The 275,920-nt window shown below is 23.8% G+C and overlaps 2 protein-coding genes across 3 annotated transcripts; one reads left to right on the top strand and one right to left on the bottom strand.

Annotated features, from left to right (window-relative positions):
* The first annotated feature begins 97,505 nt into the window (after nucleotides 1–97,505).
* Nucleotides 97,506–255,376, top strand: LOC129614153 (GATA zinc finger domain-containing protein 8-like). Of its 2 annotated transcripts, none has more exons than XM_055528570.1 (3): nucleotides 97,506–97,619; nucleotides 193,985–197,193; nucleotides 255,236–255,376. In XM_055528570.1, exons 2-3 carry the CDS (start codon nucleotides 195,447–195,449, stop codon nucleotides 255,241–255,243), a joined length of 1,755 nt encoding a protein of 584 aa, XP_055384545.1. In that variant the 5' UTR covers nucleotides 97,506–97,619; nucleotides 193,985–195,446; the 3' UTR covers nucleotides 255,244–255,376. The 2 variants fall into 2 exon arrangements, with proteins under 2 accessions (XP_055384545.1, XP_055384546.1); XM_055528571.1 differs by lacking the exon at nucleotides 97,506–97,619 and adding an exon at nucleotides 133,176–133,211.
* LOC129614142 (uncharacterized) lies at nucleotides 109,320–162,718 on the bottom strand. The gene is made up of 10 exons (XM_055528558.1): nucleotides 162,688–162,718; nucleotides 161,826–161,981; nucleotides 161,693–161,758; nucleotides 111,336–111,425; nucleotides 111,162–111,267; nucleotides 110,736–110,888; nucleotides 110,534–110,670; nucleotides 109,793–109,904; nucleotides 109,555–109,707; nucleotides 109,320–109,479 (listed from the first exon to the last, which is right to left on the bottom strand). Exons 1-10 carry the CDS (start codon nucleotides 162,716–162,718, stop codon nucleotides 109,320–109,322), a joined length of 1,164 nt encoding a protein of 387 aa, XP_055384533.1.
* Nucleotides 255,377–275,920: the final 20,544 nt, after the last annotated feature.

The following is a 275,920-nucleotide window of genomic DNA, read 5'->3' as shown; positions in this document are numbered from 1 at the left end:
AAATGGAAGGGCGGATCTAAGAAAGGGTGGATGGAAGGAAGGACAGAAAGAGATGGTTAATTCGACTCAAAATTCGACACCAATCAAAAATATATACTTGTGTCTTTATTACTCAGATGCCTATTTCCTAATTGCATAAAAATTGTTAAAAATGAAGTAGTAAATTAATAATGTCCTTTAAACATTTGTTAGTTCGGGCATAATAATTATAAAACGTATAATATAAATTATACTTATATAATTAAATACCTACACTATAAATATTATTTTCTATTTTAATTGCTATTGGACACCTGTACATAATTATTTAAAATTAAATAATAATTAACTAATTATCATTACTGTATATATACACACACGTATATATATAAGAGAAAATTATAATAATTAATTAAAATGGTTGGAAAATTTTTAATAGTTCTATAAAAATTTATTCAAGTATGTATACGTGAAAATAATATAAAGAAAATATAAAATTATTTTATTTACTAAAAATTAACCTAATTTTCATTATTAAGTGCACATTTACACATAATTTATTTACAAGTTATTACGAGTACATATATACACATATATATTTAAGTCTCATACACAACGTATTATTATGTAATTCTCCTAGCACCTAAGTTGCGTTCATTTTTCTTTTTCGTTTTTTGGCTGTAAGAAATTAAATATTTGTAGAACCAAAATAACCTTTGACAAATATTTTACCAGTTAGTTAACTATTTTATTTTTTCTTTTTCTCTATATATAATATGTACATATATATATCTGTTATTCATTTACTTCTATATATTGACTAACATTATCTTAAATATTTCAATGTGGCTTTTACGTACATGTTATATACATATACGTAAATGCGCATGAAATAAATAACATAAATCATTATACATATATAGCAGGTGTATGTACGCAAAGACGACGTTGTGACACAAACGGATCAGTGCACATATATGTACATACATATGTATGTATTTATGTTCTTACATACCCAAAATGTATTATTGTATATTTCTAAATGAAGCCCACATACTTGTACGTATGTACAGTAAATTACAACAAAAACATCCGGTTGCCTTTTTTTGTACGCTTTTTTTTTAAAAACTTCTTACATTTTTTAGACGGTTCTGTTTATAAATTGTTCTTCAAAATGGTTTTTTTAAGCAAAATTCTGTAAGATACGAAAATAATTTGGAATCATAAAGGTTAATTGGAATCATAAAGTAGTTTTATGTTTTCCTGTACACTCTTTATATGGAAATTTGTGTTGAATTAGAGTATTTCTTATTAGTGCCGAAATGTTGTAGCATTTCTCTCTTTATGGTACAGAGTTCAGATTATTTAATTACTCATTTTCTCCTTAAATTTTGTTGAAAGTGTTAAATTTAAATTAATATGTATGAGAGAAAACGTGAAAATTAATTCTCACAAGAAAATCATATTCATTACATACATTTTTTTGATTTTCCAAACAGATTATGATTTTTTGCACGGTTTTCAGAAAACAAATAACAGATTAATTATTTTACTATGCGAACCGCGGTTTTTTGAAGAAGCATTCTACTGTGTTACAGAACGAGTTGACTGGTATTTATTGGTATTCATATGCGACCCAAACTCAACAAAAAGAAAAATATAGAAAAAATTTTATTAAAAAAGAGAAAATGTGAATCTAGCAGGAAATATTTTCAAAAAAAAAAAGAAAACTAACGGTAAAAGAATAAGTTAAATCGATTTACAAACACATAACCTACATATATTTTATAGATTAAAAAAACGGAAGGATGGCAAAATCACAAAATATTGGAAGAAAACGCAAAACAAAAAAAAAGAACGTAAAACTATGTATGTCTGTCATGAGGACTCTAGTCAAATAATAATATAGCGGAAAGAGACAAAAATATATTATTGTATGAATGTATGTGTGATTGTTATATGTATAATACGTAGCATGTTTATGAATTGAGCGTATAGCGTAATGGAATACTCTACAATTTTGTATTTTGCATAAAAAATGTATTCTCTCTTTTGCCTTCTCTCCGAACAATATTATTGAGTGGTTTGTTAAATGAATTGCAAAAAGTACTATGTGCATATTGTGAATCTCAGAAAGAAAAATAGAAAATAATAAAATAATACTATATACACATGCCAATATTATTCGAATACTATGTTATACATGAATTTTAAATTTAAAATTACGAAGAATATTGGAGTTTTTTAATTTCCTATATTTTATCGTTATAAGGTTCCCTTAAAATATTCTAATTGAAGCAAATTAATTTAATTCTAGAAATTTAGTTAACTCTATAACCGATTTGTAAATTACGAACTGAATAAAAATTTAACAGAAAGAAACGGAAATAAAATAAAATAAAATTTTTCCTTTCGAACTAGTCATAAGTTTGAACATTTAAATAAATTTCATAAGTTCCATTCTAACACATTTGGTAACCCCTAAAAAATTTTTTTGCTTTATTATAATAAATATCAATAAAAAATGTTATGGAATGTGCGTATATGCAAACATTATTAAAGCCTAACGAAAAAGGTGAAAAATACCATAAATATATTGATAAAATATTGAACGACAACAATTTTAACATAACAGAGAAAATAAAAGGAGCAAAAAAACTAAAGTAAAAAATAAATTAAATCTACTAAAAAAAGAAACAAAATAGAAAATAAAAATTGATAGAAAACAAGGACACATAAACCAAAACCAAAAAAGGACATGTTCATTTTGATAGTTAAACTTTAAAACTCCCAAGGGTAGAATATGGTGCCAATAATCGCAGAGAAATAGTGAAAGATCTAAAAATAAAAACGATAAACAACAAAATAAAAAAAAAATAAATAAATCTCTTTTAAGGATATACGTACTTATTAAAGTCTTTATTTATGAAAATATAAAGGACCCCATAAGTATATTTATAAGGAGGACAATATATGGCCAACACATTTACTCCATACTTAGTCATAAATGACAACGAAATAAGGAAAAACTAAAAGAAAAAATGAAAATATTTAACATGATTTTTTTTTTTCTGTTCATTTTTTTATTGACCACATACCGTTAATGTTAAATGAATTTAATACGAAAGGAAATATTAGGAAGTAGGCTTAGGCTTATAGCAGTGGAATATAAAAAATAAAAATGTATGTAATATGAGAATATGTACATACACATAAGGCTACATGGCTGTGTTTGAATAGTAATCACTAGAATTTTTTTTATTATTTTTCACTGTTATTTTTCATCAATATTAACTGCTGTTATAATATGTGTTATTGGTTAACTGTTGCGATGATAATATTTTGATCTTTCAGGAAGTACGTGTTCAAAAACATTTGGGAATTTTAACATTAATTTTATGATCTTGTTAAAAGAATATTTTATGTTTCGATAGTAAAAATTGTGAAAAATTTAATAGCTAGTGTGTGGATTTGATTAAAAAGAAAATGAAAAATTTTATTTTATAATATAATTGTAGAGGTTAAAGTTTAGATTTTTTTTTGGTGTATTTTATATTTATATATATTTTTAGTATAAGGAATATTAAAATTGTACTAAAAAATATTATTGTCTGTTAGCCATTATTATCGCTTAAAATTTTTATAAAAATTATGTTTTATCATAAAATGTTGCTGTGATTCTTCAAATCAAATTGATATTGAAACTTGTGTCAGAATCAGGCAGTTAATCAATATCAATAAATTGCATACTTTTAGGGGACCTGGGTGTTGTACACTTTTCCACGAATTTCTAAAGAGATAACCATAATTACCACTATAAATGTATTATTTTTGATATTATAATAATTTTAAAAATTTATAAATTATATATTTGTGGGAACAAATTGGTATTGTCATTTAGGAACATTGGCGCAAGATATTAAAATTTAATATTCACAATATAGAATTTATGTACTTTTCAATAATAATTATAATTCTCTTAATATATATTTGTTAGTAATATTATAATTGGTGTGTGAATAGTAAATTTTAAAATACATTTAAAATTTTAAATTACATGTAGCCTTATAGCCATGTAGTGTTACATAACATTGCGTTTACAATTTAATGCAATTTAAAATTTTCATCTTGATCTGACGCCCTTTTATATGAAGACCAAAAACAAGTTAAACTTTTTTTCTAAATAGGAATGTGTTATAAGATTAATTACTATTAGTAATAATTTAAAAAATATTTTTAATTAAAAGACAATAAATTAATAACTTGATTGAATTTTTGTTAAGTAGCTTCAAATTTAAACAAAATCTAAAATAATTGAAATTCTCCAAAGTATTATTCTCCCTATATGAACATGCAAACTATTTGTTAAAATAAGTAACTATATAATAGAATTTTGTTGCCTGTATAGAAAGAACTTTCTATGAATAATATCTTGAGTAGGACTGTAAATATTTTGATTAATAATTATTATATTTGCTTTTAACATATTAAATACTCGTAATTTTAATAGAATAATAAATAAAATAATCTTATTGATTTTTCATATATAAAATTTTATAATCAAGCATTGCAAAAGCAAAAATACACAAAGATTTTTAAAATAAATTATCAAATTTATTTTCCATTTTATAAAATAAGTAAAATTTTTGTTTTTCTTTGAAGAATTCAATTGAAGTAATTTTCTCTTTTTATTAAAAATTCATTTTGTTCATTCTTTTTTAAAAGATTATTATGCCACATAATTTCATTATTTTCCATTTTATTTTCAATTTTTTGTTTTGTTATTTTATTTGATTTTAGTCCTGTAAATATGCAAATATTTCATCAAATAAATTCATCTATGTGTTTTTGTATTTCAATTATTTTTTTTTTTTTGTTTTCTCCAAAATAGCTATTTAATAAAAATTTTAAGAAAATCAAAAAACAAATTTTTTGTTTTTTAAAAGCATCAAGAAAATAAATTTTTTAAAATTTAATAATGTAAAAAACACACAAAATTAAGGCATAAAAACATTATCACAATTTCAGCTTAAAATATAAATTTTCCTTTGAGTTTTTCATCTTATTCGCCCTTCTAAATTTTTGTCGTCATTACCATCATATTATTATGTGTATATATGCAATTATACCACATCCTATATATGTGCACATAAATATTATTGGTTGTTTTTTTTTTTTAAAAAACCATTAAAAATGTTTATTTTCCTGCAAATTTTATTTTCATCTTATGGAAATTATTAGCAAAAAAATTATAAGTACAAAAAAAAAATCATAATTCATATATCCTTTTCAGTATATATATGCATACATACTTATATATAATACATTTTTTTTTCAATATAATATTTATGTTTTCACTTATAAACGTACATACATATACATTTTACACATTTTACACAATATTATAATAATATATTTATACGCTAAATTTTATTCAAAGTAGTTAATCCATGAAAGAGCAAAAAAAAAAAAACAAGAAAACAAAATTAAAGAAAAAAAAAATATTCTTGATCTTTGCGTCGTGTTAAAATTATTTCTGACAGAATAAACGCCGTCGCCGCCACCGTTATTCTCGTTACAACCATTTATAAACACATAACGAACAATACGACAATATAATAACGCTAGGGTAACGACGATATTAATAAATACATATACATATAAATAACATAATATATTATGTGTGTATATGTAGTTTATTTAAAAACAAAGAAAATAATAATAAGAAAAAAATTGAGGTAGAAATGGCAAGATTAGGAGGGTCGGCCCTGGCCGGGCCTACCGGTTCTGTATGATAAGATGAAGATTTTATTTTTCATAATATTATGAATTTTATATATGGTAGGCAATATAATATGAAAAAGCAAGCATTTATAATATGATTCAGATTGTGAATGTATATGTATGTATGTAAACTTATATGAATTGCTGTAAAAACAATCTTGAAGTTTATGAACGTTGTAAATATTTTGATGTACCATACCTATTTACCTGTTAGGATATATTTTTATTTTAAATTTTTAATTTTTATTTTTTATTTTTTTTTATTTTTTGTTTAGGTGATGAACGAAAATTCCTAAAGTCATTTAAATGAGATTACGTGAGCAATATCATATATATACATATTGTATAACAAACACACATGCACACATTGAGTAAATTTTGTATTTTAATATTCTGTTACAATTTTAAAAAGTGTTGCTCTCTTCTTTTAATATAATGTAAATTGTGTAGAGATGCACAAAAAAATTGTTATATAAAATAAATTCATAAAAAAAATAAATTATATAAGGAAACAAAGTTTCATTTTATTTAAATTTATTATTATTATTTTATTTTATATAATTTTTTGTTGAAAAAGATTCAAGCATTTTTAATGTTTTTTTTATTTTATTTGAAAGAAGATGAAAGTTACTTTGAAAATTTGATAAAATTTTGTAAGTATAGTTGTAAAATAAAGTTTAAAATAATAAAAATGCAAAAAGAGAGAAAAAAACTAAATAAACTAAATTTTAGGCTAAAAATAGAATTAGATCAGTTATGTTACTTCAGTTCACACGGAATAAAGAGTTTAGAATGTGTAAAATTTTTTATTTAAACTCTTTTAAAAAAATTTAACTTTACGAGCTGTAAACATATATTATATTGCAATTATACATGCAAGTATGACATAATGTAATACTAAATGTATGTTCTGTGCCTTAAGTCACTCAGTTCTTTGAGAAAATATGGGAAAAAGCAAGAAAATCTCTTATCATAATGTTACTTAAGTCTCATTTATTTCTTTGTAACTACCATGTGGAAGTAAGTTATCATAAAACAGAAATAGTTTTGTTTTAGTAATGTTTCTACATATAAATATCTCAAGGGTACGTTAATGTGTGAGTGATATGTGTATGAATAGTGGAGTGTATAAGAAGCGAGAAAATTTGTTACTTTGAAGAACTCTCTTCTTTTGTAATAAAATCAAGTTATTTTTTGTGTAAACCGAATAAATATTATTTAACAGTTTACGATATGTATAAGTAAAGGAAAATGTATAAGAGCTGATTTAAGAAAGAAATTAGTTTTTAGGTTTAAATCTTCGTTTAAGTGTTAAACATAACTTTTTTATTTTTGAATATAACAAATAATCAGAATTTCAATTTAGAAAGATTGAAGAAATAAACACGAAATTCAAGAAACTATATTTTAAAATAATAAAACGACTTATTATAGCCGCGAATGGCTATGGTGTTCCGGGGGAAAGCTCCTGTGTTACTCGGTTTCCTTAAAAATCTCCAATCTACAATATTCTAAAACAAATGATGTCAGAAAATGTAAAACTCAAATACTAAATAAAGTTTTTTAGAAATTTTTGTGAAGTTTTGAGAAAAAAAAAAAAATACTGTAATTAAAAGAACCGCAAGCTAAATGTAGTTTTTTATTTTAAAATAATTTATATAAAACGAATAGATCCTATCCGATGGAATTTATGGAGTTGTTTAAAATTGCATCGCCAATAATAAGACTAAGAAAAAATTAAAGACAATTAAAATTTTGAGTACACTTTATGAATTTCAAAGTTTTCTATAGGTTTGAATCAATGAATCCATTTCACATCTTCAATTCACATACATATAATACTATCAAAACTTCGATATACAAGAAAAAGGTAAGTGGACAAAGGGGTTAACTAACATTTTGACGAAAATCTAGATGCTCGAATAGAACATCATTAAATTTCATATATTTTCAACTGTTATTACTCTTATAGCTAGAAACTTAATACAAGACGAGATTGATATAGTACATATAGAAATTAAATAACAAAAAAATTAAAATTTTTACAATTTTTTAATGAAAAAAAGTGTTAAGATGTAAATGTAAGTTAACCCCTTTGTCCAATTACCGCTCCGATTCAAAAGCGAAATGAAAAACAGCTCGTAAATCTGTAATGTCTAATCAGTTAGTGAATACTTCATTTGATATTATATTAATTTGGTATTCATTAAGGTTGTTTTTGTTATAACTCTAAAATAACGTAAGTATTTGAAAAAATCTAATATTAATTATTTCTAAGAATATTTTCTATTTTCAAAAAAAAATTCTATTATTATAAAACTTTGAAATTTTTTTAATTGACAAATAAAAGTTTCCATATTATTTTAAGAGCATTAAATTTTTAATTGTCTTTAGTGAAATTGATATGGAAATATTTTTATCTACATAATATAGAATACTATAGAGAATTTAACTGTTTACTACATTGCACTTACTTAATAATTATAATGAATTAAATTCGAAATGTTAAACTTTTCATAATATGAAGTTCAATAAACTTAAATTTTTCTGTACATAATCTACGTGTGACTTTAATATTTAAAAAATTCAAAAAAAATTTTAATTCCTATTTGGATTAAATTTATTATTTTGCAGCTGAGCATATATATTGCTAGCTGATTTAAAATGAGAATATAAATATTATATTTTTTGCGATATTTTCTATAAATTTCATATTAATATTTTTCAATATACATAATGGAGCATTGGGAATTTAAGTGTGTGTGTGTAGAAAATTTTCATTTTTCTTTCTGCTTTAAAATATAATAAAAATAATTTTTCTGTTTATATTAAAGCTTTTCCTTCATCAAATTATTATATGGTGATGTCGTGTTTATCACTTATGTTCATATTTTCTCTTTTTTGTTTCTTGTAATTTTATTATTTTTTGTGTTTTTTTTTAGTCCCTTGTTGCCCTCAAGGATTATTTCGTACGTCACATAATGTTATAACTTTCCTTTACGTCGTGTATACTATTTGTTTTGTTTGTTTTTTCCATAAACATCTTTTCATTCATTTTGTTATAATAAGTGAGCATAATTTCTTCATACACATTATACTTATATAATAATTTAGTACATATGTTCATATCAACATTCCTAACCATGCATAAGTGTTTCTTATATATACATACATGTATGTATATGTGTATTATGAGCATATTAATAATAATTTAAATATTAAAAGAGTGGGCTATTAATGTTTTCCTTATTTTTGATTACAAAAACAAAAAACAAACAAGAGAGAGAGAAAAGTTTATATACACTTAATATATGCATAATATTATAATGATAATTTATAAACTAATAATTATTTTTTAAAAAAGAGTAAGGAAAAACAAGAAAATATGGTTATGTATAAGGAAAGAGATGTGACAACATGTTATGAGTTTTAAAGTTCCTCTCCTTTATGGTAATTCATACAGACAAAAAAAAACAGCAACAATATTTTTAACTTTATCAATAAAATATTTAAAGGTGATGAAAGATTATGGGTTTAAAGAGGAATTTAATTGGTTATTTTAAACTTTTGCGTTTACTTTCATCTGTTTAATATGACATGATGAATGTAGTATAGGAACAGTATTAGATTAGTAGGAAGAGAAGAGAACAGTATTAAGGTTTCAAGATTTTTTCGAATTTTTGCATGATTTTCTAAAATTTTCTCTTTATTTGCTATTTTGTTTTTTTATTAAATTATTTGACTATGCTAATCATTCTGTTTACACCCGTTTACCCGAGTATGTTTTTCAATTGTAGCCTTTTATTTTAATGTCTTCTAGAGTTTCAAACAATAATATACCCAGGTAAGCAGTAGGCATTTCATACATTTTATATGAAATTCGGCAAGAAATGCGATTGAAAGCAGATGTTCAAAAAAAATTAAACTGTAATGAAAAATAAAAATTTAAATAAAACGAGAAAAAATAGAGTTGATCCAGTCAACTCTGTGATATTCGTACGAATTTGTTATCCTATTTGCGAGTAAATATGCCATAGCTGTGACTATAGGACAGACTATATAAGTTGCCGTATTACCATTTTAATTTATGCAAACTTTCAGTGCTGAGTTTTCAATATTTGGTAAGATATGCACAAACTACTATTGAAGTTGTACCGCATCTACTATACAATTATATCAAGAAATTGTATTTTAATTATTGAAGTTGTATTGCAGCAGTCAGGAATTTTCAACGATTTTTATCACATATTATTGTAGCAGTATATAATTATAATAGTTATTGTAGTAGAATATAATTGTAGCAGGTGGTTTCATGAAATGCTCCTAAAATAAGTTATGTCTACAATATTTGCTTTTAATAAAGATGTTACAAATTGCTCGAATGTTCCGAAAAGATATAAAAATGTAATTATATCAGCTGCTGTTCATTATAATATAAACATTGTAATGTTTATTGGATTTGGAATACAGCGGTATAGTACACGATGTTGATAACTTGTACACAATACTGTACATACTTATCGCTATAATGAAAAATCTTATACAGTCCCAGATCTGACATTTTCGGTGTCCTTACCGGTTGACAACCATGCAATAAACAATATTCAATGCAATATTAGTCATAGAATTAGAGCCTTGCTTTAAACTTTCAGCTTATTGCACTGTAATGTTTGTATATAGGTAAATGTTATGAAGTAAATTTTGCTATAAATAAAAATTTTTTTGAAAACACATAATGAAAAAAGTTAAAATAATTTTTAATTTCTAAAAATTTAGTTTTTTCTTTTAAATATTTTATCTTACTATCCATATATGGTAATCCGGCGTTGCGATTGTATGATATTCTTGGCAAACGACAATTTTAATTCCTTTTTGTATATTCAAAATATAAGATGACAATAACCTTAAATATATACAGATTATCAATTAATTTTCATTTCTTTATAATTTTCAATTTAATTTCATTAGCAGATCAACACGATAAATTCTTGTAACCTACAATTTATTCCAATTAAAAAATAAAAATATCTTATTGTTTTTCTTTTTGTTATTTAATTATTATTATATAATATAATTGATCCAATTACCGCAATGTAATTAAAATTTACATTAAATTTAATAAATCAACAATTCCTACATTAAAAATTTATTATAATTTTTTTTTAAACAATTTAATGTAAAATTTCATCAAACCAAATCGAAAGACTATATGCACACAAATACACACATTATATTATAAAATTTACTCTTCTGCATTTTTTGCATATGTTTCGTGCGTATATCCTTTATCCCTTTTGTATATACTAATAATGTATATAATTTAATATTCCTATATATGGATATAATGATTACTTTTCCAGTACTTTTGAAAATTAGGTCAAATGTTGATATCAATACTTCTCTGTCGGTTAAATAATAAACGAAATGGGATTTATATACAAAATATTTTTATTATAAAGTACATATGTACACGCACTCATTTATTTAACTTTTATTTTATAAATGTATACATAATATATATATATGATAGATGTATATTTATATTTATCCTTAAATAAGTGAAAACAATGAAAAAGTTTAACCACAGGAGCAAGTTATATTGTTTTTCTTTTATTATTTTTAATTTTCATTTTTTAAACTTATTTCCCACATGATTTATATAAAGTTCCCATATGATATAGAGAAAAAAAAAATTTGTGTATGGATACGTGTATATAGTATAAAATTCAATATAAAATATTTTATTGTTAATATTAAATGAAGAATGAAATTAAAGTTCGAGGTACGGAGGATTAAAATGAAACAAATTGACTTGGCTATTATTGTATTCTGCACCAAATTTCAATTTTCTTGAAAAGTTGATTGATGTTGGAAGGTTTAATTTTCATATTAATAAATTATGGTTGAATTTATTATGTGTTTGTGAGAAATATTGAACAAATAACAATTTGTTAAAGAACATTGGACTCGCGAAAAAAGAAGTAAAAATTAATTTTTATTAATGGTAATTGCCCTCTACTTCATCAACTTAGAAGACTATACTTATTAACACTTTTTCATCATTTACAATAATGCTGCGTTCAACTCAGTTTCCTGACAACTAATGCCACTAATTTACAAAAATGTTGACTAAAATTCCAAAGCTCCGATTCAATTTTCTCAATATGTAATCGGAAATATTATATAATTTTTTAATTTATGATTCTCCTTGATTTCAATTTCTTATTGGAATCGTGGTACACAATTACGCACATCGATAAATTTAAACCTACGATGAATTGTTTTTTTTTTTTTTTCTTTAATTTTAATAATTTGATTTGAGTATAAAAAAAGAGAAGGAAAACAAAAAATAAAGAATTTCTCCTCTTTGTGTAGTAATTTTTCATTAAAATATTCTCGTGTCGCCTTGAAGTATGCACGCATACTTTATCATTGTTTTTTTTTTTTTTGTACGCTTTGATGCGATTCAATATGCTTGAAATCTGTCATTGCCAATTTTATTACGATATTGAATGAGACGCAATGTGTCTTTTATGTTTTTCGTTCAGATTCTCATGTTCACTTACATTACGTTACGTAATTGTTTAAGTTTATATTTATCTTGGGTAAATGTAAAATCTTAAAAAATTTTGTAATCATTAAAATAATTTTATTTACCTTTTCAAATAAAATATTTTTTGAATTTTTGAATTTAGAACAATAAATGCAGAGATATTAAAATAAGTTAAGGAATTTTAGTGTGACAATTTCAATGTGGCAAAGAGTTTAACAAAATTGTTTTAACAAGCTTTCTTAATGATGAATTTGTTAAAAATTACTCGTAAATCAGATTATTTCCTGGAAAATTCACGATTTTCGTATAAAATCATAAAAAATATTTTTCCAATATTAAATGAAGTTAAAATTTTAACAGACCAAGTTGTGAGCAACATTGACAAATTTTGTACAATTACAAAATAATAATGGTAACGAAGACCGATGAAATTTTCTGAATTTGTTTTTCATTTTCATTATAATAATGATATTAATATCCGTCTTGCTATAATCAAAATTCTTTAATTTCAATTTCGAATTTTCTCGCATTGATTTTAACTTTTCCCGTTTTAATTCCATTCCGATCTTAAATGACAATTTCTTTTTTTCTTTCCTTTCATTTATTTTGTGTTTCAATATTGAATTTTGTATTTTATTATTGATATTTGTTTTTCATTTTTCAACACACATGAATGAATTAAATATAAAAATGAGAAAAAAAAATGTTAAAAGAAAAATGACAAAGAACAACAAATGTAATTAAATCAAAAGAGAATTAAATTATAAATGTCAATATCATTCAAAATTTTACTCAAATGACTTGCGGAATGAGAAATGGTTAAGGTGCGGAAAAATTAAGAAGAAAATTTTATAATATTAATAAATCAATTTTAAGGGGCAACTAATAATAATTTGTTTTGTGAAGCTTTAAATTTAAATAAATATAAAATTTTTGCTCTAATACTCTACACCCACGTGAAGTTTATATTAACTCTGGTATGGAGTTTGTAATTATTTGATTCTGCATTCATTCCTCACCTGTGACCACCGCAACCAACCATGCTTGGTATAGTCCTACTATTCCCCACTTATATTACCCTGGTCCCGAGTAAATACCTGGAGATGTTTCTCAGGGAGTTGGGCCTGATCTTTCCAACAGGTAGAAAGCCTAGTATAAATCACCTGCGCATTGTGAAAGCCATAGTAGCACTGTGACACAGAATATGTATGGCTGTCTCCTCATCGTCCATGAAGCAGTGAATAATAATACAAATCCACTCCTTCTGAACCAGCAGCTCTGAAGTGAACTTCTTTGGGCACGATGAAATGAAAAGCTCCGTGAAGACGTAATAGAGGCTTTCTTCTGCTTACGAGCATATTAAATATAATTTTTGAAATATAAAATTAATATTCAATAGAATTTTTTCTTTTAATTTTTTCTTTTACTCTTAGACACTGAAATATATAAACATTTATGGATTACCTTGACAAAATGATGTCTGCGAGTATTCTGCAATTATTTACCAGACAAAAAGGATTTTTCTTTCATGTAGGCTGTGTAAAATGAATGTAGATAAATGTAGATTATTTTTAAGGTATGGAAGTAGGTATGTTCATTTGTATTGTGTAAACCAAATGAAAAAATACAAAATCAATAATTTGAAATCAAAGTTAATTTTTTTTTTAAATGAATAAAATAAATTGGAATTGTTTTAGTTCATTAAATCAATTGGTTTTTGTCTAAATATTTGTAGTAATAAGGTATTCTTTCTAAAACAATATTACGTTTTAAAAGTTTTTGCATTGAATAACTATTAGGGATTTTTTAAACTTTTAAAACTTTTAATTACAAAATTGTTGTTTTTAAGTTTAACAAAGTGTTTTCTAAACTAGACTACCTGATATAAGCGATTTGAAAATTTGTTAAATAAAGATTTTGCAAAGTAGATTAAGTGCTTAATAACAAGTGTTTAGGAAATTGAGTGCCTATATAAAGTGAATGAATATTTTAATGAATTTAAGTTTTGATATCAAGTTATTTACAGTAATAATTTAATGAAGAAACCGGATAAGTAGTATGGGTATTGAATTGTAAAGAAAACTAAACAACGATACTTATAGTTACAAGAAAATATGTACAAGGGAACATGGCGTTTACAAACAGACCAGTGAAGTTTAAATGAGTGCATATTATACCATCAGATTTTAGCCTTGATTTAATTAGGTTTCATGGAAATGTACATCTCACATTTCATATCACAAATATACATATATACGTCAAATGGAAAGTTCAAGCTTTAGAAAAAATTCGGCGAGTCCAAAATATTATTGATTAAATTTCTGCTTCTTATTGTAAGTATACATTGTTTCTTAAGAATAAGTACAAGTTTATGGTAGAAAAAATTCTTGAATCTAAAATTGAGCAACTATAAATATTTTGTTAAAATCAAGTTGTTTTTTGTTTCCTTCAGTAGAATAATACTCAAATATACGGTGGATTTAATAAAATACAGAAAAATTCAATATTTTAAAATTATATTTTTTTCCCTTTAAATGCTTATCTAATGAACTAAGAGAATCTGAAGAATAAAAAACTTAAATAACATCGTACATTTAAACCAAAACACAAAAACAACAACAAAATTTTGCTCCACAATTTCTTTTTCTATTTTTTTTTTTTGTTCGAATTCCAACACACCTTGTGATTTTTTTTTTGTAACAAAAAAAAAAATCCAATAATAAAAATGAAAAAATTCTTTAGTGAAGCTTCAAATTAATATTTTGGTTGAAATAATTTAACCACCTGTGTGTTGAAAACGAAAAAAAAAAAATATTTAATACCTGTTAGATAATGGTATTAACCGTAAAATAAAACAACTATATACAACTTGATAATAATGGTGATGATGATGGCGTTGATGATGATTAAGACGACAATATGATGATGACGACTAAAGCGATCATAATCTCCGGTTTGTGTTTTATAGCTTATTGTTTTAGTTTTTTTTCCTCTCCTCATTTTTATTGTTTAAAGTCACCTACCTGGTTGTAAATCCTATGTAGATAAACAAAACAACATGTAAAAAATCTGATGTGGTCAGCACATAACCGACCGCATTGTGTATTGTCTAGTTAAATGAAAGTGTTACAGAATATTATAAAAATGTCTGCTAAATACTTCTTTCCAATTTTTAGGACATTAGTAAGCTTATAGTTAACATACTTAGAAAAATGTAAATTGGGGTCTTAGTAGAGTTTCGCTTTGTGCTACCCGAATTCCCTGAAATGCTCGCCAGTTAGTTTCGGTAACAACCAGAACTCAAATATCAAATTTCAAGAAATTCCATCAATTTATTCTGTGGATATGGTGAAAAATGTAAAATCGGCCCGCAAATCAGTTCTCGAGTCCTGATCTTTCCAAAAAAGTTATATGTTCATTGCTTTAATATGAGGAATTCATATATTAAATTTCAATGAAATCGGTTGATTATTTCTCTTTATATACACAAAAGTGTATGTTTGGCCCGTAGTAAACGTCTAGTTGCCGATGCCTGATCTTTCCAAAAAATTTACATGTTCATTATTTTAATACGGGGAATTCATATATTAAATTTCAATGAAATCGGTTGATTATTTCTCTTTATATACACAAAAATGTATATTTGGCCCGTAGTAAACGCCCAGTTGCTGATGTCTGATTTCTTCGAAAAGTTAGGAATTTTTGCGTATGATCGAGCAAAGCTTATATATGAAATTTCAAGTAAATCGGTTGAATACTTTCTTCAAAATGGTGAAAAATGTAAAATCGGCCCGCAAATCCGTTTTCGAGCCCTGATCTTTCCAAAAAATTTATATGTTCATTGTTTTAATACGAGGAGTTCATATATTAAATTTCAATGAAATCGGTTGATTATTTCTCTTTATATACACAAAAATGTATATTTGGCCCGTAGTAAACGTCTAGTTGCCGATGCCTGATTTCTTCCAAAACATACGAATTTTTGCGGACGGTCGAGCTGAGCTTATATATAAAATTTCAAGTAAATCGGTTGAATACTTTCTTCAAAATGTTCAAAAATGTAAAACAGGCCCGCTAAAAAGTGCAGTTCCCGAGGCCTGATATATACCAAAAGTTGATCGATCCGTGCCATGGTGGAAACAAACTTACATATAAAATTTCATCAAAATCGGTTCAGCCGAACTTGAGATACACGCGTGCACACACAGACCGACAGACGGACAGACCGACAGACCGACAGACCGACAGACCGACAGACCGACAGACCGACAGACCGACAGACCGACAGACCGACAGGTTGCTAAAAATAGTTTATTTACACTTCCCCACTATGGAGAAGTACGTTCCCACCGAAAACTCGATATGCAAAATTTGTTGCCATCACATAACCTACCTATTGTTTACACAATACGGTCGGTAAAAAGAAAAACAGGAAAAAAATTTAGAAAAAAACAAAAATGAAAAAAATAAGGCGGGAATTTGTGGAGACCATTTTCTTTTTATTTTCCTCTACATTCTTTATATTTATAATATAGTATTAAACTTTAGGTCGTTTACTTTTTTATATTAAATGGCAACAAAAGTTGGGTGTGTTAAATGGGTTGTAGGTTACACACAAAAACAAGAATGAAAAACAATAATAATAATAAAAAAAACGGAAATAACAGATTTTTTTTTGTTTTTGTTTTTATCAAAGTAAATTTTTGTTTTGATTTCTTTTTTTAAAAAAATTTTGATTTTTCATTTTCGCTTTTTCACTTATTCAAATCAAGTACTTTTTGACATGTTTTAGATCGTTTAACTTTGAAATGACTTTATAATTTCCCGTTTTCTGTTTCTCATCCCCTCCTCGTTCTATATTATTCATAATTTAGACCTACAGGTGAAAATCATCATATTATTGCTGTCACATTTTATGTATACACGTTATGTACAATCAAATCAATAGCAAGAAATTATTCTATGACATTTATTTTATATTTTACTTTTTGTTTCATATTCTTACATACATACACAATGCATACATACATACAAAATTTTGATTTTGGCTACACTTGAAAAATAAAACATGAATTTCTCTTCTTCATTTTTTTTTCCTTTTGGGGTAAAAATTGATTTTTTCTCTTGTATAACAGAGTAAAAAATTTTTTTGAGGTGCAAAATTGGATTGAGGAGAAAATTTTTATTAACTCAACATTTTGTTCATACCACAAATTCAGTATATTACAAAAATTTGCTTTTCATTGTACCGTACATGAAGTTTTAATGTGCTTCATTTATAGAAACATGTATAGATGTAAGATTTCGTGATACATATACATATATGTATACAGTTTTATCAAAAAAAAAGTTAGGTTAGGTTATTTTAGTGTATGAAGAATTTTTGTTGTTAGATTGTTTATTTTCGTTGATACCAAAAAAATTATAATTTAATTAAAAAAAACTTTGCTTTCACATAATTAGTTTTCACGAGTTTTAAAAGATGAAGTAATTTCCCACATTTACTTTATATAATATATGTACATATACTTTAATAATAATGAAATAACCTGCAAGAGTGATCGTTTTTAAGTAAAGTATAAAATTTTGCTGATGTAGTAGATTTTACTTTTAGATCAACCTATACCTTTAAACCATGTTCGGAATTAATTACCAGTAAAATATGATTATATATGTAGCTTATTTGGAGTAGAGCTTTTACAATGCAAGGATAACGATCAATTTTGCAGAATTTAATGTACAAACGCTTCTTATAAAAATTCATTTCCCGAGTGAATAGCAATTTTTTTTTTAATTTCTGGAATTTTAAATAATTCTTCTGACTATTTGAATAGATTTGAATAATTATTTTTTATATTGGACCCAATAATTGTTACTAACTAACCTTGTAACAATTAAAATAATATCGAAAAATAATTTTTTTTTTATTTATTTTCTATACAATATTCTTCTTTATTCTATGAAAATAAAAATGTTGAAATTGCGAATTTTTTTTTATAATTATTTTTCTTTTCCAATTTGTTTAGAAATGTATTATTTTTTATGTTGAAGGTGACATCAATGTTAACGTAGTTATCGCGGAAATGACAACGTCAACACGATTAGTCAGAGGTAAATAACATGTTGGAAAAAGAAGAATAAAGAAAAAAACATTAGAAATTTCGACTTTTTCTTTTTTGTTTTTTACTTACTGGGTATTGAACTAATTTTTTGTTTTCTGTTATTTTATTCAATGTTAAACGAACAGTGTAACGTGCTGTAGTATAGATAATCATTTTACATGCGTTATTAATGTGTTAGTGCTATTGTCGTGACAAAAACACAATTAAAGGACAAAATACGTTTTATGTTTAGTAAAAACAGTTAGTAAACTTTTTTTTAGATTTTCTGTTTTTGTTTTTTTTTTTATATATAATTTTTGCCTTTCTTGGTTTTGCAAGCTCTAATTTTCTAATTTTTTGAATTACGTTTCATATTTTAATTTTATTGTTGTATACCTACAGTATTTTTTTTTTGAATTCAAACATAATTATAAGTTTTCATTTAAATTTAAATCTGTCTGTCTAATCTTTTTGATTTGGGTAATTTTTTATTCAAAAAAGTGTAGGCAGGTTTAGGGTAATCAAATGTTTGGGTAGAGTGATTCAGAATAGACTGATTGCATAATTAATTAATTCAGAAAAAAATGAAATTTTAAAATCGAATAGAATTAAATTATGATAAAGAAATGTTAGAAAAAAGGAGAGATAAAATATCAGAATTATTTTGAGTTCAGTTATTGTTAAGAATAGATCACACTCTAATTCCAACCAAAACTTGGATATTTCAAGAAGTAATTTATTTATTTAGCATTATTTTTATATTTTCTACAAATTCCCATTATATTAAATTTCAATCACATATCCTTTATTTACAAATATATGTGCATAAAATCTTTTATAACATTTTTAAAAATCCTTAATTTCACATTTGACTTATTTTTGTATAATTTTTATTTGTGTTTCTAGTTTTTCTAATAATTATATTTTTAATTTGTTAAATAATAATTATGCTGTAGGTGTTTTATCCTTTTAAAAAAATTTTTTTAATGTAGTTATTATGTTCACCTTTAATTAATGATTAAAGTTTCAAAGTACACACAATAAGGACTTTTTTTTAAATTAAATAACTATATCCTGAAAAATGTTTTGCAAACGTTTCCAGTTAGTATTTTAGTAACATTAGAAATTATATAACCTGTAGGGAAATGAAACAATTGAAAAATTTCCTAAGTAAATATTAAGGAAATTAACCAAAATATTGCAAGGGATATAATTACATTTAACATTGAAAATCCTTTTTTGGTTAAAATAATTTTTTTTTGTATAAAAATAGAAAGGGCCTTCAAAAATAGTGAATTAAAGTTTTTACTTGAAATTTTTAGTAGTAACGATTGCTCATAAATATTCTCCTAAAATAAAGTGAAAAAGAGAAAAAATTTATTATTTTCCAATCGAAAAATTAAATAAGTTTTAAGTAGTTTTCAATACTTATTTCTGTAGAGATTCTCAACAAAAATAATTTACTAGTAAAAATATATTAGAATATCTTGGTATATACGAGTATGTATATATGTCTATATGCAGGACACAATATCCTGATTTATTGTGCTATTTTCCCTCTTTTTTTTTTGTTCTTGAAATTGTTACAGTTTTTCTTTATTAGTTCCCCTGCTTTTGTATTATTGTCTAGCTTTAGTTCATGATAAATGGGTGTGAAAATTTATTAAATAAAGTTTGTTCATGCTTTCTCTATTTTTTTTTGTTTTTTGTGAGAATGCGGCAGGCAATAATTCTTTTATTTCAAAGCGGCTTAATAAAATATTTTGAAGGGAAAAAACAATTTCTTTATAATATGTGTGTATATAGAAAAACTGTTGGAAATCTAATTTGAAAATGTTGATATTATTACTAGTATGTATACATACATTAGACTATTAGAGTATTTCAGTATATATTTATGAAAGAAATACAGAAGTGTAAATAGCCATAAGGCTTGCATTACATCAATAAATTATGGAAAATAAATAAATTTGAAACTAAAATTGAAATTGAATTTTTATTTATTAACCTAAATTTGGTATGTGCTTTATCTTTTTCTTATCTTTATCTTTTATGTAAATGTATAAGTGTTTTGAAACTTTGTTCAGGTTGAAAATGTTTGTTACTCCAGATGTAAAAATATAATGGAAATTTAGTTAGTTTTGGAATGTTTCATGAAGCAAGACTATTAGGTTCATATTTAATTTGATTTTTTAAAATGATTTTTGATCTGAAAATGCTCTAATTTGCTTATTTCAACTGAAAAAGGTTTGCTAATTAAAAAAAAATTATACCAGGATTTAAATGGAATTAAATTGTTCATTAACTAAATAAATATAAGCACTAAGATAATTTTCGGGACTAAAATTTACAAATTTGTAATTTTTGATGGAGAATAACTTTGGAGAAGTTTCAAAAAATTTTATTCTGTTGTAAAACCTATATTTCAATACTCTTTAAGCAAGACTCAGTTGAGTTGCCGTGTAGGAGAAGAAAACGCTTTAAAAATGAGCGCACAATTCGTAAGAAAGATAAAAGTGTTACTTTAACTATCAATTTTAGAATATAACGTACAATAGAAGAAATAGGTTCTCACATTTTTACGCTTACAGAAATTACAAACGGTCTTTATTTTTGATAAAGAAAAGTTTGCAAATAATTTTGAGGAGCTATTAATTTGGAGGACTGAAAAATACGGAAAAATGGTTCTCAACTATAGAGAAATGAAAATTCTCTGTAGAAGTCTTGACGGGCAGAAAAAGTGAAACTATAGAGTTATAATTTTTATATATTTTAATTTTTATATATTAGAGTTATAATTTTAATTAATAGCTCGGGGCTTATATTTTATTATGTATATTATGATTGTATGTGGTTTTCAATTTTTATTACTACAAAATGTGAATTACATAAACTTTTCCAAATACAAAAATAACGTAAATGTCGTACCAATATCCGTATTCAGTCTGGTTATGTATTAGTAAATTAAATATTAAGATACCACATATTGCTTAAATTGTAATTATTGAATTTTGTTTTTTCAATATTAATTTATTGTTTGACAACATTTTGATATTTTCATTTATAATAATTGATTTTTGTTTGATTGAGGTAAAATAATTTGTCCAGCTGATTATTTAAATTAAAATGGTATGTGATTTGTTATTTAATCGTGTCTGTGTCATAAACAAATAACTGAAATAAATATAATAAACAAATAATTTTGACATTTTATTATATAAAAAATGTAAATGACAATAATAAAAGAGTGGAAATAAAATCGATTGTTTAACATTGTTTTTTGAATACCACCATTATTACGATCTTTTTCATTATTATAGGATTTGTCATTTTGGCTGTTTTTTTTTATTGTTTATAAATAAAAATATTATTATAATTATAGATTTTCAGGAATGTAAATAATATTAATGAAATTATTACAATATATGGAGATTTTTTGTAATAGCATAACAATTACTTTAATGTAATAATTAATATTTGGGGAAAATAGTAAAATAATATAAATAATATTGTTAAGCAAAGTATATTATTATATAAGTATTTTTCGATTTTATCGTATATTAAACATTTTAAATCAATATATTGTAAACATTTACTAAAGTAGTAAGCTGTAATTTCAATGAGAATTAATAAAAACAAATTTTAGCTACACAAATACGTAATAAGTAGTAGATTCTTTTGTAGTGAATAGAAGACTTTGAAAATTCAACATTTAAGACAAGTATTTTAAATTAACTTTGATGATGGTAGGAACATTATCATTATAGTGTTGTAGAGAGTACAATTACAAATTAAATGAAGTTTAATAAACTGAAATTTAATTAACTCAAGTAAATTTCTACATATTAATGATGCCATGTGTAATAATATAAAAAGATGTTGAAAAATTTGTGCTTAAACAATATAGTATTACTCTATATTAAGAATTTATTATAGTATTATAGTATTGCTCTATATTAAGATACTTCGTTTATAGTATTGAGTAATAATTAGTTCCCTGAGAATGACATAAAAGTCGAAACGAGTCGAAACTAGATTAATTTCTTGTGAAATTTTAAGTAAATCAATGATTACAATTAAACATAATAAAAAATTGTATAATAATAAATTATGTCAGGGATATGTCAAGCTTCTGGAACTAGAATTTTTTGTATAGGGCCGATTTTGCATTTTTACATTTTTCCTCATACATATGAGGAGAAATAATAAACGAATTTCTTTGAAATTTCATATTAAAATTTGGGACAATGAACCTATACATTTTTTAGAAAGCTCGGAGCTCGGAAGAAGAGCTATCTACGACGCTAATTGATTAAATTTCTTGAAATTTAATTTTTAAGTTTTGGTTGTTACCGAAATTAACTGCCGAACTCTATTAAAACTCTACTAAAAGCCAAATTTACATTTTCTAGATATGTTAATTAAACCTTCCTTATAGTTTTGAAAAGGAGTCCAAAAAAAGCATTTTCATAATCTTCTGAACATTTTCGCTAAACTAAACAAGGCACATTGCGATCCGTTATGTGCTGACCATATCAGATTTTTTTTAAATATAGAATTTGAGAGTTTTAGTTAAAATAAGAGATCTCGATACAATTGAAATCCAGTTTCTTTTAAACTAATTTAAATTTATTCAATTTATATAAAATAATTAATCAAATAATTAAGTAATCAAGAAAAAATTTTCATATTTCTTTAAAATTCATGTTATGCATAAAATTCCAATAATGAAACAAAAATTGTAAAATTTAAATTCTAAATTAAATAAAAATCGGGAATGTTGTACCAATAATGTTTGAATTTAATTGCGTATTCTATAAAATTTCAATTTAAATTAAATTAATATGCTTCTTCTCCTTCATACATATAAATATGCGTGTCTGTATTTCCCGTATACATAGCATTATTCGCTTCTATTTAAGTTCGTAAAATAAATAGAAAAATTTTTCTTTTTTTTAACGGTATAACATTTTTTTTTTCTATAATATACAAAAAATTCATACACATGTGATTATTAAATTGTTATTAATAATGCATAAAAAAGAAAAATAGGATGACAACATTTTATATTTTATCCTTGAAAAAAAAAAAACAAATACCCACAATTATATGAATGATTGCTACACACATAATTTATATATGTATGTATGTATGTAGATACAAGAAGACAAGAAAGAAAAATAGGCAAAATAACAAAATTTTAATATTATTTTGATTTACCTACTTTTAAGCTTTGAATTTTTGTGTACGAAAATTGTAAGGTTCATACAAAAGTTTGTTATGAGTATACAAACTTAAAAAGTAAAACAAAATATGTACATATACATACATATACATAATATTCAAAAAATAGAATTGACTTCTTTGAATAAAATTTTTTGTATTCCTTCCTTTGTATATACGGAATGTGAGGATTGACTTTATTTCTATTTGTGTATGTCATACGAAAATATTTAAATTAAGAATCGGAAAGAGAAATTAATATAGTAGAATGAATTATGAACAATAATAATATATTTAATCCTCAACAAAACTTAATATCAAATAAAATTTATATATAGAAGATACAAAAGATATAAAAAATGTGACTTTTGAAATTGTTATGTCAGCTTAAATTACTACTTAAAAAATGATATATTTTTAATAATGTGTGTGTGTGTGTATAGTAAACAAAGAAACAAAAAAAAAAAAGTAATGTAATTTTTTGGAAAATTATAGTTTTGCTCTAATAAAGTTCATCATATTATTACAATTTTTGATATCTTTGTCACATTTTCAAAAATTGTATGACAAGGTATGTATAGATGTACATTATACCTTTAGAATGAATACATATGAAAAATTTTTTTTTGTAACGATAAAATGAGGCTAGCCAGCCAGTTCTATAAGAAAAACGATATTAATAATAATTTGAGTAAATTTGAATAGGATATTGTTGAATTATAACTTTTTAGCAATTATATGTATGAATTCTCATTATTTTTAATTAAATTTTGGATTATTAAACTAGTTTTTGAGAATGTTATAGCTTAATATAAAGCCACAACATTTTAAATTGCATTTGAAACAAAATTGTTTAAAATTATTTTTCCTAATGATGCAAGTTTGTTGCAAATTTTGTTTTTGATTTGTCTAATAATTTCAATAAAAATATTAAGCTATTCATTAATGAAATTTTTTACAATTTAGAGTGCGGCTCAGAGTCGAAAATTTACTATTTTCTAAAATTCACTATTTGCAATTAATATTAAAATTTAAATAATTATATTATCCTTATTCACATTCTTATAATCATAAAAAAAAATTAACCAGATGGCAACCTTTACGAGTATTTACATAAATGTATGACTATATACTTTTATATAATTTTATCTACATATTATGCCTAAATAAAATTCCACTTTTTGAGAACGAACTTATGATTGTTTTCATGTCATTTCTAAATAGCAGCAGATGAGAATTTGGTTTGTTTTTATAAGTTTTTATTGATATTTTGTTAAGGTGACTTTAATGATTTATATTGAGAAATCGATTATTATTAGTTCACTTTGGGGGGGGGGCAACTATACAAAAATAAAAGAAACAAAAAAAAACATTCAAAATGTCTAAATAAGTGCTTTTTTGTATATTTTATGTCTATATTAATGGAGTGTAATCCATTTTCTTTAAATATAGTATAAAAGATATAAAAATTTTGGAAAAACAAAAATGAAAAATTATTTTCATCTAAATATTATATATATGTATATAAACAACATATTAATAAATACATATAATTAGTTATATTTAGTTATTATAATTTTACGATTTCATTTAAATAAAAGTGTTAAGACATTAATATTGAGTTATTTATGAGCTTTGAAACTAAATATATAATAACTTACTTAAATATTATTAAGATTGAATGAAAATTATTATAATATATTATTTTAATATAGAATTTTAGATTAATTGTTTTATACTGTAAGTATATTATTATTATAATATTTCTATTTATAAATAATATAACAGTTATAGTATGATTTAAATTATAATTATATATAAATTTTATGAAAACGATAAATATTAATATCGTTTTGTATGTCAAAAGAAGGGTTATAAGATTTCATGTTTTATTAATAAATATTAAATTTATCGTAATATTCCAGAAATTTCTGTTAAATTTCAAAAATTTTATGAAATAATCAATTGGCTTTCATTGAGAGCTTTATATTTCAGGAATGCGGTATTGGAAATTCGCACTTTCATTACTATAGTTATATTATGCCATTTGACTTATTGAATAAATTTTAACAGGACCTGTATTTCAATTGTTTTACTTTGATACCGATAATTAAAAATAATGTTTTATATATCTGAAAAATACGCACAAAATAACAATTAAGAAATTTGAGCTCTTTAATTGCTAAATCAGCTTGAAAAATTAAATTGACATAACACTGTACTTTCAAAAGTATTAATTATTACAACAATTTATTACATGTTTGAATAATAATGCCGAATACAATTTAATGAAATTTTTGTTACAAAATTATATTGACCTATTAAGAAATGTTTGTTACCATCTAATTTTTTCGAAATGGGTTTTTAATTAAAAATAAAATATAAGGTATATACATAAATTTTCGGATTAAAAAGTAAAATTTCAGATTATATAAAACCACAGTAAATTGATTTTACCCAAAAATCTACCAAAAACTCTGCCAAAATAATAATTATAATTATCAGTTGAATTATCCTTAAAAGTATTATTTTAAAATATGTATGACTGCATATTGTTCTTTAGAACATTCATAATTAAACTGTTTTCAAATACACAATCTAAAAGCATTTCAAAAATTATAAAATTATAATAAAAATATGCATTTCCACTAAGCAATACTCAATACATAGATCATAGTTTAAAAACCAAAAGAAATAATATTTAATGCATATCTAGATTTGCAAACCTATTTATTTTTATGTATGTAATGTATTGTATTCGAATAAAGGTTCTCTTTCATTTATTTTAATATTGGATTTTCTGCTGGATATAAAATCAATTGAATGTGGTGTTTTTATTTTAATAATAAAATAATAGTATATTCATTTTATATACATATTATTATATATATAATAGAATTAAAGTCAAAAGAATATTATCCAAATGAAATAACTGGAAAAAAAAAATTTAGAAAACCTAGGATATTTTTATTATTAACAATGTATATTTGCTGTATATTGCTGATTATACAATTTAGATAATAATATTATTAAAATTAATATTTTGGTTCAATAATATATTTATATTTTCAATATAATTCATATTATATAGATAATACTCTTAATATAAATTCAGAAATTTTGAATTAATTAGGAAATTTATTTTAAATTTTGTGGTTTTTAATATTGTTATTTAGAATAGAAATATTCTGTGTAAAGGAAAATCTAAAATTTTCATAAACTTATAAATAATTATTAAAATATTTGTATAAATCTTGAGGGTTTTTATATAATAAATATATTTAGAATATTGAAATTGATATTTGCTATTTGAAAATTTTTCAATATTTCTTATATCAGGAATTTTATTTCAGAGTTAATATTAATTAAAAAAACTCCTCATATGATGGTAAAAACTAAATTCATGTAGTGCATAGGGGCTGTAGAATTAATGTGCATATCTATGTTACTGTATATATAGCTATAATATGTCTATAAGAATCTATATAGCAAATTACAATTCATAAAATGCGATGAGATCAAATTTTTGTTTTATAAAAATAATGTGCAAAATTGTAATCAAAATCTTGTAGTAGAGTGTAAATTTACTTATAGAAAATTATTGTTGATTAAATAATATTGTTGTCATTTTTCAATGTGATAATTTTTAATTAGATTTAATAATTTTATATGATTTTGAAGCATCTTGAATTGAATATTGAAATTTCCATTGACTAATTGGGTTAGTTCTCTTTGAATATGATTTTAATAAATTATACAATTATTGAAATTTCTTAAGAAATTGTACAATTTTTGAAAATGAAAAAAATATTTAAAAGAGGGTGTATTTACTTATATTAAGTGTTTATACTCGTATAAGTGTATTAAGTTATACGATTTTCGAGATATTTAATAAAAAAAATTAATTTATATTTAAATAGATATAAGGTTATGTGACGCCATGGAATTTCACATGTGGAGTTTTCGGTGGAAATGCACTTCTCCATAGTAAGGAAGCATACATAATCTGGCGCTGGAAAAGCTATGAGAAATAGAACACAATGTTATGTGGGGGTTAATTTTTAAAGAAGTGAGCACTCTTCTTTTTAGTTCAAATTTCCAAAAAATTTCGAGTTTTTTAAAAAAATAAAAAAAAAAATTTTGATTTTGTTGAGCTTTACTTTACGCATGATTCTGAAGTGATAAGATTTTATTTATATGCAGAAAAAATCTGGTATCTTCTTTTCTCAACAGACTGTAGCTCGAAAAAGAGTATACTAGAAAACATTAGTGGCATTCAATTAATTTATTACTCAATTTCCGACAAGTTTTCTTAATTTTTAAAAATTGTAGAGGATTGCGTACTAAATATATAAATTTGCATTTCAAAAATATATTATTGCCCGATAGGACACTAGATACATAATATTTACAGTAAAAATATATTTCGTTATTTTTATACCCGTATAACGTATGTTCGAAGGGTATACTAAATTTTCCTTACCGTTTGTAACGCTAAGAAATAACGGTCTTAAATATAGACTCAAGTGTATGTTTTTGACCAGCGTCGAATTCTGAGTTGATTTAGGTTTGCCTGCGCGTCTATCCGTCCGTCCGTCCGTCCCAGTTCACCAAATTTTCACAAATAATTTATTGTAGTAAGTGCCAGAACCTTATTTAAATTGGACATGATCGGGGTACTGGTTCGGGTAGCTGCCATACAACTTCAAAATTTATTTAGCTATATTTCAGAAACTATAAAGCTGTGATATTGAAATTTCACACAAACGAATATATTAGTAGGGCCAATGTGCTCAATGAAAGTCGTTGAAATTACTTGGCTCCTTCTGGTACCTGCCATACAACTTCAAAAGTTTTTTGGCTATATCTCAGAAACTATAAAAGCTAGGGTATTGAAATTTCACACAAATAAATAAATTGGTAGGGCCAATGTGTTTGATAAAAGTCGTTGATATTACTTGGCTGCTTCTGGTACCTGCCATACAACTTAAAAAGTTTTTTGGCACACACAGTATTTTGAAAAACACAGTCCTGAAATTTTGCATAAATTAATATGGTAATGCGGCCGCTTAGAGTCATTGTCTGTCCCATAGTTAGTTATGGCATCTTTATTCGCACATAGGAACAAATTCGTACGGGTATCACAGAGTTGACATAGTCAACTCTATTTTTTCTCGTTTTTTCTTCAAAACTTAAATAACACTCAAAATTGTACTTTATTATAAAGATTTTTTTAATTAATAATTTTTTTAACAGATCATTTTTTCTTATTTCATTTCAGGTGAGTTTCCAATCATCGATGAACGTAAAAAATTGCTTATCCAGTGGAATTTCAAATTATTAATTAAAAGTGGAAAAACAAATTATTATAAATTCAGAAATTTCAAATTAAAAGCATTAGCGAAAATAATTTATTAACATGTGAATCACATAAAATGTAGATATTAAATCTTTTAGTAGAAATAATGCCCTTTACCCATACTTTCAATTCTTTACTCTTAATAAAAAAACTGTCTAAGCAAACTTTTTTCTAACACTATTCCCCAAAAAAGTGAGATCCCTACATTCTGTTCGGAAAGTTTTTTTTTTAGAATTTTAATTTGAACAAATTCTACTAACTGTACTTTAAAAAAGTTTATTGAATTTCAAAAAAAAAAAAAAATTCTTTCATTTTTTTAATTATTTTAAATTGATTTTTTTTTCGAGGATTCTAAAAAATCAAAAAGAAAATTGAAAAAAAAAAAAAAACTTTCGCTTTATTAAAACCAATTTTTGTACCCTTTTTTTTTTATTTTACTGTTTTTTGTGGTTATTCTATGAACAAAACACAATTGTGCACTTCCATTTCGAGAATTGCGGATAACTTGGTGTCTTATTGTTGTACATGTATGTGTGTTTTAGTTGTTATTGAACACTGATGATTGAGCAAACGAAATTCATTGACCAACAAAAAAGGAAAAAAAAAACTTTTTTTTTTCATTTTATAATTGAGATGAAAAGTTGTGAGAATTGCAGTGTTTGAATTAACGCTAAAAGTTAATAAAAAAGAAGTAGTATATAAGAAAAGTTATGGTTATAAAAGTTTACGGAAGAAAAAATAATTTGGTATTTTGAAAATTTTTCGAAGGACTTCTTGTTAGGATATTTTAGTGGCAAGAAATTTTGAGTTGTTTTATAAGAGTAAAATTTAAGAAAAATTTATTGGTACAAGGAGCTGAATTTTGGGTTTGGATTATATCTCTTGCATATGACCATATTTTTAAGAATTTAGAAAAATAAATTTTTATAATTTTTACTACTATAAATATATGGAAAATTATTACAAATTCTCAATTGCATGAATTTCGTTTTCATTAATATTTTTAAACAATTTTCAATTTTTGTGTCCATTCCAAATGAATTAACAATTGTTAAGTTTTCGGTGGAAATTTCGTGTATAGCAAACATGAAAAACAAAATTTTTAATGAAAATTAATAAGAAGAGTGTTAAAATTAAAGAAGTTTATAATTTCTTTAAAATTTTCTTATTAGAATACCATTCCTAAGTTGTCTTGCTTCAAATACCTTGTATATTTTATAAATCTCCTTTAACTTCAATCAACAATTTTTTTTTAAAATAATATCAAACTTTTCCTACAAAATTTAATTTTTAAAACCGCAAAACATCAAAAGTTAATTTTAACACTTTTTATTTTTTTTTTAATGGTGTGCATAATGTGAAATTTTTTGGTGCAAAACTCTTAAAAAAATAAAAATGAAATTTGTTCAAGAACACTTAATAATTTCGATTCTTAATGAAATTTTGCAAAAAAAAAGAAAAAAGTCAACTGGAAGGGAAAGTTTTTCTGCTTGCTATTTGTTATAACAATTGTTTTAATTTTAATTGACTGAAAGTTTCAATATGTTTTAATAAAATTATTGTTACCAGTTCGGTGTGTTCTTGTTTTTCTTTTTGCATTATTTAATTTTAAAGGGCATTCACACTGCGCAATTTGTGAACCATAGAATAAATTGAACAAAAATCAATCTTCATTTCAATTCACAACTTTTTTTTTTTATTTTCTTTTTAGTGTTGCTTGTTTTATTGCTTTGACTCATTCTATGTCCTTTATATTTTATTTGTTTGTTTTTTTTTGTTGTACTTTTTATTGTTTTGTTACCACCTTCGTTATTGTCCACTATTCTCTTTTTTTGTTTATTGTTTTCTTTTGTTTTTATAACGATTCCAATTTGTATTCAAAAGTTTTACTTTTTGTTTAATTTTTTTTCTAATTTTACCTTTAATATCGAAATTTTTTATATATCCTTTTTTTGCTTTTCTTTTTGTTTTATAAAAATCATTGCAAACAGGAAAAAGAAAATTGTTTTTTTAAATTCACTTACAGAATAGCAGTGTTCATATTATTTTTATTATAAATTTTTGATATTATTGAATATTTAATTCTTAGCTGCGTTATTCAATTTTGTAAAGTTTGACGAAACTGAGTTAAAATTTTAATTTGTAAAATTATTGAATACAAAATTTTAATCATTGATTCATTGGCTGCAAAATCTGCCTGTTTAGATAGCAAATACAATTCATTTTTAAAACAAATAGTGTAAAATCGAAAAATTTTGTAATTACATTTTATATAAAAAATGTTGATATATATTAACTAAATTTATTGTTGTTAAAAAAGCTACAGGCTTTGTACATTTAGTCTATTCCGCATATCTGCCTATTATCCTTATTAATTATACAAAGTAGCAACAGAAATTTTGGGAATAGTAAATTTTAGGTAATGATTTCAAAATTTTCAATTAATTTTTCATTTAAAACTATTGGGAAGAATATTTTCCAATACATTATTTGAGAAATAAAAATTCTAAATATTTTATAGTTATTTTAGGATATTGATAGAGGCAGCCATTTATTTAGGGATTGATAAAGGCAGCCATTTGTGATTCTGGAGCTTTAAAGTAATACAAATTTTAAAATACAATATTCTTAAATTATTTTCTCTAATATTTAATAACAATTTCTACTCTTCAATTAAATTAAATGGCGTCTATGAATAATTTTATTATGTAAACCTTATAAAATATAATCAAAAGAAATGCATAAATTTTTATTTTATATTTTATTTACTTATTTGAAACTTGTATTATCATTACTTTTTATATTGAAATGTAAATTATTGCATAAATTAAAGGCACGACAGACAGTTAAATGGCCGAAATAATTCTTCAAAATTTTTATTGTTATATGAATTCATGTCATCTAAACTAACAATTTTGTTATTTTTATTTTTTTCCCATTGATTTTAAGGTATTGAATTTTAGTTTCGTGTACATATCATGTGTACATATTGTATAGGAAAACAATAAAAATCGAACATAAAAACGAAAAAAAAAAACAAACATGAGAGAGAAAAAAAAAATCTATTTTACTAACAGCGAATAATAAAAATAAAACACTAAATCTAACACTATATGTACATCCTTGTTATCTGTGTAGAAAAAAAAAAGAAAAAAAAAAGTTGAACAAAAAAAAAAGGGAAAACATCAGGATAAAAAAAATCATGTATTTTTATTGAAAACCTTCACCTCTACTATAGGGTTATTGTAGTTCACAGTTTTACTGTTGCCGATATCCTTTTTTTTCTCCTCTATATTATGTTTATTCTATTATCTTTTTTATTTCTTTATATTGTAATGGTTTTATTTTTTTCCTATTATATTGTTCTATATCTATCTCATTCTTTCTCTAATTTTTTTTTTAACTTATTTTAGTACGTATCGTATTGTTCTCTTTTTTTTATATTATTATCAATGTATTTTTTATATTATTTTTTTTTTAAGTGATATTTTAGTGATACATTATTGAAATTTATATAAAAAACATAAGCGGGTAGAAAAGAGACGGAAATATAATTGACGGGGTTATGGTGATTGATGATAATTTTATATTGTATAAAGAAAATATATGAATGCACATTCATATAACGGTACATATATCATGCATACTTTGTGGTAGAAATTTTAAGCTTATATCATAAAAATAATAAAAAATAAAATAGTATAGTAAATAAAAAGAGGAGTTAATGTGATTAATAAAAAGCATTGTTGAAAAAAAAATAGAAAAAAAAATAAACATTGTAAGTACGATGTGTTTAGTATTGTACTTTTGAATAATTGGAGTGAGAAAGATAGCAAATATAAAATATTATAATAGATAGGTTCAATGGTTTTAATTTTTTGTTTAATTTTATAATTATAATTGTTAGATTATAATTATTAATTCATTTAATGTTTATTCACTAAGGGAAAGTGAAAAATTAATAAAGAGTATTTTTATAATTTTATTGTTATAAATAAATAGAGATGGTAAGAGAATTAAAAGTTTTTTTTTAGCCCCATATAATTTTTCAAAACTTTATGATGTAATTTTATAAAAATATAGGTAGTACACAATTTCAACTTCTACAATTTGAATTCTGTAATATTTTGTATAACTATAATTTTCTTGAATTAATATTAGTTTATATTTTTGGTCATATTTCACTTTTTTATGAATATTTGTCATATTTGTCGTACTTGTATATAATTAAATTTATATTTGGCTACTTCAATTATCACAGGTCATAAATTTTTAGAATATTAACTAATGTTTTATTAGTCCCAAAGAAATTTATATAATTTATAATTTAATACATAAATAACTACATACATAGTGAAAGTGTTGTCATTAATGTATAAATAAATTCATAAATTCTTTTCCGGCTCAAATTTAACTCGAATGTATAAATAAATATGGAAATTAACAAGAAAATAATTTAAATTTCCTAAACTTTATGAATTTGTACAGTAAATATTCAAATATTTGAAAGCAATTTTTAAAAAATCTACTAAGTTAAGTAGAATTCATCATTCAAAACATATAATGTATCGAATTTTTTAAAAAACAGCGCTCAAACTCAAATTAAATGAATTTTAGATTAGATAAATTAGATCATTAGATGAAATTTAAAAATATTTCAATTAAAATTTTTTATTGCATTTATCAGGATTATTTATTTAAATATTATTAAAAATATAAGAAAAAAAATTGTTGCCCCTATATTTATGCAATATTTTCATTTTTTTTATATTTCTTTTGATTAATTAAATTTGTTACCAAAATGCATATTTATAGCATATTTTTGTAAAATTTTAGTAAAAATATGAAAAATACAAAACTTTTTTCTAAATTACAATTAAAATAAATGTTGAAGAGCAGATTGCATTATAATAATTAACGATACTTTCAATTTATAAGCTTCTTTATTGTATCATAAAAATTAAACAAAAAAAAAATATTTGAGTTCTATATTTTGTTTCCAATTTATAACAATTTTTTCTTTTCGTTATTTTTAATTACACTATTCATGATTTAAATCTGTTTAAATAAACATTTTTTTCTAATAAACTAAATTCATACAATTATACGTTTATATATATTATATTTTTTTATATGAGAAAAACAGTTTAATTAAATCGGATCCAATAATATTAATTATAATATTGGAAAAAAAGAAACTATAATTTAATTATTAATTTTAATATAAAATACAAAATTATGAAAACAAGTTTTGTTTGCTTTTTTTTTTTCTTATTCTGATATTCTTCTAATTTATATTCAATTCCGCATGTTATACTAAATAAAAAAGGTCAATAAAATGGAACGAGTCTAGAAATATAATAACAAAGGAAAAAAAAAAAAATTTTCAAATATTTTCCCACAAAATATTTATTAAATCGTAAAAATCTATAATTTAACTGATATTTGTTACATTATTATATTAATATATCCTTTTTTATCTCTTCCCTTCTCATTTTTTCTTCTCATTTTCTTTTTTGTATCATTGCTGTCTATAAAAGTTGACCAATATAGAACGTATCCTAATGCATTGTTATATAGAATTATATTTACATTATTATATTACTATATATATATATGAGTGTTCTTAAAGAGCAGTGTTATACTACATGCCCATTGGTATAGAAGTACATGCATAAATTCTATAAAATTTCATATGAAAAGACTTTCAAAGAAGATTCATATCTAAAAATAAATATTAAATGTATGGATATATAGTTTATATAGGTGAGTAGAATGAAATTTTAGGAGATACCTCCATATTTATAATATACTATATATGTCTACATAAGAAAGAGACAATATAATGAAAAAGAAAGAGCTTATTATGGAAAAACAGAAAAAACATATAAAGAAAAAAAGGAACCTTTTCATATATAAAAATAAAATTATTATTTTTTTTTTACATAATGTCATGCATTAATATATTCTTATGTATATACAGATGTGTAGGTGTATGTTAATAATGCCCTTGATTTACTCAATTTATTTCAAAGATTTGCTCTTTTTCTCCAGGATTGGTTTTTATTTTTCTCTCTCTCTGTTGTTCAACTCATTTATATCTATTTGGTTTATCTATAATTTGCTTCTATGAGTAAAAGAGTCAATCTTTTCTTATTTTTTTTTTGTTTTTTTTGTTGTGAAAAGTATACTCTTTTGAAGAACTCTTAACATCATAATATTATTATAATGAAATATATGTAAGTATAATAACTTACTAGATGACACACTGAACTGTATATTGTTATACTTAAATATAACAATTTGATATACCTAGAATCGAATAAGGAGTAGAAAAAAAAAATATGAAGCAATAATGAATATAAAATATCAATATGAATAGAAATATTTATGTGTCCCTATATAATTCTTTTAGTTTGTATATGTATGTGTATTTGTTTTGTATATAAGTATTAACGTCTAATATAAAATAAAATATCCCTTTTGATTATAATAAAACTGTCATCATATCAATATCAATATAAACTGATCATATCGAAAAAGTATATTAAATTGGTGTCTTAGATAAAAGACCTATTCCCCCCCAAAAAAAAGAAGAAGAAATAAAAATTTTAGGTTTAAAAACCTTTTCTTCTAGCCGAGTATATTGCAATAAATTGGCATTTGCTAAATAATTTTGAAAAAATAGAGGAACAATTTAAAAAAACCTGCAAATGGAATGATTTAGAAATTCATTTTATGGTTATATTACGACTGCATTACAATTCCGAAATGATACCAATCAAAATAATACTTGATTAGGAAGTTTATACAGGAATGTTATATAAACTCTTATATCGATGTTATTTGCTCCATCGATTTACACATAATACTTTCATATCAATTTCTTGTAATAATTTCAACATTTAATTATTTGCCACACAATTTTAACACGATCATTAATCATTTTACGACTGATCGTAAATAATTTTGGTTTTAAAGTTTTCTAATTTCAAGGCGAATTTAATGTAAATTTAATCAAAAATTAAATTAGAAATTCTTAAAGTACCATACAACGCACACTACAATGCGAAAATTCAATAAAATTTTATTACTTTATACTTGCACCACATTATACAATCATAAAAATTTAAACGAATAAAAATGCACTCCATTAAATTTCCAATTGGTCTATATTAAAGTATACGTACCATCAACTTAATCTCTGATATTGAGCTATTGAGCAATTGAGATTTTTAACATAAAATCTCTTAATTAGTTATATTTCAATTCACTCGAAAAAAAATATTGTGTAAAATAAAAACGAATACAAAATACATTCTAGTTATGTGCTAGTTTTTATTATACTCGTATATAATTGCACTTGTTTGATTTTAAATGAAACTAAAATTTTATATAGTTTCAGTATAATTCGAGTAATAAAAATAGTAACGAATCAAAAATTGAATTGATTCACTATTCATCTTTAACTGTCAAGTTAAGTTGATGTCGATGAATATTTTTTTTCCTCATATAAGTGGGTAACTTTTATTTTTTTTGTACATTATGAAAGGGCTCAATTTTTTCTTCCATCATTTTATTCATAAATATTATACAAATAATAAAAATATACACAAACATTATATAGTTATTTGATTTTTTATTTGATTGAAAATATAAATATTATAGAATATTATATACATATAATTATATATGTACATATATAAGTACGCAATATAATATGTTATAAAAGAGTAGCTATACCCTCAATAGGGTCTTTAATCTCCCGCAGGGATATTCAACTATATGTTCATTTATACAATATAAAAGGATGCCATTCTAATGAAAGAATATAAAGAAATAATAAAGAAAAAATAAAAAATAAAAAATATACCTACATGAAAAGAAATCTGAAAAAAAATATTCAAAATATTTTTTTTTTAACAGGGTAGATTATAAAAATTGGTAGAATGTAACAGATTCAAATATTAACCGTTTTATATAGTCTACAAAATACAACAAGCAAGCACTATAAAAGAACAAATGAAATAAATGAAATGTAAGAGAAGGAGTAAAAAAAAAAAGAGAAAAAAAAAGAGCATAAAAGTGGTAATCGAAAAATGAATATATGAGAGCAAATATATATATATTTTTTTATACCAGTTTTTAAGAGAATAAAGTGGATCGGCTTAACTTTGAACTACTTGTGAATGAAATTGTTTTTGTAATAAATTCTTGGAATTTTTTGCTCACGCATTTCTTATAAAAATAACGTGTACTAAAATAATTGAATTTAATTTTTTATAACTTATTGAACATTTTGTCTATAATAGGGAGGGTGACTGTATTTTATGTACTCGTACATCACGCACATAATTAATTTTTTTTTAATCCTTTACGTATAAGTAATTGGAATTGAAAAGTTGAGTACTTTAGGAATTTGTTTTAGGTTGCTGACTTTTACTCATACTAGAATCGCGGTCTCAGATATGCTGACCTATATCTGTCAATGTATCTCAATCTTGTTATCTTGGTCTAAATTTTGTAAATTGAGTTTACAACATAATTATATGAATTATTACTGAATCCTTGTTACACTCTTTGATATGGAATATATAATTCTTGTCATACAAACAAATCTAATTTTAATTAACATTAATTAAGTAATAACATTAACAGAGACTGAAAGAGCAAAAGGGTTAAGTAATGTATGATAGCAATATAGAAGAGAGGAAATTTATGAGAAAAAATATCATAGATTTATGAAACTTCCGTTGGCTTTTATAGTTTCATGTATATTATGTAAAAATTTGATGGACAATGTTAATTAATTTTTAAAATCTCACAAATTTCTTTACATGTACTGATAATTTCAACATTTTAAAATATTTTGATTCAGTTATCGTTTAAAATATTCCCACTCAACTGGACCGACAACAAGCACCTAAAAAATAATAAAAGAAAAAACAATTTTTCATTTTCTTTACATTTTTTATTCCCATAACATTTATTTTCCACCTTTTCTTCCATCATAAGTATACCATCATACCAATGACACAAAAAAAATATATATTTTTTAATACAATATATAAACTTTTAAAGGAAAATTATCGATAATAAAATCTATTATCCTTTCATATGGCATCAGCATATCTTCATCTGCATATAATATGTTTTAGGCTTTCGATTTCATATCGCAAAGAAAAAAAAAATGAAGAAAATTTCAAATAAAAAGAAAATGAACAACAAAAATAATAAAAAATAAAAAAGAACAGAAAAGAAAAGTATTGTATAGCTAACGAGAAGAGAGACATAAATATGTTTATAACGGAAAGAAATGAAAAAAGTGCCACTTTTTCACATATACATACATATGTGTATGAAAGCAATTTTACATTTAGAAAAAAAACCTCATATATTATTAAACTGAAAAAGGATATCTTAACCCAAGGGTAAATATAACAAAAAAAAAAGCACCAGTTAAAAAAAAAACCAATTTTTTCTTGGCTTGCTTTATAGTAGAACTTCTTCAGAAATAAGATGGTAATAAGATGGTAAAGAGTGTATGCGGTAAAAAAAGTAAAAGCATGTAAATGGTAGTTGTGGAATGAGAATTTTTTCAAACAAGAAACATTTTATATATATATTTATAAAAATTATTATTACTTAACAGGATAAAAAGGCAACATAGAAATAAACCTATCTGCTAATACATACATACATACATAAAACTCCCAAAAAAAAAAACGGAAGTGAACATTCATGTATACATAACCTCACATACATATATAATTTTTTCGTTTTAAAAATAAATTTAGGTTTATATGTGTGCGGCCGTGTGTACACAAATATACAAATAATCAAATAACCAAACATTGTCCTTTTTAACGTCAAAATAACTCTGCATGAATGAATGTGTACACTGTTTTGACAACAAAAAAAAAACGAAAAACAAAAAGAATACCCAAAAAACTAAAATGAAGAAAATGAAAACTCTTATATTAATTTCAGAGACTTCAGTTTGAACAATAAGGAAAGAATATTGGGTCCCTCATAATTTTCTTCATTTTTGAGTTAAATCTGACAACAACAAAAAAAAACAGGAGAGCCGCAAAAAAAAAGCAGAACATTATTTGAGAAAAAATGAAAATATCCTTAGGTTAGAGAAAATGATAGGAGGATAAAAAATATGAGCTATAAACGGGGGCAAAATTAAGGTTCAGAAAGGAGAGCGTATTGAGCTTGCTTTTGTTGTTAAATTTTTTCTCATATCCAATGCAATTTTCTACTCGTATACCATAACAGATAATAAAATAATATCGATTAAAGTTGCCATAGGGTATATCTTCAAAAAAAAAAAAACAAAACCGAAAAAAGTGAAAAAGTGTATAATAACAAAAAAACTACTTGTTTATAAGGATTGGGAGGAAGTTATACATGTTTCTTTTAAAAAGTTCGAAATTTGAATCTCCGGTGATTTTTTAATATTATTTGTTCAATATTCAAAATAAATTTATATTAAATTAATCATTTTCTTAGGTACACAAACGTGAGAATATTATTCAACCCGTGCATACACAAATTTATTGGTAAATAAGTACGACACATCAAACATATATACATTGGTAGGATTAATAGCCGCGAGCGGCTGTTAGGGCATTTTCAGAATTAAGTTTAAAGTTTTGCAATTTACAATTTAGATTATATTTTTTTAAGTCAAAAAAATTGCTGTGTACGTATAACAGTTTGCATTTGGCAAAGAGTTTTAAAGAAACAACTGCAAAATGTCTTTTAACTCTTCCGTTTTTACTCATGTACCTGGGTATACAATTTGTACTATAACTTATTGTAGTTCCATTAAGTTTTTGAGTTGAGGTGGATTTGTAACTAACTGTTAAAGAAAAAGAAAACTTCAAAAAAAAGCATTTATTTAAATTTTCCTTAAAAACGAAAGCAACATTTTTATAGCAACATGCTCAAAAGTCGCTCAACAAAGATGCTGGTTAGAACATATTGGTTAAGAACGTACTGGTTATTGGCAGAACATTTGGTTATAGGTGAAAGGATTAAGTATTAAAGATCCAGAATTAGATAAAGGTTAAGAAATCTATTGTCTTAATTGACTCTAGTATTTTTTTCAAATAAAATTAAATAAACTCACCTTTTTAATAATGACAATATTGTTAATTAAATTCAATTGTTAGAAAGTAGAAATTCGTATAGAGTATCACGTCTCTAGCTCACTCAAATGTAGCATTCTATGATAGTCATTGCTTTAGGTAACCCTAACTATATGTACAATGAAATTTATTAAATTTTTTTTTTGTGTAATTGAAAAATGTAGAATAAAGGAAAATATGTTCTCGTTTTCTTAAAAATTTTAGAAAAATGTCTGATGGACAGATTTTCCGTTTACAAAAATTTACTCTAACCAACACACTGACATATAAAATTTAAGAAATACACGCTGTAAATTTTTTTTTTTTTCAGAATAATTTTTGGCTTACATTCGAATTTTATTAAATGCAAGTCGTATAATGTTTAATTTTTTTTCCTCGTATATTTTTCGGACGTCACGATAAATTCACGATTCTTTATCTTTAATATGTATGTGTATAATATGTATATAATATATTTTTTTAATAATAAATTTAATAAGTTAAATTCCAATTTGGATTTCATTATTATTTTCTATACATTCATTTTGTTTTTTTTTTTTTAATATTTTTTGTTATATTGCATATCGTAAATGGATTCGTTGCCCTCTTTGTTATATATATATACAATATAAGGCTTTTTCCTTAAGAAAAAATCAATATCTTTATATTATTATTAAGAACCTTGATTTATGATCATTATTAATATGATTTTGTATTGAAAAATTACGAGAAATATAAAATGGTTTTTCTTTTGATGGTTATTCTTTTTAATACTTTTATTAGATATGCGATTTTATTAGGAGTTTTAGAATAGAAATATTATTAAGGATCATCCTATTATAAGTGAAGGGTTTAATGTTAAAATTGGATATTAGTTATTAAAAAATTTATTGAAATTTTATATATATAATTATTATGTATGTATGTGAAAATAGACTAGCAGACATAAATGCCATATTCAAAGCTAAATTTACATATCAAGATTTGTGTTTACATAAATAGAGTTACCCATGATTTTAAGTGGAAAATTTCTTTAAAATATTTCTGAATTAATTTGGTACTGTACACATAAACCAAAACCGAAGTCGTCAGTAACAAAACAAGTTATAAGGGAGATTGTTAGCTAGTTATAAATATTTATCAATCCAGACACAGGAATATTTTATTTAAAAAATAATTTTTAAGTATAACAGTAATGGTATTTGATCAGTATAACAGTAATGGTATTTGATCATTAACAGACTAAAATATGTACAGAATTACAAATTTTCAATAAAATTTTTGAAGATGCATGACATCTATTTAGTATTTATAATATAATACATATGTAGAGATTAGTAGTGTGCTATAGAATTAAGAAAACAAAACAGATTATAATAAATTTGTCGCATTCAATTCAACTCTGAAGTATATTTCTAAATATTTTAACACTTTTCATCATTTTAGGAGAATTGCCATGCTCAAAAATTGCAATTTGGAGCATTCTGGATTTCGATAAATTTTTACAGATTTACAATTTTAAATTAGCGTATGTTATGTAATGGCATTTTACATATTACGCTATCTACATTAGTTTTCAAAGCAAAATCAAGTCATTATTATATTTTCTTAATTCTTCGATATTCCTCTTGAAAATTACCATAATTTATTCTTTAAAGTCTATACCAAGTAAATTTCACAAAATATTGTAGTTTTCTCAATAAAATTCTTTAAATCGTATTCTTTTAAATTTCGATATACTTTCCAAAAAAAAAGTAAAAGAAAGGAAAAATTTTGAAATTTAGTAAAAAAGCAATAACGAAAAAATTACTTTTTTCTTTATTTTACTTTAATTATTTGGAAGATTATGTTATCAAATCAGAAGATAATATCATTTTCATATAATAAGAGTATTAAAGTATGTACGTATGTATATACTCTATACATCTTTATGCATAAACAATAAATATTTATAGATGTATGTATGTATGTATATTTGTAGCCAAAATAAAGCTGGATTTATATTTTCATTCTTTATTTTCTTGTTAGATTCTTTTTTTAATATTTTTTTGAATTTTTGAAGACTAAGCGTATTTTTTCCAAGGTTATTCGATTTAAATTTAATATGTTTTGTCACAAAAAAAAAAAAAAAAAAGAGAAAGGAAAAATATAATATTAAAAAAATGAAATAAAAATTTAATAATAGGTATAAAATGTCAAGGATAAATCATATTGAATATTATGAAATTTATATCCTTAACTTATAATGTAAAACGAGGATAATATGAAAGAGGACATGTGAGGAAACCATTATTTAAATGACTTTGATCGTTTTTATTAAACAAATTTTGATTGTTCAAATTATTATTATTTTATTTTTTAATAAATTTTTATTTGAATTTTTATTTATAATGAAAATATTTATAATTTTATTTTTTTATAATGATGTTATACAGAATGAAATCCAATAATACATATCTGTCGCCTTAAGGAGAGAAATTGATATGCATGTAAAGTAAAGGTGATAAAAAACAATTTATTTAATTTAAATCTTGAATCGTATTCGATGATGAATTTCAAGATCAAGGTTAATTTGTTTGAAAATTATCCTGTTTAAGGATTGCAAATTTTATAATATAAAAAATTACATTTTCCTATGAATTAAATTTATAAATACCTTAAAAAAGACTATAGTAGCCTATAGGAACACCTTGTCTGAGATAACATTTTATATTGTATATATAGGTTTAGGTTCAGCTTTTGTGCGAGTAGACAAACATATTTATGCAGCCATCTTAAATAAGTGTATTTTAATATTTCTAGCATTTATCATGTTTACCACGTTCCAGGCAGACCTATTTCAGAATTTAAGCTTATTTTCAAATATAATGCGTTCCAGAAGGAAAATTTCCACATTTTTCATATTTTAATTTTCTAATTAAGTTGAATACAACTTTACTATCTACCTTTAATAATTCAATTAAATTTTCCGGTTTAGTGGGATATTAAATATAAATTATCAATTTAATTTTAATCAGTTTAATTTCAAATATTTTTAAATCTTTAAATTTTTTCATTTAATTTTAAAAAAAACATTTTTAATTTATTCTCTATATTTTTGTTTTGTGAATTAGATAAATCTATATAAAAAATAATTATGAATAAATTAAAAGATTTTCATAAATTTATTTAATTAGAGCTAAATATAATATTACACATTTTCAAAAAAAAATATATTTAATTTACAAAAACATGGAATTTATCTTATGCAAAAAATTAAATAGAAACAATTAATTAAAATGGATTAAAAAAGAAGTTAATCATTGCAAAAATTTCACAAAATATTGACCAACGAAAATATCGATATTTGTACAACAGATAGACTCTGTAGGAAATGTCCAGAACATAATCATAATTTGTGTTATTTGTTTTTAGTTGGCCAATTATGTTCTTATCTTCATTATGTAGTTATTTTTTGTTAATATCAACAAGTTGAAATTTTCTTGGAGAATTTAATTATCTCTGCCTACTAGTTGAAATAACGCTTTCAAGATTTGGCTATTAATTTCTAAAAATCATATAAAGCTCGTATAAATGTTGAATTTACTTTTTGTTGAATATATAAATACCGACATAATAATTTACATGCAATATAATATATTTCATACTTCTTCGTAAATAAGATCATCATCCAATAAGCCGTCACTTATTTCTTATTACTATTAATCAATTATTACATTGTAAAGGGCACTTATAAGAGGTTGAGAGAATTGCATAACAGGAAAATTTTTTTACATTATTTACCGTTTCTCTTATATATACAGAACTTAACAGATTGTACAATAAAATTTTAGTTAAAAATTAGAAAGTTCGTTCTATAAAATTTGAATTTATTATTAAATTACCAATTGAGGTTTTTGAATTTATTAAATAATACAAAATTTATGAGAATAAAATATATATGCCCCTAAAAGTATGCAATATATATTATCTACCAAAAATGGTGGAAAAAGAACTTTGTTTAAATACTAATAAAATTTTTTTTTCAATAATTGCTAATCAATATAAATTATTCTAATTTCCAATAATCATACAACTTATGCGTGTTGAGTAGAACTGGCTTTTATAGTAGTTTTCCAAAAAATACAGCAGAAGAACCTTATATTATTTCTCTGCTCCAGCTTAAATATCCTATATATACAGTTTAAATATCTCTGCTCCAGCAACAATATTTTATTTTTCCTAATTTTATTTAAAATTTAATTAAAAAATTTTATACAATTTTTTTTTAATACATTTTTAATTATTACGTATACATAAGCACAATATCTATATAACATATATATAAAAGCTATTGTATGCGTGTGTATACGAATAAAAAATAAATTGAAAAATAATTTTTTTTGTTTGTTGAAGGCAAACGATAAATTGATTTGATACTTTTCTAATTAAGTCAATCATCAAAGTAATTATCGCGATTAAAATGTAATTTCAACTTTTTCATAACATAACGCATAACAATTTCAGATAATAAAAGCATATACATTGTTACATCTATTAAAGCTATGGTATTTTATTTAAACAATAATAATTCTGTATAATTTATTGTACAATAACAACAAATTACATGTATTCATGTATAGTGTGAATATTTCACTTATTAAAATAACCTAATTGTTCTACATTATTACAACAACAATAATAATTTTTATTTTACTCAACAATATTACTCATAGTTATTTTCATTGCTCTTTTATAATAATAACAATAATAATAAATTTATGAATGCTATTATATAATACATGTGTGTATGTACATATATTTAATTGGTTTTATTATTTATACATAGTTTGTCATAATGATATTATAATCTAGAACTTTTTTTCTTTTTTTGTGATTTTACAATGACACTTTAAAATAAAAATTGTCAAAATGATAAAATGAGTTTTTTTTTTTCATTTTGTTTGTGTAGTTTAATTTTGAATTTTTGTAATTTTTCTCTCACAAAATATTTTTTCTTTTTTTTTGCATTTTAATCATTTTATTTTTGTGACAAAATGTTATATGACAAATTTTACACACAATAAAAAAGTATTTTGTTTTACCATTCTAGTTTTATATGTTAAAGTATTATTTTACAATTGGCGCATATTTTGTAGAATTAGACTAAAATTTTTGAATTATTCTGTTCAATTAATAAAGGTATATAAGGTTCAATTATAGCTCATAAGGATTAATTTTATTAAACTAATTTAATTAGAGAATTAATTCTATTAAAATAATGTATAAGAAAATTTAAAATTCCTCTTGAAATATTATAACAGTTTACTGCACTAAGAAAGGGTTAATTATTTTAACAGTTTTAAATGTGATTAGTTCTGATCACAAAAACTATTATACTTATAATTTGAATATTTGTTGCACTACTCGCAGATCCTTGAAAACTCTTGTTCATTTAAATTTTCCTTTTTATTCTAAATTTAATATCACAAAATTTTTGCAAGAATTAATAATTTTGTTTACAATTCGAATCATATTTCGTTTTTTATGTTGGCCGTGTAACATACTTTACCGAAAAATATTAATTTTATCATTTCTATTTTATATTACATAAAATCCTGTCTATTTCTACCGAATATACCAACATTACATTATCTTTAAGTAATCAAATTAAATTAACCGTATTACTGAAATTTTGTATTATAAAAAATTCTATTTCACTCAAACTATAATGTTAGTGTTATAATTTGCATTTTAAAATTATGTTAATATACAAAATTTTAAAATGTGGGATGTTGTCATATAAGTGGGTAGTTGGCAATATTTTTTTCCTCTTAATTCTATTTAAAAACAGTATTAGTGTTTGCAACCATCATTTTAAGCATTTCATTATTCTCATCAAATAAAATTGTTCTATTTTTTTATTTCTGTAATATTATTATCTATATCTATTATGCATATGAATTTTAAAATGAAAATTAAGTACCAATCTATATACATAATATCGTAATTGACACATTAGAAAAAATTGAAATGTTACGTTTTAAATGTACGCTTAATATTATGTCAATAAAATTCTAAATAAATAGTTGGGGAAAAAAAAAACCTTTTCTACTTAGTATACGTGTGCGTATATCTTATTCGGTGCAATTAATATTTGTTTTAATATATGGCCTTGCCTGTATACTGTACAATATACTAAAAATTTTCAAATATTTTTTAAAATGCGTACATACGTTATATTATGGAAAATACGCAAATTATATTTTATATTTTATTATAAGTGTATTCTTTATAATGATGGTATTTCAATAAACAATGCTTTTTATGTTAAAAATGTGGTATACAAACATAAAATTTTAATTATAAAATGATTTAATTAAATTACATTATTGAAAAGTGTCAATAGAATAAATTATAATATAAAATTTTTGAATATTCTAATTTTATTTGATTATAATATTTTCTCTCTCTATATATCCACTAATAACCATATACCTATTATGTATGTTTCAGAATAAAAAAGAAAAAACACACTTTTGATTTGACAATTATGATTATAGTTTTAATTAGTCAAAACCTAATAGCTATCGTATTATGGTATTTTGCATAAAATCAAAAGAATATTTTATATGCAATTCAATTCAATGTATTTATAGTTATGTACAAAGTGTACACGTAAAAATATTGAGTAATTTTCAAAAAGTTTTCGTTAAATATCTGGAAATTGTTATATGAGTTCAAACGGAAAATTCGATGAAGACATTAAAAATATTCGCCGCCTAAATTTATTAAATAAGTTTAAAAATATTTGAAATTTGTTGATTTAATAACTAAAATAAAAAAAATGCAAACAAATTATTAAAATTGATTATAATATAGAAGGAAAGGCAGTTTAAATAATGTCAAGGAATGATTGATCTACCACTGGGATTTTTCGAAAATAAATTTTTGATCTTCCGTCTGTGAAGGTACACCTTGCGTTTTTAAGTCTGATTTAACGTCTTTAAGCCTAGCTGAATTAGATCTGATTTTCAATTTCATTTGATACCCATACGCAATGCGTATACATTCGAGCCACTGAGTAAATGTACAAGCAATATAAACGTATACGAGTAATAAATGCTTGTACATAACACATATTTTGCACTTATAAATGTACTATATACACAAATATTATAATTATAAAGCTATATTTAAAATATATGATAAAAACTATCTTTTTGTCAAAAACTCTGTGGGTATATTTTTTTAATGTTTCCAATAATCTAATTTATATATTACTCGAACACTCTCATTATAATGATAATAATAATAATTAGAGTCAATTATCATATTTAAGAATAATTAGGTTGAATTTTCCAATAAATTAAATATTAGCTCAAACTAAGTGTTATACCCATACATACATACGAGTTTAATATAGATTTATATGAAAGCATGAATATTTAAAAATTTAATAACATGGAAAATCATAAAATCAATTTAAAAATAAAACTATAAAATATGTAGAATATTTTATAAATATTAATTATATAACAAAATATAACACATTAATATATTTATTAAAATAATTTACCTTTTAAAATTAAGAAAATTTGTAAATCATAAGTATCCATTAATTATAATAGAAATATCCTTTTTATATAAAACAATTTATTGGATTTAAATTAATAGTACATAAAAATAAAAAAAGTGTATAATGCTTGCAGCGTTATTCTTTAAGGGTTAATTAAAACAATTATTATTGCTATTATTATTCATTTATTTTGAATATTAAGGATCTAATTTTCATTATTTTTTTTTAAAATAATTTTTTTTTTTTATTTTTTAATGAATATTAAGGATCATTTTCCATATAAAATACATATTGTATTTAAATAATATGCTTTAAAGTACTCTTTTATTTTTTGAAGTATAATTTTTGAGAAATTGAGGAAAATTTTTCAAATTATTTTTATTTTTTTTTGTTTTTTGTAAAAAGGAATTAAATTATGACATGATACATAAATTTCACAATTATTTACAATTATATTGTATAGAATATTATTATTACAATGCTATATAACATTAACATACAAGTACAATCATGGAGAGAAAAAATAAAAATGAAAAGGAAATTTTCTTTTTTTTCAAATTCTACTAATTTAAAAACTCTGTACGGCTGTTGATCGAAAAATTTGAAGAGATTGTTACACAAATTAAAATAAGGACGAATATTAGACTTGAAATTGAATTTATAATTCTTTGTACCCAATTTTAAGGATTTGTGTAGGAGTATTATAAGAAATTGTATAAGCTTTCATATTTCAGCTTTAAAATAATTAGAATTCGGTCAATTTAATTGGAATTTGAAAATTTTTGTTACATGTATAAGTATGTATAATAGTAACTGTAAAACCTCACGTGGCTAATATTTATACCTGATGTGCATGGAATTATTTACCATTTTAAGCAGATCTAGCTATGTTAATCTGATTAATAATTTATAGTCCAGCACAAGCACTTGTTATTTATTATGGAAATGATTTTAGAATTAGTATCGCCTGAAAAACTTGTTTTGTTATTAAAAATCTGCATAGTATTACAAAAATTTATACTACAATTGAATTGATGAACTATAACCAAAGGAGTTGGGTGAAACAAAATACAAAGACTACAAATACAATAATTTCAAATAGAGTATTTTCTGGTGGTGTCAATCCAGTTAGTTTAGTCTGTATATTTTTGTATTAACAATTAAAATATGTGTAAAAGATATTTACTGTTTGTTTAATTAAATTTTTGTATTACAATAATTACAATATTAGCATAACTGTTGCATCAAATTTATAAATCCAATTGTATTTCCAATTAAAATTGTAAGAAATGAAAATTTTCTAAATTCTTTTCTAAATTCCTATTTTAAATTACTTCCTTGTTTTTTTTATAAATTTTTTTTTCTCACGTTCAAGAATATTCCTTTCCTTTAATTTATTCTAAATTATTATGAAAATAAAAAATAAAAAACAACAATAAAATATAAAAATAAGAAAAAAAAACCAGAAGAAGGTCTTCATACATTATTCATCAAAAACCATTATTCTTTATATAGACAATTATTATTTAACGGAGATTAATAATTTCCTTCATAATAATGTTATATTCATTTTCATATTATTCTATATTATATATAAGCATATATATACATATTTCATCCGCCTACATACATTCATATATGCATACATATTTGTATTTTAAGCGTAAATATTAAAATTCATTTTGTAACAATTATTCTTCTTCCTCAGACTCTTTGTTTTTCATTTTCTATTTTTTTGTTTTTTTGCTTTTTTTTAAGGCTTCAATTTCATATTTTATAGTATTAATACGCATAAATTTTATAAGTACATATTGTAATTGTATAGCGAAAAAAAAGGAATTTTTTTATTTTCGTATATTTTTCTTTTTTTTTTTTTCAGAAAAACACAAGAATACATCATTAGAATATCCTGTTACAGGATTGCGTTTCTACATTTTTCTTTTTGTTTATTTTTTATAATATGGTTATTGTGTTTAGCTAGAAAAATGAGAAAAAATTCTTTGTCTAATTTACTTTTTAAAATTAATGTTCCAGGGTATGCCTAAATATAATAAGAAAAAATTATTTTTTCCTTCAAAGCTGAGAATCGTATTCCATACAAATTTGTTTTTTTTTTTTTTTGGGAATAAGAGACAATCAAAATAATGTGTATATAGAATAAGAAAATGATATAGAATGAGAGAATGAAATAGATTCAAGGATTTTTAAAGAAAAAATAAAAAAAATAAAAATTTGGAAACACATACAAACATACTTATACACGATGACGTATTTATCTGGTTATTCCTCTCTCCTTTTAAAATTTTTTATTTTCTCATATCTTTTTTTCTCTATTTTTCCTTCATTTTGTTAAATTTAAATGTTTTCGTCAATTACAAGTGAAATGTGAATCCAAAAATTCTTCAAAGTTAAAAAGAAAATGACAGTATCTTATACATATATATACATGTACACAAGGATGTATAAGAATGTTAAAATACCAATCTGTTAGAGAAGAACATGTAAAAGAAAAAATAAAAAAGGATATGGTTCAAGGATTTAATTTTTTTTTTTTTAAGATCATTTTTTATTTTCATATTTTCTTGGTGCATATGGGAATTTTTTTTTCATTTTGGTTAAGAGGAGGAAATTTCCATTTCATCTTTACATTCTTACCTTATATTTTCCTTAAGTTATATCAATATACTCACTGTGCAATATCTTTTTATTTACTCTTTTATTCCATATTATTTTTTTCAGGATCCATTCTTTTGTTCATCTAGCTATTTGCCTAAAATTTCAAAAATATGTGAAAATTCTTAATTCATATAATGTCGTTTCTTATTTTTTGTTTGATATTGGTTTTACTTCTGTTCATTTTTTACTTTTAGCTTGATCTTATGCGCTTTGTTTTAGGAAAATCTTTTGGGAATTTTTCAAACAATTTACATAACTACGTGGGCATATAAACATTATAAAATTGTTAAAAAAAGAAAGTAATATTTTTATATCAGTATTAAATACATATACAATTTTATTTACAAGTAATATTTATATTATAAAAATACTTGTTAATGTGTGTGTTTACGTGTTTGTAGTATACGCGTGTTTAAATGTAATTTTAATATAAATAGGTATCATAAGGGCTCATTTACTCACGTATGCATTTATGAAATCTATGGTACTTTTTTTTCTGGCTGTACTTATTTTTTTTTTGATGATTCTATAATAATGTCTTGTCTTTATAATATATGAATTTAGTATATACAGGGTATGCGAGACTCGTTGGTATTCCCGAAGAAAGTTGATCATTTACTATGGTGTAATTGAAAAGAAAAATTTTATTTTCTTTTTAAAGGAAAATTAATTGGTTTTAACAATGACAGATGGAGAATTCATGAACTTTAAGATGAGTACAATTATTTGCCTTTCTCTGTCGTATCGCCCGAATTATAAGTATGAAAACGTAAAAAATGCACGATTATCAAATAAACCAATTCTGATTTTTTGCAACTTAAGTGCAACAGCCGAAATATGAAATATATTGGTTAAAGTTTTTGTTCATCCTTTATTCTTAGGAAGTACAAGTAAGTCTCAAACACCCTGTATAGATATATATATAATAATATATTAGATAAAATATTGAAAGGCCTCTTCCGACCAAAAATTCGTATATTAAATTGTAAATGTGTGTGTTGATTCTTTTACCACTTTTCATTTGGGAAAATTCATTTTTGTTTTTGTGACTTTTTTTTGCTTATATAAAATAAAATTTATTTTTGAAATAATAATTAGAGTTACCAGTCGATATATATTTTCATTGTCCTGACTATATCATACACTTTATAGACTAAAACTTATAGAATCAAAAATTTTTATTGTTTTAATAATTTGAAATGATTATGCAACTATTTCGCGTAATGCAACAAGCTGTTAGTTTTCGGTAAAATGAATTTTTCAGTTAATTCTCAAATAATGTATGAGTCAAAATATTTAAGTATTAAAATTGATACTTTCAAACAATATTTCGAAATCATAAAGAAATTAAATACCGAATCAAAATCATTTATTTAATTTGCTGAACTCATTAAACGAGGTGAAACCAATTGAAAAGCAAACTAAAATTAAAAAAAGAAACATTTTCCTGAATATTTGAAATCTGCTAAGAAAATTTATGCAAAATACCCATTAAAATGGGAACTGTGACAACCTTTGTGGGATTGTGGTAATATTTTAATAATTGTAGGCAAATCTTTTGTGACTGTTTAGAAAAAAATAGTTATAGATAAATCAATTTTTTTTTGATTTATTTAAAAATTTTAATTTAAAAAAATTTTATCATCTGCAAACCCTTGAACCCACAATATATTATAGAAAAAAAGAAAGAAATAAAAACAACTAAGAGAATTAAAAGACAAAAATTTATTATGAATTTAAAACGTCAAATATTATGACACCATATTTAACACACGTTCACATTCACTTAAAATGTGTTACACGTTACCTTCATCTTGTGTACACAGATATTTTCCTTTTTCCTGTTTTTGATCTTTTTTCTTATTTTTCTTATTATTATTGTTATTGCTATTTTTTTTTGCATTTCTACTCTTTTCACTTCCAGTCTGAGTCTATATATACATATGTACTGTTTCTATGTCATTCACTGTTTAATTTAAACCATCTCATATAATATAAGAATAGGGAAATTGTGTATCCTATATAGCTAGGAAATAAATCCCATGCGAGCTGAACTTTCCCTGTATATACAATTTCTTTCTTTTTCTTGTTTTTCATTTTGTTTGTCATTTTCAGTTTTATTATTGTTACATATTTTTTTTTTTTTTACTTTTTTACCTCTCGAACATACCATAAACTGTTTAAAGATCTCTTTGGTCTTAAAGTATATTTCGTGATTTTTTTCTTCGTTTTGGTTTTTTCTCATCAAATAACAAATTTCAAAATAATAAAACAAGAAAAAAGGAATTTTTTTTTTATAAGTTTCTCCTAAATGTGTTCCTTGTTAGTTTAATATTATGTTTTGTCGCTTAAAATACTTGTTACAGTATCATTTTTACAAGTGATACCTAAATATGCTTGTATAAAGTGTAATATTTTGTAGTAGGGAAGTGAATCGTGTAATAATATGAACATTTCAGAAAATGTTGAGTGCCGCCCCTGAAGATGTTTTTGTTTTTTTAAGAATAATTTTTATGCCATCTCGGTTGTTTTCCTTTTCTAGAGTAAAAAACTTGAAAAATAGAAAGAAAAATCTTGTATGCCTATTAAAATATTCTATAGCATTTTATTCGTCTATTTCTTGTATTTTATATTGTATGTTGTATAATGTATATATAGGTGAGGTATGCAATAATTCTTTCCAAATTATAACAATAAAAAATACTAAAAAAACTTATATCCTTTAAAACATTTTTATCATCTTCATCTTCATTTTACGAATTTTATATTCTGCAATTCTTAATGTTGTTGTTCGCTTACATGAAAATCATTATATTGTATATACGTTTACGTTTTCCCGTTTTATATATATAAAAATGTACAATAAATGGATAAATTTACATATGAGTGCTTTTTGGTGGAATAAATTTCATTAAGAGGGTACATTACTCGTACATTGTATTATGTGCAAATATTCGTAATATTACATACATATTTTTTTTTTTTTTGGTATATAAAATGTGTGAGAGAATGTAAAATATTTTTAAAACAATCAGTAAAATTTTAAATATCATAACATATTTTTATATACTTATATTCATAAAAAATGTACGAATTCATATATGGATATTATATTGAATTGAACACGAGAAGATGGAACCATTTGAGAATTGCTTCCTTGTTTCGGTTGTGATTTGTTTTTTTTTTTTACATTTATCCTTTAATAATTTACACTGATACATCGTAATTTTAATATGAAATCAAGCTTCAGGGATATTATTAATTTATCGCTTCGTTAAAAAGAAATTGAAATAAGCGATTCTGCAGAAGATGAAACGCATATTGCAAAATTGTTCCTTGTAATAAGAATTATTTTTCCGGTGATTATGTGTAAAGGTAAAAACACTTACATTGATTTAAAATCTATTAAGTTATGTTTTTTAATATTAAGCACGTTTATTCGAATGTAAATTATAAAGAGAAGTTCATTTTTGACACCTTGAAATAAGAAATTCAACTATATATTTGGTAAAGATTGTGAAAAGCAAAATGTGAGCAGATATGAGCGATGAGCGCAGATATGAGAGCAGATGTGAAAGTCAATATTCGAAGAATATTTTAAAATTTTGCCATTTTTTTGGAAAAAAAGCATTGAGCAAAAATGAATATTATTGAATTTTGTTTAATTTTTTTTTTATTTGGCTTAATTGAGCTATTGATCGTGATCAACAAAAATTTTTTTTAATTCACTATTGATTCAAAGTTTTTTTGACCTTAATTTTTTTAATTTTTTAGTTCTGAAATATTTTTATATTATCATTCACAATTTTAATCATCTTTTCATTAATCAAACTTTAAAAATTTTCAAAAAATCGAAAAGTTCAAATTAAAATAAACAAAAATTCGTGCCAGTAGAAATTATACACTTTGAAATCAAGCCCTTGTATATCTAGAAAAATAAATAAAAATGAATTCAAATTAAATCAATGGTTTCGTAAAATAGCAATTTTTCCTTGCAAAATCTTAAAACGAAAAGAGTTTTTATATAAATGGTTTTCCCTAATATAGGAAAATATTTAAAATAATTGCATATATTCAGGATGAAGAAAAAATAAAAATCAAGAAAAGGTTAATATAAAGGTTAAATTCGATTTTATGTAAGTTTAGACGGGCTTCATTTTAAAACAACAAAAAATTTAGTATTATAGCATCTCGCTTTCAAAGAAATTTAGGTTAGGAACTTTACTAAATTTAGAGAAGCGATAGTTTGAACAACTCCTTTTTACATAGCAATGTTTGATTTCGTTGTTTTGCGGGGGAACCTGTTATTTAATACGTTTTAAAAAATTTGTGCAATTTATAAATCTAAATAATGTTTGCAGTTTCGTTACATAGTCAATCAATGGTATTTTTACGAGTTTTAGAGCCTATTAATTTTAAAAAAAAATTTGAGAAATAATTTTCTAGAAAAGATTAATTCGAATACAATTTGAGCTTTCAATTTTGAAAAGTGAATCGTATGAACGGACGGATAGAATGAAAATAATAGCCATATTTTTCTTCTTATTTTGTTGAAACCAAAAAATTTTTTTTATTTATGTATAGAAAAAACAAATATTGAGTATCCTTTTATGAATACTGAAATCCCTTAAAATATCGGCTGGATTTGATTTTTTTCAATAAAATTTATTCATTCAAAAAAAAAGAATAATAATGTCTAGATCATTGTTCAAATGATGAATAGTTATTTGATTATATTTTGTATTAAAAAAAAGAAAACTCAATTACTGATTGTATATTTTACTATTTTTTAATAAAATCAATAGGATTTAAAATTGAATCGACTTTATTCTTTCGAATTATTATTATTAAAATATTCTTTTCAGTGTACATACATTATTATTTAATAAGAATTATGCAAGTTTATTTTAAATCCTAGTTGATATTATATTTTATTTACAAATTTGGATTATCAATGTATTTAATTGTATTCGGGATAAGATTTTTGAATTGAAATTATTGTATTTATGTATTGATTTATCGGATTAAATACTATACATAGTGTACCGAAAAGTAAATTTGTTTTAAAATCAAAATTCAAGTGTTAATTGAAATAAGTAAATTATGGTATATACTGAAATATTTCATTTCAACCTACTAACATAGCTTGTATTCAATTTAAATTTTCTTAAATTTTTTGACTTACCTGTAGTTCTATATGAAACTTCTAAATTTAATAATACCCACCAGAATCAGTGAACAACTCAGATTAAAATCAAAATTTAATAATCTAGTTGCAAACTGCTCGCATTAAAATTCAAAATTTTAAATTCGCCGTAAAGTATGCAAATAATAAAAAATTAATTCTGTTTTTTTCCATTGTTTTTTTTTTTATTCTTTTATTGTAACTTATATGTATAATATTTGTCTAAATTAATAGCGCATAACTTTAAGTGTATTAAATTTTACAAATTTTTTTTTGGAAATATGCCAAAATACGCGAACATATGGGTGTAAGTAATTTAAAAAAAAAAAATTTTTTGATTTTCTGTTTTTCGGTTTTTTCTTTGTTTTTCCTTCTTTAAAAGCAAATAATGAACTTATTTATACAAATATGCTTGCAATAAAAGATTAAAATCAAAAAAGGACGAGAAGGAAAAAATAATTTTCATCTCTATTTTGTTGGAAAAAAAACAGCGCAAATAAACATTTTATGAGCACATATTCTTGCACTTATTATACAAACACAAAATGTATAGTTAGCATTTAAAGAATTATTTATTAAACTTGTGGACTATACACACACATACTCTGCTGTAAGTAACTATACAAAAGGGATTATTTTGTTAGTCAATTATATCAAATTATAGATTAAAATTAACACATTGAAAGTTTTTAAATAACGTATAGGTATGAATATATTTGCATAATATAAATATATATGTATGTGAATAAATATTTTGATTAAATATAAAAAAAAAACGAGGAATTAAAAACGGAATTAATTTTTAATTAAAATGTTCAATGGCTTATGGCTATATACTCGGATATTTTAATCTTAATATATGAATTTACACAAAAAAATTTTTCAATTTAAATTCATAGTTCCAAAAAATAGTTTTTGTTTTGTGGTTTTTATATAATGTGCATTATGATGCCTTTAATATTTTGGGCGTAATATTTTCCATATAATTCCTAAAATGATGAAATAAAATTAAAGCATAATATGCGGGGAAAAACAAAAATAGAGCAGGCTATATCGACGTTTTAACATTAAAAAAATTAGATTTAGTTTGGCTAGAAAATTTATTTGAAATTATTCAAAGACCTCTAAACCTAAATTTTAGACAAAAAAAAAATAATATTATTTATAAAACATTGGGATGTTAGAATATTTTCCTTTTCATTTTGGTTTTTTTTTTCAATAAAAATGTAAAATTTTTGATTAAAATTGTGAGTAGAAAATTGAGTGTTATATTAAACTAAAAAGTAAAATAAAAGTCTTTAGTTCTGAATTTTTTTAATTGTTTGAGAACTTCAGCTTGAATTTAATTGAAAATTATTTACAGAACATGATTTTAAATTGAATAAAACTGATAATTTTTTTTAGGATCTTAATTGTGTGCTGTTTAGGAGCTTTGATATGAAAAAAAAAAATTGTAATCTGGGACATCAGTACACCTTCTGAGTAGAATATTTTCTTGCTCGCAGGAGAAATGAAGTACGGGGGGGGGACTTTGCTCAAAATTAGTTCTAGTATATTATGGTGGTAAAGTTCGGGTTCTGTAGGACTACACTTAAGGAGGAGGGGGCACAATAGATCCTTATTCGCGGTAGCGGTGCACTGCTACAAAATTCGAGGTTTTACAAAAAAAAAGAAAAATAAAAATCAAGTAAATGGAGGACTCAAATTAAAACAAAGTGTTTAGTTTTAAAAATTAAAAGAAAAAAGGCATTAAACTTTTTTCAAATTTATTTTCATTACAAAACCAGTTATCAATTACAAAACAATGGTGATACAATCGCAAGGGAGCTTTATAGGCATAAACCATAACCTACAACATCTTCTTAAATCAAAATGCAAGATTTTGCCAAAAATGTCACTTAACATTTTGGATAAATGATAAAATCTCGATTATGGTTTACTCAAGTAGACTTAACTTAATATTTGAATGATTTTATAATTTACTTAAATATTGTCCAAAAAATTTTAAAATTCTCAAAAATGATTTTTTAAAAATTCCACAAATATTTTAAATATAAGAAAAGCACTTTGTTTTTATACACGCAATTCAACTCTACTGGCATTTATCTAAAAAGCATAATCCTGAACGATTTGTTCACACCAAAATATAAGCAAAAAAAAAACCAAAAACAAAAAATGAATTTCATGACTTTTATGAATATCCTTTTTGTTTTACTTCTTCCTAGCTTTTGGCTTTTTTAAAACAAAAACAATTCATTTCATTTTTTTTACGTTGTGCATTAAAATAAAATTTAAACCATATGAAATAAAGTTGAATCCAAATCTGGAAAAATGAAAAACCAAAAAAAAAAAAAAAATTTTTTTTTATATAACAATTCCATTTAATTTTATGTATGTCTTCTTCATATATGTTGCAATAATTCAGGATATTCAACATTTTTCATCGGAAATGTTACGTTCTTAACGCTATTAAAAAAATATTTTTTTTTTGTTCTTTATTTTGTTCTATTTTGACATTGAGCAAAAAGTTAATATCCTTACCGGATATACTTACCTCGTCTATTATCCTTGAAACATTTCTTACTATGTATATAGTTTTAACCGTAATGGACAGATATGAAAATCTAAAAAAAGCAAAAAAAATACATAAATCTAAGTAGATTTACGAAAAAGAAAAAAAAAACAACGGACTAAAAGTTAAAATTCTTGAACATAGGTTTCTCTTTTTACCAAAAAAAAAAAAAGAATTTTAACACTGTCATAATGTGTAAGTATGTCAAAAAGTTCTACACATAAATATAAAAAAATTTCATATTGGTGCCAAAAATTTACGATAACTGTAACGTTGGAAAACTTAATATGTAGGGAAAATTTAGTTATTTTCAGTTTTTCCGAGTATCAAAAATTCCGTAAAATTAAAATTGTGTCATACACATATTCCCTGCTTTTTTTTTTTTTAGAATTTGTTCCAGATAGAAATGAATATTGAAAATATGGAAAAGAGTGGTTGATTTTTTTTTTACTTTACTCTTTCGAGAACGTAAAGTTTTTGAAAATATTACCATATATAGATTGGGTCTTGAAAATTTGTTAGCTATCGTTTTAGAAATTTAAAAAATTCCATTAGAAAATTAATAATTTATAGAATTAAATAAAGTTAAGATGTTAAAAATGCGGATTCATCTGAAAATGTGTTGAGATGAAATTTCAATTATTAAGAAATTTGTTAAGAATTAAAATTGTTTGGTATTAACTTTGAAATCATTTTTGGTTTCGTTTTTCCTATTTTGTACATGGAGATTGAGTTCATTTAGAAAAAATCATTATAGGATTGTTAGCAAAATATTTGCGAAATTTAAAAAAAAATTATTAAATGAAAATTATTCTGGAATGTTGAAGTAGAAGAAATTTGTATTAATTATGGTTTAAGATCAGCAGATTGATTTTATATTATTTTCAAAAAAATGTGAAAATACAGGACAATTAATTGTAAGGGGCATATTTATCCCATCCCTCATGAGTCCCAAATGTCCCATACCCTATCACGGGTCGCAAACTTTCAAAATAAATTTATTTATTTATATGTTTTGTACTTTAACAGAACTATGTTAGGAACAAAGCCAAAATATTTTTATTAAAACTTGTTTTATTATAAATAAAAGAAAAGCTTAATTCAGTTTTGTGTAATTATGACAAAAATCGTGTAGTTTTAAAATTTTTTAAATTTATTGTGAATTGAAAGTTAAACTACAAATTTCATATTTCAAAATCACAGATCGCATTACTAAATCGTAATAATAGACTAATTATTCTCAGTTAATGCTGTAATAAAAATAATTATTCACTTAAGTATTTCAAGGATTATCAAAACCTTTTATAGTTAGATTATTTTTTATCAAAAGACTCATAGTTAACACAGATTCTATTGTTCATTGTACACAAAAGTAATTCAGTAGCGAAATGAAACATTTGAAATATTATTTTTTAGATCCCTTTGAATACCATTTACGTTTGTGAAGCTTTGAATTATTGCAGTATGTAGTACGTAGTAGTAGTTGTGGCACACAACAAAAGAAACATTTTTTTTTGACTTAAAGTACATCATTTTGAAGGCCTTTTCTAATTTTAAAAAAGTATTTTCCTTTTATAATAAATCACGTAATCAAAGTTGTCTTATGAATGATTTTATACATGGGATTCAGAGTACAATAATATATATATTCATACATATATATATACATATATATATACATGGGATTAAGAGTACAATATTATATATCATTATTGGTAAAATTTTTATTTGGAAGTCGAAACGGTTTCCGAGACACAGGAATTTTACCGAAATTTCACAAAATTTCTACTTAGCCAAGCTTTGTTGCTTATAACTTCTTTCCGAAAAAGATACAAGCCCTTTCAATAAAATTGAAAGGGCTGGTAAATGGGCTTGAAAGTAAGATATAACTTCATTTCGTATTCTATGTTCTTTCGGAATACCAAGAATTCGAACTTTAGAAAAAGTCAAATTTTTTATTTCTTTTTATTTTTTTAGTTTTCTTTTTAAACTCACCCTATTTTATATATACAAACTACTTTATAAAGGAAGTTTTTTTAAATTATTTACTTTTGATGCAAATTTAAATGCATAAAATGCGCGTCTAATATAAAAAAATATTTAAATAAATAAGTGAAAATAATTAAAGCAATATAAAAGCTAGATGTGTAGATTTAGCTAAATCATACCCATGTACATAAGGCTAGACCCTTTTATAACCACATTTTTCATTGCCTATGTATAATCTATCCTTTTGTAACAGAGCACTTGCATATATCCAGTAAACTTGAGTGAGGTATGTTTATTTAACGGAGTATTATTTATATTAATGTTGTTCGGCTGTGAATCCGATTACTTATGGAAAATTCCAGACAACTTATTTGTAATACTCGTATTACACTTGCAAAATTATTCAAAATTTAAAGTTATAATTGTTATGACACATATTGTCAAAATACATAATATCGCGAGCACATACACATCGCTATAATTTTTAATATTGTGGAGATCTATTGTAAAATAACTTTCTTGACTGTTAGCAATGTCTTTCAATAGAATTTTTGTCTTTTAATATTATTTTTATATTATGAAAGATTATAATAAATTTTGAATATTAAATAGTTAAGAAATCCTGCTACTCACCAATATTTAAACAAAAAAAAAAAAAGTGAAGTTTCCACAGGATTTGTTCAAAATCACAGCATGCACTTATATATGTGTATGAACTTTCTATTATGGCATCAAAAAGAAATTCAAAAGAAATAAAAATCTTCATTGAATATACAGAAGGAAAAATTTTTTTTTAATTACACTAAAATTGTTAGATGTTAATTCAAATTTAAAACAATAAAAAATAACATGAAATGTTATTGATATTAACATGTGATAGAGAGACTTAATTAAATTTTCAAAATATTTTACATATTTCTTTACTTGTATGTACTCGTATAAGTATATCTGAACATTTTTAAGTACATTCAGTGGTGTAAAGTTTTTCCTTATAAAAGTTTGCTTTTAATATTCTTCATCTAAGCATATATACATAAGTAAACAAGTATAGGGGAATGTACTGAAACAATTATTCTAAAAATTTAACAAAAATAGGATTTTTTTTTTCTTACATTTTTCTTGTTTTCATCAACATTTTGTCGAATTTTCTGATAATCATAATTTACATATACATTCATACATGCACGCTTATATACATAAACTTGAAATGTTGGAAAATTGCATTAAACAGAGACATGTATGAATCGAAAAACGATAAATGGTAAGAAAAAGTTTCTAATGTAATTTTGGTGTAATTAAATTTTAAGAACTTTTAAAATTTTTGAGATTTTTCTTATTTTTTTTTTTTGTGTTTTACTTAAAAAAGTTTCATGTAATTTACACAGAAATTTTATTTTTGAAAAATCTTTTAACATTTTAAAAAGCATATGTTAAAGTTTTTTTTCATTTTTGGTAAAACTTTTTCAAATTTTTTTATTTGTAATTTTGGAAAGTTTTTTGTTTTCATTTTTTTTTTTGTAAGTAACAGGTTAAAAACTTTTAACATAATTCTTTAATTATTAAATTTTATTGTCTGTCTTTTGGGATGATTTATGATGTTATTATTATAAAAATTTATATAAGTTTAACTAGTTATTGCGGAAGAGATCAATGTAAAACACAAAAGTAGTATTAGTTTCTGTAATAAAATTGTGAAGAATTAAGATTTCTTGAAGATAACATTTTAAGTTTTGTAAAAATAAAGTGTAGGAATTATATTGAATTACAATTTTTCTTAACATGTACAAATGTATAGTGAATTATAATATAACAATTATTACTGAAGCAAATAGGAAATAATAATATTGAAAATATTTGAAATCCAAGATCTATTAAGAATTGAGCTGGTTTGTTCGAAATTTTATTAATTCATATTTCAGACATGTTAAGCTACTTATATTTTATTCAAAGGCACACAAATTTTTCGGTTTGTGACTCAAATTCCAACGTAATTAGGTATTAATAATGAAACATACAAATAATGAGTTCTATTTTTCCAAATATTTATCTACTTTCCTCCCTTTCAAAAATTATCATTTCACAAAAACCTCAAAATAATAATTTTTGACAATATTTTGAAACCACAAATATTTTTTCAATTTCTCAAAGCCTAAAAATAGCATTCATTTTTTCTATGATAAAAAAACATGACGAAAAATTACATTTGACATAGCTGTGGGAATCAACTTTTATGAAAAATGTTATGTTGTCTGTTTATACTTTTTAACATAATTAACAAGCTGTAGAACTCTATAAGATGTTGAGACAGAAATTCAAAATTCAGCTATTCATTTTTTAAACTTAGCAAAACTCCAAATTTTTCGAAATTTTTATTTTATTGTTTGTTAATATATTCAAGAAATATAATATTGTTAATCTTAGTCACCTAATTAAGCGTTGAATTCGACCATTATTATTAGCTTTTATTTTAGTTATTAAACTATTTTTGATGTATTGATCCGCTTTATACTTCATATGATAGGGTTAACCGTGCGGCAGCACTCTGGCTGTGAATCACAGAATTAAAAGATTTTTGTTTTTTTTTTTTTAAAGTATTTCAATTTGTTCAAACGGAAAATGTGCTCCGCTTTACAAATCAGTATTTTGCTATAAATTATTTTACAACTAATAAACACTCTTTAATAAAATAATAAAAAACTAAATTAATATACCCTTATATACTTACTCTATATCCTTAATGATAAGTTAACAGTCACGTTTTAATTCATAAGATTATTCATTTAATATTAATATTATAGAATTGAAAAGATTATTAAAATTATATAATAATTTGATATTCCTTTAACCAAAAATCCTGATTTTCATTGGAATAAATTCATAACTAAATACAAAAGTGTCAAAATGGAAAAGTCCTTTTGAAATTCAAATTAAGTGAATTAAATTGTATATATTAAATAAAATAAAATGAAATTATGTATATTGCTTTGTTGAATTCAGAATAATTTTTTTTTTATTATTATTAAAAAGAACTAGCCATTTATCATAGTGATTTGAATAATTTAAGAAATTAAAATTATAGGTTTTATATTGAGAAATTTGGCCAAGTGTTTGGCAAGTCTTAATAATTATTTTTTGATGTTCTGTCCACCCTTTAAAATTGTTTTTTGTTCTTATTGTAAATATATAACCTAGTAATTTTTATGTGCCAATATCGTGATTTTCGGAAACACGAATATGAATTCTTCGTGTTTCCAAAAAATCAAAGAGTATAAAATTAAAATATTATCAAGATTTTCAATGAACTCCGTTCACTTCAAACTTTTTAATTTTTATGGGAGTAAAAATATCGAATATTCATCTTTGCGTTGCCATATTTAATTTTTGTATAACTGAAGGATTATTAAGCACATTGAAATCTATAATTTTCGATTTCCCTTTTTAGTATATAACTTAACAGTTGTAATTGTTGAATTCAAATAACTAAATTTAATTATTGCCTTTAGTGCGCGTACGCTTTATATCAGAAATAAGTAGACGTATTTTTGACACAGATATTTAGAGACACGTCATATTACAAATTTTCTTTGTCATATCAAAAGGAAAATGCTATACAAAATATCTATGTATAAATAAAAATTTCTTATTATGAATATTTTCTTTTTTATTGATCATAAATTATGGCAATATATTTATTATTATTTATTATGTTAACACCCTATATTTTGAATGTCATTAAATATTCGTTTAATAAAATATATATATACAAGATTGTGTTAAATATAAAATAATATATTCATTTATATTGTATTGATTGATTAAGTATCATAATGGTTCACGTATATATTTGAATGTCACACTTGAAATGTTAAAGAAAATTCGCAAGTACATCATCAATTTTACACCATTCAATTTTTTTCATTTGAGAAATTTTTATTTGTTTGATTTCATTTCAAAATTGTACTTACCAGTCTCCCGATAGTTACGAGAATTTATTGCACAATTAGATTGTAGATTGGACATCGCTGGAGCGAGATATAAGCAAAGGAACTCCCCCTTTCGATCCACTTCGCAGCCAACCATGGCTTATTGGAACCTTCGCATATCCTACTTAAATCTTTCTGGTTCCAAGTAAATAAGAAGCACAATTAAAATGAGATTAAAAAAAATTCGTAGTTCTGAAATTTCATGCATATATTATTCCCGTTGCTGAAAATTTTCTGTTATTTGTAATTATTACAGTCCTATACAAACATTGTTAAAAAGAATTCAATAGAAGAAAAAAATCATTGTCAAAAAAAATCCTAAAATTTAGTCAAAAATGTAAAACTTAATGTACTTACTCTAAACTGAATATTTACTGAACTAAAAAACTTTACGTTCAGTAAATATTCGAGCAACTGAGAATAAAAGCTCTTAAATTTTGAATTTTTGGAGTTCTTAATTCCCGAATAAACTTCTCTTATTAATTAAGTTGGTAATGAATTTAAGAAAAAGCCCACATTCCAAAGGTATTCTAACGCAGTTGGTCGTTAGTTGTTATATTGCTTGTTGAAAATTAATTAGTTTCATGTTAACGTTCGGGAAAATTACGCAATCTATTGCAGTAGTCAAAAAAATTTATTTTTGCCTGTATTCCGCGATATTCTTTCGCATTTCCAGTAATTTTTACAATCATTTTTATTACAAGTAAAATACAGAATTCACTGTAATTTCGACAAGTAAAAGAAAAAAAATAAGAAAATCTGTACAAAGAAAATTTTATTTTTAGGCTTATTTTCTTCCAAAAGGTGTGGCAAAAAAAAAAGCAAAGTAAAGGAAAGAAAAATTATATTAAGTCGTTAACAGGACGTTTGATTTTTATTATGCATTCAAATAACTGGATCATAAATATATATGATAACAGCAGTTACAAGGTATTCATTTACACCATTATTAGATAAGAGGCACTTTGAAACAAAATTTTGTTTTTTTTTCTGTTTTGCATGTGTAAGAACTTGTGATTTTCTTTATTTTTTTGTATTGATATTCAAATAACGAAAATTATTACTTAAACGCATGTTACATTTAAATAAATAAAAAAAAAAACAAGAACGGAAACCAACTTGGAATAAATACAAAATGTAATGTATGGGATGGAATTAAGGATGTTCTTAGAAATTTTGAAGAAAAAAAATGAAATTGTGGATTATGTGTATTGAAGTTTTTCCTTTGAAATGAAATTATGTAAAACGAAAAATTTAAAGGATTTTTTTTTTTGTGGTAAAGTACCAAGTAGAATTGGCCATGAATAAATACAATAATGAAATATAAGATTTACTTGTATTAGAGTAATTTGCAATGAGCATAAGTAAATGAATTTAGGCACGTAAAATTTCACTTTTAATATTGATGGTCTCTGGAAAATTTTATAGTATTAAATTTTAATATTACGGGTGAATATTTTAATGAATTCATGAATTTTTCTTTGAAACCACATTTTATAGTTGTTTGATTTCGTTTTTGCATTTTTTGTAGTTGAATAATTAAAATTTCTTTAAATACATTATTATTTTCAATGCGAAAATTAAATAGTAACTTTAAAAATATTGAAAATATTTAAAATTTTTAAATTGAAATTTTCAATTGGAAACGGTTAGAGAACAATTATTATTGTGTTATGAATCAACAACTTCTGTTTTATTACACATTTAAAGCTACAGCCTGAAGCAAACATTCTTAACAGAATCTGTTTTTTCGCTTTTCTATAATGATATCACAAACTAAATGTTCATATTTTACATTAGTACTTTATGTTATTCTAGGACATTTTCAAGTAATCTTGCTATAAAATGCTGTTGCACAAACTGTTTAAATAAAATAATTTAATTTTCAAATATTCACTCTTAAAAATTGTTATTCATTGAAAATTTAAAGTAAATTTTTATCAGAAGAATATTTACTTTTAGCTTTTTTTTCCCAAATAGTATTATAAATCCTTTATAAAATATACACATAAAGCTTTTCATTTATAAAACACTGAAAAATCAAGAATTTCTAATTTTTAAATTTAACATTTTTCTTAGAGAGGAAACGGAACAAAATACTCATATATAAAGTACTTACTCAAAGAAACTTAAAATTTTCAATCTTATAGCAAATAAGGAATTTTTAATTTTCATGCAACATAAGACAATCTATGAATGTATGTACGCATCTATACATAATATGTAACAAATGGAAATAAAAAACAAAAAAAAAAGAAATCAAAATATTTTCATTTAACATGAAAATTTTGCTAAATTTTTTTAATAAGAACATAAAATATGTGTAAATGCTTAATTTTCCTTCTTGTTAACAAGAATTCCGTAACACATGTCTACATATAGCTCTCATGAACCTTTTAATTCCTAAAAAATTATAATTTTTTTTTGCCTTGACAAAAGGAAAACTATACATACGCAGTTTGCCAAAATACAAAACAAAAAAGAAAAAAAACTACTTTATCTTTAAGACAAATGAATTCTTATCACCATTTATTTTCATTTTTTGTTTTGACAAATTATATAAATATTATTTGTAAGTATTTGTATGTATATGTGTAAATAACAAGGAAATATTTGTATATAAACCTTCTTCCTTAACAAATGTCTTATTAATTGTCGCCAAGATTTTTCTTTAAATTTATTTCTACTTTCTATTGTTTTGTCCTTATTTGTTCTTACTACTTATATATGTATACATAGTGAGTAAAATTAAAATGAATTTTCCATTTAAGTAACTTACAAATAAAATATGTTCATTTTGTTTTTTTTATTTTTTGTTTGGTTTGCTCTTTCTTGTATGAAAGCAAAGTACAATAATATTTACTTACTAAAAGCATATAGCAAACTTACTAAAAGCAAAAGGACATATAGGATAATAAAAAAGAATGAGTGAAATAGTTATAACTCATTTTTTTTTTATAATTTCAAAATATTTCTAAATATTAGATGTATATATATACAATGTATGTATCATAATACATTTATCAGAAACTTATCACTCCTTTTTATAAAATTTAATATTGTATTCCGAGTGAGTCCTGTTATTTTTGTTTAAGTTTTAATATAAAACAAATATATATGTATATATATATATATATTTATATCACAAATTATTGTTAAATGTTACAAGCATGCAAATATTTTAAGAAAAAGAATGTACGTTTGTTAACTTATACACCATATGACTTAAGTAATGAATTATGGAAAATAATATAACTCGAAGGCTTTACCTTAAGAATTTACCTTTAACCTCATCAGAATCACAATATTTTTTCAAGTATTACACACATGGTTTTGAGTGACTCGAAACGAAAGAATATATAGGGAAAACGGAAAGGAAATGAAATAAAAACTAATATAAGGTACTCAAAACATTGTACGTACATATTGAACACAATATACGTGACTTGTTTTTTCTTGCTTTTTTTTTTTCTTCACCGTATAAAGGATGAGGTAAAAATCCTTTTTTTTTTGTTTTTTTACATAAACTTATTTTTAAGTACAATATTTCGCATATATATATACATATACCATAATATAAATGAATAAAATCCTAACCTAGAATGTGTAAAACAATAAAAAAGGTTTTATTTTTGTTTTGTTGTTTTTTTTTTCTCTTGTTATTTAGTTTTTCTTTGCAATATGGTTCAAGTAAAACAACATAAATTTTTTGAATAAAATAAATTTTATACCTAGCTATGTATATACAAACATGAATACAAATAAACAAATTTTCACAATTATACTTTTCTTTACATTTTGTATATTTATATGAGAATATATATGTATATGATGTATAAAATATACAAAATCTTAAAAGAACTGCTGCTGAACGCCTAAATGAACTGTATAAATTCCATAAAAATTGCTAAATACCAAATAAGTGCGTGACTTTCATTCGTTTAACTTGTGAAAATGTTAACTACCTAACATTACCCAATTATTTACATTAAAAATGTATACCTACAATCTATTTATTTACATCATACCTTTTATACTTTATATATGACTACTAATGTATACCAACCTATGTATGTATATAATGTTAGCAAAATTTCACCTTTATACATCTGTTATAAATATATACATATATACAGGGAGATGGGGACACCGTTTTATTGTTATATAAGTAATTTAAGAAAATACTTTCATCGTAAATAGAATTGCATATACGTAGTCATTATGAATATGAATGTATTTTAAATTCTTAAGTATAACGTTAGCATATTATAAAATTAACAATTAGTAATATAATTAATTTTATTGCAGCAAAATGATCAATTAAGAGCTTATTCATTAAACGATATTATGACAATACCATTTAATTTATAAATTTCTAATTTACTGCAAGTCCTCAAATTAAATGTGAAAATTTGGTTTAATATCAATCCTTAAGTACATGTGTACGACGCACACTACTTCTGCGATTAATACTAGTTCGATTAATATAGGAGACAAGTATACGTTAATGTTTGACCGCTAAATTTGAAAATCGAGGTTTAGCTCAACAGCTCAATAAAATGGAGGTTTAGCTCAATTTTATGATTGAGTTAAATTAAGAAATCCTATAAGTATGCAATTTTCGAAAATTTCATTTGTGAAGATTTTTAAATGTGTACTTATCGAAATTTTTCATCTCGTAATTCCCACAAAATAAACGGTCTAACTATAAAAAATTTTTTTTTTTCGATTTTCGTTGTAAAATTTAAGGTTATTATCAAAAAAGATCTAACGTACTATAGAAATATAAAATAGCGGCAACAAATAAAATATATAGACCATTTACATAAATACATATTTTGTTTTATTGTAAAAGAAAAATTTTTCTTTTCTTGTTAATTCTTTACAGTCGTCATATATTATTGTAAAAATTTATCGCATTCTCTATTTTGTAAAATTCATACCCACCCACCAGTTAAAATCTATATAACATTATGAACAACCTTTATACTATCATATACCATTTTCATGTTCAATTTCTTTGTTAAGGCATTATATGTGTATATATATATATAAATATATATATATATACGTTACAAACAAAAATGTATAATATCAACCACCATATCATTTTTTTATGGCATGTCACCTTCGTGATAACGTTAAAATAATATCAGTTTGGGCACATAGTATGGTGTGTTCAAAAAGACTTCATCACTTTGTAGTTTATTAAGTTAACCTACATTATTATATACTCGTATATATATATATATAATACATAATACGAGGTATATTATGTAGATGGTTTGTACGTGTGTACTTATATATAAAATATTTATAAATATTGTTATATCCGCAACTTTATTATTTTTAATCTTGAATATATGGGTGCGTATAGGGTATAAGCAATAAATAATATTGAATAAAATATTTTTTTATTATTTAACTGTACGCAAGTACATTATTACTAGTAAATTTAGAAATATGTGATCTTTTATACATATGATAAATTTTATTTATATTTAAAAATATTATGAAAAAATTGAATTAATAAAAAATTTATGTACGATTATTGAAAACCAAAAAAAAAATTATATAATATTATATATGTATAAGTAAATACCTGCATACTAGTATTTTATATCGCGAATATTTTGTAATTAATTTGAAGAATTACTGGCATATTAATTTGAGGAAGATTCTGAAGTAAGAAGCATGCATAAAATTTTGAAAATGAAAAATTTTTCTTTGTTTAATGTGAACTTTGATATGTATACATTATTATACAGGAACAAATTAGGAATGTATGCAATATTACACTTGTTTAGAGAATCGAAAATGGATAAGACTTTGCGAGATGTAGAGATTTTAAGAATTATTATTCAAATTTTTATTTGCACACGTCCTTTAGTTTATATGTTCTGTTGTAAAGCAGACGGGAACTTAAAATAAAAGGACTTGCAATTCACACATTACATAAATTATTACTTAACCGTTTGAGTGCCAAAAATTTGCACAAATATCTTTACCTCAAAATGCCGTGTAAAAAATTACATTTAAAAAAAAAAAATCATTTTTAAAAACTTCTAAATTTTCATCGATAATTAACCGATTTTCTTGATTTTTTCTGTGTTTTTTTGAAGAATTATAGTAGTTATTGAAATAAAGTAAACAATATAATGAACACAATATTTTATTTAGAAAAAAAAGAAAAAAAAAACTAAAATAAAAAAAATTAACAATTGTGTTTTCCTGAACATTCGGTGTGCACCCCTTTCTTACACCGAATGCAGATCCGTGTTGATTAACGTAGTCCCGCACCATTCTTGTGACTACAGACCACACAGCCACACGTTGAATATCAATAAAATAAAATATTATTTGCAAAAAGATATCTACTTCAAAGAATAACACGAGTTAGGTTTACAGTGTGAAGAAAAAACACAGCCGGTAAATGCGCACTGTACGCGGGAGCGTGTGTGGGAAGTGACGCCTGCGCAATCGACGATTATCGACGATCGGCACTTTTCGGGAACAAGCGATTCAACGAAAATCGATGATCGGCACTCTAACGGTTATATTCATGTATAACGGTTAATTTTTTGTATATTCTGTTCTTTTAAGTTTTCTTTATCCCGAAAATTTTCCATGAATTTTTTTGAACTTTTAAAAATATTTTTTTTTTCTGAATATACTCCTATTTCTTTAAGTGCCGATTAATTTAAGTTATTAAGTGTTAAAAAATCTGTTATTGCCGGAAAAATATAGCAAAAAAACGATTATTTTGAAATTCAAGATTTTTTATAAGCAGTCTAAGATTTTTATAACAAGTCATACAAAATGTCGCTAATAAGAACATTAAAATTATGTTTGAGTTGAAAAAATGCATGTGTGTAACTAACAAAAAATTACTTATAATACTTTTAATTCAGAAATAAATGATTATTTATCTATAATATTAATAAAAAAAAAGATTTATTGAGCAAATAATTTCCTTAACTATCCTAAAGGTATGCAAAATTTTTCATTTTAAAATTTATGATATTATATGTGTTATTAATACATTCAATAGCCGAACTATGTTAGTGGAGCCTCAACAACGCATGAAGTACTTCAATATTAGGGTAGCTCAAGATAGGTTAGAGCAAAAAAAGTTTTAAAGTTGATATATAAGGTTTATTAAATAAATAAGTAAGGAATTTATTTGATTTTTTTCAATATTTTTTCCCAAGACAATAATATAATATTTTTTAAATTAATAAATAACGTAAGCACATATACTTAAAGAGAGATATTTTGAAATTAATGAAACAAAAATAAGAGCTTTTATAGGCTTAGTTTATTTGTCAAACAGAACAAATTCGGTTTTTTTGTACATTTTGTAGAATAAAATTAGGAATGAATAAATAAATAAATGTGATATTAATCTTATATAGATATAAATATTTTAATTATAATTAATTATAACCATTAGAAATGATATGTTTTATAAAAAAAATATTAAAAAACATAATATTTAAAAAAACATTCAAAAATATATTGAAAAATATCGCTAATCAAATTTATTAAAATTCCTAATTGTGTGTTGAAATTAAATTAATTTTAATAAATGTGTTTATATAGAAATATTTATTAAATTTGCAAAATGGAATTTGCAAAATCTAAAATAACAAATTAAATTTACAAAAAAAAAAAATGCAGCATTCCATTTAAATATTAAATTGGAAAATACAATTGGTATCATTTATTTTTTCTTGCTATTTTTCATAATACAATTATTATTTTAATTTTACCAATCCATATAGAAAGGAACCAAAAGAACAAGAAAATAATACAAAAAACTTTTAATTTTAGCAAATTAATATCATCAACAATTTCTTAATTAAATATTATAAGAACTAAAAAAGCGTATAATAATTGTTCATATGCATATATATATATATATATATATATATATCCGGGTATACACGTGTTCCACAACATTTATATAAGTTTATCTTTCTAAAATAGAAACTAAATATTGTAACAGAAAAAAGAAAGAAAAAAAAACAACAACAAAAACTAAATAATAAAAGCGTCGAAACAATGAGAACAAAAAAAAGTTAGAAAATTGTGAAAAGATTCTTAATTATTATTGTTAAAGAAGAAAAAGGAGGAATTTCCTTTTCTTTTCTTAATTTTTCTTTTTGTTTTATTTTGTTGCTTTTTTATTGTTTTTCTTCTTTGCAGCAAAAAAAAATGAGATGATAAAGAAGGTATCGGATTGAATAAACAAAAGAGTATTGTACAATATACAAAAAGGCTCAGGATATTAGCAACAGTCGCCAAAATACACTCAAATATACACTCATATATATAGATAATTGTGTGCGAATTTGTAGACTTGTACTTCTTAAGAAGTACGTACGAGATTAAATACTATATAAAAAGAAAAAGAGAAGAAAACTTAACGGAAGTATACGTAAGAGAATAAAAGAATTTACAATGATTCTCTTTATATTTTTTACTCTCAAGGAAATTAACAAAAACAATTTCTTTAATGAATAAAATTTAAAATTAAATGGTGCATTTAATTTATAAGGATTACGAGTATTATTTTTAAATGAATTTATGCTTTTATTTGAATTAGAAATTGTGAAAAATTTCATTTTAGAAATTTATAATTTAGAAAATGCAGACTCTTTAAATAGAGTAGTTTTTAGCATACATAGAATTAAATAGTGTAATTTTTTGAATACTACCGAGTTTTCATATCAAATACTATATTAAATAATTGACATACTTTCACATTTCGAACGCCAAATTATTTGAAATTTAAACATAATTTTTTCATATCTATTTAATCATAATTTGATAATAAAATTCTTAAAATATAATCATGAAATCAATCAGTGATTTCTTGTAATATTAAAAATATTATTTGAACAATTAAACGGAAAAACCCATGTGAAATTGATTCTAGTACTTTTAAGTCGAATATTTTTCAATATTTTTCTCAATATTTTTATTTATCTTAAAGTATTTTGTAAAGGACAAGAATTTTGAAAATTAATAATTTCTTCAAAGTATAATTATTATCAATTTGTTTTCAGCTTTCAGGATCAACTGAATAATTAATTTGTTAGAAAACTTTTTTTTTGTTTATCTTATAAAACCTACACTAGATTACACAAAAAATATAAATATTATAGATTTTTATTTTTAGAATTTCGTGCTTAGTTACCAAAAAAAATTCTCGTTTCTATACTTTAAAAAATAAAAATAAAATGAAAACAAGAAATATTTTTGTATCTTTCTTTATTCAAAAATTAAGTTTTTATTATCTTTTAATAACAATTTGGAGTCCTTTTTTTTCATAAAATTCTTCTCATTTTTCTTTGCATTGTTATTATTTTTGTTCTTTTAAAATGGATTTTGCTATAAAATAGGGAAAGTATTGCTTTCATATCGGATTAGACTTATTGAAATTGTTGCAAATAATTTTAGTAATTTTAAAATGAAAGCAGAAAAAGGATAATTACTTTGCTTTAATTGTTTTGTGTGAATCAATTTCTGCCATTCATGAGTCTGGATATTCAACTTAGTTCTGGATAGATTCCTGGAATTATTTTTACACATACGTACAAATTATTTTAATTCAATGTACGTTAAGTTATCGAGATACGACCTTTTTACTTCCAGAAATTTAGGTTGTAACTCGAATTGGCGCTTGAGGACGAAACAAAATTAATGGAAATAAAAAGTTAATTAGACAAACTATTTTTTTTTTACATTTCACATTTACTTCTGACTAGCGTCTCAAGAATAATGTCGCAAGTTTAATATCGTGTTGTAACTGGAAATGGCGTATTAGAAGATGTCATGTCTCGAGTACTTAGTGCAATTGAGTTATTAAGGCTGAATTTGGTTTGTTAGTGAGCATGATTTTTTTTGGATTGCGGTTAGTGATAAGAACTTTTTTGGATTTGATGATTCCATACATCTTTGGTTCCATATTCTTCGATACATTTTTAAGTATCGTAGGCTGTCGCGTCTGTGTTGCTCACACAGTTTATTCAATTTTATGTTTTGTTTTTGAAGTTGCTTTTGTAATTTATTTTCTTATATAATATTTAAATTTTTTTTTTTTAATGCTAAATATTACTATTAAGGATAATACCCAAAATTTTTATCCCTATCTTATTTTAAAAATCAAATGGGTGAAAAATCTTTCAAAAAAAAAAAATAAAAAGCGAAAAAAGTTTTTTTCCTCTATTTTTTTTTTTTTTTTCTAAGAAAATTCAAAATGAATCCAGAAAAATAAAATACTTTTACTTCCTTAACTGAAATTATTTATTTTTGGAAATTTTTTTTTTTTTTTTGAAGAATGGATAATGAATATGATTACCAAATTTGATAATAAAAATGTTGATTACATGGCAAGAAAAGGAAGTTAATAATTTATTATTGTTGTTGTTTTTTTTTTGTTTTACTTTCTTTTGTTTTATATGGGGCCATTTAAAGGTCTGATCTCTTTACATATAATTTATAATAAATATATTTAAACAGTACATAAAAAAATTTAATAGAGTTTTATTTAAATTTTTATCACAAAAATGTTATATACTACAGCTAAAATATCATTAATTTAAATAGAGGCTTCTTAAGAATTAGAAAACAATAAATTTTTTTCAAATATTTAATAAGTTGATAAGTTATCGTATAACTGATAAAAATAAGGTACCTATTGTTAAAAGTTATTGAAAAAAATACATAAAAGAAAAGGTACATAAAGGATAATTGTTATTTAACTTGGATTATATTGGATGTTTAACTTCTAATAGTAATTGAATTTTGAAGGTGCGATAATTTTGCTTTATTATATGAAATATAAGTGTGTATATAGGTAAAATTTGTAGAAAATTAAAAGTTTTAATCAGAGAGCAGCGCTAAGGATTAATTGTACAATTAACAATTAATATTCGTCTATGAGTTCATTAATTTTTTGTCGCTGTGCAAATTGTATTTATAAAATTGAATATAGAAATACTGTTATAATACTGTTAATAACCATAATCTTTAAATTGCTAATCAAATTGAATTGTTGTCAAGTTTTATAATTTTTAAATAGATTTTGATAATACTAAAATTTCAGTTTTGATAATTTAGAAAATTCCTTGTACTTATATAATTTTGGTTCTTGAATAAATTCATTTGTATCTTAAGTGGAAAAAGATGACTTATAAATAAAGAAAAAAACTGCGGCATTCTAGTCACCTATCTTGTCAAAATCCCATGACGCAACGAAACTGGGGCATGACTATCTATGATATCTAGCCCTATGCTCCTCTTTGGGGTGGAGAAGGAAAATACATACATTTGATAAAAAAGACATTTCTTCAGATTTGATCAGCTTCTTTATCTACTGTATTCCTGTAATTACGGATTAAAATATATAGTAAATATAAATATTATTATGTATACCTACTTAATGCAGCGCCGAATCTGCCATATATGCGAAACGAGAATTAACAATGAGCACCAAAAAATGCGGACGCTATTGAAAACAACTTTTTTTTTTTAATTACTTGTTTTTCAAAAAACGGTTTTCTTCCTATTTACAGCTAATTAACTTGGTAACATGTACATGCTTCAATTCTATAATTAATTTACGATTTTGTTTCATATTGTTCACTGTTTTGAAAGCAGCCGGGAGAAGGGACGCACATTTGCACACCGCGAAGTGCGCCCAACAAGTTAGAGTCAGGCCAGCCTTGATGTAAATTTTGTTATAAATATTTGATTGTATTATTATAACATTTTTAAAATTTTATGCCAAAGAAAATTGGAGAAATAACAATATTATTTATTGTACATAATGTATTTAATTTTAATGAAATGAATGCTTTAATCATGTTAATGATTCAATTGGTTCCTTCAATTAATAAGATGAATTAATAATTACAGAAAATTACCTTATCTATATTACACAAATATCTCTACATATTATTATAATAATTTCAAAAAAATTTATTTTGGGAATGATTTTTACATTGTTCCTTTTTAATGTTTAATATTTTTAATGTTTAATTTCGACCTATATTTTTTGTTTTTTTATAAAAAAACCCTTCAAATAATTTACGATGATTTTGAATAAATTTTTATATTTTTTTGCAATATAACAACGAAAAAAATAATTTTTATTCGATTTTTATTACAATATTTTTTATGAAAAATGCATACCCATTCAGGAACAATTTAAACATTAATATCATTTTTATACATATATGAATTTCCCTCTAGAATTAATAGCTATAAAATTGATATGGTTTGAATATCGGATTAATGATGTACCATTATTTTTAATGTTATCAAAATATGCAAGTTGAAAAAAAAAAATGGAGAATCCGGAAAACTACAAACTTTACCGACATATTTTATTTTATTATTATTATTATTTTTTTGTGTATATATTATAAATTTTTTTATTAAAGTTTTAAAGCCATAGGTGAATTCACAAAATTATTAAATAGAAGGTGCTTCAGTTCGGATATTTCTAATTTAAATTTCCTAGAAGATTTATAAATTTGTTCAATTAAAAAATCAAAAAATTCAATGACTTCTTCAAATTCAAAGTGCCAACACTTCCTACGCCAGTTTTGCACCCAAGAATTTTCTTTCTAAACCCTCATTTTTCCCATATACGTTAATTTCCTTTTAATTGCCAAGAATTTGGTATATGAAGTTTAACTATTGAATTGTCTCGCCTATTCTAGAACAGATTTTGAAGCATTCTTCAAATTTATTTTAAACTAAGTTTTAAACGAAAAATTTTAATATGTTTTTTCCATTTTGTGTCTTTTTTTTAAATTCATGACCTATTTATTTTATTTTCAAAAAAAAAAACATTTCATTTATAATTTTACGTCTCCCGAAGTTTTTAACAATTCATTATTTTTATTGTTTAATATTTATACTTAATTTAAATAGGCAACAAAAATTACATAAAAATATTACAAGGACAATCCAATTTGATCAGCAGAGGAATCATGAGAAGAAATTCATTAGAGAATCATAATGAAAAGAAAAAAAAGGCAAATAATTGTTGTTTTGGTATGACAGGATTTTATTTTTAGTGCTTTTTCAAAAACTTTTCATTTTTGCAACTTTTTTCAAGAATATTAACAATAGAGAGTTGTTTTAAAAGTTTACAATATTATTCAAGATCGTTGCGTCTGTATACAAATTCAAGAACTATATATATGTTATATGCATAATGTGCATGTATAAATGTTAAAATTAAAACTATAAAATAAAACCGCACTATTAAAAATATCATATACGGTAAATTAAGTTGGCATTTATTTCGAATAATATGGATTACGAGTATATTATTGATATTTTAATTTGAGGTCAAAAACAATTTATATGTTAAAAAATTCAATTTAATTTTGTTATGAATTATATGTATGTAGATTTCAATGTTGATTATATAAAATAAGCCTTAGATAACATGATATCAAGACAATTAATTAATTATTAATTGGTTAAGATTAATTATGATTCACTAAATATTAATAACAAAAGAATTATATGAATGTTAAACCAAGTCGAATTGAGAGGAAAACTAAGAAAAATGTTATTGATATCCTTAGGTTTAAAGTTATTAACATTATTTGGGATTTCCTAACCAGGTCTATAACTGAATTGAAGAAATAACTAAATTGAAGAAACGTTAAGCAGAATGCATACTATGCCTTAAAAATTTTCGAAAATCTGACAAATACTTAAAAAATGAATTGGAATTTATTTAAAGCGGACGATTTTCTTAATCGCTTAATTTTAACAGTTGCACTTTTAAAAGTTTAAGTGAAAGAGGACATGGGCAGAAAAGAAAAATAAATTATGAACTTTCCCTTTATTTAAGACACTTTTTTGGTCAGGATTTTTGCACAAGCCACAACTCCTCAGAACAAAAAAATAAATACATTATTAAAGATCAAATTGACGAATAAATGAGCAGCAAAATTAATAATATCGAGTTTCCTTCTTAAATTTGACTGAAAGCACTCAAAATACACAATATTCACTATATATCTATTTAAAATTCGCTATAGTTAACACACTATAGTATGTTTTATATCAACAAAAATATTTTCTTAATTTCTATAGAACAAAGTCACTGTTCATTTCACAAGTCATAATATGGTGTTAGAAAAAAAAATATTTAAACATGCATAATATATTTTAATATCTTGAAATGGTGTTTCTTTTTTTTTTTTTGTTAAATATTTGTTTAAGAGCAAATTTATCTTCATCTGTATACTTAAAAAATAATATGTTTACTCATATTATTTATAATGTGCAGTGTACATATAAAATGCACATACATTTATTTATTTTATATAAATTTATAGGATAACAGACTGCATGAGTGAATGAATGCATGAAGAGGATATACATATATTATGTTCTTGATATATATATTTATAGTCCTGCATTTGGAGTATCAAATGAAAATATTCTTGAAAATTGTTATTCTCTTTTCATCTTATTATGCATTCTGTTTGAATCACTTATAATTTTCAAGTATTTTTATATTTTAAATATAATGTATTCGGTTATTTTCCGCTTCTGGTTTTTCTTTCTTTTTCTTATTTTATTTTAATCTCTTAGCAGCTCAAATATTAATTTTTTTTTTCTATATTTTTGAAATACGAGTAGCAGACATTTCGAATTTCGTATTACATAAAATATTACAATATCTTATATAACTGTATAGTATATAATGTATCGTACATATTATATTTATGTAGAAAAATGTGATTTAAATCGATGAAGAGCTTAACGTTTTCACTAGGATTTCCAGGAAATAATGGTGATATTTTTCATTTTAATGTAAAACAATATGCGTAATATTTTATTTGAAAAATGTATAAAATTATTATACAAGTTTTAGTTTTAATATTGTTTGCTTCCTAAATTTCATATATAATACTAAAAATTTAGTTTAAATTTTAAGAAGGTCTAATAATTCAATTCAAAATTTTTCAATATATTTCGCTAATGTGTGAAAATATAGCTTAAATTCAGTGCAGATTCTTGCATATGGCAACTGGTTTTATATTTAACGAGCAGAATTATAAACAGAAATTTTAATTGCAAATGTAAACCATGAATTCACCTCATTAATCTCGATTTTATTTTATTTTTTTTTTATTATTATTATTACCATATTTAATGGAACCGAAATATACTATTTTTACATATTTAATAAATGACGTACACAAAAAAAAATTTAAAAAAAATTTCATATTTGAAATGTAGTATGAAAGTTGGCTTGGCTGTCTCCCTTTTCTTCAGATTTTTTTTTATTTTACTTAATTTCAGCTGTTCACTACGTACAGAATTTATTTTCCTCTACCATATATCGTAACAAATTGAATTCGTATTAATTTATTCTCGCGTTTCCATGAAATTAAATTAAATTTAAAATAATAATTTGCAATGTTGATTTAACAATAATAAAATATTTTTATAAAGGATGATTATTTAAAATAAAAATACAGAAAAAAAAAATTAAAAAAATAAATAACAATTTTTTTTTGTATTGAATTTTTTTCTTTTTAATTATTGATAACCCAGATTTATAATAATAATATTGATTTTTTCCTGTTCCGCATTTCCAAACAATTTCATATTGATTACCCAATTTTTTGCAATTCATCTTTATTAATATGAAATTCATGGCAAATATTTGTGATCCAAAAGGGAAAGAAAATTTCAATAATATTGTAAAATTTTAAGAATATGATGCGTGCTAAATTAATGTAAGTATGTATTCCGATAAATGTGAAGCTGCTTCTATTCAAATTTAAAATGTAAAACAAAATCTTTTAATACTCGATCTGCTATAGTAGCAATTCGGCCTATTTACAAAATCAATATCAATAATTTTGTTTTAAGAATAATATCGTTTGCATTTGGAAGTTTTATTCTTAATGTATTTTAAAATAATTAATTAAGAGAAATTACAAACAAATTCTGTATTTTTTCTTTTTATTTTTATTATTCATTTAATTTTTAAAATCACTGAGATTGGCCATAATATTTTTATAATTTTTTATTAAAAATTTAATATTTTGATAATATTTAAATCAATTGAAAATTTACAGGATGCGATTAATGCAATTAATTATAATTAAACTTTATAATATTACCAATAGCATTTGCAAATTTTATGAAAATCCTATGTACATATAAATATGAAATGGAAATTTGACTACAAAACAAAGAATGCGATTGTGAATTTTGTTTTTTGTACAAGGTAAAATAATATTATTAAAAAAAATATTAATTTACTTGTTATGTAATTATTATGTGTTTATTTTAAATCAAAAAGCATTTTAATAACTTTGCCAATATCAAGCGTATTAAATCTCATAGATTACTTGAACATATAATTAAAGTTTAATTTAATTATGTATACATTTACTATGTAAATATTATTTTCATTACAATACAAAGAAGTGTGAAGAAAAATTTGCTATTAATTTCTTTATACCTCTGTAACTCACTTGGTAGACCGTAGAAAGCGGTATGTTATTGGTTCGAGTCCAATTCGAGGAAGAATATGTTTTTTAATGAATTTTTTTGCTTTGACTGATCCCTTTAGTTACGTCATCCCTGTGTTATGTAGTTGTATAAAGAAATTTCAATTAATTATTCTTATAAGCATTAATAATAAAGATAAAAAACTAATCGTTGTATGGAAGATTAGTAATATTATTTCATAGCTCACGCAATGCATATATAAATAAACTCTATTTTTTTCTGAATACTTAAGTGAGAAAACATAAAACTTAATAGTGAATAGCTTGTAACTTCATTGTATAGTTTGCAACTACTTAAACTTAAAATTTCTGTAATATTTCGAATAACAATCAATTTTTTTGAATATTTAATTCCCAAATTTTGATTCAAAATCATATTTAATCTCTAATGTCTCATAATTTCTCTATTCTCCATGCAAAATTCACTACATAAATTACCAAGTTCAAATTTATAACATTTAAGCAACTTTTTTCCAAATTTCATAAAACAATTTTAAATTTTTATATTAATTTACAATTTTTCTAATTAAGTAATTATTTCGAAACTAAAACATTAATTAAAAAATTTTTTTTAATGTTTGCATACATACATACAAAGCTACATATATGTAAATTTTCTTAAAAATTTTAATTAAAAAAAAATCACTTTAAACGTTTGATAAAAATTCCCATTCTCACATTCGATTTTTTTCACTTCCTTTAAAACGTACATTAATTGAAAATAAGAGACAATTTCTTCAAATATTTCAATATTTGATGTTTTACAGTGAATAAACATGAAAAAGGGAAAAAAATACAAATAATAAAATAATAATGAAGAAAATTGAAAAATCGAAATTAAAACAGGCAGATATTATTTTCATTAAAGATTTTTTTTTGTATATTTTAAGGACATTTTCAGTATAAAACAAATGATGGCAAGATGGGAAAATCAATAGCTTGATTTCATTTAAGAAAATTTTCAAATTTAAGAAAAGATTCACATATTTTCCTTTATATATTAACTTTTTCATTACATTGTGTTGTAGAACGACGAAAGATAGTAATTTTAAAAAATTTTAAGTTGATTTTGATTTGGATAATTTAGATTAAGTTTAATCTAAATAAAAACCCTAATAATACACTCGTTTTCATGAAATTTTTATATGTAATTTAATTTGAGTAATTTCTGAGATAATGCTCATGAGAACTCATGAGATCTCATGATTATCCTATTTCTCGATTTATTCAATTTCTCGACTCCGAAAGGAGTGCTAATAAAGAAGTGCGTCGAGGTCTTCGGCCTCATATTTGGTGTTTTGTTTCTAGTCTGCAAAAACAGGCGTTTGTTTTTGGAAACCCAAAGAGAATCATCTCAAATAGAGTAGCCGTTACTTCTAAAGTTTTAAAACAATACTGCGATTCCTAGATTTTCAACTTAAGGAACGGACAAATTGTGCAAAATAATAGTGACTATGGTATCATAACTGTGCTCTAAGAGACATTTATTTTTGTTTTTTTTTAAGGTGAAACGTAGGCTTACCACGTCTAGCACCATTTCCAAAAGTATTTTGTGATTCCCGAGTCCATTTACATGAGCACCATTGCTAAGCTTCTGAGCTCATGAAGGGGTCATTAAGGCGAGCCCAAAGCGCATCAGCCTTACCCAAATCACAGCCTCACGTTCGCATAGCAGATGCTCTACCATCTTGTCTTGCTCCAAGCAAAGATAACGCAGCTCAATCTCTTTCTTGCCATCCTTTTCCAGAGGAACCAGGGTGAGAGACTGTTCAGGGAAGACCCCAACAAACAGTTGCAAGTCTGGACGATTCAACGAGATCAACTCTCTCTACCGCTCCCTGCAACACCACAAGTCATTTAGCCTTGGCAATCCGCCCACAACCGCGGTAACGGTTTTACCTAGCCAGATATTCTAAATTTCAAAATTAACAACCCATATTTATGCGGAGATGTGCTGAAAATTATAAATGTATTATTGTGTTAAAATGTGGTACACTAAAATAAGCTTTGAAGTTTCTGGAAATTTGAAACCAGTACTTATATTATTAAATTATAATTTAAATTTTACGAATAAAAGCAAAATTTTTTAATTAAATAATACTTTTAGGGAATATCCTTTTTTTCTTTATATAATACCTTTCTAGATTCGCATAATACAACTCTGTGCAAATTAAACATGTTCTTTTATAAATAAACTAACCGCCTGGAATTTCATTGCACAATTGAATATTATTCAAAAATTAATTAAAATTCGTAGAAATTAAATAAATCTAAAAGTACAAAAAAAAAAAAAACATTTATTTAATTAAATAAATTTTATTTTTTTATAGAACGCCTCCGCCTTCATTAAAATTTATATTCAAGTTGAAAATTTACACTATTTATTAAAGAGTCCATCCTTAACAATTTTAAAGAATAAAAAAAACCAATGTTGAAAGAATTTATTTTTTCTCTAATTTAAATTCTTTAATATAATTCTTTACTATAATATAATGTATTGTATTCCTAAATTTAATGAGTATAAAAAGAATAGGGCTGCACACAGTTATATAAAATTCTAAAAGTAAAATTGTAAGATATTCGCTCATCCTTTTATCGTCCTTGAATTTTCGTATATTTGCCTAATTTATATATTTCTTATTAGCTTTTTGTTATTTTTGTTTTTTATTTGTTAAACATTGTTGCCATTTGGCAAATTTGGAAAAATTTTATTGAATATTTTGAAAAACAAATTTCTTTTGGAATTTTTTTTGATTATTTTTTTTTTTAAGTAGTTTCTAAATTTTTTAAATATGCATAGAACATCACAATATTTGCAAAAAGTTAGTTACAGGGGAGTTTCCGTTCTACAATTTATATCATTTCAAATTTACGAGTAAACTTATGTTTCGACCATCTTCTTCTGAAATTAAAGGCCATATACTTTACTTGAAAAATGGTCGCGGCGGTTTAAGATCTATGTGTTTTGGAAGAACTTTTTATATTTTAATTGTTTCCAATGATCTTTTTTCCTGTCTTTTTAGATTTATTCGTATTAAATTATACAAAACGAATATCTTAAACTTGACACTTATCTATATTTGAATTAATTTTTAACACTCTTAAAAGTTTCTTTTTACCCAAATTCACTCAAATATTGGTTTTGCTAGTTTCTTTATAATTAAAATACACAGATTTAAGTTTGAAATCTGTGTATTTTATTCCAAATTTAATAACAAATTCAGAAAGATTTGTAGGTTTTCTGAGCAATTTCTGAAAACAAAAAGGAACGTCTTGTATATAACGCATTGATTTGGCTATTACTGGTTTTATATTTAACATGTTTTAATTTTCATTATTTTTGTTTAAATTCAAAAATAATTCTTTGTATTTTATTTTTCATTACACAAAAAATTGGAATTTCTGCTGATAAATTTTCATTTGAAATTTCAGAATAAATCGATTCTACATTCTTCCGATAATAAGAAATTTTGTTGGAGGGGAAAAAAAATTAAACCATCACAATATTGTTGAAGTACGAAATTTATACTCCATTTATAATATTTTGAGTTATTTTAGATGTTTTGCATTGAATTGGTTTCTGGTTTTTAGAAGAAGGTAATCAAGATTTCATTTTATAAACACAATCTATCACAAAAGACATTAATGTCAACGTCAAAAATCAAAATATGTAAACTGTGAATGTCGTTTTTATCATCTAATTTGTTTCTGAACAAGCATGGATTTTTAGAAAATAAGGTGAAGTTTGTTCTTACTAGTAATTATTAGCTAGTTATTTTAATTAAATTTTTTTATACTTTAAAACAACGAGCTTTTCTGTTCCATATATCAAAAGATGTTAAAATTATCAATATTTTCAACCGGCAGAATATAGAATTTCGTAGCTCTAAAATTGTGAGTATTACGATTTATTATTGTTCTATCTCTTGCGATTGATGTTATTGTGTTGAATCTGTTATTAATGTTTACTGGTTTGGTGGGTTATTTTCCTTTGATAAAATATAAATGAAAGTAAAGTTTTTCATCATTTTTCTCTTCTCTTCATTCTTATAATGTATGTTTCCATTTTCTTGTTGTCAGTTCTAATTTTAAATTGTTGCTTTTGTTGTTTATATTGCCTGTTTATACAATGTTATTTATTTTATTTTGTTTTCTTTTTTTTAACTTTTTAATTGCTGTGTCACCAATCCAATAACCTACTTGATGTGTACTTGAAGCTATTTCAGCATAAATACAGGGTATTATTTTACTGTTTATTTTATATTTCCTTTATTTTTATTTCATATATTATATAGTATATAATATTATGTATAGTTGTAATTATAGATATTTGTATATAATTCATATGGATGTATATTAAATAAAGTCTGTCATTGTATTATTTATACAGTATAACTATAGCTTTAATAAACATATGTATGCGTGTGTGTATAATATATAGATATATAGTTTCACAGATATTTATTTACAGTATTTTTTTTTGTTTAAGTTTTGTGTAGCGAAATAAGACTAGAAGCAGAAGAATAAAAGTAAAATAAAGAAGAAAAGTATTATGCTTAACCAGGAAAGGGAAATAACAAAATTGAAACCAAAAACCCGTTGATACTTGAACTTTTCTGATGAAAAGGAAGTCTCAAACTCAAGGAAATTATATACTTTAAGTCAATATACAAGTCGATATACTTTAGTTATTGTTATTTTAGTCGATATACTGCTCCAATTTTGCTCTTGTTTTATATATTTTTATTTTTTTCTTTCGTTATTTTCAAGAAAAGTATAATACGTATATAAATGTGTAGGTATTTCAATACAAGAATAAGGAAAATTAAATTAAATTTAACCAACCAAAATAATAAAATTACACTCTTAATAATGTTGTATTTGATAGCAAATAGGATATAGGGGACAAAAAAGAGATTCTCAATAAAATCTTGAAATTTTAATATTAGGACAATTAATTTAAATATATCATATTTGTTTTATAAGATTTAAATATTTTGTATAATTTTGTTATAATCACCCTGTCTCAAAATTACCCGTTTTTTTCAAAATACAACATAATATTATAATTTAATTTAGTTTGCATAGACGACTTTTAAGTTATTGATTAAATTTTCGGAAATTTTTTTATTTTGATTATATTTTCGGAAATTCATTTTTGCCAAAATCCAAAGGAATTTTACAACAAGTAAACGTTAAAACTGAACTAACTATTTAAAACTAATCGAAAGCTACAAACGAAAAACATAATACAACATTTTTGAAATACTGAACCAGTAATCAGTACAATCAAATTATTTTTGAAATTTCGGAAAAAATTTTCTATAGAATAGTCGGAGTAGTGAAAACAAAACAAAAATTTAAAGAAAGGGAAAAATCTGAGTTTTTCTAAAATTAGAATGCTAAGTATTTCAAAACTACATGAAAAACAAAATGAGATTTTATGTTAATTTTAGCAATTTATTAATTCTCTCAAAAATCTTTTATTTGAAAGCCCTAGCAGCTATACAATACAAAATTATAATCAAAAACACACAAGAAAGTGAAAATTTGATCAAATATTCTTAAATTACTTGTATTTCGAAAACCATTGAGCTTTCACACTCAATTCTTTTTAAATTTATAATTCTCTACTAAACGATAGTATACAAGTACAATATTGAACTTATTACTTAATCACCCTGTGTATTATATTTTCAACGTTATACAAGAGACAATATTGTAGCAATATACTCGTATAGATCTGACAGGCATATTCCTAACCAAATTTTTGTTCAAACAAAATATTCTGCGTTTTATGAGGAAAATAAAATAATCCGGTAAATTGTTTAATTTAAATTAGTAATGATTCTTTTTTCTATTTCGCCAAAGAGGTTTAAACGATCAGTGGACTTGTTTACTTAATTTTCAAAATATGTATTATGAATTTACAATATTTTTTCGTTCCATTACTCGAGTTTCCTCGACGTGAATCTTTAGTTTTCTTTTTAATATTTTCTTTAAGTAAATCAAAACATTTCTTATTTGCTAGGAAGAAAGTATAACTAACTTTAAGCTTTTCTATTTTTACTATGGGTATATTTTACTTCGTTTTATGTTTTCTTTTTGTTTTTGTGTCCTTTTATTAATAAGTTTCCTTTTAATTCGTTATTTATCATCATCATTCGCGTTATTATCATTAAATCCGTCATCGTTTTCATTAAAATAATAATAAACAATCAAAATCATTTGTTTTTTTTTTGTTATAAAAATTATGATGATGAAGCTGATAGTGATGATCAAATTGATAGTGATGATGATGATAATAGGTATCATCATCATCACTTTTATTATAATCATTCTGTAGTAAAGTAGTAAATGGATTAACCCTTAATAATTTTCAAGTATATTTACTTTTTTATCCTATATTATACTTGTATATTGTCATATTATTTCATTGGAGTCCTATATACTCAGTAATACATGTAGTATATAGTAGTTATTGTATAAATTTCATTCATGTCCCAATTGAAAATATCTTGTGTATTTGATATTTTTTCTATTTCATCTTTATCTTCATTTTATGAGCTGTTCTTTTTCTTGTTGTGCGCGTATATCTAGATTATGTATATGTGTGCTTCATCTTTTCTTATTATTGTTTATACGAAATTTAAGAAGTTTAAGAGTAAATACAACAAATTAAAGTAGGAACAAAAGAGGATTCTTTAAAAAATATAAAAAAAAAATTGTAAATATTAAAGGACTTCTAAATTTTTTGTTTTTTATTTTTCTTATTTTTTCTGTTTAAATTTTTGAGAAAATAAACAAAACAAATATTGAAAGAGAAAAGAGAAAATGTTAGTAAACAAAGTTAAAAGGAGAGTGGCGTCTTCTTTCCTCTTACTTTTGTTGTCAAAATCAGGCTCAAAAAAGAAATTCGTTTTTATTTATTTCCATTATATTTTTTTTTTGAAGGATGCCTTTACAAAATTTTCAAAAATCAAAAAAAAAAACAAATATTAAATAAAATAATTTTTTTTTTTTTTTTTGAATTAAAAACGGAAGGGTTAAGATTTTTTTTTCTTTTCTGTATATTTTTTTTTGTTCTCCATTGTTTCGGATTTATTTAAACGGTATAAAGCGATAAAAGCCGATAAGACAAGATAAAGAATTGCACAAAGAATAAAAATAATAACGAAATCGAAAGAAAAAAAAATTATTTATTTATATTTTTTTTTTTAATTTTCACGTTTTGGTAATTTCGATTTCATTTCTTGTTTTCGCTTTCGTTTTACGAAGGTTGTTTTTTTTTTTATTTTCTGGTTACTTTTCAGCTAATGTGGATTTTTCCTTCATCAATTTTGGTTCAGCATAATCGCAAAATTTTAATTTTATTAAAAAGGTTTGTTTTTTTTTTTGTTTTGTTCTTGGTATTTTATTGTATCTTGTGTTTCTTGTTTCGAATAATAAATACTTCAAAAAAAATTACAGTAATAAAAGGGAAAAAAAGGATGAGCGACTTTTTTAATTTTTTATGTTACTCAATTGTAAATTGTGGGTACCACAAAAAAAGAGAAAAAAAATTGTAAAGGAAAATATTGATTTCAGGAAATTTTAATAACGAAATGGATTTATTTAGAATTCAGATATAAAAAATCAACAAAAGAAAAATTTCCATTTCTGCATAATTTTGAGGTTAAATGTATCATAAAGTTTAATAAAAATAAAACGGGTCTTCGGGTTCTTTTTAAAGAATTTCCTATTTATTGTTTTTCGATAAAATTTCAAAAAAAAATAATAATTTTCTTTTATGATGGTGGCCAAAAGAATTTTTATAACTACTCGTACAGTTGCGTTTGTAACTTGAAAGTTTAATAAAAGAATGAATATAAAAATTTAAAATCAATTGAAAATATTAAAATAAAAGAAAATATAATTTTCTTAATTTTTAAAAAAAATGAAATTATTACATAATTTTTGGTGCTTATATAACTATATTCAGCTATACTTTAGGAAAATTTCATTGAAACACAACGAGAGGAGCTTATCATTCTACTTTATTTTTCGCCTTTTAAACTGTTTTTTATACAAAATTATAAAATATCACTTATATTCTAAAAAATATTCTTCGATATTATGAAATTTTTCGTAGAAGCAAGAATTTTCTCAGACGTACATACACACATACGACTCGATGACATAATATGAAAAATCAAAGTATGGTAAAATCAAATCTTAAGTATTGCGATCATGTTGCAGTATAAACGGTGCGCAATGTTTTGCAATAATTAAAACTAAAAACTACATATTGAAGGAAAACTCGGAGACGTGCAATTTTTTAGTTATATTGCTGCTTGATTAAGGAATCGTTGCACGCACATTTAACCAACTTAATTATTGCGTCAATTCAAATCGAATGCGTTAAATAAAAATTGGAATTTTGTTGTTGCAAAATCAAACAGTTTGTTGATTTTGTAAAAATCACAAACTTTGTTTGATTGCTAAATTGCATACGACCACACAAATACATGTGTGCGCGCTTGAATATAAACCTATACGGAATACAAATTAGCAATAGAACAATTGCAAAACTAAAAGCTGCATGTCTGTTTGAATCCTTAAAAATCATACTTTATAAAGCCTAGTTCTTTAAGCCATACTCGTACCTATTCTGAAAGTTTATAATTATCAAGGTTTTAAATTTAAATATAAAAAATTTAACCACTTTATTATTCAAAATTAATTTTAAGAAAATTCAATTTAAATTAATAGCACTATACAAGAACAGCAAAAAGAAAACAAATCATCTGAATAAAATAAATTATTTTTTAATAAAAAATTTTATAGAGTAAAGAAACTTGAATGTTCCCTTAAAACGAAAACATAATTGAAATTTTCTTACATAATTTTAATTACGTAATTTAAAATTCGTGAGTATTATTATACAATTCATGTACACATTTTCAAATTATATACTTGTTAATTTAGTTAACAGGAAATTAATTTTAAAAGTGCCTAAAAATAAATATTTTGGCCATAACAATAATTATTAAGTTGTTCATCTGTCTAAACATTTCTATATCTAGCTAAAAAAGATATCTTTAGTCATAATATTATATTCGAAAATTAATTATAATGTGTAACAATATATTATTGATATTACCCTGAGGAAAATTAATTTTTGTATTTTGCTTGTTCTATACGTGTTAAATGCTGATGATTAGTACTTTTTGATCAAAAATTCCTTTTATACATTATATGTATATTAAAATAACATTAACAGGAATATCTTTAAGGATATAATATTGAATTTAATGTTATCTTATTTATATAATATGCTATATATATGGAGAGAGTTTTGAGATGAAATAGTATATATACTAACATAATATAATTTTACATTATGTTTTAATAAATTTATTGTCTATTGATTTTTCTAGCTTGCAGATATTTTGTATACAACAAAGATTATGCAAATATTTGCAATTAAATAATATAAAATTAATTTTTAATTCCTCTAACTACAATTCTTCTGAAATTCAAGAAATTTATTAGAAAATTTTTCAAGGAGTTTAAGAAACTATGGAGTTAAATAAAATAAAATGGAAAACTATATGAAATGCTGCATTTAAAGCGTGGAGTTTTAAAGAACAAAACTAAGAAAGTTGATATGATTTGGTCATGGCACAATACACGACATTTTGTATAAGTTTAGCAAAAAAAAAAAAAAACAAAATTGTGATTTTTGCACTAAATAAAAATCCACTCAGTTATATCTGTGCCTATTATACTAACCAATTTTTTATTTACTTTAAGCAATTAATCAAAAAATTTGAAGAGTTTTGTTGCACTAAGATTCAAAATACAAACTAACTGCTTTTCTTAAGAATATTATTTTTAAAATGTTGAAGAGTATAGAATAAAATTTCCAGTTAGAGCTTACTGGTTCGTTATATTGGCCTTGTACTACTCGGATGCAATAGAATAGTGGCATGTTGAAATAATTGAAGAAAAATAAGATGCTAATTGCTGAGAGTTCGTGGTCGTCTTAAAAATATATTTATCGAACTATACGAGTATCTTGCTAAGAAATAAATTTACAACATTTACTTATTCAAAAGCATTCAATTTTCTCAATCCGTATAAAAACCATTTACGTATATAGTTCCCTATTTTTCTATTTTGAAAATTTTTCCATTATACCACAATAAACATTTGAAAATACTTCTATTTCCGGCAAGACAAAACTTTAAATTAAAACAAATTTTTCGAAATAAATTATTAGAACAATTTTGAACATTCATAAATGTCTACATGCATATTATAATTGTAAATAATAACCACACAATAGTTTGAATGTAATACTGTTATATAATGCCTTATATAGTATATGTATATCATTATTTGGCATTGCAAAATTATGCAAAAAAAAAAAATATTCATAACTTTTTCATATCATTTCTACATACACATCGGCACTGATTATAACATATGTACGCATGCAGATGAGAAAATATTTTAAATATTTTTTAACAATTTAAAACGTTTCTCAAAATAATGAGAACAAAATTTTTCTAGACTGAATATTTTTCTATATATACTCGTAGAATATAGAAAATATTATTTTCAATTCAAAAATTAGAACATATCTAAACTGTATCTAAAAAGTCTTATTATTATTAAATAAAAATTATTTGGTTTTTATGACATTTTTAGAAAAATATAAATTAAAAATTCATATATGTATACGTATATGTACATATAAATGTAGTAAATATTATCCAATTTAACCCAATTTTTACATTATAATGGGATGTAACGTACATTATATTGTTTACAAGTAGCATAATATGTACTCATAAAATATTTAAAGTGTATTTCGGTAATTTTATGGAGATTGTATATACGTAAATAAAATGGGGATATAAAATAAATTTTTTTTTTGTTGTATTATTAAGGATGCAGAGAATATTTTTGGAATTTTTTAGTAATTTATCATTATTTTCTATTTTATAAAGGATTCTTTTATATTTTCTAATTTTAAATGATATTTGTATATGAAAGAGAAAATTCTTGCTAAATTTCAATTTTTATTATCAGATTTTAATCTCATGGTGGTTTTATACAGTTTTTCAAAATTTAAATTATCAAATATTAAAGCGTGTTCTAGCAATAATATACAGTAACTATTCTAAATTTAAAATTATTCGTTTATGTTATTGTATATGCATTTATATAACATCTTAACTGATCAAATTATTTATATCCTAATCCTGTTTGTAATTATTTAAATTTTGTGTTAATTTCAATTTTCTATTTCTATAAGGAAATCCAATTAGCAAACGAAGAATAATAAAATACTTCAATATGAATTTATTTTAAAAATATTGCCTAATTTTAGGATCAATAAATTATTTATTTTTGGTAATCAAGTACGTATATTTAACTTTGGAAATTTTAATTATTAAACCATTTCATTTTATACAGGCTTAAAACCAATTTGTTCATTTACGGAAAATATTTCCCGTCTTTAAAAATTGTATGAGAAATTCTTTATAATTTTTACTTTTACGTACAGTGAACTAAATTTAAAAAATCGAAATAGTTAAACATGTTTAATTTCACTTAACCTGTATGATAGTAAATAAAAATATGTCCCAGTATACAGTCCCAGTACACAGTTCATATACACATATACAGAAGTAAAATTACCATTAAAATTACAAAGAGGCATTTTTTCTCTTAACTTTATAATTGCGGTTTCCTTTTTTTTTTAATAAACTTTTATGAATTTTCAATTTTCTCTTACTATACAAAAAAATAATTCAAATATTTTTCAATGAGTTTTCCTTTTAATAGCAAATTAAGCTTTCAAAAATGTCTGTGAGAGAAAACTTCCTGTAAAAATTTTTCCATATTCTTATTAATTTCCTACTCATAACTTCCTATTTTTTTCTAAAGGTAAAAAATTAAATTTTCCCTATATTTATAATTTTTTATTTTTTGCTTTTCTTTTCAAATAAAAAATAAAAATTATTATAATAAATAATTTTTTTTTTTCATATTTGGTTTTATTATATTATGCTTAGATCTCACGTATTATGATTAACAACCTTATATTACTCTTTGTATATTATACTATATATTTTATACACCCTCAAACAATTTTTGTGTTAGATTTACTGAAAAAATGAAAAAGTGAAAATTTTTGTACATGCATGTAGGCAAATGAAAATTTCAATTTACTGTGATAAATTTTCCACCAATACGTTTAAAAAATTGAATGTTTAAATTGTGTGCTCGAATATTTCAATATCTGGAGTGACATGAATGATAAGAGATAAACAAAGCGAAAAAGAAAAAGAAAATCTAAAAATTTAAAATATGAAAAAGAAAACACGTTTTTTTTCTCATACCTTTTTTTTTCTTTATTTTCAACCTCATGACACCTGCTTTCCTTTATACCTACCTAGGTATGTTGTGTATATTTTGAAATATTTGAATTTTGTTTTGGTTTTGCTTTTTGTCATCTTTCTATTTCTCTATATAATTTTATAAATAACGCCTACGATGATCATCAGTTGTATAAGTAAAAAATGAAATATATAAGTTTAGGAAAATTTATACATAAACATGTCATTCATATAAATGTAGGTACCAACATGCTACTGCAATAATGGTTAAAAATATGTATTATCTCAAAGCATATATGTATGTGGTAAATAGAAATACTGAATTAAGTTTAGGAATTTCGATTCTCAAAAATTGTTATTATCAATGAATAAAATTGGTATTTGCATGTATTTGTTATACTGTAATTTTTATTCTCTATAGATTAGATGGTTGACGATCTAACATTTGTGTAAATAATTATGGGACAAAATATAAATTTTGGGTTTTCTTGACGATTATACAAAATGACGTAAAGAACTTTTAAATTATATTGTTAAACTCAAAAATATTAAGTCTATTGAATGAATTTTGCCGAAATACGTACATTTGCCCATAATTGTCTATAATGGTTAAAGTTATTATATGGAGACAATTATTTATTTAATCTAGCATTAAGGTAAAAAACAACATAGAGAAATTGAGAATTTATCCAGTTATAAAATAAATGTTTAATAACTTAATTCAATCTTAATTCGACTTAACTGTTTATCGCTTTTGGTACCAGATACGCATATAACGTGATTAAGTTTAAGAATATTTACATTTCAACATACAAATTTTTTGCATATTATATACATACATGTATGTAAATGTAAATATATGGAAAATGCGTGTTTGATGTTTTTTCCAATAAATAAATGTAGTAAAGAATTATTTTATCAAAAAATGTATACTCGTACGCAAAATAACAGAAAGTAATAATAATAACAATAATAATAATAAAAGGATATAAGAAAAATAATAATAAATACATCTGACATAACATAAATGATTCAAAAAAAAAAAACCAAAACAAAATTGAAAAAACAAGTGAAAAAAAAACGAAAAAAACATGCGAGTAAAAATTTGTCCTAAGGAAAAATTCATGTTAAAAATATAATAATAAAAATAAACAAAACGAAAAAGAAAAAATAGGGAAAAAGGAAAGGGGAAGAAAAAAAAAATAAAAGAATTTTCCCCTACAAAATACATTCCTGTGTAGGTTACATACATATTTGGTTCCCTTTTAGACCTTATTGAGGTTATAAACAAATGAAAATAAAATAATGAATGTTTGTATGCATGTTTGGTTTGTGAAAAATGTTGGAAAATTCAAATTTTTTTTTTCAATAAACAAGGAACTGGTATTATATTTTACGATTTCACCGTTTTTAATGCCTTAACTTAACTAGTACTTATGAGAAGAACCTATTTTGGAGTAGTATCAGCTTTTGATAATTTTAGGTTTATAAGCATCGGAGCCCGAAAATTTTTTATGCAATTCGACTAATTTTTGTGATTTTTTTTGTTTTTGGTTATGGTACAATTGGATCAATTCAAAATTTAAATTTAAAAAAAAAAAAATCCTAAAAGTATGCAATTTTAAATTTAATTAAGATTTTTGTGTACATTGAGCAGAAATTGTCTCAAATATATTATGTAAATTAAAAAACCTATACATATTTCATAATATTAAAATCAGCATTTCATGTTATTAAAATTACCTTATTGTACTACGGAACAGTTAATTTTAACATTTTGACTTTGACTATATTATAAGGATACTTGTGAATATCATGTTTTCACATGAGGGCTAATAATTTTTTTTTTGTTTTTTTTTCTACTTTAATTTTCCTTTTTCTTTCCTTTTCAGCTTACTTTTTTTTTTTTTTTTTTTGGTAACAACATGCAGGATATTATGTATAAAAAAACTCTCCCTTTTTGTCCTTTTGACTATAAGGAAAACGTAAACATAACGAAAAAAAAAAAAACAAAAAATTCAATTTTTTATCACTCTCTTCTTTTTTTTTTATCTTCTTTTTTTTTACTACATAAAAAAGTGAAGCAAGTAAAATGTTACAATGCTTAAAAAATTTTATTATATAAATGAAAATTTTTATAAAAAGAAGAATAAAAATGTAAAATTTGCATATAACATGTATAAAAACGGAATACTTTTTTTGTCTTTTGAAATAAATAAAGGCAATAGCCCACATTGTTATTGGATGTCCGTTTTTATTATACATATAATACTTATAGGTCAATATTTTTATTCAGTAGATCAGTAGAATATATAGAGTATTATAGGGTAACAGGAATGGGAATGAAAATTTTATTTTCGCTATCAGCTTTTGTTTTTATGTGTTTCACACAATTTTATTAATTTGTGCTCTTAATTTTTGACTTAAAATTTTAAAGAATGTAAAATTTAATTATGTTTTTTACATAAGTGTATTTGTATGACAATTTCTCTTGCAAGTCAGAATAAATATACATTTTTGTTTCTTTGTTTTGAATACTAAATATCACAAGGGTGCCATTTTTCTTAAGTTTTGGTTAATTAATTAATTTTTTAAATAAATTTTGCTTGTATACTGAACATAAGCATATCATGTAGGTTACGATTAAGTCTTTAGCAACTTTACATTCTAAGAACTTACAATATCATTCACCAACAATTTTTGTGTGAAAACTTTTCAAAATAAATACGCAAGAGCAATCAGACAGTCCTTTATATTGTATAGAACCATTAAAACTATAAATTTATTTTGGTTTCCACTTAATTTTAATCTTTAATATCGCATTCCAAAAATTTTATTCAAAATTAAATTTATTTGTTTGATTTTTTTCTTGTTTTACTTATTACGATATTATTAATTTTTTATTCTTATATTTCGATGTTTTTCTTTTGTATATTCTTTAATTTTCCATATTAATTTTTTACATAAATATTAATACAGAATTGAAATTGAAATAAATATTTTCATAATTTTATATTTTTATTTATATACATATGTATAATGTTGATATGGCATTAATTAGCATAATTATTTTATTATCATAACAATAATATTTTACATACATAATAATAATTATTATTATTTTAATTTGGTAGGGATTTGTTGATTCAGATTTCCTTAAATAAATATGAGAAAATTTTGCATATTTATTTTTTTTTTTGTTCTTTAAAAAAAAAGGGGTTGGAGATCATTATGTAAAAAAAAATATTATGTAAATATTAATTATTACTCGATTTTAATATTAATTATTATAATGTTAATTTTTATTTTTATTTATATATGCGCACATTAAGAAAGAAAATTATTTATATGGGTATGAGGATTCAACAAATAACAATAATAACTTTAATTTTTTTTTACATAAAATGAATTTTCATAACGTAATTACTTTCGACGAGATCATTATTCACCTTCACTTAATATAAATATGTATACGAGTATAATTTTTAAAAAATCTCAAGATTTACATATTTTTTGTATTCAGAAATTAATAATAATGAGAGCAAGGATTAAAAATATGGAGTATTTATTATTTAATATTCCCATTAATTGGTCTAACAGCAGAAATGCAAATATTCATCATTTAATGTATTCATGTTAAAAAGTTTTATTGAGTAAATTGTAATGTTAAATTTTTATGTAGTATATTCAAAAAAAAAAAAATATTACTACATCTGCCTAACTTCTGTAGGATCCTAGCAATGAAAACTAATAGAAATCCGGATAGTGCGAAAAAATAAGATTTTCTGTCATATGGTTTATGGCACTTCATTCTTTCATTACTAAAGTCGTTATCAAATATAAAATCGTTTTCTTCACTCAGAGCCATATATTATTTTTGAAGCAGCATAAAGTTTAATTGTTTTCTCAATTATTTATTTCAGTCAAGACCATGCAACTTGGCTTGAACATTCTCTTTTCAATGGATAGCTATGTATATAAATTGATCAAATGGTCATCATATATTTCAGCTATTACGGCAATGCTTTATTATTGCAAAAACAATAAAACATTACGGTGAGAGTTGTAAGCGAATTATGTTCTGCTGCAGAAGCAGTTATAGTATTTAACTAAATTTTCAATACTATGAAGTAATTTTAGAAATGTTTTGTTTGTCATGTAGACATGAAGAATCGCACAAGGTTAATTGATAATATAGTCATAAAATCTAGCTTCATTTTATATGTCGCAAATTAGCTATGTACATCTCTAAAAAATAAATTCAATATGGAGGCAGAAGCAGAAATTTTCCTAATTTTGTAATTTTTTTTTAGCAACGCTATATATAAAGTTGTATTTTTATTTTTGTTAGAATTAATACTCGTACTTACCATTAAATAAAATTTTTCAAATTTGTTATAATTGTATACTAATATAGATCATTTAATTTTGTATCTTTACAGGTATAACAATTCTAATATGTATAATGTATGTAATGAGCATAATCGTTATTACTCATTGAAAGAGGAATTCTACTAGTTTATTTTAAACTATTTTAAACCACAAGTTTATTTAAGGTAAAATTGAATTTTAGTGATATTATAGAAAAAAGTTATATTACTCGAAAACAACATTATTATCTTGAGTCACATTTATAGAAAAAAGTTATTCAATATTAATATTAACAGGGTTTATCTACACAATGTTAATGTACAAATTTCAAACTGATCAATTTCTAACAGATCCAAAAATAAATCGGTAATATTATATAAATAATTCAATTTCATTCTTATAACTTTCTTTAATTAAAGTTTTTAAAATTTCCCACCACCATAATTCAAATTTAATTTATAAATGAAAAGACTATCATGTTAAAAATTTTGATTGACATTATGCTTTATAATACTTTCTATTTATTTAGTATAAATAAATAAAAGGGTTTGAAATATTATAATTTTCTTAATTAGCAAGCACTTAATATTATTTATTTCGTATTTGAGTTTATAATAAGTTTTTAGACATGTTGATGAACCAAACGTAATACTCATGCATATAAAAATCAATTCACTGAACTAGGTATATCTGTTCTTCTTCCAGGATAAATCAAATGAAAGGACTTAATAACGTTTATATGCATACTAAATAATATGATTGACACTTTAATATTTTCTACTCTATTTTATTAGAAAATCTAATTAAAATTAAAATTATAATTAGTATGAGTTTGTAATTTCTAACAGTTTGAAAATAAATAATTTCTTTTGAGCTCATTAAGGATTTTGATTATAAAAAGAGAAAGCAAAATGAAAAATTCACAAATGTATTAAAGAATTTAAAAAAAATTATTGTTTCATTAAAATTTTATTTAATTTAAAAATTTCTTTTTCAATTTATACAAAACACATCTTTAAAATTCAACTCATAAATCTATAAAAGAGCTATATACCTGCGTGCAAGAAGTTTTTGGACACATTTTAATGTCAATAATCTTATATAAGATGCTTCTTTTTTCTATCATAGGGCAATGAACTGAATTGCAATTTTCCATTTTTCTACAATATTTATTATACATAGAATAAAATATATAATATTATCGAGCTATAAATAAATTTTCCGATTCATTAATTTTTACAATGAAATTTATAACTTCTTAAAATAGAACACTTTATAAATAAAGTATACTTATATATTGACTTCAAATATTTGGATATACTTGTATATGTAATAATAAAATAAATTGCAAAAATTTATTTAAGATTCAATTTCAATATTAAAAGTTATAAGTGAATATTTTAACTATATTTAAAGTGAATTGTTTTTTTTTTTTTTTTTGAATTAAATATTCATTAATCAATATAAATAAATAGATTTGATTGTAGTACAGTAAAAATTTAATAATGATGAAATTTAAATCCATTAAATGTAAAAAACTAGTTTATATATGCTTCCCTACTATTAAGCAATGCGTTTCTACCGAAAACTCTGTATGCAAAATTTGTTACCATCACAAAAATTCACTTATTGTATGCAATGCGGTCAGTAAAAATTCTCAGTGATGTAAAGCTGTTATATTACCCATATAGGTTTGCAAACAGACAATTAAATACACGCTAAATAGAAGGGCTTAGCCACTGCTTTCTGCAACACAATTAAATCATGACTCATTGCGTTATTTCATTAAAATAAGTAGCAGTAAAAATGGGTATTGGTTATTTTGAGAATTCAAGAATTTTGAAAGAACAAGAAATTTTAATTTAATTTTAAATATTACTTTAATTACATTTGAATTATTAATGCCGTAGCATTGTTTATTCGGTCTGGAATGCAATTTATGGAATATAAAATAACAATCATTCTGGAACTGAATTTAATGGAAAATTTTAACGCAACGAGCAAATCCCTTGATGGAATAAGATTTAGAATTTAAGACTACTTAAAATTTAACAAGGATATTGATTATTCTATAATCCAAGTGAATTTTCATGGTGCATCCACAATTTTTTAAATTTTTAAATTGATTCAAAAATTCAATGCTTAATTTTACAAAAATCTCGTGTGATCTCACAAATCCTTAAATAAACAATTTACTCAATTCACAATATTTTTAAATGAAGAAAAATAAATAAAATCAATTTAAAGTATTTTTAAAAGATTTTTCGAACATTTCGTTAAAAAGTCTTGTGTAAATTAAGAAAAATTTAAATTTTATTGTCGTCAATCTTTTTTGAGAAATAAAATTAAACGAAATTTTCCATTATAATTTTTATTTTTACTTGCACAAATATTTTTTTAAAAGTACGTTTTCCTTCAGTTTTTTTTTTTTTTAATTTTCTTTGCGATAGGTTAGAGAACTCTTCCACAAGGATTATAATAATAAGAACCGAAATAATAATAATAAAATCAGAAAATTTTGTATGAATATGTTACAGTTACATTATGTTAATGTGCATTAACATTATAGGTAACTGATATATAAGTATATAGGTATTTTAGGTCTTTTTAGAATTTTAAGAAAATACTAGTTCATCTTTTGAAAATTATTGCTAATTTTACTACATCACCTTTTAAAGGAATCTAAAAATTTTTTTAATTAACTTTTTAGTAGAGTTTTTTATTTGTGGTATACAGGCTTTTTGTAGAAGAATCATTAGAGATTCTTTATAAAAATATAAAAGAAAGCTCTCAATAAATTGTTACATAATATTGAAATGTTTTAAATATTTTCAAAAAAAGAAAAAGTTTTTGAATGGAGTAGCGCAAGATTTTGTTGATATATAACAGAGGCAATATGATAACGGAAAGAAATCTTATATGATATAAGAAAGAATATTTTTAATAACACTGGTAAGAATGTATGCATTTTTTATAAAACAGAAAATTTTCGTGAAAAAATTAATACAACCAATTTAATATTACAATTTAATTGAGCTCATTTGTTGATATCAAAAATTCTCTATTGTAGTCATCATTGATCGAAATATGCCGCGTTAATGAAAAAAATTACACTGAAAACAGTAAACAGTTAACACTATTAAAATTTTGGTATGATACAGATGATTTTGTTTTTGAAATTTCTAATAAATAAACTAAATATTGAATTCGAGTTTAAGCAAGAAGCTCTCTTGTTTATAATCTTTAAGAATATTTTCCAAGATAAGTTTATATTCTCGTGTTAAATGTTTTCCTTCCATGTAATTAAATTTTTGAAGGCAAAATATTTTCAGACTCAGCTGGTAGTTTCTATCTGAAATAATTTCACATATATCATCGCTTTTATTTTTCTTTGTAATTTATTTTCAATTGAAATGTGGTTAGAACTTTAAATTTCTATAAAATTAAATGGTATAGTGTATAATATGTATAAAATATACACAATATATTTTATTAAACTTATACATACATGTATATATATGTATGAATATGTAAAGAATCATACGTAAATTCTAAATTTATAGTCTGAATTTTTTAAGCATTTCTTGTACAGCAAAACCAATGAAAGACGAATCATTTTGTAAGAAGCTAAAAAATCTATCATTACAATAAAAAGCACTAAGTGTATAGCACTGAATTTAGTGCTAAAGTAACTGAAGTATTTTGAATCTGGAAATGCCGGATTTAATTTTAGTTTGCCAGATTTGATTTAAATATTTTTAAAATTCAAAATTCTTTTGGTGTTTTAACTCACGACGAAAAATATAAATACCGTGAAAGTTAGAAAATTGAAAAAATTTTTAGTTTTAGTTTAACAAAACCGCTCTATTCCGTTAAATATGATTAAAATTACCTTGTGATTTCATCAGGGGACGGGTTTAACTGTATATACTCTTATCATTTATAAATAAATTCTTATGTATATATACATTACATATACAAAAATGAATGTAAACTTATAATAAACTTTCTTTCTATTATACTAGTGTTTACGATAAAACGATATTGTTGACGATAAAATTTCAAATTTCAACCAAATTATCAAGTCTAGTCCCCATCTATTATTATTATTGCAATATTCTTTATTATATTATAACATCTGAATTAAACAAATAGTGTTGTAAGAATATTATTTACACACACTCACACACGTTTCATATAATATGTTATGTTAAATATGGTTAACCCGAATAATAAATGTAAATTTTCATGTAAATTTGGTTTCTTTTGGTATAGGTGGGTATGTTAACATGATTTTTTTCCCACATACATTATATATAAATATAAGCATATTTATAGGAGTGAAATTTTCTTATTAAATAATATTGTGATGTAATAGAATATATTATAAAAAAATTTTACATTGATATGCAAATATGTGTGTGTTTGTCTGTGTTGTATTGATGTTATTCAATGTATTATAACAATATTTTCTATATAAGTATATATATGAATGAATAGTTATTCCGATTATAAAAAAATTTAACTAAATTACGAAAAGAACGGGAACAAAAATAATATGCCGTACAGAAAATATAAGGAAAAAATATTTGCATTGGATTACACTTTAGCACTTCAAAAAGTGTAAACATAAAGGCAGGTGATTAATTTGATATATTGCAAAAATATTATCATCTTAATCAATATCGCCATCATAATCATCATCATTATTGTTATCCATTATTATTATTATTATTATGGTTAATATTATTATCATCGCCAACAATGTGTTGTGCTCATGATAAACTTAAAATACAATTCTATATATTATATGTATATGAATATATAAAAAGTTAGTGAAGAAAATAATAATAATGAGAAAGTGAGAAAGAACAAAAGAGAAAGAAAGATGGATGATATTTAAAACTTCGTTTTATTTATTTATTCGTTTTTGTTTTTTTTTTTTTTTAATGCGATATTCCAAAAAAACATTATTATAATCCCTTTAGATTAAGGTATTTAAATGCACATAGAAAACTTGCAAATTATTCGTTCTATATAGCTGCATAAGAGGGATGAGAAAATATAAAAGAAATGGTAATATACGAGTATGTGTGTATATTTAGTGTGATAAGAGTAATGGGAAATAAGCTGCTGTATTTGTGGTTTCATTATTTTAAAATTAATGATGCTCGATTCCTGTTTTTTTTTCTACTTAAATTTAATTTTATTTCCAGTTCATTAGATATTATTTTCTTTTTATAAGAATGTAGGTGTTTACTAACAAAAATAAGCTGTAACGTAAATACTTAAAGTGAATAGTAAAATATGGTTAAGTACATTTACGGAAAGGTTTATAAAACGGCATAATGATATTATGTTGAAAAATTTTATGCACTCTCACTTTGCATTACAAACCAAAATGAATTTATTACAATATACGAATATAAGAGGGGTAGGTATGTCATTATGTATGTATATTGGAAAATGTGGATACATATACATATGTATGTATGTAATTATGAAAATAATAGCCAAATTGACATTACTGTAATTAATCTGTAATGTCTTTATAAAATTATGCATGGTGTAGATTTTGCCTTATCTATATATGTAATTATTTACAAAGTTCAACTTTTTAAATTTTTTCGGAATGCTGCGAAACTTAAATATATTTATTAATTAGAAAACTCTTAACTAATATAACGCAGTTTAAACTCGATACTTTTTCGGGTATATCTCCCAATTAGTTTATATCAAATCAGAATTATTCATCCATAAGGATTAGACAGTGTAGAATAATTTATAAACAGTTTTATGGAGTCAAGTAGCTATATGTAATACAAACTCTCATAAAACGAAATTTTCTCTCTAATACAAATTGTTCCGTTGCATTTCGCTTTATAAATTATTTTTTCTTATTCATTAAACGAAATTTACTAAATGGCGATTTGTGTTACGGAGGTAACACTGTATAATGAATACACTGAATATCTGAAAACAAACTCCATATTTTCCGTGAATTTTACAGCAGCTTTAATATTTTTTAAAATTTTATTTAAAAAATTATTTTGTAAAAATTTTTTCTCTTTTTTTTTTTAATGAAAAAACTAATTCTATCAAAATTTTATAGCTATTTAATATATGTACATACATATTTCAAAATTTATTAAATTTAAAAATTCTTTTCTTTTATAATACTTTAAATACAATAACAATAATAATAAAACATATTATATCATATATTTATTTATAAATATATTGTTAATAAGATTACAATTTATAAAAACTCATTTTGAAAATGAAAGTTTCAATGAACTCAAAATTTCATGTTACAAAGCAATTATTCAAATTTGACTAAAATTCATTCAACTCATATTAACGTATTTGATATCCTTTTTATATTAAATATCAAAAAATAGATTAAATGTGGTAATAATTACGGGCATAGTTATATACTATTATTATATACTATTGTTCAAATATACTTTTAAGAAATTCATAATTTGCGATTGTATATTCTCCATTGAGTTTTAGATTATTGGATATAACTGAAATAAAGTTTTCTGTTAATTTCAATGGGTTTGCACATGAAATTTAATAATTTTCTAATATAATTATCATAAGTAAATAAAATAATTTACTTTGTTGAATAAATTTTTCTAAAATTTTTAAAGTCTCTTTTACACCAGCTTTAATTTATTCCTGAAAAATTTCTTTGCGATCTATAAAATAATTATAAATTTATAAAATCTCGTTTCTAGCATTTAAAAATTCATGCACACTTGCTTTCAATTTTTCAAAAGAATATTCATTTTTAAAAAAATTCTTACTTTAATTTCGGTATTTAAAATGACATTATGATTTGGAACTTCAATTGTATCATTATAACTGAAAATTTATTAACATAGTCAAATTTCAGCGATATATGAATACCATATAATCTGAATTCAGTATGGTCAGAATCTAGTAGTCCATATTTAATTTTCGATCTTTCAGTATGTTAAAATGAAAAACACTGAATTTAAACCACACAAGGGTAAATGCGTTGAGTTAATAAAAAAAAACTATTTATGGAGAAGATTATTTTTCATTTCAATCTACCCACTCTACGGGTACTTTAAATTAAAATGATTATGCCAAATTTTAATTTATTAGCTTAAAATTTCAAAACCTTGCATATTTACAATACTTAAACTTTATATCATAATTAATTATCAATAAAAGTCTATAAATCATTACTGGATTTAGTCATAATTATTTTGGTATTTTTTTCCTTTCAAAACTATTATAATTTTTATAACCCATATGATTAATTTTCAATTAAATTTTCTTTTTTTTCCTTCCTCATCCTCTCCTACCATCCGAATAACAAAAATTTTTGCTGTCTTCTCATTTTCAAAGTATCACAGGAAATTGAATATTATGTGGTAACTAATTGATATTATAAAGAAAATGATATTAATAATAATGTATGTAGCCATTGCTATAATTATATATACATATATATATATGAAAAATTAAAGTGGTGGTTGTGGAATAATAAAATAATTGATTTCCATTACAATTATTTTATTCTTCCCAAGAGATTATAGGTCTAACCATTTAATTAAATTATATCACTTATCTATATTTTCATATTTCTTCTATACATACCATTTTCTTCTCAAAGGTGAATAAATTTAATTGAATTTTTAGAGAAAAAAAAAATAATAATTAACATTCTGATTGGTACCATAAATTATCCATGCAGAAAACTAAGTAGCAAACTACTTTTTAAAATTTATATTTACATATACATCTACATATAATTACTTCCATTTAAACTTTTTGTTGTAAATCTATATTTTATATTTTGTATTTAACGAAATTTTACACCTGAGGAATACACATATCTATACATAAATTCATATATAGATACACGTACAATATATGTATGTATTTGTATAATGTAATCTAATTGAAATATTTTTATTTAGAGAATATATTATAAAGTCACGCAAAATTTATTTTTAATTAAATTAGCGATTTTATTGTTTTTTGTCTGATATTTATTTTAAAGGTTATAATTTTAAAAAAGACTCCCAAAACGAAATCGTAAATCATTTTGGTGTATACCCAATACTATTATATTAAGTAAATTATTAATTTGAATAATATTGTTAACTTTGTATTATTTTACAATAAATCGAGTTTAATGTAATTCGCTTTAAATTAGTCATTTTTATTCAAAATCTTATTCATAACTAGAATATATTAGAAACTATATGTTTAGCAATTCAAAATTTCAATAGTTTTCATTCTTTTGCAAGTATAGTATAAAGTACTCCAAATTACTTTGGACTAATTGAGGGCAATTTATAAATAAATGCCTTCTGTTTTTAAAAATGCGATCGTATATGAGAACAGAAATTATAATTAATAAATAATAAGATTAAGAGTATAAAATACTCCTCACAATCACACAACTTTATAATATAAACGTGTGCAATTGGGAGTTAGATTATAATACTTAGATTATAATTTTTTCTGTAAGAGAGAGAAAAAATTTATGGTAAAAATGTTTAATATTAAATTTGATGACCTTTTTTATGCACATAAGATTTAACAGAATTTCATAAAAAAATTTACAATCATAGAATTATTACAACAATTTTTTTTTCATATAGCCTAGCTAAAACAGAAAGAAAAGTTAAAATATAGCTAGAACTTCTATTCTAGGAAATTCTAAAATAATAAAAATATTTATAATTTTAAAAAATGATCCTAAAAGTAGGCAATAATTTTTACTATTTTTTATATTTTATCAAAAAAAAATTGTTTACGTTTTGCAAGTAAATTCACAGAGATTACAACAACAATAAATATAATTAAAATATAGTAGATTTGTTGTTTGTACGCATCTATATTCTAATGTTTGAATGTGCTTGCAGTTAGAGTAACGATACACGCAATAAATTTTAATTAAATTTTTTTTCGTAGCCTCTTTTACTATTTTTATTAATTTATATCTTTATCCTTCCATTTTCTTTAACTTAAACTCGATGTCCTGCCTAGTTAATTTATGACTCACTTTTCTGTTATTTAGTCTTACATTATATAATATATACAATTCTTTTTTCATATAGTACATAGAAGTTCATATATTTTTCTTTGGAACGTTTAATGTAATATTAAACTTTAATGTTACTTAATATTATATGTGTATGCCTAAATGTATATTTTTCTTATATACTGGCATATAAACCATTTAGTTAAGTGCAATAACTTTCAAGTTTTTCATATAATATTTATTACAGTCAATTGCATAAGATTTTCTGATGTAGATATACTGAGAGTATAATTATAATTAAACGTTGTTTGTATTTATTTGCAAGAAACCCTGCTGCTTTTATTAATTTTATTGACTCAATAATAATTACTAATAAAATTTTAATTGAAAATTTGCGATTAATTTGTTATACCGCTATGAAATCGTTCGAAATTATTAAAATATCGGTTTTGAATTCGAATAACTTGTGACGCATAATTTGTTTTTATAGTTTTATAGATAATAGAAGTAAAATAATAGAAAAGAGTTGAACAAAAATAATTCGAAATTCATTCCAAATTTCGGTCGATAGCTGAACTATTTTGAGAAATAACGAATCCTTCTTTCGTAAATTCTGAGAATATCTTCCAAAACTTTATTTATCAATCATAAAAATGTTATTTATAATTTGTTAATTTATTAACAATTAAATTGAAAAATTTAATTTATATTTTCATAAAATTTATGATTAGTTATTCTCTTAAATTATTTTTGAAATTATATTATGAAAAATTAATTTTTGGAACCGTATTCATGGCATTATTTTCTAAAAACAAAATTATTCATTTTACTTTCCAGCCTTTTTCATATAAATATTATCATGGTGTGTAATATTAAACTTATACTTTATATATAATACTATACATATATAAAGTATAAGGTTTCTTTGCATTTACATGAAGTTAACCGCTTATATAACTTTTAAATATTCGTGCAGTGAACAAGATAATCAATTAGTAAATTAATCATGCAAGCGGTTTAAAAAAAAAATTGTGTAGCAAAATAATAAAATTTTTTTTATACAAATTTTGCATTTTGCTATTTACATAAAAATAAAACTTTTATTTTCGAATATCAATCAATACCATAAAAGCTATGCTTTAATAAGAAATAAAACACGAAATTGTACGCTATCATATTATTTTCCTTATACAGGGTGCATCGTATCTAAGTTCAATACAATGTACCATTGTTTAGACCCTTACGAGTAGGTAAAATTTTTGCATGGACTTAATGTTCATAGCTCACTGTTACAAACTCATACTTGAACTTGTCACAAATATTCAGGTATAAGTTTGTTCAAAGATTAAATATTTGTATTGATTCTGTTTTTCTCATTAAATGCTAGGTATACCATAACGTTTTTTAAAAATTTAAAAGTTGAAAAATTTAAATGTTTCAATCTTTAAACTCACATGATTTCTTAAATACTATAATACAGATACCCATGAGAAAGCGGTTGTTTTGTGCTATTAAAATGTTTGATAATCTGACACAGGAACGGATTCACACTTAAAATTTCAAAAATTGCAAAAAAATCAGAAGCAGAAATTAATTTTAAGTCGCGCTGTCCTGTGACTGATAACATCAGCCGAGAACCTGTTGAGCTATTGACATGGTTTTCGTTCAAAAGTTTTGCATAGCATTGGTATAAAGGGTATATAGCAATGCATGTAAATACCAGACACCCTGTATATACAAAGCAATATATAATATATACTTTTGCAAATTATAAGTAGGCATGTTTGCCATTTTGAACATGAAACGTTGGTAAAATAATATCATCACTTTAACAACTTTAAACATACCTAATAATTATTTTTTTTTTTCGTATTATAGGCCTTAAGCCTTTTGTATCATTTTACATGTCTCAATACAAAACCAATTTTATAAGTGGTATCATGGGTAAAAATTTATTAACTTTAATCAAAAACGAAAAAAAAAGAAAATATCAAAAAGGAAAAATGAAAAAGAATATTGGATTGGAAGTAGAAAAAAAAAGTAGACAGAAAACAGACAAAATATAATAAAGAGAAAAATATGATAAAGAAAGCGAAAAATGGGAAATTCAAACTAAATTAAGGAAACAAAAGAGAAAATAAAATATTAATTCATCAATTCTCACACAAAGTGTTCCCACGAAACCGATTAATTTGTAATAAAAATGATATAAGACAGAAGGAGAAAAAAGAAAAAAATAATAAGGATAACAAAATGTAAATAAAAGGTTTTGCATGTAAGTGTGGTTGTATAGTCTGCATCCTTGACATATTTTTTATATTCTGTGTAGATTTTAGTCAAAGATTAAAATATTTTGTGTATTTCACAGTAACAGAAATGTTTTTGAGGAATTAACAGAAAAGAAAGAATATTTAATTTATAATTGTATAAAAATAACTTGATAAATACTTTTCCTGTGGCTATTGATTTAGCTCCCGGCGGCGTATTTTATTTTATTATAATAATACTGTGATTACAAGTATTATTGTTGACCGATAATATATAACGATTGAATATAATTAAATTGTTATTTTGTTATGCGTTATTTCCTATTAACTATAAGTAAAGTATATTATTTTTCTTCAATTAAATTACAGGATCCAGTTTAAATGTATTTTCCTTTAGAACACACAAATACAAAAGCTGTCATATCTGCATTTCTACAATAAAGGTTCTATTGCATCATTCTTTTTGTAAAAGTTCTGCTTTTGCTATACACATGTATTATGGGAAATTTTGCAAAATAAAATTTAAATTTATTTGTACTTTTATTTTTATTGTCTGTTAAGCTATAAATAAAGCTATAAAAAAAATCTTAAAAGAAACTAAATGAAGAACAATTTTCGGATTCATCCGATGTTGAGTTATTTAAATTAGGGAAAACTTTCAATTTGTAAAATGGTAAATCAAACCATTGAAAAATTTTTGATTTACTTTTGTCATAAATGTATTCGATGCATCTTTCACTTGTTAAACTGGAAAAAACAGAATAATATACAAAAAAATCTTAAGGTTCCATGCACTTATCATTCCACTAAAAATTAACTTACATATTAACACTTTCTTTACATTTTATTATTGGATAATCTTTACGATAACATTGTTTTGTTATTGTAAAATAAATTTTACCAATTAAATTCGATGTTAAAGAATCAACCTTATGTAAGCATTCAAAAAATTCTTTATCACATTCACAATGCAATCTACATGAGTATATATATAAATTAAAAAATTTTATTAATTTAAATATAAAATTTCTGATACATTTATTCAATTATCCATATTTACCTTGTATATAAACCCTTATTTTGTAGGCCACATTTACTTTTTCCAGCAAGTATGTGATCACAATGATCGTGTGCACGACAACAAGCATCAGTATCGTCAAAAAAACATTTAAATTATTAAATTCTTTCTATATATTTTTAAAATAACAAAGTATTAAGATGAGCACAACCTAAGTAATTAAAACTTTCTGCTTTATTGCCAGAACCACACCATTTCGTTCCAGGAAATATTATCTTTAACGCATAAGAATGGAAATTAAACAGTAATTTGATAATTATTCCGTGAAATAGAAAATTTTTAAAAATCATGTTTTAGTTTAAAAACTTTATCAGTAAATTCATTTAATAAATAGATTTTAAATAAACCTATTAAAATTTATTTTCAAGTAAATTAATCACGATATAAAAATAAATTGAGCATTAATATAGTTTTTATTATGTAAACTTATTTATCGTAACTTACATATCGTAAATTTTATTGCAAACATGACAAATTAATTTTATTAATTGCGATAAACATTGTTTCAAAAATTGTTACAACAAAATTGTTATTAATTTTAAACCGTAATAATTTTTCCAAAATAAATTTTAGAATGCAATTTAAATCTTAAACATTGTAAAAACTAACTTAAAACAACTAAAACGATCATAGTTTAATACTGTAAATAAATAAATAGTTCCTATACATTAACATTCGCACAATTTGACAACTATCTGAATTTTTATAATATAGCTTATGTACAATCAGTAACATTTCCATTCTCTGAACCATTTAAATCAGGAAATTTTTTCGAAAAATAATATGGTAAATCAAACCATTGATAAAATTGTGGCTCATTTTCATTATAGCTATATTTGACACAACGTTTATCAGGAAATCTACAAAAGAAAATATTTTATTAGAGACAGAAAATTTAATTATTCATATAAAATATTAAACTTACACAGATTCATATTCTATACAATCTTTTATTGGATAATCTTTTCGAAAGCATTGTCCTGATACTCCAAAATATGCTTGTCCAACAAAATATGCTGCAATATCGGTGGATTTATGTAAGCATTCAAAGAAATTTTTATCACATTTACAATGTAACCTATAGGTCAAAAAAAAATAAATTTAAATATTTTAATAAACAGAATAACAAAATACCGAACTTTTCTGATAAAAGTTCAGAAATTTGATAAATTAAATTATTCTACAATTGCTAAAATTGAAAAATATTTTTTGTATAATAAAGTTCGTTACATATTGAGAAGAATTAAAAGATTATTAGATTTTATTGTTTGTTTTAGAAATAAATCTAACATTTTTTACTTTCAGGACCTGAATTGAATAATATTCACAATTATTTTCTTATATTAAATACCTTGTGTAGTAGTACTTATTTTCTATGCCACATTTTTCTTCACCAGCGGGTATGTGATCGCAATGATCATGATCTCTGCAACACATATCTGTTTCCTTGAATATACCTAAGAGTTTATAACATAATTTGGAATTTAAAATAATATTATGTAAATTTTAAATAATAATCATTTACCTAAATCATCATAACCTTCTGCAATATCACCTGGACCACACCATTTTGTTCCCGGAAATATTATCGAGTTAACAATATTATTCAATTCTTCTGATGTTTTAAAATCAATATAATTCGGATTTGTAATAATTTCACTATCAATAAATTTAAAATTGCAAAGTATTGCAAATATTAAAATAAAATTTATTAAATTATTTCTTGTAGGCATTCTTGTTGCTGAATTCTTTTTGGACTTGAAATACAATAATGACCTTAATAATTTATAATACCTTCATTTATAAATGAATTTTTTTGATGAATTAATTGATAAGGAAATGTGAATGAAAATTCTATTATATTACATAATTTGATTATAATTTTAATGTTATGTACTAGATAAGCACTTTAGACTAAAGATTAAAGTTTTATCAAATCGTATTATTATCGTAATAATGTTATATCGGAAGATATTAAATACGTTTAATGTTAGCAAACTTAAATTCAATATTTACTTAAATTTATATTTTTGGATTATATGCTATATAATTTACATAACATGATTTCAGCAATAAAAAGGGATTTAACTTTATAGTTAATAATGAGAATTTAAGTTTGCTTTCCAAATAAGTCTTTAAGGAAGAAGTTTTATGTTAAAGGTGCAATAAAATGAATTGCAAATTTTTAGTCAAATTTTTATTTTAAACAATATTATTATTACAACTTTTATTAGAAGTCGAGAATTAAACCAGCATTAGAAGTTATATGCCTGAATAGAAGGGGAATAGATATTTCAAAGAGCTTTTGGTTTTAACTATACTTTGATTATTTGCCAGAGAAATCTGTATTTAAAGGGTCTTTGTTGACAAATTTTTAAAACTTTGTCATTAAGAATCAAAAATATTTTAATATGAAAATTAATTAATATAATAGAATAATATTCATATCTTATATATAAATTAAAAAAAAAATCGGCATGAACCGCATATAACCGAAAAAAGTGTTGCATGAGATTAGGAAATTTCCCTTGAACATTTATTTTAAATTCTATAAAGGAAAAGGTAAAAATTGGTTCTCATTTATCGAGATTAATTTTCCGTGGTCCGATTTCCTTGAAAAGTTTCCTTATTAATTTCGTTTGGAAACTTTTAAAGTTCTTGAAATTCCATAAATTAGTTCCTAACATGTGTAACATTAGAAAATCGCCTCTTAGTGAAAGCTTAGTGAATTTCGGAACCCTGTTATCTCAGCAAAATTTTCTATTTCATTTTAATGTTTTCAAATTTAAAATATATTTTAAGGAAATCGGTCTGAATTTTTCTCTGTATATGAGAAAAAATCTATATGACATTTGTTTTATTTTCAACTGGATTTTATATATAAAATTTCAGAAAAATGTAATAAAGAATAGTTACATCCAGAAATCTAGTATATTCCACAAAAAGATCAAATCCTTTCCCGAAATCAATTCAGTCGAACTTACGACACGTGTGGACACACAAACTGATAGACAAGCAGACCTATGTTTCGCTAAAAATAGTATATTTATGCTTTCTTATCATGGTGCAACGCATTTCCGTCATAAAATAGACTTGCGGAATATGGTACCATCACACAAAATCGTATGCAATTCGATTAGCAAAAAAATTAATGATTTATTCATGAAATTGAATCTAAATTTCAAATCTATTTATTTATTTATTTATTTATTTATTAGGTCATAATATAATATTATAAAATAGTTAGTTCTAAAGAATTCCTCATATTTCTTTCAATTACAATTCGTAATTGACTGATAAGGTGTAAATAATCAATCGAAATCGAAAACATATAAAGAAAAGTTCAAGTTTATTGCATTCTTATCGTTCTTAGAATATTATTTAATTTTATTATGCAAAAATCTAATACGATATTGTTTACATTCACTACAATTTGCTTAGTGTTATACTGGTATATAATATATTTTCGATCTTCTCTACTTAAAATGAACTTTTACGAGTATGGTTTTTATTTAGAATTTTATGATCTTTTCATGAGAGCCTAATACCATGTAGTAATGGAAAATTCTTTAAATTATACTGATAAGAATAGTATTGCATAGCGATTTTGCAATAAAAACAGGAATGTTTCAAGTAAAAATTGATTTAAACAAAATATATAAATGTACGTATACACATACACACACATTAGAATTAGTTTCAATTCATGTTTATTTTGGTGAATTGAGTTTTACTGACGCTGAGCCGCATACTTTTGGTTTCACATTAAGTATGGTATTTATTATGAGATTTTAGAAAATTTTTAATTTGTTTTTGTGCTATGAAATTAATTTTAAATCGTAGTTTTTAATAAAAGAAAATTATAAATTATATTTTTTAGAACTAGAATTTTGTTGGCATGTTTGCTAAATGAGAATAAATAAAAGGCTTTCGATACATAAGTGATTTATTTTCTGATTGAGAACGACGAGTGTACAAAAATGATGTTATTTAATGGCAATTTTTTAAACACTTACATAGTAGGAATACATCTTTAAATTAATAATAAAATTTATTATAAGTCAAGCGTCATTCATGGGACATATAAGTCTGTCTTATATGGACACAATTTAAATAAAATATTGATATAAAATATAACTCATGACATTCATACAAACAAAAAAATCTGATGTGGTCAGCACATAACCGACCGCATTGTGTATTGTCTAGTTAAATGAAAGTGTTACAGAATATTATAAAAATGTCTGTTAAATACTCCTTTCCAATTTTTAGGACATTAGTAAGCTTATAGTTAACATGCTTAGAAAAATGTAAATTTGGCTCTTAGTAGAGTTTCGCTTTGTGCTACCCGAATTCCCTGAAATGCTCGCCAGCTAGTTTCGGTTACAACCAGAACTCAAATACCAAATTCCAAGAAATTCCATCAATTTGTTCTGTGGATATGGTGAAAAATGTAAAATCGGCCCGCAAATCAGTTCTCGAGCCCTGATCTTTCCAAAAAAGTTATATGTTCATTGCTTTAATATGAGGAATTCATATATTAAATTTCAATGAAATCGGTTGATTATTTCTCTTTATATACAGAAAAATCTATATCTGGCCGATGCCTGATTTCTTCCAAAATATACGAGTTTTTGCGGACGGTCGAGCTGAGCTTATATATAAAATTTCAAGTAAATCGGTTGAATATTTTCTTCAAAATGTTCAAAAATGTAAAACAGGCCCGCTAAAAAGTGCAGTTCCCAAGGCCTGATATATACCAAAAGTTGATCGATCCGTGCCATGGTGGAAACAAACTTACATATAAAATTTCATCAAAATCGGTTCAGCCGAACTTGAGATACACGCGTGCACACACAGACCGACAGACCGACAGACCGACAGACCGACAGACCGACAGACCGACAGACCGACAGGTTGCTAAAAATAGTTTATTTACACTTCCCTACTATGGAGAAGTACGTTCCCACCGAAAACTCGATATGCAAAATTTGTTGCCATCACATAACCTACCTATTGTTTACACAATACGGTCGGTAAAAATGTAAAATATATACGGTCACAGGAAAATTTTTAATATGTATTTTGTGTAGATGGATTACAACTTTAATGTTTTTGTATATTCTTCGCAATATCGGTCTACGTTATCTATCAAAAGTGTCATAAATAATACACAATGCGTATGTCCAATGTTCATAAAATATCAAAAAATTTTTTGATTTATAGTTTGAATAAAGAATTTACTCTAAATTTACTTTCATTTTTCCCAAAGAATTTTAATGATGATGCAATCCTTCTCTCGCTCTCATATTTTACAGCACATATTGTAAAACATTAATTTTAGAAATCGAGTTTTTGAGTTATGGTTGTTATAGGGAAGAAAATTTCGCTTCAACAGCAAAATTATTTATTCAATTCAACCGAATTGAATAGTTTTCAAAATGAATTTCGAGACCACGAAATCGCTATCAAAATTATTAGAACAGGAAATGAATTTTAAATCTATATCAAAATTCATATTTATAGTTATAATGTTATAGTCCATATTATTGATAGCGGTTAATATTGTGTTCTCGTTGTGAAGTTGTAAGTTTCAATATAAAGATTGTTAGTGAATTTCAATATATTGGAAAGTTAAAATGAACGGTACAGAATAAATTGCCAATTTTAGTCTGCCTAGAAAGACTAATTAAGACAAGACCTAGCGGTTTGAAATTTCTACTGTCGAAATTCAGTTACATGTAATATGTAACAAAATTTTTTTTCAATATTGAAACAACAAACTTTCAAAATTTAATCTTAAACAAACCATTCAATTTTATAAAAAATAAACTGAAATAACCGTTGAATATTAAAAATCCGTCCTTGAACAAATGATTCAAAAGAAACAAACGATTCACTTTCTAAATTACGTGTGTTTAGATAATCCTAGAAATTTATTACTCTATATAGCTAAAGTAGTTTATCATTAAATTTGTTAAAATTAATTCTAGAAAATCAAGAAAAGAAATATAAAATTTGCCTCAGAATCTGATATAGAACAAAATAATTCATTTTAAATCGAAAAATCAAAATATTTTATACAAGTTTATACACATAATATGTATGTATGTGTGCGTATGTGCACGTCTACACCACATCATAAATTAAAAAGTTTAATACTTTATGGATATGTGTAACATTTTCTTTCCATTAAAAAAAAGCAAAAAAAAAATTATCTTTTAATGGTATGTTATTAGTGTTATCCTTCAGTCTCTTGTATAAATTGAGTTGAACAAAGAAGAGCAATATTCACATAAATATGAATAATAAATGTTTTATTTTTATTTATAAGTTTGCGTGTGTATTCTATTGTATTCTTTCATTTTTATACCCGTACGAACGTATGTTCGAAGGGTATACTAAATTTGCCTTACCGTTTGTAACGCTAAGAAATAACGGTGTTAGATATAGACTCAAGTGTATGTTTTTGATCAGCGTCAAATTCTGAGTTGATTTAGCTTTGTCTGTCCGTCCGTCCGTCCGTCCGTCCGTCCGTCCGTCCGTCCGAACGATAACTCAAAAACTAATTTAGCTAAGTTCACCAAATTTTCACAAATGATTTATTGTAGTAAGTGCCAGAACCCTATTTAAATTGGACATGATCGGGGTACCGGTTCGGGTAGCTGCCATACAACTTCAAAATTTATTTGGCTATATCTCAGAAACTATAAAAGTTATGGTATTGAAATTTCACACAAACGAATATATTAGTAGGGCCAATATGCCCCATAAAAGTCGTTGAAATTACTTGGCTCCTTCTGGTACCTGCCATACAACTTCAAAAGTTATTTGGCTATATCTCAGAAACTATAAAAGCTGTGATATTGAGATTTCACACAAGTGGATATATTAGTAGGGCCGATGTTTCTGGTAAAAGTCGTTGAAATTACTTGGCTCCTTCTGGTACCTGCCATACAACTTCAAAAGTTATTTGACTATATTTCAGAAACTATTAAAGCTATGGTATTGAAATTTCACACAAACGAATATATTAGTAGGGCCAATGTGTCTCATAAAAGTCGTTGAAATTTTTTGGCTCCTTCTGGTACCTGCCATACAACTTCAAAAGTTATTTGACTATATCTCAGAAACTATAAAAGCTGTGATATTGAGATTTCACACAAGTGAGTATATTAGTAGGGCCGATGTGCTTGGTAAAATTCGCTAAAATTTCTTGGCTCTTTCTGGGAGCTGCCATACAACATCAATAGTAGTTTGGCACAACCAGTATTTTGAATAACACATAGTATTGAAATTTTGCATAAATTAATATGGTAATACGGCAACTTAAAGTCATAGTCTGCCCCATAGTTAGTTATGGCACATTAGTTATTCGCACATAGGATAACAAATTCGTACGGGTATCACAGAGTTGACAAGGTCAACTCTATTTTTTTTCTCGTTTTTTTTAATATTATTTACTCCTATTTACTCCTATTTTAAAATTTTAATGTGAAAACCAGAAAAGCCATAATTTTGTGGTAAATAAAAACCAAAAAAAAATTTACAAATATGTTTACATACATACACCAGCAAACATCAATTTTAATATTTGATATTTTTAGAATTTTATTACTTTTATTGTTATATTTTCTTACTTCTCTCTATATTAGATCACGTTATTTAAAAATAATTCTTAAAAATTTTTAAAATGAATGAGTTTTTTATTTTCCGAATTTTCTTTTTTAAATTTTATTTAAAAAGACGATAATCGTAATTTTTAATTTATGATTGAAATAAGTTTGGTAATAACAAGTGAATGATGCTTTCTTTTTATATGTACTTTTATTGTGAGATTATATTGGAAATTAAATATTTCTTTAATATTGTATATGCTTTAAAAATATTTTATTGTACTTTAATTTAATTGTTATTTTAATTCGAAATCACAATCAAAAATTAGACTGAATCTTGTTAAAATCAAAAATTTTAACTATTTTTCTATATGCTATTCTATTTTTCTATTGATAGATTATTGTTAGATTGATGTCTTAATTGTTATAAAATCTACATGACTTCGTTGAATTGATAGCCCTTGGAAATAAAAACTTATTATAAATAAATAAATTCTAATGCAATTTTAAATAATCCTCAAAATATGCAAAGTTTTTTTGAACTACATGTGCAAGAATTTTTTAGTACAACTACAGTTAAATACGCTTTAAACTAACTCTGTTCAAAATAATACAAAATTTTAGACAAGAAAAATTTCCGTATACTTTCAAATTAGGAAAGCCCTCTTAAGATCACATAATTTTCGACATCAAAATGTCTAATTTTATTAAATTTCGTTTGCTCAAAATCTCAAAATTAAAGTTTGAAAAAATTAAAAAAAAATCTAGAGGAGCAGTTCTTACTTTTTTAAACAAGAAGCAAGAATCATTTTTTTCGACCTCCGATGGTAATTTTCTTTTTTACCAGTGCTGTCAATTACGATTTATAATTGTCATTGTTTTTAGTTTCTATCTGTTTAAATATTTTTGTCATTTAAAAATGTTCTTATCTATTTTCAAATTGAGTACTTAAAAATATTTTATAAGCTTGCTTAATTTCACAAAATATGAATTTATCCGGGCATCGCTTAATTTTTAAACTCGTATATAATCACAAATTCTTAGAGATTTTTCTATGTGATCTTAAGCCTAATCGACTGTACTTATTAGAGATAATAATATCTGAAAAGAATAGAATTTTTATTGCAAAACCGGTTGAAATCGTCCGGATATTTTTCAACAATCAATTAAAGTAAAATAGAAAATTTTAGTTCGTAATAATATTAATGTTTATATAAGGCATTTTTTAAGCATCCTACTCCAATACATTGCATTTAATTTTTTATCATAATTTTTTAAGTAATTTTATGATTGATATAGCGTTAAATTATTTTGAAATTAATTCATATACCTACCATCTACCCATATGTAAATTTAATTCTCATATTATCGAAAATTTTTTTTTTTATAATTTTCTTTTTTCATATAACAACTAAAATAACCTTAGTTTTTTTTTAATCAAACGACATTTTTTAATTAATTTATAAAATAAAATTATTCATGATCATGATTTCATACATATATGAGTTTATGTAAACTATATAGCTATACCATAAAGCCAAAGCAAAAAGTTTGAACAGGGCAAATTAAAACTTTATTTTGTACACAGAGAAAAAAAAATTTAATATATTCCAATAAACATTTAAGCACACCCACATATCTAATATTAAAATGAAATTAATTGTGGTTTTATACCGAAAACACAAGCAAAAAAAAAACAAAAAATAATTTTTTTTTAATTCACGAAATTGAATATAAGGTCCTTAATTTTTTACAAGTACATCTAACCGAAAGGAAAAAAAAACAAAAACCTTTTTGTATCATTGATTTTATAACTTTTTAATTTATTGTGCCCTTAATTACATTTCTGTTAATAAAGAAATTTTATACTCTTTACTCTCATTCCTTACCTTATCCAATCTTTTATAGTCATATACAATTAAATACTTTTATTACATTATATAACGTGTACATATTATGGTATGTATTATATGTATATGTATGTACAATTAATAATATTCACTTTTTAAAAGAACATGCTTTTTAAATAAAGATAGCAACGTAAATATTTATGCGGTATGTTTACATAAAAGTCATGATAAACAACTTTTTAAAAGCAATTTTAACATTAAAATTTTCCAATGTCAAGGATAAATTTTACATTTTTAATGCTACATCATAAAAAAACACAACGGCAAAACAAAAAAACAACAATGAAACCCAAAAGAAAAAAAAAAATTATTTTCAAGAAGAATAATTAATGTTTTTATATGTATAGTATGTATGTGTATATGTGTGTAGGCATATTTTGGTATCCTCTTAATGGAATGGTAAAATTTCATTAAAATAAAAAAGGAATAAAGAAAAAAACAAATAAATATTGGAAATAATTTTTTTTTTTAGTATTTTCATTAAAATCGCGTCTGAAAACGAATGTTCAGTGAAATATTAAAAATTTCTCTGTACACACATACATACACACAGATTTTGAATACGGACGATGTTATCTAACTCTAAAATTCTATTAAAGTTTTGCAAATGCTCAAAACTATTAAAAGTGTGAAATTTTTCAGCTCAATTCAAATCAATTTTTATAATTCGAGTTTTCTAGAATTTTTATTATCAGAGACTCTAAATCTCTATAACATAACAATATCTCTCTAAGAGGACTTATTCAACTGTAATAAAATGCCTTTCAATAATAGAAGAAATATTTGAAATTACAGGACAAAATATAAAGTTTTCATGACGTTATAGGTAATAAAAAACAAAATTACCAGAGTTCACTGCACTACTTGAAGTTTTCAACCAAAAAACGAATTAATTAAGTGGAACAATAGTGTTATTTTTATAAAAATCTTAATAAATATATATTCAACAAACCATGTTGTAGCCAACAAATACAACATACATATATCTCAATTTAAAACCAAAAATTCAACTAAAATTATAACTGGACTACAAATATGCAACAATTGACATGACCAAACATTAAAATTCTCTCCTTCAATATTGGTTTCCTAAAATATTACCATAATGATGGTGTGGCTTCAAACATACATTAAAATTTCCTCATATTATAAATATAGCCTTGAAGAAAAAGTTTTCGAATTGGAACCCATTGCGTTTTTAATAAAAAAAAAAAAAACATTTAAAAAAAAAAGTTTATTTTGTTTTCTAAATGAAAGTTGAGGAAAAAAAAAATATTTTCATTTCTTTTACTTTTATTTTTTAATTTTTTTTTTGTTTTGGTATTCTCGTCATACAGCTAAAGGCATGATTTGCTTTTTTAATATTTATAGGAATGTTAAAAATTGAAAATTGTTCACAATTTCTGATACACATTATACCTACAAACATTCATATATAAACAACTATATTTTCATTTGAAATATACGGGGCGTTGTGCATATTTGAGAAATTTGAAACCATTTTATAAAATAAAAATTACAAGGTTTCTATGGTTGAATCATAATGTACATATATATACAGAGTTATGCATCTATATACGTAAAAGCTTGAAGTGCATTTCTGTCTACTGGAAAATACATATTAATAAATCATATTTTTGTATTTCGAATGTATAGTTGTAAATTTATTTGCACAAAATTTTCGTTTTCATAAATTTATTTTTGTATATATAGAAGTGACAATTTTAATTGCTTAATTAATTTCATTTTATAGTCGAATATTTTGTCACTTAATTTGTTATTTAGTTTATATTATGGTTATTATTTTAATAAATGAGGTGTTTAAATAGAAAATATTTTTATGGAAATTTAAGGAAATTTTTATAAGTATTGAGAATTTTTCATATTGATGCTTCTATTCTTATTGATCAAAAACAGAGGCAATTTTGTGAACTTACACATTTTATTAAGGCAGTTAGAATATTGAACTATACAAGGTTTTTTTCTTCTATCTCTTGTACACTAGTGTCCTGTACTGTGGTTTTTAACATTTAGTACCTTAATTTAAAACTAAAGAAAGAAGCCAAAATTCTGTAAAAAAAAAATCCAGGTTTCAAGAAATTTTTTAGGAAATTACCGGGTTGGAGAGAATTTATATTTTTTCCAAAGTTCCAATGCTTGGTATTCCGAAAGTACACAAAATACAAAATGAAGTACTGATTGCTTTCAAGGCCTGTACTAGACCTCACAAAAATTTTTCATTTGAAGCTTTTATCATTTTCAGGGCGGAAGTTATAAGCAAAACAACTTGGGCAAGTAGAAATTTCATGAAAATTCATCAAACTCTCTGCACCTCGGAAATCAACTAACTGATATTTGACTCCTTTACACTGACTACTGAATCACCTTGTATAATGCTGTAGATAAAGACAATATACGTACGTTTTGCATAATAAATTTTTAGGTATTAAGAGAAGGCAAAGAAAAAATAGTTGGTTTGTTTAAAGAAAATAATTTAAGAGACAAATTATTTTAAATTGTAATCAGTAAAAAATATTATTATTTTTCATACCTTTTTAAGATTTTAATCCAGAAATAACTTTTTCATTATTTTAACAAATTTGGAAACAACAATCTAGTCTTCAAACTTCATAATTTTTACTAATTGAAAATAAAAATGAATTATATGAGTTTTGTGCACTAGTTCAGAAAATAAAATGGGAAAAAATATAATTATTTTGAATATCAAGCAAGTAGGAATAATTTTTAATTATTAAATTTTGAATTTGAAAAGGATTTTTCCTCAAATTTTTAACATAATCATATATTGAGTGTCTACTTGCTGGTCTAAATATGATCTTAAAAATGAATTTCAAGGACTCAAAAATAGAATCACATGCAATTTTAAAATATTTTCAATATAACTTCAAAATTTATTTAATTTCCAAAAGAGTGACAATATTAAAAAATTTCCACTGATCACAAAAATAAGAAAACAATTTAAAGAAAATGTCTGCTTGAATTACATTTGCTCTTTAAATATAGTCTCAGAAATTCAACAAATTTAATCAAATACACATTTTCATAATTTGAAATTAAAATTTTCAAAAAATTTCATTTTAATTACTTTAATACCAAATTTTTTATAGGTGTTCAAAAAAATTTTAACTAATAAATTTTCTTTTTTGTTTTTTTTTTATTCAGCCGTGATTTTTAGTTTTCTTATCCTTCAGTGGTGACGTTATTAAAAGGTTATCCTTGATTTATATACGAAAATCCTTAAAAAAAAATCCTCTTATGTCATTTTTACGTTGTTGCATTTTAAAGTTTTTTTAAATCCCACAATTCATTTAATATTATTTCTTTCCGTGATAATATCAATTATATAGAAAGTAATATACATATATATATATATATATATATATATATATATTAAAAAAATTGTAATGTGAAAAAAAGAAAATGGTTCTCAACACATTTCACATTTTGTATATCCTTTCCATATATTGGAATTTTTATTTTTCGTCCTTCGTTGACACCATGCATGATATAAAAAAAAAAAAAATAAAATTTATATCTTTTTTTTTTATACAAAATAAAGCAAAAACATATTATACATAAAATATGTAACTTGTATGCACTTGTATGATGAAACGTAAATTACATATATCCTTTTCTTAGTCTTCTTTTTAAACTTATTATCCTCTAAGAATATGCAAGTTCAAGCGTTCATATCATAGGTACATTTACATAGGTACACACTTATACCTCTTATATACCTGTTAAGGTTTTTCTATTTGATTTTTTTTTTCTTTGAGAATATGAAAAAAAAATACACTCACCTTGATGGTTTTAAACGAATATTTTATGAGCTTTGAATTACATATCATTGTACACTTATAGATATTATGTAAATACAATAGGGTGTTTTAGTTATAAGTTGGTCGACTGGTGACAAAAAATTAAATTAATTGCAATTATAAAAAATAAATAGTTTAGAATGGAGTAAAGTTCAAAATGCTTATTATTGTAGATGAATTGCCAGTTATACTTTAGATTTTCTTAAATCAATAACTAATTCCAGACTGACAAAGTTTTAATTAGAATCGGGTTCTTAAATAATGCATTTGTTCATTATTAAAACAGAAAGGGCTACAAATCTTAAACTTGGCGCAGACATTTATTTTAGTGCATATGTGAATTGGTAACGCAAAGAAAGCAGATAAAATCTCTAAAATGAATATCAAATTATCGATAGTCACCATCACAAGTTTTCGACAGATTTAAAATTTTTTTTACATCAATCGAACTTTTGGGAATATGAACGTCAATCAAACTTTTGGGTTCAAATTTTTGAATTGTTGTAAAGTCAATTTTATTAGTACTAGATTTATAAATGCTTTGTTTACTGTTTCAGTCCATCACTGAACTGTTAACAGATCCTTGAATATTTAACGAAAAGAATTTTATTTAAAATTACACACCCTTGCTTTATATAAAAATTTTATATTGACAACCACGTTTATTCTATGTAAGGTCATAAAATATGAACATAAATTTACCCAGAATACAATTTTAAGCATACAAAAACTTAGTTTTTTACTTGGAAATGTTACCATTTTATTCATGAATTACCACACAGTTTTACAATATCTATCTGCACAAATACTTTTCTTTCATATTTATATATTATAGTTACTTTTGTGATATATCTACCTTCATAGTTGTATTTTGTGTGCACACATACGGAATATAAAATTTTATAATCTCCCATGTTACTTTCTTTTTTTTTAATACATTAAAATTGTAGCTTTATATAATTTCAACAATTTACGTAACGTTTTGAATAATATTTGAATATTGTATGATGGCCTTCAAGATTTTATTAAAATTTTTAAGTAAAATTTGGCTTTTAAAGGTAAATAGTATGATAGGGTTTTAGTATTTAAATATGACATAATTATACCCAAAAAATGAGGAAATGGAACATTCTCTGAGTGACCAATTTTAATTTACTAGATTTATGATTCGGGTCATAATTGCCTGATATCAGAAAATGAGAGAAAAAGAAATTTATTATGGTAACCTAATGCTTGCCAATTCAATATTGTTAACAAATTTTATTATGTCTGATTAATATACCGTAAAACCTCCATTCAACGAACCATCAATAAAACGAACTTTTATATTAAATGAAACAATCATTATGACGTTAGTAAAATTTATTATTTAGTGATTCTCAGTAATTCGTTATATGCAGGTTTTACTGTGTTATGAATGATGATCAATTTAGAAAATTATATTGAAAAATCGACTTAAACCATCTTTGAAAAATCTTAAATATATTCAGACATTATAATCGTAAAATTTATTTATAAATTTCCTGCCTTTAATGAAAAAATAATAAAAAATATTCAAAAAAAAAAAAAATTGCATTTTTGTCCTAATTATGCAACCAATGAGATTTATTTTGAAAGTAAAAGAGAAGAATATTTAGACTCTTATCTATAGGGATTTTTCAAGTGTAAAATAAATTAGAAGAAATGTGGATAGTTATAAGTTAATGAGTATAATTCTTGAAAAATGTTATAATCATGTTTATTTTATGGAGTTTCCACTAAAAATTTTTAAATGAAGAAAATTGCATTATTTTCAGTTTTAGAAAGAGTTTTGTACTTTATTACTTGTGATTATTTTAAATTATATCTTTATAATTTTCAATCAAAGGAGGAAAATATCTTGATATAAAGAAAATATTATCAATAAAGGAGCTTAAGTAGCAATTAAATTGCTCGATTTCATGAATTTTGCATGAATTTAGAATGGTTTTACTGTTTGAAATATCGAAAATTCGTCATCTAAAGAATTATCGCCAAATACCGTATAAATTATTTGATAAATTAAAATGTTTGCCTCGTGGCCCTTACGATTGTTCACATCTAAAACATGTTGTGTTTATCATAGATTTCTAAAATTAGAACAGAATTTAATGTACCTATATGTAAATCATAAATATTTTACTTAATATTACGTTAAGAACATAAAAAAACAAATTTTTTTAAACCTCAAGGATTCATTATACCTAAACTGAATTCAAAATTTCAATTATTCAATAATGATCTACAATAAATGTAAAAAAGTTTATCTATTGCAAAAATAAACATGTGCATTAAATTTTCAAATTTATTCCGATAAAATATTCGAATTTGTTTTCTATTGATCAGTAATAAAAGATTAAATGTATATTAATGTCCTAGAAAACATAAAATCGATGAAATGATTAAGAATTACTTGTATATAAAATTCAAACGCATTTTGTAATTACTATAGAACAATGAAAATTTGTTTCCATTAAAATTCACTAAAAATTTTTTCCTTTATTGTACAGAACATTCTATTCATTTGAGTTTCAAAAGAGCTTTTCATTAAGACTATTGAAATGAAATCAAAATATGAAAAGGATGTACTGGGGGTTTTTTTTTTTGTAGAAAACACTTCCTTAAAATTCTAAACAATTTGCATTTCAGTATTTCAATTTTAATTCAACACCAAATTTGTATTGCCTCAATAGATAAAGTGGTAATCTTTTTAATTTTTTAAGAATATCTTACAAGTAAATTCATTCAAAGAGCAAATGAATTAATTTTTTATGAAATTTGTAATTTTCGAAATAAAAAAATTTTTTTCTTGTTTTTATGACGAATTTTTTTTTTGGGTTAATGTTTTACTTAGGAATTTGTACTTTTAATTAATATTATAATTATTCAATCATAAGACTTAAACGTAACTAAACTATTATACATTTGGAAGCGAGTCATTTTATTGTGGAACTTCCATTCTTGTGAAATCTGGAAAACTACAAAAGATTGTCGTTTATAATAACCGTTTAATTTCATACGGTTAATAAACTTTTATTCATTTCATTAGTCTCAATATCTAAATATATAAAAAAATCGCATTACAATTTTACGAAATCGAAAAAAATAAAGAATGTGAAGCGTATGATTTGAAGCCATTATTATTGGTGGTGGTTTTATATTTCTACTTTAATATTCAAAAATGCTCTTGTCCTCAATTCGAATTTATGACATTTTACCACTATGTTATTCTCTAATTTAGAAATGCTCAAAATAAGAAGTAACACACCAGAATAGCAACCCTTTCTTTACAATTTTTCTACAATGTAGTGCGCAACATTTAATAAAAATTTTCGATATATTCGCTAATGCTATGTACATATATACACAGTATTACTTAAAATATTATTTTAGGATTTATATATATCACAGACCACAGTATTACTTTAGGATTTCTAGATTGCTATATTGTATACTTTAGAAAAAATACTTGACTTTATTGGCGAAATAATAGAGCAACACGGTCGGAAAATTAGCTTTACCAATCATGTGAGGAATGCTTTTGCCATACCCCGTCGTAATCCTTCTTCAGATGAAGAGTGCTAAGTATAGCAAAGAAATTTAACTCGAAGCAAGTTGTAAACAACATTGCCTTAAATATATAAAGCAAATGTTGTTTTATAATTTTATTTTAATATGTTAATTAAATAAGAGTTGCTTCATTTAACAAATTAAGATAATAATATTTTATAAACAAATAAATGAGAAGAGTTTGAAGTTTTTTTCCGATTTCCAGAATAAATCAATATAGAAATGTATGCCCTTAAGATCTCTTATAATAAAAATACTCTTTCTTCGATTAGTAATCTTTTACAGTCTTTAAGATTTCAAGTAAATTTCTGGACATTCAAGAAAACCAACGTTTCAAATATAGAATTACGTGTTTCTTATACAGTTAACTATCCAAAAATTTATTAAACGCACTGTATATAGCATTAACATAATAATATAATTTTAAAATTGAAAATCTTCAAAGGAATGAAAACGGCAAATAGAAAATTTCTTAATATAAATTTCTCAATAAATTTCATTTAAAAACATCTTCTCTATAAACAGGAAGCACTTATATTTTAGTTGTCTGCATATTTTATAACATGAAGTGAAAAATCCGTAAAATAAAATTTATTCAAAATATATTTAAAGATAAAGATAACAATATGAAAAAAAAAACAGGAGCCCCTCAATAGGGAGGCGAGGAGGAGCATATTTAAGGGAATAAAAGAAAAATTCAAAATGAATTGAAAACAAAGAAAACACTCTTCATTTTTTTTTTGTGATTTTTTTTTTTTGATTTCCTTTATATATAACATCTTCATATACGTACTACAAGGAAAACGAAAAACGGATTTCTAAAGAAATTTTTCCTTTCAAGAGAATTTTTTTTTCCTTGTATTTTTAAAAATGTTAAACATATTTCATATGACTTGGACTTAGTATAAAGAGGTGTCAGACTTCTAACTAATATATAATATTGTTTTGTATTTATTTGAAATATACAATATATATTTATATTATATGTACTTAAATCATATTTTAGTATACATATATATATAAAAATTGTGTACAAACATAAATGTTTGTGTGCGTTACATTTGAAGTGTATCCTTTAAAATCCTTCAAGTGATTTATAAGCTTAATGAACCCATTTCATTTTGGGTAACTTTCGTCAGTGTTGTATATCAAAAAAATAAAACAAAAAGAAAAGAGAAAAATAATAAAACATAATGAAAACAAGAAAGGCAAGTATAAAAACAAAACCAAATAAACACAAAAAAAAAAAAAATAATAGTATAAAACAAAAGACGAAAATGTGAATTTTGAAGAGAGAAATTTTCATTGGAAAATTATTTTAAAGGCCTACAAATACAAAAAGGAAAATAAAACAAAAGAAAAATTGGAATTAAAGGCAAGGAAAATGAAATTAAAATAAAACAAATCTAAACGTATACAAAAAAAATGTTCGTACAAATACATTTTAAGGGCTTGTACTCTATAATCTAAGAGGATATGTACGATTGTATAGAAGGCAACAAAAAAAAAAAAGGTTCAAAACTTTATAACATGGAAAAGAAAACTAAAAAATCAAAACAAAAAATCTGATAATTTCCTAAAAAAAAGTTTTCATTCAAAATTTTTACTTTTTTTACTCTCACCCTACCACATCCTACTTAACTAACCCAAGCACACAATACATATCTAACGCATTGTTTTTATATCCCTTAACTTCTAAATATCCTTAACATTTACTTTTCACATTGAATCTCTCAGTATAACATACTTTATATACATACATAATATATATATACATATTATGTGAGTGAATGTGCTAGTATGTGCGAATAGTGAGTAAATTTTCCTCAAATAAACCACAAATTCTTAGAAATAAAGGAAAAAAAAAAAACAATAAGATATTTTTTTTGTTTTTTGCACAAAATAAACACAGTTAGCTGCCGCTCTATTAGAGCGTATCGTGTTCTTAACATATGTAAGTATCCTTGAAGTATATTTGAAAAAGGATTTATTAGGTTCGGTACTTTATGATAAATTCTTACAACATTATACATTCCAACATACACATATATTATAAGAATATTGTTATACAAATATATGTGGAGGGATGTGTAATTTGTACATATCGTGAATAATGTGCTAAAATAAAAACAATGAAAAAATAAAAAAAAAAAAAAAAACAAAAATATTCTTGAATTAAAAGCCTTATTAGAAAAGGCGATTTTTTTTCGCCTTCTCTTTGGAAAAACAAAAAGATATGAAAATAAAAATGTAAAAACGCATTTCTCTACATTTATTTAGCTGTCTATATTTTAATTCTGAATTTGTTAACAGTAGTATATTTTGATAATAATCTAATAAACTTAATTTGGTATCTAACACATAGATTCAAATAAGTTCAACAAAAGGCAAATACTCTACAAAAAATACATTATGGGGAGTTCTGTTTTTTCTGTCACTACAAATTTTACTAGTTTAAATTGTAACTCGTTGTAAAAATAGTGAATAATTTTTGTTTCTTACAGGCATATTGATCTACTTTTAACTCGTTTAAAAATTACTCTGAACCGAAAATGAGTCATCAAGTAGTATTCGAAAACAATATTTAAAATTGTTGTCCATGTAACCCATAGCTTTTAAAATTACGAATTTCGCATTCATAATTTAAATCTAGATTTATATTGAGTAAGGTTATTAAAAATATATTTTTTTAAAATTATTCTCTTATTATATAATTTTGCATATATTTAGGGGAAATATTAATGTAATAAGATTTTTAGAAAAATTTATACAAACTTCAAGAGTATATCTGTCTAATTAATTGATTTGAGGCGAAAGAGTATATAATATTGATACTTTTTGGTATATATGTATATAAAAAAGTTCAATCGACCTTATGAATAGTGGAAAAGAAAAAACAGACCCGAAAATCAAAAGATTCGAATACTTGAGGAATAATAAGGATTAAGGAATTACAATTCGGGATGGAAGGAATTACAAAAATATGTTTTCTCTAAAGAACAAATATTTTAATATTGCAAAATAAAGTATAAACATGTAGAAAAACAAGTGGTGCTCTAAAAATAAGCCAGAAACTGGTTTGACATTATGATAAATTTTATAAATCAATCCAACACCTTTAATTATAAAAGTTAAATCTTATAATTATTTTACTTGCCGAATCGTTGTACATCAAATTCTAAAACAAAAAATATCATAATATTTCAAAATTAACTGCCCAAACCATAAAATTTGTATAATACACCCTGTATAACATTTAGTTATCATACATTCTAATTGGTATAAAAATAATAAGAATTTAACAAACAAGATTTTTTATATAATATATACGTTTAACTATTACGACTATAAACAACAAAATATATTATTCAAGTACAACATAACATATACATTTACATATGTAATGTACACATACATATAGAATTTACATGATACTCATGAAGGCATTCATCTATTATAACAATTAAGCATATATAATATGTATTTACATAATGCATATAGAGATAAAACTTATTTGCACAAGAATTAGAGGAAAAACTTTAAAATATATTATGTACAAGTGAATACGTAACGGGAATGTATTATACTCGTATTAGGGTTCAAAAATTATTTCATGTTTTTCTTTCTTTATTTTATTTACAGACGGAATACATACCAAAAAAAAAAAATTCTTAGAATTATAATAGTTAAATTTTCAAGATGTTTTACCATATAATAAAGAACAAGAAAAAAAAAATTCTTAAAGTTAAATACAAGTTAAATAAGATATAAAAAGAAAATAAGAAAAAAAAAAATTAGAGAAAATAAGTTTTCTTCTCTGTTTTCTTCTTTTTTTTTTGTCTTTATTTATATTTATTTGTTATTTCAAGACTCTTCAAGGAGTAATTAATTAAAAAATTTATTTAGTTTAATCATGAAATTTAATGTTATTTTAGATATATGAAGGCACTTTATCCTATACATTAACATATATACATATATATGTATTCATGTATTCCTGTTATATAAGGATAGTATGCAATATATCATGTATTTTACTATATATATATTACTATAATATGTTAACGTAAATTTATATCCTTTAAAATTTATAACTCTAATTATTATTGTTGTAAATAGTTAAATTCCAAAAACAGCAACAAAAAAAAATTGTATACTTATAGGGGAAATTATAAAAAACTAGAATATAAAATTATTTTCGAATCGAGGAGTTTAGATGTGAAATAAAATTGTCTAGAAGAAAAATGATTAAAATCTTTTTTGCTTGCATATACACCTATATATATATATATATATATACAATATATAATATGAAAACATAATTTTAAATTTAAAGAAGATTATATTATTACATAAAAAGGATCTTGACAAAATAAATAAATAAATTAAAGTAATAATTTCATTTGTATTTAAAAGTTTTTCTTATTTAATTAGGATATTCATTTTATATTTCATTTTCAATTTTATGTTATAACACAATATATGTATACATAATACATTTATATTCCTATATTTTATAATAAATATTATTTTATTTTAAATAATTTAATAAATATATAACAGGCATTTAAAGTTTTTTATTTTCATGATTTAAAATAATTTATTCTTAAGTGTTATAATATAATAACAAATTATATATATACATATATATATGTATATATATATATGTATATATTGAATTTTATAGTATTTGTTAAAAGAAAGAAATTAAAATTGTTTTATATATAAAAAGAGAAATTAGAAATTAAATTATCTAGTATTAAAATTATTTTAAATGACCTAGGTCTATATACAAATAAAATTATTTCTATTTTTTTTTATATAAATAATTAATTAAGTTTTCAATATTAAATATAGTTTTTTTTTTAACATTATATAAGAATAAATTTTGAATTAATTTTTGAAACATAATTTATTTGGGTTAAAATTATAGTATGATAATTTTAGATTAATAATTTAATATTGTTATTATTGGATTATATTAATTAAAATTATGTTTTTTTGTTAATTAATTCAAATTGTATTAGTATTATATAAATAAATTATTAATAGCCATGATATAATTATGTTTTGGCGTATAATTAGACAAATTTATTTGATTTAAGAATTTGAAATGAGAAATTTATTAATGTTTTTTTTTTTTTGAAAAAATCTTAATATCTTTTTTCAATACTGCAATATTGTAAGTTTCAAAATTGCAAATCATTCGTAAATATTACGATTTAATTGCTTTGCAAAAGAAATAAATTCATTAATTAATAAAGTTGAATGAAACCAAAAGTTGGTAAAGTAGTATTTTTTCTTCGAACAAGGGAAAAGACTGCGTTTAAACAGTCTATTTACATACCACATTATTTTAATTTCACACTTTTATTCATATTCCAAAATATAACAAATTATTGCATACCTTTAGGGAGAACGAAAAAAAAATTGTGAGGGTGTCGTTATCACTGTGGTTACTGTCGGCTTTTAAGCAATTGAGTTAAGATAATTAGATTATTTTTTTATGGCATGTCTTTTGTTTTTATTGAAATTTGAAAAAGATTTCTGTTTCAGAAAAATATAAAAGGTCCGAAAATTTAAATTTTGCAAACCTAACTTGGGAGGGGTAGCGCAAGTAAAAAATTTTTCTTCTAACGAAACAAACTACTTCCTTGTGTACAAAAGCTGCGGATTTACCGATAAATTTTAATCGCTATTTTGTTCCAACATTGTTCAACTATGCTGACTTTGCTGATTATTGTACTTTTTTGCGTTTGTCGAATTTCAGAAATAGTTTGGATACAATGAATAATTTTTTTTTCACTGATTTTTCTGTCGATTTGCGCACTTCTGTATCTTCAATTTTAACAAAAATTTATGCTTCCTTTTTTTTTGTTTCGGAATTGTTAAACTTTTCCGGTATGACTTTTTATAGGAACAGATCCATTAATCCATTTCTACATTTTAGCTTTACTTTAAGAAAAACACTAGAAATTTTTTGAATTTTTTTTTGAACAGTCTGTCATATTGGTTTTTATATTAACTAGCTTTAGGGACCACTTTTGGTATTATCTAATATAATGCTAAACTTTCTATTCAATTGTCTACAATTTCTAATAAAAGCAGTAGAGAAACCGTTCAGGAACCTCTATTAAGACTCAAATTTACCTTGCCATACTAACATGAATTATAATGAAGGCTACTAGGTTTTCTTTTATATTCGACTGCCTTCATTATAATTTGAATTCTCTCTTGTTTATTACACAAAAATTCTCTCTTACGGTCTTCTTTAAGTATATGCAAAATATAAAAGATCATTTATTGAACAAGAATAATATTTATACGAGTATTGAAAATAAGCAAATTTTTATCAATAAATTTCATGTTTTCCAAACAAATAAAAAATTTTTTCTTCTTTTATTTTTTACAGGTGAGCGTTATTACTACTATTCAAAAATTGAAATTGGTAAGCTACTGAACTTTATATAAAAAAACAACAAAATAATTGAAAACACAAAATAAAACAGTTATTATTGAGAATTTGCTCCACTTTCCAACTTATTTTATCTATAACTTTTCTTTAAAATGTACGAAAATATAATTTGAATAAAACCACAAAGTCCGTGTTCTTGAAAAAGTGTGCGTTTAGAATTCAAATAAATGCATATAATAATGATAAAAAATTTAGTTTAGTTAGGATGAGCGAGAATAAAACATAAAAGTAGATTTTTTATTTCAAGCCTGATTTGAGAAGAGCTAAAGGCAGACCACAGTTAAGGATGCAAGATAACATTGATAATGATAATCGCGTCCTTCAAATAAGAAACTGGAAGCCGTTGTAGGATATCGAGATACGTGGGCGAACGTTGTATAGAAGGCCAAAGCTTACACCGAGCTGTAGCTCCAAAAGAAGAAGAATGCTTTCATTTAAATATAAATTAAAAATTTGAATAAAAAAAAAATTTCTAGATAATACTCTTCATGGTTGAGTATATTTTTAACTCATAGTAAGAATAGTGTTATATTCATATTATAGGTGTTCCTTTGAGTGATATTACAGAAACTATTCTATATAAAATGTATGAATAAAATGTTAAAATGTACACATACTATCTAAGGATTAAAAAATACAGCTGTAAACAAAATCTCCATTATATAAATCCAACATTTTTTTCCTACAGGTATAAAAATAATTTTATTCATATTTTAAAATCCTTAAAACTATTACAGTTTTTTTTTTATTTACAACCAAATATCTTATAGAATTGTTAAATACATTTCAATTTAATTATTTAATTTTTTCCTTAAATACCAACTAACTACAATGCTCTAAATAAAAAAAAAGGATACTAATTTTACTAAATTAAATTTTCATAAAGTACTCAAATTAATTATATAATTGCATATTTAAGGGATTAAAATGACTTTACAAGGACATTTTCCGCTTTAATTTTGTTAATGATAAGAGAATATTTGTAGGTTTTCTTCTTCTCTTCGTCTTTTTTTTTTTTTGAATTTTTGTTTTTTCATAATTTTTAAATTATGTTATAAAATTTAATTATGATCATCTCCACCAATATACTAAAAGCTTTTCGCTTTTTTTTTTACTTTTTTAATTTTCATCCTTTAAACCTTGAAAAATTCTTAACTAGAAAATTATGGTATGTCGTAAAAAATAAAAGAGGACAAGAAGAAAACAAAAAATTATATATTTATACATATATATTTTTAATTCCATTTAAGGATATTTTATACGAGTTAGAAACAATCCTAGAATATAGTCAACGATCTCAAGAACTGAATAGTTTGCTCTTATTTTTGTTTTTTCTTTGCTTTTGTGGTTTTTACTTTTCTCTTTTTCTTTTGTTTGTATTTTGCAAAATCATGTGTCCATATTCCGATGTGTTGTAGTTCCTATATAACAGTGTAAATAATTTCATACACAAAAATAAATAGAACAAGTGAAAAACCTCATAATTTGTTAGTTTTATTAACCTTAATCTTATCATATTAATGCCAAGTCCTGTTTTATTTATAACTCAAAATTTTCATCTAATTTTCATCTCCTGAAAATAATATATTCTTAGTTCATTCATAGCATAAAGGAAATTATACTGATGAGCCAAAAAAAAAAATTTCAACGTATTTTCAAATTCGGTATTTGTGGTTCACAACTTTTTCTCTCTTTCTTCTTTGTTCTTTTATATATTCGTTTAAAGATCGGACCATCTGACCATGATCCTATAGTGTATATAAGAGGTAAATAGTTCACTGCTTTAGGGTATAATATGTACACATGTATGTAATAGCGTGAATGTTTTCACTCCTTTTGTTTTGTTCATATTCGTTGATTTGAACATATAGTAAAGTATAGTAAACAGACAAAAATGAAAACAAACAGAAAAAAAAACATTGAAAATTACAACGTATATAGAATTATCCTTTTTATTATCCCTTCTATACAATTTCTTTTACATATTTTTGTTATATTTTAATTTTGTAATACATATACATTCTGTTTTATATTATCGTATAGGTAGACATACGAATTTTAAGAGGGGCAAAAAATGTTTTAGGATTTTAAGCAGAGCAGAAAAAAATTATTACTGAAGGAAGAAATGGTAGAAATTTATTACATTATCTACTCCGGAACCAGAAATAAAAGCACCAGAATAACAGCAAAAAAAAAATTAGTAGAAAAACAAAAGAACCAAATATAAAAAAAAAACAGAGAATATGAACTCGTGTAGATTTTCTAAGCGGGAAAAGTACATTATAATCAAAAAAGGAACACAAAGAAAAAAAAAATAGGGAAAAACAAGCATGGGATTTATTGTAGGGGATTTCTCGTACTCGGCTGGATATTGAGACATAACTTAGGTTCTTAAGATTTAATATTATATTATCTGTATACACATAAATTTCTTGTTCTATGCGTATGTGTTTGTATCCATTTGTAATACACAAAAGGCTTTTATTTTTGATTATAATATTATTATTATATCAAAGTGTTGTCCAGTATTGTATTGGGTTACAATTTCGCCGCCTAAAATATGTAAATTTTTAAATGAAGATTTGTAAAAGTTAAATCAATTCTTCGCCATTTCCATTCGTTTCCTCTTCAAAATGGGAGGATTTTGCTAGGTAATCTAATAGCCGAGTTTTGTGCAAATAAATTGCAAATGTTTTAAGTCTTTCGTGGTAATATTGTTGTTTGCATGATAACATTATTGATGCTTGACTTAACCTTTAACAGAATTAGTATTCTGAAAAACTTTTATAATATTATAAATGTTTCATACAACTCCCCTATCATTTATTAAGATAAAAATGTTAAATGTTGAAAGTTTTCAAAAATATTAATATTTCCCAAAACTAAACACGATCTAAAATATTATTAAATGATTTGTAAGTCAATTCCGCATAATTTTAGCTTCGTTTCTAAGCCACAATGATAGCTACTATATCCAACATTGCCCATATTATCGTGTTTTATTTTGAGCTATGTAAAACTCTACATAATTGAATGTGAAGCAGAATTTAAAAATTTTAAATTTTTAGATCCAGATTTTTCATTATAATTATAATTTCCTTTAATAAACTCTTATATTAACCTTAATTTTAATTTCTAATTTCTAAAACTTATTAAATTATTTTGAAAATTTAAAATAAATGTAACTTGAGATGTGAAACATGAAAAATAAGTTTTACTCAAGTGTTACTAATTTATCTCGACTCATATTACCAATATAACAAATCACACCATTCTGAAAAATCGAGTGAAAACCTATTAAGTTAACTTATACATGGGTCTAACGACATACATTGGCAAACCATATAAAAATTAATATCAACATAAAAATAAATTACAAATTGATTTTAAAATGTTTTGCAAATTAGCATCCATTGGATGTCATGAAATTTCGCTAATTTCATACAATTTAAATAATCTTTAAAAAAAAACATCATTTTTAGGTATAGTACCCATTTTCAAAGGAATGTCCTTTTTTTGTCTCCAATAAACGATCATCATATACATAATACGAAAATTATAACGATAAAAATGATTTTTATGGGCCCGCATTTTTTTTTGCTCAATTCGATTTTAAAATTTAATTTTTTTTTTGTGTTATATTTTTTATTTTTATTTATTTAATACATCCCTGTTGCACGTTTAAATAAATATCCTGTAAAAAAGGATTTACTCAATAATTCACTGAATGATATGGTAATAAAAAAAAGGACATAAAGAGTTTTTCATGTGTACCTAAATATGAGTTAAAAAATAATAAAAAAAAAAAACAAAAAAGAACAGAAAGACAAATAAAATAACAACAAAATATGGACAAGGCAGCTAATCGAGATCCTTTACTTTTAGTATCCTTCATCCCTATTTTTACATTAATAAAGTTGGAATTTAGCCATACATTTTTATTTTTCTTGTGTTTCGCATTATAAGAATTTTCATTTTTTCCACTCTTTCACATAAAGTAAGAATTCTGTCCAGAAGAGGAAGATTTACAGTTATTTTTAATATAAAGATTTAATGGTTTTGGTTGTATAAAAATAAAAACAGGAACAAAGGAATAAAGTAGAAAAAAAATAAATACAAAATAATGGTAATATAAAATGATAATGTTGAGAAACGAAATGATTATTAAAGGAAATTTCAGAAAATTAAAGGGAGAGAACAAATCAAAAGAAACCGGAAGTTGAAATTTTTTGTTTAGTAAATAATATATAAAGCGAGAAATTATTTTATCGTTGCATAAATGTGTGTGTCCTATAAAGGCATACTATATACTGTTATTTTCTTAAACAATTTCCATTTTAAAATTTGATTCTTGAAAATTGGGTTCTTGTTTTTCTGAATAGTATACAAGAAAAAGCATAAAGGAGTGCTCATTACATTGTTTTTTTATTTAAAATTTTTAATAGTTTTGATAAAAAGAAACTGCTTTCTCATTAGAATTTGAAAAAGAAAAAATTGTAACTATTTTCTCAGAATTAAATAAGGATTTATCGCCCAAACTGAAATTGAAAATTTTATTTGCAAACAATATTTTTAGTTTTCTTAATTTAATCTTGTTAATCGGCTGGTAACCCTTTTACGTGCTTTTTACGAAAAGTAAAAATAGAACTATAGAATATTAAATTTAAATGTATATAAAAATTTTATATAATTTGTATATGCTCACTAGATATATATACAAGATTTTGTTGAAAAATATTGACCCTTGATCTTAATGGTTATAAATAAAATGAAATAAGAGTTATAAGAATTCAGCATTAGCTCCATATTATATATAGAACGTGTTTGTTTCATTAATAATGAAATTATAGGATTTTTTAAATAAATTTTATATGAAAATTGCTGCTGGTGGCATCTAATGTTATGCCTTTAAAAACCTTCAACATACCTATTATTGTAATAGTAATGATTTTTTATTGATTATTTTTTTTTTTGTTATAAAAAAATTATGTTTAATCATCGATTTTGGCAGTATTAGAATTTAAATTTGTGGTCCATTTTCTTAAGTCTTAAAAAATTATTAAAATTTATTTCAAAAAATTAAATATGCGAGGTAGCATTGAGCAAAAATTTTAAATTAGGTCAATCTAATATGAGAAATATTTTAAAGAAATTCAAATATTGAACAATGTAGTTGAACTAAATTATTGTTGTTGTTGTTGTATAAGATGTATGAATTTTTAAGACAAATTGAGGATATTCTATTTCAAAGTTATGGTGTTATGGATTGAGTTTCAGATTTTAATCTACTGATTCACTTTAAACATGCACATCAGTTTTAACTTGTGAGAAATGTAAGTACAGGTATCAAGTATTAAAACTCAAATATTTGCCCAGCTCTCTTTAATTCTAATTTAATAAGATTACAATCAATATTTATTGATTTAATAATCTCATTGAAGTTTGGTATTGAAAATTGTGAAAAAAAAATCAATAAATTTATTCAAGCTATAAAAATCTCGTGTAATCAAACGCCATTTGAAAACAAATTACTATCATTTTATCTAATTATAAAATTAACAATTGAAAAATTTATTATTGAATTGAAAAATAATTTTCAGTTTTTCTTTCTCAATAATATCCTTGAAGATATTTAAGCACTTCAACAATGAAAAAATTAGAAAAAATCGTCTTCTTGGGCGTCTGTTTAAAAATTTCTATCTACACTTTTGATATAGAAAGCGGAAATTTAGTCCCCCTTCACCCAGTCCCTCGAAAAAGTTATAGTTCCAGAGTTTCTGAAAATGTCATTTTTGACTACTTATTATATCGAAACCGTACACGTTTTTAGAATTCCGCTTATTACGTGATAGAGACATGTTTCTTCTATCGCTGTCATTTAAACCCCGTTTTTGTTGTTTAATTTTTGATATCGTTTTTTTTTGTTTAGGAGGGTAAGTTGCAGAAACCTGAAATTGCAGCCACTAAAATATAATCAATTTTATTAGAAAGCAATTTTTTTCTTCTTCAATTCCCTTCAAAGTTATTGCTTGCCAAAACTTTAAAAATTTCCGGCTCCTTTTATTTTGGAAACTGCAAGGTTTACCGAATTTCTGCAAAAGCATAATGATAACGGTAAATGTCTTGTAATAATATTATACAACTATTTATCTTAACTCACTTACCGCCGTTGTTTTTAGTCATCCTAATTTTATGCAACAATTTGAAATATTTTGGTATTTGCAAAAACTTTTATTCAACTTGTTCAAGGGAAAAGTGCTAATGTACAAACCACTTGTCTCATCCGAATTAATTTTTTTTTCATTCTCTCTCGCTTTCTCTCTATGAATTACATTTTAATATTTACAATTAAAATTATAGATAATTTTAAAATCGGAAAAGATCAGCTCAACTTCATAAAGTAATTAAAGATTTACAGTTATATAATAATATTATCGTTATTTAAAAATTATACATATATACATAATATATTTATAATATCTTCAATTAAAAAAGGAGAGAATTTTTCAAGTGAAATTATAATAATTGTCCTTTGAAGTATTATCGGTTTTTGTTTTTTTTTTCTTTATTTTTATTAAAAAATCTATATTTATAAATTAAATCTATATTACATAAGAATGAGAATATTAGGATAGTGATAAAGGATAATGATATTGATGAGATTTATTTAAATAAGATTATATAATTGCAATGATATTAATAGCAATAATGATAATATTGATGATAATCATTTTAATTGTAATGTGATGACGGACATTTTATTTGTTTTAATTTTTTTTTAAATATTTTTTTTTTTTCTTAATAATTTTTCTTTTATTAATTTTTCCCAATCTGACGTATAATTTCTCCTTGTTTCAAACTTCATTCTTGTAAATATACATTACAAGATATATATATATATATATATGTATAATGTTATAGTGTATAGATGTGTAAATTGTTGCGTATAAATTTTCATTTCTTTAAGCAGACATTTTGATTTGAATCAATGAATAATGGAATAATTCCAATAATAAGAAAAAATATATTTGAAATTTTTATTTTTTTGTTCCTCTTACTTTGTACTTTAGTTTCCTTTTTTGCTTTTTTTATATTATAGAATGAAAAAAAAAGGAAATAATTTTTTTCTTTTGATGTTGAAATTTATTATCTTTTACACTTCAGTTAATTTTAAAAAAGATGAAGGAGTCTAGTTATTCAAATTTAGTTTTTGTTTTATCTTATATTTTTTTAACCGACGGCATTACTTATAATAAGGAAGGTATTGCGATGGTACCAAATTTCAAGATTTCATATATGTATGTGAAATTTTATGTACTAGATTTCCATGATTTTTTTTATTTCAATTCTAGTAGATAAACAAAGTAACTAGCAAAGCAGGAAAGAATTTTTAAATTTTCGATGACTTTTTGTTGAAATTCATATTAAAGTTTTCAAAGCATTCCAATTCAGGAACTTGTTCTTGATGAATTATATTTACATTTTTGGAACAATTGTTTACAAGTCACATTTTCATGAACTTGTAATCTTCTCGACTCTCTAATTATTGAAAGAAAACTTAGTGGAATTTCTAGATATCGAAAAATAAATTTTTGTTAATAAAAATAATTTGTCGGATATGTGCTGATCGCATCAGATTTTCTATCATATTGTTATAATCGCAAAAACAAATGAATAAAAAATATTAAACAATAGTTTTTTTGTTATATAGAAAAATTTTCGCTTAAAGAAAAAAAAAATATTTTTCATTTTGAATAAAAATATTTAAATTATTTGAAATTGATTTTTTGTTTTTTATAGAATTATTTTGAAAATTTATTTTTAGAGAATTAGAACCTTTTCAGGAAATATTTTGATTAGATAAGTTTCTAAGGGATATACACATTTGTTTTTCGGTTTCTAAGAAAAAAAGTTGGAATTGAATAAGAAACGGGTAACTTGTTTCCAATATTTTTCAATTTTGTATTTGTTTCTATATCACACAGTTTGTATAATATCTTAAAAATAATATAAAATTATTTTTTTAAATTTTCATTGAAATTATTGATTGGAATTACCTTTTCAACTCTTTCATTTTGTAGTCAATACTTTGGTTTTAAATACTTTTCGAACAAAATCGGAACAAAAAAGTGAATACTGGATTCACTTTATCTTTCCGATTGTTTGTTCGTCTGTTTATAAAACTAAGATAATTTTGTAGACTGAAAGCTTAAACTTATTTCTGTAGAAAAAAATGGTTAGTTACCACCGCCTCTTTAAAAGTTATAACCCTTTAAAGTCCTAAAAATACTATTTTTTTCAGAACTTATTGAATTAAAACTAGCAAAATAGCGACGTGTTTTTTTATCACGAAATAATATAGTTAAAACATTTCAATTACAATAAATTTCCGCTGAAAGAAACCATTTGATTTAAACCTGTTTTTTAAATTTTAATATTTTTTACTTTCTTTTAATTTCGAAACTGTAAGCTCTTCGAAATTTCAATAAAAGCAAAACATAATATTATTATCAAAAAAGTTGAATATTAGTACTAACACACGTTTTTTATCTCCATTTTTGTTATTTCCCCTAAAAGTATGCAATATTTTTTTAATATAATTTTAGTATAAGCTAGCTATTTACGAAAAAATAAATATATTAAATATAATAAAAGGTCTATAATATAAAAAAGGTCTACTTAACAAACGTCGGTTTAATTCAATTGTATTCTCTTTGATTCGATTGCTTCTTTCCTTTAAGTAAAGTTTTTTAAATGATGTTTTTCAATCAATGGTCAATAAGTATAACACATTGCCAGTTCAAATTCTGAAACTGAATTTTCATTTAAAATGATATACTGTAGTTATTGTTTTGTTTCGTCTGCGAAGAAATCATTAATCTTGCTTTCTACAATAATATCGATTTGAGAATTTTATTTCATTAACAAGAAAAAAATTCCAATTTTAATTTACAACTTTTTGTTCCTTGCTTTTCTTTAAAAAAAATTATATAAAATTTATTATGTAATTTAATTTCATTTTCCGTTCTCAAAATAAAATTCTAATGAATCCTCATAAATACCGTTAAAATTTTAATAAACGAAAACGGTATTTTATATTGGCCATTAAAACAATTTCCACCATTTTTTTTGTTTATTGAAAGGAATGCTTGTATAATTGAAATCCTTAATATTCTAAAACAATTTTTCTTTTAATCTTTTCCACTAATTTTATTATTGTTGTTTTAGGTTTTTTCTATTTTGTGTTTTTATATTACCAACCATTGTCGTATATCCTTTCCTTTATTCCTTCTCTGATTTTTTTCGAACATTTAGATTTTAATATAAAAATCACCTTTACTGATAAACAATTCATCATCATTTAATACTCCATTTTATATGTTTAATGTTTAATCGTTTTAAAATAAAACGTTGATATTAAAATTTTCTTATTTTGTTTTTTTAAATAAAAAAATTCTATACCTTTTTTCTTATATTTTACAATTTACTATTGCTCCCATTAGTCTTTTTCTTTCACTTTTATTTAATTCCAGAGCTTATATTGATTGAGATGAATCAATTTCCTTATTATATTACTACATATACATACATACATTACAAATACACAGATATCTAATTAAATTAATTTTAATATCCCCTTCGAGCACGAAATCTGAATTTATATCACTAAATATTGTGGATACGAGTGTACAAGATTTGATGTGATGGACATACAAAATTTAGAGCACTGATGTTTTTTAATAAAATGAAATAAGGATAACCAAAAAACAAAAAAAAAACACAAAAAAGAAAAAATAAAAAACACGATCTCTCTTATCGTTATTTGTTTTCGGTTAACTTTTTATCCTTATATATTCTTTTTCGAAATTGATTTTATAAAATTGTGAAATATAATCTAAAAAGATATTGAAAAAAAAATAAAGGATACAAAGCGAAATTGTACAAACTTTGAATACTAATAAGAAATCCAGTTTTTTCATTTCTTACTGCGAACAACCAAAATGGAATGAAAGAGAAAAAAATTAAATAAATTTTGATATAGTGACGTATTAAGGATTTTAGATTTTCTTTTCCACCCTCTGGATTTTTTTTATATTAAAATTAAAAAAATTGGTTTCTTCTTCATGATTTTTTGATTTTATAAGTCCTGTGTAATCACAAAAGCAACTAATATTTTTTTAACTGACCTATTTTTTTTTTGTGTTGTAGAACGGACCATGGTCTCGTTTAAATTATAGTAAACTTTATTAGAGAAAAAATTAATGTTTTTTTTTAATATTGCAATTTCATTTTACTTATAAATAAATGTTTTAATGAGCGTTTGAGATACGAAACAATATTAGTGATTATTGTGTGCATTGCAACACGATTTGTGTCTAATAGCAATAAACTAAGTTTTAAAATTAATTATGTAATTTATTGAAAAAATACAAAATTGAAAAAAACGCAAAAAAAAAGCAATTATTCAGAACTTTGTGTGAAAAATGGTTTGCGTAAGAAATATTTAATTGAAAAAGTATTGAAAGTTTTGAATTTTAAGTGACAATACTTTTAATTTAAAAAAAAAAAGCTTCGGCCTTACTATGTAATTCGAATTTCGTGAAACGATTACCGTATTTGCAGAAATGAAAAGGTAATACCAGGCAAATGGATTGGTGCTACTTCACGATTTTTCCAAATACTAAAATTGTTTTACAAAATTAGAATTACATAGTAAGACCCCTAGAATTTTTACTTTTATGTAGAGATTCGAATGTTTTTTACGTTTTATATAACGATTAGACAGTTTTTCTTGCATTTTCAGTACCAAATTGAATAATTAATTTATATTAAATGTAAAAAATTCGAGCTATCGCATTAACGGGGGAAATTTTGAGTATTTTACATTTTATGTACAACACCTTGAGCTTTTTTAATCTGATAAATAAAGACTCCACTTTAAATTGTAAAAATAATATTAGAGCAATTACCAAATTTAAAGACATTTACTATCGCTATAGTTTCCTCTAAATTTTCAATTCTAACTTCACTAGTTAAAATAATACTAGGGAAAAAATTAACTAAAATAAATTATTAATTTTCAATCATATTGAACATAGACTCAAGAATTTTTCATTTAGTTTTAACAATTTTAGTAAATTTCATTTTAGTAAATGGGATCACAGCTATACCCTTTATATCGGTTTCATCTTACCCAAATATTCGCCAATAATTTTATTTTACTCAAAATTTTCTAAAATTACAAAGATATTATTCAACAAGATATAACAATAAAGGTTGAAATGTGTATATACGAGTACATTAATATAAAAATTTATTTACAAAAGTAAATAAATCGAAAAATATTTCTTATTTAATTTTATGCCCATAAATATTTAATTTTTGTATATCTTCCATAATATACATACACAAACTAAAGTATATTTTTAATAAATTCCTTGTTTATAGTCCTGAAAATACAAACAATTTTAAAATGAAAGAATTTTTTACGAGCACTGAGAAATAAAACCAACTCAATAATATATAAAATAATTAATAATTATTCTTCGACCGACTTGAACCAATATTTTTGATTAAATTTTTGTGCTTTATCCATTCATCCATATCCTATAATCCTTTTCCTTTACTTGTTTATTTATTTTATGTTTTTTTTTTTAATATTTTATTGTAACCATAATTTAAATATCGAAAGATCAAAGGAGTATAATTTACATCAATTATTTCACAAAAAACAAAAAGGGAAAGAAAGAAACCATTCCTTTTTTCATACCCTTTATGAAAATTTTTCCAAAATTTTTAAGTTAAGCAAATAATTATTCTTCTCAAATTTTATTTTTACATCCAGACATCCTTTATAATTTTTTGTTATATAGATGTTGTTTTGTTTTTTATATGTAGTTGTATTTTATTTTAATATTATTTATTATAGATCATTTCAACAATAATTTATTTAAATGAAAATATTTATAATAATTTGTATCATATAAAGAAGTATGTATGAATTTACGTGTCGGCTCAGTTTTTTATTTCAAAAGGAGAAATAATATTCTTTTCGGGGAGGATTAGTTTTCAAGGAAATTATTGTCTATCCATATAATATTACAATGAATTATGGGAGTTAAGGTTGCCAAATTTTCAGTTTTTTTCCTGAAAATATCGTTGCCACAATTGTTTTTACTAGTATTAAATTTTACTAGTAAAATAATTAATAAATCGAATTCTGTTAATTAGTTTCTGAAATATGGTAAAAAAAGTAAAATAGGCTTTTAGTGAAAGTTCAGTTTCTGAACCCTTATAATATAATATTCTCAAAAAATTTATAAGTTCACTGCTTCAGGATGTAAACCTGAATCAAACTATTAAATTAAGGAAATTGGACGATTATTTACTCTTGGTTGGAATTTCTTTATATGTGCAAGAATGTAAATTTGGCCAGTTTCTGACATCTGATTAGTTACAAAAGTTGTATAAAAATTGTTAAATTTGCTTATATATAAAATTTGTTAAATACTTTCTTAATAATAATAATGAAAATCGTAAAATAGGCACGTAATAAAGATTTGACTTATGTCAAATTTTAAGTCAACTGTTCAAAGTAAATTCATGTATAAAATTTCATCTAAATCAATTCAACCGAACCTGAGACACTGACAGACAGACAGACATGTAGAACATATAGAACGTATTCTTAGCATAACAACATAAAATATTAAAAATTTAAATAGAATTCTACGAAATTGAAAATATAAAATGAATAGTTTTTGCATTTTTCTAAGTAAGAATATTTGCAACTTTAATTTTCTTATAAAATTAAATAAGTAAGGAACTTTTTCTAATTAATAAACTTAAGGTAATCAAGAGAAAAGAAACAAATTTGAAGTGAAAGAGGAAGGCGGAATTGATTATGACACCACTTAAAAAATCTCAATGAATAATTTATTGTATATACATTCATAAAATATATACATAGATATATACTTATGTAAAATAATAATTAAACATTTAAAATATTGTCCTTCATAACTATGTATATGTATATAGTAAAGTATATATACAAAAATATTTTATGTTATATAAGAACATACAAATAAACTTTGATTTAAGAAATATTTCTTTATTATTAAATTTTTATGCTTAGACAGTTTTTGTATTTAGTTCTGAATAATTTTGAATTTAATTTTTTTTATTCTCATATTTCTAGGACTATATGATGGCTGGATAGAAAGTTTTCAAAAATTTTCATTATAAGAAATAAATAAGACAAATTTTTATTATAGGAAGTTTCAATAAAATTATTAATTTAATGCAAAATTAATTATATTTGGTATCGCAAGGTGTTCAGAAAATTTAAATTTAAATTTATAGGCTATTAGAAAATACAATAGTAGTCTAAACAATTCTAATTTTAATGATGAACTCCAGTCTTCTAATTTAAGTTTTTTTGTATTAAAATTAGTCGGAATTTTTTTATTAGAGTGTACAGGATTGGAAGACAAAGCTATAATCTTTCTTAGATATCATTGATAATTTTTCAAATGCACTTAGTAAATCAAAAATGTTATTTCAATTTTTTTTACATTTGGCTTCATTCCAAAGTTTTGAAACACTTTTTCTATGACAACTCATTAAAAAAGATTAAATTATAGGCAAGTATACAAAGATATTTTTAAAATTCATAAAATGAAATTTTTTAATTTTTGTTGGTAATCTCTTTAATATTTTGGTGTTGTATAAGTGTGAGAACTTGTTTGTTTGTTTTCTTTTTTATTTTATTTTTTTTGCTCAAGAAATAAAAAAGGATAATTACTGTCTTTTCAAACATTCTTATGTATAACCTTATAGATCATATTACAAAAATAAAATTATTCATATATAATTTTATGTACATATTATTATACACACGTATATAAGTTTAAGCCTATGTGTACTATTCATATTGCATTTATTATTTTAAGGGCCATAATATTATTACTTATAGCATTTAATATTAAAAAAAATCTGATGTGGTCAGCACATAACCGACCGCATTCTGTATTGTCTAGTTAAATGAAAGTGTTACAGAATATTATAAAAATGTCTGTTAAATACTTCTTTCCAATTTTTAGGACATTAGTAAGCTTATAGTTAACATACTTAGAAAAATGTAAATTTGGCTCTTAGTAGAGTTTCGCTTTGTGTTACCCGAATTCCCTGAAATGCTCGCCAGTTAGTTTCGGTAACAACCAGAACTCAAATATCAAATTTCAAGAATTTTCATCAATTTGTTCTGTGGATATGGTGAAAAATGTAAAATCGGCCCGCAAATCAGTTCTCGAGCCCTGATCTTTCCAAAAAAGTTATATGTTCATTGCTTTAATATGAGCAATTTATATATTAAATTTCAATGAAATCGGTTGATTATTTCTCTTTATATACACAAAAATGTATATTTGGCCCGTAGTAAACGCCCAGTTGCTGATGCCTGATTTCTTCCAAAAGTTAGGAATTTTTGCGTATGATCGAGCAAAGCTTATATATGAAATTTCAAGTAAATCGGTTGAACACTTTCTTCAAAATGGTGAAAAATGTAAAATCGGCCCGCAAATCCGTTTTCGAGCCCTGATCTTTCCAAAAAATTTACATGTTCATTGTTTTAATACGAGGAGTTCATATATTAAATTTCAATGAAATCGGCTGATTATTTCTCTTTATATACACAAAAACGTATATTTGGCCCGTAGTAAACGTCTAGTTGCCGATGCCTGATTTCTTCCAAAACATACGAATTTTTGCGGACGGTCGAGCTGAGCTTATATATAAAATTTCAAGTAAATCGGTTGAATACTTTCTTCAAAATGTTCAAAAATGTAAAACAGGCCCGCTAAAAAGTGCAGTTCCCGAGGCCTGATATATACCAAAAGTTGATCGATCCGTGCCATGGTGGAAACAAACTTACATATAAAATTTCATCAAAATCGGTTCAGCCGAACTTGAGATACACGCGTGCACACACAGACCGACAGACGGACAGACCGACAGACCGACAGACCGACAGACCGACAGACCGACAGACCGACAGACCGACAGGTTGCTAAAAATAGTTTATTTACACTTCCCTGCTATGGAGAAGTACGTTCCCACCGAAAACTCGATATGCAAAATTTGTTGCCATCACATAACCTACCTATTGTTTACACAATACGGTCGGTAAAAAGAAAAATAAACTTTACCCTAACAAAGTTTGCCTTGGCAATTATGGTTTTTATTATTTTATGGTAGGAATTGTATAACAGTTTGTACAATTATTATACACATTCTGTTCTATACATAAGTAGTCTATTTTTCGTTTTTATTTTATTGGAATGAGAATGATCATAAATCTATACCATATTGTATAAGTTATGATGAAGAAATATCAATATTTGTTTGTAGGTACAGCTATCATAAAAATTCCGACGGATCAGGTCAATATCGTATATATTTTAAATCCTTTACTTTAAAAATTTATTATTTTTTTTTTTTTGTATTTTGTTTTTCTGTTTTTAAATTCAGAAAAGACCAAACAACAATGAAAATTGAGACCAAAAAGGTTACGAAAATATACTTATATATTTTTTTTTCTATAATATTGTTTAGAGAGTAATTTATAATATATTCGACCCCACAATACCATATACTATAAACCAAATTATATATGTATGTTTGAATATATACGAAAATCTTAAAATATTTTAATGAAAGCAATGTTATTTGTGTATGATGTAAAGACTTAACTTATATAACACTTTTATGTTAAAGTTTTTACTATTATTTCTATGTATATGTGTAGTTGTATTTAAAACAATAACATATTGTAGGAATAAAAAAATTTCATACTTTTATAGAATTTATTTTGCTTAAGCTTAAAATATTAGACCCAAGAGTTAAATTAATACTTATAAGGAAATTTATTGTCATATAGCAAAATTTAATGGGATTGTTAGTTTTAAACTTTAAACTTTTTTTTCTCTTATTCTTTTTCCATAAGTTCAGTTATCCGGCCATTATTATTATATATATATTGCTAATATACTAGTTTATATACACAATTAAAATATTTATTACACTAAATGGCAGAGCTTAAGTATTTGGCCAATTGCAATTGAGAAGTTCTGGGGAATTTTTATTTAATAATAATATATGTATAAAAGAAGAAAATCTTAATTTTTAGTTGGGATTTTTAATTTTACTATATATACTCGTATAGTAATAAAATATATTAGAATTTATTTCAAGAATCGTAGACATATTTCGTCGATTCAAATATTTCTTCTTTTAAATCTATTTATTCCCAAATAGTTGATAAGAAAATCGCATTCAATAAAGTAAATTTTTCTCTAAAATCGTGAGAGAGCAAATTGTAACTAATTTTGCTCAAAGTATTATTAAGTTACCTCAAAATATTTTTATCTCCATAACATATTCATTATCTTCATCTACTCTCCTTGGGAGCATAGGATTTTACCAAAACTTTTCCAACGAATTCTATTAAAGACCATTTGGCCGTAGCGATTTCTTTCTTTATTGCTCTTTGCCATGTATTCTTGGGTTGTCACTTCTTCTCCCTTGCGGGTTCTACTCGAATACCTGGCTCATAATAGTCGCAGTGTGTGAGCTATCCATCCCCATTTTTTCTTTGTAATTACTTTTGAAATAGACTCTTGGTGTGATAAGGTCGAGAAGTCTGTATGAGAAATTCGTGTAGGCCAGAATAATCGCCAGATGTTTTTTAGGCTCCTCTTTATGAACACCTGTATTCTGTTTTTTTCCTAGAGGAGCGATGTCATCTGCCTATTCCGAAATCCGAGCAAGTTTGTTAGGGTTCATTGTATGCCACTTGGAGTGGTTGTTCATTGGTTCCGTATTATTTCATCTAGAACTATGTTGAACAGCAGCGGTAAGAGGGGTAACCCGTGCGGTCCACCAGTCTCGATGCGTTGTTTCTCCCTAGCTTCAGCATATTTGTATAATACTTGTTTGAGATTTCGTTTGTTTTCGTGGTATTCTTTTATTATTCACTACTTTCCATTTTGCTTCGCGTTTTACTGTGCCGAACGCTCTTTTAATATGCACGTAAATTTTCGAACTTCTGCTTCTGTATTAACTATTTTGATAGTTATTGAATTTGGCAATGTTTCATCAAATTTCATTTATTTGTTTTTGATTGTGATTTTTGCATTTGTTTCTTAAGAACAGAAAAAAAAATTCTACTTTTCTGGCTAACATTTCAATCCGATAAACCTGGCATTCCAGTCTTAAATTTAAAAAAAAAATATTTAAATTGAAATTTAATTATAATTTTTTATAATTTAATTTTATATATGCTTGCATTCTAGCCAGTACTTGAATATTTTACTAAAACAATATTTTTGTCTCAAATCATATGATCAAATTTACTTTTTCCAAATGAACCAGAAATTTTTATTTAAAAAAAAACAAACAACCAGAGAATTAAATTTTTAATATTTTAAAAATTAAAGAAAAAAAATTTTAAATGCATTAATCAACTTAAAAAATTTAAAACTTTTTCTGTTATTGTTATTATCAGATAATATGAAATTTTTTAGCAACACAAAATAAATCGAAACACAAAAACAAAATCGAAGAGAAAAGTTAAATGGGACCCCCATAAGTATCATTAGAACTTTTCAAATATTAGAAAAGTTTCTTCCTAAGCATAATTTCTACTTTATATTTTATCGTTTACTTGTTTTGTTTTTTATATTTTTACTTTCAGATTATTATTCTTGTATTAAATCTTTCTTGATTGAGTTTCGAAATTCATTCAAAAATATAAAATGAAGAAGTTTTGTTATTTTTTTTTTTCTGAAAAAGTTTGTTTATATGTTTACGATAAAAATTTAAGTTGCTAACTGCAAAAAGTTTAAAATGAATAAAATTTAAGTAAATTAAAATTTTAAAATATTAAATTTATAAAATGGCTAGCTAGCTATCTAATTATAAAAGAGTAATACGTGAAAGAAATGTAAAAATTGCATAATTATAGGCGAAATTACTTTAATCGAATTTTGATAATGAATAATAATTTTTGTACTTTTGTGCTGAATTTATTAGATTAATAAAATTTACAGATATTTTAATTTAAAATATAAAATTAATAAAATGTGTGTCATCTAGTGTTATTTTGTTCTCAATACGTTTACTGAAGTAATCGCAATAATAAATAATTTATTCAAAGTGTTTGCTTCTATTTGATTACAATAATCATTGAATATTGTAATATAACAGGTTATTGTCAGCTTTATTACAAAATACATCTGTTACAATAAAATTATTGGTTAAAATTTTTATTAAAACTTGTATTGCATTTTGCATAAATGTATGCTTTCTATTCGTATTTCAAATTTGAACTGGAAATTATAAAAATTTTTATATTATAAGTAAATGTAATTTTTCTAATTACAGCATTAAAACATTTGAAACTATTTTAAAAAATCCAATAATTTTATTTTAATTTGGTCTTAGTCCTAAAATTTTTAATTAAATGTTAGTCTAACGTGAACTCTATCTACTTAGGGGAAAAAATTTATTTCTGAATAAGGTTTTGTATATTGCAAACTAGTCTGTGTTTATGTAAATGATCTTAGTTCTGTTAACGCTTTGAAAATTCTGACCGTTTCTAATTAATTCTAATTTTACTTATCATATATACGGTATGTTATTTTTATTTTCAGTTTTTTCTTTAAAAAAAAAAACAATTATAAATTATTGTAATCCTATTTAAGATCAAATAGCCTTTTATAAGAATTTTTGGATATTTTTTTTTTATTACTACAAAAATTTATTAGTATCAAAATAATTAAATTAAAATATTTATGGTTTTATATGTTACAAATTTTCACATTTTATCGGAAATTACAATATACCAGATTTAGGAAAATTTTTTCCATGTGCAATAATATTTTATGCTACTCCTACAAGTAGTTTAAGTGCAGATTGAATTTTTTTTTTCTCTATGCATTTTATCCTCTTTATCTCTTGTAATTTTTCTATAGGGAATTTTTTATTTGCCTTCGGGTTATGTAAATTTTCACATGTCCATTCTAGAAATATTTAAAGTTTTTTTTTTTATTCAAACATTTTTTTTTGTTTTGTAAAACAAAAAAGGACAAAAACAACTAAAAAGGAAAACTTCTTAATTAAAATTCAAAATATATAGAAAATTTAAATTTTGTTGTTATATAGAAAATTTAAGGATGCATAAGGATAGCAAGTATGTATGAATCCATTTTAAAAAAGTTTGGTATGATTGAAACAAGAAATATGGGTTTAGAATGCTTAAATGAGATTTAAAAGAGCTTAAAAAAAGTTTTTTTCTTTTTTTTAATTTTTTAAATTTTTATTTAAAAAAAAAAATTATTAATTTAAGATTATCAGGATATAGAGATGAAAAAAACAAACTTTACACTATAGAAGAGTAAAGTTTATAGTTTCAAGATAATTAAAAATAAATTTTCATCAACTTTTCATTTTTTTTTTACTTTCTCTCTTTTTGCTTCTTTTTATTATTTATAATTTAAAGTTTAAAAAGTTTTTCATTATTTTGGAGCAAAAAAAAAAAAAATACTCTTGCTTACAAAATATAAGTAGATTTTTTTTAAAGGAATTCTTCAAGGATACTTTTTATGTGTATAAATATATATATACATAAAAAAATATTAAAAATAATAGTTGTGTCTTGTATAAACTTAATCATATTAAATATTTAAATATTTTTTATTATACATAATTATGAATGTATACATAAGTCGCATGTACCCATCTATGAAAACTTGTAAGTGTGAATTCTAAAATTTTATAGGTGATATTGTTGTTTTTTAATATTATTTTGTTTATTTTTTCTTTTCATTTGTCTGTGCTTGATGCAATTAAAAAGTTTTCATACAAAACTTTGACAAACATCATTTTTTTATTTTTTATTTTTTGTGCATTCAAGGATTATATTGAATTGATTAGAACTTTATGAAAACATGTACATAGTTTTAATAAGTTTGCGTTTTAAAATATTAAAAAAAAATAGTGTTTTAAGATTATTATAAGATTGAAAAAAAATTTTTAATAGATATTCGGATTTTCACACAGAAGTACATAAATATTTGAGGGTTAAATGTGATAAAAGTAGTCAAGTAAAAGTAGTTGAGTCTGATTAATGTTGAATCTGAACAAATTGAATATATGCACAATATATTACAAAAACATATTTTAAAAAATACTTACTTTACATACAAGGAACCGAGATCCATAGCTATGTAACAAAAAATCGCTACAAATTACAAAAGAAACAAAGACGGATCAAGAAAGTTATTTAGTTCTGCTGTATCAGAATACAATAAAATTGAATGAAAAGGATAAAAAATAAATTATTTATATTTCATCTATAAAATCGTATAACAAATGACCCATTGTTATCAATAATGCACCTATTAACTGAAATAACATTATTAAATGCTTTCAAATATATTAAATAAGTAAAAATCCAAAATTTGTGCTCAGTCATAAAATTTTTCAATCTGCTAAATTTCTAATCATTGGAATATTTTGTTTTTCTTATTACTTGATAATTATTGTTTATACTTTTTATAAATTTTTTTTTTGGTAACAATTTTTAACATATTGCAATTTTTTTTTCGGGTTTTGCGCTTCAGAAAAATTAATTAGTAAATAAATAGTTAAAAAATAAAATTAATTAAAAAAAGGTGAGATAAGATACTTTGTTATTTTAAAAAATTCGTAATTTTCCAAACCACTCTTTACCAAAATATCCTTTAAGGACGACAAGGACTTTCAAAGATAAAAATTTTAAAAGATTTTAAAAGCTTATATCTCTTAAACCAATGAAGCTATCAAAGTAAAAGAGTTTTGCAAAAGAACCGTTAATAAATAAATTCGATGAAACATTTACTTCCATACATATTTACCTTTCATTGTTACACATATGGCACTATTCATAAAACCTAATAATTAATAATATTTCACTCTGTATTTTATTGTCACATCGTATTTTCTTTATCAAATAAAAAATTTTTTTAAAATTTGTAAAAGAATAAGTTTATAAATTTCAAAATTTATAAACAAAAACGCCATATAACTTACACATACATACATATTACAATATAATATGTAAATTGAATTCATTTCTAAAAAAAATAATTTTTTACATCCATTATGTGAAATTGCTAATATCATAAAAGTAATAATTGCTTGCTATTTTTTATTATTTTAAAATAAAAATTTACCTGGCACGTTATTCATATTATTTTATTTTATTCTTTTATATATACAAAATTATTTCTATTGTTCTATTATAAAGAAATACAATTGGATTTGCTGTTACTGCTATTCTACTATTATACCAGCATAATTATCATTATTTTATACAAATTTTTCACTCTTTTATAACATAAAAGTAATGACATTTTTTTTTATGAATATTCATATATTGTTAATGTGGGTATAGGTACAAAATATAATCATATGCTGTCTTTATGGTGTACATACATACATTTATTATTATGTTCTATACAGAGATGGCAAACCTTTATCGGACTGCGTGCCAAAACATAATTATTTTAGAAAAATGAAAATACTCGCGTGCCTTAAAATAAATAAAGTATATTTGTCATTTACACAAATATGTTGATTTATTTATAACTGACATAACCTTATTTATACATACATTATAAATATAGAATTAATCAGATTTTTGTTGTTGAATTGCTGCCGCTAAGTTGATTCACTTAAAAAATTTTTGGAAACAATTTTTAGCAAATATAATATCGGAAATATAAAAAATTTTGCACTGAGATATTTATTAGCGCGTGCCAGGGAAAGTAGTGCCACCTTTGGTTCGCTATCCCTGTTCTATATAATATGTATAACAAGGCTATGTTTATAAAAGTTTAACTTTAAATTGCGATTATTTAAATAAAATATTGGAAAAATTATTATAAAAGAGAAAAATATAAAAGAAAATTTTAGTTTTTGTTTAAATTCTGTTTTAAATTTGAAAAGAATGCTCACATATCTCTATTTCAAATAACTCAATTAAAATAATGTATATATACTTAATTTATATACGGATTTGCGAATGGAAATGACTGAAAAAGCTTCTTATATTGAAAGAAGAATTTGAGAGCAATATTAAAATAATATAAAAAATTTCGAAATTACACTGACTTGTGCGATTTTAGTGTATATGCGCTGATTCATATTACAATGTGTATCTGTAACATGATATAAACTCTTAGTACAGAAAGGTGGGACAATATTGTTTATATAATAGCTTTCCATTGCATATTAATTTTTTTAAATCGGTTAAGAATTATTATGGAATTATTATACCTTTTTGTCCAAATCAAAAATTTTCAATTGGGATTTTGGTGGTTATGTATTCATTTGGTACTGACCCCCTCCCAAGAACATTTTTTTTCATGAAATTATCCCACTTTTCTGCCACCGAGGGACTTTACCACGTTACAGGGTCATCCTGTATATAACGCCAATATCTGAGGAAGGCTTGTAGTCGTAGGTATAATAAAAACTTTCAAATTTGTATCTTTTACGGTCTTTGTATTATGCATAATACTATCAATTATAAACTTGTATAATTATAAAAAATTTTTGAGATAAGTGTTTTACACCCAATTTTATTCAGATAGATCAGCTTTATTGTTTTATTTTAAATTTGAAAATAAATGTGAAATGTCCAATATTTAAATTAAAAATTAAGTTTTTACTCCTAAAAGAAACATCGTTTTATGCACAAAATAAATTTCGAAGAGAAAATATTAAAATATTTTAAAAACATCCAATTGAACGAGATCAAGTAATAATTGTCTGAATAATCTGGCTATTAAATACAGGAATTATACATTATTTTAAATTTGTAGTCCTTATTACAAATTATTGTTATATCTGATCATTTTAAATTTTTACCTTGAAAATATTATGTGAAATATTTTCATCTCGAGATTGTACACGATATACCAGAATATTAATTAAAATTTTCTTTTAATTAACAGTTATATTATATAACAGTTTTATAGTCTGTTGTTGTCTATATTACTGTACAATACACTTCATCATAATTCAATTACATGTAATATTCTTAAATTTATTATTGTATAACTTGCTTTTAAGTTCTTTTTCAAAATATTTCTTCTGTATGACTATATAGTATGGTGTCCTTCCATTTTACATAAATTAACAATGAATCTGTTAATATAATATTATAAATATTATGCATTTTGTATATTACATGCATGTTTTATAATATTGTATTTCTTTTATTATACTTTAGACTTGTATAATATTATTTATATTTCATATAAATTACAAAATATTATAATGGTAAATACGAAAAAACCACACAACAAGAACATTACGAAATTTTTAAACTTATACATATAGCTTCTTAAGTACCTCTTAATATATTAAGTATATAAATATTTATACATATTTATAACAAGTATTTATACATAGAAGGCTGCAGAAACTGCATGAGGTGAAACTAATGATGACGACAATAATGTTGATGATGGTTCTTATTACGATGAAACACAACGAAAACAAGAAAAAAAAAAGAAATTAAACTTAAAAAATGAAAATAAAACTAAAATTTTCCATGCAATTATTATTGTTTTCGTTTTCAAATCCTTTTTGTTTTTCTTATTCCTGCACTTTTTTGTTACGACAACAATAAAAATCCCATAAGAAAATACTATAGGTATATGTATAAATATATTTAGTGTTATTCTTTTGCAACTGTTTTTTTTTGTTATTATTATTAAAGTTTAAATATATGTTTGCAGGTTGTCATGATATTTTTATATCTGTACACCCAGGTGTATTGGTATTGTTATATGCACAGCTCATTAAGATATGAAAATAAATTATTTGTATTAACTGTACTGGGTGTCCGAGATGCGACGGTACTCCCGAAATAATATGACACAATGAATCCAAACGAACAAAAACACCAAGTTCAATTTTCCAAGAAATTAAAACTCAAAATTAATCTTTCTTAAAATCACCCAATTTTAACTTATAACTCGGTCAATATGGCAAACAAAACCAACATAATGTACTTACTCATTTTAAAGCTATCGTTGTTGTTTTTTGCACCAAATTTCTATGATTGTTGGAATTATTTGGTAATAAAATCAAAGTAAATTGCTTTTCATATTGGAAAAGAGTACAAAAAATTCAAAAAATTTTAAAAAATTTTGATTTTTCACTTAAAGATCTCTGAAACTAAAAACACAACGACTCAAATTTCATAGGTATTGATTGAGGATTTGACCGGTTTCCAATCCCAACTTTTTTCAACCTCATATTTTGATCAATTTTCTGACCAAAAAGAAACATTTCAATTGGTAGTTCTTGTTCGTCTGAACTGAATCAAATCTGTTACCCTGCTATACGGGCGTATCTTCAAGTACCGTACACCGTGTTTAATGTAATATTATGTTAAGTAATAAAAAAAAGCACTGAAAAAATGGCGTCAAGCAGAGAAAAGTAACCTTCTTTTTATACCGTTATTATTTCAAATAACAAAACAGTAAGCACATACTATAGTGTAATGAACGTAGTAGACTCTTTCAAATTTACTGATAAATTTTTACTGCAATCTACCTACCTAATTTTTTCTCCATATTACTTCTTTGAAGTTAGGTAGAACAAACATACATAATAGCAACTTGTGTTCAAGTATTTTAACTTCTAGTAACAATTATAACAATTGTTTTGGAGAATTTATTAAAGAAATACCAACAAAAATTATTTTTTTTTTTGGTAGAAAAGCAAATTAAATATATGGAAGAAAGGGATATCATTATTATATAAGGATTATGTTATGTTATAAGAGTAATAATAACAAAATTTATGGTGTTGCTGGCTTTAATTAATGTTTCCCATAGCATGACTATCATTTTCAAGTTAACTAAATCGTAAGAGCGCTTATGAACTCATCAAAAGAGTTAAAAATAATGGAAGAGTTTTTAAATATTTAAAATAAATTTGTTTATAGAAGTGCCCGATGATTTTAAAGTTTAATACTTTTTGAAAAGAATTAAGCGTTAGGTTATGAGATTGTAGCCGTAATAATAGACTTAATAAAGCTTGTTAGAAGAGAATCTTGTAGAAATATACAAAAAATACTCGTTATAACTATTATCATGCTGTCTAAATGATTTGATGGTAAAATTTAAAAAATTCTTATGTAATTACAAGAAAGTTGAACATTTAAGAGTCTTTTAGTCGAATATTTTGGAGCGGCAACTTAAAATTTAATGCGCTTTTAAGACTACCTGTTAAAAAATTTTTTTAATGAGAAATTTTTTAATATTTCCGCACCTACGGTTTATTTATTATTTTCATGTTTTCGCTGCCACCATTACATCCCAACTATCTCCTATATTTTTTACTTATATTTTAAATAATATTTCTTGAATATTTTTATAAATAATGTATTAAAACAGGAATTCTATTGTGAAAGCTTAACAACATTCATTTTACATTTTTCTTTTTAACATTTTTTTTTGTGTTTTTTCTTATTTTTTTTTTTTTTTTGCTTTTCCATTCTTCTCTTGCTTGTATAATAATATATGTAAACAAAATTTGTATTTATGTATACATATATAAAATATGAGTTGCTCTTCGCAAGCTTTGTATTATACTTTTTATGTTTCATTGTTATCACCAACCACATTGTGTATATTATTATCATAACACGGCGCTGTTTTAACAGTTATTTACATTATTATTATTATTATTTTTATTATTATTATTACAGTCATTTCTTTTTTGTTCATTATTAGTAGTACTCTTTTCTAAATTCTAAGCACTTCTAGACATACAATACCTAAGGGTATATATTGTATATAATTTTATATACATATGAATGTATGAGTATGTACATATGAATGCTAAAAAAATACTTTTTTATCATATTATATAGAAACATATAGATATCATAAATGCACTAGGTAATTGCACCCATCAAATTATTTTACATGTATGCATAATATTCTAAGAATAAATAAATGATATACATAAATACCGCAATGACTACATAATAACGACACTTGTAAAAATCTTAACGGAACCATATACATATATTTATATTATAATATATGTAATATAAATATGTGTTAAGTCGGGAACACAAGCATTTCAACAAGCGCATATTCCTTTATATAGCATACCATAAAATTTAATACAATAACAAACAATGTTTTTAAAAGATTTTTCATTATAGTATTCATATATATATATATGTATATGTATAGATAGGAAAGGAATGTATGAAGAATACTGTGAGGTTGAGAGGAGTGTTAAACAAAAGAAAAACAATTTTTATAAGAATAGAGAAATAAAACATTAATGCATATTATATATGGGAACACTTGAAGAATAATATAATAGAACTTATGCCAACTATAAGACAAACAAACAAACGAATAAAATGCATGAAACGTAAAAATATATTAATTGGAAACAATGGCGAACATTATAGAATGCAAACATATTAAGAACAATAAGTGAACAAAATAAAATGATAAAAATTAATATGATAGTACCTACAGACAAAAAAAAAAAAACCAAAAATGCATAATAATTGGGTGATTAGTTTTAATGCAACAAAACATAAATAAAACTTTAAGAGAAATAAAAATGAAAGAGTTTTTAATGCATGCATTTTTATTGTATAAAAATAAGAGATGAAAAACAAAATATTCTCAAATAAATTTAAGAGAAATTGAGATAAAAAATATTGATAAAAATGTAGGTAAATTATAAAATGTAAAAATTTTAATTAAGAGAACTTGCTAATTTAAAATTTAAGGGGATGTTAATAGGAAAAATTTTTGGATTTTCAGCATTTTCGAAAATATAGATTTAATAGCTTTAATGGCTCATCAGTTGTTAGTTTCTTTGAAACTCGTTCTTACCGATGAAAGTGATAAAACAATAAATTTCTAGAACCGATCAAAAGCAACAAAATCAAAAAGCGTGAATTATTGTTGGCCTACCAATACCTTTCCTATATATAAAGCCGTGACATTTTACCAATTAATATTTTGTTCAATCACTTAAGCTTAAGGTTAGTTATAAAATTGTTTGTCATATTTGCTCTCAAATCTGTTATTACTTGCGTAACTATCTAAAATCTTTGGACTTTATATAATTATAGATCAGCAATAGCAACATGACAATATTGTTTTACTAAAACTGTTAAAGCTGTGGGGAGCAAAAGAAAGAGCTAAAAGGAAGATTGTCAAAGAGAGTCTACGGTGGTGTATGGAAATTCAAGCATAAATATAAGAATATCTCATAAATTTGATTTTTTTATTCCATTTGCATTATTTAAAATAAATTTAAGAAAAGACTAAAATTGTGATATAAAACAAACTATTTTGTTTGCAATAGAAATGTTTCTCGAAGAATCAATTAAAAATCTTAAAAGTCGGAGCATGTCTATTGCCACATATTTTAAAACTAAAATTGAAAACACAAAATATCATCAATAACAAACCAGGGTCCTTCTATTTTATAATAACTTCACAATATCTTTAAAAATATTTTGATTTTATTAAAATACACAAATATATGCAAAATTTATTCAGACAAAATGAAAATTTATTTTCACAAAAAATAATTTTAGAATCACAAACACATTTTATTTTTTTTTTCCAATATCATTTCAATTTCACATTTTTTTTTCAAACCTCCGATGAACTCAAATGACTATTGAATAAACGGTAAAATTCATCAAAATTTGAAGTTATAACATTTGGAATACTATCTGAATTATAATATGGTAAATCAAACCATTGATAAATTTTTGTTTTACTTGTATCAAATGAATACTTTATGCAACGATGCTCAAAAATTCTGTGAAAAAAATAAAAATAGTTTTAATACACAACTTCATTTACCATGACCTGCAATTTAAAATAATTATTATGAATTTTTTAAATATACACTTTACAATGATTTATTTTCTAAACAATCAACAATTGGATAATCTTCTTGAAAACAACTTTCTATAAATAAAAAATATTCATTTCCGACTGCATTTGATACACTGTCATTGATTTTGTGCAAACAATTAAAGAAATTTCTATCACATCTGCAATTTGACCTATATTTTCCATAAAGAAAAACATGTTAAAAAAAGAAAAACATTAATAGTGTGACACAGATATTTATAATAATAATATGTTTGTTCATTTAAACAACACTATACATATATATAAAATATCCTTGAATTGAAAATCATAACAATAATAGAAATAATGAATGATTTCCGGATGAACAAGAAAAATCATATTGTAAAATATTGTTGTTTTTTTGGTTCTTTTTATATATTCACCTTGTTGAATTATATTTATTTATGATTTCATATTTTTTGCCTCCAGATGGTATATTATCACAATGATAATGATCACGACAACATTTATCCGTTTCACGATGTTCTCCTTTTGTTATTATTATTTTTAATATCAAATTTACAACAAAAAAAGAGCGAACATTATAACAATTTACCTAAATCATTATAATCTCTGGATGTACCCTTACGACCACACCAATTCGTACCCGGATGACTTTTCATACCATCATCTTGAATTTTTTTATCTAGTCCATAAATATCATTCGTATCGGATGATGTTTGAAAATTATCATCGTTAAAAATTGGATGACCTTTAATTAAAATCAATTTGTCATCCCCATATTTTTTACAATTTCCAGGAAAAATTAAAATTATTATAATATAAATATTATGTAGAAATGAAAAGTCTTTTATTTTCAATGTTCTTCTATTCATGGCATTGAATTTTATAATACTAAGAATTTATTTCAATTTTATACCCTTTTTATATTATTATGTACTCGTATTTAATGTAATGTGTTCAGTGTTTTGTCTGCAATCTATGAATTGTAAATATTATAAAAATATATGATATAAAATTTTAATATATAAATGATAGGAGAAAAACAATCAAAGCAAAAAAAAATGTTTTAGAATAATTTCCTGATTTTGATAAGAATTTAAAAATTAAAATGAAAAAATAAAGTCTAGTTTGCACAAAATTAATGCAAATTGTACATAAATCAACGGCACCTTGGTCTATGCGACATGATAATATTTTAGTACCTATTGATATCTTGTTGCATTTCATTGAGACTTGATAATACGCCACTCTGTATTTCATACACGTAAATTAAAAATTTATTTTTACATCAAAAATATTTAGATTTGTTATAATTTAGCTACCTTAAGTGAATTTGAACTAGTTATGCTAGTTATTTCAATCAAATTTTGAATATTTGAAATTTTAATTACTGTGTAAGATGACTGTATGCAATTTACAGTTTTACGTAGAATAAATTCGAAATGATTTCAAACGTGTATGCATAGAGTTTATCCGAGCTGCCATTTTGTCAAAATTTAAAAGTATTACGAATTTAAATTTAAATCCAATTACAAAATTATTCTCAAATAAGCTTTTTCCCAATATACTAGACTTATTTTTTTAAATTACTCCAATTTTTATTATGCCACCTCTTTTAGCTTACCCCCAATTTTTTCACCTTTAAAAAAAAATTAACAATAACCTACATTTTAAAAGTGTAGTTATTTAATTTGTAATTTTTTTTTTTTCATTTTCGTTTTCGCCTAAAAAATTCAAGGAGGAAAAAGAATGTAAAACCACCTTTAAGCTATTTAAATTTAATTATCGCTAAAAAGTAAATCAAGAACTAACAATAAAAATTTTTTGGTTACCACATGCTGATCTTATTGTTATCCTAATATCCTGCTGTGAAAATTTAATTTACAATACCTATTGGTCTTTATTACTTTCATAAAATGCTAATTATTTTATCATTACACAAAAAAAAAATTAATGAAAAAATAAACGGGCAAACAAATTTTGGGTAGAAAACCAAAAAACAAAAAACGAAAAAAAAACAAAAACAGAAAAAGAACTGAAAATTAAAAAAAAAAAATTCCATTTTATTTTTGTTGCATAGTAATTATTTCTTCTTTGAAGGTACAAAAAAACATCAAACTATTTTTATTTTTTTCTCTGTATAGACTTTATTTTTTAGAATAGGGAAATAAGTGTAACAAAAACGAGTAATGTAATGAATAATGTAAATTTAAAGGTATATGTTTTCCCCATAATATATTCAGACTACAGCTTTTAACCACAGAATTTTGTATTTTAATTTTCCTGATTCATTTTCGTATTATTCGCTGCTCATTTACAAATTTACAACTATGGAAATTATGAGACTCTATAATTACTTTAAATTTTTTCCAATTTCTACTCGGAAAATTCATTAAAAATTTAATTTGTATGATCAAAAAATTAATATTTATTAATAATCGAAAAAAAAACAAAGCAATTAGTAAACAGAATGACTTCTAATTAAGAGCAATGATTTAGATATAAGCACTTTTTGGAATTCGGAATGATAGAACGTATTATGCGTTTTAATAATCATGTATTGACTTTTGCCGTTTACAGAGATTAACCTCAAAATCTACTTTATTAATATAGAATTTTTTCGATCACAAAATTTAGCCTGGTAACCTTGATACCCGAATTTCTTCAAACAAGACATTGACACAAAATTTCAAACAAAGAACAACATAAAATGTTAAGGAATCTTTCTTTATTTAATACTTTTATTATAGATTTTTTCATTATCCTTAACAATCTCTTTAACAATATGTATGTTGTTCTCATCCTTTGAAAGAGTCCTCATCAAGGATTCTTATTTTAATTTATTTAATTTTTGTATAATATTCTTGTACATTATTAAGTGGAATAACAGTATAAAATTTGTTTATACATCTCTCAAATATTAATATAGGTCAAAAAACCTTCAAATATACTTAAACACAACCGATAAAAATACGTATATACATAATATGTGACCGTATACACGTATGATACCGTAAAATGAAAATAATAATTTAGTTCAAAAGAATTTAAAATTTTTTTTGGTATTTTGGCATCGACTAATATTATAAAGTTTTCAACAAAGAGATATAATTTGCAACAATTTTGTGATATCTAAGAATTTAACATATACATTATAATACAGGGTGTCTATTACTCGACGATAATTACGAATCAGGATGGTAGATTGAAGCAAGAGTTCAAAGTTGACGTTAATATTCTTAAAATGCATGGTATTTTTGCAAGTTAATGAATGCTCTTAAGACAGATCATATTCTTCAAAATTTTTGTTTCCATTATACCAAATCCATATATACAGATTTCCTTCTGTTCGTGTTATAGGTTTCCTACAGTGAAATCTATAACACGAAATTCCGTAAGACGATAATCTTAATACGAATTATCTAAATTTGTTGCAAGATGGTGATTCGTGTTATGGATCTCTAACTGCATATACTATACATGAATATTACATTTTAGTATCTATATTTTACATATTATGTAGACATAAGCACATATTTGATTTTTATATTGAGTTTACTATTACAAACTGTAATACAAAAGTTCACAAAGTATAAATTTGTAATAAGAATTTAACAGTCGCAGAGCATATAAAGGCTGTAAAATAATAGTGTCGTTGAAGAAAATTTTGCACTTGTACAAATTGAATTTATTTATACGAGTATTAGTTTTTTAATAGAGAGAACAAGCATTTAAGACCAAATAAAATTAAAAGAATTATTAAAAGAATTAAAAAAAGTTTTAATTTTTTTTTATTTTTTTTGAGTAAACTCCATATTCTTTTCCTTTATATGTAAAAATTAGAAAAGTTCAAAAATTCCATTTATACAACACTATTGTCATTAACAGTTCAAAAAATAAAAATAAAATTTTTCTACATAACTTTTTACATACAACTTAAATATTACATACAAAAATGTCTTAATAAAAATTTCCTTTTGTCTTATAATATGTAATTTTTCTTCAACTATATTAATATACTTACACAATTTCAAATCCTTATCAAAAAAGGATAAAAGACTATATACCATATAATGCGAATATCACATATACATACATATTATATTTAGTCAAATGAATATTAACTTAAAATACAAACAAACAAACAAAGAATGTTAAAGAACAACCAAAATGGAAAAAATAAAGAGCAGAAAAAAAAAAACAGAGGAGAGAAAATAATTTGACAGGATGTGAAATTAAATGAGACGACAAAATGGATAATGTACACTCGAGTGCTTAAACAAAAGAAATTAATCCCCGTAAGCCTCATTAGCAATGATTTTCTTGTGTTTTTTTTTATTTTTGTTCTTTTCTTGATTCTTTTTCATTTTCTTCTTAAATTATTCCTCTTTTGCTTTTTCCTATTTAACTCTATATTATAATATTTACTAACACTTCATCACAATTTCAATCATCATTTATGTATACATAAAATGATGAAATTTTTTCCCTTTAATAAAGGATCATAATGTTATAATGTCATTTTTGTTTAAATAATTACTCGAAATTTAATAAAAGTCCTAGAGTAATATTGTACTTTACATAATATAATATAATCTAGGTAGGTACTCGTATATAATAAAGTTCTTTCAATTGAAATTGAATGTACTCTAATATAACTTTATGTTTTAGGACATCCCAAATATATTCAGTACAGTAAATGTTATGAAATTTAAAAAAAAAGGAAAAAAAAATATTAATTTTTAGGAGCACTTTGTTCTCTTGCATTTAAGCATTTAATTTTGAAAGCAATTTTTGAATATTTTAAGGGCTAAACCAGAATGGGGTTAACTAAGCTATTAATTAAATTAAGTTTGTACTAATTTTTTTTTATTGAAAAATGAAAACTAGAAATTGATTTTTATTGCCCCATCTTACATTTGACTTAAATTTGACAAATAATTACAAAAAATATCAAAAACTAAACAATAAAAATTTCCAAAAATTGGTTATTTGAAATATTTAAATTAAAAAAATTTCGGTTCAATATTGACTTGGTCCTCACGCTATTGTTTAATTTCATACACGCGCTGGTCAATCATGTAAACGACAAAATATTAATGAGATATTGGACATTTGGACAGTATGTCATTAGAATAAAATTCATTATACTATTTTCTTTTAAATAAATGACTAAACTAAAATATTATATAGGGATATCGTAATAAAATTTTCTTTTAAATAAAATTTCTAAAATTTCCTTTTATATATTATTGGTAGAATAATGTTGATGATGATAATGATGATGATGATCATAATTTTATATTATCAATGACGGTATAAAATAATATTTCGGAAGGAACATAATACTCTGTTGAAATAACTATTAGAATATCCTTTTTTTCCTTTTCTCTAAACTATATAAAGTCCTTAATAATAATGAAAATTATAATAATAACAATAATCACACAAACAGGATCAAGGAAAATATATCATTAAGAAGCATCACTTATGCATGATTTTACTATAGGCATAATATATATATCTTAATAATCAGAAATATATATGTACATACATATATATACTATATACATATATAAATGAATTTTAAATGTGAAAATATCAATAGATGATATTCATATGAGGTGTAAGCTAAATATTTATTCTCATATTAAAATTTGAAAAAGAAAAAAAAATATAAGAATTAAATTTCTTCGGATGTTATTTATTTTAATAAAATGGCATTGGTTTTGGATCAAAGTTACGATTTTGTATAGATTTACTTTCCGTTCTAATTGAAACTGATATAATATTATATTCGTATGTCAAATAAATACACATATAATATCCGTTCATGCATACAGTAGAAATAGGCCCGTAAGGATATTACGATATATATACATATATAAAATATGTTATTAATAATAACTTTTGGGATTTTGTTTCATCTGTGAATAACCCCTTAAATAAAGTATATTTAATAATAATTTGACCGCTTTATTATTGGTATTTTAACCTAGTAATTCTAAGAAATATTTAATATGATTTAAATGAAAATATTGATTAAAATGTATATGGGTTTCTCGGTGCAGGTCTTATATTATTATCTTATATAACACATAATATAGTTAGAACAAAAAATAAGGACTTTTATAAAAGAATATTTAGAGAAATATTTTTATCAAAAAATCAATATCAATTTCATGTAGTCTAAAGATTAATTGATTAAAAAATAACGAAATGATTTTAAAATTTTTAATGAAATTTTTAAAATTTAAATAATTTTATATTTTGTTTAAGTACAAAGTTTAACTAGAAATGGATTCCAAAATGTGAAACTACCTTTATTTTGGTTAACTTTATGGATAACTATTATTTTTACATAAACCGAATGATTATTCGTATTGTATTTACTAAAAAAAATAATAAAAAATTAATTCATAATGAATTTGCAAATTATAAAATCCCATCAATAACCATATTGATTTGAAAAGAAATTCTTACGAGTAAATCCTAATAAAGTTACATATAAATAAAATCTTGCAACTACATAACTATCTTTTATCATCAACTATCTTAAAAACCAATCTAAAATTAATTGTCTTGCTACGAATTTTTCAAAAAATTGTTTCTTCAAAATTCCTCCCAAATGTATGTACATAAGTTCCAAATATTTTGTAAATTACGGAGAATTCTGATTATTATTTGAGTCATTAAAAGTGCCTCCTATACTTGAATCTTAAAATACCAATATTTTGATAAGAAATTTAGCTACTATTTAGCTACTGTAAATTGACCAGTTTGATTAACTGTTTCGCATCTGTTTTGATCAAAAATTATAAATTTATTTAAGTATAATAGCTATTCCATTCAAATTAATTTAATATTCATATTTCGAAAAATTTCTACCACTCTAAGGAAAAACAAATTACCATATTTACAACAGAATTATAATTTACCAATGATAAATTTTCTTAAAATATGTGTATCTCAAAAATATAACTTAGGATGTAATTAGCGGAAGTTTTAATAATTATTTTAATTTCGATGTTAATATACAATTAAATATTTGGTCATAGATGAGGTGTTTCTAATAATATTTTTATGCTTTAACAAACGAACAAGAACTAGTATTATTATATAATATGTATTAAGTTTTACATTGAAATTCTATTATACGAACGGAATTATTATAATATTGTAACAATAATAATAATAATAATATCATAATACCAAAATGTTATTACATACTTAAAATATCTTATCTGTATATATATTTACATATTATTATTATACTAATATATTTATGTATGTTTAAATGTATGTCGATAAAATGCATAATTTCAATGATATCTTTTAATTCAAAAGTTAGATATTATTATGAAAAGGATTTTGATTCCTAAAAAAAAATTTTTTTTTTATGGTAGAATAAATTTTCGGGTTGAAATCAAATTTTGTTCATCTTAAGGACTCAAGTTATATATACAATATACGCAGTTATATATATAACTATATACAATAAGGACAATACAATAAGGACGCAGTTATATATACAATTAAATATTATAGTATTAGTTCATCTTATAGGTTATAATATGAAAATAATATAGAAATATGTATGTATATATATATACATATATATGCATATAAAATAATAGTATATGTATTAAGGAAGTGATTAATTATACAATAATTATTTCATCTTCAAAACTGATTATATAATAATGAATGAATAATATTTAATTCAAACTTTTGTATCATATTATTATCCTTACATTATATTCATTCTGTATATGCATATAATAATAATTTATATACATATATATATATATACAAATATATTAATATATACGATGCATGAATATTATATAGAAAATAAAATAATTCAGGAAAAAGATAATATTTTTGAGATTATTGGATGATCATAATAAATCCTATAATGCGGGATTTGAATTGATTTCAGTATAATCTAAATGAAATCAAAATTAAAATAACAATAGAAGTTTTTAGAAGTTAAATTTTCAAATTTATATTTTAATCTTACTCTAAAATCATTATTAGTACGCAGACAAATTTTTTTTATTTTCGAATTAGTAGCCGATTTTTCTACTTTTCAACAATGTTTGTAGGAAAATTCATAAAAATATTGAAAAATCAACATTTTTTAAAATTCAAATAACATAATGGATTTTGTATTGTGGTTTTAATAGTTCTAGAAATATTTTTTGTATTAATTTCAAATTTATTTTTATAGCGTGAAAAATTACTGAAATTTTAATCTAATTATGACCCAAGAGGGTTGAGTCTATTAATAACATAGACATAGATATAGGAGTAGTGTAATTTAATTTCTATAAATATATTTATAAGAGATATATAATAGATCCTATTATGATGGGCCGAAGTTAATTATCACCTCAAATAAAATCTGAAGTTTTAAGCGATTCTGCTTTTAATTATGCAATTTTTAAGCACAATCACACTGAATTACTAGTGAACGATCAGTGCCAGTGCTTTTGTTTCATTTCATTCCTATTTCAATTTCGTCTAAAATCATTTTATTAAAAACTTGAAGAATACCAAAGAGGATACTTATTTGGACAAAATAACGAAATCAAAAACACTAAAATTTTGTACGAGCAAGTTTTAAATTTCCTAAACAAACCTGATTTTATTTAAATTTACTAATTGAAATGAGTCTGAACTATTAATTTTTAATTTATGTAGCATCTTCTATATTATTTTAAATTATCTGAAAATTCATAATGCTGTCGATGAAGTACTCATTCACATTATAGATATTTTTAATTCTATTCAAATGAATACTAAGAAATTTTTCTCTTGGTATATTACTTAATACTTGATCAAGGGCAAAATATTGATCAAGGACTATCATTATAATTAATAAAACATTATAATATAATATTATTGAAATAATTGGATTAATAATTGCATTCAATTCTAAATTTGTAAGATAATGTAAAATGAAAATTTTTCATATAATGTTTTTTTTTTTTTATTAACTCTTAAAATTTAATTTTCATTGAGATCAAGGTTACAATAATTATCATTCATTGGAATTTTATAATTGTAAAAGTTTTTGCCCATAAATGTAGGTATATCGTAATTTATTTCTGTAAAGTTAACTTTAGTTTTAGTTTTAGTTTCAATAAGCTTGTATGAGCAAATAAAATTCTTCTACATATGTAGATGTAGAAGAATTTTACACATTACATATCTACATATGTACAACTTATATATAAAAAGGAAAACAAGAACAAAACGCGTAGGAAAATTGAAAATTAAATAAATAGTTTGCAAAGCTCACTTTTTCAAAAGAAAAACTTTTTTTTTTGTGTTTTTTTTTGTTTTTCAAATTATTTTTAAAGATTTATGAAATTAAAGCATCATAATAATCTAAAAATAATGTAGGTTATAAAAAAGTTTATATTTTTTTTTTCCTTCTTTCTAATAAAATTAAATTTTTTATAAAAACTATTCACTTTCCAGTTATGAAACTATCCAACAATAAATAAAATTAGAGAGAGAAAAAAAAGTAAAATATACGAGAATTAGGAAGAGTAGCGTAAAGGATGGAAAATTTTTTTTTAAACTAGGAAAAAACAAAAAACGAACAATAACAAAAGGAAATAAAAAATCGAATCCTTTTTATGATCCTTTCATTCATTGTCAGTATAACTTTCTATATACTGGATAGTGTTGTGCTGTAGCATAATATCATAGTGATTTTTTTCATCTCGAGGCGATTTTGTTTTTTTTTTTTTTGCCTTTGCCTGTTTCCTTTCGGTATATTGATCATATAAACTTTAAAATTTAACGACCTTAAAGTTTGCATTATAATAAACTCATTTTAGAAAAGTTTTTTTCTTTTTTTTTCCGCTTGTTTTTCATTTTGCATAAGTTCAGAAAATTTCCTCCATAACTTTTTATTATAGTCATATGCATTTATAAAAAAAATTCAATAAATTGCTGAGTTCATTTAATGAAATTATCACAGAAAAATAATAATTTACATAGTGCCTCTTTCATTGAGTTCAATAAGTTTTTTTTTTTCTAAAACAAGTACCTTTTAGAACTTTCCCAAAAGTATTTTGAAATAAAGTGCTTATTAGTTTCAATCTGTTTGTCAATGAACATGTTTACTAAACTTATATGATATTGAAGATAGCTGAAAGCTTAAATCTTAAACAACTAGGTCATTTCATTAGAAGAAAATTTTTTTACACCTCCAACCCCTCTCAAGTTGTCGTCTCTTAAAATTTGTAAAATTTCAATTTTTGATACCTTATATATCCGAAACTACAAGCTTTCCTAATTTCTATAAATGCAGAAATCTAATGGCAAATTCCATATCATTAAAAAATATAATTATTTTTCTTAACTCACGCAGTTAATTTCTAAATTCGAACTTCTTAAAAATTTTTTTTTTGTTTAATTTCAAAGAATGTGTAGATTTCTCATCCTAAAGGTATGCAATTTTTGAAGTATATTCGTATACAAATGGAGGTAATTTTAATACTGTATTACACAGATTGTTTTAAAAGTAAATTCTTTGCTTGCTGAAGTGAAAAGTGCTACATTACAAAGCATTGGTTTGACCCAACTTTATTAATTTAAGGGTTTATTAAAATTGTTAATATTTATTTTATTGAAACACAATCTTTTAAATTTCAAAAATTTCATAAATGAAAATAAAATATTTGCGTTAGTATTAAATTTTTTTGTAATCACAATTGAAATTTATTTCAATTGCAAAATATTTGACGAGAAATATCTAATATGAAGCAAGGAGTTGTACAACATTTTCATTAAATTCAAGATTAACGCCTAGAATAAAGAATTCTTTATTATATACTTTTTACTTTTTATATAACATAATGAAAACTCAATATGTGTTTATAATAAAATCATTCCTATTTTATTGCTGAAAGTAGAGCACAGAAATTATTAAAAAAATTATTAAGGAAAAATTTATTTAAAATATTGTTCTTTTCATTAATACATTGAAGGTCGAATAATTACTTATTCAATGTCATTTATTATTATATTTGCAATATTTTAGTGTATTAATTAATTTTTTTCTTCGAAGTTATACAAAAAACCTTATAAGCTTCATAATAATGAAATACACTTTTAAAATCGAATATAGGCTATGTGCAGAAATTTATACGTGAATATATAAGCACATACTTACACAAAAATCTTAAAAATGTTTCAAGAGTATCATTAATAATTTTGTTTTCCTGAACTTATTTACATTTTATATACGGTAATTCCAATTACCCACTTCATGTGGATAACCCTATAAAAAACAAATTGTATGCCGTCAGTATTTATTTTGTCTTTCTTGTCTTTTTCACTCATTGATGTCATCAAAATAATTTGTTTCTAATGGGCTCTTCGCAATATTAGGATCTTGACCTGACATATATTGTATAATTTTCCTTTTTCTTCATTTCTATATTATACTTTCATATTTCTTTTTTAATTTTCTTTATTTTCGTTGCAAGGACATTATTGACATTATAAAAAGATACAAAAAAAAAAATATGAAAATTCCCTACTTTTATTTTCTTTCTCTCCCTCTTATCTATATATATATATAATAAAGAGCGAATATATCTACATGCATACTTACATAAAATATAAAAAGTTCTGAATTTTATTGGACTTGCCATGCCATTTCTTCTATACGGTCGAAATAGATGAAAGAAAATCACAATTTCATCTCTCATTTTTAATAAAAGTCAGAAAATACAAAGAAAAATTATTAAGAAAGAGAAAAAAAATTTTTTTTTTTTTGCTGGTTTACTGCTATGGAAAGGAAAAACTAAAAGTATATCTAATATAGTTTTCAGCTTCGGAAAAAAAATAATGGAAAAAAAAAATTCACTTAGCACCGGACAAATTTGACGTCATGCACGATTAAAGCTTAAGAATTTATGGATAAAAGCTAAAAGAAAGAAATATTTCTTGTATATTTTAGCACGGCAACCTTTTATAATGAGTAAGGATCTTATCTATATTATTTGGTGTCGTTATAAAAACAGTGTGAGTTCATGTTAAACGAATTTTTAAAGTTAATAAATTTATAATATGGATTAAAGAACTTTTAAGCTTTAAAGCTTTAAGATTTATGAGAATTTTTAATTTATTATCAGTTTAGAAAATTTTCTGCTCCTTTTATTTTTCATGATAATTTTTATAAGAAAAATTTGTTTAAGAGATGATAGAGCACGGAAAATTTGTACTTCAATAATTCTTTAAAAGAACCCCTTATATAATACACAATATATATAAAATGTAAATCATAATAATATTAGTATATACAAAGCTTAAGGATTAAATTCCTAACTAGCTATTATTAATACCATGCTAAAGATGAAAATAAATTGAATGTTATTCATTTTGTTAAAGTAAATATTATGAGATTATCGTTGATAAAATATGAAAATTAAAAATTATTTCTTAATCTCATATAATTGAATAGTTTCTAAATTAAAATATAAAACTTTGAGAGCTATTATTGTGAACATTAAATTAATATGTGATGTGCCAATGCACCCAAATGACAACACTAGTTTGTACTCATAAAAATATGATGTAAATTGTCGTATCTAATATTAAAAATAATTTTTGAGTAGTTATTAGAAATAAAACTATTATCTTTCACATTTGAATCAAAAAATACTCATATAAAAAAGGAGTGAGTTTTAAAAATCAAGAACAAATTTGAAAATTAGATCAATTGCATTCAATGTTACTCACCAAATATTGCAGTTATGGTTATTAATATTGAATTGCGACAAATTACCATAATAAGTAAGATAATGAATTTTTTATTGCATATTTTTCAACTTAAAAATTTGTTGCAAATCGTAAAATTCCTTGTTAATCTATTGTCATTCCAAAAGAATAGAAATATAATATCGTATAGGCATATATGAACCATATACTCGTAATCTTATACGAAATTTAAAGGACTTGTGCCGTGAAATTTTGTTTATTATTCCGCTAATATACTATTAATGGCTGCAGATATATTGCATAATTAGTTAATTAATTGAAATTGTTAACTTGATTATTATGGAGTTCAGTGAAAATAGGAAAACATATCAAAAATTTAAGACCATCCACGCCATTCTTTTAGTTTTAACATAAAGTTTTCTTTTATGCAAAATAACAAACACAAATTTTTGTTATAAAATTATAAAATTTATAAGTATCTATGTACTACTATTCCTTATTTTGCAATGCTCTGTAGATTATAAAGGAAGAAAAATTATTCTCAAAACTTATTTTCATTGAAACTGCATGAAAAAAAATCGAATATTTTACATCTTTTTTATATCAATTATGGCAGCATATAATGCAGAAAAAAGAAAAAATAGAGAAGATTTTCTTTTGGAAACTTTGATATCTTTGATTTGAGAAAATTGAATTAAAATGTAATCAAATTTTTTTCGTTCATTTTACTTTTCTTTTTCTTTTTTTTATTTTTTAACGTAGTGAAATTTTTCTTATAAAATATAAATCAGTCTTTGAAAATTTTTTTTTTCCCTTTACCATAATTTTTTCGTTTTTTCCTTATTTTATACTATTTAGGTGCCCTTTTAAATTCTTTCGGATACTTATCATAAAAAAAAAAAAAATAAAAAGAGAAAAACAAAAAATTATTGTTATACTCTTGATATTTTTCTGTTAACCTCTATAAAATAAAAGTTAAGAGCTTTACACTTGAAAGTAAGTTTATGCAAAGATATAAATTCTATTTATTTCTCTTTTCAATGGGATCTCGTACATGTTATGTACATAAATAGCAATTGTGTACACAGTTATTATACTTGTACTTATAGCTGATCGTTGCCACCATAATATTAATAGTATGAAAATTGTTCTGATATTGTATGAGTATATAGAAGAGAAGAATATAAAATTTCTCGAACATAACGTTGGAGAAAAAAAAAACCAAACAAAGTATTAACAAAAAGAATACAAACAAACAAAAAAAAACAAAAAGAGAATGAAAACTTATTTCCCTATCGGGTCATTTATCTTATTTTTTCATCTTTTCCTCGCTCTTTTCTCGCTCTCTTCTCTTCTTTTTTTTTTTATTTATAAATAAAAATAGACCTTTTTCTAGCTTCTAAATTTTTTCCTTTTTTTTTTATTTTTTCTCTTTTTGTTTATTATTTTTTTTCTTCTCACTATTATACATCCTTCTAATATATTGTGTTTTCCTTTATATTATAATTTCTTGGGAAATTTATAAAAGCCAAAATAACAACACCAAAATAAAGAAAAACAAAAAAATGGAAGAAAAAATGAAAGACCAAGAAAAAAAAAATCGCTAAGAAAATGTTTTATAAAGCAACAAGAACAACGATGTCACCACCATTAAATTTGAAAGGATTCCCTTTGCAAATAATTTGGTTTAAACCAAAAAAATAGAAAATAAAAAAAACAAAAATTCAAACCAGAAATTCAATATGAATTAAGAGCTAAGAATGGAAGAAGTTAAATGGCAAAGAAAAAATATTTTCCTCTTTTTTATTTTTCTTTTTCTAATTTTTTTTATCGTTGATGGAATTATCTTAAATTATAAAAAAATTGATAATCCTTAAAGGGTATGTTTTAAGTGTTTTCTGAATTTTTAATATCCTAAATCGAATATTGAGAAGTGTTTATGGTTGCAAACTTCTATATTAGCTATACTAACGCAAATTAAAACTTCTGATTAGAAAATATAGAGCGTTAAAACTTCAAAATTATCAGAAAATATAAAGCGTGATTAGTTACTATTTTCGAAACGCTCAGCTTATGAAAAATATCAGAATTTCTATAATAACTCTTTTAAATATTAAGCCTTCTATATATACTATAGACCTGTTTTACTCTTACTATTGCATAAGCCAAATAAATAATTAAAATGAATTCAAACTCATAAGTTCAAACATTCTTTTCGTATATCATACAAATTTTTAAGTCATACCCGAACAAATGAAATTGGATGAGAACAAAAGATAATGGGACGATGAATTCCACGCAGTTATATGAGGGATCAAAATCTTGTATACGTTGTAGAATTCAAAAATTTTTCATTTAATTGTACTGTACTGAATAAAATTTACATTTAGTTTACTTGTACTTATTTTTTGTCGACCTATGATGCATTTGCAAATCTCTACATGGCTACTCTGAATAAACACTTAACTAGTTTAATAACCGTTAATACTCTCACTTGCATAATATGAAAATAATATGAATTTTATTGTTCAAAATATTATTAAAATGAAAATAGTTATAAATTTTATTTTAAAGTCAACAATATAATCTCTTGGTTAAAATTAAATTATGACAGAAAAATATAAAAAAGTGTTCATCATTCATTGCTTTGCACTTAGTACTTAAAAAGACCAACCATTTTTGAAATAAAATTATGAAAATCTACCTAAACGTTATTTTCTGTGGTTTACCGTTTTAACATTTTCATATTTATATAGATCTAAGATTCTCAGCTCTAAAGTACTTTTAAGGGAATTTATAAAAAAAAAATTTCTCTATGGGAAAAATATCAGTATAAAGTTAAAAAAATAAAATGAATAGAAAGAAAAATTTAAAAATGAAAGAAGAAAAACAAAAAATAAAAGAAAAAATGAAAAGTTTAAATCGTTTTTCCAGGCCATTTAAAAAAAGGGTGAAGAATTTTTCAAAGAAAAAATAAAAAAAAGACAAAAATTATTCGGTGTTGATAGGTTGGGAATTTTTTGGAAAATTTTCTCTTTTCTCTTCTTTTGTTCTGTTTCTTTTTTTTTTCGTTTTCTTAATTTTCTTTTCTTAGTCACTTGTTTATTTTTTTTTTGCCTGGTTCATTTTTGTGCTATAAATTTAAAATTTATTATGTGTGTAAATTTCTTTGGTTCTGATTTTTACAGTCTTTCATTTTTCTTGCCGGTTTTTGCTTTTTTTTTTTGGTTATTTTTGTTTTTCGTTTATGATATTGCGGATATACTTAAGTGTTTGTGTTTGAATGAGAAGTAAACTTCTTAAGAAATAAGGAACCTCTTTAAATATTATATGTAAATATATACATATATGTATGTGTGTATATATATATATATAATATAGATTAACATTTTAGCGCAATTTATCCTTTGGTATTTCTGTTTCCCTTTGCTTTTTTTTTTATATTTTTTTAAAGAATTTTAGAAGATTTCTTAGATAAGAGATAAATAGTCAAAACACAAATAATAAGGTGTATGAAAAAAAAATTAGGAACTGCTAAAATGTATATAAACACACATAATATAAAAAAAAATATGAATTTATTATAATATTAAGGGATTTTCATTAGATAATAATTCTTTTTTTTTTTTATTTTATTTTCTTCTTTTGTGAAAAAATCTCACCTTTTTTATGAAAATTACAAATAATAGCACCTGTACATTGATTGACATCAAGAATTTTGTAACAAAAAATGATTAGATTTTTGTATATATATAAGAGTGTAATGAAAAATTATATTAATAAAAATAGGAATGTATGGATATCGGAATTAGGCCATAATGCATCATTAGTTTACCATAATTATTATTAGCTTATCATTATAAGGACAATAGGGAAATGAAAAACAAAATGAATTATCACAATTGGATTTTACCATTCTATAAAATTTAAAAAAAAATATTGACATTAAAATGATTAAAATTTAGTTAAATTTTTTATTATGTAGAAAATATAAGAAAATTATTATTAGTAAATTCTTATTGTTATTAAATTTTTATCAAAATAACCCCAGAATTTTCCATAAGTATCGGATAATATTGTAATAAACACTTAAAAATTGAATATTTTTAATACAAAAACATTATGTTGTTATTCATTGTACATACTAAATTCTAAAAACTAAAATCTAAATTATAATTGAAATAAGGGCACATATTCACACACACACACATACTATATATGATAAAAGAAGATAATTTTTGTTTTGTTTTTTTCAATTATTTTCAAATTATTTTTAAATTTCCTAAATACGCTCATATTAATTTTTAAATATCCGTATATATTAAAGAATGTAAAAAACTAAACATAATAATTTTTAATTGAAATTCTATCTAAATATTTCGTACCTATTTATTATTATTTATACATGTACATATGTATACGTATATGTCTACAAACCTACATTATGGATTCGGATACATTATGGAACATTTTTAAAAATACTTTGTCAATTTTATGAAATTTTAAATTTATCAGAATTTTAAATGAATATACAAGCAGCATATATTATGGATAATGCATATAAATTCAATTAAAAATGACTTCACATTATTATGAAAAAAAAAAATAAAAATAAAAGTATCAAAATTCGAAAATGTTACAAACTTTATAAAATATTCAAATTATAGTTGAATTCAGTTGATTTCTAACTTTTTTCCCGTCTATATATTATACAATGTATGAGTAGATATTACGAGTATATTGTTATTATCATTATTATAGCAGCTTTACAAAATATTATAGAAAACGAATATTATTCTAAACAATCATACAATTCTGTTGAATAATTAAGATTCAAAATATAGTTGACATTTTGAGTATTTTCATTCAACTTAATCTACTATATAATATTACTTTGTCTACTAACTTTAGATTTAAAAGTAAAAAATATTGTGGTATTTATCTATGTATTGTAAAACGCTTAATACGTACATAAAATATAAAAATCTATATTATGAAAATATTTGAGGGAATTATTGCATAGGAATTTTAAATGTATGTAAATTGGTACTCTTTCGATGTATATGTATATTATTTTACTCTGGTATACAATGTATATAGTGTATACAAAGAAAAGTCTGAAAAAGTTTTCTTTTGAAATGTTTAACATTTGAATTTGACATCAAAAACTCTTTTAGAATGGAAATTTTAATTTTTGTAATATAGAGCAATCTGTTGAGATGAGGCAAGGGTGGAATTTTATATTGTCTATATTATGATAAACATAATAAAGTTAATAGACTTTTTGTATGTATATATTTAGTTATTTATATATGAAACAATTAAATTGAGCTGAAAGTTTAATTTTTTTTTAGTTAAAAAAATTTTTAATTGAAAATACAAATAGCTATAATATTCAACCGCATAATAATTTAAAGCAAATCAAAAATTTAAAATTATTATAATGTCATGTTTAAGATCTGACTTGTGATTCGATGGACTATTTGACATTTTCTGATTTTTCAGTTTACGAATTAATATATAAAATATTTCTGCATTGTGTCCAGAGTGATCATTTAGTTCTAATTAATTTTAAATTTATAATAGTGTTTAGGGTAATGTGGCGTTTTTCAAATGGGAAAATGTGGCACTTTGAAATTTTCTTAATTTTTTTTTTTTGAGATTTTTAAAGTAGCGCTATAATTTTAGTATCATATAAGGAACAATGATATAATATGTATGTATAGTGACATAATAAATGTTTAGATTCCAACGTGATTTTTGCCTAAGAAATTGACGATAAAAAACAAATCAACGTCAAGGCCCGGCTCTGATTTGAGGGCACTCTACGCGGTTTCCTAAAAATTCACCACGTCCCCTTCCTCATTAAGTCTCTTTCAAATAAATTTATCATGCTGAATGGTAGGTTAGTCATATAATTAAAATCCTGGAATTACACTCTCAGCTTTTTGTTGTTGAAATCTGAAAAAAATTATATTTTCCAAAATAAATTTATTTTTCTAAGATTTCAATGATGCTTCTGTTTTCTGGCGTGTCCTCTTACAAATGTTTATTTCTCACATCTGACAGATCCGGTGCTGTGTACATGAATATACTTAAGTATGTACGTATGTGTATTTGAGGAAAAATTTGTTTTAAAAATCGATTCAAAATTTCAATAATATTTTTTAATAAATTACAATTAGTGTAGTTAAGTTAAATCATATTCTGTATTGACAATTTATGAGCTAATCTAATTTGTTCTAGATCCTTCACAGTTTCTATGAGATAAAAAAAAATGTAAAATTTAAAATACAATTGAAATTTTTAATAATTACAAAAATTTTCTATTTTTATTCCATAATCACTCACATAATTTAAAAATTTTTATTTAGATTGTAATATTTTACTATTTTGACATCTGACGCGTAAAATATTTTAATATAGCCTATTTGGATTAAAAAATATTTTAATCACCTTTCTATATTCTGTTGTCAACTTCAACAATATGGAAAATGAACCTAATATTTTATAAACAGGATTTTGAGCATAATAGCATTTTATGAAGCAGAAGCAGTTTGAAATAAAAAATTTAAAAATATTTCGTAAAAAATATCAAGCTAAGCAATACTTTACAATTTAAGTATAATAGCAACAAATGAAAATTTTATTCAGATTTTAAGTTTCCTCTTAATAAGCAAGGATGCATGTAGAAACTGGGTATATAAACACAATATCTACATTATTATGAATACTTTTGAAATCTAGAGTTATATTGCACATAGATCAACAAGGAAAAATATCTTTTTAAGAGAAAATTTATAAAAAAATATTAGAAAAATGTTGTTCCAAATGCCGCGCAACACTTTGTAGTGGTATAATTGGTATACCATTAAGAATATTGAAAAAGTTTTAATATTATGTATAAGTGTTAGAGAGTATGTACCTATATATATATTAGTAATAATATGCAGAAATGTATTATGTTTTAATATGCACATAATAAATTAGTCTTTATAAAATATTATACACAAGTAGGTACTTATTATTAATAAAAAGAAATTCGAAGGTTGTCGTTCTCATAATATAGAAACTTCATAAATAAAAGTAATTATTATTAAATTGCATAACACTCTTAAAATATTTTAATGAAATCAGAGATTTTAGGTTTTAGGAAAGCATTCATGCTTTGTACTCGTATGTTGTTTTAGATAAAAGACTATGTTATGATTTTAATTTAATTTTAAAACTTTGATAATAATAAACAGAAATTTTTGAATAAAAATAAGTGTATATAATATATACATACGTCTAACGTCATATATATTATTATATTTCGTCATTATCTTGGAAATTCAACGAATTTTGAATTATAGCCTTGCGTATTTTATTCCTATCTGCGTATTATGAAAAGAAAATTCAATTATGCTTTCCAATTTGCGATTGCATAATTATAATACATGTAAATATATTATTTATTTATATTGTATGTGTGAAATTGATTAAAAGATTATATTACAAAAAGATTCAGAATTTGTACATAAAGAGAGAAAATAACAAAATTTTCGCCTTAAAGGTATACATAGGTTTATTTTATTCTCTTTAAATTAAATTCACACTTTAAATAGCTCATATTAATTATTACGTAATGTACAAATAAAAAACAAAGTATGTATGTTAAAAATGTTATTTTAGTTTAGCTACATTTTCTTTTTTGCATCTCTAGACATTACGATAGTGTAATTCAACGATGTTATGATAGCATTATTAGAGAAATTTTTTTGAACCTTTCTTGAAGTTTCATTTGCTCATCCGTAATTTTCACCCTTATTCCACGTTTTTGTTTTGTTCTATTTTTTGACAAATGAGCGCAAATAAATAAGATTTAATCTCAAAAAAAAAAAGTAATTGAATTATAAAACAGCTACGCAAGGAAAAGGTGAATTCAAAAAGTGTTCAAAGTCTATTGAAATTTCGTTCACAAGAATTAAGGTGTTTACGTGCTCCGTCACAAACTATAAAGAACGGTAATCAAAACGTTGCGTTTTATGTCATTAAAACTATACGCAATTTTCCCAAAAATAAGTTGTAATTTTTTTTTAAGGATTCGCCTTTGAAAATTTTATGGATACTAAAACTTCCGATCGGAAGTTTTGGATTGGATTGATTATGGATTGGATTTAATTTTGTTATTCAATTTTGTGTTCGATAAATAAAATTTAGTTTGAGCATAAGTTCATAATTCGACACTCTTTCAAAAATTCTAAGATTTTCAAAAATTAAAGATTAACATCCGGAAGTCCATTTAAAACTAGATAGTTTACTTAATAAATTCAAACCTTTAATTTGTCTGCAAATCATTAACGTAAATATTAATTACAATCTGAAGTAGAAACTGTTATATATTTTGGCATAACTAAGTTCTAAATCAGTTGAACTTTATTTTTTAAATTGGTACACTTTTTGAACACTACTCGTATTGTATGGTAAATCTAAACTCACGTTTGAATTTTCTTCCGTTTATTGGTAGCAACATAATTTCGCGTTTTAATAATTTTACTTTGTTAAAATGATGTTGGTTGCCATCTTTTTTGGTAAATAAGTTTGTAATACAAAAATTCTTGCACAACACACCACAATCTAATTTCATGTGTACTGTCGTTACATGCAGTTGTTTGTTATAGATTTGCCCTTCCTTAAAAATAATGAACGAAAGAGATAGACAGAACCTATTTACATAACTATTATATTTTGTTATATTTTTTTTCTCTTTTTCTTTAGCACTATTTAAACTGCTTTTTTAACCTCGTATAATTCTTTCCTTCTATATTCGTCTAGAATAAACTATATAGTGTAGACATATAGAGAAAAATATTCTTTACTTTCTAAATTTTTAAAGTTGAATAGTGAAATTTACTTTCACAACATTTTTGAGCTAAAAATAAAAACACTAAAAAAATTAACAAATTTATTAAGACTCAAATTATGGGAAGATTACTACCTAAAAGATGGAATATAAAAATACGTCTTTTGCATTTATTAAAATTAATGGACATGTGTTTGCCTGTGTGTCTCTTATATATATGCTTGTGTGATGTATGCCTGTGTGATTGCTACAATATTATTCCGATCACCATGAAATTTTGGTAAAATGAAAGTAATTTGGAAAAGTCCCACGATGGGTCTGAAATTATGGCTAAAGGTCGATTCTTGATTCTTTAGAATGTATTGTACAAAAATTTAAAGTTGAAAATAAATATTCACTTATTGTAAGAAAATTTTCGACAGCATTTACAACTTGTTTTCTGAAAAATTTTTGGAAATCAGCTTTGTAAAGTCGCAGGTTCCGAAAAAAAGATTCAGAACTGTTTAATTTAACACTCGATTTTCGCTTTAACTTCTTAGAAACGATATTACGACAAATGTCTACTTACGAATCAAATTCTTGCTACTGCAAGTATTTTTTACATTGATTGCTTAAATCTTCTGTGAATAGCATCTTTTGATAGAAATTCTTAATTAATAAATAATTTAAATTGTAAAAACCGAGATTTTTCCGTCATTAAAATTATCCTCAATGACAATTGTACTAAAAAATTTCTTTTTAACTTTTGAAGTATTCTTTAATTCTCTGTAAAAATTCTTTGAGATTAATCTTCAAGTAGATACATAAAATTAAACTCAAAATTTAAAAGAATTTTAACAATTCTTTAAATTTTTGTTGATAACCACAAATTTGAGAATTTTTATGCTGAAAAAATTTCTTTTAAAAATGCATACATACTAAGTTTAACAATAAAATTTTATTTTAAAATTTTTTTTTTAATTATGCATCTGTGTGATGGTTTCTACACTCTACTTGGATTTTAAATTCTGACTTAATATTGCATAAAATTCATTTTTCAGTAAACAAGAATTTTAAAATGCTACCTACAATGTGAAAATAGATTATTACATTTTTTTTATAATTGTTTAAGAAAAACTAGCAGAAGTCAACAAAATGATAGACAAAAGTATGACATGAAAAAAATTCAAAATATATAGGCAATTTTACACAATCCAGAGGTATCACACCAAGAGATACAAAGAGGTAAACAAGATCTTTGCCATATATGATTTTTCTTTCGATTTCAATTTAAATTTATCTATCCAGTGTCAAATTACCCTTAAGTCCGTAAAGAGTATAAGTACAAAAATTCGCATAATATTAACAGTCAAATATCAATACGAACATTTTATCATTGTAATACTGTATAATTATTACAATGTTATAGGAATAGTTATAATAATAATAAAGTTTACTAACAATTTTGTACAATAAAGTACTTTGACAAATGTCACAATTTCTAGGAAAAATTCTTATATTTTAGTTGAATAGTATGTGTTAGATTATTAGATATTTTGTATATACTAAATAGTATACTATGTTCAACTTATTAAATCTAACATTAGATAATGTTATGCTGATGTTGCTAGCCGTTCTTTTGAACTGTGAGTTCACCGAACAATTGAACGGAGTATTAATGTTGGTATTCGTGTTTTTAGTTATTATTTGGTGCAAGTCCATATAGCTGGCTTACTTTCAATAAACAATTTGATTATCAATATTTGATACGAAAGGTGAAATTTCTAATTTACAAACACAAATTTAATTTGATTTAATGATCAATTTGCAAGATTTGCAAGATTTTTTGTATTGTTCTCACAATTAATTTTTTAGTTTACTTCGATTTCAGAATTATCCGCTTTATTTTGTTGGTTTTAAAATATTAATATAACATTTTGATTTTATGAAAATGTTTTTATTACTAATATTTTGTTCACATTTAATTTAGATGTTGAACGATTTTTGCATTGCAAATACAATAGGTTTTCTTTTTAATCACGAAATTATCTCTTTCCTTTTTCAAAATTCTATTTTCCTTTCAAATAACTATGTATGTTAGTACATCTAATTATTCATAAATTGAAAATATTTTGTACATGTAACCAAGCGTAATATGCTGCTTAAGTCTAAAATGAACTTTTTTCCAAAAATATTTTCACGTGTTTAACAACTTATTATTTAGTTTTCTATTTTAAAATTTATTCTGAACTTAAATATCTTAATAAAAAGTTCTTAGTTTTTTTTTTTTCATGTACAAATGTATGTAAGTAAATATTAGCGAGCGAACCATATTCGAGTGGTTTCCATAAATAACGACATACCTAATTTCTTACTTAAGTACTTATTTAGGCTACACGCAATCATAAATGAAAGTAACAAAACATAATTTTTTCGTCTCATCTCCCTCACCACGCCGTAATAAGTAAAAAAATATTTATTTAAAAATTAAACTTTTCATTAAATTTTTCTTTACTTTTGAATTTTACTTTTCTAAGGAAATTAATAATAAAACTGTTGTTTAATAAATATTAATTATACAAAAATTTTAAGAAATAATTTTGTATTTTAAAGTAAACAAAAAATTTTTAAATTGTTCTTGTTGTTTTGTTTTTTCATTCAAGTAGAGAAATTTTGTAAATTGAGAATAAATATTTGTTTTCAAAGTTTTTTTTCTTTTCTCTTTCTTTTTTTCGGGAAAACTTTAATTTTTCTCTTTTATTAGTTCTCAATTAGAAAAAGTTATTTTACAAGTAAATTAAATTTTAATAGAACAGGAATGACAAATATGTCGACCCCGTGACAGTTACAAGAAATGATTCACAATACGAATAAGAATTTGTACACACCAATAAAATAAGAGTTTATAAAAAAATGGGTGACTTCACAATTGCGGCAGAAGAATATAAATACATAATTCAGCAATTTATAAGCTGAATTTTGTATAAATAGCTACTTTATTACAGCATTTTTGAAGTTGGGGATCATTTTACTAAGAATTAAAATGGAATAAAATAAGAGACAGTAAATTGGTTGCACTCCTTTAATTTTTTGTAACTATTCTAAATTAATATTGAATAAAATTAATTTAAAAGTTGTGTATCGCTTTCAGAATGTTAAATTTTTTGGAGAGATCTTTCAAGTTTTGCCTTCCCCTTATTTTGTTTACATAATTTCTACAGAAATACAATTCGGTTAAAAAAATTTTTTAATTTTCGATTTTGTAATTTTTCCTGTTGTATCGCATTATGAAAGTATTTAATAGAGCACATAATAATATGATTGTAACGGGCCTATAATGGAAATGCTCTCAATATGAAGTAATAAGTTAGTCAAATATTTTAACACTGTTTTTCAGATATAATTTTCAAGTTTTAATGAAAATCGTTAGGCGTGTGGAATTACTTTCGTGAAGGAAATTAACTAATATTTTTATCTGTGCTGATCCTGCATCTAAATATTATTCATTTTTTATTAGAAAAAATAAGAAACAAATTAAAATATTTCTAGATGGCTTTTGAAAAAATACTACACTACAATAGATAAAATAAGAAAATTCAAAAATTACACAAAAATATTTCAATGCGGATACTGCGGAATTTAAAACATTAAGTATTGTTTTTGTAATTTCTGTTACTTCGAAATATTTCGGAAAATAATTTGACTTTAATACCTTATCAAATTATATCATAATATGCATCACTGAAATTAATTTATAAAGTCATATTTTATCAATCACACTAAATTAATGTTTAAAAACATCCAATTACAATACATAACAGATATATGTATATGTATACAGTGACTAATTTAGTACCTTAATTTGCTAACGTAAAATAATATAATGAAGTGTTTGATAAATTAAACACGAAAGCCTTTTAATTCAAACACTTAAATTGCAGCAGTTTAAGTGGAAATATTATTTGAGAATTTTCTAATTAATTGAAAATTCAATTCATCGTCATATTCCATTTCAAATACCCACTCGTATATTGTATATTATTAGCAACATTTTTTATTTTTGTACAATAAATAATTTTTCTGATAAACCTTTTTATTTTTGTATTAAATTTCAATTATTTTAGTAATTTTTATTTTAAGGATTCAATTAAAACTTAATTAATTTTTAAAAGATTACCACAAAATCACTCATTTTCTTATTCAAAATGTCATTTAAAAGCACTTAATTTCAAACCAAAGAAAAAAAAATATCCTAATTTACTTAATTAAATTCAAGTCCTGATCGTTAACAATTATTTTTAAATTTCAACTATAATAAAAATATAAACAACACGAGTGTATCATTAATCTTTTAAGAGAAAATTTTTATTTTAATATTTTAACTATCTATAGAAGAACTTTTGATTTTATTGAAAGTACCATCAAAAATCAATACACTTTACTTTGAGAGCCAAAACGAAAAATCTATTAACAAGTTTGTCCATATTGTGTTTTATTAATTTATCTTGTTTTGTTGAGTTTTTCCAAAGAATTTTATTAAGTCTCTATAATAATAGGCGGGAAATATCAACTAATTATTATGCAGACAAAAAAGTTATTATAATTTTTTATTTGTTTGTTTTTTTTTGTTTCTATATTAATTATTGCGTTTTTTATTGCTATTATCTGAATGATTCAATTAATATTGAAAAATTTATCAGACTGATTCTTTACTTTTATAATTTGTTAAGTATATTTCAATTAATTTATTAAAATATTGTTGTTCAATAAGAGCTAATTGAATTATTTTTAAGAAAATCAATCTAATACAATAAAATGGAATGATTGTACAATTATAATAATAATATTGTTGTCTAAAGATAAAGTTAGAACAGAATGTATTGTTAAAAATAATTTGCTTAAAAGAATATAGAAAATTTATTATTAATATCATTTGAAATAAAATATTGGAAAGCTTTTTTGTTTTATTGAACTTTAATTTACTTTTTAAACTAGCGTTAAAGAATGATTGTTTAAGTAAAAACATTTAAGAAAGACTTTAAATTATCGCTTGTTACCAATACAACGTATGGTTGTTTATAGTCTTTTTTTTTTATTAATTCTTATATAAGAACAAACTAAAGGAAACTTCTTCATACAATTGCAAATTCTGTAATTGAATTGATAGAGCGTCCGCCTAAAAAGCTGTAGGTCATTGGTTCGAGTCCAGTTTGAGATTTTTCCTTTGATTACGTTAGTGTTATTAATATATTTTAATTTCTGTATTGAAATAGTTGGAGCATCTTGAATTTTTAAATAAAAAATTTAAATTTTAGTTATGAGATTCCATTATTAAAAGTTTTTGTATTAATATTGCATATAAAAAGGCGAAATAGCATAATATTGTAAAAAAGTGCAATTTACAAAGAGGTTCCATTTTTATACAAATGTTTTGGCAACTGAAAATTTTATTGGAATTTTAATATTATTATTGAAAATTTTATTTTTAATAAATAAAATACGGAATGTAAAAATTGTATAAATGTTGTCTAGAATATTGTAAAGGATTAGTGTTAGTTTTCTAAAAGCAAGTAATTTCTTGTATAGTGATCAGGTACAAATCATTTTATAACATTTTTTTTTCAAAATCTAAAATAAATAAAATATAACTAAGTAACAAACCTACAATAGAAACAGGTTGTGTCTGTAAATTTCCAGTATCGTTAATTTTGATTTTCCAACAAGGGTTAATACCTGTAATAATGTAGATCTCTCTGAATTAAACATTGAATTTTTAAAAATATGTATACTTTTCTACACAATATTACAAAAAAAAAATCCGTGCGAGACATATCATAAACGTAAAGTAGTTCCAAGCAAAATTATGAAGTTCATCTTCAAAAATTATTAAGAAGTAAAAATTTTGCTAAACTAACACTATATAAATGCCTTTATCTCCTTTCTGGGTTAAAAATACATCTAATTCGCTAATTTAATATTAAATTTTAAAGCCTTACAACCCCGTATTAAAATCTTTCTAATTAAATTTCTCGCCATTGAAAACTATTTTCCAAATAGCTTTAAGAAAATAACAAACTTGAAAATTTTTCTTAAAAAAAAATTATCTTTAAAAAAAATTGAAAAGCTGAAGGACATTTAATTTTCTGTTTATTTTTATATCCAAAAAAAAATATTTAAAAATTCAAGTGGTTTTTATTTTTTTTTTCCTTAATTCTAAAGTACATAATATTTAAGAGCACACTTTTGAAAGAAATCTCTCTTTTGAAATAAAATCCAATCCTAAAACCAAAAAAAAAGAAAAAGTAAAAAATTAAAAATTTCAATTTAAATTTATTCTTAGTTTACCCTTGGTTTGCTTACCTTAAAATTTTCTTTTGTTTTATAATGAAATTGGTTAATTATCTCTAATTAGTCTGCATAATATTCTCTCCACCTTTTTCCTTATTTCACTTTGCGACAAATTAAATATTTTCTTAAAAATTGAAAATTCCTCATTAAAAAAGTTAACAATAAGTAAATAATACCAATTTAAGAATAGATTTACCTATATTATACCTATATTATAGCACATAAATTGCAATAATAGGAAAAAATATACAAGGATATTCAATGAAAAATTACTTTTGTCATTTACAACTCCTCTGCAATGTCATCATTTCATTATTATATCGCATCACTTCAGATCAATTCAATTCAAAAATGCATTCATTATCAACAGTATACATCGAATAAAGAAAACTGTCAATGAGAAAATAATACTAATCTATTCTTTTTTCATTAACCGGACAAAAAAATCTGATACTGGAGGAATAGTAGTAAGAATAATGAAATGAGATTATAATAAAAACAACCGATCTTTTGATTGGTCATAAGTTTAGAGTTCAAAAGTCAATAAAGGACGACAATCTTTTTATTTACTTACGAACTAAATTAAATGTTAATCAGCGCACAATAGTTGGTAATATGTGGTTACAATGCACTGTTATCCCGGTTGTATAAATCTACGGAATAAGAGTATATATGTACATAGAAGTTTAGAAACATTATTATGAGTAATATTATTGATGCGTCAGTTATATTCCAAAATGATGTCTTTTCTACTACAAGTTATTTTTAAAGAAAAAAGTAAAAAAAAAATTGAACGCAAAATTCGAACGAAATCCTCAATTGCAAGCTTTAATAGAAATTTCATGTTAGATACAAATATAATTATGATTTGAAATCATTGAATGAAAAGATGTTTCAGAAGTACTAGTTATAAAAGGACACTGTTCAGTTGGCAAAAATTCTGTAAAAATCTGAAATCTTCCTAAATCTTCTTAATATCCATATACAGAGCTTGTTTTAACGAAAGTTAAGAATTAACACATATCCTTTGCTTGTGTTCGGTTCTGGCGCAATAAATACGCAGTTTCTTTTGGTCACAATTCTTATTGCAACCTATACTGAATATTTCTGCTACAAATTATAAACAATATCGCTCTGTATATTGTAACAAATATCTGACAGAAATTCAAGTGTTCAATAAATTTTTTTTATATAATGCATTCAAGAACCTTGTAATTCGTTCTCATTAGTACTATAATAATAATACCGCTACTTCAGCATTAGAATAATAAAAGAGATCCGTAGTAAGACGAAAATGAGAAAAACTTTATTGTACAAATAATATTTTTGTTTTTATCCTTTTTCAATATCGTTTTGTTTTTCTTTTTCCATATTCTTCTTTCACCCTTCAAATCATTTTTCTTGCAATGCATTGTATTCTTCATTTAATTCATGATGTATATTTTTCTATTCTATACACCAGTAGTTAGATATTTATATTCTTCTATGCACGTATTGTCACCTAAATATATAAGATATTATATAAGATGAAAATCGGATAACGTAATACATCCATAGTACTTATGGTTGTAGTATTTTTGTGCAGTGAAATTACTTTCAAAGTAAAATGAAGAAAAAAACGTAGTTTATTTCCATTTTTGTTTACTGTAAAATGTCGTAAATTTCTGTATGTAATACTGAAAAAGGGAAGAATTAAAAAAAAGAAACCTGATTATAAGGTGTCCTAAATGAAAAATACTAATTGCTGATGCAAGTGAATTTTTATTGGATTAGTATGAAAGTGTTGGCATCCTTGTAATTATCAATTTTACCTTCACTCAGTCAAAATATTAAAATTTTATTGTTCCTTTATAAAATGTTGTTCAGTTTCCGGAATAAAATTCATTTTGTTTTGAATAACACTTTTTATTTTTTCGGTTTAAATTTTGTCATACTACACCTGAGTTAAGGATTAAAATTTATTTTATGATGACAAAGTATATAAGGATAAAAAAAAATAGATACATATGTATGTAATTGTTTTCAAAAGGAATTGTAAAAAACATTTTAGTATTTACAATAGACACTATTTTTATTTGAGATGGCAAAGTGAGAATTCTCTCTTTTCACAATATTGTTCGCTAATCACTTGGATTTAAGAGTACTGAAGAGTGGTTTTAGTAACACAATGCATATGAACTTTAAAATTTTTTTATTCGTGCAGAATTTGCTCAAAAATAAATATTTTATAATGCAGTTTATTGCAATTATTCGAAGATATATTTTTAATTTACCAACAATTATTTTTTAAATAGTTTCCAATTTTAATTCATTTTTGACTGATACTTGGAGGGGTAGATCTTCGATAACAAATGGATGTACAGAAATATCATTTTTATAACTTTTTTGTCTGATCCATTAATAATTTTATAGATTTTCAGACGTCATAATGAGTTTTCCAAATATTTTATGATTGAGTCCATAAAATTTTTTATCTTAAAATTTTCATTATGATATTAAAATATCATTTACGTATAAATAAAAGCTTTCACCTAGCCCTGAGGTCATAACGAAGATTTTAATAGCCTTTTAAAACTATAAGAATCTAAGGGATACAAATTACCCTCGATTATTATGGTAAAATAGAATTCTATTTTCGATTTAATATCATTAAAAGTATGTCTTTGCTGACTAAAAGCTATTAATATTTTGATATTTTTTTCAATTCTCTGAATTTGTATACCTAACAGCAGTTTAATTCCGACTCTCTCCTAATAAAAATTCTTTCAAATTTGATGTTTAATTCTCTATAACAATTTCGTCTATTCATTGACTATTAAATTTCTTAATTTGAAATTTTAAAATTTCTATTTTTGAAATTCTGAACATTTTTTACTTTAACTTCAATTCATAAACAATTTCATTAGTTTTAGATTGAAATTAATTTTTCTTTTTTTTCATTTCTCTTCCTCCTCCTCCTCCTCCTCCAGAACTATTTTCATTTCCATTTTCCACGTATTTTTTAAAGCTTTTTATTTTAAATTTTATGTTTTTTCTTCGCTGATAATATTATTAAAAATTCATGTTTTCATTTCTTTTAGGTATATGAATAGCCCAGCTACACATTGCATTATAAATAAATTATTTTCATGTTTCTAAAATATTATATTTAAGTGCATAGAAAATTAATTTTCAAATAAAATTAAAATGTTAAACACAAAAAAAAAAAAACAAATCTGAACTACAAATTAAAATGAAAATGATGTTTTTTACCGTTAAAATCTTAGTTTTTATTTCATATAAAAAAGTAATGATAAAAACGTTGCTTTTAAATATAAAATATTTTTATATGAAAGAGATAAAAAAAATGTTGAGGGCAATCTATAAAATATTGAGTCATTCCAAGTCTAAGAATGCAACTAAAATTTTGGTATTCAATATTAATCAAGACTAATGTAAATGTCAACTTCCTATAATCCATGTCCATTGAACTTCAACTACCATTGAAATTATTGGACTAGAAATGGGAGCCAACGTTTCGTTTTACTGAATTCCTATATACAATAATCTAATTAAAGGAAAACAAATAAATTTTATTGATAAAGTCAAAATGCTGAAATCAACAAACATCAAAGAGTTTAGTAATTTTTCAAACTTTGTAGGCTGTGTCGTCACTCGGTTACATTTGATAAATTAAATTTTTTGTACAGATTAAGCGAAAATTTTGTTATTTTATTGTAAAATGATATTTCGAGTGTTTCTATGAGAATACATGCGATATATTGTAAGTTTTTTACTGCGAAATTCTAAAAACAATGAGTTTTTCAAAAATATTTTATTTAACTCGTGTTGCATTTCGGTCGAATTGTGATTCGGGGTTATAAAGTTGAATAACTACGAAATCTACACTTTTTGTAAGTTTTTAATAAAATTTTTTTAGTTTGGTTCGAAAAACTAATTTTCAATACCATTCCTTACTTCTAGATTTACCATAGCATGAGAAATTTTTTTTTCACATTTTTGTTATATTGCTTTTGGTTTACAAAATATTCTAGAAATGATATGAACTTATATGTGTTTTTTTCATTTTCACCCCAAATATTTTAATGATGGTATAAGAATAATAAAATATTTTTTTTTAAAGTGTATTAAAAATTTAATGTTTCTTTAATAGTTCAGCTACATTTTTAGCGGTCAATTTACAATTATATTCTGAAATTATGGTAATTATTGACTATACTTTAGCTGTTGGAATTTCAGCTCAAGACTCAAAGTGGTTCAATTTTTGAGTATTTTATACAAGATCTGCAACTGTATGAACTTTTTTTATTTATGCAGTTACAGAATTCAAAATTTCTCACTGAACAAAAATTTTTGTTGGCAATTAAAATTAAATAACATATTTTATATAAATATTAGGTGTAGATTACTATTGAACACACGCGAGTACATTTTTGAAAGCGACCGGTTGTTTTCAATAGTATTTTGCAAATTCAATGTAAAATTTAATTATAATAGGTAAGGTAGTTGTCCAAAGAACAACTGCTGGTAAAATATTTAATATACTTACATTATAGATGACTGGAACAAATAAATAATACATTATGCTCTATAATATTGTTTTCTGTTTTCAAAATTTGCAGTCGAGAAATAATATGGAATTTTATATTTCCAAATTAAGAGGAAGGACATTAAAATAATAATGAAGAAGTAAAAAATCCTTCTCATATTTTGTTGTTTTTTTAAAATGATTTTGCCTTTTTTTCTTTTTTTGTAATTTACTCCTAAAATTCCAGTACAAAAATCATTACTAATGGTTTATTTTTTTTTTTTTTTGATTTTTTTCTCCACAGATATCAGAACTTCATTTTTAATGCGATTTTTTTTTATCAAATATTCAAATAAAAAAAAAGAAGAACGAAAACATATACGAACTTTTATTGTACCAGATTTTTTTCTGCTGTGGGAGAGATTCAACATTATTACAACCATAGATATTATTATTTTGGGGGAATATAAATTGCGCTCAGACATAACACCTTCCTTCATAGAAGAAGAAGAATCTTTAAAATTATGGAAAAAATAGAAAATTTCATGTTATGATGGCTTTTATCAAGAATAAATTTTTGAAGAATATTAAATTAATTTTTTTTACAAAATAATATAAAAACATTTTTAGTGAGACAAAGAAAAAATAAAATAAATAAAAATTTTAACAAGTGATTTTTTAATAGAAAGAAGAGTAAGAAAAACAAAAAAAATAAAAACTATTTTTCAAAATAAAGTTGAAAAATTAAGGAAGTTTTTTCTATTTTTTTATAAATTTTTAATCGAATATAAAAGAAAATTTTTTGAAGAGTATTAAAATAATAAAAATGTTGTTGATTTAAGTGAAAAGTTTTCAAATGAACGAAAAATTATAAAAATAATAAAAAAAAAAAGTGAAAATGAAAAAATCGCTAACACAAAAAGGATTCGAACATTTTAACAAAAAGAGAAAAAATGAATGAATAAAATTTTTGTGGTTATTAAAAAAACAAAACAAATTGAAAATTCAAAGAATAAATAAATTAGCCGCAAAACGTTTATCCTTTTTATAAAAAAAGAAAAGAATTTACAAGTGCTTATTCAGAAAAAAAATAAAAAAACCAAAATTACAAACGAAATAAAAAAAGGCTTTGTTCTAACACACAAATCTTTTCATTTTCCTTTATTTTTTCACGTTTTAATCAAAAAGAAATTATTTTCATTTCTTTCAACAAGGATTTTATTCCTTTTTCTATATTTAGAAATTATTTTCCTCATTTTTGCTTAACAATTATTGCATTAAATGCACAGACTTTTTATTTCTATACTTGAATTCGGACTATTAAATTGAAATGCAATTGCTGCCTGAAAATTATTTGAAAATTTTAAATATTTTCTAAAGGAACTTTAGTATAAAAAATATGAAATTTGACTAAATCATTTACTAATATTTTCAAAATAAAATAAAAATATTGTAATCATTGAAGATAATTTTGATAATTTAAAAATTTTAAATGTTTATAAATAAAACAAAAAGCAAGTGAACTCAGAATTTAAAGCTTTAACTTTGTGTAAAATTTATTAAATAAAAAAAACAGGACAAATTAAATTAATGTTCCATATTTTTATAAAAAAAAAATACCTTGCAAAACATTTACTAACAAAAAATTAAATTAAATTACCAACTAATTTGAAGGACACACAAATAGAACAACAAACATTTCAAAGGAAACAAAATAATTAAATATTTTTTCTTGAAAACAAAAATTTTTGAAGAAATTAGGAATAATGATTGAAATAGAAACAAATATTCCAAGTTCAAAACTGAAAGCAAAACCTGATACTAATACAGGAATCAATAAAGATCAACATCGTATAAGAAATTATAAAAATTTAAAATCTAAAAATATTTTAAAATTATCATCACTACCATCATCAACATCACCATTGAAAACGTTAACATCATTAAAGAATTTGACAACATCAACGTTACCATTATCAACAGAATCTAAAAAACGTACAGAAATAATATCTTCAACATCGTCGTTCTTAACGTCTCCGTCGTCTTCATTATTATTATCAAAATCAAATAGAAATTTTTATAAAAATTCTACAACCAAAAATTCTTGCTGTCTAACTAAAGAATCAATAAAATCAACAGATTCAATAATAGTAACATCATCACAAAAAGGATTTTCTTATTCTAGTAATAAAAATTGTGTCAATAATCGACAAAAATTAAGAAAAAAATATAAAAAAAATTCAACAACAACATCAACAATGACAAATATATTGTCAACTTCATCATTTAATTCAATTGAATCATCACAATTACAATCAAAATCAATAATATTGGATCCATTGATAACGATGCCGTCATCATCAGAAATTCTATTATCATCATCTACTACTACAGTATCATCTTCACCAATATTACCATTATTATCTATTACAAAATTACAATCAACATATAATAATAATAATAATTGTGATGAAGACGATGATGGTAATAGCAAAATAACGCCTTTAATAGAAAATTTTTCTGCTACAACTTCTATAACAAAACCAATAACAATACCATCAATAAATGATGAAAATTTCATTTCAAATAATAAATTTTCTTTAGTAAGTGAAGCAGAAAAAGCAGAAAATATAATTTTTTCACCAATGTCCTTAGAAATACATGAATCTATAAAAAATTCTGATTTAATAAATAAGAATTCTAAACAGCTATCAATGTACCAATACCATAAAAATTATTATAATAATAATAATTCTTTAAAATATAATGGTAACCTAGATAATAATAATATTGTAAAAACTAGTTATATAAAAAATGATAAAGAAAATATTTTAGTTCAAAATTCTTCTTCATCTTCTTCTACAGTAATAGCTAATAATAATAATAATAAAAATATCGATAGGAATTCAAATTTTATAAATACCACCAATGATTTAAAATATAATAATAATGAAAATATAAGTAATGTAGAAAATAAAAATATAAAAAATGTAAACAGTATGTTACCAATGGTAACAACAACAACAACAACAACCATTAAAGAACCAAATAATATTTTACCTGTACTGACGGAAACATTACCGCATTTTAGAATTTTATCAAATAATAATAATAATAATAATTATATTGAAAATGAAAATTCAAGTATGGCAGCCAATAATAATAATAAGAATAAGAATAATTCACGTAATATTAAAGAAAATTCAAAAAATTTCAAATTAAAAGAATCTTTAAATAAATATTCAATATTAAAAAATTTAACATCATTAGGATTTTTATCATCATTTTTATCATCAATATCTTTAATATTACCTTCAGCAGCAGTAACATTACAAACAACATCACCAATATCAAAATCAATAGGATCATTACCAACAAAATTACATCAAAAAACCTCAATAAAACGTCAACAACAAAAATCTTCAACAAAAAGTTACTTTTCATTTGAATTCTTAGTTGCTGCATATATTGTCGCCATAGTTCTTATATTGACAATTGGAAGCCAAAGAGTTGGTAAGTTAAAATTTGTACTATCACTCATTTATGTAGACATATATACATATATTATGGAATGCATATGAACTTAAAATATGTAGACTTATAACGCATACAACTGGACAGTTTTTAATGTCATTTCAATGTTATTTGAAGAATTTTTTTAATTAAAAGGACAGCTGGAGATTTTATTTTTAGGAAACTTTGAATAAAAAAAAATTTCGAAATTTTTTTTCTTGTACTTTTATTCAAGAAAATTTTTTTTAACAATTTCAACATTATACACATAAGAATTTGTTGCAAAACTTTGATATTAACCACAAAAAGTCCAAAATTGGATGAGCATTGCGATTATCCCTAACTTTTTAAATCTGATTGCGTTTTTCTTTTTATTTTTCAAAATGAATTTTTTTCTATTAAGCTTTCTATTTAACGTAGGTAAAAAAATTCATTACGTTTATAGATTTTTTTTGTGTAGAACGAAGTTGTTTTTTTTTTTTTTTGGGGTAAGGTAAATTAGAAGATGTCAATTAAAATTTAATTAAGTTTATTAAGAAAAAATGGTGAATTTCTTTTTTATTTTGCTTAATGGATTTTCTATTATGAAGCTTTAAAGTGTTTTCTGTAATGTGTAAAAAAAAATTTCTTAAATCTGAAAAATTTAATATACAGATCAGATTTTTTGGTTAATATTTTCTAGTCGAAATTAATCCTAACATCGCTTCCACTGAAAACTCAACTTCAAGCTTTTAGTAATGGTGATGTTCCGAACTTTGAAAGGAAGTTTTTTGAAAAGAGAAAATTAATTGCGGCAAAAACTTTTACGCGATAATTTGAACTCAAATAATTGCCCTGTTTAGTGTCTGTTCGAATGAAATATGAATTAAGGATCGAAGATTAAGAATGACAATATTGATATAAATTAAATTAATGACTCATGTGCTGGAAAAGTATAAATATTTTCTATTCAGTTTCGTTTTAAAATTATTTCTTTTTTTCAAGTCATCATTCATTATTTTTTATGTTGCATACCTACCTCAAGACTCTTTAAAGCATTTGGAATAATAAACAATAAACAATTATCACTCAACTTAACCTTATATTGTTCTCAGAATGGAATTAAAATGAAAGGATTTTTTTTCTATTCATTTTATATTTTTTATAAACACTAGAACGCTAAAGTTTTGACATGTTTTTTGAAAAGCACAGTAAATAAAACAATTACAATGTTTTTTTTTTAACAATTTTGTATACATACGTGCATATTTTATTTATTTATCTTTATTTTCACATTTTTTATTGTCTAATAGCTTAAAGAACTATTGGTTTATCGTAGGGATAATCCTACAACATTTTCTTAAAAAATCGAGTTCAAAAAAACTGAATCGCAGGAAATTTTGTGATTTTGCAAAATTTAAAAAATTTATGTAATGAGAGGTACTCTACTTAAAAAAAGAACTGACGAGACTCTGTTAAGATTTAAGATTTTATGATTAATCTGAGAATAGCAATTTGTACTCAATTATAATCTACTGAAATATTAAACGAATCAAACTCAATAATTTCTTACCGAAAGAAATAAGTGATGCAAAGCAAATTGAATATAAAAATACGATCAAAAGGTTTGGTGATGATAGCGAATCCTTGTTACCCAAATAGCAATTGATTATTTGATGGTAAAAAAAGAGCAAATGATTGATTCTCATGGTAAACTTTATGTAAAATAACAAATTCATTATTCACTTAAATTTGTGTGATCGTATTAACAAATTACCACATTCTATCGTAAGGTGTCACTAAGAAATTCGTATATTATGCGATAAGAACCTATTCATATCCCTAGAGTAAGAGTCTTGTTATTTACGTACTACATACTTTTATAGCATCGTGAAATAATTTATAACGTTTGTTTAGCATCAATAAACAGCACTGAAATTAGTCATATTAAACTCCAAAAATTATGCAACCTGATTTACGGTATTTCAAATTATGGAGTTTTTTGTTTGTATGATTGTTGATAGATTATTCAATTTGCAAACCATATAATTTTGGGTAAATATGAGTAATTGTTATTCTACTCTAATCTTTGTTCCATCTGTCATCTTTAAACAGGAATTCAAAAAAAACTGAACTGTATGAAAATTTCAAAAACTAATATTCTCAATAAAAATAATAAATTATAAAAAACTTAAATTTAATTAGATGAAATTCTCTTATGTTGAGGTTTCGTCAATAACAAGTGAATCAAAAATTATTAAAATTTTGTAATATCCAGTGAAACCAGGAAACTATGAATGTACTTACTATTGAACTTTAGGTCTTTTTACTCATTCTTCCTAATTAAATTAAAATAGCTGCAGTTTAATATTAAATATAAAAATATGTAGATAATACAAAAATACAAAATGAAGAATTATAAAGTAAGCAAAAGTTAAATGTAGTATAACAATTTAAAATGTCGCATACAAAAAGAAACCATCTTGAAATAACCTAGATATTTTCGTTTATTTTGTAACTAAAATATAAAATAAAACAAAAAGAAAATTTACAACAACAAAAGTAAACAAAATTTTATTTTTTTTTTTATTTAAAATTCTACAAAATCTACTAATTGGTACTCCTAGTACTTGAGTGAATTCAGAATATCTTTGAATAAAACAAAACATTTTTAAAATTAAGAAAAGAAAAAATCAAGAAAATATTTTAAATTGCATTCTTACATCTTATTATTTCATCCGTACATCTCATTCTTTCATCATTAAATGTTCATTAAAATTCAGTGAAACTAAAATGTTATATAATATTATTTATAATACTTAATTCAATTTTCTGTTATATAAGAGCATTGTGGTAAAGTGCAATTTTATATAAAATTTTATATACTTTGAGAAGAGTAATATTGTTGGGTTCATGGATAAGAATTCCATTTGAATGAATACTAATATACTAATGTAAGAATAATTATGTCATGAAAACCGAATTGAAGTGATTTGAACTGGAAAAGAATTATTAAGAAATTTAGAGATATTGTGGTCATTCAAAATTGATTATACATTAAATTTGAAATTATGATTTAATTGAATAATTTCAAATACAAATATTTCAATATTTTCTTTGGTTTCTTAAGTACCTACACACTTTCAATATTTAAATACATATAAAATAGATATGTGTACGCTGAATTAGAAATATTTCAATTATATATTAAAAAATTTCAATTTATGTGAGTAAATTCCTAATCATTCAATTAAGTGAGTGAATTCCTAATTTGTGGAGAAATTCATAAAGGTTGATTGAAATTTTTATAAGCAATTATTATTATTGCTCAAATTTATTATTACTTTCGAATGGAAATATCTTAAAAAGAATATGAACAGGGTGTACTACAGGATGAATATATTCACCTATCAATTGAAAATGTAAAGTTTTTCACGATGTAAGTGTTATCTTTTTTTTTAATAAGGCAATGAGTTAGATTCTGTATTTCTTGAAAACTTTCCCGGTTTTTACATGATTCTTTCATTTATTTAAAACTTTTCACGGCGAAAATTTCTAAACGAAAGGTAGTCAGGTGCAATCAGTTCCACTGTATTTTATTTTATATGCATAATATAAAAATTCTTGACTTCATTTTTAATTTTTTCAATTTCTCGCATGAATTTTTACAAAGAATATTAAAAAAAAAACAAACTAACAAATAAAGAAAAAAAGTCAGTACATAAAAATAGAAAATACACGAATATTTTAATTTTTAAATAAATATAAAAAAGAAAACAACTTTAATTGAATTTTAATATTTACAACTTAAGAATGAAAAATAAGAAAAATAGAAAATTCACTTTTATTCCCTTTCAAAGGAATAAAAAAAAACCAGAAATTTCTTATTCTTTTCTATTTTTTTTTGTTATTCTTTCCTCCAATTTACATTTTGTGTTATGAATAAATCTGAGAAATGTTAATTAAAAAATCAAACATATTAAATAAAAATAAAGTTTACATTCTATTTACGCCTATAAGTATGTAGAAATAAATGAAAAATGTAAATTTAAAGAATTATTCAACATAAAAATGTGTAGGCATAAATTGTATAAATGAATATATAAAAATTAATAAATAAAGAATGAGGACACTGTATATTAACCCTTGCATTTCATAAAATAATTTTAAAAGCAAATAAAATATTGCATTTAATTAAATATTAATTCCTGAACATTAATTTTATGCAAAAAAAAGAAAATAAAACAAGTTTTTTTTTAATTTCGAAATATTAAAAGAAATAAGAAGGGTAAGAATAATTTATTTTTGTTTTAGATTTATTCTAAGTTTTAAGGTTACACGAATGGATATTTTCGCATTGCTGCAATTACATTTACGCACTACTACTAAACTTAAATTTCACAAACTTAATTAAAGTTTTACTGGTTCAATAATATTTTGCAAATTATTGTATTATGTCTTCTATGATTTGAAGTTGGTTAACATATACATTTGTCAATAGAGAATTAAATTAAATCTTACAAGCGAATTCTAAATTGGATTACAAGAAATTTTGAAGGAAATATTATACTTATGACTCTAAACCTTTCATTTCAATTAGTTTTGCAAATTTTACTTGATAAAATTTAAAATGCATTGGGAATTTTTTATTAAAATTTTAAATAGTGAAAAACCGAAATGTATAGGTTATCATAACCCCAATAAAATAAATGCTTTTAATTCCAGCAGGACTTTTATAACTCATATGTTCATGTAATTTATGAAACACCATTATCGCTCATTCATTTACTACATTAAATATTATGAACGAATAATATAAGGAACTAAATGTTAACTATAGGGTTTATGGAATATGTTTTTGTAGAATTGCTCAAAAATATTCAAAAGAAAATTAATTTTAATTTTTAGTATACAAAGTGACCACCAAAATTATATCCCAATATTACACCAAAAATTATATCCTTCTATTCTTACAGTATTCTTAGACTAAAAATACTTAACTTTATTTTAAGTTAACTTTATTTTGATTTAAAAAGCTAAGAACCGCGTTAAGATCTGGAACATTTAAGGGACGATGTTCAGAAAAATTACAAAACAGAAGTTTTAAAGATTTCGGAGACCTTTAAAACTATATGACACACAACTATATTTGGTGAATTATTCTAAGGCACCCACGTGGAGGTAGTACAGAAGGCACTACCTTCAAGGGTGGTTTTCCTGAATTTAAACCGATCTGTGTGTAGCTAAAAGTAGCTAGATACGTTTCCAAATGGCGAACGAAATACGGACGAACACATTTAGACTTAGAATTTGAGTCTCTCTTGGCATTGTATGTATTGTGACAAATTGAAAATAGCCCCAATACAATATATAGGCCCCTATAAAAATGAAAAAATAGGCGCTTTTATATGTATAACGAAATAAATTATTATAATGAGAAAATATAACAGTATTTTGATTATTATATTCCACAGATTTACGCGCTCAATTTCGCAATTCTCATTCTGCTTTAGCTGATTATTAGTTGAATTGAAAGCAAAAAAAATAAATAAAACAGAAATAAAATTTTATTCAGTGCTTATTCAGACAAAAAAAAACACAACAAAAACATAAAAATCAAAACGAAGAATAAAACTAAGTCCTTTTTTATATGTAATAAAATTGTTACGTCTCGTGTTATACGGCAATATTACAGTACTGAAAAGAATTTTTAGTTCAGGGCTAATGACTCCTTAAAAAAAAATCATAATATGAATAATATAAAGGAAAAATGAAAGAAAAATAAAAACAGGAAACAAATGAAAACACATCATTGAATTACTCATTTAGTAATATACTAAACTAACGTTTTTTTTTTCATATATAACAAAATTTTTATTACCGAATATAACATAGCATAATATTATAAACACCTACACATGTATGTGCATAGTTTTCAATGAAAAAAATAATAGTATATTATAACGTATGTAAGAGAATGCCACATGAATATGAAATGAAATACAAAACGAAAACAAAAAACAGCTATGTAAAATGAAAATGGGTGTATATAAATTATGGAAAAAAAAAAAGTGATAAACTATTGATATTATAACAGGTTATTTTAATAAAAATGGCAAACTTTATAAGGTTGCCAGTAGTGTATGGGTTTTTTGGGAATAGCAGTCCGTTTTGTATTTTGAAAATGCATCAAAATATTTCTTCGCTAGAAGATCACAAATTAAAAAATATCAGTTTTGTGATGATTACCTTTTTACACAGAATTTGAATGAAACCGCAGTCATTTATCGTATTATTCTATCTTATATAATCTTGCCCAGCATAAAATACTGTGTTAGACGTTCTGATTTAGACATGCCCGTCCGTTCGATTGTAAGATATTCGAAAACATTTTTTTTTTCTATCAAGAACGGTTGCCTAAAAATTGGACTAATTCGTACAAAGCGTTTCGGTAGCTGCAACTTAAATGGATTATTTTCAATATTTTAAATCAAATATTAATATGAAATTTTGTATTAAATTGATTTCAATTGCATCTGATGTATTTTTCCAAAAATTTAATGGACTATTATTTTATGGACTATTATAGAATATTGTGATGGCTACCATACATCACAACCAAAGGCTAGTTTTATTTCGAATATTTGAAAATGTTAATGAAGCGACTTAGATACTAACAGTTTCTTATAAGTTGAACTTGTGTAAAAATTTTATTTAAAGTAAAAAATTCAAAATTGACTCGAGAAAATTACAACAAATGTGTTTCTTATTTTTCCCAAAATGTCATGTTACGAACGAAAAAATTTTATATTTCATGAATATGGTCACCCTATTTATATTCTTGTTATAGTTCATTAAAATAATACTCAAAAGCTGTAACTAACGACAGAAAAATGAAAGTAAAATGAAGGTAATTTTCTTTACTCGTTTTTAATATTTTTATATTTTTCTTTTCTTTTTTTTCCTATTATATGAAAAATTTATATAATCACTTGCACAAACTTTTAAACACACATGATTTAAATGGGTTTAACTAAGGTGTTTTCATTATTACTTTTTTCATAAAGGAGCAAAAAGAAAAACTGAAAATAAAACAAAATCTTTGAAGTTCGTGATAACAGTTTATTTCTATTATATATGAAAAACCTACCTGATATACACCTCTATTATGTACATATATTCATATATAAAAATGTAATTATAATAATTTCAGAATTACAACATTATGTATATTACGTGTATGTATTTTGATATTCATACAAACTTATATAATATATTTGTTATAATTGGAAAATTCATACATGCTATAATATGGTCGTTTAATGAACTAATAATAAACCTTAAATATTTAGTATAAGAGTGAGAAAATACAAAACTTACTACATAAAGAAAGAATATTAAAAGTGTATACGTTAAAAGTAAAACAAAGAAATTGTAGATGCCTTAATAGACATTCATGTAAATCAAGAATTATATAAGGAAAAATCATAGAAAAATTGAAGGTTTGAAGTAAAATCAAGGTTTGATGTGAAGGCCAATTCCAAGTTATATCTATAAAAGGAAAGATTTTAAGGTTGCGAAGCCCATTATAAAATTAAATGTTTATATAAAAGCATTAAATCTGCAATTTTAATTTTAGTTTTAGAATAATGAAGGAAGTCTCAATAGAAATTTCTTAAAATGAATGCATAATTAATAGTAACTTAATAAGATTTTAGTAGTTTTGCCGATTAAGTTAAAAATTTTCATTCAGGTTTGCCTTGTTAAATTGATAGCTTTGGAATAGATTTGATCTGTTAGAATATTCGTTATATGAAATTTATTTTGGCTCGAATGACATGAAGTCGTTAATTTTAACTTCCTATCATAAACTTGAACTGAACAAATAGCCCGATTTTTACAAATTTAAGTAGATTTTCTTATTTTTTCGCTTAAATATTCCAAAAAAAAATCAAAAATTATAATAAATAGTTAATACTAAAAGGATAATATAGCGGTTTTAATGAAGACGCTTGCAGGTGATTATTAAATTAATTCTATATGTATATATTATATAATATGAGAATGGAAAATGATAGTGTTAGTATAATTTGTGTTTTACACATACAATTAGATTTTATATATTTTTATTTTTTGTTTTGCTCACTTTAATGTGATTTTTATTAAAAGGATTAAGTGTCAAATAAGAAGATATGTGATAAAAAAACAAAAATCAAGGATAAAAATATTATTAATAAGTATTAAATTTTATAAATAAATAAGTTGTGTTTTAATATGTGAGCATATAACAATAATAATGATAATAATATTAATAATAATATAAATAAGATAATAATAAGTAATGTTTGATTAAGTTATAAAAAATATGTAGTTATAAAAATTAATTTCAAAGTGTAATATAATGATGTTCTATCGCTATATAACATTATTGGGCATTAGTGTTTTAACGATGTTATTAAGGATATTGTAAGAGTTTATAAAGTAAGATGTTATATTAGTTATTAAGAAATATGAATAGTTCAACAATTAAAATGAACGAATATATTCTTCTTTCGAAGAAATAGCGAACAGATCTTTCTGTTCTATTATACTATGGGCAGTTTTCATTTGTGTTTTCATAGTCTGAAAAATCTTTGGTGGAACAATAAACTTAATTTTGTTTCAGTAGAAATATGAATTGTTTATTGACAACTATTGTCTCCGGGACTAAATCTGCCATAAGGAAAAAAGCTATTGGACATAAATTTATTCTCTAGTGTTTTAATATAAGCAACCGCAAATTTAAACAAAGCTTATGTTTTATAAAACTGTTTGAGATTTGGTTCCACATTTTCAAGAACCAATAATAATATTTTTACATTTCCCAAAATATAATCAGAATACAAAATACTTATTAAATTATACAGTATTTTGGTGCAGATATACATACATACCCATACTTCAAATTATATATATTTTTATATGAATAATTATACGTATACATAAAAGTATTTTCTAAAGGCCCAGTTGACCGAATAGCAGTCAATGATTTCTTTTGAGGTTTTTTTTTTGTTCGGGTTGAAAGAACCTTATGTATTTCAAATTTAATGCTGTATAAAGAAACATTACAAATATTATTGGTTTACTAACAATATTCTCATCCCTTTAATTATACACAGTTACACGAACCAAAAAAAAAACAAAAAGAAAATTTGAAAAGTCTTTTGTATTGATTTAATTTTAAAAGTTATAGAAAGGAAAATAACAAAAAAAAAATTAAAAAGTAAACAATAATGAAGAAAATATCCTTATATTCTCAGACGAATAAACACAAAAAAAAAAAAACAGAAATTTTAAAAGAAAATATTTTCGAAAATACCCTTAGGCGGTTTGCTGTCAACAGAAAACACACAGAAAAAAAAAATCCTTAATATATTTTCGGCATTAAAATTGAGACTTAAAGCTGATGAAAAGGTCGACTTCTTAAAAAAAAGTTTTATTTTTTATACCCTACACTTCGTGAAGGGTATATTAACTTTGGTATGGAGTTTGTAACTACTTGAAGGAGTCATCTGCGGTATGGACATATATATATATTCTTGCTTGACATGTCCGTCCGTCCGTCCGTCCGTCCGATCGCACGATAACTCAAAAACGAATAATGCTATCGACACCAAACTTTCACAAGTTTTTTCTTTTGTGCCAAGGACGAACCCTATTGTTATTGGACTAATTCGGACAACGGGCTCGGGTAGCTGCCATACAACTCAAAGAGTTTATTTTAAATATTTCGAAAACTAATAAAGCTATAAATATAAAATTTTGTATACATGTGTCCAATTATATTCTACACATGCTCTAAAAATTATAATGGGATAGCTGCACCGGTTCGGGTGGCTGCCATACAACTCCAACAGCAAATTTTTTATATTCGGCAAAATAATAAAGTCAGATTAATGAAACTTGGCAGTCATGTGTCCAATTATAGGTCAAATATATTTCTGAAGTTTTAGAGGAATTGCTTGACAGGTTCGGGTACTTGCCATACAACTCCAGAAGCTAATTTTAAATATTTGGAAAAATAATAAAGTCAGATTCATGAAACTTGGCAGTTGCGTGTCCGATTGTAGATCAGATATATTTGTGAAGTTTTAGTGGAATTGCTTGACAGGTTCGGGTACTTGCCATACAGCTCCAAAAGCTTATTTTAAATATTTGCAAAAATAATAAAGTCAGATTCATGAGACTTGGCAGTCGTGTGTCCAATTATAGGTCAGATATATTTCTGAAGTTTTGGTGGAATTGCTTGGCAGGTTCGAGTAGCTCCCATACAAGTCTAAAAGTTTATTCTTAATATTTGGAAAAATAATAAAGTCAGATTCATGAGACTTGGCAGTCGTGTGTCCAATTATAGGTCAGACATATTTCTAAAGTTTTGGTGGGATTGCTTGGCAGGTTCGAGTAGCTCCCATACAAGTCTAAAAGCTTATTCTTAATATTTGGAAAAATAATAAAGTCAGATTCATGAAACTTGGCAGTTGTGTGTCCGATTGTAGATCAGATGTATTTGTGAGGTTTTAGTGGAATTGCTTGACAGGTTCGGGTACTTGCCATACAACTCCAAAAGCTTATTTTAAATATTTGGAAAAATAATAAAGTCAGATTCATGAAACTTGGCACTTGTATGTCGAGTTACAGGTCAGATATATTTCTGAAGTTTTGGTGGAATTGCTTGACAGGTTCGAGTAGATACCATACAAGCCTAAAAGCTTATTCTTAATATTTGGAAAAATAATAAAGTCAGATTCATGAAACTTGACAGTTGTGTGTCCGATTGTAGATCAGATATATGAAGTTTTGATGGAATTGCTTAACAGGTTCAGGTACTTGCCATACAACTCCTAAAGCTAATTTTAAATATTTGGAAAAATTATAAAGTCAGATTCATGAAACTTGGCAGTCGGATGTCCAATTATAGGTCAGACATATCCTTGAAGTTTCTATAGAATGACTTCACGGGTTCTTGTAATTGCTACACAATAACAAAAGGTGCAGGGTATAATTCAATCGGTTTATACCGACTGAAACGTTTTTACTTGTTTTTTCTTATTTTTCTCCCTACAGTCTGACATCATATTTATTTTTTTAGTAAATTTTTTATTTTTTTTGCTTATGATTCCTAATAACCAACAAAAAAAAAATAACTAATGTTGAGAAGAAAAACTCAATTTGCACGTCACCGTTAAATTTAAGAATTTTTATTTCTTCTTATTTTAATTTAAAAAATATTTATTAATAACCTTAAGCAAAAATTTCCATTGAATATTTTTTAAAATTAATTTCCTTAAGAGTTTATACAACCGGCTTTTGATAAAGGCAAAATTATTAAATTTTTGTGTGAGGACGAAAAAAATAATTGTTTCTGTTACAAACCCCAAAAATTTTAATAAAAAAAAAAATAATAATAATTTTAAATTTAAATGTAAAGCTTTAAAATTTTATTTAAAAGCATTACAATTCAGGTCATATTCTAATGGGAATGGACTATTGAGTCAAAGGTCATGCGAATATTATATTCAACGCGCTTATTATTATTGCTATATAGAACTGCAATTGCAAACTAGGATTTTTAAGATAACTATTTTGTGCTTAAAATAAAATAATATCAGATTAACAGGATTTATTAGAGTATAGTTTCTTTTAAATAATTTGTATTACTTTCACAAAAAATTTTCAACTTATATTTGAAATGAACTCAAAAATATAAAATTCTGAAATACTTAGAAGGAAACTTTAGACAACACACGAGAATCTTAGAATTTTTACAAATAAAAACTCTTATTTTCATGCTATTGTCAAATGTGTAGTTTTTGCAGCTGTGTTCTTTCTGTGGTCTAAGTTATTTCGATTTTAAGTTAGAAATGCAACCACATATTGCATGATTAAAAGCACCCAAACTGTTACGTTACAGCTATTTTGGGGCATATTATAGTACCTACATTTTTTAATTTTCCGGGCTGAATGATTAAAAATAATTCTTTTGTTTTTCTTAAGTAATTAATTATACCAACAAAGTAAGAAAAATTAAAAATCAAAAACAAATTTCAATCTGATCCATTTCTTAATCAAAAAAAAAAAAAAGAGAAAAATTTGAGATTTTGCCCTTTAATTGAGTTCTTGACAATTTTTTTTACATTTCTATATCAGAATATCTCTGTATTGATTTGGAATTCAACAAGAATTTCTATAACAAAGGCGCAAGAACCTTTTCAAAAGTTTTTTTCTACTTTATTTTTGTATTTTTACCCCGGAGTGCTCACTTGTTTTTTCTTTTATTATTAGCTGTCAATGATGCTTTGAAGTATTTTTAGAAATTTCAATTTATTGTTATCTCTTTTTTTTTAATTATCGAATATTTTCTTCAAATCAATATACATATATACACACTCCTACTGTTATGTACAATCGTAAAAAATTTAAAATTTACAACAAACATTTTTTATTCAATATTTTTTTCCTTTTGTAGCTTGTATTGCCATTATACTAAGTACATTTGAAAGCTCTCCGGACTAATTTCATATAAAAAGTTTACAATAGGACAATACTCTAAAAATTCTGTTTTTAGCACTTTTCCAAAAAATTTTTGAAAAAAAAGTGCTTATTAGTTTCACTCTGTCCGTCCGTCTGTCCGTGTGTCTGTTTACAAAACTTCTACACACTTGAAGATAGAAAGCTGAAATTGTATGTACATAGATCTTTACTAGAAACTTATTTCCGTAGAACAAAATTTTTAGCTATCTCCCCCCCTCTAGAAGTTATACTCCCCCAAAACCCTAAATATTTCATTTTTTAACTATTTTTTGCAATGAAACCATAAGCATTTTTGAAATTTTGCAAACGCAGAAAGTCGGCGACTTGCTTGCCCTACCGTGGTATACTATAGTTAAACTTTAGAAAAACAAAATGGCCGTTCAAATTAACCTTTACCTCTTTATATTAATTTTTGCTTTATTTCAGACTGCATAAATCGTTCATCCTAAATATATGCAATCCTAGAAGTAGCTTTGTATATGAATGAAAATAATTTTAATAGTGTGATAGGTATACAGACACTTGTTGAAGGGAAAAGTGCTACAATACAAACAATTGTTTTGACCCAACTTTATTTATAACAAAGTTGTACAAACACTTTAATCATGATGACACCTAATGTCAAACCGATGTGACGCCCACTTTATATTCTTTGTAAAGAAATTATTTTTGAGTTTTTTATTTGTAATTAAAAAAGAAATGCACATGGAGCATGGAACACGGAAAATCTGAATATTTTGCAATATCAATTTAAATTAAATTTAAATCAATTGAAAATTTAAAATACTAATTATTACAATATTTAATATTAACGAATTAAATGACTTCCCTATAGCATACTAATGAAGCAGTTTTGAATAAAAAATTATGTTTGTTAAAATTTCTTACATAAAACTAATGATGTAATTTTGAAAATTTACATTTGAAAATTATAATAATCACAAACAATAAGTTGAAGACAAAATAATTAATTCTTAATATTTTGTAATTTAATATTTAATTCAAATTTATGCAGATAAGATAATTCATTCAATATCTACGTAAAAAGTTAAAGTTTAATTACATAACACATAAATGCAGGTCATATATTAAACATAAAAGGAATGTTAATCTAAAGGATATTGTTTTGGTAGGTAATTATTATTATGACTTTGAAATTAAATACCCTTGCATATTATTATAATATTTAATTACTTTTGGAGTGATACATACTAGCTTGACAGCATGAAAATTCTCCCGAAGAGTGAGCTATCATGATTCTGATTTAATACAAGTATGTGATATGTTACTGAACAAAAGTTATTAAACCTTTTAGAACTTTTTCACCAACATACCAAGACGTACGCTATTCAAAAGGTTTCATTTTCATTTATTCATTTCTTAAGAAAAAAAACTTGGAAACTACTGCGAAATTTAGGTAATTGGTAATGACTTTTCAAAAATTGGTAAGGAACGTTCAATTTCGAATAAACTGATCTTACATATTTTCAACTCAAACATTTTCCTGAAGAACAGGGATCCAACAGCAAACTGATAAACAGACGGAAAAATACCTTAGTGCGTTACCTTAGCTAATAGAGCCTGATTCTAAATTATCACAAATCTCTTTTTTCTGTTATTTGTGGCAATTTTTATTGACTATTAAAAAATATATCATACGCACATGCTTTTCTCGGGGAAACTACACCATTGCCATGCAATAAAATAATTTGTGTCACAGTAACGCACATTTTTTATAACTGTACATTTATAAAGTAATTTTATTACCTAAAATATTCATAATATATAGTTTACTTATGAATGATCACATATTTGTAAATTTTGGTATTTAAAGTGCGTTCAAATAATAATGAAAATGTCATACCCTTGTCTCGAGATTTTCAATTTGTTTACAAATATTTTTCTCTTTCCCTTATTTTTCTTGGCTGGTATTTTGCGTCATATTATTGGTTTTTGTACTTTAACTTTAATATTAAAAATAGTTATTGCTATTTCATAGGAAATGCTATCGCAAAGTTTCGAATATCATATGTAATGCTTGTGTTCAATATTTAGTACTTTAACAGAATTTTGAATTTCTATTATGAAAAATATGAATCTAATTGCAAAAATAGCACTTTAAACATTGTTAGAGTAGTATTGATTTCATACATTTAAATTTAAAAGAAGCCCTATGAGCAAAAAATTTAATTCTTGGTTGAAATTGTAAAATGATAATTTTTTAAAAAAATTTCGAAAAAAAAGTGTTTATTTCAGTCATATTCTTGTGTTAGTCTAGTCTAGCCGAATGGACTTCCACCTACAAAAGATCCTGAAGAAAATTTTAAATTTCACAAGCAAGGTTTTAATTAAACTTAGTTAAAAAAACTATTTTTTTAAAATAAAATTTTTTACCTATGAAACCACTCCACAAAACATGAAAATTCTAAACCGTTGGCAGTCTTGTTGTGCCAAAATTGTAAATAACGCAATAAATTGTTGAATCAAGCGTTATTGTTTACCAGTACTTATCGGTTTACTTTGTTTTATTTTTAATATTATTTTATAAAAAATCTTATCTCTACGGCCAGTAATAAATTTTCAAAAGATCATAGACATTAAGGATATTACCTGGTTCATAATTTTTTTTAATTTCAATGTAACATATTAAAGTTTTGGCAGAAATGCTTCTGTATCTATGGTTTTAGTGGAGATATAACCGAATTTCTTAAAAGAGAAACCAAAAATTCAATTTATTTATAAATTCAATAACAGCGCTTAATATTTAACTAAATCTTTTTCACAATGTGTAAAAATACTAGCATCATAAGTTTTCACATTCTGGAAATTATTTGATTTGCAATTAAAAAATGTTTCGTAATTTCAGTTCTTCCAAATAAAAAATGTTTAATAGATATACTCGTACAAGTATGTCTTCTATACCCTCAAAATTGTCAATTTTGTTATAAAATTTATAGAAGCTAAAATTTGTTAAATTTACGTCAATTCTACAAAGCATACAAGTCAATATTTGCATTTCTAATCTTAAAATATCTTATGACAAAATTATAATTGAATGGGTACAATGACTTTCTTCAGTAGAAAACAAAATTTCAAAATATTTTTTTATAATTCTCAATTTTTTAAATATTATTTTATTTTATCATTATTTATTATTTTTAATTTTTTCATTTTTATTGTAGATAAATAATTGAAAAGCAAACTTTCAAACTTCTAAAATATAGAAAATATTTTTCAAGTGTTAAATAAATAAACATTTGACCAATTTTTAAAAAGCAACCAAGAAAAACTTCACAAGAATTAAAATATCAAAAAAATTGTCACAAAAAAAAATAAAAGCAGGATGAAAAACAGAATAAAATTTTCAACTCAAAAGTAAAAGTAGACATAAATATACTTTTTGTGAGTATTTCAGGCAATTTTCAGGGGTATAGTGTGAGAACGGATAAAATAGCATCAACACATTCACATCTTATTAAAATTGAAAATTGAACTTAGATGATAGAAATCGGAGGGCAATATTATAATCGTCATCTCTTTTTATTTTGTTAATATTAACGAAAAATGTAAGTACAGAATATTGGTTTGTATGTATACATTATATAATGTATATAATGTATGAATGAAAATAATTTTAATAGTGTGATAGGTATACATAGACTTGTTGAAGGGAAAAGTGCTACAATACAAACAATTGTTTTGACCCAACTTTATTTATAACAAAGTTGTACAAACACTTTAATCATGATGACACCTAATGTCAAACCGATGTGACGCCCACTTTATATTCTTTGTAAAGAAATTATTTTTGAGTTTTTTATTTGTAATTAAAAAAGAAATGCACATGGAGCATGGAACACGGAAAATCTGAATATTTTGCAATATCAATTTAAATTAAATTTAAATCAATTGAAAATTTAAAATACTAATTATTACAATATTTAATATTAACGAATTAAATGACTTCCCTATAGCATACTAATGAAGCAGTTTTGAATAAAAAATTATGTTTGTTAAAATTTCTTACATAAAACTAATGATGTAATTTTGAAAATTTACATTTGAAAATTATAATAATCACAAACAATAAGTTGAAGACAAAATAATTAATTCTTAATATTTTGTAATTTAATATTTAATTCAAATTTATGCAGATAAGATAATTCATTCAATATCTACGTAAAAAGTTAAAGTTTAATTACATAACACATAAATGCAGGTCATATATTAAACATAAAAGGAATGTTAATCTAAAGGATATTGTTTTGGTAGGTAATTATTATTATGACTTTGAAATTAAATACCCTTGCATATTATTATAATATTTAATTACTTTTGGAGTGATACATACTAGCTTGACAGCATGAAAATTCTCCCGAAGAGTGACCTATCATGATTCTGATTTAATACAAGTATGTGATATGTTACTGAACAAAAGTTATTAAACCTTTTAGAACTTTTTCACCAACATACCAAGACGTACGCTATTCAAAAGGTTTCATTTTCATTTATTCATTTCTTAAGAAAAAAAACTTGGAAACTACTGCGAAATTTAGGTAATTGGTAATGACTTTTCAAAAATTGGTAAGGAACGTTCAATTTCGAATAAACTGATCTTACATATTTTCAACTCAAACATTTTCCTGAAGAACAGGGATCCAACAGCAAACTGATAAACAGACGGAAAAATACCTTAGTGCGTTACCTTAGCTAATAGAGCCTGATTCTAAATTATCACAAATCTCTTTTTTCTGTTATTTGTGGCAATTTTTATTGACTATTAAAAAATATATCATACGCACATGCTTTTCTCGGGGAAACTACACCATTGCCATGCAATAAAATAATTTGTGTCACAGTAACGCACATTTTTTATAACTGTACATTTATAAAGTAATTTTATTACCTAAAATATTCATAATATATAGTTTACTTATGAATGATCACATATTTGTAAATTTTGGTATTTAAAGTGCGTTCAAATAATAATGAAAATGTCATACCCTTGTCTCGAGATTTTCAATTTGTTTACAAATATTTTTCTCTTTCCCTTATTTTTCTTGGCTGGTATTTTGCGTCATATTATTGGTTTTTGTACTTTAACTTTAATATTAAAAATAGTTATTGCTATTTCATAGGAAATGCTATCGCAAAGTTTCGAATATCATATGTAATGCTTGTGTTCAATATTTAGTACTTTAACAGAATTTTGAATTTCTATTATGAAAAATATGAATCTAATTGCAAAAATAGCACTTTAAACATTGTTAGAGTAGTATTGATTTCATACATTTAAATTTAAAAGAAGCCCTATGAGCAAAAAATTTAATTCTTGGTTGAAATTGTAAAATGATAATTTTTTAAAAAAATTTCGAAAAAAAAGTGTTTATTTCAGTCATATTCTTGTGTTAGTCTAGTCTAGCCGAATGGACTTCCACCTACAAAAGATCCTGAAGAAAATTTTAAATTTCACAAGCAAGGTTTTAATTAAACTTAGTTAAAAAAACTATTTTTTTAAAATAAAATTTTTTACCTATGAAACCACTCCACAAAACATGAAAATTCTAAACCGTTGGCAGTCTTGTTGTGCCAAAATTGTAAATAACGCAATAAATTGTTGAATCAAGCGTTATTGTTTACCAGTACTTATCGGTTTACTTTGTTTTATTTTTAATATTATTTTATAAAAAATCTTATCTCTACGGCCAGTAATAAATTTTCAAAAGATCGTAGACATTAAGGATATTACCTGGTTCATAATTTTTTTTAATTTCAATGTAACATATTAAAGTTTTGGCAGAAATGCTTCTGTATCTATGGTTTTAGTGGAGATATAACCGAATTTCTTAAAAGAGAAACCAAAAATTCAATTTATTTATAAATTCAATAACAGCGCTTAATATTTAACTAAATCTTTTTCACAATGTGTAAAAATACTAGCATCATAAGTTTTCACATTCTGGAAATTATTTGATTTGCAATTAAAAAATGTTTCGTAATTTCAGTTCTTCCAAATAAAAAATGTTTAATAGATATACTCGTACAAGTATGTCTTCTATACCCTCAAAATTGTCAATTTTGTTATAAAATTTATAGAAGCTAAAATTTGTTAAATTTACGTCAATTCTACAAAGCATACAAGTCAATATTTGCATTTCTAATCTTAAAATATCTTATGACAAAATTATAATTGAATGGGTACAATGACTTTCTTCAGTAGAAAACAAAATTTCAAAATATTTTTTTATAATTCTCAATTTTTTAAATATTATTTTATTTTATCATTATTTATTATTTTTAATTTTTTCATTTTTATTGTAGATAAATAATTGAAAAGCAAACTTTCAAACTTCTAAAATATAGAAAATATTTTTCAAGTGTTAAATAAATAAACATTTGACCAATTTTTAAAAAGCAACCAAGAAAAACTTCACAAGAATTAAAATATCAAAAAAATTGTCACAAAAAAAAATAAAAGCAGGATGAAAAACAGAATAAAATTTTCAACTCAAAAGTAAAAGTAGACATAAATATACTTTTTGTGAGTATTTCAGGCAATTTTCAGGGGTATAGTGTGAGAACGGATAAAATAGCATCAACACATTCACATCTTATTAAAATTGAAAATTGAACTTAGATGATAGAAATCGGAGGGCAATATTATAATCGTCATCTCTTTTTATTTTGTTAATATTAACGAAAAATGTAAGTACAGAATATTGGTTTGTATGTATACATTATATACATACATATGTATCTATGTATGTTTATTAATAAAAAAAGTTAAATTTATTTTCAAAATTAAATACCTCTGGGAATTGAACTTTTTATTTTTTTTAAATAAATTGTACATACTTTAAAACTTATTTAATTCCAGTTTTTCGTCCTTTTTTTGTGTTTTTAATATTTTTGTACAAATATTTTGTTATTAAGAGAAAAAGGAGAGTGTTTTTTAATAGGAAAATACATAAATTTTTCATATTATTTCCTTTTTTTGTTTTTTGAAGATATTCAAGTATTCTTAAAGAATAAAATGATGATGAAAATTATGATGGACGTTTCTATGATATACACATACACACAAACTATAAAAACGCTATATTAAATTATATTAAAATATTATAAATTATAATTCATAAGATATTAAGAGTATTATGATAAGAAAAGAAGATTATTAGGGAAAAAAATAATTGAAATTTAAGTTATAAAACTTTGACAAAAAAAAAAATTTTATTTTAGTAATTTTTTATTTTGAAATCAAGCAAATAATTTGAAGAGGATGGAAAAATACTTAATGTTTTTATAGTGCTTATACCAATTATTATATTTTGAAAAAGTACTATTATGTGTACTTTTAAATTAAAAAATAAAATTCAATCAATCTATGGTTGTCACACGGTCCTTGCTTAGTAAAATGTAGATTATTAAACTGTTATATCTGAAATGTTTTAAAATGTAAGGATCGTATTAATTTTAAAATCCGATAATTTATATAATATGTAAGTATTGCAGTAATAAAAGCGTGGCTAATGTATTCAGTTCCTCCAATATTAGCAGAGATTTCATGCTAAACTATTAAAAAGTGAGCAATCAATAAAAATTATGACTATAATTGTTATTACCTACTTTACATACATATATAGAAATTTTTTTGTATGAAGCATTAATATTTAAAATATCTTGTTTAAATTCCTAGAAAATAATTAGAGAATTAAATTCCAAATTTTTTCATAATTATAATATAGAAAATGAGAAAAGATTTTCTTGACCAAGTGTACACTATGTCAGTGTACGAATAAATTATTTAATATGTCAGAGTTAATTAACATACAGTTTCCTCAGCTACAAAATTTTCAGCTTTTTCTAGCTGAGCTCTAGAACAAACAGTTCACGAGGTTGTATGGCAGATATCACAAACAGTCAAGAAATTTCAGCTCTCAGCTACAAAATTTGAGCTTTTTTTAGCTGAGTTCTGGAACAAACAGTTCTCAAGGTTTTATGGCAGTTTCTAGAAGCAGTCGAAAAATTTATGCGGTTTTTATGAAACATAGCAGCCGTAACAACATACATATTTGCTTGTGCAACTTTTCAAAAGTATGCGCTGAATAATTTCTGAGATATGTTCAAATAACTTTTGATGTTGTATGGCAGCTACCCCAAACAGTACCTCGATTATATCGAATTTAAATAGGTTTCTGGCATTTACTATAATTAATGATTTGTGAAAATTTGGAAAATTTAGCTCAATTAGTTTTTGTGTTATCGTTGTCACAGAAAGGTTATTTTTATACCTCTTCCAACATACATTCGTACGAGTACAAAAATAACTAGATATCCAAAAAAATTTTCAATTATAGATTTCATAAATCATTTTTTAGTATATTTTTATTTTTATATATGCTCGAGCTCTATAAGCAGGACGCTCCACGTTACTCGCTTCAAATATGCATTACATTCTAATGTTATTTTAGAATTTACCATAAGAATGGCATGACTATGAACTACACTTAATTATATAATATATAAGTGGATGCCATCACTATCGTTCTTAACCTGTTCCCATATAAAATTTAATATTTAACACCAATAGAAAATAATAAAAAAAGGATCAACAAAAAATATGCAGCAAAATATACATGAAAAAAAATTAAATTATTTTTAATTAAAAATTTTATTCATTTTTCAATTAAAATGCCATTTTATAAAATTTAAATTCTTTTTTAATTTATTTTAAATCAATGGCTACCCTTCTATTTCTCACATTAATTATTAAATTTTTTTTTTAAATTTTTTAATATTCGCGAAGTTACTCACATATAACATACATGCTCCCTAATAATTTCTTTACAACAATTTATTAAAAATTTTCAATTTTATTCAAAAACTAAGTGACATTTTAATTTCATATGTCAAATTGTAAATTGATTCATATATGAAATTTTAAATGATTTAAATTTTATTTTAGGTATAGTTACCAACCACATACATACATACTACATAAAATTTATATAGAATTTTTTATTATTTCCCGAAGTCTGTATGCATACCCGTACCTAATGTTTATGAAAAATTTCAACAAAATCTACTGTTCAATATTTTCCCAAAAAATTTCCAAAATATTTACATAATAGTATAAGTAGGTAGGTACATAACTTTGTGTATATTTTCAATATAAATAAATTTACATAATATTGTGCTTGTGTATTTACTCTACAATATTCAATCAATTCATTTCGAAAACTTCAATATTTTATTAAAGGAAAAACCAAAAAAACAAAAAGAAGGATGAAAAATAAAAGTGTCTCACATTTAAATTCAACATCATAAAAGTTACATTAGATTATTATGAAAAGCATATTTTTTTTTTCTAAATCTACATTGCGCATACCTACATACATATATGTAGATAGCTATAGTAGAAGATTGAACGTATAAAGTTAATTTTGTTTTTCTTCCTTCCTGTTTATATTTGTACAATAAATTATATGAGTATAGAGGTATGTGCATATAAGTAGATGTGTGTTTTATCAGTTTTTCTATATATAATATTTTTTTTTGCCATGACGTATTAAACTTTTATGTTTTGAAACAGTCAAAAAAAAAAAATTTGATCAATGAATAAAAAATTACTTTGAAAATATTGAAACTTTATCCTTTTGTCTTTAAAGAAGAAAAAAAGTAAAAAAATAAAAAGTATATGAAATTTTTTTGAGCCACATTTTCTTTTTTTTTGATATTAAGGTAAGTGAATTGTAACAAAAATTTAATGGTAAATTTATTGCTTTCACTCTTCTCTTTACAATAACATAAGAAGAAATAAAGAAAGTTTGATACATTCCATATGGTTATAAATTTTAAGAGCGTATGTATGTGATCTTCATGAAACGAAAAGAGAAACAAAAAAAAAATTCTTTTTTTTTTTTAAACTAAAATAATATTAAAACATTTAAGAAAATATTAAATAAATCGAATACCATGCGATTATTCAATTGAAAATTGTATTTATATTGGAAAATTTATTATACAGAAAAATGTTCATAAATTAAATTATTATAAGATATACGAGGAAATGTACATACATACATATACACTACATATAGAATAAATCAAAATTATGTACACATTTCAATAAATTGTATTAAAAAGGTTTTGAATAAAGGGATTAGAACATTTTTCAGTTAAGCTATTATTGTAATCGGTTAGAGGAAAATTTCGAGAACAAGTTAAACATATTATCATTAAAAATTTTACCTCAATCTATTACGTAATTTTAACTATTAATTTTCTATATCCAAGTTTATTAGTTGAAATCCTCACGTTACCAAATATTAGTTATTACATTACTTTCTCTAATTTGAACTTATTGCTCAAACTCATTTCTCATGTTTTTTTTTAATTTGAGTACATACAGTTAGTTTTTTCGAGCTAAAAAAGCTTCTTCAATATTAATTTGTGTAACTTCTTCAATAAATAATAAGAAAATATTTGAAAATATTAAAATAAGTATGATAAGATATAGATAATTTCATATTTCAACTTTCTCTTTAAAAAAACAACTCTTTCATTCTTCTCTCAATTCTGTAATTGTACTAGTTAGTTCAATTTCTTCAAATTAAGAGAGTATAAAAATTATAAGCACACATAAATGTATTTTATATGTTTTCGAATGCAATATTAGGATAAAAGGCTTGAAATTGATCATTTACTTTATCGAGTCCTGTATAGATTATGTCCGTCTGTCCGTTCGTCCATTCCGTCTGCTTCTTTATTTGTTTAATATTATTATGATAGCTGAAAGTATTCTTTAAAACTAAATTTTCACAAACTATTGTGAGCAGTTAACATAAAGAGCTGTTCATTTTGAGTTCAACAAAAAAACGATTACCATGCAGCTTAAAAAATAACTTATTCACTTGCAAAATCTGTTTCAATTGCTGAAATTATACAGGAACTTAACACAGTATGGCATATTCATACCAGCTTTGTTTCCACACTATTCGGGTTCTTCTTTCATCTTTTTTGTTGTTTTTTATACATTTCCTACCTCTTGCGACCAAACTAAATTTGTAGCTTTTTATACATGAAATAAAATTTTTTGCCCGCTTTTTTGAATCCAAAATTTTTTCCTTTATTTAATATTCGTTGCTATTCAAATTTTATTTCAAATACACACGCAATATGTGTAGTACAAATACTATTTCTAGAATAATGTTCAAATTAAGTGGTTTTCAAAAGTAAAAAGAAGAATAGATTTTATTTTGAAACAAAAGTAGAGAAATAGATTTTTTTTTGAAACAAAATTTAAATAATATTTTTAATGCACGAATTTTATTAGAATGCACAACTTACTTCGTAAATGCACAAATACGAAACATTCTATGTGCGCTGCAAATGTACATGCAATATAAATTTGCCATGATTTTAGATATTAGTGGTCGCTTTTTACATAATTTCACGTAAATACCATTTTTTTTTTATAAAGAGAACTTCGTGCATTTTTTATTGAAAAAATTATGCTAAAATTTCATACTCTAACAATTTTTATATGGCAAATTTAAGAGAATTGCACAATTTTTCTAATAGAAGTAAACGAAATTCCACCAACAAAAAAAATATTATTAAGAATACATATTGTGACATCGTTATCTTTTATATAATTTTTTTCTGGTATCTTTTTATGCTTAAGTCACGCTAGAATTCTCAAATTAGCATAAGAAATAAGAAATGAAGAATAAACCGTAAACGTTTTCTTTCTTTCCGTTTAGAAATTTTCTTTTTATTAGAAAGTTTTTTTTCCTGAATTCAAATGAGAGAATAAAAATGGTTTTTTTTTTTCGTATATCCTGCTTAAATTTTCTCTCTTTATTATTCTCGATGGACCTTTCAAATTGGAACAGATTTACCAATTTTGTCTTTCCCCGAAGATTTTTTTAGTTTTCCATTTCATTTTTGTTTTTTTGTTGTAAAATGTTTAAATTATTTGTGGCTTTATGAAAACGTGATGTCAATTTTTTTTTTAGTTTCTATGAAAAAAAAATTATTTAAAATTTCGTGAAATGTAGTAAAAATAATAGGTTATAGTTTTAAAATACATTATACGTGAAAATGTATGTGAGTGTATAGGAGCGACAAAGAAATTTTGAATTCTAAATTGTATCCTTTTGCATTCAAAATTCTGCTAGATTTATTTACTACAGGGAATTCATCATTATAGTGTATTATGTTTGTGTTTAAATACAGAAACGCTCTTTTTGAAAATGGAAATATTAACTAAATCACATAAAAATGGAATTTTACGATTTATAAGTGATTGTAATCGTTTTGAAATTTTTACTTAATGCAATGCTAACGTCGCGTAGGGATTGAAACAAGATTCGTAAATCATAAATTAAACTGAATTTATAAAGATTTTTGAATGACAAGTTTAAGAATCAAAATTAAATACTTGGCACAGTTGTTGTAGCTCTTGTCAGACATCAAACCTATTATAATCAAATTAAGAAACGTAAATTAGATATTCTTAAAATTGTATTTGAGTTTGTAGTTAAGTACATAACCTTACTAAATTACACTTAAATTAACTTCTTATATTCTCAAAAGATTTTCGTAAAAAATTAAGCCAAAAATGCAAAGAATATTCTAGTTGAAACAAAATATTATATTTAACATTTTGTAATTAACATAATATAGCTAATATGTGTGTACAAAGTAGTAACCCTGCAAAACGTTGAGTCCAACACCAATAAACGCTTAAAAAAGATGTTTTCTTCTTTAAATGTTTCTTAGAGCCCGTAACCATTTTATAATTAACAAGATATATCAACTATTTTACAGTCCATAGTACTAAATATTGTCAATAAAACTAAAACTTTAACATGTTGAGTCCCATGCTCACTAGTAAACTCTTAAAAAAAGATTAAGTTGAGTGAGATTGCATTATTGTTGAGCAAATCTTAAATGTTTTTTTACAGCCTGTGCTCTGCAAATTTATAATGACCGTAGTGACCGCGTATGTATATGAATGTGGATATATACTAAGCGACACAAAATGTCAACATTCTATTATTTTGTAACTATAATTATTTTCTCTTATACAAAAATAAAATTCTATTTAAATTCTAATAAAAATATTTTTCATAATAAAATTTAAAATGTCCTTATAACAATTTATTTACAAAATATAATAACAATAATAAAATGTGACAACATAAAGCATTTACAAGCAATCTTCATTTTTTATGCTTTATTAAATATTTTTCTCATATAGGTTTACACAAACATTCTAAAAATTTACATACATATTTACTAACGTGCATTTTAATATTGTATTATAATATCATATATATTAAAAAATTTTTTTCCTAATGGTGTTCAATATTATAGAAATAAAGTATAATGATTCCATAATTTTTGACCATAAATTCAGCACCATTAATGCCAAATACAAGAGCAAAAAAAAAAAATTAAATCGAATTTCTTTTTCCAATTTATACATGAAAAAGTGTTTTACTCTCCATATTCCCTCCCCCCAATTTTCCAATATAAAATTTTGTTATATCGAAATATCGAAATTTTTGATTTTTCTTATATTATAGTATTTTTTATTATATAATATTATTAGCTCTATTTTCCTCCTCTTCAACATGCCAATAAAATTTTTTTCTATTCCATATATCTGATTATGTTCTCTTCTATCATAAGCTCATGTATATAAATATTATGTACAATGCCCATTATACAACAATTCATTATTAACGTATGTATGTATATGAGTTTTTCATCCACTACAAGGAGTAAAGTACACAGCTTTGCTACTTTTCCTATAGAAGTAGAAACGATACAACGGAATAATATACAGACATATATTATAAGAGTGACATATACCACTTATGTATAGTATAGATATGTAAGCTTCCCCGCCAAGATTATTTAAACCAATAAAATTCTCTCACCCATTGTGAACAACACGGATATCATGCAATGAGGAATAATGGGAATTCTTTATATTTTTTTTTTCCAAAAAAGCAAAAAAAAACATACTTATATAGTATTTAAAAATTGTTAGAGTACGGAGCCAAAATAGCCACATTTTTAACAATATTTATGTATTATAATATGTATATATGTATACATAGAATTTTTTAAGCATAAATATTATGTATAATGTATAAAAATCTGTGTTCATATGTAAATTTATGTATAAATATTATGTAACAATAAAAAATGTGAACAGAAAGTAAAAAAAAAAAAGTGGAATACGAGAAGCATATATCATAAATAATATTATAGATGTCAGTAGTGGGTCATATAACATTAAATACAACATAAAATTTAACATGAATCCAAAAAAATATTAACAGAGAAGAATATTGTTTTTACTTTTTGCTTTTTAAAGGGACAAAGAATTTCTTTTTCACAAAAAAAAAAAAATTTCTTTTCTTTTTGTTTGACATGAAGGCAAGCATATTATCGAATCTTTTGTACACTTTCTTCTCTCATTTATTAAATTGAAGAAAATAATATTTCTTAAAGAAAGATGAGATCAATTTGCTAATATGAAATTGAAATTGGTTTTTAAATTCCGAACTGGGTTCTTGGTTTTTGATAAAAACGATTTTTATTGCTGCAGTAACAGTAAAAACAACTCATTGATATAAACCTTTAACACAGGCGATGGCATTCTAAAGTTTCCTCAGAATTTTCTGAAGAATTCAATACAATTTCTTGTAAAATTTTAACCAGTTTTAGAATTTATTTTCTAAATGATCTATTTTTTGCCTTGATAATTATTGGTACCATGAAAATTCAAAAACGATAAATAAAATTAATATTTAAGGTCAATTGAAATTTTCATCTAATTCCCGTTTTTCATTGCACATTCAATGTTAGGTTAGATTTTGAGAAACATGGAACAAAATTTATTCAAAAACTATTTTTCGATATACGGCAGCCTCAAGCAGTAAACCTACAAAAAACTGGTATTACATTTGTACTTTTGCAAATGTCGCAAAATGACTTGATCGCAAGTCAGATAAGAAAAAGCATATGTACATTTTTCTATTTAAAGTTACAGATTTCATTAAGACGAAAACAATACCTCTCGTGCAATCTACAATGTGCATTCATTAAAAATAAAAAAGATTTAAGTGCTTTTATAGGAATAACAAAAAAAAAAACTGACGACGCCATCCCCTACGTACAGTCAAAATGATGTATTTGTAAAATAATCTAATAAAAAAGAAATAATATTTACTATGGAACTGAACGATAAAAATGAAAGAGAGGAGAAAAAAATTAATTTATAAAAGGGGGCCAGAATAGAACCTAAGAGGACAAAGTACATATGTATGTACATTATGTAATGTAAGAAGTAAAAGATGTATAAAAAAATTTAAAAAAACAAGATAAAGAAGAGGGAATCTCTATCAAAAATTTAAAACTTTAATAAATAATTTTTCAAAAACAAAAAAAATAAAAAATGGGAAAAAAATTTTCGCCCTTAATGAAAAGTGCTTTGGTAATAATTATGTATTTCAATATTGGAAAATTTATTAACCTTTTACGGACTCGACTCATATTACAGAGTTCTCGCAATTAGCTGATATTATTGCATATACAATATTTTAAAAGAAACTAATAAAATATAAGACTGAATGGCATTAAATTTTAGTTTGAAAATGTTCTTATAATAGTACAATTATACGACAGATTAAGTCAGAATTGCGGCAGTTCAACTGAGGCTATATACCTGTGGGTATATCAAGATAATTAAAATTAGAAATATTGTGACCTGATCGATATATTCGTAAGAGTCAGAAAATAATTTTGACCTAAATAATCTCTGCTTCGAATTCACAAAAGCCGAAAAATACTGGTAACATTCTCTTTTCTTTTTCTTACTATTCATACTAATCAGATGTCATGATTCCCTAAATCGCATTACAATAATTTCATTACAGAAATGAGAGGTTAACATTGATACTATTACATTAACCTTAGAGTCGAAGAAATAGTTAAAAAATTTTCTTTTTTTTTACCTTTTCTTTCTCAATTTGTTATTTCAGTAAAGGGAAAACAACATAACAAGAAGAAGAAAATGACAGCAATTAAATAGTTGATTTTATGCATAATTTCCAACAATTTTTTTTTTTTTGGATTCTTGTTTCTCCGTTTTCTTTCAAAGTTTATCTTTTCATTTACTAATAAATTTTTTTTTTTTCCTTATGACAGATTAATAGCATTATAAACCATTAAGCAGGAAATTATGAAATGACAAAACTATGGAAGAGAAAAAAAAGCAAAAAAACAGTGAAGGAAAAGTATTAATTAAAAACTTTTGTAGACAGAAGATTAACAACTAAATAAACAGAATTATAACAAGAAAACAAAAAAGAGAGAAAAAAAATAAAATTAGAAAAAAAAATTTATTTCAATTTATTTTATAAGAAAAGTTTCTATAATGGAAGGGTTTTATTTTTCACGAGTTTTCATATCCGGTTGCTCTCTATACATAACAATATAATTATGTATGTAAGAATGATATGAATGATGTAGGTACATAGACTATGAGAGTGACACAGTTTTTATGATTTTTGTAAATAAATTTTTGTTTTTTTTTAGAAAATCAAATATTTATTATTAAATTTCAAGTGTTTTTTGTTTTGATTAATGCTTATGTTAGAAAAACTTGTTATAATTTAAAATAATCCCATGTAATTGTTGCAGTACCATAGTATATGATAAGTTGTTGACAGAATTTGTGGTCTAAGTGACAGAAATATCTTTATCAGCTTTAGATTTTGTATTTACGAGTATTAAAGAAAAATAAAAGATCTTGAATAATTTTTGCTTTAAAAAGAAATCTTATGTTTTGTGGAATTCTAACTTTGAAAAGAAATATAATCAAATTGAATTACTAGAACTGTTAGTAGATCAAAAAAATTGTAAATAAAAATTACATTTTTTTGAGTATTTTGAGTATAAAGGTTTAGCTTTGATTCCTATTTTTATTTTTGTATGCAAAACAGTCTGAAAGCATTACTATTCCGGTGATACTTTAAAAGAAACAATTTAATAATTTTTGTGCTTGAAAGTAAATTAGATGTATTCCGTTCTACTAAACGCATTGGTTTATTAGTATTTTTCCAAAAAAATATGAAAAAAAAATGCTTATTATACTCTAAAAAAAATTTTTTTTTCCATTTCCATTCACTCCTAAGTTATCACCTTTCGAAATTTTTAATAAATTTTAATTTACGGTGCCTTATATTTTGTAAATTGAAAGCTTTACAAGGTTTCAAACAAATAATAATTAACAGTAAATATCATGCCATCATTATAATATTTTCAGTTATGTGAGTAGCCCTTGAATTGGTTATTATGTTATCGTTTTTGCTTTTACCCCAAATGTATGCAATAAATTGATTTATTTTGATGTATGAATAAAAGTAATTTAAATAGCTCGCAAATCGCTTTTTAAAAAATACATTTTCACTTATTCAAAGGAAATATTCTACTTTAAAAAAAATTAATTTGAACCATTGATTTATCTTGGAAAGTTTTGTGAGTATAGACCAGATCAATGATATACTTATGCCGAATTTTGTTATTTATTTATTTTTATTTATTGATATTCTAAAATATTTTTTGTTGAGCAATTTGTAATACTTTTAACCTTGAGTCATTGTGTATCTTAATTCGATAAACGTAACTTATAATATTGCATAAAATATAATGTTCCTCATATTTAAGTCTACCGCATTAAGAATAATAACAATATTTTAATCTATCCACTCGAGAGTTGGAATCGTGAAAGTAATTTCAAGAATTCTTTATAATTTTATGTAACTTCAACATTTTTTCGTAATGACTCTATCAAGGCTATTTTAAACGTAGTATAACTATATCAATAATTTTACAATAAATATAATTTATAAGTTTATACCAAAAAAATCAATTATAATAACTTGCATATATCATTATTCCACTTAATATCATCGAAATATCTAAAAAATTTTTCAATTATCTTGACTTGGTCAATATTTTACAAATTAATTTGGTAGAGAGAGTATGTTATGCCGATATGTACATAGCTAGATTTTATCAACAAACTAATTTATTTCACAACTCAAAAGTTTACAACTTTATTATAACTTTTATATAAAATTAAAATAAAAATTCTAAATAAGTTTTTCCCAATAAAAAAAAAATTCTTTTTAAAAATGACCTTTTGATATCACAATTTAAGTATATTGATTTGTTTATACAGCCTTCATTATTTAGAAACATTGATTAATTACGGTCCCGTACAAAAATTTTTTCTTATACTTCATATACATACATATAGATAGAGTGTTCCATATATTATATGTGTATGTACAAAAAGTAATATATCTTATTTAAATAAAATTATCTAGTAATCCGTGACCTTAATATTATTGTAAAATTTATCTAATCAATCTTAATTAAATCACAATATATAAATAAGGAAGCAAAATATAAAATATTAATAAATCAACTGTGATTTATTTACTTAAACTTGGAGAAGATTATGAATCAAAAGATTTTTAAAATAGATTTCTATACTTATATTGTATAAAATGTATAAGAAAAATGTGAAAAGGAAAACACTAACAACCTACAATAAGTTCATCGAAATAATGTAGGCACCTCTGATGTATACATTAATAAATTTTGAGGAAAATCATATTTTTTTTTTATTATGAATGAATTTTCGTTTTTATCATCATTATTATTTTTTTACTTTTTTTATTTTGTTTTTCCAATACTTTTATCCTCATTCAGCTTTATTTTAATATTTTGTGTGGTTGAAAGATAAATCACTGTAATTATAGAAAATTCTTAAAAAATTCATAAATTCATTATTCACCTTGAAAAAAAATATAAGAAAAAAAATGCTTTCCTTTGTGTGTATATAGTGCGAAGAGTGAATATCCTAAAAATATCCTTATAAATTTTATTCATTTTTTTTATTTGTTTTTTGCTTTCACTGTGTTACTTAGAATCGACTATAAAAATAATTTCGAATGGTAAATTAAAAAATATATAGTTAATTTTAATGATCGCTTTATACAGCTATAATCGGATGGTTCTTTATCAATCGGGTCTTTGAAATTCAGTTGTCCTAAGTTCAATGATGTTTACATCCTTGATGATGTGTACAATTATTGTACATTGATGTCTAACTTTGTATAATAAATAAATATTTTTCCAAATCTTAAAAATATTGTAATATTTTTTTTTTAATAAAATTAGAAAAAAAAAAAATAGTTTTAAATCAGAAATAGAATTTGATCCCACCCATATTTTAGACTTTAACATGTTATCGAAATTGCAGTCACATGACTCATATATTAACCTTATTAATCTCAATCTTACAAAACTTGAATAATATTATTTTTTCTATAATTTTTTATTAAATTCAAGGAAATGTGCTTTTGAAAAAGTTTTTTTTCGTTCCTATTTAATTTTTCTCTCTGGTTTTTTTTTTCCTGAATATTTTTAAATATTGTGGTCACATTTTTCGTTAGCTTTCTCAATGCTGAAATGTATGTGTTGGCGAGAGGAATTTTTAAAAATAAAAAAATAATAAAGGTAGCATCGGCATGAGTATTAAAATTTTTAAATCAACAAGTTTTACCACATTTTTCAACGAAAAATGAGATGGAAAAAAAGTAAGTGAAAAATCAAGGATAATAATCTTAAAATTTAAATATTTGCTAATAAATTTTTATTTAATTTTAATAAAATCAAAAATGTTAAAGAGCAAACAGTTTCAACTAGAATTGACAATTAACTGGCATTAACATTAAATTTATATTATAACAATTTTTTTTTTGAATGAAATATTACCGATCAGAAATTTTTGAAAAATACAGCGTTGAAGAACAAATTGTATTAGAGGATTTTCTTTATGAAATTTCTTCAAAATTAGACAATGAATATTTATAAAAATTATTTATACCGATTTCAGCACTATAATGTTGCAATATCATATTTATTTCACATTTTCGAAAATATTTTAAGAAAAAAATTGTTCAAATTGTTCTCTAATGAGGTTCAAAACTGGAAACCAATTATGCCAGTAAATACTGCCTACAAATACAGAACTTTAGCAAAATGGAACTTTTGTGCTAATTGGGGTGCAGTGGGCCTGCTGCTCCTGCCACTTCAACCAAACTTTAGAGAACTATAGCATTTTGTGGAAGGAACTTTTCAATTTTTACATAAAACAGTAGCATATTGTTTATTTCATAAATTAATTTTATAAAGAAAATTAAATTTTCCATTGAACCCCCAAAAAAATTTCATTGTGTTTATTTTCTTCATAAATAATTTTGATTTTATGCAAACTGTTTTTGTCCGAAATTTTATTTTCAGCAATAAAAACACTCACAGTTTTTATTAAATATCCTGTTTAGATACGAGTATAAGCATTTTTATACAAAATATATTTTTAATAATTTAAAGTTTCTAAATTTAATTTAGAATTCTTTAGAAAAGAAAAACAAAATTTATTCATTTCTATAAGAATTTTATAAAATAAATAAATACTTTTTAATAAAAAGAACAAAAAAACATGTTATAGAAGAGGAAAAAGCTCCTGCAGCTTTATTTTCATTAAAGCAAGTATGTATGGGATGCTCTTTAATTTCCGTACTTACAATATTTATTCAGAGCCGGAATAACATGCCAAAATCATATTTTAAAATAACAAGAAAAAACCAAAGGAAAACTCTTCTTGTAAACGTCAATTATTTTCCCAAATATCTTCGTATTTAACTGGTTCACCTTAAAATTTTTTTGAAAAAAAGAAAAAAAATAAATATTCCTATAAAAATATTTTTTAACTTACAGGTTCCTTAAAAACCTATATAGAATAAAAAGCAATACAAGAAGAAAACAAGAATAGAAAAGAAATTTTTTACCTTGTAATTTCATCCGACAACAAACGAAAAAGTCCTTGAGAGATACTAACCTGTTTTAACGGAACATTTTTGAAATGTTTTGTATAAAAACATAGAATGAGAACGAATGAAATTTTAAGGTTCCTTGTCATACAGGTGGGTCTTTACAAAACTCATTTATAATGTTTCTTTTTTCTCTTCGTTTCTTTTTTTGCAGTGTTCCTTGTTGTTTTGTTGTTACTCGGTACCGATTTTTCCTCCTTTATTGTAACAATATTTTTTTTTTCTTTCCATTTTTTTTTTTTAACATTAACGGTTGTTGATTCATACAATCAAAACGATAACAATGATGATGATTCAAAAGCAAATGAAATCATAAACTTTAAACAAGAAAAGGATATTTTTTTTGTGTGTGTTTTTTTTTCTCTTATTTTGTTTTTATACTGTTAACTTTTAAAGTAAATTATACAACTAAAAGAGAGGTGGAAAATGAAAAATTACAATAACTATGGAATAAGTCGAGGAAAAAAAAATTGTTGTTTTTTTTAATATTAACTATAAAGTAAAAGGCGTTATAGCACGCGGTGATGTTAAAATATTCTTGCATAGTCATATAAATTGAACAAGAAAAATCCCTGCTATGAAACTGTATAATATACACACCTCTTTTAAGTTTTTTCAACTTTAACAGTATTGTGGATTGATTCCCCTCCCAGCTTAAACTTATATTGCGTTGGAGAGAGGAAAAGAGAGAATGAAAATTATGTGTTTTGCTTTTTTTTCCTTTTTGTTTTATTTTAATTATGTTGAATAAATAACTATTAAATTTTGTGGCTAGTACACTCTACTTGTTTCCATGAAGTTTGTTTTCTGCTGCTGAGAAAAGTACTCAAAATAATTAAGTAATGAAAATATTATGTAGGTTGCAAAATTAATTCTTTTAATAAACTGTACTTGATAAAAATATTTAGAAAAATTGTTTACTCTTTAAATATTAAACAATAATAAAAATTTACTGGTGAACAGATTACGGAATAACTTGTAAAAAAGAGAAGTGTTGTGAGCACATTCAACTTGTTTTTGCATATAATTAGACATAGCAATTTTTATTAAACAAATTTTTTTAGTTAAAACTGGAATAAAGTAGATAGTCACAACAAAATAAACATTTTAAGAATGATTCCTCCATTGTTCCTACTCCAAACATATGAAAACAATGCTGAAACATATTCACATGCGGCATATATACCCTGACCCATTTAAGTTTACTCCGTTGAACAGTGTAAGTCGACACGATTCTTCGAGTTCAGAAGCCCAATTTCTTTTTTAATTTTCCAATTTTTTTTTAATTCATTTTTCCTTAAAATGAGCTTTGAAAGCCCAAATCTTAACATATTGCCGACTGAGCGGGGAAATCTCCCCCTTTTGAATAATGTCAGTACACGAACGATCAGAAAGATTTCTCTGTTATAAAATATGGCAGTATACGACCAATCGGGGAAATCTCCCCATTTATTGTTCACAAATGCGTAATTGTTGTTTATATATGAGAACTTCATTAGTTGTCGCATGTCAAAAATGCGCGGTGGATAGCTTATATTTAGTTGAAATTCGTTCGGTCGGCAATGTGTTAAAAATACGTCCCAGATTAATAGTATTATAAGAATCTAAATTTATTTGTATGTCAACATTTTGTCTTCAATTTATTACGTTTCTTTTTTTTTTTTAATTTCTACATAACAACTATTGTACATGCGTTTTTCTATATAAATAATATCGTATTAAAATATGTATGCCAAAGAATTACAAACAAATTTACATAAAAATTATAATAAAAAAGAAAATCATACAAAATTAAACCTCAAAATTTGTAAAATCATTCTTTCCCTTACTTTCACACGTAAATAGAAATCTATAATTTTTACATTCACATATTCAAATACAGACAACAATGCACATAACAAACATTCCTATATGTTTCATACTAAAAACTATAAATGTCGAATACACTTTTATATTTTTAGAAAAGTGTATAATATAATATGTATACCCACATGTATATTGTGTTATACAATTTAGTATCTAACACACATTTTGGTATTTACAAATAACTTATTATATAATACGAGTAATGTAGATTAAATTTTTAATTCCCAATATTCCAATTATTAAAAATACAATTGTGCTCATTGCAAGCTTTATGACAATTTAGTTTAGTGTTGCCTTCTAGTATAATTTTCATATATACTTATGAATTTACGAAATTCAAAATAATCTACTTCAGTTTACTATTTATTAATTTAAAATGTTATATCTCTATCAAATGCAATATAAGCATATAGAAATCTATTTCAACCCCAATACGAAATATCTTTGCTTTTATATTATATAGTTTGAAATATTTGTAATAAACATTTTTTAAGGCTAGCTTGTGAAGTATTGTAAAGATTTTCAATGAAGATTACTTCTTCGAAGCAATTTTCTTTCGGTTATTCAGATAAAATCCGCAAACAACAAAATTCAATAATAAGGCCAAATATATGCAAAACTCGGTAATAAAACAAAATATATATAAAATTTTATCTTATATCAAGTCATAAGTTAATGAGAACCTATTTGAAGTTATTAAAGTATTATTTCTTGCTTGATTAAGCTAGTCTTTATGAACGTAATAAATGTGAAATTCCAAAAAAAGTAATTGTTACCTAATAAGACGGTAACACTTAAATATTTTTAATGACAATACTTAAACAGCGTAACGGTAACACGTAAACAGACTTTTATATTAATTTCAGAACTTATAAATTTAATTACAATAAACAAAAAATTATTAATTTCATAAATAAATCAATTACGTAATCTGGAGTGTAGATAATGTAAGAATACGTAAGCACATAGTCACGTACATTCACAGATATCTACATATATGCATATATACAAAATACTGATACTTATAAAGATTTCATAAAACATTTAAACTGAAACTAAATTGAAAGTTTTCTTTTTAAACAAATATACAAATTAAGTTATAAAAACTTCTGTTCCTATGACATTTACATTGAAAATATTGCAAAAGAGGTAAAATAATTTTAATATATTAAGACATTAATTTTTTCCCTACAATGTACTTTTCAATAAAATGCATTTTAATTCCAAAAATTTGTTCTATAATATTATTCGCATGTGGTTCATAAAGATTTGGTTTCCTTATACACCACAAACAAAAAACAAAAACTAAAATTTGTTGGTAAAGTTTTGTCAATACTAAAAATGCAATGCAATGCAATGGAAGAAGGCATCTATATCTCTAAGGTGAACAAAAGTTTCAACATTAATAAAATTTACCTAAAAAACACTCAATACTAATTTTAATAATAATAATAATATATAGGTAAATGTATAAATGGGTTAAAATGAAATTCGTACATGCATAAACTTTTTTGATTTTATCTATTTGTGTGTCATATAAGGTGCTCTACATATTTACATTATCTAGATACATACATACATATGTGATTCTTTGTCATGTAGATGTTCAATTCAAATTTACCTATATATTATATTTGGTACATTCTGGCATATGGAAATGTAGACTTCTGACAGTAAGGAATATGTAAATGTATGTAAGTCGGTACATATGGTTATGTACGTATAATTTTATATATTGACTTTTTGATTTTCTTATTTTTTTTCTTCTGTTTTAAATTTCATATTAAAATTTCCTAGCTTATTTTCTTATATATTATAGGTTCCTGTACTCTTTCGTTTTTTCTGGTTTGTTTTTTGATTTTTATTATAAGAACGTGTTCGAAAATCGTCACGTTCGCTATTTTCGGGAGCACAAAACACAAAAATGAAATTTGTAGTATCTACTAAGTTCCCATTATAAATTCTGTTGTGTTAGGTTATATTATAATATGAGAACAATATTATATCTATATGCACATTATTTACATACATATGACATTACATAAGACAATAAAATAATAAAAAGAAAATAAAATAACAGAAAAAACGACAACATGACAACGGTTTGTACAAAAATTTTCTTTAGAAATTTTCTTCTTCTATATTATACCAAATATAGTCACAAATCTTTAAATCTCAAGAGTGATATAAAAATAATATAGCAATGAAAAAATTAATAAAAAGTGTTACCTTATGAATAAGCAAAATTTAGTAGCGCATAAAAAATTAAAAATAATTAAAATTTATAATATCTAACACTATTTTATTATGATTATTTTAATAAGCTAGTTAATATTATTATGGCATTTTTTTTTTTAAATAATAATTTTGCAATTAAATGTATTTTTATTCACGTATTTGCATAAAATTCTTACAAAACATTCTTATTCCATTAAATAATATTATTTTATATTCTTAATAATTATAGTGTAATGTAATTTAATTATTATTTACTGCAAATATATTATAAAACGTGTAAACGAGCCTTTCATTTCTTTCCTGTTTTCATACCAATTTCTTTGCTTAATATTCCTCAAGCAACTACTTATTATAACTAATATCAAATTCTCTAATTATAAATTTTCCGAAACAAATGCATTGAGATTAATTAAGAAATCAAAATGGAATTAAGAAAATGCATCAATTTTACAATTAGTACACATTTCATTAATTTGAATAATAATATTTATTTAAATAGAATTACGCAATATAAATTAATTAAATATTTACTTAAAATGTAATTTTGCAAACTTATAACAATTAATACAATTGGATTTTTTAAGTAAATTAATAAAATTATGAAAAATAAATAAAATAAGTGACTCCGTTGTCCATGACTCTCAAAGTTATTTTCATTCATCTTATTACTTTTCCTTATAACAACAATCCAACGCCACTTATAACTTTATTTTTTATGCAAAAAGTCTTAATACATAAAATTATTTCGAAATATTCTTATTTTTACTTGCAAAAGACATGAATAATATTATTAAACTCATTGAAATCCTTTTAATACAAATTCACTGCTAAAAGTTGGCTTTCACTCTTTAAAACAATTTTAAAGAATTTCGTTTTTTTTTTTTGTATAAAATATTTACAATTTAATTTTTTACTGCATATTAAATTATTTACAATTATTAATTTTTAAACATGTGATTAAATTAAAATCACAAATTAATTTCTTAATTATATTTAACATTTAAATAACCTTGAATTTTATTCGTTGTCATGAATTCAAAATGCTGATGGCAACACTATCTTTTTTTACTCATACTACATATACATAGCTGTTTTTTTTTTTAATCAAATCAAATAATGTGATGTGGTTGTTGTTAGTGTGGTAAACTTTTAGTATAATGGTTATATGTATAATATGTGAACAGTCACAGGTCCTGGCAATTCATTTAATCATGATTATATGCTAAAACAAAAAAAAGAGGAAAAATAATATGAAAATGTAAAAGAAAACAATAAAACTTTAAAAACAAAGTAAAAGAAATTAAAAAAAAATTTATATATATACATATATGTGTACATGAATGTAAATTGCATTTGTATGTAAATATTTTATGTACCCATGTTAAATGTGTAATACATTCAAGAGAAAATAAAAAAAAAAAACAGACTTTTCTACCGAAATCAATGATTTGACAATAAATAACCTGATTTCACCTTTAATATTCATGTTCCAAAACATACATATGAACATTGGTATATTTTATTTGTGCACAAGTGTAAATACATAAATACAGGTGAGTACATAAAAAAAACATACGTACAAGTATTAAATACACTAGTGAACAAATAAAAAGCTTAAAAATAAAATTTCTCAATATTTTTCGAATTTGATTTTCTGTAGCTTATGGCTTTATTGAAATTGGCAATTAGTAATATACAATAGAAGCTCTATTTATCATTCCTGTTGTCATCAATTTATCATTATTTTATTATTTACTTTATTTGTCAATATTGGTAATTATGACATGAAAATTGTGTATGGCAAAGTCGAAGGGGGTCGAAAAATTTAATAAAATATTTACGTTTTTGAAAAATTTTTAATTGGCGTTTTTTGAACGCACCACAGGTGGTTAACTCAAAATTTCATGTTTATGCAGTTATCGCCCTAAAACAGTAAGTGGGGCATTAGTCTACCTTCAACAGCTCAAAAGCTGTAATGGAAATCTTTTTTAGACAGAGTTTTTTCAATCTGTTCTGCTTTAATATTTAAGCGTTCAACTTTCCTCATCATCACAAGCGAACAATTTTTTTCTTATAAAAAAACCTCAAGGAATCACTTATCGTGAGCTTTGAAACTGATTTAGAACCACTCTTGAGAACAAATATGTCAATATTTTATTAAAAATGACACATTTTTGTACAAATTTCTAGAAAAATATTTCTATAAACGGCAATTGAATGAATTTAAATTGCCAAATTTTTCTGCGGGAACATTACAAATCAAAACTAACAGGCAACCATGTAATCAGTCAGAAATGCCGGGCACAGTTATTTCAAAATTCTGAAAAATTTACTTGTAATTTGGTTATTCTTTAAATTTATATCTTAAATTTGTAAAACCATTTAACAATTTCGGAAGAATAAAAAATTAAGTATTAAATTTTTTTGTAATTTAATGTACGGGTATACCTGTATAGGAATGTTTACATTAATATGTAAGTATGTAAATTTGTACGTAATATGTAAATAAAATGTAAAAAACATTTTCTTTCAAAAAGCTAATATTGACATGTTTCTGTACAGTGAACATATAGGTACACAACATGTCAAATAATAAAGCAAGTTGTAGTTTTTTTTTTTACATTATACGAAAATGTAATGAATTCATATATGTATATTATGTTGAACAAATAAGAATGTATGTATGAGGATACAACAATATACAAAAAATATTACTAGAAAGTACATATGTATATGAGTATGTACATAGATAGGTATGTAAATATTCTTAATGTTATATGAATTGTTTTCATCTATGCCACAAAATGTCGTCTGTTTACTATTGTCGAATAAAATGTCAATATAAAAAATGTTCAGTAAGGCAGAGATATAAAATACAAGAAAATCATCTAGAGATATAAAAACCAAAAACAAAAAAGGTCAAACAAACCAAGAAAATAAAATAAGAAAAAAGAAGAAAAAAAATTAAAACAAAACCATAAAAATGTCCTTGAATTTTGTTCTTTATCCTTAAAAATAATTTTTTTTTTTTTTTTTTTTGCTCACACTATACAACAATAATAATAACATAGTGTTGCTGGTACTGCTACTTTTGTTTTTTTTTTTTTTAGTTTTTGGTTTTCTATTTTTGTATATTGTGGTTTTTTAATAAATTTTACCTTACGTATGGAATAAATTAAAAACAGCAAATTTTCACAAAAATAAAATGAAAAGAAAAAAAAATATTTCTATATAAGTACATTGTATGGGTTACTTTGGAAAATCTCGTATCGTATTCAAAATGGCACATAAAAGTAGAGAATATTCTTCATATTTTTCTACTATACTTATATAGAGAAAAGAAGAATTAAAAGAATCTTTGTATAGATTTTTGCAACCATTTCGTTTTTTTTCTATGCCAATATTTTTTTCCGTTCATAAAAACTAAAAGTATACCAGCAGAGAATGTTAAACAAACAAAAAAATAAAAAAAAACAAAGAAGAATCCATACAGAAAAACTTTAAAATGAAAAATTTTTCACTTTTCTCTCTTAAGGATATTAAAAACAAAAAAAAAAAGAGAGAATAAAAAATATAAAATTTATATTTTCTTCTTCTTCTTCTTCTTCTTCTTTTTCATCTTGCTTCCATATTATTCTTCTTTCTTTAAAATATTATTTTTAAAGCTATTTTAAATTAATAGTTAAGAAAATTAGGTGATGTTAAGAAAATTTCATTCTATTTTTAAATTTAACAAAAAAATAAAAATGAAAAATGGAAATGAAAATATAGATTTTTTTTTGTTGTTTTAAAAATTTTTCGATTTTGAACATCTAATTTATAAAATCCTTATAAGAATACACAGTATATGTATAAATGTATGTATATACAGATATAGTTTAGTTATACACTAATATTATTATTATTCAAGAAATGTAGTGATTTTCTTATTTCTTTGTTTTTCTTTGCCTAAGTTCGGAGAGTCAATATTAAAATTGTAGTAAAATAGAAAAAAAAAATTTATTATTTTAATTTTAATCATGCGTTAAAGCTCTTAAAGTTATAAGGATTTTAAATTTGTTTATTTTTTGTTTAGAATTTTTTTAATTTAAAGATTTTTTCTTAAACATTGAATTATGCAATAAAAATAATTTCATAAATATTTAGAATTTTAAATTTTCGACAAAAAATTTTTAAAGTACATCATACAATATTGATTATTTACAATATCATTCAAATTGATTTCAAATTTTACTAATTACTTTTAAAATAAGTTTGAAAATCAAAATTTATGTTCAAAATTTCATTTAAAAATATTGATGTCAGAATAATTTAATTAAATGTCATAAAAAGTTCCAATCCAATAGAAACATATATATGTACATGTTTATTTACTCTGTTTTTTTTTTCTATAACAAATGCAAATATAATTAACAAAGGAGCCTTAACATTTACAAAATAGAATTAAATCAATACAAAAATATTGAATGAATAAACTCAATAGTATTGAAATAATTATTAAAAATTAATAATCGAATTTTATTTGTTAGCTATAGAAATATTGAGAAACGCATCCTTTTTGGCTTCTGATACAGACACTAAAATAAACGAGAATTACAGTCTCATAATTCATTTAAAAAATAGATTGCGAGGTATTATAAAATAATGAAATTTTACGAATATCCTTGCTTTCCTTTGGTATAAGGTATAGTCGGATAAAATTATATTATCAACGAGTTCATCCAGTTTATGATTCAAGTTCGAAGACAATTTTATATTGGGAGTCTTCCATATTGGGACTTTTCTTTTGAGTGCCATTAGACATTCTGCTAAAAAATTTTCGACGTGTTCTACAACATTTCATTCAACTACTATGTTTGGAGCCAGAAAAAAGAACTACATATTTAGAAGGCATTAAAAAATAATTTGAGGTTTGTTGCGGAGTGTTTTAATTTTATATAAATGGTCTTCAATTCCTGTTATAGGACTATCAAGTTGTGAATAATGATTAGTAAATTTAATTAAAAAATTATGAAATAAAACAATTTGAAATTCATTTTCAAATCGATAAAAACTAAAAGAAATTGACCTACAGGTTTAGGAGTTGCCATTAAATAAATTATTATAGTGTAGTGATTACTTAAACATTTTCACACTCCACAATTAACAAAAATTTTTCTGCTTGAAATTAAATGCAAAACTTGCAAACTTATTTTAATTTAATGATGGAATAACCTCAGATTAAATTCGGCAAATCCGCTTACTCCTTTTAGAAAGAAGGAAATTACAGCATCTGTATACGATTAGGGAATGCGGAAAATAAATACGGAGTGAAATATTTGGGAGTTTTGTGTTTTATGGCAGACTCCTCTAATGAAAACTGGAAGAAACCGTGTTGCACTCTAATGACGTAAGAAGAGGCTCCGCTAGAAGAGGTTCAAGAAGGCTATTTTCTCCCATTCAAGGGCGGTAATTAAATCACCTGCAATTTCAATGAAGAGACCTCGGAGAATGTAGACCCTTATTCCAAAGAAGACGCGGTCTCTCGAGGGCTACGGTGTTATATAGGAACCTGAACTACCTACCTAAATTTGATTAACATATAACTTCTGCGCATATATTTCTTCTAGTAATATTAGAAACTAAAATGAAAAAAATTTTGTTGCAGTTGATAAAATTTGCATGCATAACTTTTTTTCAAGTTTAAATAAAATATTGTTTTAAAATAAAATATTGTTTTATTCAATTTATATAGAAAACCACAACTTAAAGATTGCAAAATTTATCAACATTGTATCGCACTTCAATATTTCTAATTTAATATTCGTCGAAATTGAATATAATTTTTTTTAACATTGTTATAAATTTTTTTATTTCGGTTTCTTTAAGATTTGCCATGCTTTATTGCAATTTTCTTAAAAAAAAAATTATATTTCAAAATTGGAAAAAAATCAATTTTCTAATATATTTTCGAAACTTTATACGCATACATACATAGATATATTGTATTCTAATTTAATCTTGACATGAACAAAAATAAATGAAACACAAATAAATTCGGATCAAACAAAACGCTTGTAAAGTAGCACATTTCTAAACGAATGCCATTTGTTTGAAACGGGATCTCCTCACGAAACGAGATCTCTTCATTATCCGAACATTCAATTCTAGTACGTGAGTCGGTTGTATCTTAATCACAGCAATAACTCGAAAGGAATTTGTCAAATTACTCATTGCAATGTTTGGTTTGTATTACTCGTCCCAGGGATTTTCCACGTACCTTTATGAATTTTCTTGTGGTTAAAGTATGTACTCATAATATAAGTATTTGTGCTTTCAGCTAATTGGCAAAGTCGAAGCCCATTTGGTGATGTTTCTTCATGTAATGTATGACGGCCTGCCACATTTCCTAGAAAATCTTCTTTACCAATTTTCGCATTCAGGTCCCCCATAATCATTAAGGTGTCATATTTATTTACTCTTCCACAAACGTCTTCTAATTTATTATAAAAAACATCTTTATTAATTTCTTCGTCATCTTCAGTGGGTGCATAAACACTAATTAGAGTCAGATTATTGAATTTTCCTTTTAGTCTTATTTTACATATACGTTCATTTATTGGGGTGAATCCGAGTATCTTATCTTTGAATTTTTTGCTTACCCAAAAGCCCACACCCGCATGTCCTTGTTTGTCATCTTTTCCTGAGTAATACAAATCAAAATTTCTTTTCTCTATTTTGCCTTGATTTTTGAATCTCATTTCTTGCAGCGCAACTACGTCAAATTTGAACCTTTCTAGTTCCTGAGCGACTTCCATCATTTTACCAGGCTGCAATAGAGTCCTTATATTCCATGAGCCTAGTCGTATTTTTAATCGTTGTTCATAATCGTAATCCATATTTCGTTCCGAGGGTCTGTATCCATTTGTTCCATTTGAATTTATCCGAGGCATGTAGTCTTCTTCCATGACAATTTATTTCACTAGGTGGGTTGTCAACCCTACGCTAGCTAGATCATGAATTTAAACCCCCAAGATCAGGGTGATCCAGTTATACCCCTGGACGCTGGGTCGCCATGTCCTCGTCTGCGTTAATCATTAAGGTGTCATATTTATTTACTCTTCCACAAACGTCTTCTAATTTATTATAAAAAACATCTTTATTAATTTCTTCGTCATCTTCGTTAACAGGGTTCACCACGTGTAGGTGAGGCTGGCAATTTGAGCAGGAGAGGCTTTATATTGCGCTTCACTTCCCATTTGAACCCCAATTTGATCACATCCTGATAAATAAAAGAAGACTATCGTCGTGTGAAGATATTAGAGTATATAGAACACCCAACTGTGATAGTGACCACTACATAACGGTAGTAAAATATAAACATAGAATAAGTAAATGTGGACGAGTGGCTAGAACACGACAAAAGAAATGGGATATTGATAAATTAAAGAATGAAGCCTACAAAGAAAGATATAAATGCGTATTAAATAATTTTATTGAATCTATTGAATCTAATGCAGTTGAAGAAAATGTTGACGAAATGTGGAATAATACTAAAGACGCTATTATACAAGCTACCGAAGATGTTATAGGTGAAAAACAACATAGACGAAATGAAGATTGGTTTGACGCAGATTGCGAGAGAGCTATAAAGGAAAAAAATGATGCGAGAGTTGCATGGATGCAAAGAAAAACTAGAGCGGCACAAAATGAATATAACTCAAAGAGAAAAATAGCTAGTAAAATATGCAGACGAAAAAAGAGAGAGTCAATAAGAAATAGATTCATACAAATACAAAATGACTTCAATGAAAAAGAAACTAAAAGGTTTTATAAAAAGTGTAAACAAGAAAGACGAGCCTTTCAGCCTAAATTGACGAATATAAAAAATAAAAATGGAATAATGCTGTCTGAAGAAATGGAAATATTAAACAGATGGGAAGAATATTTTAAGGACATGCTAAACCCAAATGATGATGACGAAATAAACATAGAACACACAAATAATATACCTGAAGTGCAAGCTCTAAATGAAATTGAAGAACCATCTTATGAAAATATTATTAGCGCAATACAAAAACTTAAAAATAATAAATCATCCGGACAAGATAGTATCACTGCAGAAATTATAAAATCAGCCGATGACACACTATATAGAAGAATATATAAAATTATCATTAAAATATGGAATGATGAACAGATACCCAGTGAATGGAATATTGGTATAATTTTACCAATTCATAAAAAAGGGGCTAAAACGGACTGTTCAAATTATAGAGGAATAACGCTATTAAATACTGCTTATAAGATATTAGCAAAGGTAATTGCCGAAAAATTGACAATCTACGCAGAGCAAATAATCCCAGACTATCAATGCGGTTTCCGGCCAAACAAATCAACCATTGACCAAATATTTAGTATAAGACAAACAATGGAAAAGTGCGCTGAATTTAACATGGACTTGCATATGCTATTTATAGATTTTAAACAAGCTTTTGACTCGGTAAAACGTGGTATAATAGAAAATATTTTTGACGAATTGAGAATACCTAAAAAACTGACGAATTTAATAATGATGACACTGCATAACACAAAAGCAAAAGTTTTGGTACAAAAATCTTGTACAAATATATTTGACATCACATCTGGAGTTAAACAAGGAGACGAAATATCAACCATCATATTTAACCTGACCTTACACTACGCGCTAAGGGACCTACATATCGAAGGTAATATATTTACGAGGCCCTACCAGATTTATGCTTACGCTGATGATATCGCCATAATGTCAAGAAGTAAACGTGATTTAATTGAAATATTTACAAGGCTTGATCAACAGACTCGAAGAATTGGATTGAAAATAAATGAAAATAAAACAAAGTATATGATAGTATCGAGATCAAATACAAGAAGAGTGGCGCAAAATATTACTATTAATGACTACAATTTCGAAGGTGTGAATAATTTTATATATCTGGGTGCACAAATAAATTCAAATAATGATATCCACAAAGACATAAAGCATAAAATATTGACGGCCAATAGAGCATACTATACAATTTCTCATCTATTGGGATCAAGATTACTATCAAGACAATGTAAATTACAGATATATAAAACAATTATGAGACCAATTCTAAGTTATAGTTCCGAAACTTGGACATTATCACAAAGTGATATAAATGGTCTAAGAGTTTTTGAACGAAAAATGTTGCGAAAAATATTTGGGCCGAAAAGAAACGAAAATGACGAATACGAAATTAGAACGAACCAGGAACTGATGGAATTAATTGGCAATGAGGACATTATTGGATATATAAAATCCCAAAGACTGCGCTGGGCGGGGCACTTATTCAGAATGAACTCTGATAGAGCTCCAAAAAGAATTTATGACGCAAGGCCCCTACTCAACAGATCTAGGGGCAGACCGAGGTTAAGATGGAAAGACGATGTGATAAACGATTTAAACAAATTACAAGTTAACAACCTAATTAACGCAGTAACGGACCGAGCAGAATGGAGGCGGATAGTCAATCAAGCTAAGGCTCACGTCGGGCTGTAAAGCTACTAAAGAAGAAGAAGACTCATTGCAATGTTTACCTAAATTCTGTTGCAGGAGAAAAGTTAAGCGTTACTTTTATGCGGAATGCAAAAATGTTTATGATTTCACGACAATAAATTGTAAAAAAATGTAAATTTTGAATAGTTATAGTATTTAGGGGCGTGGGCCTACGTAACAAATTTTTGCCTTTATAGACATGTTTACTATTATTCAGAAACTTTAAAAAATCTTAAAGTTTGTCGGATTTTTGTAAGCGGACTGTCAAATGGATGAATAGATTGAAATTTATAAGAATTTTTTTTTTGTATTTTGCTGATAATGTGCTATAAAAATAAGAAGCGAAAAAAAAACTAAAAATAAAAAGAAGACGGCACTAATGTTCTGTAGGAATATGGTATTTTCCATAATTGTACAAAAAATTGAATAAAATTTAAATAAACAAAATTCAATTCACTGTTTTTTAATATTAACTGTAAAAATTGAAATCTCTTTTCTTATTTTTTTTTTTCTTAGATATCTTCTTTTCTTCTTCTATCCCGCCCACTTGTCTATACGTTTAGTTTCATCGTCTTTTATTCACCTCTATAATACCGTTTTGTACACCACCACTGAACTGAGTACTTTGTTAGTTATCGTCTTCCTTTAATTTTTTTTTTTTTGATTCCCTTATGCTTTCGTAAATTTCTTCCGGTTCCTTTAAAAAAAAAATATATTTTCTAGCTGCGGAGCAAAAGAATATGTCGAGTCGGAAAGATATTTCCTTTCTTTTTCGGTTACTTTCTTTTAATATTTATTTTGAAAAAGTGAAGTAAAAAAAAAATGAAATAAAAATTGATGATGAAATGATAATGGCAGAAAAAACAAAACCGAAAGAGAAAAACAAAAAATGGAAGTCTATACGTAATCAAACAAAAGCGAATGAATGCTGTTTTTTTTCTTGCAAAATTTTTTATTGTATGAAACAAAAATTATTACTTAAAATTGTTTTCTATTATAAATTAAAATACGAAGGAAAATTGAAAATTTTCAAATTTTTTTCTAATTCTTATTTTTTTTCTTTCTTCTATTTATTTATATATACAACATCTTCGCATAAGTTCCCAGACTCGTATTAGGAGCACGCGATCAGATCACGGAGAATTGAAAGTTTACGTGTTTAATATTAGTTTTTTTTTCAAAAATTAAAAAGAATTAAGTAGATTACAAAAATATTATTCTTACGGATTTTCTAATCCTGATTTTACAAAACTCAACGAAAATATCAAATAGACAATATTTAAATTAAAGCTAATTGGAAGATAATTATTAGTTGAAAATAGATTTGAAATCGGCTCTAAATGTTGTAATTTTAATTTATTGGAAACTGAATAAATTTAGACAATTACAAAGAATAACAAAGAATACAACATACCCACGCTAGATTTTGTACATCGTGCAATACATTTGGTTCATGAAACTATCGTTCAGAGTAATTTCATAATTACTATTCCGCATATTAAACGATACAATATTGTTTAGCCGAATATTTTCTAATTCTAATTATAACTACTATATTAAATATTTATTAATCAAGCAATTTTCCAACGAATAAAAGCACGCTGTTAGTAAGAAAACTGCGAAAATGTTATACCAAATGAAAATCAATTACCCATTATCGGGTATCGGGGTCGGGGATTATATTTTAATGAAATGAAATTATATCCTTGTAGTATTGTCATATTTACAAGACTAGACTATTCATATTTGAGTAAAAAAATTGCTAACAATAATATAATTATTATTTTTACAACAAATATGTATTCTCTTAACTTTACGTGGCGATCAAGTGTGCACTTCTTTTAAAAACCAAACACCTAGAATACGAATTTAATTTACACATCACAATTAATATTTTAGTGTCCAATGTTGTCGAGATTAAATACTTAATTATTTTTCGATTTTAAATGGCAAATAAAATTCAAGCGATAAGTTTCTTTACCTATAAAACCATAACTAGAATTTGCCATATTTTGAAACCCATATATTAATTCACACACTTTCATATTTTATATTCACTTCTAGAAACAGATTTCAAGTACTATTTTAAATTTTTTATTTAAATAACAAAATTAAATAGCCGGTTTAAATTAATTCATACATCAAATATCAATAAAAAATTGTAAATTAAGCTATATAAAATAAAACCCTCAACTCGTATTTTTTTTTTTTTACTTCTTGCAAAACTATAATATTAATCTATCAAAAAATATCATAATAGAAATCAAATGCAGTGAAAAGAAATATATTTTATTTTATTATACCCACAACTAGCCATTATATCAAAATATTTATATTTATATAAGTACAAGTATATATGAGAAAATGATTAGTCAAAATTTATAATGGTATTTAGACAACCATCTGTCTAAAAGATGCAAAAACAAATAAATTTCTTATCCACTTTTCAACCATTCAATGTCATTTACATTTTACATATAATATTGATAGATTTATACATCCCATATAGCACTTACGTGTATATATATTTAAATTGTATTGTGTAAATGTATAAGTATACACAACATACATACATATACATATATTTATTATTATATGAATGTAGTTTTTAGATGTCATCAACTTGAATAAACAACCCCTGTTGAATTGTCCTTAGAGCGAATAAAAGATATCCCATTGTATAATAAATAAATTCTTTTAAATTCAATGTGATGTTCTATATATCCTTTTTTATTTATTTTCATTTGTTCCTTTGCGTAATATTGTTTTATTTTTGCTTCTTCTTATTAAATCTACTCTTTTTTTTCATCGTGCCTTTTCGTCCTTTTTATTTTTATGTTTTGTTTTTTTTTTATTTGCATTATGCCAATCTTTTTAAAAGAATATCGAGAAAGTTATTATTTTATTTATTTTTTACTTTTTTCGTTTCCTTTTTGTTTTTTTTTTTTTGAATAATTCCTCTTCTTGTCTACAACAATGACATCCCATTGAGAAACCCAAAACATAAAAATACAAAATAAGAATTGCAGAAGAAGAAAGAAAAAAAAAACAAAGTATTTCATCCTCCTCTTATGTCCTGTTTTGATAAAAAGTACCCACTACAATATTATACAATTGAATTTCTTTTTTTTCTTTCATTTCTTTTCGTCCTTTCTCTGTTTATACTATTATACTTTTTGATAAAATATTGGTAATATTCTAATAATGATGAACATCATATATAACACTCAAAATAGAATAATAATTCATGAAGAGTATAACAATATAAATTAACAATAAAAAGAGATAAACATATAGTTACAAAACATAGAGAGAATGCTTTAAAATAAAATTACAGTTATTTCTTTGTTTTGTCATTTTGTTTGTTTGTTTTTTTTTCTTCATATTCAATTCTTGAAATGAGAGTATTTTCGTGAATACAAATAAAAATACATAACGGCAATAAAAAAAAAATTTTTTCATATATCTACTATATGTGTACTTGCTCTTCATGAAGTAATTGAGGGTTAATAATGTTCAGGGGAAAATCTCTTGCCTTCTGTTATGCATTTATATTTTATAGACATATGTATGTATATAACGCGGTGGTGGGTTGAATAGTCATATCATTGCCTGACAATTGAATGAATTGAAAATTCCATTTTTGTAATTGTAAAAGACTACAAAACAGTATTGTTTATAAAAAGAACAATTTAAAATGTCAAAAGTGATGTAAATAAAAAAAAAAAACATGAAGACATAAAGAGTAATTACACGCAATATTTATTTTTTGTTTTTTTTTTTTTTAATTTTCTACCCAGTATAGGTAGGTGGATCTTTCAAAGTGCGAAAATAAATAGTCATTTTTATTATTATTACTGAGAGTAGTGCAATGATAAACTGTATATGATGCTCTGAAAATTAATAAAATGTCAAGAGAAATGGAAGACAATATTGTATTTTATACATAACAAGATTTTTACTAAATATTTCAAAAGCATTTTACTTTAAATTAATATTCTTAATTAAAAACCAAAATAATTCGTGTAATTATTTAATTTTGTGACATTACTTCATTAAAAACAAATTTGGTCTGTTGAAAATAAATTGTAATTTGATAAAATTCAAATAATTAACACCACATACTTTCTTTTTGTCATATTTTGATTGGCGGGACATGTAAAATGTCAAATGGTTCAACTTGTAATTGAATTGAAATTTAAGTGAATTTTTTTAAAATTCAATATTTTGGAAATTTTTCAAGTTGAAAGACATTTAACTACGAATTTGTGAAAAATTATAATTAATTGAGACTGAGGAATTATTATATTATTAAGTAATCAGCATTAATACAGAAAGATATAACAAATAAAAACGTTATACGCTGCTAATTATAAATTTTATAGAATAATAAATTTAACCCAGAAGGTGTACTGAGGTTTCTTCCATCTCCCCAAAATATATGTGAATGCAATCGCTTATTAAGCTCAGTTTCCTTAAGTGTCCACTCAGTTCGCAGTGGCCCGACAGTATCCTCTATTCGCGAGTATCCTCATCTGGTTTTTGACTAATATTGTAACTACCTTAAATGTTTGTGGATATAATCTGCCAAAAAGTATTTAACTCATCGAGGGCCCACAAAATTCCTTCATTGCACCAACCTCTCTGCACTTATCTTTCTCTAATTCACGTCCTTTTATGTGTGATCAGATTCCGCGAAAAAAGCGATAAAGATGTTGAACTAAGTTTTTGTTTTGATACCAGTGTCCATTCAACTCATTTAGTTCCTCCAAACAGTCCCGTACCATATAAAGGGGTATTATCTGACAATAACTGCGCAAACATCAGCCCGTGCAACCAAGTTTAATAGCGTGAGTTGCAGTATAACTTTCATCGCTGCGATGGAGCACGTCATCATAGCCTCAGTCATTTAGATGCTTACCAGTCTTTGCAATTTGATCCAAAGGACTTCTAGAGACTTTCAGTTATTTTAAAAATACACATTCGGATAATAATAATTTCAAAACTGTACACACATTTTATTTAAGAATATTACTAGTAAATTTTAAAATAAACAACAAAACACTCAAAATTTAATTAAAAATATTGTAAAAGTTTTGACCACAATAGAAAAGAAATTACTTAAGATTGTTTAAATTAATAACAACAAAGGAAAAATTCTACAATGTAATTTAATTATAAATCAAATAAAATCATACTGTTGTGTAACGGCAGCCATTAATATTTTTATATTATTATTTTCTACCATGAATAATAATGTTTTGATTATAAAAGTTTCTTTACTATATTTATGTACAAAACTGGTAAAACTTATACGTACTATAAGTACGGCATAGTTAAAAATCAAATTTAATTTATAAAAAAATGAGAGGATATTCAAATTGTAAGTTGTTTTAGGAGCGGGGCATTTCAATAACATCAACTTCGAAAATTTTGTATAAATAATCAGAATGTTTTTGCAATTATTTTTCTCTGTATTATTTGTAAAAATTTGAATAAGCAAATTTGTAAAAATTTTTGAGCCTTAATAACAATCGATGGTTTTTAATATCTATAAGATTATATTTTGTTCAATTGAAATATAGCGTTAAATTTCATCTCAATCGCTACTACTGGTACAATTTATACTAAGCATCAATTAATATTTGAATGAAATTCTCATAAATTAATTGGCTGATACATGAAATCCAGTCTAAAACAAATTTCAAAATTTATTTTCAAAATTTATTAGCCCTAGCCATTACAGTATATTTCTTAAATATTCGACTTTACACATTGCTATCTCCTTATTGTGCATTCTCATACTATATATATCAAGCATTTGCCATCTGAGTTATTACTTTAATTTAGTTTCAAAGTAAAGAACTTTTATGATATCAAAAATTTTCAAATATAATAAGTAAATTGACTAAATCTATATATTTATAGTGTATATTATATTTTAAGTATACTGATACTTAGATAACAAATTTTAGCTCATAATATTAAGTTTTTACTATAAACATTTGTTGCGTTTTTCAAATAATCATAAAATATAATATTACATAAATATATTTATGTCCCTTTTTATATGGTATATATACATACAACATATATATATATATACCATGTAATATTAGTTTGATAATTTATGAAAATTTATTTCAATGTCCTTTTCTTTATAATCTCTTTAACAACTCTTGATTATTTTTGAACAATATCCTATACATACATACATACATAATATATAGATGTATAAAAATCAAATTTTCAAATTACACTTTTATTTTCATTGAAGGGGATGGATTTTGTATTGAATGTAAAATAAATGCTTAAAAAAGGACATCATAGTAGAAATTTTTGAAAATTTTTCCATTGTATATTTATTATGTATGTATGTATGTATTTTGTACTATATTAATGTAATTTTTTATTATCCTTGTTGTTATTTAATGCGGCATGTTGAATTAATTGTCATAAAGATACCAAAAGAAAAATATACAAAATGGGAAAAGGGAAAACGAAAAAAAATAAAATACTCGTAATAAGAAGTCGAAATAAATTTGAAAATCTAATTTTTTCATTTTAATTTTTTTTTTTTTTTTGTTGGTCGTCTAAAAATAAAAACAATAAAAGATCGACTGAAAAACAAAATCAAATGTAATAATAAAATGAAATTATTTCTCTGAAATCATCCCTCCATTTCTACCTCATCCAAATTTTGATTTCCTTTACCAAAAAGAAAAAAAAAACACAAATTTGAAAAACCGAAAAAAAAAAAATAAAAACATTTTATGATTCGTTGAACAGAATTTCTGCAATGCTGTGCAATTAACTGTAAAATAATATACAAATCAGAAAAAAAAAATAACGTCTCTTAAAATTGACGACGATGACAATTTATACAAAAAAAAATACATACATACATTACATAAAAATCAGCAAGGAATCAAAATCAAAATGCAACATAAGGTATTCAACATTATTACTCACTGAAAAAAAAAGCGATTAACTTCAAAATAAATAGTTTTTGAAAAAAATGTTTAAAATCGCTTTGAAATCCATCGATTCTTTTTGGTAAAATGTGTATTCTATGGAATTTTTTTATTGCCAAAAAACTGTACTCGTCTTAAATCATAATCACGTCACAATTTGTTAATTTTTACTGGATTTTAAGCAAAAATTTTGATTGAGATTTCTTTTAGGTACACCGAGTTAATAAAATTCGTTTCAAATAAGTAGAGCTACAAATCGGGATTTTACTTTTTAAAAACTGTATTTGGTCACTAACTTCGGAATTTGGAATAAATTCCATATTTTACTTGTAACCGCCGATTAATAAGAACAAATGATTGCTTTTCAATATGAGTGCTATTTCAATGAGTGATATTACACTAACATTATAGTGACATTCCAAAATATTGCATAAATGAGTAACAACCCAATATCGTTTTGCATCATAATAGTTTCTAATCTTGCTAGGGAAAAACGACATTTTTTCCAAGCCGAAAAATTCCTATTTATATCACAAAAATGGCATATCTTAAGTTAAGACAGAAATTAATTTTGTGATACAATATTGCTTATAAAATATTTTTACAAAATTGTATTACAATTATACCAGTCACTATTTCTATAATTGTATACAAATACATAAATTGAGGGTCGATATACATACAAATGATTTTCTTTTGATAATGAAGCCAACAACAAGGATAACAACCAAGAAAACAGCATTTATACTCAGATATATAAGATATGTAAGTATAGCAGTAGTAAAAATATAAAAATCTAATTTGATAACTCATGCAATTTATGCTTCTATCTTTTTTATATACTTAATTTTATTTTATTAGATTTTATATTACAAGACAAAAATAAAAATACAAAAAAAAAATAATTCCTTTTGAAGGATAATACATTTTAATCCTTATTATAAGGAAAAAATTATATGGGAAATGCTTTTTTTTTTTTTTTGATTTGACAAGCAATTACTTTCTTTACCCAAATGTATAACAATTAATTTACTATATAATAATATGAACGCATAACACATAACATTATTATATAGACGTTGTCTTCTTATTAATATAATGAGATATGCATCCTTTAAAGAGGGTGAAAATTTCACTTTCATATAATGGTAAAAATATCCTAATTTCTAACAAACATTTTTTTTTCAAATTCTTATAATTTTTTTTTGAGTTTAAAAAGGGATTTGGTTACACTTATTATGTATACATTTTATAGGCTATATTTCATAGACTTCATCAAATTAATATTGTGATGCAATTATTTTATAAAACGTAACTAAGAAAAAAAGGTTTCAATATTTATTGATGCAAACAATATTATTTTATTAAGTTTATAAGTATATTATAAAACATTTCATTAAGATCAAAGAAATTTTCATTTGAAAAAGATTGAAAAATATGATATCAAAGTTGAAATTTAGGAAAAAATTATTTTATAAAATGTAAGGAAATATAAAATGGTTATCTAAATTAGAAGTGTGTATAACCTTCTCTAGATTAAATTTATTATAAACCATATTATTATATGGGAAATTATCTATCGTTTCCTTAGTAAATAATCTTTGTGTATTGTTATATGACATGCATTAATAAATTCATCATCAATCTATGTAAAACTCAATTAATTTGATGACTCATAATAAATAGTAATTTAAAAAGATTTACCAAATATTGTCTATGATTAGCATCTACAACCTATGCAGTGTATACGTTCCCATCTATACACCCTCTGCTGTGTAGTTTTGGTTACTGCATTTAAATGTAAAATCTACAAAATTTTCTACGGAAACCAATCTTTTTAACTTAAATTTTATGAATTAATACCAACTAATTGTTAAAATATTGAGTTACAAAAATTTTAATATTGTAACTTGATATTTAATATATTTAAAAAAATCAGATTAAAAAAATTAAATCCCGAACCAAATGTTGAAATAAGACTTGATATTTTTGCTATTTTAAAAAATTTCACATTTTCTTTTAAAATTTTTAGTCGTACCCATCTCTAGATACCAAAAATGTCTTAACTTTCTTTGGCTTAGATAGAAATGCATGGGACCGAAGTTTTATTACGCGTTAGACTGGTTTCACGGGCAACATAGTTCTTATTAAAATGAAATCTCATTTTGTCAAAAAAAGTAATTCCGGCATTCCCAGATTCCAGCAAAATCGCTTAGATAATATTTCGACATTTCAGTACTAAATTTTTATGTAGAGGCTTTAATTCGCATTTTTGTTCAACAATGGAAGGTTTTCGCCTCTCGAAGAATCTGTTATTGACCAGTTTTACCGTAATAAAAACTCAGTTTTGAAAAAGTTATCATTAACTCGTTTAAGCGAAACAATAAATATGCTTTGGTTTCCATATGGTAAAGTAGTTTAAAAAGTAATTTTCGATTAATGAAGCATTTATATTACCCAAGCTATAATATAGACAAACATTAAATATATACGCTATACTTGAGGAAGCGAATAACAGAAAACAATTAATGCAATTAAAAATATGTACATTTTACTGGCCTTTTGATTGATGTTGATTAGTTCAGAGGTTTGAAAAGTCTAGGTTTGTTTAGAACTAGCATAAAATTTTATCTTTTGAAGGACCTATTTCCAATCATAAACCTAAAAAATTTTCATACCAAAACCATAAATTTGCTAAAACATAAATTCTAAACTAATATGCAAACTTGTAATGTCTTTGCTTTAATATCAACATGAAATGTAAATTTAAAAGCGGATTTATCCAACAAAAATCAACCGTTAAGCCACTTTGACTAAAAATTAAATTTGAAAATATAGAGTGTAGACATAGTGAAGACAAGGAGTGAATAACAACTACTGTGAACAACTATATTTTCAATAAATCATTTGTATTTATCCTCTAGCTAAGTATAACAAATTTTTGTTTTTTATTAACAATAATGTTTTGCACATTATGTAATTGAAAATTTAATTTTGTGTTCCTAATTTATTATACGCCAAATTCATTCCAATTAATATAATTTCTAAACATAAATAAGTATACATAAATCTAATGAAAATACTGAAATCACTTTAAAAGGGTTAAAATTCCCATTATTTATTTATTTGAAAAGTATTTCATAAATAACGCACTCACAACCCTTCCTTTCATTTTCCAAATATTAAGATAGGTAACACACACATCCATACATACACTTTGTTTTTACAGTATTTATTACCAAATATTTTTGAATGAAAACATTAATTATAAAAATTCATATTGTTTGTGTCAAAAAAATATATATGAAGGTACGACTCGGAATTATCCAATATTCACTTAAATCAATATTTGGCAATTATACTAAAATGTAAATATTTAAGACACTAAAATGTTTTTGAAATTTTGATATATAATATTTGATTACTTAGATGACTTAAGGGGGTTTTCCTAAAATATTGTGCACTTCTGCGAATATTATTTCAAATTCAAACTAAATATGTGAAATTTAAAAACCTCATACATACGTTATGAATAATCTAATTAAGAATGTTTCATAATGAAATCCAGTATCTAAGATATTTGTGGAAGATGTACTTTACGCAACTATTTAAAAGGTGGTTTTCGAGAATTTTTCTTTAATGATTTCTATCTGGAAAATCAAAATTTATTGCAGAAAATTCTGTAATTCTATGAAATTTACATTAAAGCAGGACCATTTTGCAAAAAAAATTATTATGTGCCTTTTGAAAGTCTCAACACCATCGTTGAGATCATCGTTTTTGTGTTGGCCTACCCACTAAATTTATTCTTAGTAAATATTAAATAAATTTTTCCTCCAAACAATACCATTAAATTAATATTTTTTAATTTTTTTTTCTATTTTCAGGTAAGTGAAAAAATATTGCTTAAAGGAAACCAAAATATATTTTATAAGCATAAAAATAATGAAGGTAAATTTGAAATTTAAAGATGTTAAAAGAGTAATATATTTCACATTAAGTAAATTATTAACATAAATTAAAAATTTATTAAGGATACAAAAGGTCACATACCTAGCTGTAATAAATTAGATAAAATGAACATTGTCACAACAATGTTCTTAGATTTCTTGGAAGGAATAAAATATTTAGTTACGATCGATAAACTACGACAATGCAATAACTAACAAAATTTGACCAAGTTCTTTGAATAATGAAAACGCATACGTTAATTTACAATTTGCCGAAAATTAAAAAATATCTCGCATTTTACCGTGTAGTCTAGATTATCAAAAAATTTTAATTAATTTTAAATAATTAAGCTTTAGTTTAGTCATTGTAAACAAAAGTTAAACGTTAACCCTTTCCACCCAATTTCCGAATAGTTTACTGGAACATATGTGTACCAGCCGGATCGATAGGGTTAATCTTTTAAATTTACTCTATTTGGTTTCCAAAGGATGCATATTGTCCAATCCCGATTTTTTTGCAAAATAAAACTGACTTGTAGGCTCATTTCCAACTGACCTTCAAGAAAACCTGATGAAAAATCTTTAATTTAAACACATTTTAAGTCTTTTAACTAGAAAATGACTCTAATATTTTCTACGAACCCCTTCTTCAAAATTAACATAACCCTCGTCTTCACAACTTGTCACCTAAATTCTAAAGGACATATTCAACTTTATCACTTCTATAATGTTATATTGTCATTAACATTTATGATTTCTCATTTCATTTTCTCATAGCACTTAATTTACACTGCATCGCATATACAGATCCCCTAAAATATATGAGTTACTTATACCGAATGAATTTAATTCGACACAGCATTTTTAATGTAACGTGAAATACGTTACGGAAAATTAATTTTACATAATATGAAAGTAATTTAAAAATCATATATCAAATTTAAAATAACTTCTCTCTAAAGCATATTCAATTATTTATACTGCAAGTATGTATGTATACGTATGTCTGTTTTTATACATCTATTATAATACGTACATACGTATATATATACATATTTTTGTAAAGAAAATAACTTTACTTCTATTCTAACCTCAAAGTGAAAACTTTTACGGCATAAAGTATAGAGAAAAATTATTATTATATTTTTACACCACTATGAAAATATTGCGGGAAATTTTAATACAAAAACTTTGAAATCACACATTTATCATACATACAAACGTACGTAAATGTTACACATAATAAAATAAAAAATTTTTTTTTTTTACTTTGAAAATTATTATAAAAAGGATGTTACGTTTAAAGTACCTAATATGTAACTAAAAAAATTTCCCTACAAATTTTTTTTTCCCTTTTTTTTTTTATTTAAATATTTTCTATGAAAAATTCAAATAGCATTTAAATTTATTATCCAATCTGTCAAGGACACCGAATACAAAAAAAAAAAAAATTTTTTTTTACCCTATTTTTTACTTGTCTTTTTATACTTTTCTCTTTCTTTTTACAAATATATACACCTACCTATACAGTATGTGGCACCACGATTTATAAAACATTAATAATCTAGGAAATTATTTAAATATCTCCCACAGTGCTGATCTTATATTCATAAATATTTATTATGATTATTTTATTTTGTTCTTATAGTTTTTTTGTTTGTTTTTAGCCCCTGATTTACATTATCCTTATACTTGTGTATATATAGTAAAAGTTAAAACCCATTTAAACCTTTATATCCTTGCCAAAACAAAAAAATTAAATATATGAAAATATTAACCACCTACACATAAAAACCATTAAAATGAAAATGAAATTTCTCAAAAAATACGTGAAATTACGTTTTGTATTGTACATTATTTAATATTCTTATGTAATGCTATGCATATATATATATATATATTATATATTGAAAATAATTTTCATAAACACGTTTTACTTATAAATACCGGTATTTAACGATATTTAAGATCATTAAGTACATAATATAACTATATAAGTAGTAGATTACACTTTAAACTAAAATTCTAAATGAGAAATACTAAATGAGAATATTTACAGTAAAAACTTTTCTTACGATAATAATAATAATCTTGACACAACGTTATCTAATTGAAAACGTGCTTTTTAATTTTAACAAATTAATTTTTTTTTTAATTTGTAATTTTGAAAGTTACTGTAATTATTTAGTAAAGTTTGATACAGATACGGAAGCGTACATGCAAATATATTTCGAATATTTCACTATCAAAATAAATTTTATTTAAATTGAAAAATTAATCTCCCGATTCTCGAAAATCTTCCTCTATTAACATCATATTTTCGTGATTAGTTCTTAGAGTTATTTTGTTATACACACAAATCAATCACAATATTCATAATGTTTCCGAAAAATTTAATTTATTGCGATAAATGGGAGATTAACAGGATCATGTGTGTTGGAAGATAATTTAAATTATATGAACATTTTGATGGTGAATCGGACAGGTACGCTAACTATCCAATTAAAAATTTTATAGGGAAGCATTGTGAAAGCTCGCAAATTTGCGAAAAAAGCCAGTTGATTAGAACAACGCTGCATAGTTAAATTTTTTTTTCTTTTTCGATTTCATATGATTTTTTTTAATAAAATTCGAGTTTTTGCTCAAAAGGTCGTGCATTTAGCATATTTGTGTTTTATCAGTTTTTGTTCTATTTCAATGTAAATAGAATGAAAAAGCACTTAGCCTTTTTCCGCAACTTTGGCCTTACCTTTAACCTATATGTATTTGTACCACGCCAATCCCGGAAAGTAATACACGTACATCACTGAAATCTGCACCACAGAAAGAGAGCCGTTCGAAATTAGTATTGGTGTAAAAAAACGCATTTTGTAAAATTTTCTAATAAGCGTATCTGTGCAGTTCACCATCGATATTTGAGTTTTATTTACATTTTTTAAATCTAGGAATTAATTTTTTAAAAACTTATTTCAATTTCCTAAGTTCTCTTTCATCAAAATAAGTTGCGAAAGTAAAATAATATTTTTAGAACATTTAATCTATGAAGGTGTACCGTGTACCTAATAATATACAACATGACAAAGATTCTATTTCTAGAGCGAATCCCGTCTTCATTACAAATTATCAAATTTTCATAAGAAAGCATTCCACTGTATAATTGAAAAATAAAAATATTATTTACCTGTTCACATACCTTTTTGCATATAATTTGTATTAAATTATATGCTTGTATTTTTATACAAAAATTATAAAGAACCTAAATATAATACAGAAGAGGAAAAAAAATTAAATTAAAATTTATTTTCAAAACATGCTCAAAAATAAAAAAAAAAAACTCAAGTAAAACTTTTACCCATTTAATGCCATAGTGTAAAATAAAATCACTGAATATTTGAATTAGATATGAAAATCCTTTTTTAATGCTCTACGGTAAGCAAAAAAACATACAAAAAGCAGAAAAATCTTTATAAAAAATATTGTGTTTGTAATCTTTTACAGATCCTTACATAACAAAATCTACACCTATACCATAATGAAATGACAAAATATTTACCCAAAAGTGTTTTTAGATTTTATGGTTGAAATTCCAACAAAGTTTAAAAGAATTCTTTTTGATATTATGCATTTCTTTTAAAAAACAGAAAAAAAAATTGAAAACAACTCTAGAACCTAAAAATATCACAAAAACTAAAGTGTAATGGTAAAAATATTGGAATGCATGTGCATCTAAAAACTGACCTAAAAACCAAATATTTTTGTTAAAATTTCAAAAAAACAAAAACAGCAAATATGCAGTCTGCGCTTATTAAATTTATCTTTATCCTTATAGTTTATAAGTAGTATTCACACAAAAAATGTATGTGTGTGCGTATGGTATGAATTTTGTATACGAAAACAGATTAACTTTTGAACATTTTCCTTTGATTTTTTTTCTTTGACTACTAACAACAAACTAAAAATTAAATCGAATAGCTTGTGGAAGGAATTTGGTAATCTCAGTTATTTTAAAAAATTTCACTTTATATACAAAAACTGGTTTATAACCCCGGTTTATCTTTATACATTTACGGTTTTTGGTTTATACCGGAATGTAGTTTAATATTTTTAGTACAAAATATGAATTTGAATGGTTTGCTATTAGATTAAATTATAATGTTGTTTAAAACTTGCATATTTTAGACTTTATTAAATTTTTACCACTTCTAACATAATTTTAATTCTTCTAAATAAAATAACTTGCACAAATAATATAACACTTATATTTTTCGACTTCAATTATATTGGGTAAAATATGTTAGTCTCAAACACATTTAACGCACGCATATTTTACTGAAAAAACTGTAAGGAAAATTTTTATTGAAAGCTAAGCCTTTAATTGACCTCTTGTAGTATTATACTCCCGAGATTTACATGATTTAAAAAAAATATTCGAAAGAAAAATCATCATTTAGATCAGCTGTATAAATTCAATCGAAAATACTATAAAATACTTAAAATAAAAACAATTTAATTATCAATTAAGGAAAAATACCTGATGCTTATACTTTATATTGAACAGCTCTGAAATTAGTACTCGTACTACTTGCTCGTATATGAAAAAAAAGTCTGGGACCAATTTTTTCAGCAGCAGCTTTAAGAATCTAAAGCAAGAATATTGTACCGTCCCAAATATCGTAATATAATTAAATCACATAAATTAACAGGATCACAGAAGCACTATGCATATTTTTAATTAAATGTACCCTTTAGCAATAAATGGAAATTTCTTGAAGAACTATTTATTAAGAAATTCATAATAATATAGAGAAAATTTTCAAAATATAAAAGAAAAAAAAAACTGTTTAGATTAATATTTGGAAATAAAATTAAATTAATATTGAATTCAAACCCATTACAGAAATTATACTAAACCAATACACATTTCCTGTATTATATATATATATATATATATATATATATATATATATATATATATATATATATATATATATATATATATATATTTCTATATTATTGAAATAGACAATCACGTATATCCAGAGTTTTCATTTCCTTTTTATATCTTAATCCCTACATTATACTTAGTTTACATATACAAGTGATAGTCCTTTCTATATCCTGGCTATTCTTCTCATATAACCAAAATTCTTATTTTTTTTATAAAAATCTAAAATACTAAAAATCTCTTTTCCATGTTTATGCAAAAAATAAAAAAGACAAAATTGAATAATAGGAAAAATCCAGTAAGTTGTCGGTTCGGTGTTGATATTGTGTAGGAGAAGAATATTCAAGAAAATCAATACATGTTTGTAATGGTATAATACGAGTATGTATACAAAAAAATGTAAATACATTTATATCGGAAGAAAAATTAAAACTCATGCTGACTTTTCGATAAGAACTTTGAAATATTTTTGGTATTGTTGTTTATTATTGTTTTTCTTTCTTTTTTTTTATTCTTTCATTTTATTTTTCGTTATTATTATTAAAGGACATTAAATTAAAAAGAAGAAAATCAAATAGTATCCGAAAAGATTTTCATCAAATCTTTAAGATTTTAGTCCGACATTAAGTTAACTAGGTTTTTAACAAAAAAGGAAACAAAAAATCTAAAATGAATGAATCAGATTTCTTAATTGATTTATTTCTTTTAACCATTTCATCAGTTCTTGTAAGGGTTGCCCAACGTGATGCCTTAAAGAATTGCTCTATTCCTTCACATATTTAATTTTTTTTTTCTCATTTTTGAGCGCATTTTATATAATATGTAATAGTCTTACTGGATTTTAAAATAATCATCATAGAATTATGTACATGCTAGTATGAACTAGAATTATTTTATAATTTGATGCCAGATGTGATCATTATTTTAATTTATTAAAACTACTTTCAGAATATCTTACAAAATTACAATTTCTCCGCTTTATTCTTTTATACATTGATTTTCATTACGAGTAAAGGAGTATGGCAAATCTTATTTTTCTTTATAAATTTATGGGAATAACAGAAAGAGGTAAATTATACATTTTATTTTCCTTTTCTTTCTTCTAATCCAACACCACGCTTTTCCTAATTTTTTCCTTTATTTATCTTTGTTTTTTTGCCTAAATTGATCAAAGTATAGCGAAGAGGTGGCAGAAGCGTATAGATTTAAAAATAATTAAGAAAAGCCATGAAAATTTTTATAAGTTGTTAAATACATTAATGAAAGCCTTACATTCGCCAAACTTTTGTTTTTATTACTTTTGAAAAAAATAAAAAAAAATATGGAAAGTTTAATAAGATACTCGTATAAGGTAAATTCATTATCACTTCCGGTTATGCGAAATCTTCTTTAAATGAATTCATGTATAGATTTAATTTATATATCCTTGTAGGTGTAAGTTAATCCTGCACTATATTTTGATTCTCGTTTTTACTTTTACGTTTTGATTTCCCGTTTTTTTATGTCGGAAATATTATTTTGTTAAAAATAAATGCGAATTACTTTTCTTATTGAATACTGCAAAAAAAAATATTATGTATTAAAAATCTAAGAAACTATATTTCAAAAGGTGAGGGAGTTCAAAAAACTGTAACGTATCATTTTGACATGACAGTGTACAGTGCAACAAAGCTCAACAAACTCGACAAAGTAGTCGAAGCGCTTTTATTATGTTTGCCGAAAGTCGTCACATAATCAAAAATTAAAATATAAAAATTTCTTACAATATATACATACGTAGATGTTTTGAATTAGTTATTATAAAGGCCTATGACTTTATCAGTTCATCACGATCAATACAGCGCAACATTTTTTAAAACTTGAGCGCAAATTTTATTGGGCAAATTAATCGATTTATGTGCAATGCAAAGCTGAAAAGCGGATCTTTATTTAAAATATGCAGTGTGTCATTTGGGGCATTACTTAAAAAGTTTTACCGAAAATAATTCAAAAGATAGAAAAAGAATGTCAAATTTTTCACAAAGTTACTAAAAAATTTACCCTACACAATTTTTTTCATAATTTGGAAAATTCATAAATATTTTCATAATTCATAAAAAATTGAAAGTCAAAATGAGTTGTTCTTCAAATTACCTGGTAAAAACTTTTTTGTGCGACGCTCCATTTCCGAGATAATTTGATTTCCAGGAAAAATCGTTACACACATAACTCCATCCGCCAGGAACGATTTCTTTTATAAAATTCTCCCATCTTTCTATCCTCGAGATTACACCACGTTACAGGTTCTGTATACACAATTCTAAATTTAATATGTAAAAATATTACATATGTTTATATGTATATCGCAGTAGTTAATACAATAACTAATAACACTATTAGTAATAAATAAGCAAAAATTACAGAAATTATTCAAATTTTTACATTTTACATTTTAAAAATTTATATATTGACTAAAAATAATTATATACACTTAAACATATTTTATTTAATATCCTTGCGCTTATTCCTGGTCATTTACTTGATTATTCCAAAATAATAACAAAAAGAATTTTTAATTCGTAAAAATTGATAGATCAAAAATTGTATACTCGTACTCGTAATGTACTTTTTTCTCATTACATTTTTAAATTATAAATTAAAAAATTTGACATCAAAAAAGCTTCAAAATGCGTCAGTTGCGTAAAATTAAAATATTTTGATGGAATTATGAAAAGAACTAAAATATTATACAATAATATTATGAAAATCACGTAATGCCATTTTCGATTAATAAATTTATGTAAACGTATAACAGTTCAACATATTATTTTTAGTAATTCCAATATCATAAACAGAAGTTTGTAAAATTTTAGTGATGAACAATAATTTCAAATTGGACAAAGCCAATAATAAGGAATTTACTAAAAAATTTAGTTATAAAGTACTTAAGTATTATTATTTATTTATTATAATTTAGACATAAAATAAAAATTCATTAATAATATTGCATAAAATCTATAATAACACAGAAAATTCTTGCTCAACAATTTAAAATATTTATTAAATATATTATTATTGCTCATGATAAAACTTTAAAAATCCTGCTGCAGCAGAAATTGTTGTGTTCAGCACATAACCGACCGCATTGTATATTGTCAGTAACTTCTGGTGACAACCAGGACTCAAATATTAAATTTCATGAAATTCCATCAATTCGTTCCGTAGATATGGTGAAAAATGTAAAATCGGCCCGCAGATCAGTTTTCGAGCCCTGATCTTTCCAAAAAATTTATATGTTCATTGTTTCAATACGAAGAATTTAAATATTAAATTTCAATGAAATCGGTCGATTATTTCTCTTTATATACACAAAAATGTATATTTGACGCAAAATAAACATTCAGTTGCTGACGCCCGATTTTTTCCAAAAGTTAGGAAGTTTCACGGTCCAGCGAAGCTTATATGTAAAATATAAAGCTGCCCCAGTAAGGTCCAGTTTCCGAAGGCTGATATTTCATGAAAGTTGATCAATCCGTGCCATAATCGAAATAAGCTTACATATAAAATTTTATTAAAATCCGTTCAGTCGAAATGGTTTACTTATACTTCGCTATCATGGAGAAATGCGTTTCCACAGAAAACTCGATATGCAAAATTTGTTGCCATCGCATAACCTCCTTTACTGTATGCAATGCGATCGGTAAAAAATTAAATTTTCTATTTAAAATTTTTCTCCAATTCATGTTGTTGAATATTAAACTAAAAACTGTCATATTTTATTTTTCCCCTTTCGAACAAAATAATAATTATAAAATGTATTTTTATTCTTTTTATACAACGACATTCGTTTTGAATATTTTGTAATAAAGAAAAAAAAATTAATTTGTAAATTACACTTATATTATAAAACTTAAGAGCTTGAAAATAATATTTTACCCACATTTCATTAAATATTATTATGTAAAAACGAAATTTAAATTATTATCCGCGTAAATACTTACATTCGAACAATTTAAAATTATTTAAATAATTTTTTCATTCTTATCCTTCTTTTTAAAATTTTGGGCATATTTTTTTAACAGAACTATTAAATACATCTGTTTCATTTGTTTCATTCTAGGGGGGCGGGGGATCAAATATTATAAGTAATAATAAGTATTAATGTAATAATGTGTATAATATATTTTCTTACAGCAATCGCAGTGTACCATACCAACTGTTACTGCTGTTAAAATAAAAATTTCATTTTATAACTAATAAGTATATTTGTATTAAGTAAATAAATTCCAATTATCCATTGTATCTGTGTAGAATATTATTAAAATTTCCTGGAAAAATACTTTTTTTTTATTAAAAAAAAATCCCTTATATTAATCGCAATAATTTTAATAAAATAATTATAGAATGGTAAGAGGATTCAGCCGTTCGAGATTTTTTAATTTAATTTTTTTTTGTTTCTTAACAAGCAAAATATTGATTTTTATATTACACGTTATTGTTACAGGTTCATGTTTGCTTTCTCAGTTAATTTTAACATTAAATTTTATAAAATATTGAATACTTATATTACGAATACCCAACTACATCAAGTATTTTTCATAATCTTAATTGTAATAACGGTAATTAAATAGAAAGGCAAGTTTTACTACAAAGCAAATTAAAATCAACAAATTCACTTAAACTGTTACTCATATTTGTTTGATTTTAATTTTTTTAAATGCCATCAAAATATTTTCAAAATATTTTAAAATATTTACAGAACTAATCACTATTAATTTTATACTTAAAGAAAATAAATGTGAAGTTCCATTAATGTAGATTTTTTTTTTCATATCTACTAATATACACACACATATTATGTGTATAATATATAAAAACTTTAAGAATAACTTTTTCACCTCCTTCAGCATTATTTCTTTTTGAACTGCTTTTGCACAACATAATATACACATACATAACATACACACACACAATATTTAATCTAACTTGTAAAACTAATTAAAAACAAAAGTACTAAAGTTTTTATATTATTTTTTTTTTTATTATTACTAGTGGCCACTCATAAGATCTAAATTACTAGAAAAAGTATTTATAACTTCAATATCATTCCGACATTTTATTACTCGGTTAAGTATACAAGAGATTTTTATTAGCCACTAGTACCTACACTTTCGTAATTTTCTTTTTTTTTTTTTTTTTTGATTTTTTAACTTTAAAGTCATACTGTGCTTTCTAATGTTATATTTTTTTAAAACCATGAGCAAATATTTTTATTTAATATTAAAATTCTTAGTGAAGCACACACAAAATTTTATGCATCATTAAAAAATTTATAGGAACTTAAAGTATGAATAGAAGAAACTTTTTAAATAAGTTTGCGCTATAAACATTTTATTAATTTTCTAAGTACATTTTTTTTTCTTCAAAATAATAAATAGTATATTAAATACAAATCAAGTATTATAAAATTATTTTCTTTGAATTATATGGTAATAGCGAATCAACTAGATTTTGGACGATGATTTGCAAAATTCGATATGAGTAAATAATTACACCACCTATATTTTAATAAATTAAACTATGTTAAATAATTTAAAACTAATGTGCATTCTTGACATTCGAACCAAATAACAAATAACGCAAAAATATTAAATGTGGTCATAATAAGCACTAAAAACCTATTAATTATTCATTAACTGACAGATTTTTAAATTTAATATTATAAATTTGCACGAACCTGTGCTTTTCTGTTCTACTATATAAATTTTCTCACAATGTTATCACTTTCCAGTTCCTTTTCCTTTCCCACCAACAAGTGAAAATAGTGCTTTTAAAAATAGTCTAGCTTTGTACTACATTATTAAAATTTACTTTCATTCATATACGAATATGTTTTAAAAATTGCATATATTTAGGATGAGCAATGTATTTATTATTTGAAATAAAACAAAAAAAAATTAAAGAGGCGCTAACATAATGCTCGAATTTAAGGCTTTTTGCATTTTTAGAAATTTAGAAAATCTAAGTAATCAACCGATGAAGCAGTTTTTTAAATTCAAGAGAAATTTCAGAATTCCTGCTGTTTACTCTCTATACAGCAATGGCTTCAAGTAGCAATGAGTTTATAAAATAAACCTATTATGATAAAAAAATTATCATTCTTTAAAGCTTTCCTTCCATAATTCCGCCAATTAAGTTGTAAAAATTTTGTTCCTGTACATAATTTTATGTAGCATTGTTAGTTTTAAAGGCGAATAGGAGACAAAAGCTTACGGATAAAATTTCCAATTTATACAAATGTCGTATCTATATGCTGGTTTTAAAATAATTTCTTCTGTAATCTTGAACTATGCTATGTAGGTATGTTAAACTATATACTCATATATATTTGAACGCATAAACGTATGTCCTTGCACATACATCCATATTATTTATAAAAAATCTATAGAATAATTAAGTACGTACATATACTTCTATTATTTTAGCCGGATATTCTTTTCACAATAAAAGATTTTTTTTTCTAAACTCAAAGCAAAAGAATAAATAAGCTCAGAAGGAAAATGAAAAAAAAAAAGTTTTCTCCTTAATGAAAATTAAGAAGCCGCTTTTATTATATACTTTACAATACTTATATGAATATTAAAAATTTAACTACATATTACTTACAGTAAATAAACATTGTAAATATTCACACCCGTAAAACAAAAATGGGTGATTTTTGGAGAAGCGCACAATATTAAATTTTAATAAGAATTTAAAACAAAATGAAAATATTGCCGTTATTACATAACATGACAGCTTTTTAAATTAATAAGCAAAATTTCAAATAGTGTAATCAAGCAAGGGCAACTTGATGTTATCAATGAATAATACAAAAACCCACACTCAAAGGTCTAGAATTATCAATAAGAAGTTCTTCCCGAGAAATTTTTTCATGCTCACTTATATACGTTGGCTAAATAATTTATTTAGTAATTATAAAACGTTCTTTCCTTTCTAACATCAGATCCAGTTTTTCCGTAAATTCCAGAAGTTGAAAATTTTAACTGCAAGGAATATAATCTTCAAGAACCGAAAACAGAATTCAAGAAAATACACCCTTTCTTTATTAATTTTGTTTTGTACAATTTTATGTATTTTATATAATGTAGGAATGTATGTTATATATTGTTGTTCATGTGTAAAGATTTTATGCTATGCTTTGTTATGCCAACATTTATTAAAGTCTAAATATTTTTACTCTAATAATTAATTTGTTTTACTCTTTTTCTCTTTCTTTTTGTGTTACCATTATGTAAATATGTTCATATTATTGTGTATTTAGAAAATATTATTAAATGTATACAAAATGTATTTGTTTACTAGGTTTCACGTATTATTGCACTTATGAGACTTATTTATTTTAGAATTAAAGCATAAGCGTAAATGAAGAGTGTATTTCATATGTGAAATATAGAAATAAGTTTTATATGTACACTTTATATATTAGATTTTGTTGTCTAGTCATATAATTAGTCGTTTGTTCATAAGGACGAACAATATAACATATCCCAACAATATTATTTACAAAAGCTATTTTCTTTCAAGTACTAGGTCATTACTATTATTCCCAAGTTATTTTTCTTGCTTATTTTATTCTACTAACACCATATAATTTTTTTTATTTCCTGATGCAATCAGAAATAACAAATTTGCTTATTTATATTGTTAAAATATAATTAAAGTTTAATCATAAAGCTTTCAATTAGGAATTGAGAAGCATGAATTTAATATTTAAAGTTTAAAGTATGAACGATAATTGTGAACAAGCGTGTAATTTAATTTTAATTTTTCAATTAATATCGAAGAAAATTTTTGTATCATTTGAGGAAATTCGATAAATTTTTTGTAATTAATAATTAAAACTTTTATACATAGTTTTCTTATTTAGAAGAAAGCAGTGAGAGTCTCAATCGTATAGTAAGAGTCTTCTTCCTCTTAATTATGCGAATACCTTATAAAAAGTGCAGGTAGTTTTAAATGACCGTATGAAAAGTGTGAAATATCTGGTTGTTGAGAACTTCAAAACACGTTTTGGTTAGTCGCTAAGATAAAAAAATAAAAAGCTATTATAAAGATCTGGAACTTTTGTTCAGATAAAAACAAGTACATCTTTATAACATTACTCAGTTCCATATTGTTTATAAGAATTTTATTATGCGTATATGTCCTATTGTTAAAGAATCTTATAATGCTTTAACACATTTCTTCGGAGACATATATATCTGAAAATCGTGGGTCTTGTGAGCTATCTCAACCAAATCTTGGCCGTTTACGGATCGTCTCAGAGAATGACAAAAAATTTTCTATTTTTAAACTTATTCAAACTGGCTATTGCTCCGACTAGAACAAATTTATACTATCATCTGTCTATCAGGTTGGATAATTAATGAGTTGAATAAAATTAGGGTTCCAATCAACAAAGGCATTACGTTTGAATTTTAAACAAAACTAAAAACATTATTATTTTTTTTTATTACAAATAAACGTAATTTAGAATGAACTGATAAATTTTCCTTTCATCTATATCCAAAAATATTTAACTAAATTAAAAGTTTTTATGTAAAAAAAATTATTGAATATTTTGTTATCGTAAATATTTAAACTGATATACAATATTAGATTCATTTTTTTTAAATAAATAATAATAAAATGGCTCAAAAATTCCAGGAATTTCAAATGAAATACGAGTATTTTAAATAAATTCAATAGATTTTTTACTTCTATTTTATTAATTAAAGTACAAACATAAAAAAAAAAATCTCTAAATTCTCTGAAATCATTTTACTACAAAATATTTTGTTTTCTCTTAATTATTTTTTTAAATAAAAAATTTAAACATATTAAAATTCGTTTGCATGTCAATTTATTTTATTCGAATTTGAAAATTCTTTAAACTTTCTACCATAAATTTAAAAGTTGGAATCTTTTATTTCCTAAAATAAAAAAGAAAAATTCTATATTATCCTTGTATACTAATTTTTAAATTTGTTACATGCACACTAATTTTTTTTTTTTTTACTTTAACTCGTTCAAAATTAGATTCCACTTTTTTTTCTACGAATGAAAAAAAAAACAACTGCAATTTTAATAAATTTTAAAGCGGAAAAGTTTATTTTCATAATATTAAAGAAGGAACGAGCGAACGAACGAACAAATGAAAATGATGGGAAAATTTACAGGATAAACTTTTTATCACGTTCTTTTGTTTTTCTATTTATTTATTTATTTATTTATTTTTCGTTACTTCTGGCATTAGTATATATACATATACATATAATTAGATGGTACATAGTATACAATTTCACTTTCTTTTTAAATAAAAGAATGAGAAAATTAAAATGAAATTTTGCAAAGGGAAAAAAAAGTGTTAGATCATGTTATTATTAAATTCTCATTTGATGTAAATTTCATTTTAGCACTCAACAAAAAAAAAAAAAATGCATATATTAAAAATAAAATTCTGTGTTGTATGGCGTTAAGTTTCTCAAATTTGTGCAAAATAATGAAAATAAATTAAATTTAAAAAAACATGTTGTTTTATTTAAAAGAAAATTTAGAAAAAAGAAAATGCAATTTTTTTAAAATTTAAAGTAAATTTTTTTTAAAGCTGACTTTGATCCCTTATTTAATCTAAAATATAATCTGATGTGCAACAGATCTCTTAACTTTACAACATATTACCGGATTTTTTGCCGGACATAACAAGGGTCTCGTTTCATTATTTGAATTTCGCGTTATCTGCGCAATCTTATAACTTTAGTCTCTTCATTGGCAGTATTCCGTATGCGTATTGTTCAAACAAAAGAAAAACACAATTGTATCATATTAAAATTTTACAATGTTATGTATTCCGAATTGTATAATGAGTATTATCAAATTCTCCGAAAAATACAAACCGTAAGGCATTCAAAATATTCTAGATGCTTTTCGTAAAATTATGATGGCAAGCATTACCACAAACAACGCTAAATTTTTTACTTTTTTACGTTAAATTTTGGTATAGAAAATTTTTGAGGGAAGAGGTTGTTAATTTTAAGGATGATTGTAATCAAGAATTTTATAAAAACTTATTATCAGGATACAAATTTTAATTTATTTAATAATATATTGAAAAGAAAACTTTGTTTTTATGTGGTAATGCAGTGTCATTGTATTTATTTCTGGATTTAAATGCGGTTTGCAAGCGTTTCCAAAACTTTGTTTTTGATAATGCGGAATACTACCAGTTTTAGAATTTAAACCCCAATTTAATAAATTATTAACCTGAATATTGATTTTCTTCCTTCTGCTAAATTACAAGATTTCTAATTCATTTTCTTCAGGTTATCAGTATAATAAAAAAATCTATACAAATCTATATTATGTATTTACTTATAAAAATTAAAAAAAAAAGGATTCAAGGATTTCATTAAATTTACTTTGCTAATATTTTTCTCCTCGCTCCATTCAAATAACCAAAGAGATATTTTGCCATGTTTTTATATAAAATATGTTTATACGTTTGTATGTATGTCTGTATAAAATATATACAGGCAGTCTAAAATAATTTTAATTTCATTGAATGTTTTCTCTTAAATTTTAAACTTTTCGAAAATAAATTCCTTGAATTTTAAACAAATTAACAGAGTTAATGAATTTTCTAAATATAGAGATAAGACACAATTTTTTTTCATTTCTTATTTTTTATGATTTTTTTTTCTCTTTTTCTGTAAATTTATTTGTTTGATTGTTTTATGTTAGCTTATCTTCTCTAATGAATAACTTATAGTTGTCCCTTGTAGTTAATGTTAATTTAAAGTGGTTTTCAAACTGTTTTTTCTAAACAGAATTTTTAATATACCTAGATGTACCTTTGAGAACCGATCGGCCATAGTTAAAAGTAAGCAATAATTTATAGTCTTCTTTCAACATCAAATTTATATTTTAAATAGATAATATGTTGGTTAATGTCCTGTAAAATTTTAAGGTCTGTTGAGTTGTTATTCAAATGCAGAACAAATTTTGTATGTCTTTTAATTTAAATTAAATTTTTTAATTTTTGATAACTTTAAACTTAATATTGGTTATTGGTTATTGCTTTAAAATTAATAATTTTACAGTTGCGCTCATGCCATCGAAACCTTATTGAAGAACAAAAAGAATTTGTCTGAAGAACAAAAAGATATTCAAACGTCAATCTTAGGGCCAAATTTACTTCAACATTTTAAAAATGAAGTGAAATTTTTAGAATTATTGGCACAAGCTGACACAAAAATTAAAAACTTGTTCCTAAATAACCTAAAATAATTGAAGGCTGGGCTTTATTTTGAGAATACCTTTATTTTAAAATTGAATATTTACTCATTATGTTGCTTTCTTGCTTCTGAAAAAAAAACGAAGAAATAATCAAAAATGTTGAACAGCTAAACACGTCCGGACCGGATGTTGTAAAAATTTCTTGTAAACAACTTGTAAATTTTATTTTATACTTATTTTTTTAGCTTTATAAAAACTTTAACATAAAGAAAAAAATTTCATTGAAGTATTGGAGACCGGAGTTTTGTAAAGAGAACAAATGTACAAACATTCATACAGTTTTCATGTTATACACGTAAATATTACACACACGTGTAAAATACAATTTATTAAAAAGGTACATACATACAAACATATCTACATATAGAAAAGATTATTTTGTATTTTTAAAGAAACAATAAAGAAATTCAAAAATGGCGGATACAAACACTTTGAAGTGTTTTCAATTGGAAAATAACCAAATTATGCAAACAATTTCGTACTTTTATAAAAGTACCATAAATAAAATTTAAAACGTAAAATCAACATTTTGGTTAAAAAAATAATAATAACAAGTGTAAAATTTTTAAATACATACGTTAGGTGTATATCGAATTTTTAAACCTACAAAATCAGTAATTTAAAGGATATGAAAATTTTAGATTTAGTAAAATTTCAATTTTGTAAGATAGAAAAATAAATTTTGTAAAGCCTTAATTAATTATTGTTGAATTTTATATTTGAGTATTGAAAAACAAGTGAAATGTGTGTATTTGATATTGAAGTATTTGTAAGGACGCAAATAGGCACAAAGTATTTGAAAAAATTTAAATTTTCATCAATATTGAGAGCTTAAAATGTGATATACAAGGTCTTTAATTGGATGTGACAATAGACCTGGAATACAAGATACGATAGACAATAAAAAATCTCCAATACAATATACAAGCGTAATTTGATTCGTGCAGTAAATACAGACATGAACGTTCTAAGAAATCGAAATGAATTTTCGAAGGGCTACGAATTCTGTTAAGCTAATCAATTTCTAACTTTTAAATAATTTAAAGTGAAATCAAAGATTGAAAGTGTTTTTTTAAGTCGTTTTTGTATATTGACGATGTACCATTGAAATTACCGATAGCCGGGCGATGTTTCTAGTTCACTGTTGTGAGCTCATTTACTATAGAGAGCTGAAGAAGATGTGCGCTCGCCATCATGTTACACTCCTTTGGGACCTAGGTCACCATAATATAACGGGAAATGAACAGGCGGATTGGCTTGTTAGGTGTGGCTAAGTTATGAATATTTCCCTGGTGGAACGGGTTTTTGTTCCCATCAACACAGTGAAAGCGAATGTATAGATATTGGCACAATTTATCATGCGCCGAGCTAAAATGAAAATTTAAATAAATTTGTAAGTCGTACACCTTATTAAATTAATATTTGTAATTACAAATATGTACACTATTAAAATAAAATTTATGAAGGTTATAAGAATTTTTGTTAATATGTTTGTAAAGTAGTTCGCATAATCTGCCAATCGAAGTACAATATTGCCTAAAGTGTTACTAAATCAAGTTTTTTGTGCTATTTTACCAAATTTAAAGTGCATTATTTTATTTTAAATGTTTTATTAATATTATTCAACATCAATTAATAAAAATTTTTTTTTAAGTTCCAAATCTTGCTTTTTCGACTTTGATTTTATCATTTAGACAACAAAATAGAATTTTTTCTGAGGCAAAATTTATTGTTACTATTGGACTTATCATAATTACTCATATTTTCTTTATCTCATATATTTGACCCGTAAATGTTTCAACTATAATTAACAAAAAAAAAAATTTTAATTTATTTCTTTTTGTTTAGTTATTTGGAAAAAAAAATATAAAAACCCTGTAAAAAATTTCACGTTAAAAATACTTTAGCAATTACATTACCTCATATACAATATTTTTAAGTTTAAAACTGTGTTTCTTTATTTGTAAGATGCAACTACACCCATGATAATAAAGAAGGTGAATAAACCTTTTATACTCCTCTCAGATTTTTAATATATAAAAATTCCATATTGCATTTCCTTGCAAAAATTTTCTGAAAATTTTGCAAAATAATTTTTTCTCTGTTTTATTTTTTTTTTTGTTATTCTTCTATATCCTTAGTAAAAATGATATTGCATTTTACTTTAAAAAAAAATTTCATTCCTTTAAAATGAACAAAAAGAAAATTCCCTATCTTTGCCCACATTTTATAATGAAAATCAAATGAATTGAACTTTTAAGAGGAAAATCTTTTAGAGATTTAAAACAGTTCTTCTTCTTATTTCTTTTCCTTTAACTTCAATTTTTAAGATTATATTTCCAAAATATCTTTATAAAAACATTTTTTTTAGTTTACTTATTTTACTTTTTACTTTTGAAAACACAAGGGAAACGTTTAAGAGGTTTAAGTTTTTCCACTTGAAATTCTGCACAGAAGAAAATTTTCTTGCTTTATTATGCTTTTTGTTTTTTTTTGTACTCTTAGTTCGGAAATTATTTTCTTTTCCCATTTTTATACTCGTTTAGCTAAAAAGTTGTGGTTTATTTAACCCCGGGGAATAGTTACAGGATAATAATTTTTTTTTTTTTGCTTCTATCAATATTACATTTATGTAATATTAAGTTGTTCTAAGGGAATTAAAATTTATCGAAAAAGGCGGACTGAACTGGAAAAAAAAAGTAGTAATCGAACATTTATTTTTCCTTTTAAAATCTACAAGTACAAATATTCAATATTGAAATACTTCTTATTAAAAAAAAAAAAAAAAATGTATTAGATTTGTAAATTTTTATATTGAAAGGGGAAAGACTAAGTAAGGAATAAAGTAAGGAATTTTAGTTTTTAGCTGTTTTTTTTTCATTTATTTTCTTTTTCACTTCTTGTCCAATCATTTCATAATGTGTTATCCCTTTTATCAGGATTTTGTGAATATATTTTGAGATACTCATCATTTCGAAGTATTCCCCTTCTTTTTTCAAGTAAGTTTTTTTTTTTAATAAAAAAAAAACTACATAATTCCACTACCCCTTCCTATTTTAAAAACTCTTAAAATGAAAACTTTTATATTATTTCGAAGTATTTTGAACTACAATGTGTCTCACATTTTCAAACATATTCCCGTTACCGGCAACGTACGTTCTAGTAATACATCACGCTAGATCTTCGAAAATGATACAATATAAAATTTAATTATTCCTATACACTTGAAATAAGCATATTTGTTCTGTTCAAGTATCTCAAAATTATCATTTAACAGTTAAGTTTTAACTGATCGACTAGAAACCTTTTGATTTAAAATAAATTATTGGAATCATTATAATACATATATGCCCTGAATTTTCGATTGTAAAAAAGGTCAATTTTGAATCTTCTTGAAAGTGACCATGTTATATAGACCCGCTAGAAGAATTTTTGGGAACTTTTCAAATTCTGATAAATTTTCTTTGTTTGCATTCTTCTCCAAATACTCTTAAGAGTTATAAAAAAAAAATTACTCTTTTCTAAGAAGCTTAATTTAAGTAAGAGTAACTAAAATAATATGGAAATCACTTGAATTAAATTTTTTTAATTTCGTTTAATTCCATATAGGGTTATTGAAAATGTCATGAGTCTTGGTATTCGTATTTATATTATTTACTTATTAAATGGTGAGATGTCTTCCACCATAACCAAACCTTAGTGTGAATACAATCCAAATACAACAAGCTAATATACACAAGCAACAGACTCAGTCTGTACTGCTTGCGTATATTAGTTTTGAAAATCTACTGTTTGAAGTACGCTCTACTTATTCTTCATCACCAATTATTTAATTGATAAAATTTATAAAAAAGACTATGAAAATTTGGAAACGTAACTATGATGCAGGTACACATAAGGACTTGAACACATTGTGTTAAAAATTTTCAAGGATATATTAAAGTTTATAGACTTAAACTTTTTTATTAAAAAAAAAAAGAGAAACTATATTATTCAATACAAATTTATTGAAATAAAAAATTACTAAAATAGAGAGGAAACCTTTTATTATTATTAAAAACGTCAGGAGAAATTGAATTTTAGAAAAAGAAAAAAAACTTTAAATAATCCTTACAAAGAAAAATTTTATTTAATACTTAAATTTCTGACTATCCCGAAAGACGAGAGTCAGCCCTGCATTTGTTTTTTCGATAGACTTCGATTTCGAAATTTTTAACAATTTATTGCCGGTTTTCTTTCATGCCAGTTGCTTTTTCTTGATCTTAAAAACCAAAATTTCGTTCGGTTTAAGTTGATAATATCTTATTTACTTTATCATATAAAATTTAAAGAAAATTTCAACATACTCGTTTTTACTGAAG

This window comes from Condylostylus longicornis, unplaced genomic scaffold (genome assembly GCF_029603195.1).
Source record: "Condylostylus longicornis isolate FDR11 unplaced genomic scaffold, ASM2960319v2 ptg000104l, whole genome shotgun sequence".
Lineage (NCBI taxonomy): Eukaryota > Metazoa > Arthropoda > Insecta > Diptera > Dolichopodidae > Condylostylus > Condylostylus longicornis.
This window is presented reverse-complemented; position numbering and strand designations above follow the sequence as displayed.

Bases quoted from the DNA above. Each gene is read 5' to 3' on its own strand.
- LOC129614142 (XM_055528558.1), bottom strand. From the start codon at position 162,718: ATGGCAGCTCGGATAAACTCTATGCATACAC. The intron at 161,982-162,687 runs GTTTGAAATCAT...TTTTAATTAAAG, and splicing joins GATAAACTCTATGCATACAC to GTCATCCAATTTTTAACGAT. The intron at 109,905-110,533 runs GTACATAAGCTA...GAATTTAATAAT, and splicing joins GAATGGAAATGTTACTGATT to TTAAATGTTTTTTTGACGAT.
- LOC129614153 (XM_055528570.1), top strand. From the start codon at position 195,447: ATGATTGAAATAGAAACAAATATTCCAAGTTCAAAACTGAAAGCAAAA.